This window comes from Pleurodeles waltl, chromosome 5 (assembly GCF_031143425.1).
Source record: "Pleurodeles waltl isolate 20211129_DDA chromosome 5, aPleWal1.hap1.20221129, whole genome shotgun sequence".
Lineage (NCBI taxonomy): Eukaryota > Metazoa > Chordata > Amphibia > Caudata > Salamandridae > Pleurodeles > Pleurodeles waltl.
Window position 1 is genome coordinate 1,075,354,426 of NC_090444.1, and position 288,358 is coordinate 1,075,642,783.

Genomic DNA, 288,358 nt, shown 5'->3' on the forward strand with positions numbered 1-288,358 from the left:
GGAAATGTCATAATAGGGAGACAGAAATACCGCCGGCAGTGGCGGTATTCTGTCTCCCGTGGCCTTGGCGGTCTTCTGAAAAGACCGCCGAGGTCGTAATGACCCCCAAAGTGTATTGTAGATCTCAGATAGGGGCCTAGCATCAATGCAAACTAAAATGTCCTTGATTGCGTAAAATATAAAAGACCCCATATCCTAAACTTTAGGGTAACAAGCTTCTGGTATGGGGCTAGGACGATGTCCTTTGTAGTCACACACTAGGGGAAAACAGCAACAGAAAGATAAATATGCAACATCATAATAGATACTTTTCTCTAGGGTAATCACAGAAGACAAATGTAAGACCAAGTAAATGTAGAGCTGTAAGTATTCAAATGCACAATGATTAATTAATCCAATAGAAAGTTTGATTGGATGCTAAGCTTCTCAGCCGGCTGTAATGTTTTGAAAGAACATCATACTAGCTTGTTGAATGTGCTATAGTCTTAAACGATATCATCAGTTTAATTACAGGGGCTCTGATTTCCTTGTTACAGCACCCCAGATAATAGGAGGGTATTCTATTTTTATCGTGGCAGCCCAAATGCTGAGAGAATGACCCACATGGTGTGTCCGATCTGAAATAACCCTTAATCATATGTAGTAAAGGAAGCCGAAATGGAACTACAGTAACTGGCTTCTGATGAAGTTAGCCTGAGGTCCCCATGTCCTAATGCGGTGTGAGACAAAATACAACAGGGTGGGGTGAACCCAAAATCAGCCCCCCAGCATAACAGCGTACAATAGACCAGCTCAAGTGAAATACCCATAAGAAACCGGGCTCGTATAAGAAAAGTACTCACGTCTTCAAAAGCTACATCGCGTGTGTATAACCTACGTGTATCTGCTCTCACCCGCTTATAAAAATAGCATGTGGGGGAGCAGCATTTTCAAGGCCCCCACGGAGTCGGAGGGATGACGTGTAGAATGTGGAGCCCCAGCGTCGCAGACACATCATAATAGGCACGTCCTTGCTAAAAATCATGGGAGATGTAGACTTCTCCTAGGTGCAAGCTCTTCCCACGCTGTACTGGGTGCCTGACAGCAAAGTTTATGGGACAAAGACTTTGTGAAAGGAGGGGAAGGGAAAGGGAAAAAGGGGAAAAAAGGGGGAAGAGAAAGGCTGTGGGTCCCCTACAGTTGTCACTTGCTGTAGTTGCGCAAAGAATGGGGAAAAAGGAGGGTCCCTCCTCACTCCTAAAGATGAGAGGGAGTAGGAATAATCTTCCATCACCACAAGGATAGTTTGTGTGATGGCCACACACACACCGTGTAATGGAAGTTAGCAAGATTTTATTTATTCATGGGGTCACAACACAGTATCTGGGGTTCAGTATATCCAGGTCGTAGGTGGTGCCATGTGGTCCCTCTATTGAATATTCGGTTTAAATGTGACAACCTTGTGGGATGTCCCAATGGTGCTCATGTCTCCAATATGTTGTCTGCTTCTAGCTCTGTAATGCGGGCCAAGGGACCTTGTCGTTAATGCCTTCAGTGTTGAGCCTCCACAACCATCTCTGTTTATACCACAGTAACTGCTGGGTCATGTCCTGTTGTGTCTGCAAAAGTTTCTCAACTGCGTACCACTCAATATCATCGGCACTGTGATTCATACTAATAAAATGATTGGTAAGCCTTGTTGAGTCATGTTTACTTCAGATCATGATCCTATGTTCGCAGGTACGTGTCTCTACCTGCCTTGTTGTCATACCTATGTATCTGAGGTTACACTGACACCTTATGATATAAATGACATTTCTGCTATTAAAATTGTAAACCCTGCACTTCCCACATGGTGTGTGGCCTACAGGTGGTGGAAGATTCTAAAGTGTTCTTTGACATGCGGTCTTTTTCTGCTCCTTTGGTTGTGTGTGTACCAAAATGTCCTTGATATTTCTTGCCTTCTTGTAGGCATGCATTGGATGTTCAAAAAGAAGGCCACCAGAAACCAGAATACTCCAATATTTCTTAATGATCTTCTGTAATTGATTAGATAGGGGACTATAAGTAGAGACACAAATCAGTCTTTCCACTGTTTTTTTTTGTAAGACTCAAGTAGTTGTTCTCCATTGCGCCACCCTTATGCCACCCTGGGGGGCATAGGCTTTTGACGCATTTGCCAGTTTACAAAATCCATGGTGCTGCATGGGAACACCCACCACAATACCCATGTAAAACCTCTTTGACACAAAGTAAGGCAATGCAGCGACTTGCACTTCATTGCCCTACTCCATATCTACAAGGCCATGAAAAGCCATGCAAAGTGGCTTTGCATGGCCTTATAGATATGGGCCTGCAGCCTGCACCACTGATGCATCACAAAAAGTAATGCAGCGGTGGCGCAAGCTGCTTGTAAATAAGCCCAGGAGTTGATAGATCAATACACATACAGCCACAAAACTCCTACATGCAGGTTTACATAAACTATATAATGTAGAGATGGACACAAGTATGAACAGACAGATGGTTGGTTTGGCACAAAACAGGTGGTTGGATTTATATCTGCGGCTGGAGGAGGCAGGCTTCATCTTCAACCACTGAAAAAAAAGCTTGCCTTTGAGACAAGTGTAATGATTTAAATCCCATTTGATGCTTGATCTCCTATTGGACAAATCCCTTCTGTTGTGGTGTTAACAGACATACAAGTGACCATTCACAGAACTCAACCAACATACAGCTACTCACCCACACACACTTATATAATACCTCTGTACACAGGCCAAGAAAACCAGATAGCCAGGGTTCAAGGTCAACAGGCTTACAGGTACCCATTCACACACAGACCCATAATACCACTGAATCAGTCATTCAGACCTGGAGGGGTGGCTCTCTAGCACACCATGTTAGCAGAAGCCCTGATCCCATCTCTCCTGGAGGAAGTCCACCCGCTCTGTTTATAGATTTATGTTTGCCTGGCAGCGACCTCTATAACAAAAGTGTATCTGCAGGTACCACAGTTGCTCTTTTCTCACTGTAAATTTGCCCTTGCGTTTTTAAGCCCAACGTGGCACTTAAGCTGAGTTTGTTTTTTTAAAGAAAAACAAAACACAGTTTCCGTTAGGATTAATTAGTTTTCACAGTGCCCCTCCAGGGTCTTTCATGTGTTATATGGTGGACCTGGGCATGGAAACTGAGTGATGGTTGCCCTGCCCCAAATATGGTGCTGTGACTGTCACTGTGAGTGGGCAGACAAGTTGTAGGGGGCTGTCAGATGAAGGGTTTCTTCTAGAGGTGCCAGCTGTCCATCAGAAACCCTGAAGTTTCTCTGCCCCATTTTGAGGTTAGGGAACCACTATGCTAGTGGGTTTGGTATGCTCTGTTTTTGGTGGGTGCCCTACAACCTCCAAGTGAGCCCTGTACATTTTTTCCATGTGGCTGTCTTGCTAGCTTCATTGGAGTACCCATCCTGGGGTTATGTTGCCCTGACATACTGATATGATCTCTGTATCTGCTTTTTAGGGGCCAGGTTCACCCAGAGGGTAGGAAGGAGGAACACACCATTGTGGAGTCTCCTTATTGACTGGTCCTGTATTTAAAATCAATGTAGCTCCTGGTGCAGTACACAAACAAAAAGCTGCAGTGCCTTGAGCAGAAGTGCACCTATAATGCTGGTTGCTGTTGGTAATGGAGACTATGGGCCAAATGTACAATGCCGTTTGCATTTCTTAATGGTTCGAATCGCTATTTTGGGCAGTTAAATGCAAAATGGGCTTTTCAGATGTACAAAGCCCTTTGGGGAATCACAAATTGCAATTTCTACCCAGTAGAAGTCACAATTTGCAATCCTCTGAATAGGAAATCGGAAATAGGTATTACCTATTTGCGATTCCTATACAGATGTACAAAGCATTTCTTAAATGCAAATTGGGCATTTAGGTAATACAATTACCATTGACTTAAGTCGATGGTAACTATGTGCAGTTTAAAAAAAGCACTGAAAAATGCTTTTGTTTAAGTGAAATAGAGCACACACATGCCTCTTGGACATATGTGTGCTCTACGTGTACATCACTGTTTTTGGGGTGTATTTGCCCATAGCCATCCTTGGTTTTGCATTTCCCGAATAGCGATTTCCTAGTAGGAAATTGCAATTTGGGAAATGCAAAACCGGCCCATTGTCACAAATAGCATGGGACTTCTTATTTGCAATTTCCTAAAAGTGATTCCTACTTGTAGGAATTGCTATTAGGAAACTGGTATCTTGGTAAATAGCATTTTGTGTTCATTTAAGAAATTGGAAGAAAGACAACTGTATAATTTTCTTTCGTTTACAAATTTGGTGCAAGCTGCCTTCATGCTAATGGACCCCTACACAAAAAGTGACATTAACCCCAAATTCAAAATGTGTCCATACAAGTGTGTTTAATCATTTATTGTAAATTATCAAATCATATACATATGCATTTCACATTTTCAGAATAATACAAATTCAGTGAAATTTTGAAATTGCACTAGACAAGGCAAAACGTTTGTTTACAATTAATGTAAAATCAATGTTTGTGCAAAACTTTAAAAACTCATATTTATTCATGTCACATTTCTCCTTGTCTAGTGCGTTTTCTGTAAATAATTACATTTTAATATACTCTAAATGTTTTACATGTGTAATGCATGTGTGCTTATTTTTATCACTTATCAATTTTAAATAAACACATCTTTATTAACACTTAAAAAAAATAACATTTTTTAATTTTAGTGTAAGTGCCCATTATCGTGATGAATGCTTGCACCTCACCATGTCCATTACAATGTTTATCACTAGTGTATGCACTGTACAAATATGTTATTTAAAAAGCTTTTGTGTTTACTGCCACAAATGTAAGTACGTTTATGTAGCTCACATTTTCATAATTTATATTGTTAATAATCAGTGACCTGTAAGAAGTAATAATGTCAGGACAAACTTTGTGAAAAGAAAATAATTTTTCTTTAGAACTGAGATACCTCTCTCAATGTCTTTATTAATAGTGAAATGTAATTTAGTAAAGAAACATGATGCACAGCATCAGCATGTCAGATTTTGGCCTAGAACTTGCCTCCTAAATAAACTGCCATGGCTAAACTCCTCAGGAAGGGGCTTCTAGTAGGCACAGATCAGGCACCTCAAGGATCTTTCTTGGGAGGTTTGAGTTTGGGTTTCATAGGAGTCAGGGACAGCTAAGAAGTGAATTTGGGTGGAGGAGTGTAGGTAGGAGTGGTGGGAGAGGATTAGGTTTGGGAGGTAGAGGGAGCAGGAGTGGTTGATTTGTGTGTCTGTTGCATGTGGATCTGGTGTTTGGATGTGTGTGGTTTAACATGTGTTTGGGTGAGTGTGTGCCGTTGGGTTTTGAGGGTGTTGTTTTGCATGTAGGTGTGGTTTTATGTGAGTGTGTTTGGTTGGATGTGCTGTTGAGGTGGTTGTGGTGCTTGTAGGTGTGGTGTCGTTATGATTGTGCTGGTGGTTGTGGGTGTGCTGTGGTTACAGTGCTTGTAGGTGTGGGGGTGGTTTTGGTATGGTTGTGCTGGTGGCTGTGGGTGTAGTGGTGGTTGTCGGTGTGGTTGTTTTGTTTGTGGGTGTGGTGGTGGGTGTGGTTCCTGTCGGTGTAGTATCAGTAAAATGTGCATGTTGTTTGGGTGTCTGTGTTTCCTTGTGTGTTTGTGTTTATGTGTGTGTTTGAGTGTGCTGCTTGTGTCTCTTCTAGTGAGTGCCTGCAAAGAAGTGAGTGTGCATGGGATAGGGATGGGACTTGGGATGAGGGGGGCCCTGTGTTGGTACACAAGGTTAGGCTGGTTAGGGGGCTGGGGTGAGTGCAGAGGCTATTTTAGCAAGCAATCTCTGCATGATAGACATCAAACTATAAATGGCATACAGAAATGCAACCATTTGTTGAATTTGGCAACTAAGGCCCTGTGTGCCATTCACGATCACTGTCTGGTCTTCAGAGATGCTGCCTAAGAGGTCAATAATCTCTTCACTCAGCATAGCCCCGGGGGCAAGGGGTGAGGTGCCTGCAGTGAAGGAGCGAAGGAGACCCCAGCCCTTTAGAGGGTCAGGTTTGGCCAACTGGGGGGAGCAAGAGGGAGGGTGTAGATGGGTCTCTAGGTTGCAGACAAGAATGTGGAGGAACAGTTCTTGTAGGGTCTGCCACCACTAGGGACTAGTCACTTGTGGAGGCCTCCAGAGATGATGAAGAGCTGGTGGCCTCCGTTCCAGTCCCCTCCCCCTCCATGCCACTGTGTCCATCAATGTCACCACAGACACACAGTGGTCAGCTGCTTCCCCACCTTCGTGGCCAGTGTCCCCTGTGTCTGCTCCTGAAGATGCTGAAAAGACATATACAATAGTTTTATTGTATCTATGTAAATAGGCCAGATCATGAGGATTTTCTGCAAAACATTTCCAAATTTTTCATATTTCACTTGCTTTAAGCCTTTCAAACTTAGGTTTACTTTTGCCATATCCGATGCATGTAGGGTACAGCTTCAGAGATCATTTGGTCACAGTTGTTTATTTTCCTATTATTCCTCCCATATTGTTTATGATCATTTTTCTAACCCATTTTCAATATTGTGCAGGAATTGTTTAACACTTTTGAATGGTTCTGATTGGATATTTTGAATAGTGAACTTATGTCACAAAAATCAATCTCAAGTAAAAAAAATGTTCATACATTGTACTTTGTCCATCTGCAAAAGTCCCTTTAACTAATTTCTTTTTCTTCAATATTTATTTATCATCTGGACAAAACAAAGGACATAAAACCTTTTTTTGGGGTATGTGCTACTCTGTCACCAATGTGTACATATTCCTGTATGTTTTCTTAAAAATGTTTTATAATGTTTGCCTATCAAATTATTTTTTCACAAAACAGGCTGCCTTACATGCAAATTTGTGAAGGAGTAAAACATCATGAAACTCTATCACTTTTAATGTAAATTGAATAGTATTTGTTAGTAAAACGTTTTGCAATATGTTTTTACAAAACATCTTGCTATTTATTTTCATTCTTCTAGACTTTTTGGTTCATATGTTCAATGTTGTTTGTCTATAATACCAGCTCACCAATGTGTTGTTTGGAACATCCACTGTATTATAAGTGCATTTTATGCTATGTCACCTGTAATAGGGCCAAAATATCCTTCTTAACACTTGTGATGGAGCATCACACCTGACACAATCATAAGTTGTAGACTGTTTGGTAAAACTGTCCCTTTCAACATCAAACAAACTTCTATACCTCTTTTTCTTAGGCAGACATGTTTCTGCTCGAAACAGACCTTTGGTAGTGATATTAAATATAGTGGTATCATGTTCAACAAAAACATACACAAAACACATCACCATACTCCTTGTGTTAAAGGTACACCTTCCAAAACTCTTCTTGTGCGTTGGATGCATGTCAACCTTTATGTTGATGCTATAATTAGTTGCTGTAATAAAAAATAGTTATTTAACAAGAAAAACTCTAAAAATAACTTACTCTCTTGCTGCTGCTGTTTGGCTCTCAACTGCCCATAAAGCTGGGATTAGGCCACTCCAAATATGCGGGCCATCAGGGGGTCAGGGTGCTGTGCATGCGCTTCCCATGTTGGTAGGACTGGCCGAGCTGGACTTCTGCTGACTTCTTGGCCCAAAATTGAAGAGCATCCCATCTTTTGCAACAATTAATGCTGTGACGCTTATAGACCCCCAGGGTCCGCACCTTCTTCATGTTGGCCTTCCAGATGGTTATATTCTGATGGGTGCAGACTTGTAAGGATATGAAAAATGAATGAAAAAAAAACATTTTGTGAGTTCTTGTTTGTTTGTATTGATGTATCCCAATTTTTAGAATACAATCACCAGCAATTTAAAAAATGTGGAACGGCAGAATAGTTTCTTAATTTTTCTTACATAAACGTAACATTTGTAGTGACAAGTTGAGTACCCTTATCTCTTCTCAGGTCCTTATTTGAATAATCCAGGCAGTTACATCATCTAGGCCAGGGGCCTCCAACATTTTCTGTAGTGAGAGCTACTTTTGATCCCTGAAAACGCATTGGGAGCTACTGAAGGCTAAAGAACTTGCTCATTGTTACCAGACACCCCCACGCTCAGCTTTATTGACTTTGATCGTAATGTCCATAGAGCCATAAAGTATGATTTGTACTGAATATTATGACTAAGGGCACTTTGAAAGGGCAGCCATGTGTGCCATAGACGGCGTGATCTTTGGGGATGTATGACCATGCGTGCGTGTGAATGAGAGATATTTTAACAGGCTTGTGCCATATGTTCTTGCAGCACAGGACATACCTTTCCCCATATGTAGCACAATCACATGTATAACAGAAACATATTTTTTTTTAATTTAAATAGGAAAAAATTAAAGTGCAGAAAAATAATTTACATTTTTTTCTGCACTTGAGATTTCTCTCATTTAAAACAATTGCTGTATTTGTTATTTTTCCCTTATACTCAAGGCACAAATCATTTTTATTTAATACGTAAGATATATATATATATGTATCTATATATACACACACATATATTGCATATATATATACACACACACACACACACACATATCGCATATATATATATACACACACACACATATCACATATATATACACACACACACACATATATATATATATATATATATATATATATATACACACATATATATATACACACATATATATATTTCACAAAATGGCCCCCTCCAGGTGCGTTCTAAATGTTGGTGCTCGCGTCGGGGAAGGACCAATTCCCTTGTACTTAATTCTCCACAAGTTGACATACAGTCATACGTGGCACTCACAGGAATCTTGGAATTTCTTGTTTATTCTGTAATCGATTAACCCATCACCAACGCGTTTCAACCAACAAGGTCTTGGTCACGGTAAACGAGTGATCCACTCTTCACAATATATACTTTCCCATCTTATGCCTTAATGTAGCATTATGGGATATGTAGTCCTAAAATTACTATTGTTATACCAATCATGCAGAACCACAGTCAGGGACCCCAATTCAGAGTTCAGAATTTCCATCTCATAATTGTGCTTCCTCTGTAGCCGATTCATCTCATGGAGCTCAGTGAGGACCTGGCCCATCATGTTTTGAGACTGATTGATAGCTTTCAAGACTTGGTCGATAGTGGCCTGTGTGACAGTGAAGCCAGTGGCCTCACTTTGCTGGCACACAAATTCCCTCCCATGAACCCTTCCCCACTACCCTGTACCCTTGACCCAGTGTGCCCACCAATGTTCCCTGTAAGGCGCGCGCGCACCTTTCCTTCCCCCATCGCGCAGGCCCCTTCGGCAAGCGCGCACGTTAATAAATAAGCCTTTTAGAGCGATATACGTGCTCCCCTAAGGCAGATAATGCCCATATTTGAATCTGGATTGAAGTGAATGAAAACAGCGTTTAAATGCCGCGGGGAGTGTTTTAAACATCATTTGGCGTACTTTAGCATACAAGCGAGCAAGTGATATTTATGTTGAAAATTAATGGTTAATGAGCTAGGAAATGCTTCAGAACAGTAGGAAATGTGCTGTTATCAACTTTTCCATCATTGTCATACTTCATAGTTGTTTATATGCATTATCACTTTCTCAGCTCAAATAAGCCTTTTAGAGCGATAATCGTGCTCTCCTATTGCAGAAAATGCTCATATTTGAATCTGGATTGAAGTGAATGAAAGCAGCGTTTAAATGCCGTGGGGAGTGTTTTAAACATCATTTGGCGTACTTTAGCATACAAGTGAGCAAGTGATATTTATGTTGAAAATTAATGGTTAATGAGCTAGGAAATGCTTTAGAACAGTAGGAAATGTGCTGTTATCAACTTTTCCATCATTGTCATACTTCATAGTTGTTTATATGCATTATCACTTTCTCAGCTCAAATAAGCCTTTTAGAGCGATAGTCGTGCTCTCCTATTGCAGAAAATGCTCATATTTGAATCTGGATTGAAGTCAATGAAAACAGCGTTTAAAGGCCGCGGGGAGTGTTTTAAACATCATTTGGCGTACTTTAGCATACAAGCGAGCAAGTGCTATTTATGTTGAAAATTAATGGTTAATGAGCTAGGAAATGCTTCAGAACAGTAGGAAATGTGCTACTATCAACTTTTCCATCATTGTTATACTTCATAGTTGTTTATATGCATTATCACTTTCTCAGCTCAAATAAGCCTTTTAGAGCGATAGTCGTGCTCTCCTATTGCAGAAAATGCTCATATTTGAATCTGGATTGAAGTCAATGAAAACAGCGTTTAAAGGCCGCGGGCAATGTTCCTCTGTTTTCTCTAACTGGGGTGTAGGTGGCACTTAACAGGTCATGTCCTTGGGGTGTGCAACCAGGTCACAGAACTGCCTTGATGCCCTATTGCATGGAGCAATGATATCCCTATGCCAAAGATCTTGGCTAGTTATGCGCTGCGCGCGCGTGAATGGTCAGTTTCTTGGCACACGTATCCTTGGCTGCAGCGCACAGAGACCGCACACTGCCGCACCCAGTGGAAAAATTAGAGGGAACATTGGTGCCCACCCTATTGAGTTCTGACTGAACTGAAGGTGGTGGTGCTGGATCAACAGCAGCCAAGACTAGGGGTGCAAAATTAGTGTTCTGGTCATTTGGATACATGAAGTGGAGGTATCCAAGGCCTGTGATGTAACAGCTGGTGAGGGAGGTGTCAGTATGGGCCGAGTGAAACTCACTGGAGCTGTCTGCCCAGGCAGACCAGATGGACCATGCTGCTCCTCATCATTTGGACTTGCAGGAGTAGTATTTTCACTGAAGGCTTGCTCCTGATCTGAAGTGAGGGTGTATTCTGCTGCTGGCCCAGATGGTGGTCCATGTGCTCTGATTAATTGAACATAAGAAATATTTTAGAGGTCTGGATTGTACATCAAATGATTTTGAGTAGAAAATGAAGCAACCTCAAAGGTGGGAGATAATTGCAATCATTATTGTGCCTTTCAGCTGTTTGATAATAAGCTACTTAACAGTTTAATAATATACACACAGATCCTCTTCAGAATAACAAGCAAAACATTGTTATGAAATATTGAAAAACAACAGTGAAATAGACATGTAATTACCAAACTTTGTGCACAACACAGTAGAGTGGAGAAATATGAGTTAACCATTCAAAGGGCTAACCTGATAATGAGCTGCGATTTGAACAACATTGTGGTAATAATAGCATTAGTCATCATATGACCATTGCAAGGATATTTCTTTTTACTAAAGATCTTCTGTGCATCCTGTATATTGGCATTCATTAGGATGAGAGAGAGTAATTACAAAAAATTGCAATAACATTAGAAGAAACACAAATAAGGCATCATGGTAGTTGTAGTCATTTCAAATAAACTTTGACAACACTTGTACATTTGCAAGTACAACATACTTAGTAAAAGTATGCAATATAAATAAACTGACTGTGACTGTATGGAACACATATCAGTAATTTGTCCAGAGGTGTATAAAAACATGACATATTATAAACATTGATGGAGATTGAAACCTGTGATCTTTACTTATACAGAATACATTCATACAAACAAACAAAGAAAAAATATATGTGAAAATTGAGAAAAAATGCACATATTGACAAAAACATTTTAAGTATTAGTTAAAAGAGAGAAACAAAAATAATGCTTTGACTTTGATATATTATATATATCAAAAAGGTGGAAACAACTTATCAACAGCTAAGCTACTATAAAAATAGAGGAGACTAAGAACAAACTAAATAGGCAAAACTGCTGTCAGGTGGATCATCAGGTCTTTAGCCTTTGGGTTCTAGTTGCAGATCCTAGAACTAGTATCTCGATGAGATCAAGAGAAGGGGGGAATGTTCTGCCATCATACCTATCTTAATAATAAATGTGTGGCACATCTGCTGCAACTGTAGCTGCACTATATAGGTTTATGTGGGCAGTCTCTGAAATTAGAAACCTTGATCACCATTTTAGAAACTAAAGGCCTAAATATGATAACTGTTGATAATAAATTAGCTGCAGTTCTAAACCATTAGACAAGGCAATAAAACTTGAGTAAAGCTGTTTTCCCATTCTGGATACATTTCAAAGTGTACCTCAGATCCCACAAACAATCATATGTGATAGGTAGGTTTTGACTCATTTGATGAAGAAATAAAATGACTCTTGGACTGATAAGAAGTGTGTGTCCCAGGATGATAATATGAGAGCTGTTGAATCACCAAGAGAAGACAAGGCGTCTCTATAGAATGATTTAGAGGGGATAGAATGAGGACTACCAATTGATAGGGAAATTTAAACGCTAGAGGAAGTCATGCGGATTTTGTATCAGTTATAATTTAAAAACAAGGATTGGCAAAGCCAACAGGTTTGGCCTTGCAAGGTGGTGCAGGGGTTATTTTTAATTGGCATCGTATGCGACAAAAAACAAAAAGAAACACAGAAAACAAACATGCTACTTCCTTAACCCCTTCTGTGCCGCGGACGTAGTGGTTACGTCCCGCGGCACAGTGCTGCTGTGCCGAGGACGTAACCACTACGTCCTCGGCACACAGCCCAGAGGGAGCGCTCTCGCTCCCTCTGTGTGCTTCCCCCCACCCCCCCAAAGTCAGGGATGGAAGGGGAAGCCCTTCCCCTTCCACCCCCGACACCCCCACCCCCCCATAATGACGTCAGCGCGCGATCGCGCGCTGACTTCATTATGGGGATTTCGCCGCACAGGAAGCCATTTGCTTCCTGTGCGGCGACGAGGAAAGAGGTGAGTTCCTCTTCCCGGTGGGTGGGGGGTTTGGGCTAAAGAGGCACCGGGGGAAAGGAAAGGCTTTTCCTTTCCCCCGGTGTCTCTTTGAGCATTCCTGCTGCCCGATCGCATTGCGATCGGGCAGCAGGAATGCCCACTAGACACCAGGGATTTGTTTTTTTTTTTGTTCTTTACTGTTTCTTGTTTGCGGGGAGCGGCCCCTTGGGCAAGGGTCGCTCCCCTTGTGGGGGCAATTTGTTACGGCCATTTCTGCCCCCCTTGGGGGCAGATTGGCCTACTTTTTAGGCGGATCTGCCCCCAAGGGGGGCAGAAACCACTGGATCACCAGGGAATTATATTTTCTGTGCAGGTATGTTGGGAGGGGGTGCCCCCTTGGGCAAGGGGCACCCCCCCCAAGGGGGCAGAGAACTGTTGGCCATTTCTGCCCCCCTTGGGGGCAGATCGGCCTATTTTTTTTAGGTCCATCTGCCCCCAAGGGGGGCAGAAGCTACTTAGGCACCAGGGATTGTGTGTGTAGTGGATGGGGGGGGCGCCCCCTTGGGCAAGGGTCGCTCCCCTTTGGGGGGCATGTCTTTTAGGGCCATTTCTGCCCCCCTTGAGGGCAGATCAGCCTATTATTTTTAGGTTGATCTGCCCCAAGGGGGGCAGAAACCACTAGAACGCCAGGGATGTTTTTTTATGTGTTTATTTTTGTGGGGGGGCGTCCCCATGGGCACGGGGCGCCCCCCCCAAGGGGGGCATTGACCTGTTGGCCATTTCTGCCCCCCCTGGGGGCAGATGGGCCTATTTTTCTAGACCCACCTGCCCCCAAGGGGGGCAGAAGCCACGTAGACACCAGGGATAGTGTGTGTGTGTGTGTGTGTTAGTGGATGGGGGGGGGGCTTGGGCAAGGGTCGCCCCCCACTTTGGGGGCACATGTACCCAGGCCATTTCTGCACCCCTTGGAGACAGATCAGCCTATTATTTTTAGGCTGATCTGCCCCCAAGGGGGGCAGAAACCACTAGAACGCCAGGGATTTTTTTTTATGTGTTTATTTTTGTGGGGGGGTGTCCCCTTGGGCACGGGGCGCCCCCCCAAGGGGGGCATTGACCTGTTGGCCATTTCTGCCCCCCCTGGGGGCAGATGGGCCTATTTTTCTAGACCCACCTGCCCCCAAGGGGGGCAGAAGCCACGTAGACACCAGGGATAGTGTGTGTGTGTGTGTGTGTGTTAGTGGATGGGGGGGGGGCTTGGGCAAGGGTCGCCCCCCACTTTGGGGGCACATGTACCCAGGCCATTTCTGCACCCCTTGGAGACAGATCAGCCTATTATTTTTAGGCTGATCTGCCCCCAAGGGGGGCAGAAACCACTAGAACGCCAGGGTTTTTTTTTTATGTGTTTATTTTTGTGGGGGGGCGTCCCCTTGGGCACGGGGCGCCCCCCCAAGGGGGGCATTGACCTGTTGGCCATTTCTGCCCCCCCTGGGGGCAGATGGGCCTATTTTTCTAGACCCACCTGCCCCCAAGGGGGGCAGAAGCCACGTAGACACCAGGGATAGTGTGTGTGTGTGTGTGTGTGTGTGTTAGTGGATGGGGGGGGGCTTGGGCAAGGGTCGCCCCCCACTTTGGGGGCACATGTACCCAGGCCATTTCTGCACCCCTTGGAGACAGATCAGCCTATTATTTTTAGGCTGATCTGCCCCCAAGGGGGGCAGAAACCACTAGAACGCCAGGGATTTTTTTTTATGTGTTTATTTTTGTGGGGGGGCGTCCGCTCGGGCACGGGGCGCCCCCCCAAGGGGGGCATTGACCTGTTGGCCATTTCTGCCCCCCCTGGGGGCAGATGGGCCTATTTTTCTAGACCCACCTGCCCCCAAGGGGGGCAGAAGCCACGTAGACACCAGGGATAGTGTGTGTGTGTGTGTGTGTGTGTTAGTGGATGGGGGGGGGCTTGGGCAAGGGTCGCCCCCCACTTTGGGGGCACATGTACCCAGGCCATTTCTGCACCCCTTGGAGACAGATCAGCCTATTATTTTTAGGCTGATCTGCCCCCAAGGGGGGCAGAAACCACTAGAACGCCAGGGATTTTTTTAAATGTGTTTATTTTTGTGGGGGGGCGTCCCCTCGGGCACGGGGCGCCCCCCCAAGGGGGGCATTGACCTGTTGGCCATTTCTGCCCCCCCTGGGGGCAGATGGGCCTATTTTTCTAGACCCACCTGCCCCCAAGGGGGGCAGAAGCCACGTAGACACCAGGGATAGTGTGTGTGTGTGTGTTAGTGGATGGGGGGGGGCTTGGGCAAGGGTCGCCCCCCACTTTGGGGGCACATGTACCCAGGCCATTTCTGCACCCCTTGGAGACAGATCAGCCTATTATTTTTAGGCTGATCTGCCCCCAAGGGGGGCAGAAACCACTAGAACGCCAGGGATTTTTTTTTATGTGTTTATTTTTGTGGGGGGGCGTCCCCTCGGGCACGGGGCGCCCCCCCAAGGGGGGCATTGACCTGTTGGCCATTTCTGCCCCCCCTGGGGGCAGATGGGCCTATTTTTCTAGACCCACCTGCCCCCAAGGGGGGCAGAAGCCACGTAGACACCAGGGATAGTGTGTGTGTGTGTGTGTGTTAGTGGATGGGGGGGGGGTTTGGGCAAGGGTCGCCCCCCACTTTGGGGGCACATGTACCCAGGCCATTTCTGCACCCCTTGGAGACAGATCAGCCTATTATTTTTAGGCTGATCTGCCCCCAAGGGGGGAAGAAACCACTAGAACGCCAGGGATTTTTTTTTATGTGTTTATTTTTGTGGGGGGGCGTCCCCTCGGGCACGGGGCGCCCCCCCAAGGGGGGCATTGACCTGTTGGCCATTTCTGCCCCCCCTGGGGGCAGATGGGCCTATTTTTCTAGACCCACCTGCCCCCAAGGGGGGCAGAAGCCACGTAGACACCAGGGATAGTGTGTGTGTGTGTGTGTGTGTGTGTGTGTGTTAGTGGATGGGGGGGGGGCTTGGGCAAGGGTCGCCCCCCACTTTGGGGGCACATGTACCCAGGCCATTTCTGCACCCCTTGGAGACAGATCAGCCTATTATTTTTAGGCTGATCTGCCCCCAAGGGGGGCAGAAACCACTAGAACGCCAGGGATTTTTTTTTATGTGTTTATTTTTGTGGGGGGGCGTCCCCTTGGTCACGGGGCGCCCCCCCAAGGGGGGCATTGACCTGTTGGCCATTTCTACACCCCCTGGGGGCAGATGGGCCTATTTTCTTAGGCCCACCTGCCCCCAAGGGGGCAGGAGCCACTTAGGCACCAGGGATAGTGTTGTGTGTGTTTTTTTTGTTTTTTTTTGTTTGAGGGCTGTCCCCTTTGGCAAGGGTCGCTCTCCATGGGGACACAGTACTAAAGGTATTTTCTGGCTTCCTTGGGGCAGACAGGCCTATTTTTTTAGTAGGCCCATCTGCCCCTATGACAGAATCCACTTAGGCACCAATTTCTAAAATGTTTGATGGTGGGGTGTTTGTCAACTGAAGAAGTCTTTGCATTTGTGATAAAATAATTTTTCCTCCTTTTTGTTCTAGTTCAAAGCTTTTGCTTTATTTGCTGTGGCTCCTTGCGGTTTTGGCGGTGGTTGACCTGCAGTTTGCACAGTTGCATGTTTTAGGTAAGTAAAAACAATTTACTCCAAAGGAGTATTGTTGCCATGCATGAATGACATGTTTGTAGGGGGTGTACTAAATGCAGGATTGTGTGTGAAATTGTCCTTAGGTTTGTGCACAATGATATTTGTTGTGTCTTATTTCTAATTTGCCTTTCTTTCTTTCTTTTTAGTGGGATATCATTGGTGATTGCTGTGTAGTTGCTGGTGAATCAAGCTTTTTCAGGCAAGTGAGCGGTATAGTTTTTGAGTTTGTAACTCTTACTAACAAAGCTACACTTTGTTACTTGTCTTACACAGTGCTGGTTGTTGGTGGTGAATTTGTCCAGTTAATTTTAGCAGGAGAGATCATGGCTAGCCGCAGGATGACCGCTCAGCAGGTGGTTGGTATGCTTTTTGAGTCACAGTCTGATCATGACTATGAGACGGACTCTGCATCTGAGGCAGAGGAGGAAGTCAGAGATTCTGGCAGTGATGTTTCTGTTGGAGGGGAATCTTCTGATGATGAAGCCACACTCAGTGCAGATGAAGGTTCTGTTTTAGAGGAGGACATTGATGTGCCAATAGTGCAGCAACCTGGGGCTGAAAGGTTTCCCGTTAGAAGACCTGATGTCTGGGTTGCCCCAAACATGGAGCAGCCAGAGTTGCCTGCCTTTACTGGTCTCCCGGGGTGTAACGCCAATACAGAGAACTTTATGCCTATCAATTTCTTTGAGTTATTCATGGATGATGTGTTTTTGGAAGAGATTGTTGAGCAGACTAATTTGTATGCGGAGCAGCATTTGAGGGACAACGCTGCTAGACTTAGGCCACACTCTAGAGCTGCCCAGTGGATTCCCACAAATTTGGAGGAGCTAAAAAATTTTTTGGGTTTGACTTTTTTGATGGGGTTGATAAGGAAGCCGTCACTGGCTTCTTATTGGTCTACTAGTCCCTTGATGGCAACAGCTATATTTCCAGCTACCATGAGTCGTAATCGGTATTTGCTTCTTCTTAGGATGCTGCATTTTGTTGACAATGCATTAGCCTTGCCACGAGATCACCCAGATTCTGACCGTCTTTTTAAGATTAGGCCTGTCCTTGATCATTTTGTAGATCGGTTTTCGGAGGTCTATGTTCCAGGCAAAGAGATAAGTGTGGACGAGTCTTTGGTCCTCTTCAAGGGTCGTTTGGTTTTTAGGCAGTACATTCCTAGCAAAAGGGCACGATATGGAATTAAATTGTATATGCTGTCTGAAAGTAGGACAGGATATGTGTATAGTTTCCGTGTGTACACTGGTAGGGATTCCAATATTGACCCCCCTGGTTGTCCTCCCACTTTTGGAGTTACTGAGAAAATAGTGTGGGATCTTGGTAGACGACTGTTCAACAAAGGTCACCATTTGTATGTAGATAACTTCTACACTGGTGTGCAGTTGTTCAAGGAATTGTTTAGAGTGGACACAGTTGCTTGTGGCACAATCCGTTCTAACCGGAAAGGCTATCCAAGGGAGCTTGTCTGTAAAAAACTTGAGAGGGGACAGTGCTGTGCCTTGCGGAACGAGGAGCTGCTAGCTTTGAAATTTTCAGACAAGAGGGATGTCTACATGCTAAGTACCATCCATGATGAGAGTACTTCCCCTGTGACTGTTTGGGGCCAGGTTGCTGAAGTGCGCAAACCTGTGTGCATTTTAGATTATAATAAGCACATGGGAGGTGTAGATAGAGTTGACCAGAGGTTGGAACCTTATACTGCTATTCGTAAGTCTTATGTTTGGTATAAGAAGTTAGCACTTCACCTCTTCCACTTAGCAACCTTCAATGCTTTTATTGTGTTTAGGGATAGGTCTCCAGACTCAAAGATGACATTTGTGAAATTTCAGGAGTCAGTGATAGAGAGCCTTATTGTGGTGGAACAGGCCAGAGTTCCTAGAGAAGCAGTGGTGGAGGATGTGGCTAGATTGAAAGATCGCCACTTTGCTGAGCACATTCCTCCCACACCCAAAAAAGACTTTCCAGCTAAGAAATGTAGAGTGTGTTTTCGAAGAGGTATCCGGAGGGAGTCTCGAATGTACTGCCCAGATTGTCCTTCAAAGCCTGGGCTGTGTGTCGGTGCTTGTTTTAAGAATTACCACACCCAGAAGAATTTCTGGGAACAACCATGAGTGTAAACTCATGTCTGTTTTGTATTTTCATGTGTTTAGTTTCATGGTTAGCATTTCTGTCATGTTGTTAGTTAGAGCTTTTGTGTTTGTTGTTTTGTAATTCTTTCTACTTAGTTAGGGGTTCCTCTGTTAAAAAAAAAAAAAATATGATGCCATTGTGTGTGGAGTGGGGCTTGGCTGAGACTGTACATATTGACTTGATGTTGGCTACTGCAACACACTGCAAGCCAAACACCAGTCCACACACTCCCATCAGCTGGTGTGATTGTTGTATCAGGCATGTGGGCGTATGTAAGTGATGGGCCCTTGAGTGGCGCTGTCTGTCGATGTGAGTGTTGTAATGTGCTGGGCCCGTGGCTGGCGGTGTGAATGGCCTTGTGTGTGTCATGTATGAAAGTTGTGTGAATGGACTGTAAAGCGGTTGGTGCCTTGTCGCGGCTTTACAGCTCACGAGCTGTGAGTCATTGGTTCAGTTTTTTGCCTTTCAGTTACTAACAGTGCTTTTCATTTTTGTGAAAGCTCTTGTTAGTAAAATTTGATCCACTGAACCATCACTCACCCTCGTGCCAAATCCAACCAGTATGTGTGGTAAAAATGACCAAACCTGCTCCGCTGTAATCAGGCGTCGCAGCACACCTATGACACGCTAGGTGCCTCAGGTGGGACCCCGATGATGAAGCATGCCACCAACTTGGTTGGTGGGTGAGGGGTCTTTTTCACATAACCTAAGTGTGTTTCTTTTCAAAATTTTAGTGTTTGGCACATCACGGACGTATGTGGGCACATCAAAACGATATATTACAAAACTACCTGTGTTTGGGGGGGGAGAGGGCACCTATGTTTTTGGTCCTGTGTGCGGCCTTCATCTAGGGAAACCTACCAAACCCAGACATTTTTTAAAACTAGACACCCCAAGGAGTCTAGGGAGGAGTGGCTTGCGTGGATCCTCCAACATTTTCTTACCCAGACTCCTCTGTAAACCTCAAAATGTGCTTAAAAAAAACATATTTTCCTGACTTTTCTTCGTACGATCACCACTCCAGCACAAAATTCCTACTCCCCAGTGTTCCCCTCAGTCTCCCAAATATAATGACACCTCACGTATGTGGGTCCCCAAAGCAGAGTCAGTCTAAAGATGTATAAAAGAATATGTCCTTATAAACTCGCATTACTATCCCCTGTATCTCTACAAGTTTTGGGCCTTATTCTGTTGGAGGCACCTGGCCCACCCACACAACTGAGGTATCATTTTTATCGGGAGACTTGGGGGAATGCTGGGTGGAAGGAAATTTGTGGCTCCACTCAGATTCCAGAACTTTCTGTCACCGAAATGTGTGAAAAATGCGTTGTTTTAGCCAATATTTGAGGTTTGGAAAGGATTCTGGGTAACAGAACCTGGTCAGAGCCCCTCAAGTCACCCCATCTTGGATTCCCCTAGGTCTCTAGTTTTCAGAAATGCACAGGTTTGGTAGGTTTCCCTAGGTGCTGGCTGAGCTACAGGCCAAAAACTACAGGTAGGCACTGTTTTCAATGAAAAAATGTGATGTGTCCACGTTGCGCTTTGGGGCGTTTCCTGTCGCGGGCGCTAGGCCTACCCACACAAGTGAGGTATCATTTTTATCGGGAGACGTGGGGGAACGCTGGGTGGAAGGAAATTTGTGGCTCCTCTCAGATTCCAGAACTTTCTGCCACAGAAATGTGAGGAACATGTGTTTTTTTAGCCAATTTTTGAGCTTTGCAAAGGATTCTGGGTAACAGAACCTGGTCCGAGCCCCGCCAGTCACCCCTCCTTGGATTCCCCTAGGTCTCTAGTTTTCAGAAATGCACAGGTTTGGTAGGTTTCCCTAGGTGGCGGCTGAGCTACAGGCCAAAATCTACAGGTAGGCACTTCGCTAAAAACAGGTCTGTTTTCTTCCAAAATTTTGGTGGTGTCCACGTTGCGCTTTGGGGCGTTTCCTGTCGCGGGCGCTAGGCCTACCCACGCAAGTGAGGTATCATTTTTATCGGGAGACTTGGGGGAACGCTGGGTGGAAGGAAATTTGTGGCTCCTCCCAGATTCCAGAACTTTCTGCCACAGAAATGTGAGGAACATGTGTTTTTTTAGCCAATTTTTGAGCTTTGCAAAGGATTCTGGGTAACAGAACCTGGTCCGAGCCCCGCCAGTCACCCCTCCTTGGATTCCCCTAGGTCTCTAGTTTTCAGAAATGCACAGGTTTGGTAGGTTTCCCTAGGTGGCGGCTGAGCTACAGGCCAAAATCTACAGGTAGGCACTTTGCTAAAAACAGGTCTGTTTTCTGTGATGTGTCCACGTTGCGCTTTGGGGCGTTTCCTGTCGCGGGCGCTAGGCCTACCCACACAAGTGAGGTATCATTTTTATCGGGAGACGTGGGGGAACGCTGGGTGGAAGGAAATTTGTGGCTCCTCTCAGATTCCAGAACTTTCTGCCACAGAAATGTGAGGAACATGTGTTTTTTTAGCCAATTTTTGAGCTTTGCAAAGGATTCTGGGTAACAGAACCTGGTCCGAGCCCCGCCAGTCACCCCTCCTTGGATTCCCCTAGGTCTCTAGTTTTCAGAAATGCACAGGTTTGGTAGGTTTCCCTAGGTGGCGGCTGAGCTACAGGCCAAAATCTACAGGTAGGCACTTCGCTAAAAACAGGTCTGTTTTCTTCCAAAATTTTGGTGGTGTCCACGTTGCGCTTTGGGGCGTTTCCTGTCGCGGGCGCTAGGCCTACCCACGCAAGTGAGGTATCATTTTTATCGGGAGACTTGGGGGAACGCTGGGTGGAAGGAAATTTGTGGCTCCTCCCAGATTCCAGAACTTTCTGCCACAGAAATGTGAGGAACATGTGTTTTTTTAGCCAATTTTTGAGCTTTGCAAAGGATTCTGGGTAACAGAACCTGGTCCGAGCCCCGCCAGTCACCCCTCCTTGGATTCCCCTAGGTCTCTAGTTTTCAGAAATGCACAGGTTTGGTAGGTTTCCCTAGGTGGCGGCTGAGCTAGAGGCCAAAATCTACAGGTAGGCACTTTGCTAAAAACAGGTCTGTTTTCTGTGATGTGTCCACGTTGCGCTTTGGGGCGTTTCCTGTCGCGGGCGCTAGGCCTACCCACACAAGTGAGGTATCATTTTTATCGGGAGACGTGGGGGAACGCTGGGTGGAAGGAAATTTGTGGCTCCTCTCAGATTCCAGAACTTTCTGCCACAGAAATGTGAGGAACATGTGTTTTTTTAGCCAATTTTTGAGCTTTGCAAAGGATTCTGGGTAACAGAACCTGGTCCGAGCCCCGCCAGTCACCCCTCCTTGGATTCCCCTAGGTCTCTAGTTTTCAGAAATGCACAGGTTTGGTAGGTTTCCCTAGGTGGCGGCTGAGCTACAGGCCAAAATCTACAGGTAGGCACTTCGCTAAAAACAGGTCTGTTTTCTTCCAAAATTTTGGTGGTGTCCACGTTGCGCTTTGGGGCGTTTCCTGTCGCGGGCGCTAGGCCTACCCACGCAAGTGAGGTATCATTTTTATCGGGAGACTTGGGGGAACGCTGGGTGGAAGGAAATTTGTGGCTCCTCCCAGATTCCAGAACTTTCTGCCACAGAAATGTGAGGAACATGTGTTTTTTTAGCCAATTTTTGAGCTTTGCAAAGGATTCTGGGTAACAGAACCTGGTCCGAGCCCCGCCAGTCACCCCTCCTTGGATTCCCCTAGGTCTCTAGTTTTCAGAAATGCACAGGTTTGGTAGGTTTCCCTAGGTGGCGGCTGAGCTACAGGCCAAAATCTACAGGTAGGCACTTTGCTAAAAACAGGTCTGTTTTCTGTGATGTGTCCACGTTGCGCTTTGGGGCGTTTCCTGTCGCGGGCGCTAGGCCTACCCACACAAGTGAGGTATCATTTTTATCGGGAGACGTGGGGGAACGCTGGGTGGAAGGAAATTTGTGGCTCCTCTCAGATTCCAGAACTTTCTGCCACAGAAATGTGAGGAACATGTGTTTTTTTAGCCAATTTTTGAGCTTTGCAAAGGATTCTGGGTAACAGAACCTGGTCCGAGCCCCGCCAGTCACCCCTCCTTGGATTCCCCTAGGTCTCTAGTTTTCAGAAATGCACAGGTTTGGTAGGTTTCCCTAGGTGGCGGCTGAGCTACAGGCCAAAATCTACAGGTAGGCACTTCGCTAAAAACAGGTCTGTTTTCTTCCAAAATTTTGGTGGTGTCCACGTTGCGCTTTGGGGCGTTTCCTGTCGCGGGCGCTAGGCCTACCCACGCAAGTGAGGTATCATTTTTATCGGGAGACTTGGGGGAACGCTGGGTGGAAGGAAATTTGTGGCTCCTCCCAGATTCCAGAACTTTCTGCCACAGAAATGTGAGGAACATGTGTTTTTTTAGCCAATTTTTGAGCTTTGCAAAGGATTCTGGGTAACAGAACCTGGTCCGAGCCCCGCCAGTCACCCCTCCTTGGATTCCCCTAGGTCTCTAGTTTTCAGAAATGCACAGGTTTGGTAGGTTTCCCTAGGTGGCGGCTGAGCTACAGGCCAAAATCTACAGGTAGGCACTTTGCTAAAAACAGGTCTGTTTTCTGTGATGTGTCCACGTTGCGCTTTGGGGCGTTTCCTGTCGCGGGCGCTAGGCCTACCCACACAAGTGAGGTATCATTTTTATCGGGAGACGTGGGGGAACGCTGGGTGGAAGGAAATTTGTGGCTCCTCTCAGATTCCAGAACTTTCTGCCACAGAAATGTGAGGAACATGTGTTTTTTTAGCCAATTTTTGAGCTTTGCAAAGGATTCTGGGTAACAGAACCTGGTCCGAGCCCCGCCAGTCACCCCTCCTTGGATTCCCCTAGGTCTCTAGTTTTCAGAAATGCACAGGTTTGGTAGGTTTCCCTAGGTGGCGGCTGAGCTAGAGGCCAAAATCTACAGGTAGGCACTTCGCAAAAAACACCTCTGTTTTCTTCCAAAATTTTGGTGGTGTCCACGTTGCGCTTTGGGGCGTTTCCTGTCGCAGGCGCTAGGCCTACCCACTCAAGTGAGGTATCATTTTTATCGGGAGACTTGGGGGAACGCTGGGTGGAAGGAAATTTGTGGCTCCTCTCAGATTCCAGAACTTTCTGTCACTCAAATGTGAGGAAAATGCGTTTTTTTAGCCAAAATATGAGGTTTGCAAAGGATTCTGGGTAACAGAACCTGGTCCGAGCCCCGCCAGTCACCCCTCCTTGGATTCCCCTAGGTCTCTAGTTTTCAGAAATGCACAGGTTTGGTAGGTTTCCCTAGGTGGCGGCTGAGCTAGAGGCCAAAATCTACAGGTAGGCACTTTGCTAAAAACAGGTCTGTTTTCTGTGATGTGTCCACGTTGCGCTTTGGGGCGTTTCCTGTCGCGGGCGCTAGGCCTACCCACACAAGTGAGGTATCATTTTTATCGGGAGACGTGGGGGAACGCTGGGTGGAAGGAAATTTGTGGCTCCTCTCAGATTCCAGAACTTTCTGCCACAGAAATGTGAGGAACATGTGTTTTTTTAGCCAATTTTTGAGCTTTGCAAAGGATTCTGGGTAACAGAACCTGGTCCGAGCCACACAAATCACCCCATCTTGGATTCCCCTAGGTCTCTAGTTTTCAGAAATGCACAGGTTTGGTAGGTTTCCCTAGGTGGCGGCTGAGCTACAGGCCAAAATCTACAGGTAGGCACTTTGCTAAAAACAGGTCTGTTTTCTGTGATGTGTCCACGTTGCGCTTTGGGGCGTTTCCTGTCGCGGGCGCTAGGCCTACCCACACATGTGAGGTATCATTTTTATCGGGAGACGTGGGGGAACGCTGGGTGGAGGGACATTTGTGGCTCCTCTCAGATTCCAGCACTTTCTGCCACAGAAATGTGAGGAACATGTGTTTTTTTAGCCAATTTTTGAGCTTTGCAAAGGATTCTGGGTAACAGAACCTGGTCCGAGCCACACAAATCACCCCATCTTGGATTCCCCTAGGTCTCTAGTTTTCAGAAATGCACAGGTTTGGTAGGTTTCCCTAGGTGGCGGCTGAGCTAGAGGCCAAAATCTACAGGTAGGCACTTTGCTAAAAACAGGTCTGTTTTCTGTGATGTGTCCACATTGCGCTTTGGGGTGTTTCCTGTCGCGGGCGCTAGGCCTACCCACACAAGTGAGGTATCATTTTTATCGGGAGACGTGGGGGAACGCTGGGTGGAAGGAAATTTGTGGCTCCTCTCAGATTCCAGAACTTTCTGCCACAGAAATGTGAGGAACATGTGTTTTTTTAGCCAATTTTTGAGCTTTGCAAAGGATTCTGGGTAACAGAACCTGGTCCGAGCCACACAAATCACCCCATCTTGGATTCCCCTAGGTCTCTAGTTTTCAGAAATGCACAGGTTTGGTAGGTTTCCCTAGGTGGCGGCTGAGCTAGAGGCCAAAATCTACAGGTAGGCACTTTGCTAAAAACAGGTCTGTTTTCTGTGATGTGTCCACGTTGCGCTTTGGTGCGTTTCCTGTCGCGGGCGCTAGGCCTACCCACACAAGTGAGGTATCATTTTTATCGGGAGACTTGGGGGAACATAGAATAGCAAAACAAGTGTTATTGCCCCTTGTCTTTCTCTACATTTTTCCCTTCCAAATGTAAGACAGTGTGTAAAAAAGACGTCTATTTGAGAAATGCCCGGTAATTCACATGCTAGTATGGGCAGCCCGGAATTCAGAGATGTGCAAATAACCACTGCTTCTCAACACCTTATCTTGTGCCCATTTTGGAAATACAAAGGTTTTCTTGATAGCTATTTTTTACTCTTTATATTTCAGCAAATGAATTGCTGTATACCCGGCATAGAATGAAAACCCACTGCAGGGTGCAGGTCATTTATTGGCTCTGGGTACCTAGAGTTCTTGATGAACCTACAAGCCCTATATATCCCCGCAACCAGAAGAGTCCAGCAGACGTAACGGTATATTGCTTTCGAAAATCTGACATTGCAGGAAAAAGTTACAGAGTAAAACTTAGAGAAAAATTGATGTTTTTTTCACCTCAATTTCAATATTTTTCTTTTTCAGTTGCTATTTTCTGTAGGAAACCCTTGTAGGATCTACACAAATTACCCCTTGCTGAATTCAGAATTTTGTCTACTTTTCAGAAATGTTGCGGTTTATGGGATCCAGCGTTGGTTTCATGCCCATTTCTGTCACTGACTGGAAGGAGGCTGAAAGCACAAAAAATCGTAAAAATGGGGTATGTCCCAGTAAAATGCCAAAATTGGGTTGAAAAATTGGGTTTTCTGATTCAAGTCTGCCTGTTCCTGAAAGCTGGGAAGCTGGTGATTTTATCACCGCAAACCCTTTGTTGATGCCCTTTTCAGGGAAAAAAACACAAGCCTTCTTCTGCAGCCCATTTTTCCAAATTTTTTTTAAAAAATGAAATTTTCACTGTTTTTTGGCTAATTTCTTGGCCTCCTTCTGGGGAACCCACAAAGTCTGGGTACCTCTAGAATCCCTAGGATGTTGGAAAAAAAGGACGCAAATTTGGCATGGGTAGCTTATGTGAACAAAAAGTTATGAGGGCCTAAGCGCGAACTGCTCCAAATAGCCAAAAAAAGGCTCGGCACAGGAGGGGGAAAAGGCCTGGCAGCGAAGGGGTTAACATGGTAGCCACATACTTGTAATAAAAATGTGAATTAAAAAAACATCTCTAATAATGAGCTTGGGTGTTAACTAGTAATCAGGTGTTTTTGGAACATGCATTGAAGCTCTTTTTAGTTTTAATCCACAGAACAGGGAAATATGATTTTTAATGATGCAATGAAAATATACTATTGTTTTGAAATACTGTAAGGTCAAAGCATAGTTAAAATACACAAGGATCTCCAAATGGAAAGAAAAAAAACATTGCTAAACTATAGGTCTACCAACCATGACACAAAGGTAGATTTATTTATAGGCGGATCTGCACATATGATCAGGCCAAATTCCATCACTCACAGTCGAAGAGAGCCAATGGCTGAAGTGGGCTGACCCACTGTCACAAGCTGAAGGAAAAAGTAGAAATGTAAACGAAAGATGGACAGAACAAAGTCTCAACAGAACTGGACCAATGTCTTTCTATGCATGCATACATGAATGCATTTTTTTATTCATTATATTTTTTTCCAATTGGAAGAGTATCTAGTCCAAACCAAAAAAGCTTAAAAACGTATGAGCTTGATGAAACAAAACAAGGAATTGTATACGTTTATCAGTGACAATTAATACATATTTTACAACTGATACAACTTTGTCAGTGACAAATAATACATAGCTGTATATGAGGGCTTTTCCAAAGAAAGGTTAGAAAGCAAGTCCTCTACAGAAGAAGATGAGAACTTCATACAGGAATTATAATAATTTAAAAACAAGTAAACACGATTGAATAGTGACCAAGAAAATATGTCAGCAATGGAAGACACGAGGGGATTACAAAGAGCTGACAGAAGCAAGCACACTCTTTAGTTAGCTGAGGGGATTACAATACAACCATTGTCCGCTATTCCTTGGTGAATCTCACTGTTACTGCTCTTCAAGATCAATTTGGATTTTTAAGTATTAGAAGTATCTACAGAACCACTGAAGCTCTTGATAAACATATGGCACCGGAAGAACTTAACTCAACTCGAGATACAGACACCTGCTTTTCTTCAGCATGAGTGTTGCATCAGTTAATCAGCAAATTAATCAGTGCAATTCATAAGGCTCAAAATGTATGAGGTCCAGTGTTATAGATGATATGTCGAATATTTTTTATCCTGTTGACACAAATATTTGTCCATTCAATTTATACAAGAACAGAGAAAGCATATGATTTAAAGCTAAAGAGATAGAAGGTTGTTGACGGGTAGAGTGACTGGTTATTGGCGCTGAAAAGCCATTTAGCTAACACTAATATTTGCCCTTACCTACAAGACAGCGTGCAAGAAAAAAAGTTTTTTGCACTTTTTTTAAAGACTTTTCAGCCTACAGACATTCAGGCCCTCATTTCGAGTTTCGCGGAAACCGGAACGCCATGCTGGCGGTGCAGACTGCCAAATTACGACTACGGTGGTGAACCCAACACAACACAGCCAACTTACCACCAGTAGTGCCACTGCGGTCGAGCCGCTGGTGGCGGCAGTAGCCATCTTCATGCTGGCGGGAACTAATGTACCGCCCACCATATTACAAGTCACCAGACTGCCAGGATTTTTGGGGCCGGCCAACCACAACAAAAAGCTTGGCGGAAATAGAAAGTATAAAAGGAGACACTCACCTTCAGGTACACAGACGTGGCCACCATCGCAAACAAACTGCAAGTCCTCCCAGTGTTATATCTCGCCATACATCTTCAGAACCAGCCACAAACGACGGAGAACACAGCCGTAAGTACTCCTAGCACACACTGGAGGAATGTTCATTGATACACACCCACACTTATACACACCAGGCACGGACAGCGTGGCCACACACACACGCAAAGAAATGTACCGTACCAGCACACACATCAACACACACATGCACACAGAAAATACGAAAAAGCCAAGTACCTAATACACACACAACGCTAAGCAGATACGTGCCAAACACACAGCACAACACACACAAACACCAACAACACAGTCATGCACATCCATAGCGAACACCCCATAATCACACAATGACAACTAGACCACATACACTCAAACACAGTCATAGACAGGCATGTTGAGAAATACCACACATCCACACAAACAAAAAGCTGTATTTAGCAATTACACAAATCAATATCAGCTAACAGACATCCAAACAATGACACAAGTGACACGTCAGGTCCAACCAACATACAAAGGAATCCACAGATGCAGCACCATACACACAGATGCACACACCACCCCATACAATACCAGCAACCAGCATTCAGACACATCACAACATGCACATGGCACAATCCATCTACCCAGTGCATGCAACAACACAGACACAACCCATACACAAACATCACACACCGTTCCACACAGATGTCACACCACCATGTAGAAGTAAAGTAGGACAAGCATCTCATCTTGCCAACCACATCAATGTGGGCAGATGTATTAGTTAATATAACATTAAAAACAGAACCATATACAAAAAGTGCCAAATGGCAAGTCCAATGTGCAGAAGTGCACAAAGCTCATAGTCCACATGTCTCTGCCCCAACTTGACTCCTGACAGCAAATAGGCCTCCATGTCATAGAGGCATCAATGGGACAGGCAGGCACCTGAGGAAGGGGGAGAGGGGGCTATGGGGGTATCTTAGGTTTAGATGGGGGTGTTTACGTTTGGCCTTTGGAGGGGGGACTTTGGCTCTGGGAGGGGTGGACTTCTTATTGGGTGGAGGAGCAGGGACAACTCCAGAGGGGGCAGTGGAGGAATGGGAGGTGGAAGGGCCAGGTAGGGGCAGGGGGACATGACATTTGGGGGCAACACAGAGTGGGACAGGAGTAGGGAACAGGTCAAGGGTGGCAAGGAAGACTTTTTTAGGTACACAGGGGCAAGCACATGAATAAGGGATGGGAGTGGAGGTAGAGGGAGTGCTTGTGTGATGTGTTGGTGTGCTGCACATGGAAGCTGATATGTGTAATGTGTGCATGTGTGTGGTGGGTGTATGTTGGGTGGGTGAGTGGGTGCATGTGTGTCTCTTGGGAGGAGATGCAGGGAAAGGAAATGGAAGACGTGGAGTGAATGTTGGGGTGGTGTGTGCATGTGAGGTGAATGTCCTGCAGTAGTAGTGAGGGTGGTGATGGTGAGTGCGGATGTGGTGTGTGGGGCGGGTGTCTGTGAGTCTGCTGTTGTGGTGACTGAGGGTATGACAGGAATACTGGCAGAATCAGGGTGTGATGATGCAGCTACAGCAGGTGTGAGTGTTGATGTGACTGTAAGGGAGGAGGTGGTGGGGGATGCAGGGTGGGAAGTGTCTGTTGTGTATGCAGATGTGTGTTGTGTGTGTGCATGACTGTGGGTTTGTTTGTGGTGCTTGTGTTTGTCTTTGCACACCTTGTCTGTTCTAGTGGGTGTATGCTGGCCCATAGGTGTGCTCTGGATGGGTGAAGGGAGAGGGGTGGTGGATTGGGAACAGGTAGCTGGAGGAGGGACAGAAGATGAAGGGACACTGGCTGCCATCAACGAGGAGGCCAGAGCCTGAAACAATCTCTGTAGTCCATACAAGGCACAATGAATGCCTTCCAGGTAGGTTTTTGACTGCTGCATCTGAGATGCCAGGCCCTAGATTGCATTCACAATGGTTGTCTGCCCCACAGAGATGGACTTCAGGAGGGCAGCCGGGCTGACTGGGGCAGGGGCAGAGGTGCCTGCGGTGAAGGAGATGCCCACAATCCTGGGTGAGCGGGTACGGGCAAATGGGTGGGGAGGTACAGGGAGGGTGGTGCTGGTAAGGGGGGTGGCAGACAGGGATGGTGCTGGGGTGGTCCCAGATGGGTCCGCCACTGCCAGGGAGCCGCCATCAGAGGAGGAATCTGAAGTAGATGACGTAGTAGCTCCAGTCTCCCCCATGGTGCTCCCCTCGCCCTCCGTCCCACTGGTCCCATTGGCTCTGCTGGTGCCAGCCTCTTGGGTCCCGCAGGCTGCAGCATCCCCACTCGTTGGTGCCCTTCCTCCTTCGTCAGATGATGCTATTGCACACATAGACAGAGGTGGACAGAGAAGGAGGGTGGGAGCAAAAGAAAGGGAGGAAAGGGTAAATATCTACACATCTAGTACACATACAAACAATAGACCCATTTGCCCCTGTCGTGACAACAAGACCCCATATAACAGTTATGAACGATAGAGCCCTGGAAGCCGTAACCAAAGTGATCACCTATTACCTCACCTCTGTAGCTTAGACACATGATTGAACATCCTACCTGCCTGAACTCACTGAATTCACTTATCTATCATTTTAATCCATGAACATACCCAACTACATGTCAGTCATCATAGGATTAAACAAATCTGACTTCAGAGGTACTGTGGACACAAACGAAATGAGAGGTATTTGTTGAATACATTCTGTACAGATGTTGAGTGATATTGCAATAATACCAATTTCAATTTAAGCTACCCATACTTGTCAGTACCCAAATACAGTGCCAACAAGATCACTTTAGACTACTACAGTAGACTCAGGGATGGCGTATGAAGGCAGTAAAATGCATCAGCATTGGAGTAACTTACATGTCCAGTAGAAAATGTGGTGCAGTATCACCACTTCAGTACTTGCATGGCTTTACATAGCTAACGTACTAAAGTGCAACATGATTGGAGTGACATCCAGGACTGTACGCTCCCCTAATTCCATCTGACCTCGCCAATCCCAAGACCAGTGAGGGACACAGTAGACAACCATGCAGAAGTCACCTAACAGTCTGCACGTACCCCCTTGTGGCTGCTGTGCTGCCCTCAAACACCCATCCAACTCTGGGTAGGCCACCGCCAGTATGCGGGCCATAAGGGAGGTCAGGGTCCCACTGGCACCCCTTCCATGTTGGGAGCCCATCTCCAGCTGGGCATCTGCAGTCTTCCGGGCCCAGCGTCTCAGGTCCTCCCACCGTTTCCTGCAGTGGGTTCTCCGCCGGCTATGGACCCCCCCCCAGGGTCCGTACTTGTTTTGCAATGGCTCTCCATAACCCTTTCTTCTGGTGGGAGCTGACCTGCACGGGAAACATTATGAAGATGGAGAACATGATGTAGATGATACCTGTACAGCTGCCACTTTTGGCAACAAACAACATACACAACCAATGCACATTGCCAGTACTCCAAACACCACATATATCATGTGCATGCAATACCCCAATTTAGACATCACATGTCAATGTGCACACACATGTCGCTTTCAGACACCACCTAAAATGCAAGTTAACGAACGTTGTACTGACCTGTTGCTCTGGCGCCCCATACAACCGCCCATTCAGGGGTAGGACCTCACAGTTTATCCAGCTCCTCAGCTGTGAAGGCTGGGGCCCTATCTCCTGCAGTGTGTGCCATTGTGGCTCCAAGATACAGGACATAGCAGCACACGAAGTGGAGGTCTTCCTTGCCTGAGTGCCAGGAGTCAAGTGAGCTTGGCCATACGGCTGCAGCGGTCATGGCTGTCGGCGCCGGCGGTGATAGTCATTGGTCCCAGTTTCCCATTGATATCCATGTTAACCAATGAGGAGTTGCACGGTGGTTCCAACCGCCTTTAGCCATGACGACTTCCGCCGGTGACCACTTCCATCTGTCCTCTGCATGCAGGACAGACGGCTGCTAATTTTACATTGAAACAGGACTGTCCTGGGTTCCGACTGCATCATTACCTGCATATCGTCACAATATGCTTAATTGCAGGTTACATTTTGTCTTCACTCACATATGTAGCAGGTGTCAGGTGACATTACCACAGTTGTTTCTAAATATGTCTGTATTGACAATCCGTTTAGTGAAACATATGGAGAGTCTTTGTTTGTACCTCACTACAAGTCCTGCACACGTCCCTTGTCACAGGTATGACAATATGAGACATTGCCATGATGTCTGGGTAGGAATGGTGTGTGGAGTAATGTGTCTTTCTACAACATGACACCCGACTTACATGACCAATACGTCCGGATTGTCATATGTCATACATGGGTCACTACTTTGTGAGATGTGTCCAGATTGTTATTTGTCTCCCTACCAAGATACCGCACAGTGGAGTGATGAGGAATGCACCAGTTTACCGGCCCCTAGTAGATCTTGAAACCATGGAAGAGCGGCACACCATTATGACCTATCGACTAAACCATGTGTCCATCAGGAAACTGGTCACCCAGTTGGAGCCAGACCTCCTGCCAGCTTTGAGAAATCCCCTTGCCATCCCTCCAACAGTCCAGGCGTTGGCCATCCTGATTTTTTTGGCTAGTGGCTCATTTCAGGTGACTGTGGGACTGGCTGCAGGGATGTCACAACCCAAGTTCAGTATGGTGTTACATGATGTGCTGGATGCCCTACTCATGCATATGAATAAGTACCTAAGGTTCCCACAACGTGCTGAATTGAACATTGTTAAGGCAGCCTTTTACAACATTTCAAATGTCCCACAGGTAATAGGAGCCATTCCTGGGACTTACATCGCCATGGTACCTCTGAGGGCCAATGAACAGGTGTACAGAAACTGGAAGAGTACATATTCACTTAATGTACAAATGGTGTGTCTTGCAGACCAGTACATATCACACGTGACAGCGAAATACCCTGGTTTGGTATGATTCTATGTCTTGAGGAACTTCTGTGTCCCCGCATTGATGTTACAGCATTGAGAAATGGCCTGGCTAATAGGTATATGTACTGCTGTCCATGTCACACGTTTGATCTCCCTCCCTATACAGTCTGCACTATGCCTATCACTGTTTACTATAGTCTTATTTCCATTTCCACACTGGTGACTTTGGATACCCCAACCTGCCCTGGCTCATGACAACTGTTAGATATCCAACTACAGATGTGGAGAACAGGTACAATGAGGCTCACGGCCGGAGGAAGGGGGTGATAGAGATGACTTTGGGCCTCTTGAAAGCTAGATTTCGTTGCCTCCAAGTGTTCTGTGGTGCCCTACAGTACCGACCAGTGAAAGTCTACAAGGTCATTGTTGCATGCTGCATGCTACATAATCTGGCCCTCAGAAGGTACATCGCACTGTTGCATTGATGCAGGAGCTGTGGCTGTGCCCTATGACCCTGATACTGAAGAGCAGGCAGACGAAGAAGAGGCAGATGACAACAGGACTGACCTGATTCACCACCACTTTCGATGATTTTCAGATATGTGTGATTTTGACGTAATGTGCACTTGGACTATGTATTGAAGACACAAGTTTGTACTTAGATTTAGCATGCATCAAGGTGTGCATGGAGACTACTGCCTTCCATCTTAGTTTCCAACCCTGAAAGGTTGCTGACTTACCATGAGGTGTAGTGGAAATGCATTGCTGCCAATTACATGTGTTTAATGCTGGTGCCATCATAATACATCCCTATGGTTGTACCCAAGTTTATTGATCCTCAGTCTGAATGGTTTGGGAAATGTAAAGGACACTTATCAGACTGTTCCTGTTCTGTAGGCCTATCATGTTGTATTGTCAACTGCTGTCTGGCAACTACCTGTTTCTGACTATGCAAGGGGGTGTTCTGTAGAGGATGTCACCTATGATGAATCTTATTATTACTACACATGCGTGTGAGTGACAATCCTGGCCTTTACACATGTGGTATCATACCCGCTGCAGCAATCATCCTGTGTTTGTGATATACTGCTGTTGGATATGGCCTACATGATGTATGGATATGGCCTACATGGCTTACAACATTGAGCCTCCTCCCATGTTTTTTTTGACTCTTCAGATCACGTCTGTTTGCAAGCTGCTTACTGAAATGCCTGTTGGCACCCTTGTCATTGGATGTTACTACAATATGGATGTACTTGCACATTTGTTGGAGATTCCTACTACCTCTGTCATTTTGACATTCTCGTAGTACAGATATGTGTATATGACTGTTGCTTGTTAACAGAAATGCCACTTTATACACCGTTACTTGTGCTCATTGGTATTTATTTAGTGTTTCACTTCACAGTTAAGAGGAGTGGGGACATAGTTTCTGTGATCACCAGAGTGCAAGGTCCAGCTGTATGTTCCATAGGTCATATATCCATTAGCCTTGGGATGATGGGAACTCGCCATTGGACAGCCAACAGAGTCAGTGGCACACAAGGGTGACAGTTCAGGAGAGGGATCACTTCTTTGTGGGGGCTTTGGTCTTGGCCTCAGGTCCTGCAGGATTTCTCGATGGTCAACCTCTTTTACGGGGGGTACTTCAGCTGCAGGGACAGGTGAGCTGGTGGCCTGTGGGTCCTCTTGCTAGGCCTCCATTCCTGTAGCAGATGCTGATGTAGAGGACAGAGGTATTCATACAAAAGCTTTATTCGGTCTAAATAACCATCAAAGCAATAACTTACAACAATAAAATCATGATCTTTGCATAATAAATATATAACAACAAAACTAAAGGATAAATAATAAAAATAAGGTAAAATACTATAAAATGAGGAGTCTACAGGAAAAATTACAATAAAATCGACATATGCGTCCCATCCTATAAGTGAGGAGCAAGAGTCAAAGTTCCAATTGTTAACTGCTTTGAACTTCCTCATCAATGATTTATAAAAAAAATTCACTGAATAAAACAATTTGAGTTAAATAAGGTAAAATCAGGGATCAGTTAATATCAAATCACTATAAACCATTTTCTTTAAAAAAAATGTGCATGTGTACCAAGCGGACGCAAGGAACTTGCTGACCGCACAAATTAGGGGAATGGAACAATCTCTCAACATCAACCTGAGGGCATCTCTACACGTTCTTAGCCCCATGTTCCTACAGGCGGGACAAAGCCATTTCCGCCGAGCCATACCATAGGCAGGACAAATAAACATAAAGTGCACTACAGTTTCCACAGAACAATTACAGCAAGGGCGTTTATCAGATGACAGGGTGGAGCTCCATGAGCTAGAAAAGGACTTCAAAGGGAGGCTTCCATACCTAAAACGAACATACAAACTTTTGCTTAGTTGATCGGTAATTAGGTCCAGGAAGGGTTCTAAGTGGGGAAACCACTTGTAGTCAAGGAAAAGAGACGTCAGCCTACCATGTGAGGTGCAAGATAGGTGTTTCTCCCTAACATGGGACCAGTAAACAGATTTCAGATGGTCCTTATGGGCCCTCCTTAAACTATTGGTCTGGTTCCAAAAATAACTAAGTCCCAAGGTATGGAACCATTCTGAAATGTGCTTAAACCAAGGGATAGAAAATATGTTTGGTCTGTCCAGTAAATCTTGCAATGATTCCTTGTAGATGACTAATTCAGGGGTGGTCCAGATACCAACCCAAAAAATTAAAGGCCTTAAAGCAATTACATCAGAGATGCGAGGGAACCCTAGGTCCATTAATACTGGGACCAGGGGCGTACTACGAGGACATGCCACGAGTGATCTTGCAAAGCTATTTTCCCCCACTGATAGCTTGCTAGATTTAGAGCAACCCCAAACCTCAGCACCATAAACCGCGGCACTCTGAGCCTTGGCTAAATAAATTTTAATAGCTGGAGAAACTACTTTCTCAATATTAGACTTTTGGAAGCGCAGAATTGCCCCTGACCTATGTGCTAGGAGGGCTGAACTCTTCTCTACCTGGGCCTGCCAGTTCATGTCATTGCTAATTCTCACCCCTAAATAATCAATGGAGCATACCTTGCTCCATTAGGCAAGATGTTACATCGTTTGGAGCTGCCAGGACCAAAAATCATAAGTTTTGTTTTACTAGAGTTAAGTTCCAATCCATGATCTGCACAAAACACACTAAACCTATCCAGGAGAACCTGAAGACCCATAGGTGTTTTAGAGATCAAGAGAGAGTCATCAGCAAATAAGAGAATTGGAACTTTTGAGTTATTCAGGGAAGGGGCATCGTTTTGGCAGTCAGTTACAACTTGCACTACTTCATTAATAAACAACGAGAAGAGAGTGGGTGCCAGGACGCAGCCCTGGCGTACTCCCCGCCTAATATTAATACGATCAGTAAGTTCCCCCTGGCTGCCCCACCTTACTCGAGCATAGGTATTCTTGTGTAATCTTTGAATTAGATGCACCAAGTTCATCGGGACGCCAATTTTCTTTAAGACTTCCCACAATTTCTGCCTTGGAACAAGATCAAACGCAGACTTAAGGTCAACAAAAACAACATACAAACTTTGTTTGGCCAGGGTAACATATTTCCAAAGTAACAAAAAAAGTCTAAAAACTTGGTCCATAGTGCTGATTTTTTATTGAAACCCAGCCTGGAGGGGTGATAGGACTTGGTTAGCTTGGACCCAGTCCGTTAGCCTATCTAGGACTTGCTTAGAAAAAATCTTTTGAAGATTATCGATAAGGCTAATTGGGCGATAATTGGCAGGCAGTCCCACATCTCCTTTTTTATGGATAGGACTAATTTCGGCTCCGAGCCACGAATCCGGAATGGGGCTACCTGATGCAATAGCATTGGATAAGGTATTAATGTACCACGCCCAAATAACAGGTTCAGACTTGAACAGGTCCCCCGGTATCTTGTCGGGACCAGGGGCCTTGGCTGGTTTCAAGGAGTTAATAGCTACTGTGGTTTCAGCCATTGTAAAAACAATGCCCTCCATAGGACCCTCAATAACAGGTCTGCATTTGTCACCCGTAAAGGCCTCAGGATGCTGTTGCGCAGATGACGCATAAATCTCGGAAAAGTGAGCCACCCATCTTTCAGTTTGGATATGAAAATTAAGAGTAGCACAACCCTCTCTTTGCCTGTGAGTCAACAGCCTCCAAAAAGAGTCCTCGTCTCGATTTTCGACTGCCTCCAGCAGCTTCTGCCAGATCTCAAATTCCCAGTTTTTCTTTGCTAGGTTCAGGGCCTTAGTATAGCCAACTCTAGTGGTCCTGATCTCCTCCTGCGAGTGCTTGCGGAGGGCCAATTTAAGATTGAGCCTAGCAAGGTCACAATCATTGTTGAACCATTCCCTGGATCGAATAGCATCTGGAGCATGTCTCACAATGGTTTCTTTGTAGAAAACGTTCCGTAAAAGATTTATCAATTCAACATGAATTTTCATGATTGGAAGATTATCGGCCTCTTGATTTTCAAGACGAGAGAACAACTGTAAAAAAAAGGAGTAAATTTGTTTGACCAAAAGTGGGTTAGATATAACTTTTGGCCAACTAACACGAGTTTGCCTGGAATTAAGGGAAGGGATCGGGACGTCAGTGATCTCTAAATGTTGAGTTCTCCCAAAGGCTTTATTGAATAGAGTGAGGCTTAGAGGGTAATGATCACTGTCGTGACGAGATTCAACCTTCATATCCAGAATATGTGACCAGAGCCTAATGTCAACAAAAAAATAATCAATAGTACTAAAAGAGCACCCCCGCTTAAAAGTGGGGGCACGATTTAGATCAGATCTGGTCCGACCATTACATTCCCTGAGTCCATGGCATAGGCAGAGGGAAGCCATCTGTATAGCGGCACAAGAGCCAGGGCTAGAATAATCATCCTTCGCTTGGGGGATACCCCAGGAGTCCTCTTCTTCAGTTGTTAAATCTCCTACGAGGTTCTGGGATACAAAAGAACAGTTAATATCTCCCCCTATCACCAGATGGTTAGAAGGATGCAAAGATTCCATATACTCTACAAGCTCGGCAAGTACCCCTAATTCCATGTTGGGGGGGACAAACCTCGCGTACACGTTGACCAAGATCACTGTGAAGCCAGGGTGGAATATAAGTCTGACACCCATGAGATCTAATGAGTTGAGGACAGAGGTATTGTGTGACTACTGGATGGGGCCTGCTGTTGGGTGGAGGACATATGCAGGATGGTGTTGAGTTCTTTGAACACCCCTAACATGGAGACCATAGTGGTATTGTGTGCCTGCCACTGCTGCATGGCCTCCTGGTGGTATTCACCCTGCAGCCTTTAGTTCTCCTGCAAGGTGGTGAGTATCTGTTGTGCAATGGATGCCACAGGGAGGGGGATTCAGTTGTGGGCAGGTTGAGGCTGGTGGTGGTGGACTGACCAGTCATGCCTGATGGGTCAGGTATGTCATCCCTATCCAGACATCCAGGAAATTCCTCCCCTATTGGACCTGCTTCCAGAGCTGGGCCTTCTGTCTCTGTCATCATCTGCTGTGTGGCATTATTTGGGAGACCTGTGCAGTGAGAGGTATTGTGTTACATGATGGTATTGTACTAGTGGTACACATGGTTGTATGCCATCATTGTCTGGATTTTCAGAGCAGTAATGGCATTGACAGTTTCTTGACTACTGCTTGTGTTTGCATCAGTTGAATGTTGCTATGGTACTATTTTGCTCAATAGTTCGTATTGGTCTTGTCTACTGTCATTGCCATGTACTGATGTGCATTCCAATTTCTTGTTGGTGTCGGGGTGGTGGCATGGTTTTATGTGCAGGTGCACAGATTTGAAGTGGATTTAGCAGTCATGCAAGGGTGGGGACTGATACATTGTGGTAGTTGTAGTACTTGCTGCAGTGTGTGGATTCCATGCACTAGTTGGCCTTATGAAGGAATGGTATTAGTAGGGAGCTGGGGCATGCAAGGGAGGCTATTGGGTCTATGGTGATTGTGTGCACGTGAGGGTGGTGTGAGGGGGTGACAGGGTGGTGGGGGTACATGCTGTGCAGGGGTACATGGTGGCCGGGGAGTGTTGTTGACTTACCAGAGTCCAGTCCACCTGGTATTCCCATCAGCCCCTCTGGGTGTAGGATGGCCAAGACCTTCTCCTCCCACAATGATAATTCTGGGGGAGGTGGTGGTGGCCCACTACCAGTCTTCATGACGGCGATTTGCTGTTGTGATGCCATTGCCCGTACCTTCACCCATAGGTCATTCCACCTCTTCCTATGTTGACCCTTGTGCGTGGACGGTTTCCCACTGTGTTCTCCCTGATGATGATCCTCTGCCATAAGTCCTTTTTCCGGGCTATGGATGTCTGCTGGACCTGTGTGCCAAACTATTGAGGCTCCACTCTGATGATTTCCTTGACCATGACCCTAAGAACCTCGTCTGTGGATCGTGCTTTTTTGTGGTGCCATGGTGGTTGAGTTGTGGTGATGGAGTGTGTGATGTGCAAGGATCCTGGGTCTGATGTTTGTTGATGTGAGGTTGAGTGCTAGGATGTGCGTGTGATTTGTGGTATTTGTGTGCAGTGGTGATGTGCATGTTGTGTTGCTCTTGATGATGTGTGTTGTGTGATGCGTGTTGAGTGCGATGGTGCCCGTGATTTTTAGGTGCAGTGCCTTCTGTCAGTGTGGTCTTGCCTCGCTATGTCAGACTTTCTGGGTGCAAAGGATTCTGGGGATGTGTTGTGTAGTGCTGCGGCCAGGTGTGTGTGGTGTGTGTATGTGTATCAGGTGTGGGGTGTTGTTATTTTCCGATGTGGTGCAGTGTTCTTGACTAGGTGCATTTTTGTCCGGGGTGGTTCAGACCACCAATAAATTGCCAAGGTGCTAGGACCACGGGGCTGATTTGTGATTGGTAATTTGGAGGACGGGTTGCTCTCGGCGTGGCGGTGCTGGTGGTACAAACCCCTCTTTCAAGTCGTCAATCAGCTCAACGGTGTCAGGTTTTTGTATCACTGGCGGTCTTTTGGCGCCCGCTTACACAGCGGTATTCGGAAAAGACTGGCGAAGTCTAAATGAGCACCTCGGTGTATCAGATTATGCAAAATATCAAAATGAAAATAACTTCATCCAAAACAAATAATTGTGTGCACGAGTTGTAAAGAGGCAAATATAGAGAACAGGATTACAATTGGCATGGAATTGGAACAGGTAGTGTATGTAATTGGGACATAGAAAACCAGAACAAATAAAATGAGGAAGAACCACCATGTAAACATTTATAAAGAGAAATAGGGGCACATTTTAGTGTCTGAAAATGCATTACAATTTTTAAACACTATCTGATCAGTCAAGTTCTTCAATGTTCTTACTATAAAATGGAGATATGCGCAGTCCTCCACGCTGCTATGTCATAATATTGACCAAAACAATGTTGAGATACAAAAATATCACTGAAAAAATATCGATGTCAAAAGTGAAGACTTTACAAACTTGTAATGTAAAGTACAAGAATATCCTCTACAGAAATATTGTGGACCAAAATATCGACCATAAATTGTTTAAGTTTATATGTATATTCAAGTCTATCTATCTATCTATCTATCTATCTATCTATCTAGCCATCTAGTTAGCTATCTAGCTATCTATCTAGCTAGCTATGCATATAGCATAACAGTATCTTTAAAAGAACAGTTACATTAATTAAAAATTGCTACATTTATAAAAAACATATACACAATAAAACAATTACATTAATTTAACAACTTAAATATATTTTTATACACATGTTTAACATTAAATTTACTTAAAAAAGACAAAAATACGTTTCGAAATGAGGTGTTACATTAAATGCATATATTAAATATATTTAATTTGTAAAAATAAAACATATAAATAATAATTAATACATATAAAAAATATAAACACATAGGGCCACATTACAAGTTTGGCGGTCAGACGAGCCGACTGCCAAACTCCCAGGAAGGTCTTCACTGTCTTGGCGGTTGCGTCCCCCCAAGGGTATTGCAATGTTTCCGCCCGGGTTGACCGGCAGGAACATTCTATTATGCCGTTCCCACCGGGCTGATGGACGGGAACAGTGCTACGGCATTGGCGTTGGCTCCCTTATGGGAGCAAAAGTGTGAATTCCGATGGTTCTGGGCAGTGCAGGGGCCCCCCTTGTCTCTCGGTACTGTCTTTCCACCAGCCTTCCCATGACGGGGTGACCACCCCAGAAAGGCTGGTGGAAAGCAGAGTTGTAATCAGCACGGCGGGGCTGAGTTCAGCACTGCTGTGGCTGAGTACAGTGCAGACTGCTGCCAGCCCATTGGGGACGATGTTCTTTGTGGTGACTACGGTTCCCTGGTGTGTCCGCCCACCAAGGTTGTAATGTGACAGTCAGATCACCTGGAGTTCGGTGATCTGACGGTCACCGTGAGTGTGGCGGTCTTCAGACTGCCACACTCTTAATGAGGCCTATAGACTTATCATAAACTATATCAAAATTAAAAATAAACCACTTAGTATTAAAATAGTAAAATACATTTTAAAAATAACTGAACTAAAATAATAAATGTGAAAAACTAAAATAACTGAAAGAATAATTTCGAAAATCAAAAACATATTTAAAAATAAATAAAAGTATAATAACTTTAAAATCATGATCTTTTAAATTAAATATGCTCTAAAACCTATAAAGTCATCTACAGCATTAAAATAATAAACAATAACCCATCTAAAAAGATTAAACATATACACTCCAATTCGCTATTGTAAGTGCAAACTTTAAGGACAGTGCATGCATTGGGGTGGTAAAATTTACTGGGCCAGATTTACTATTCTGACTTCAACCTCTAACTTCAGTCTAACAAACACTAAGGAAAGAGCACATATGTTGGGGTTACATTCACTGCAACCAAATAAAATACTTGGCCCTTAAAATTAATTAAAACATATTAACTAGTATTGTATTAAGAACATATATTTACAAAATATATATGAATTCATAGCAAAATAATTACAATTATAATAAAATAAGCAATACATATTTAACTGACCCATAAGGCACATTCAAATCAAAAGTAATTTCATAATCACAAAGTTATTATTTACAAAATTATTTATTTCTTTGTACAATTTAACAAATGTGAACATTAAATTAAAAAAAAACACAAAACATCACCCAACACATTCAAAATAACATTTTTAAATACAAATATATATAAATAATGTATAGAAAGCACAGTTCTTTACAAACAAATTATTAAGATGACGCATTATGCAATTAATATCAATTAATAAATATTTTCTTTTACAACTGCACAGCTACTTCCCCAATAAACTACACAAACTGAGCTTAAAATGTAATACATAAATACAAAAATGAATGAACAATGAAACAAATAAATAATAATTGAAATATATCAAATAAGCAACCAAAAAAATTAACAAAAGTTAATATATACGTGATAAAAAACAATCTCCACTCAGTCCCCCAATAAACCCCACACCCAAACCTAAAATTTTAAAAACAAATACAAAATGTACCTACCTTGGTGTGGATAGGTCACCAATGATGACGCATGCCATAGCAATGGGTGGGTGAGTGACCTTTCCATATCTTTGGGATATCTATAGTTTATCTAGGATTTAATTAGACCTCCATTTTGGTAATATAAGCACTTATTGTGTGATATATTATTATATAGGAGGCTGTGCTTGTGGTTTTATATTTTCACTCTCTTTATGTGAAGACCGGTATCAAGTAATAGCTTGCATTTTGATATTTCCTTCCCTAATTTTTTGTTCAACCACAGAGTTTGTGGTGATTTTCATCAACACATCCAACGATAACACAGCTGATGTGTTCCTCCCAATCTGCAATGCTAAGTGTCCTCAGAGTCTTTATGTCACTCAGCTTAACCAGTCCTGACCCAAATCTCATAGCCAGGCCATCGTACAGAATGCTCTTCTGGACGCCTTTCATGTGTGTTATGTTTGTTCTTTAAAAAGTGGAGAGAGTCCTATCATTTAAGACCAATATGTGGCTTTTACATTGCAGGATTAAGTATTACTCCCAGTGAAATTTGGGTATTTATGAAAAGGCAGATGCTGTTACATTTAAAATTTCCAAGCCATTTGAACGGGATGTAGAGGAAAGAAATTTGCTCCTTGTTAGTTTGGACTTGGATAAACATACCGTTCATTAAGCCACAGAAACAAGAGTCAGGATTGGATTTATGTTCCTGACTTCATCTGGGTTCAGTTTATTCCAGGATACTGGTGCAAGGCAGTTCGCTAACAGAAGATGGCCGCATGTTTGGTTATTGTTCTTTTTTAAATCTAAGAGCATCCTCAATTCTTCTTGCTCCTGTAGTATCAGCGGTTGTATCACATTTCCTTACGCATCTACCAGGCACATCGTTAAAAGACAGATCCTCAACAATTTTGAGGCTTTCCTCTATGTTTCTCTTGGTTTTGTCCAGGTCCTTTTGACGTCAGTTCTTATGTTTCTCAAAGACTTCTGTGATATATAACATGTCATGTGAGTTGTGTGCTATATGAGTCTGAGTACTGATGCTAGTTCATTCAATATTGGATTTCCATGGTTTAGCATGGACCAAGATGGAAGATGGGAACAAGGTTTCCAGGCAGTGGAAGTGCATTTCCTGCTTTTCAGTGGTTGGAGAATCTAGAACCAGAAATGTAAGTGAAGGAGGATGGAATCAAGATTTCCCATAGAAATTCTGTGAGGGCCTTGTGAGCAAAAGGCTGCAGATTAGTTCTTTCTGAATACTGCCATTTGACATATGGGAAGAGTGAGTGGTGGGACTGCAGTTTCTGTTGTTCAAGGTGAGGAAGTTTCTGGCAAAGCCTGTTCTTTTGCCTGTCTTTGATTAATGCTTCAAGAAGGCTGATGGCAGCCAGGTGCAAAGATGTCACAGTTCACTATACCCATGTTTTAAATACACTTACTTGGAGTCAGCCTTCATGCTACCTGTTATGAATATTCTCACTTTGCACAAAAGCTGTGCCTAAGGAACAGCCTGAAAATGAAACTGAGTCTGTCACATGAACTTAACTCTTTCAAGTGTGGAAATTATTGTACTTGAACCAGTTTGCAAAGCCATAATAAGAAGGACCCCATGACATGATTAGCAAATTACCTCAACCACCAAGGCTGCAGCCCAGTTCAGGCCGTCTGCCCTGTACCCTCCCCCAATGAGATCTGACAGGAACTAAAGATAATATTTTGCATAGAACCCATCCAGGCAGGAGTCACCCTATCTAGGTTTATACAGTGATGAATGGACCTCCATCAGTTCTACATCTTTTTCCAATGAATGACATTAATTGTATGTGTATCCTTCTTAGGAATGGATGCAAAATAATCATCCAAGAAATAGCCAAGGGTGCATATTAAAGAGTGCACAAAGTTTTATACAAATGCACAAAGCAATTGGAGATATCAATATCTTTAAATAATCCCCTTGGAAGAATCACCATATTTGTGAAGTTTTTTTTTTTTTTTAAATTGAAGATAGTTTGCCAGCAACTTCCCAGCTCATTAGCAAACTTCTCAAATTGTTAAAATATGTTGTCATTTTACAAGAAATTGTTAAATAGTTATTTCTTATGCTACAAAGCATTAGGCATACTGGAACATCTGTCCACAAGTGGTTCCATTAGCTGCTTACAATCACCATCAAATACAAGTCTATCATGAGAAAATACTATGGGGGGATGGTGTTAAAGCGGCGGTAAGACCGCCAACAGGCTGGAGCTCTTTTTTTGAGGATTATGACCATGGCGGTTACCACCATGGTCATCCGTCGCTTCTCCGTTCCGCCCGCCAGGGCGGAGATGACCGCTGGGCTGGAGACCTGGGTCTCCAACCCTGCGGCTGTGACAATACCGCCACCGGTATTTTGACCCGGCTTACCGCCATGGATTTCCAGCGGTAGGAACGGCCATGAAATCCATGGCGGTAAGCACTATCAGTGCCAGGGAATTCCTTCCCTGGCACTGATAGCGGTCTCCACCACCCCCCACCCCCACACCGACTCCCTCCCCTACACCCCCCACCACTCCTGCCACCCCCCAAAGGTGGCAGGACCCCCCTCCCCACACCGACATTACCTTACACATACACACCCGACACGCACGCAGGCACCACCAACACACATACACGCACACACACCGACATACATGCCAACATCCACACACACAGTCAGACACGCACACCCACATTCAAACATACACGCGCAAATCCATACAGACATACCTACAGACATACTCGCACTCATTCCCAAAACACGCAACACCCCCGCAAGCATACACGCACTCACACACCCATGCACCCACACAACACACAACACCCTCCCACCACCCTCCCCTAACGGACGATCGACTTACCTGTTCCGTCGATCCTCCAGGAGGGGACGGGAGCCATGGGGGCAGCTCCGCCGACACCACACCGCCAACAGAATACCGCCGCGCTGAAACACAGGATGTGATTCGCTGGGCGGTGTTCTGTTGCCGTGGCGGTGGAGGTGGAGCAACCTCCACTTCCCCGCCGCCCGTCACTATGGCTGTTGGCGGCTCTCCGTCAGAAAAACGACGTAGAGATGCCAACAGTCATAATACGCCGAGCGGAAAACCGCCACCACTGGCGGTCTTCAGCATGGCGGTCCCTCAGCGGTCTTGTCAAAAGACCGCCGAGGTTGTAATGACCCCCTATATCTTTTCACTGAATTATGAAGCCCTTAGCATTCTACATGCCTAAACATAAATTCTGCATACATAAGTACAAAACCTAACAGAGAAACCTAGAACAAACTATAAAAAATGATAAAAAGGTAGACATTATTTGGAGCATCACTGATGAAATAGAAGAAAAGTCAGGAAAAAAAGAAAAGGAACGCAGAGACAATCCCTAAATGAGAGGTCAGAAAATACAATAAGAGGCTTGTCATTCCTCAACTGTAGATAGACACAACATTTATTAAAGCAGAAACTGAGAAATAGTAAAACGTTGAACCACTCCCAATGGCATATGTCAAAGAACAATTATATACTATTCCTTCAAAAAAAGGCCAGCTGTAAATGAAACCAAGTCATCAGGGAGTAAATGTATATCCCCTAGTCAGGCTCCTAATGGAATTGGAAGCTATAGTTGTAGCAAAAGATTAAAAGAAATGCCATTACAGGTCTCCATAGTGGTGACCAATTAGGTCTACATTGGAAAGTAATTAAATTCTTTCTTTTGTTAAAAAAAAAGAAATAAAGGGAGAAAAAAGATATCTGACTATCTGGTGGCCTCGTTATTTGAAGTGACATGCATTTAAATCAAAAATGGTTGGTGCATTCAGGTGGCCTTGAGAAGGATGAACATGGCCTCTCAAAAGGGATCCACAGAGATGGAGAAGTTGAACACATACACCTCCTACTGCCTCCTGTTCTACCTCTGCTGTCCACCTTCACAGATAAAAATTACACCATTCACACAGAACAACACCATCTTCATTCAATACTATTGTCAAGGGCCGATAGTAAGCAGTCATCTTCATGGTCCAAGCCATCAAGCTTAACAAAGAGTACAATGACTCAAGAATGTTATCAAAACAGAATATATGTATAATTATAGTGCAGGCATATTCAGTGGGATGTATTTAGAAAGATAAATGTACACATGAGTAAATCTACACATGTAAAGTTACTTTCACCTTTGTAGTAACTTTGCTACTTTTGGCTATTCATCATTTATGGGCCTGATTCCTAACGGTAAACTTATATTTTATACTAAGTTTACCAATTTTCGATATTCAGATACTACCTGCAGAGAATTTTACAACTCTGCACTCTAAACTTATGTGTACTGAGATCTCTGGGCCTGGAAACCTTTCAGTCAGGGCGGAGAACTCTACACACACAAGTAGAGGGAGTGCAGAGTTTTAAAACTCTGCACATAATATGTTAATAATGAAAATTAGTAAACTCATGCCGCCAATTCAGAAAAAGGATCACTTCTAGAAATTACTTTGAGTACACTCACAGTAATTCACACCACTCACTACTTTTAAGAGATACTTCTGACATCAATTGTGGCCTTTTACTGTCAGGAAAGATCTGAAACAGTGGTTGAATTCTAACAAAATATATTCCAAAATATTGTGAATAGCAAATATTGAGCCAAAAGTTTTGTCATGTCAAAACTATCATGGGACAATTTATAGAAGGTAAGAATATATATTTTTGAAATATTTAATATGTTTTATTTTAAATAAATTTGTATATAATATTTGTTTGAATATGGTTGTATTAAATATATTCCTTAATTAGTTTCATAACTTTTAGTTGTGTTATTATTCTAAGTTATTAACTTTGTAATAACATTCATGTTTAATTTGTTTTAGTCTATTTTGTACATTTTTATACGTAATGTAATGTTTCAATTTAATTATAAATTGTTAATTTAGTAGTGGGTTTGTAGGTGATTTGGTGGAAAGTTTTTTAATAAGTAAATTAAAATGTAATGTATATTTTTATTTAATATATTTAATTATTTGGTAATGACTTGTGTAATTTAATTAATTGTTATTTCAATCATTTTGTTGACCCTTAATTCTTAACTGGTTGATAAATGTATCTATTTGTAATTGTATTAATTAATTTGATATGTATTATTGTATTATTTTAACTGTTTCATTTAACTTTTGAAGTAATCTTAATAATTCATTTTTATATGATTCATTTATTAGTTTTAATTGTTGGTCTTCATTTTTAGGGTAGTAGTCTGGGAGGAGTGGTTTAATTGAAGATATTTTTCTTTTAAAAAAAAGTGTGTTTGTAACCTTTGCATTTATTAAATTAAATTGTATTTGTTTTTTATTTAATGAATATGTTTATTGAAAGATATTTTACATGTTTTGGCCTATATGTAAAGGCTATTTAAAAGAAAAATTAGGAAGGGAATATCTGACCCTTCCAAAACCCAAATCTTCCCCTACTGTTGCCAGGATTTGAGTTGGAATTGTAAATCTGAACCCTCCAAGGTTCCACACTTTCCCTATTTTTGCTTACATTGTAACGAGAATAGATAATCTTACTCCCTCGGAAATTGAACACTATGGGGGTCTTTCCAAGTTTGGCGGTCTCAGGACTGCTATGTTGGCAGCAGAGGTCGTACCGCCAATGGGTCAGCAGTGAAGACAGCCTAATTGTGACCAAGGTGGTCATCCCAACAGAACACAGTCAAACAACCACCAGTACCGCCAGTGCGGACATTCCCCCATGGATGGCAGTAGGCACCTTCAGGCCGGCAGGGACCATGTTCCAGCTGGAAATATTACGAGGTTGCACACCTCCAAGCTTTCTGCTGTGGTTGCATCACCACAAAAACCCTGGTGGAAACCAACTCTATAAAAGGAGACACTCACCTTCTGGAACACATAACTGAAACCGCCATGGAACCAGAACTGGAAGTCCTTCCACTGCTCCTGCTTGCACAATGACTCCGGAACCAGTGATGGCAACAAAGACAACTGTGAGTACACCCACCTACCTGACACTATAGGGAAAACCCACACTACACACGCTCACACAACATACACATCCAAGACGGCTTGTGACGGCGACACACACACGTAACCACACACCTGTACACACATACACACCTACCGACACAGGCATACCCGTACTACAAACACCATGGCCAACACACATGTGCTATATACACACCAACCCACAGACACAGCACTGGCACTGTCTAACACAAACATTCACAACAGCACTGATACACACAACAACCCAGCCGCAGCTACACAGACGCTTAGCCAAGTAATGTCATAGTACACGTCCACATGACAACACATACTAACAACACGTAACAACACCAGACAACCAATAAACACAATCACACTGGCATACAATGAAGCATATGTCATAACACGCTAACACCACACACAGCGCATATGACATAGCCATCACCACACACACAGATGCACACACAACAACCACACAAGGGCACACAACATCACCATTACACATACATGCATGTAACAAACACAATAATATCTTACACACATTACAGAGCAATGACATCAAGACAAATGGCAGGGCCATACCCACACATGCAGCCCAGACACAACAGCTGGCACAAACAACACACACACAAACCAAAGCCCACAAATACCAAACTGCCATGTAGAAAGAAATGCAGGGCAAGTATGTAAATATCGGATCCAACAACATGTTGGTCCAGATGTATTGATAAATTAGAACACAGAAAAAGAAAACTATGTACAAATAAAAAGCCAATGGCCAGTCCTAAGTGCCAAAGGCATAAGTGGCAACTTCAAGTGTCCCAATTTGACTTCTGACTGCAAAATAACCTCCACATGGTAGGGACATCAAGGGAGCAGACAGGCACCTCAGGGATTCGGGGGGCAGAGGGAGGTGTTTGGGCTTGAGTTTTGGGAGGGGGTCCTTGGGCCTGGGCTTGGGAGGGATAGACTTCTTGGCAGGGGGAGGGGCATGGACATTAGCAGGGGGCAGTGAAGATCTTGGAGGTGGAAGGGCTGGACTTGGGGAGAGAGGAAGAATGCTTGGGGTATCACAGGGTGGAAGAGGAGCAGGGAACAAGAAAAACTCCATGAGGAAATACTTTTATGACAGATGGGGTGGTCATGGCAAAGGGTTTGGGAGTGGAGGGAGAGGGAGTGGTTGTAAGATGTGTCAGTTTGGATGTCTTGGGTGCTAATGCGTGCGTGGAATGCTTGTGGGTGCTGGGTGTCTGTTGGGTGGGCGAGTGAGGGTATTAAGGTGTTTTGGGAGGAGGGGGGAGGAGGTGCAGGGAGATGCCATGCTGGATGGGTGACTGTCAGTTGGGATGGTAGATGTGCTGCCTGTGGGGCGCTGTTGGTGGTTGTGGTGGGTGCTGATGTGGTGACTGGGGTGGATGTCTGTGGGTCTGATATTGTGGTGACCCTGGGTAAGACTGGTGTTGTGGCTGGATCTGTGAATGATGGTGTGGTGGCTGTGGGTGTGTCAGATGTAGTGTCTGTGAAAGAGGGGATCATGGGGGAGTCTGTGTAGGTAGTGGATGTTGTTGTGTCTGCAGGTGGGTGTTGTTTGTGTGCATGCCGGTGGTGGGTCTTGTAGTGCTTGTGCATGTCATTGGTTCCCTTGTCTATTGAGGTGGATTCATTCCTGTGTGCATGTGTGCTTTGGATGGGTTGGTTTATGGAGAGGGGTTTGGGATTGGGAAGAGGCAGGTGGAGGGGGCGGTAGACAAAGGGAGACTGGCTGCTGTCAGTGAGTATGCAAGAGCCTGAAAGGATCTCTGGAGGCCAGCCAGGGCACTGTGAACGTCCTCCAGGAATGCATTGCTCTGTTGGACTTGAGCTGCCAGTCCCTTGATGGCATTCACGATGGTGAACTGACCCACAGAGAAGGACCTCTAGGAGATCAAGAGTTGCTAGTCCCTGGCTGGCATTCACAATGGTGGACTGACCCACAGAGAAGGACCTCAGGAGGTCAATAGCCTCCTCTCTGAGGGCAGCAGGGCTGAATGGAACAGGGGCAGAGGTGTCTGTGGTGAAGGAGACACCCACCCTCCTGGGTGAGCAGGCACGGGCAACTGGGTGGGGAGCTACAGGGAGGGCGGTGATAGTAAGGAGGGTGGTTGACAAAGATGGTGCTGGGGTGGTCCCAGATGGGTCTGCCACTGCCAGGAAGTGTCCACTGGAGGAGGATTCCGAAGAAGAGGTGGTAGATCCAGTCTCCCACGTGGCACTCACCCTCCGTCCCACTGGGTCCCTCGCTCTCACTGGTTCCAGCTTCCTGGGTCTTGTGGGCTGCTGCTTCCCCATTCACCTGTGCCCCTTCTCCTTCGCCTGACGATGCTGATGCACACAAATAGAGGGAGGGAGAGACAGAGAGATAGGACGAAAACGGGTTAACACATAGCTCTCATACACACTGTTTAACAAGCACATCTGTGACAATACTTATCCTGGCTAGGCCATCACAGGTGCTAATATACATTACCTACATCATGTCATTACATGTCACTACTACCCACCCCTGTATTGTAACTGTCACACCTACATCAATATCTTAGTTGGACAGCACAACTGGAGTCATCCACATGATGACCACCAAAGACATTTCTTCTAGTACAGCATGCCCTGGATGCAGTATCATTTGTATGCCTGAATACACATCATACCTCTCCATGCCCCTATCACCCATTGGATGTCCAGCTGATTGAACAAAACACTTCTGGCCACTACAGTAACAACACATGATCAGACCATGCCCTCTGTAACACATATCCATAACATTGAGGACAACCTAACTCACAGACCACACAGCACCCGCCTGTCACATTACATGCCAGACCAAACACTCTGTACAGTGATGCCAACATGGAAATCAACACTGATTTGGCCATTACAAGTGAGACACCCACACAGTTGACATCTGATGTGTAAAATAAGAGTCTGTGGAATAGCCTTTTCAATAGTGTGACCCAATTATAGAGCCAGATCAGCAGACACCGAACACATATATATCACAACTGACCATACTGTTAAGTGCATCTACAAAGCCCCATATACCATATGACACATCCATACTCAATCACTGAGTGCAGTGACACAACAGATGTACTTCAGGAATACACATATTACACCATGGTTCACTTACAATGCAATCACACATGCAGTCACACCTGTCAGACTGCGCAACATGACAACTCCACCCTCAAACACCATTCCAGAAATGACAATACCTGTCACAGAGGCCAGAAAACACACATCTCAGATGGTAAATATAATGATGCATTAGGCACACATGGACCAACACCACTGCCTCTAAACCACTTACACATACCACTACTACATGAGCCAGCCAGGGGAGACTAAATACAATATTAGATTCACATCAACATGAAATGTGACATGCAAAAGGCCAACCTCTTCTAATCTGCCACTTCAGCTTGTCCAAGGCAAGGCATGATATTGGCAATAACTCTGCAATGTAGCATATCAATTATCTGGCCATTCTCATACAACCCATGTGATACCATGGTGACATATACAAGACCTGTATACAAGGCACAGTACCATTCTATTGGTTTAATGGTAAGATCCCCACAAGTATTGCACTTAGGAATGCACAATGTCTGCAGCCAGACATCATCAATTGTACATGTGGCAGTATCCCAGTTAGCCTAACTTCACATACCCTACAGCCAGCAGATCACCTATATTTGACAATACAGCTATCTGATCAATGATACAATCTCATGAAGGCCATATCTGTAGTGGAACTGTAATGGCAGCCCCACATCCAGTCAATAACATTCCCAGTACATGACATATTCAGTCCCTGTGATAAAACTAGAGTCACACAGTAGCATCTACAGGTATGCTACACATATGGGAGTGGACTGACACCTCAGAGCCACAAATGCAGATGAATGGTGCTGGTCATACTCAGTGCTTAGGGTGATATTAAATCTCACATCCACTGCATAGACAGGTTGGTCTCACACATGTGGCTATGTCATTTGACCATCTCCACATTCCAGACATGGAGAGGTCTAGTAATTGAAGATGTACAATCACCAACAGTAAAGCATGCCAACACATCTACTATCAGCCAGAGTGCATGATACCCATTTCCAATTGACGATACACAGGATGTCAGTACAACAATGCCACTTTGCCTGTAATGAGGCCCCCCATAGGCAGCAATGTTATCCAATGAGAAGTTGCACAGCGGTTGCGACAGCCTACCGCCATGATGACATACGCCGGCGGACTTAGGTCACTTCCAACTGTCCTGTGCAGTAGGCCGGGCGGATGCCATTTTGTGCACGTCATGCCTTGCAGTCCCTAAATAAGTGTGCCATACACATTTATGTGCAAAGTAGGCCTATGTTGTGCCACCAGTGTAGCAATACATGTGACATGCATGTCACTGTGATGCTTCAGCTCCCCCATAATGGTATGTGTCAGAGCAGTGCGACGCATGTCTACAGTGTTAGTTGTGTGTGATGATGACATGTTCTGCTTACATGTGTGATGTACTTATCACTTAGTACATTTTCTACTTTCTATCCTAGATACCCTGCCAGGAGAAGATTGAGACATGCACCAGTGTACCGACCACTAGCTGACCTTGCAAACGTGGAGGACATGCATATTATCCAGACCTATTGTCGAAATCGTCGACCATCATAGATCTATGTGCCCAGTTGAAGCCTGATCTATTGCCTGTCATACGCAATCCCTATGCCATCCGTCCCACAGTACAAGTCCTGTCAGTGCTACACTTTCTTGCCACTAGGTTCTTTCAGAATACTCTAGGCTCGACAGCATGGATGTCACAGCCCATATTCAGTCTTATGTTGAAGGATGTACTGTGTGCTCTATCGAAACACCTGGACAGCTACATCAGGTTCCCCCAACATGAAGATTTGGCCTACGTGAAGGCAGACTTCTGTGATGTGGGACACATCCCTTATGTGATAGGGGCCACAGATGGCACCCATATTGCCTTGGTCCCTCCCAGTGCCAATGAACAGGTGTACAGGAACAGGAAGAACTACCACTCGATCAATGTTCAGGTGGTGTGTCTAGCAGATCAGTACATCGCACAGGTGACAGCCATGTTTCCAGGATCTGTGCATGTCCTACAATCTGAGGAATAGCAATGTCCCACAAATGATGACAAAACTACACACAGAAAGGCCTTGGCTCATTGGTATGTATATATATTTGGATGTGTGCCTCTGTTATGGCACCTGTCATCACAATCTTCCCTGTGGCTGTACCTGCATTGTAACAGGTCCTACCTTTATGCACACAGGTGACTCTGGCTATCCTAACCTTCCCTGGCTGTTGGCACCTGTGAGGTACCCTGCCATGAAAGGAGAACTCTGTTTCAATGAGGCTCGCAGCAGGACGAGGTGTGTAATCGAAAATACATTTGGCCTTCTGAAAGCCAGTTTCAGGTGCTTGGAGGTCTCTGGAGGTGCCCTCCTATACACTCCTCAAAAGATATGCCAGATCATAGTTGCCTGCTGCATGGTCCACAATCTTGCCCTGCGACGTCAGGTACCATTGCTAGTTGATGATGACGAGGAAGCTGGACCAGTGGCTTGTGATCCAGACATGGAAAGTGATGAGGAGGCAGATCAGGATGGTGCAGCTGAATCTAGGACTGAGCTCATCAATCAGTACTTCCAGTGACATACAGGTAAGCTGACTGTGTATTTGCATGTGATGTCTATCCACATTGGTGACAATGGTCCTCCTGATTAGTTTCATCGGTGGTGTTGTAATGTTTTGCTATCCCTATGTGCGTGTTGGAGGAGGTGAGTGCTTGAATGTAAGGTGCAGAGTTAACATGTATCTTTTCTTACATGTGTACTCACTGCAGATTGCTAGGTTCACATCTCCTATAGACAGACCTGTGTTGAGCTATGTGTCCTGCATTCTCCTGTCCTCATGTTATTCCACCCACTGACTGTGTTATGTAAATCAATGCCTCTGCTACCTATGGCTTGAGGCATTCATGCTCATTGGTAACTGTATATAGAATAGTGTTTTGCACGACAGATGGCTGTTACAGTGAATTGTCATGTGTTTCATGTGACTGGGGATGTAGAAATGTCATCTGTTTTCCCCTGCTTTTGGTGGCAATCTATACTGGGCTGGACAACTATGTACTGTATATGTGCTTTGTGTGGCACCGTGCCTTCTATCCTGATGTAACTCTGTGTCGTGGTCTCTTTTGCAAGTTGGATGAGTGAATTTTCTAGTGTGTGCCAAGACTAGTGACTACCTGACATCTGCCCGGGACATCTGTTGTACTGGTTCTCCTGCAGAGGATGCTTCCCTCTGCTATCCATTGCACTGCCTGTTTTTTTTAGGAGGCATACCCACATCACATTTTGTTGACAAAACATTTGTACATGTTCAAATAAAGACACATATGCTGTTGGTGTGATCAATAGTGTTTAGTGGGCATACAGGGGAAATGTGAACAATCTATGGTGAATACAGTGACAAACAGGTGATCAGTGGGGTCATGGTAGTTGTAATCATTAGAGTAGGTGGCACAATTGTAGGTAGCACAGGTCCAGTGTTCGAGGGCCATGGGAAAAAAGAGTAATGTCATTGAACAGTCAACAGGGTGTCACAGTGGCACACAAGGGAGAGAAATCAGGAGAGTTTCACTTCCTGGCAGTGGGTTTGGTATTGGCATCTGCTCGAGCCCGATATCTGGATGGACGTCCATGTTTGTGGGGGGGTTCAGCAGCTACAGAGGGAGGGGCGCCAGAGGCCTGTGGTTCCCCTGGCAGGGCCTCCATTCCACTACCTGCGGCAGATGTGGAAGGCTCAAATGTGATGTGGTAGTGGAAGGGGCCTGGTGGTGGTTGGTGGAAGCATGCAGGGTATTATTGAGGTCCCTGCGCACCCCTGCAATGGATGCCATGGTGGGATTGTGGGCCTGCCACTGCTGCATGACCTCCTTGTGATATTCCCTCTGCAGGCTTTGGTTTCCCCCAATATGCTAATGATCTGGCCCATCCTGTCCTGGGATTGTTGGTATGCTCCCAGGACTTGGGAGATGGTTTGCTAGTCAGTTGACTCCCTTGAGTGCCCTGTCCTCTGGCCCAAAGGTTCCCTCCCATGTCCCCTTTCCCCATGTGTCTATGCCCCTTGCATGGTGTGCCCACTCCATTTGTCACCAGGACCTTTATTGTCTTGGGTGTGAGGTGTGGACTCAGGTCCCTGTACTGTGGGGCACACTGTTGTTTGAACTGTCCTTGGGACACAGGTTTGAAGACAAAGGGTTGACTGTGCTGTTGAGGCAAGGAGTGGTGGACTAATCAGGTGTCCCAGATTAGCCAGGTAAGTCATCAATGTACAGAGACGTTGTCCTCATTTGGACCTGCATCCTGAGAGGGCTGGCTGTCTCTGGCATCCTCTCCATGGTGGCACTGGCAGGGGTACCTGTGGATGGGGTGGGAGAAAGTTACATTGTGGACGTGTGATTGGTTATCTCTTTGTCTGATACATACAGTGGCTTGCCATGATTCCCAGCAATGGCAATGACAGATACAGCACTGCAAGCATTGTTTGTGGATAGTGGATTGTGACGTGTACCATGCTCTATTGAGGATAGGTAGCTTTTGGTTTTCAGGTCCTGTGTGATGGTTCACATGACAGGTGTGCCCTATTTGCTTGTGGTAACGCAGGCTTGCTAGATGTGAGTGGGGATGGCTATACATTGCAGCATGGTGTCCAAGTGGGAGGAGGGTATGTGTGCATGCATGGTAACTTGTTCTGTCTGTGCATTTTGTGTATGGGGTTTACCTTCTTACTCTCTAGTTCATGCTAAATCTATTTCAGGGTTGTAGATATGGATAAGTGGCCATTAGTTTTGGTGATAGTGCTGTAGCTGTGTTTGGCCTTGTTTGACATTGTGTAGTTCCATTACATTGCTGTCATTGCCATGTATTGGTCCTCAGTCGAAGCCCCCAATTGATGTAGCTAGTGCAATAGTCATACATGCAAGAGATATGCTGTGGGGTGGACATAGCAGGTTTTGATATAGATGGGCTAGTGCATTGTGGGAGTTGTTAGTGATTTTTATTGGCACTGTTAACTGTGCGCTTGCCAGGGACTGTGTGGGCATTTGGGCTGCGTGATGGTGGGGCATGCAAGAGAAGGGCATTAGGTAGGAGGTGTAGTGGGAGATCGAGTGAATTGGGGAGTGTTTGGGTGGTGTGAAAGCATGCTGGGCAGGACAAATGTGTGCCAGGGGAGTGGTAGTTACTTACCAGAGTCCAGTCCGCTGGATATTCCAGTCAGGCACTTTTGGTGCAGGATGTCCAAGACCTTCTCCACCCACAATGTGAACTCTGGGGAAGGAGGATGGGGGCCTACCACCAGTCTTCTGCACGGCAATCTGGTGGTGTGATGTCATGGAACATACCTTCCCCTGTAGATGGTTCCACTTCTTCCTGATGTCCTCCCCAGTGCTTTGATGGTTGCCTACTGAGTTTACCCTGTCGACAATTCTCTGCAATAACTCCATTTTCCTGGCAATGGGATGTTTGCTGGACCTGTGCTCCAAACAGTTGCAGTTCTACCCTGACAATTTCATCGACCTTGACCCTCGACTCATCGTCGGTGAAGCGTGGGTGCTTTTGTCAGGACATGGTGGTGGTTGTGTTGTGGGTGGGGGTGTCTGTCGATTTTTGCCTGCTCTCGGTGTATGCGAATGTCATTTTGGTATCAAAGGATTGTGGGTTGTGTGGGAGGGTTATATAGTGCAGTGGGTAGGTGTGTCTGCTGTGTGTATGTGTGTAAGGTGTGTGGTTTTCAAACTGGCCAATGTGGTGTTGTATTCTGTCTGAGGTGAGTTGAGTTTGCTCTCCATGGGACATTCCCAATCCAACATGGTGGTATGATTTCCTGTGAGGTATTTCCTGTCCTGGACCTATTTAAGGAGGGGTTTCTGTTTGATACTTGCGTTGCAACTCTTTGAGGTGTCCTATGGTGTATTCCAGTGCTCCAGTCCTTCCTTAGTCTCCTCTGGGATCTGTTTCCTTCCTGTTTGTTTGCCCTTCACTTTTGGCAATTAGGTGGGGGGACTGGCTGGGTCCTCTCTCCCCACCATGGGAGCCTGTTTACCTATGAGCAGCTCACTGTCCTTCTTAGAGTTGCCCGCTTAGATCTGGGCTCTAGCACAGGCATCTTGTTTTTTAGCAGGCTGCAGGGTCCACAGTGCCTCATTTTTTTATCTTTATAAATATTGTTGACTCCTTCAGACTGCTGTGTACAGGCCCATTCACACAAATAGTCTACTGCAGATTGGCAGCAGAACCTCAGCCGGTTTTAGGATTTGAGGGGGTGAATGCAGAATATCGGAGCGGCATATCCTCATTCCCTGCTGTCTCTGATACAGGGCGGGCAGTTTCAGATACCTTTTACTGTGTGAGAGGAAAAGGGAACTGAAATGGGGTGTGCGGTAAACTTAATTGCTTTATGAACAAGGTGGGTGTGGAGTCACGTAAGGGGTTGGGGCTTTGTGCCCGAGAACGAAAGCTGCAGCGGCTGTTGCTAGTCACGTTTCGAGTTTGCAAAACCCCTATGAACATCAGCAGCGCCCAACCACCAAACTTGAGGAGGAAATCTTCACTGCATAGGGGTTTGCAGCTCATGTTATCTCCCATCGTGTTAAATTGGTTCCTCACAGGGAGACTGAGTGAGCAGGGGCGATATGGGGTGAAGCACTGTAGGACCACGTGCGTTGGAAGATTTGCTGATGTTCTGGTGATTGTAGATGCAGGACTATTGGAGGATGAAGGTGGATTAATTGGAGCTCAGTTATTCGTTAGACGTATTGGTCGTTTACCAGCCATGTCCCTCATTTTCAGTGTGTCAAAGAAAAATGTTCATCCCATTCAAAATGCACATTTAAAAAAGAATTAAAAGATAACATCTGTACAGCAACATTTAAACTTTGCAGTGTGTATAAACAAAAGCGCGAAAGGCTGACTCACCAAAGGAAAAATGTCCCAAAATGCTTACGCCCAATACCAATTAGTAATTTATGCCTGCGTAAAGTGCATCCAACGGGCAAAACGAAAGAGACGTGCAAATTGCATGCATCGATGTAGTTTACTAATGTTCTAGATACATCTACCAACCTTAAGAAAGTTGTGTGCCCTGTGTACTGTTACAAAGTAGTCAATGCAATGGATGAACTAGAAAAAGCTTTGATGAGTCACAAAGCATGAGTGCAAAACGTGATTCTGTAACTGTTTTTCCTTTCAGCAGAGTACTTATTTTTCTAAGTTGCATCATTCAGTAATTTTGTTTGGCAATTCAGTGGAAGAAACCGTGGTTTTTTTTAACTATCGAAATTTTATTTTTTAAGTGCAAGAAAATTGCAAAGTTTTGTATTTTGGTACGAGCAAGGTCTTTGCTCCGAACCTGCTTTGTGGCCTGTGACTGCCCAAAATGCCCTTTATTTTTATGAATCACATAATTTTATGTCATTTTTATAGATCAGCGAAAATGAGTAATTCATCCACGCTTCGACCGAAGTTATGCCTGTAATAAGCAACTCAAACATCCAAGAAGATTGCTGAGCCAGTCCCTTAATTCCGTCCAAAATATTTTTAAATTGCACAATTTCCTGTAAATTGAATGCATACATTCATAGTCCAGATTTTCAATATTTTTCTGATTTAGTTGCGTTTGTTACAAGAAGTAACTACATATGGAATTCATCGTCCAATGCAATCTTGTGCTATGCTTAACCAATTGGGTGTGGTCAAAGGTCTCAAGCCTGACAATCAGGGGCAGAGGAGTGTCGCCCCACTGGTTTAAAAAAAAAAAAAAAAAAAAAAATGATAGTTACGCACATTACGTTATTATCATTTTATTTTTCCTTGTAGGGTGGAGCAGGGTTGGGCTGGAGGGAGTGGGCCGCGGAGGGCTATGTGCTCACAAAGTGTTCAGCTGGCCAAAAAGATGTGCACTTTGCATGTTCTCTACACTGCTGTATAACACAGCCAGGTAGAGAACTTGCACAGGCTCACATTCCCTGTCTGAGCGGCAAAGCAAGCTACTCAGACCAACCACGACTCTAGTGTCAGCAGTGTCATGATTGGCTGGGAGCCTGTGCAGCTGGGAAAAGGATGGAGGGGAGACGAATGCGTCCCGCCCCGCCATCCCTGTTCAGTGTCAGCGCCACTGCTGACAATGTGGAATTATTTTGCTGTAAATCCTAAAAACAGAGTTTGCCCTAAGTGTGCAGTGGTGTGCAGTTGGTTTTTAAGACAGAAATGTTTATTGAAATTGTCGATGCATAGTAATATTCTTTAATAATACCTTTTTTCCTTTGGAACTTACATGTTTTCACAATTCTATCTCGAGTTTCTGTTAGCAGATTAAAAGATTTCACAGGAAATTATGCCCCCTGAACTTTGACACCAAGAAGTGACGTTTTGTCACAAAAAGGACAAAATAATTTCAGCGCACCAAACTAAGAGTGATATATGATCTACCATTCCACAAATGTATAGTATAAAGAGAAACACAGGTTACAAACTATTAATGGGAATATGTTGTGAAACAGAAAACACCCATCAAACATTATATGGCATAGGTATGGGAGTTCCTCCCGGCCTTCTCTCATTGCCAGTAAAAGAGTGCTATGTAGGAATATCTGATCACAGCTCTACTATGCAAAGCTATGAAACATTATCATATATTCCTCTGTACTGCAGTGTTATTGTTTTACAAATATGTATATCTTCGTGACACAGTGTATAGTGGAATATTGTATAACCAAATATGGATGTTGTTTATTATTGATTTGAAGTATCCTTCAACCTCAAATATGCTTGCTTCATTTCATGGTTCTAGTAAGCCTAGAAGCAGTTTTACTCAAGGGAGTACATTTGCACATTTCTGCATAGTGTAACCTTGTTTCCACTATTGGTCAAATGTGTTTTGGGAGAATAATGAGCTCAGCTTTATATTCATGAATGATATCTTCTCTTTAAGGATGACCTGGGCTTCCTCTGGAAGAAGATCCTTTCACCTGCTCGTTATATGCATTTCTGCTGAAAGTAAACATGTTTCAGCAACATGATTAGGTTCCACAGACTTGCATTGAGAAGAATTCTATATAAGTTGTCCTAAACATTATGGGGGTCATTCTGACCTTGGCGGTCCATGACCGCCATGGCGGAGTGCGGCGGAAGCACCGCCAACAGGCTGGCGGTGCTTCCTGGGCGATTCTGACCGCCGCGGTTGGAAAAGGGGAGCCGGCGGTTTCCCGCTGGCCCAGGGAACCCGCCATGGCGGCGCTGCTTGCAGCACCGCCATGGGGATTCCGACCCCCTTACCGCCAGCCTGTTTCTGGCGGTGTCCACCGCCGGAACCAGGATGGCGGGAACGGGTGCGGTGGGGCCCCTGGGGGCCCCTGCACTGCCATGCCACTGGCATGGGCAGTGCAGGGGCCCCTAACAGGGCCCCACAAAGATTTTCACTGTCTGCTTAGCAGGCAGTGAAAATCGCGACGGGTGCCACTGCACCCGTCGCACCCCTTCAACTCCGCCAGCTCCATTCCGAGCCGGCTTCATTGTTGAAGGGGCTGTCCCGCTGGGCCGGCTGGCGGTCTTCTGGCGGTCGCCCAGCGGGAAAGCCGGAATGACCGCCGCGGTCTTTTGACCGCAGTGCAGTCTTTCGGCGGGAACCGCTTGGCGGGCGGCGACCGCCGACCGCCGCGGTCAGAATGACCGCCTATGTATTTTAGCATAGTCTGTTGTAGTGAGAGCTCTGGCCAGTTGAAATTTTCTGCTGTGCTGCTTGCTATTTAGACATAAGTTAGACTTTGGGCTTTCTGGCATGATGTGTTTTATTTAACACAAAATAGTTTTTCACTACACCTGAATGTTGTGGCTGTCAGTAGTTGCTCCATATGCAGTGGAGAATTGGCACAGCCACATCTGAAGGTTGAAGTTCCCCCCCACTTTCCAAGTGTTCAATTAAGCCTAGTGAGAGAGATGGCACACGCCTTTGTGAGGATCCTAGGTGCCTTGTGGTGTATTCCAGTCCTCAGTTCTTCCTTAGTCTCTCATGGGATCTCTTTCTTCCCTGTTTGTTTGCCCTTTACTTTTGGCAATAAGGTGAGGGCACTGACAACCTCTCAAAGGGTCATCTCTCCTCACCATGGGATTCTGTTCAACTATGGGTAGCTCAATGTCCTTCTCAGAAGTGCCCATTTGGGTCTGAGCTCCGACACAAACATTTTGGTTTTTAGCAGGCTGCAGGTTTATGAGTCATGTCGGAGGACTCAGTTTCCTTAATTTAGATTTGTACGAGCGAAAATTGTTAGGAAACAAATAAGTGCAAAATAAAATCAATAACTATTTTAGGATTCTGTTACATAGTAACCTATGACAATTCTGGCATCTGAATCCTAGTAGAAGTGTGTTGGCCACGGAAAGACAACACATAAATGATAAATGTTTATTATTGTATAAATTCCTCCACCTCCTTCTGACTACTTTCATGAAGCAAAATCTCTCATCAGTATTAAAGATTTGACTTAATCTGTCTTGCTGAAAAGATCCTAGAATTAATATATTGGATCATTAACTGTCACCTAGAAATTGCCCAGGTGACCATCTTTACCAAGTATTGTTCATGACTTCACAGAAAAACATACTACTTGTAAAATATTTGTTAAAGGGGATGAGAACCTGCTTCAAATAATGATCACAATCCTTGGCAGGGCGAACCACAAATGTCACAATATAAACCTATGCTGAACCCACTGGTAGCTCGGCAAAACATAGTCAGGCTTAATTTAGAGACAATGTGTAAAGTATTTATGTAGTAATCAAATAGTAATAAAGTGACACCACAACAGAAGAAAAATGCCAAACCAATTTAGAATATTAGTAATAAATAAAATGACACCAAAGTGACAAAAATCCAATCAGTAGAGTTATGAGGGGACAAACTTTCTCCTTGCCTTGGGGGAGCCTGAAACCACAAACCCCAGACTCATTAGCGGCATTAAATCCACCGACTGCCATTTTGCACCCGGAGGCGCAGTGAAAAGGATGCTGGAGACCCGCTCCACAGGTCAAACTTTCTCCTTGCTTGGGGGGAGCCTGAAACCACAAGCCCAAGACTCCTTAGAGGCATTAAAGCCGCCGGCTGCCATTTTGCACCCGCAGGTGTGGTGAAAAGGACACTGCAAACCCGCTCCACGGGACAAACTTTCTTCTTGCTTGAGGGGAGCCTGAAACCACAAGCCCCAGACTCCTTAGCGGCATTAGAGCCGCCGGCTGCCATTTTGCACCCAGAGGTGCTGTGAAAACGACACTGCTAGCCCGCTCCATGGGATAACTTTCTCCTTCCTTGGGGGAGCCTGAAACCACAAGCCCCAGACTCCTTAGTGGCATTAGAGCTGCCGGCTGCCATTTTGCACCCGGAGGTGCGGTGAAAAGGACGCTGCAAACTCGCTCCGCGGGACATGCTTTCTCTTGCTTGGGGGGAGCCTGAAACCACAAGCCCCAGACTCCTTAGCGGCATTAGAGCCGCCTGCTGCCATTTTGCACCCGGAGGCGCAGTGAAAAGGATGCTGGAGACCCGCTCCACAGGTCAAACTTTCTCCTTGCTTGGGGGGAGCCTGAAACCACAAGCCCCAGACTCCTTAGCGACATTAGAGCCGCCAGCTGCCATTTTGCAACCGGAGGCGCGGTGAAAAGGATGCTGCAAACCCGCTCCGCGGGACAAACTTTCTCCTTGCTTGGGGGGAGCCTGAAACCACAAGCCCCATACTCCTTAGCAGCATTAGAGCTGCCGGCTGCCAGTTTGCGACTGGAGGCGTGGTGAAAAGGTTGCTGCAAACCCGCTCCACGGGAGTAGTCTGGGGTGGATATATTCTGTTGGTTCTCTCATCTGGCTTGAGGGCGTGTATGAATCCTGTCTATTTTAGTAAAGAATAATTAATATCACAAATACACTGCATATTCATAATGGGGAAAAGGATGCAAGACCAAGCAGGGAATGGTATAAGTACAAAAATCCCTAGTACCACTAATATGATCACTAACTATCTTACAGATACAATGGGGAAACTCAAAGAAGAGATCATTAATGCTGAAGCTCATTTAGTGGCAACTAAAAATGTTGTACATGAATCTACCATAGAAGTGAGTACTGAGGCAGCAGATTTGATGATCGAACTAGAATCCCCAAAGGAAAGTCTTTAGAGAGGTCCCTAGGTCTTCTCTAAGCCCATTAGTACCCATAGACACAATAGTAGAAATTGAATCCTTGAATAATACAGAGGATCCAACCTCTCTGCCACAAAGAAGAAGAGAAGTAGACAGATAACTAAATCTAATTTCATACCACCACCACAGCCTCTCAAAGGTGGTAAATTAACTAGGGAAATGCATGGAGGTCATTCATCAGTTGCATTATTAGGCCACGATGGCCCTCTATAAAAAGTATGGAAACTTTGTTTAAGAAATTACACAGTAACTTAGACAATAAAGAGTCCACTGGCAGAAATTAAGGAGATAAAAGAACTTATAAGCAAAATAGAAGTAAGTGTCACTTAAGCGACTGATACTAAAAATGTGGCCATTGGTTGTGATATTAGCCCAAATGAAAATCAAGTGGATATAGTTACAAGGAATAACACAGTGACAGGGAATGTAGACTCTAATAGAAGAGGCACAGAATGCTGTTACCCCGCACAGAGGGAACCATCTCAACTTAAGGCACCTATTATCAACCAAGCAAGGCAATTACATTAAAACCTTAAACTGCACATTGTGAAGAGAGACAGCCCTGTAAAAGAGGTTTTGCATCTACCCCCAGATGCAATTCCATATACTATCATTCTAAAAAATATTCCCAAATTGGGACGAAATATTGTTGAAACCTGGCCAGAGTTACGTAATAAAATAGTACATTGGATGTCAATGAATATATGCACTCCAGACATATTATTTTGTGAAATTTTGTATGCAAGGAGAGTCCAGTTGGTGGGACACCTGAATGAAGAAGAGGGAGATTGCCTAGTGGTTAATTTTCGTGATCCTCGTTCTGTGGGTAATTTACTACTAGACTTGGAAATAAGACATCAAACCCACAAAAGTTTGAGAAGGGAGATTATGTCTGGTCCCTTTAGGATACTTCTGTAGAATGCCAAATATTCTAGGTACAGGACACACAGGGGGTACAAGGAAAGCATTTAGTAAAATGGATAGGCATGATAGTTTAGAGTGTTTCAATCGATTTACCTCCTTGAGTAATATGGAGGACCAGGACTGACAGCAGGAGGATATGAATAGAATAGAGATATCCACCCCTGCTGTAATACCATCCACTGCCTTAGAGCCAAAATCGAACATTCCTAACAAGGAATTCAATTATTTTCATGTTGTGGAATATAGCTGGATTGAGATCTAAATTGGCTGATAAGGAATGGCAGACTGTAATAAATATGTCATATATTATTTGCTTACAAGAGACATGGCATATCAGATCCTTCTATATGGAAGGATATTCCGCATTTACCACACCAGCTATCACTTCACCTAGTGGGAGTGCTAAGGGAGGGCTAGCAATATTGATTTCAACATTAGTCCCATTTGTGACGGTGAAATCTTTCCTTGACTCCCCTTATTATCAGTTTTTATATCTCCGGATAAATGGCATCATAGGAATTATATTAATGAATTATTATAATAATACATTTGGTGATACCAAAAAAGTAGTGGCATAAACCCTTCAGGATGATTTACAGCTATTCCTTAATGATATAACATCAACATATATATTAGTATGGGCTGGAGATTGTAACATCGGGACTTACCAGACTACCATAGGAACAATATGTGGATTTATTGATGATGGGGGAAATGTGCAACCTCATGTTTTACATAATAATTATGGAACTGTATTGAATGAAATAAAATCTAGATATGATCTAGAATTGGTGGAACAAGAGGGGGGGTCAAGGGAGTGAAGCACCCAACGTTTATAGGAAGAGGATATTTCTCAACTATTGATCACATACTGATCTCTAGGAACAATGTAGCTCTGATCGAATCTTTAAAGATTAAGCCAACCATACATAGCGACCACCACCCCTTGCTTCTTACTATGAGATTAGATAAACCCTATAACATAGGAGAACGATTAGCAAGAAATATAGGTATAAAAAGGGAAAATGGCATTGCCCTAAAATGGACTGGGATAAATGAAACAGATTTGATGGCAAAAATTGTGACCCAATATAGACAAGAAATCTTACTATGTACTGAACCTAATTAAAGCCCACTTGAGATGTGAGTGTCTTTTAATCAACTCAGCAATGCCATATCAGAGAGCCTAAAAGTAACGTCTAGGAACAGAAAGAGAGTAAAATCAGGATGGTTTGATCATAATTGCTCACCAGCTAGCCAGGAACTTAAGCGAGCTTTGCAGGCTCGGCCGAGAAACAGGGAGGAAGTAATTAATAAACGTTCCAGCTATAAACATGTACTGGAGACTAGGAAGGCCCTATTGAAAGCTAGGGCATGGGATAATCTTAAACAAGCAGCAGTATTGAGAGATAGCACACTATTTTGGAAAACTATTAACCAACCATTCCTAAAAAATAGAGATGCACTTGAGATTACTGTACATGTTTCATCAGCAGATTGTCTCTCCCACTTTGGCACAATATTTAGTCCAGATTGCCTGATTATGCTTTCTTTGAACACTGGGATAATTGAGATTAAGCCACCCTTTTTGAAAGCAATTAGTCTAGAGGAAGTGAGATCTGCCATGGGAAGATGTTCGAAAGGGAAGGAACCAGGCCCTGATGGAGAGGCAGGACATGCTTATTTGACACTTCTGGATCTATGGTGCCCTATTTTGACCCAAGTTTTTCTGAGTGCGGCAAGGGGATATATTTGAACATTATGGACTGAAAGTATAATTGTTCCCATTTTTAAAAAGGGAAATAAAGGAGACCCCAAATGTTACTGCCCTATATCCCTTTTAGACTCTTTAGTTAAACTACTAGGAAGAGTACTCCTGAAAGATTAGAGTCTTGGGCAACAGATAATTATATACTTACGGAGGCCCAACTGGGTTTTAGACCTGAGGTTGGTACTTTGGAACAGTGTATAAATCTTAACTTAATAATAAGTAAATACACAATAGCATGAAAGGGTCATGTGTTTCTCTGCTTTGCAGATCTTAGCAGTGCCTTTGATTTAGTGAATCATGCAAAGTTATGGAACGTCTTAACAGATCTGGGTACGCCTTTAGATATAATTAGTTTTCTGTCACAATTGTACAACCACTTAACAGCACAAGTAAGATCTAGAAGAAATGGTGAATGTACCCCAGGCTTCACGATTGGGAGAGGTATACGTCAAGGCTGTGTTTTAGCACCCCTTCTATTTTACCTTTATATCAAGGAGGTAGATGCCAATTAAAAAAATATGGTAATCGATAAGCCCAAAATAGGGGAATGTCCTGTTCCGGTCCTCCTATATGCAGACAACGCGGTATTGTTGTCACGAACCGCAAATGGGCTTCAGCGGCTGATTGAGGGTTTTGTAGAATTTATAGAGGGCAAAGATATGTGTCTGAATTTGAATAACACAGTCGTAATGACTTGTGGCCAGGGAAAGGCCAGTAAGAAAACTTATTATATTAGGGCCATAAATGTGAAGAGGTAAATAGATTTACATATCTGGGTGTACAGTATTATAATATGTGTCACTGGAAACAACACCTAGAAATAACTGAGATCATGTATATCAGGGCAACAGAGGCCATTTTTAGATTCTCAAAAAAAATTGGCAACAAACCCCGTAGGGAAATGCTACACATTTATAAAAGTAAGACAATCAATAGCATTACATATTGTTCTGCCCTTTAGAGCCTAACACCTGAGATACAGTCATTACAAGTGCTAGAGAATAAATTTATCTGTAGACTACTAGCAGTACCAAACACTACGTCTACTTAAATGGTACATAGGGAATTGGATTGCCTCTACATGGAAGATTTAATATATGCCAGTGCCTTACTGGCTTGGCATGGCATTTGGTCTAAAGAAGGGATTAGTTTTACTAAAAAGATCATAAAAGATTGTCTTACACTAGAATATTGGGATACAATCCCATGGTCTGTGCATTTAAAATATTTGTTGAAAAGCATAAACCTAGATTTACACTTAGACAATCCAGGTATCATTCTTCAATTTAGCAAAAAAGAATTGAAAAACCAAATAATGGAATGGAGGGATAGTGATAGAGTAAGTAGAGAATGTAGGAAATTGACAGTAGCACTTTACACAATGGAAGCTAATGATACAATTCAAAACTATTTATTGACAGTTGTAAACACTCAAGATAGATTTTATTTAACCTGGATGCGTTTTAGGACATTGGACCTCCTAGTAGCTTTTCCAAAGATGAGGGTATGGAGTAAAATTGTACTGAAGTGTCCTTGTGTGGGACGTTTTGCACAATCTACGATGCACTTTATTACATCTTGTAGATTTTATCATGATGCTAGGAAAAATATTTTAAAACCTTTATTTGTTACTCATAAATGTTTTTATTGTAGAAAAGCTTTTAATTATTTATGTAAATTGGATACCAAAGAGAAATGTGATGCAGTGATAAAATGTATTTTATATGCCATAGAACAGAGGAAAACATTGATGCACTTAGAAATCCCCTGTTATGAGAATGAATAACGGCCCAACTAGTTGTAATGAAGGATTTTAATTATTTATTATTAATGTTTTCAAGCATTTTATTGCTCATTATTTTCCTAAATGGATTGTATATCTTTTGTGAAGTAATAACCGAATAAAGATTGATTTGAATTGAATTGAGTTTTTAAAGCTTTAGTTAAAATGATAGCAAAAAAGGCATGAAACACCATTTTCTGGTGTTTGGGTGTGACGGACTGGGACAAAGTCATAAGTTCAAGATGGAGCGTAGACTGTATGCAGGATCAGGTTCATTCTGCTGAATATTTGACCTTGTGTCCTTGATGCAAAGAAAGTGAGGCATGACCCTGCTGAGCTCTGCGTTGTGCTGCATCATTCTGTATCATGCTGAGTTGTATCTGGTGAGGCTGTCAGTTGGGAGCTGTGCTGCTCTGCATTGCTCTGCGTCAGGCCGGTAAGGCCGCTGATCAGGAGCTGTGCGGTGCTGTGATGCATGGCTCTGCATTGCTCTTTGTTGGATCTGGTGAAGTTGCTGTACTGAAGATAGGACCTGCATCACTCTACAACAGTCTGCATCGGACTCATGAAACATTCAGTCAGCAGGGAGAAGTTCACTCTGACTCCAGCCAAGGATCTAGGACCTTTACAACAGCACTTGGGGATCAGGGCTTACTGCCACAGAGGCCAGCAGAGGGGACCAGGTCAGGTTCATTTGGATCTGGCCAGCTACAAAACGGGTAAAGGCGGCCAGTCAACTGACTCTTTGGTAACATCTGAGGTCCTGGGTTCAAGGCACACCGGTCCAATCTTCCTTCTTCAGACAACAGGCAGCCCTTCTTCTGAATCTTCTCAGGTCTAGGAGTTTTCTGATTTCAGGTTCTGGGATTGCCACTTGTATGTCCAGTGCCAGCTTGTGGCAGAGGACACCCGCTCTGTCTAACCCTAATCTGGTACTGGTCAGTCCCTCTCTTTCCCCTGAGTTTAGATACAGTCTTGCTATAGAACAAAGGGTGAGCAGGCCCGATGTGAGCTGCATCTCCATTGACAGGCTAGGTTTCTTCTGAAGTTAGGAAGGGCTGGTCATAGACCTAAGACTACTCTTTGAAGTGCAATCAGTGCAGGGACGCACTTCCTCCCCAGACATCCTATCATATTTCCACACCGAGACCCTTTGGTCCATTGTCTGAGAGGAATACCCAACCCACCACAAAAGAGCCATTAACAGTTATATGACCATGGACGCTGGCACAAAGGTGCATATGGCTTAGGCAGGAAAATGCCAACTTTCCAAAAGTGGCATTTTCAAAATAGTTATTTAGAATCTGACTTTAAAAATAAAAGGGGACTTACCATTGCAATGAGTGAAAGAAGTATTTTCCATTCTGTTCCCAAAAGGAACTTCCAACATATTAAATGTAACAAGATAAACTAGTGCTGCCTTGCCACAGTGAAAATTACTTTGAGGGGTTGTCAGAGACAGGGCATGTAAAATTTTACATACATGTCCTATTTTTTACATACCATGCACCCTATCCAATGATCATTTAGGGTCGACCTTGGGGGTGACCTTTAAGTATTATAAAGGAAGGTTTGGGCCTGGCAAAGGTTTAATTTGCAAGGTCAACACAGCAGCTTTAAAACTGCGCACAGAGGATGCAATGGCAGGCCTGAGACAAGTTTACAGTGCCACTTTAGTCAGTGGCACAATGGGTGCTGCAGCTGACTTGTAGCATTAATTTTTCAGGCCCTAGGTACATATTGTACCATGTACTAGGGACTTATAAGTAAATTAAATGTATCAAACGGGGGTATACTAATTTTAGCATGTTTTCAAGGGACAGCCCAAGCAATTAACACTGAGTATCTGGAGTAAGGTATGCAGAGTCCTAATACCAAAAAAAATGGGTTCAGCAAAAATAGGATACCATAGGCAAAAATATGGTATACGACACAAAAGATGGCGACTTCTAACCACTATGGATGCAGCCTGATCTGAGGTCCCTCGGGGAACATTTCCAACTAAGTTGTAAACATACCCATGCGCACAGAGGGATGAGTCTGTCTTGGGGCTTGATAAAAAAAAAATCGCCATTGCTGTTTTTTTCCCTGATGAAAATCACATTTCCCACCACACTTACTTATTTACAGTTTTTGCCAAGCATTTTCTTCCGTTCTTCAACTTCAATGCACTTTGAGCTTCCATACTCAATGATTATTTAGCGATGGCCAAAAACTACAAAAAGTATTTTGCACCATGTTTGTTTCGTTCTCAACAGGGAAGGCAACAAAAAGTATTTTCACTGTTTTTGTTTACATTTTTCTCTTCGTTGTTGCAACTTCAGTATGTATGAATCTGATGAAAAAAACATTTTTACTCTTTGTCTTATGTATTACTTAATAAAGCGCAGGGTAAAATGAGTATTATAGAATCTAAAAGTTGCCCAAATTAAGGCCAAGTCGGAAAAAAGCTTTCCCTTGAATAAAAAAAAAACACCAAATGGTCATCCTACATGATCGCTATTTACCACCGTGTTGTGACAAGAATATACGTAGTTTACCATACTACTGGTTGATGAGTTATATAACCTACATAATGCTTTGAAGTGTTCTGTATACTACCAGTCATGCTTGGAAGAATCATGCTATATGAATGTGGTAGGTACACATCATAAACCACACCTGTCTCTCCAGCAGTGTGTGAATGATCCAAACCACACACAAGAAAAGGGAGCCATTTAAATTTTACAACCGGAGTCAGATGTTGATAAGCTGGAAACAATCTTTTTACCTTCGAAATAAACTGCAATGATCACTGGTCACATTTTATGTAAAGTACTTTGAGGAAATATTTCAAACAACCTCTACACACTCTTTATTTCCGAAGGAAAAAATGCTTAGCCAGCTGTCATAACTTGCTTTGCTCTTTTAACTCTTCAAGAGAAATGGTGATTAAGTCAGTTAAAACTGGCCCAATGAGCAAATTAAAGAAGAGACTGAAATACATGGCTCTAAAAACACGTAAGGCCTCATTTGCGAGGCCCGTGGTGCAGGCGGTGCAGCTAGTCCTTGTTGTGCCACCCTGCGCCCACAGGAAAGGGCAAAAATGGGCTGTATTTAAAAGTTATGGCACATTTCTGTCCTCTCCCCTGTACTGGCACACAATTTGCTGCCATGTGCCAACACAGGCACCCTTGCACCACGGTGCAAGGGTGCATGTATTATGGGGATGATTGTTTTGTGTAGGAAGGAACACCTTCCTGCATAAAAAGAATCAGAAGAGATATTTTCCTCTTTCTATATGTGCTGCAAAATACAGGGAGAAATAAAGATATTTCTCCCCGTTGCATCACTCTGACGCCACCCCTAAGGTGACATAGGAATCTGATGCATTCCCAGACTTGTAAATCTGGGAATGGGTCCGATTTCTTCAGGTTCCATGGGTGTTTCCTGGGAACACCTCAAGCAACACCCATGGAATATCTCTTTCACGCAGTGTTATGCATGAAAGGGGTTCGGTATTTACAAGGCCATGAGTAGTGAAAGGTGGCTTTACGATGTCTTTGTGAATATGGACTTGATTACTGTACCGCCAGAGCATGAAAAAATGAAGCTATGTGCAGCTAGGACCTCGTAAATGAGGCCTTTGGTAGATAAATAATATTTACTCTTGAACACTCATACCTTAAATACTTTAATCCATTGGAACTAGCAATCTCAGTGACTAAACTGAATTAGAAATTGAGGGGCAGTATCATGATGACTTCACTGGCAGGGCAGAGTCTTGTCCAACGTGTAAAGTGAATTTATTTAACTTAACATTTCTCCAAGTTAGGATAGTGCAGCTGGGAACCATCCCGCAGAGATCTCCTCTTTCTGTTTCTGAGTTGAGGTGTCTAAAATAATGCCTTAGCTCAGCAAAGTATTAAGTTAAATTAATTCACTTTAGGCACTGCGGGTATATAAAAAGAAGGGTTCTGTTCTGAGCTGAACCAGCAAAGCCCATCAAAAGAGGCACAATATGAGGAAATGCAGAAGATGCAAATCCAAATAGCTGAAATAGTGATCTTCTGTTTGTAGGTGAAAGGCAGGTTCCATACAGCCAATTTTAATCTTACACAATAACTGTAAAGGGCTGGGATTTATTTAGAAGTAGATTAGGCCACCTGCATACACAATACACTTAACAAACCTAGGCCAGAATTAAATGCTTTTAAATTTCAAGAAATCTAGAACCACCTTGAGCAAAGTTCAGTTAGATTTAAGGAAATAAGAAAGGTCTTTTACACAACTCTGTCGTGAGATAAAGAGTTCAAAGAGCTACTTCTAGAAGCTCTTATTCAGAGATGCAATAAGTCTTCTAAAATGTACACATTACAGCGTAAGCAAGCAAGTCTTCAAAATGAAACCAGGGCCCGTTGTGATGTGAGGAGACCTGTTTTACTTTTTTTCCTCCTAATTTTAACAGTTGGGCCTTTGACTCTTACGTCTTTCCATTATCACACATGATAGATTCCAGATTACAGTTGGGATGTAATGCATTAATGCATTGTGTCGTTGTGGAATGTGGGGATAGCTATATTGTGGAATGATGGGGAGGTAAAAAGAAAGACAGGTAAGTAGGTGGTGGAAGATGGCGGGGAGATGAAACGCGGTTCTGCTGTTCTTGAGAAAAAACTTTCTCAAAATACTTGGAGTTTCTCTTTTTTATCAATACCAAAAAATGTGTTATATTTCTCAGATGTAAATCAATTAGCAAGTACAATCATGTTTGCAAATAAAAGACAATACTTTGTCTAAAAGGGATATAAAATGTGTTGATACATTAGAAGACAACTAATTACTTCTTCTATCGCATAAAGAGACATTTCTCCGTAGTGATAAAGTGACTAAAGGGATATTTAGAACTTCTAGTGAGTGGGACATCTGGAAAAAACTGGCAAATAGCCCATCCCTTCTATTTAGAGTGCATACCCAGATGCACACGAAATAGAGTGGACGTTCTATATCAGCCAGTCCGTAAATAGCTACCTAAATGTGAATGGGTTTGAATGGTTGGCATATATTAATTAATACATGGCAACATATCAATTTGTCATTTTTATTTGCTGCATAAAAAGTAAACTTTATGTAGACTAAGGTACAATTTATTAGTGTTCCAGAATAGGCTAAGGAATTTATTGCACCATGTAAATACCAACACTGAGGTTAATGTTTTTCCAGGTAATTATCGCTGACCATAAACGGGTGGTAAAATGCAGACTTGGTGCTTACTAGACTGAATTCTGCACGTATGAGTATTAACCAGACATTTCCCCACTAAATAGTAGTAGACGTGACGTGCCAACATTTACCTGGGGAAAATTTAAGGGGGTGGGTTAATGACAGCAAAACCTGAAATTCCAAGAAATACCAACACCCTGGTTCAGAGAAGGACACTTTGGTGAGAGCACAAAGAAAGAAACCAGAAGCAAGAAGATCACTCAATCATTAACATGTCTAAATATGAAAACTAATCACTAGATATAGAAATGCATGGTATTGATTAGACAATAATTTGGATTCACACAAAAATGTAGTTGCCCTTTTGGCAAGTCATGGAACCCAGCCAAGATGTTCCTTATATTCTGGACATTTTCCCAAATTATAGATATTTTTCACAGACTTGATGGTGACAATTACTTATCACACAAGCAGCATTATGATGAGATTTGTAGGATATCCTCAGGGTGTGGCAAACCACCTAAAGACTCTAAATGCAATTTATAGTTTCACATCTGCAGTGGAGACACTCAGACCCAGATTTACTAAAGTTCTGCATTGGGGTTACACTCCCTTTTATGGTGAGGTCCTGACGCAATCATTTTTTAGCAGATACTGTCCACACAAAGCCACTTTGCATGGTTTAGTAAATGCAAAGCAATGCAAGGCAGCACATACAGCTGCCTTGCATTACTCTATGACTCGGAGACATTCCATGGGAGCACTGGGCATTCTGCAGCTTGCATAGAAATTTGAATTTTCTTCTAAGGATTGTCTCTGTGCAGGAAGGTGTACTGCTTGCAACACAGACACCCTGATAGCCTAATACCCTAATCAAATGTGAAATCTGTAGTTTCACGCTCACCACTGTTCTTCCCCTGAGGGCTTCTGTCCATTCTGTCCATTCAGAAAGCACCTCCTTTAAGGAGGGTTTTAATGGAACCTCTTGTTCCTTCTCTGGTGAACATTTGCAAACAAACATAAGGGACACAAATCAACTTATAGAAGGCCTATACTGCAAAGTACGTTCACCCCCTAAACAATCTACTAAAATATGGGATCTTATAACCACTCATCAGCCAGACATGCCTTCTTACTGAATCCTGGCTTCACATGTCAACTATTCCAGAAAAATATAACTTACTTAAACTTGAGAGGGAGACAAAAAAGGGGTGGAGTTGCTGCCTCCTTCTGCAACTCAGCTAATGTGGAATGGAATCGATAGAGATCTGCATTTTTAACTTAGAGGCTTCCTGGTGATCCATGGAAAGATGCCTTAGCATATCACCCCCTGGCCTAAACAAAGACTTTAACCACAAGCTAATAGAACTCCTTGCCCCCCCAAGTGCTTGCCTCCAAAAAATGCCTTTTAGTAGGAGATTTTAACTGCCACACAGAACTGACCCCGAAACTCAACTACTACTCTCTGTTCTGGAGATGCTGAGGCTCACCCAGAAAATCATTGTCCCCACTTATATTGCCGGGCACACCTTAGATCTTTTATTCACAAACATCCCCATTTCTAGAAGTAGATTCCCCTTCTCCCTCATTTGGTCAGACTCCTCCATGATAACCTTCCAGCTTCCTAGGGAAGGGAAACAGACGAGCCAGAAGAATGACACCCATAAAGAAATAAAGCCCTGGAAAAAGTCTTAGATTCTTCTTTCTCATCTATCTTCCCCACCCTAAATATATCCGAATCATCTGACACTTTTAGTGCTCTTACAATTTTCCATAAATCTTATTTGCAGACCTTGGATCAAATTACCCCTTTTAAAATGAGTTACTGTAACCATATGAGGCCTCATTCTTCCTGGTTCTCAGAAGAACTGAAAAAAGAAAAAGCAGCTTGCAGGAAATTGGAGGGAAGGTGGCGCGCCTCCAAATCCCTCCATAACAAGACCTCTTACAAATCTGCCTTAAGCTTTTATCATAAAAAAATCAAAACTGCCCGGTAATTACACCTCATCAACAGAATAGACAATACAGGTAACTCATCTAAACAACTATTTAAAGTTGTAAATTAGCTTTTGAAGCCCACTGCCTTCACCTCATTTGTCCCAGGCCCCCAGGAAAAATAGCAACCATTTAAAAGAATCTCAGTCTTTGTCCCCTCTTCCCACTCCACTGATTCCCCTTCTGTCACTACCTCCACCTCAAACCTTTCTTGTGCTTTGGAATATTTTGAACACATCACCCCAGAACTTTCTCTGAAAACTATGAACAGAATCAAACCAGAATCTCCTTCTGATCCTGCCCCCCTTATATTCTTATATTATGACGATTAGCTAAAACCATACTCCAAGAAATTGCAGCATTGTTCAACATTTCTTTGGAGACTGCAACTGTACATCAGGCCTGGAAAACTAGACAGGTGAATCCAATTCTTAAAAAAACTAATGCAGATCCACCAAAACCTACTAATTACAGGCCCATTTCTCTTCTTCCTCATCTTAGTAAAAATCTAGAAGGTCCAGTGAATCAACAACCATTGAGCTATCTGGAATCCAATTCCATCCCAGACATATCCCAGTCTGGCTTTATAGGCTCTCATGGTACTGAAACCGCTCTAATGGTGGTTTTAGATGACATCATACTTTCTCTTGATGATGGCTGTCCAGCCATGCTGTTATTACTTGATTTGTTTGCTGCCTTTGAAATCATCTCACACTTCAGCATGGTCCAGAGACTTTCTGAGATTGGTGTCACTGGTAAAGCATTAGGATGGTTACATAGCTTCCTCAGCGATCAAACACAAACGGTAAACTTAGGATAATTTAAATCATGCGTCATGTCCAACAATCAATCAATCAATCAATCAATCAAAAGAGACTTATAGAGCACGCTACTCACCCGTGAGGGTCTCAAGGCGCTGGGGGGGGGAGAAAGGGAAGGGGGGCGGGAGGGGAGATCACTGTTCGAAAAGCCAGGTCTTAAGGTTCTTCCTGAAGAGCAGGAGGTCTTGGGTCTTGCGGAGGTGGGTGGGGAGGGAGTTCCAGGCCCTGGGGGCTAGGTAGGAGAAAGATCTGCCTCCAGTGGTGGTGTGTTTGATGTGAGGGACAGTGGCGAGAGAGAGGTCGGCGGAGCGGAGGTGGCGTGTGGGAGTGTGGAAGGTCACTCTTTCGTTAAGGTAGGTTGGGCCGGTGTTGTGGAGCGATTTATGTGTGTGGATGAGGATCTTAAAGGTGATCCTTTTGTCTATGGGGAGCCAGTGGAGGGATTTGAGGTGTGGTGAGATGTGTTCATGTCGGGGGAGGTAGAGGATAAGTCGTGCTGCTGAGTTCTGGATTCGCTGTAGTTTGCGCTTGAGTTTTTGTGTGGTGCCGGCGTAGAGGGCGTTGCCGTAGTCTAGCCTGCTGCTGGAGTGAGTGGGTGACTGTCTTTCTGGTCTCTGTGGGGATCCACTTGAATGTTTTTTTCAGTGTGCGGAGTGTGTTGAAACATGAGGAGGTGAGGGCGTTGATTTGTTGGGTCATCGAGAGGGAGGAGTCCAGGATGATGCCGAGGTTGCGTGCGTGGTTTGCAGGGGGGGTGGGTGCGGGCCTAGTGTGGTGGGCCACCACGAGGGGTCCCAAGTGTTTTTGTGTGGGCCAAAGATGATTGTTTCGGTTTTGTTTGAGTTGAGTTTAAGGTGGTTGGCTGTCATCCAGACAGCGGTGTCAAGGAGTGCGGTGTGTAGGTTGGATTTGGCGGTGTTGGGGTTGCGGGTGAGGGAGAAGATGAGTTGTGTGTCATCAGCGTATGAGAGGATGGTGATGCCGTGGGGTCTGAGGATGTTGGCTAGAGGGGTCATGTAGATGTTAAAGAGTGTGGGGCTGAGGGAGGAGCCTTGTGGGACTCCGCAGGTGATTTTGGTGGTGGGTGATTGGAAGGGTGGGAGACAGACTTTTTGGGTTCTGTCGGTAAGGAAGGAGGTGAGCCAGTCCAGGGCTTTGTGTCTGATCCCGGTGTCGTGAAGACATGTGCGGAGTGTGTGGTGGCAGACAGTGTCAAAGGCTGCGGAGAGGTCCAGGAGTATGAGTGCCACGGTCTCGCCCATGTCGACTCTGGATCTGATTTCGTCGGTGCAAGCGATGAGTGCGGTTTCTGTGCTGTGGTTCCTGCAGAACCCAGATTGGGAGGGATCGAGTGTGTGGTTTGTCTCGAGGAAGTGGGATAGGCAGGAGTTGACTATTTTTTCTGTGACCTTGTCTGGGAATGGGAGGAGGGAGATGGGGCGGTAGTTGGAGAGGTCGTCCGGGTCGGCTTTGTTTTTTTTTAGGAACGCGGTGACTTTCGCGTGTTTCCAGAAGTCTGGGAAGGTGGCGGTTTCGAATGAGCTGTTGATTATGGCTCGGAGTATGGGGGCGATGGCGGGGCTGGCCATGTTGTATATTCGGTGGGGGCATGGTTCGGAGGGGGAGCCAGAGTGAATGGAGTTCATTGTGTTTTCAGTTTCTTCGCTGGTGGTAGGGGCCCAGGTGGTGAGTAGGTTGGGGGATTTGTGTGGTGGGTTAGTGTTGGGTGGGTGAAGGGCGCGTGTGGGGTGTGTGTGTGTTATGAAGCTATTGTGAATGTCCTGGATTTTGCGATGGAAGTGATTTGAGAGGGAGCTGCAGAGGGTTTGTGTGTGCGTGGGGTCTTGGTTGCTGGCTTTGGGTTTGGAGAGCTCTTTGATAATGGTAAAGAGTTCTTTGCTGCTATGTGAGTTGTTGTCGATGCGTTCCTTGTAGTGTGTTCTTTTGGCGGTGCGTATGAGTTGGTGGTGGATGCGTGTGGTGGTTTTGAGGGCGGAGAAGTTTGTGGTGGAGGGTTCTTGTCGCCAAGTTTTCTCTGCTTTGCGGCATTTGCGTTTGGACTCGTGGAGTTCAGTGGTGAACCATGGGGCGTTCTTGCTATTGCGGGTGGGGATGTTTTTTCTGAGGGGCGCGAGAGCGTCGGCACAGGTGGTGATCCATTTGTTGAGGTTGTGTGTGGCGGTGTTGGGGTCGGTGTTGTTGGGGGGGTTTGTGTCAGTTGGGAGTTCAGGAGCTCAGTGGGGATCTTGTCCCACACACGGTAGGGAGTGGTGTGTTGGTGGTGGTGTGTGGGTGGGTGGTTTGTTGTAGGAGAAGTGGACGCAATGGTGATCCGTCCATTGGAGTTTGGTGGTGTGGGTGTAGGTAACATGTTGGCTTGAGGTGAAAATTGCGTCGAGTGTGTGTCCGGCCGAGTGGGTGGGGGCACTGACCAGTTGTTTGAGTCCGAGGTTGGTGAGGTTGTCCAGGAGGGAGGAGGAGTTGTGGTCGTGAGTGTTTTCCAGGTGGAAGTTGAAGTCGCCGAGGAGTATGTAGTCTGTGGATGTGAGAGCGTGCGTGCTGATGGTGTCAGCGATGGTGTCACAGAATGGGGGGCGTGGTCCTGGGGGTCTGTATATGAGTGTGCCTCTGAGTGTGGTGGTGGTGTTGATGTGGATGAGGAAGTGCATGTGTTCTGCGTTGTTGAGGGTGTTGGTGGTGACCTTGATGGTGTCTCTGTGAAGGATGGCGATGCCACCTCCTGGTTTGTTGAGGCGGTCTTTGCAGAGTTTGTAGCCCACCGGGGTGGCTGTGGCTATGTCTGGCTCGGATGTGAGGTTTGTCCATGTTTCTGTGAGGAAGACGATATCAGGTGAGTGTGATGTGATGAGGTCCCAGAGTTCTATGGCATGTTTGTGTAGGGACCCTGTGTTAAGAAGCAGACGACTGAGGTGGTTGCGGGTGGTGTGGTTGTTGTGATGTGTGGTAGTGTTTGCGGGGATGCTTGTGGTGTTGCTGAGGGTAGGGGTGGCAATGGCGTGTGGCTTGTGTGGGTTGTGGGGTTTGTTGGTGGGTGCGGATGTTGTTGTGTGGAGGATGTTGTGTTTGGTGTTGGTGTTGGTGTGAGGTGCGTGGGGGGTGGAGCAGGAGAATAGGCAATTGCGGCAGGAGAAGGGGCCTTGTGTGCGTGAAGGGGTGGTTTGAAAGCAGTTGGGACGGGCTCCGGGGTTGAGGGATAGGAGCGAGTGGGGGTGGAAGTGGATTCTGGGGGGAATTTGGCTGGTTGGGCCAACAAGAAGAAGCGGACAATGCACAGAACGGCAGAGCACAGCGGAAAACAGAAGGTAAAGAGATCAGGTCAGAAAAACTAGGAAGGCACAGTAATGGACACAATGCACAGAACGGCAGAGAGCAGCAGAACACAGAAGGTGAAGAGATCAGGTCAAAAAAAGTAGGAAGGCACAGTAATGGACACACAATGCACAGAACGGCAGAGAGCAGCGGAAAACTGAAGCTAAAGAGATCAGGTCAGAAAAAGTAGGAAGGCACAGCAATGGACACACAATGCACAGAATGGCAGAGAGCAGCGGAAAACAGAGGGTAAAGAGATCAGGTCAGAGAACAGTAGGAAGGCACAAATAACACAATGCACAGGGTAGAGACACTTACTAGCGTCGCTGGACACCAGGCAAGAGGAAGAGGGTCTCGAACACGCGATCGGTCGCATAGGCGGGGGTGGGGAGAGGCGGCGCAGCAAGGTGGTGCTGTTGGCGCAGGGGAGCGATCTCTGGCCAGAAGGTCAGAGGTCTCTCACCTGCGTCGCGCAGCGACCGCCATTAAGAGGGGGAGGTGGGAGGGAGGGGCAGCTGGGGGGCGGGAAGGGAGAGCGAATTGGGGCGGGAGGGGGGCAGGGACGCAGGGGCGGGGAATAACAGAGCCGGGGGAGCGCACAAGGGTCGAGATGGCCCGGAGACGGAAAAATAGAGTGGAAAAAAGACAAAACAACAAGAAGCAGACAATGCACAGAACGGCAGAGCACAGCAGAAAACAGAAGGTAAAGAGATCAGGTCAGAAAAAGTAGGAAGGCACAGTAATGGACACACAATGCACAGAACGGCAGAGAGCAGCGGAACACAGAAGGTGAAGAGATCAGGTCAGAAAAAGTAGGAAGGCACAGTAATGGACACATAATGCACAGAACGGCAGAGAGCAGCGGAAAACGGAAGCTAAAGAGATCAGGTCAGAAAAAGTAGGAAGGCACAGCAATGGACACACAATGCACAGAACGCCAGAGAGCAGCGGAAAACAGAGGGTAAAGAGATCAGGTCAGAGAACAGTAGGAAGGCACAAATAACACAATGCACAGGGTAGAGACACTTACTAGCGTCGCTGGACACCAGGCAAGAGGAGGAGGGTCTCGAACATGCAATCGGTCACGTAGGCGGGGGTGGGGAGAGGCGGCGCAGCAAGGTGGTGCTGTCGGCGCAGGGGAGCGAGCTCCGGCCAGAAGGTCAGACAAGGGGGGTACCACAGGGCTCACCCCTATGTCTCACGCTCTTTAATATACATGTTGCCCCTTTAGCTAGAATAGGAATATCCTGCTTCTGGAGATCATCTCATATGGAGATGACACACAGTTGGTCATATCGATGGGTCCTAACCCTGAACTTATAAAACCTAAATTCAGAAACTGCATGAGGAAAATTGCTTTTTGGATGCCTCAAAACTGCTTGTAGGTGAACAGCAAAAAGACTGAGATGCTGTTCGGAAAAGCCCACACCTACTGGACAGATAATTGGTGACACAGGATCTGGGTACTGGCCCTCAACCTAAAAAGATTGTAAAAAACCTCCATCCGGATAGACAACAACCTCAAGATGAAAGGGCAGTTTGGGTCTACATGTGGTTCCTGTTTTAGAATCTTATGAATGCTTAGGAAGGCATTTTCCAATCAGAAAGCGCACCATTTTAAAGCTTTTAAGCCCGGTACAGAAACCTCTCTCAGGAAAAGGCCCTACTTATCGCCATAACAAACTTCACCATTATCATCCTACCAGAAATTTGAGATCCAAAGACCAGCACCTGCTCTGCCCCTGCCATATTTGTACAGTCAAACCTGGCAACCATTCTTTCTATCATCTTTATTAGAACACAAACTCCCCCAGCGACTGTTCTGAAATCGCCCACTTCAAAAACATTTTAAAACCTCGCTATTCTAATTTCTTGTTTCTCTTCCTTTCACCCTAGCTGGTTTTCGCTTCAGTGCTGAGATACACCCTCGGATGTGATATTATGTACTATATCAAGTTCAAATAACAATAACCACAGCATCATGGTGCAGGGGTCCCTGCAGTGGTGCTACGAAGCACATAGTGCAACAGCATTAGGAGATATCAGAAGTGCCCCATTCTTAGTAGATATGTCACATTTCTCCAGTTTCCCTTTCATGCAACACAGTACAGTGCAGCAACCTTACTTGCAACCCTGTATTGCCTGAAATGTTATGAGTATGCACAACTATTAAAGTACACATTTACCTAAGTGTCTAAGACAGTTGAATACTACAGTTATAAAAATAAGAACCCTATTTTTGGCCTTCCTCTTTATGCATCAACTTATCTAGTGTAGGACGTTGCTGAGAAACAAATTGGAATATATTATTCAATTTGTCATTAGGATAAAAGAGCCAGGAAAATTACACAATTAAACAACTGAATTAGTGGAAGAGCTCCAGATATTTTAGTGATTGGTAATATTTAGGTGAAATAACTTATTGAGACACTTCTGCAGGGGCATGAGGCTAATTTCCAAAGGAAGCACCTCCTCCTACAGACCCCTATACAAATACAACTATAACCCCTCCATAAAGAGTCAAGTGGGTTGGATAGAAAGTTGAAGTCACAACACCTTTGCATTTTAATATACCCCTTGGGGACATACAGTAGAGATCTAACTTATTCCACCAAGAGGTATTTTTAACTCTTGTACTGCCTACACTACACTCGACCACACCCACTTACTCCTTGAGGCTCATATAGAGCCATACCTCACGTAAAAGACCATAAGAGCTCCTCCCTGGTCTGGGGAGTTGTAGCCCATACCATTTACCTTCGGGAAGTGGTGTAAGGAGGAACTCTATGAGAAAGTATGCCACTTAAGGGTGGGTGAGGGTTTTCGTCCTAAGAACAGAGATTTCTCTTAATCAAGAAACACTTGGGGGGTCATTCCAACCCTGGCGGTCGGTGTTAAAGCGGCGGTCAAACCGCCAACAGGCTGGTGGTAAAAAAAATGCAATTCCGACCCTGGCGGAAACCGCCAACAGAGACCGCCACTTTAACACACCGCCCGCCACGGCGGGACAAACAAACAGCGCGGCGGTCGCCGCCAACAGACAGGCGGGAGACAATGTACCGTCCACCCTATCACAACCCACCAATCCGCCACCTTTTCCGGGGCGGTAGCCCCGCCGATAAAAACACGGCGGAAACAGACATTTCAAACGGAAAACGCTCACCTCCATACACCCGACGAGGAATCTGGACAGCATGGAACCCGAACTACACATCCTACCAGCCATTGTCTTCCTGCTCCTCTACCAGGAGCACGGACGCCGGCGCAGAAGACAACAGTGAGTACTGCACCTACGACACAGGGGAGGGGGAGGCAAAAAATTACGGGGACACACATATGCGACACACCCACCCTCACCCTCAACCACTACAACACACACATCAGTGCATAGCAACACATCACGGTTACACCCCCAAACCCACTGGAAGAATGCAAAGGCAAAAAGAAATGATTATAAATATAGAATTATATTGTAAGACGGAGTATAAAATATATCACACATCTATAACTTTATATAAATAAATTGTCCAGTCCGATATGTCTATCAGCCATTGTTCGTGGGCCACTGGGCCAAAACACATGGGCAAAGCCCACACAGGATACCTGCCTCCAACGGAGAGAACACTGCAGGGGCATCAGATAGGAAAACTACAGGCACCTCAGGGGGAAGGGAAGGGGGGCACCTCAGCCAGATGAGTCCACGACGCCAGATCCACGAGGGGCCTCCATGGCCACTGTGCCATCCTGGGGAGTGCAAAGCCACAGTCTCTCAAGTCTCTACAGTGGGTGGCTTGCCCACTGCCATATCCTGGGGAGTGCAAAGCCACAGTCTCTCAAGTCTCTACAGTGGGTGGGTTGCCCACTGCCATCCTGGGGAATGCAAAGCCACAGTCTCTCAAGTCTCTACAGTGGATGGGTTGCCCACTGGGCCATCCTGGGGAGTGCAAAGCCACAGTCTCTCAAGTCTCTACAGTGGGTGGCTTGCCCACTGTGCCATCCTGGGGAGTGCAAAGCCACAGTCTCTCAAGTCTCTACAGTGGGTGGTTTGCCCACTGTTCAATCCTGGGGAGTGCAAAGCCACAGTCTCTCAAGTGGATAACAGTCTCCACTGGTACTGGAGGGGGACTAGTGCCCAGAGTGCTTCGTGCAGCCCTGCCCGACACAGATGCGGGCCTGCCCCTTCCGCCAATGGGCCAGCGGTGCTTGAGATGAAGGGCCCAGTTCGGCGGTGCCCAGCGGAGCGGTGCTTGAGATGAAGGGCCCAGTTCAGCAGTGCTTGAGATGAAGGGCCCAGTTCAGCGGTGCTTGAGACGGCGGTGCCCAGCGGAGCGGTGCTTGAGATGAAGGGCCCAGTTCAGCGGTGCTTGAGATGAAGGGCCCAGTTCAGCGGTGCTTGAGATGAAGGGCCCAGTTCAGCGGTGCTTGAGACGGCGGTGCCCAGCGGAGCGGTGCTTGAGATGAAGGGCCCAGTTCAGCGGTTCTTGAGACGGCGGTGCCCAGCGGAGCGGTGCTTGAGATGAAGGGCCCAGTTCAGCGGTGCTTGAGACGGCGGTGCCCAGCGGAGCAGTGCTTGAGATGAAGGGCCCAGTTCAGCGGTGCTTGAGACGGCGGTGCCCAGCGGAGCAGTGCTTGAGATGAAGGGCCCAGTTCAGCGGTGCTTGAGACGGCGGTGCTTGAGACGGCGGTGCCCAGCGGAGCGGTGCTTGAGATGAGTGTCCTGGTCAGCGGATCCGGCCCAGGCATGGATGTCACTCGCCACCTGACACGTGGCTGGCGGGGCCTTCCTGCCCATCTGTCTGGTGGCTTGCGGGCCCCCCTGGGCTGCAGTTCTCAGCGTGTGGGTGTCCTCCTGCCCACCTGGGACGTGGCTTGCGGGGCCCTCCTGGGCTGCAGTACCGGGCCTGTGTGTGTCCTCCTGCACACCTGGGATGGGGCTGGTGGGGCCCTCCTGGCCAGCTGGCCTGCTGCCGGACTTGTCGGGCGTGTTGCCCTTCCCACCCTTCCCTGCACGCTTGTGGCCCTTTCCCACCTTTGGCGGTGTGCCAGGTGGCACCCCACTTCCTGACGGAGCCAATGTAGGGATTTTGGTCCCTGGGGTCTTTGGTCGCTCGCGCCGGGCACTGGCAATCTTAGGATGCTTTTCCGGTGGTGGGCTGGCCGTGCCTTGGCTCCTAGCTGAACTGGATGCCCTTGAGGGTGGGGGACTCCACAGTCCATGGACAACAGTCTTCACTGGTCCCGGTTTTGTGGTGGCTGAGGTGCTGATTGGAGTCTTATGAGATGGACGGGGTGGGGGAGTTGTAGGAAAGAGGTCAAGTTTGGAAAGGAAAAGCAATTTGGAAAGAGAGGGACGGGTAGGTGTAGTGGGTATGGGAGTGGAGGAAGAGGATGTGGTTGTAGGAGTGTGAAGTCTGGTGTCTTTGGGTGCAGGTGCTTGGGCTGGAGGCTGTCGTGAGGTGGATGGCTGTTGGGTGGGTGGCTGCCTGCATTTGTGTAGTTTGGAGGATGGGGTGACAGACACACTTGGAGAGGACACAGGGGACGTGTAAATGGTAGTGGGGGTGGTGACTGCACGTGTGCGGAGTGTTCTGGTGGGTGTGCTGGTGATGGACGTAGTGGCTGAAGATGTTGTGCATGCAAGTGTGAGTGGAGACGTCACAGGGAGGGAGGAGGGAGACGAGGAGGAGGGGGACACAGTGGAGGCAGTGGGTGTTGGTATGTCTGCATGTGGATGTTGCTTGTGTGAATGCTTGTGTGATGTGTGGTGCTTATGTCTGGATGAGCTTCCCTTGGGTGTTGAGGTGTGTGCAGGCTGGTCTGTAGGTGTGTCTGGGATAGGCAGAGGTACAGGGGATTGGGTCTGGGTGGAGGAAGTTGGAGGGGGGAGGCTAGAGACAGGGACAATTTCTGCCGTCAGTGCTGAGGCCAGAGCGTTGAACGATCGCTGATGGGCAGCCTGACCCGAATGAATGCCCTCCAGGTATGCATTACTCTGGTGCACCTCTCTTTGTACACCCTGGATGGCATTCAAAAGGGTAGACTGCCCAACAATGATGGTCCTTAGGAGGTCAATGACCTCCTCACTGAGGGCAGCAGGGGTGACAGGGGCAGGGCCTGAGGTGCCTGGGGCGAAGGAGATGCCCACATTCCTGGGTGAGCGGGCACGGGGCAAACGCTGAGGGGCTGCTGGGAGGGCAGTGCTGGTGCGCTGGGTGGCGGCTGTACCTGTTGTTGCGGGGGGCACGGATGTTGCCGCCACCACAAGGGAGCTCCCTTCAGAGGACGAGTCGCTGTCACTGACATCAGCACGAGTCCCCGCTGTGGAGCTCCCCTCGCCCTCCGTCTCACTGGTGAAATCCGAGTCAGTTGCATGGCCCGCCATGGCCATGTGAGATGCAGCTCCCTCGTGCTCCGATGCCACTTCTCCTCCGCCTGATGATGCTAATGCACACATGAACAGGAAGACCACAAAAAAGGGGGGGAGGAGAAATAAAGACATGTTGAGTGCATGGATTACCGCTACCGTTGGCGGACAAGACAGACACAGAAGCCCCCTGCACTACGCCGCGCACTTGGGGTCCACTACGCAATCCGTGGGACATGGCCTACAAGCCTATGGACGACAACTGCACACATAGATGACACAGGGCCATGGATACCTGTAGTTGGCACCCTACAGAGGTGGGGGGCGGGGGCACAGGGCCATGCCTTACGGAGGGGCCTAGCCTACAGAAATCGCCCTGGCCTAGGGATACCCACAGCCCTCCTCCCCCACCCAGACACCTCCACTGCGAGTAAAGTCAGCAGAATGTATTTGTACTCACCCCCTTGTGTCTGCTGTGATGTCCTCACGCGCCCATCCAAATCGGGGTAGGCCACCGCCAGGATCCGGGACATCAGGGGGATCAATTGACGACTGGCACCCCTCCTACGTTGGGAGGCCATCCCCAGCAGAGCCTCCGCCGTCTTCCTGCTCCCGCGTCCGATGTCCTCCCACCTCTTCCGGCAGTGGGTGCCCCGTCTGTTGTGGACCCCCAGGGTCCGGACGTCCTTGGCGATGGCACACCAAATCACGACTTTCTGGTGGGCGCTGACCTATGTGACATGTACAGGGAGAGAAAAATTGTCATCACCTTCTGCATGCTCGATGTGAGTGACCCCCCATCCCCACCCTTGCCATGTGGCACATGCTCTCATCTGTCGTTTGATGCATGCCTCAATCGCTCCCCTCCCCACCATCTTTCATCCACCCGACTCAACCCAGGCATTGCCCACTAAGCATGGTCCCAGTGTACTTACCTGTTGGTCTGGAGGACCGTAGAGTAGCGCATACTGGGGGAGGTTCTATGTTAACCAATGCGGCTTAGCGCCGCGGTCTTCGACCGCCTACCGCCGCGGTGTGCCACGCCAGCGCATTGACCTCACATCCCACTGTCGCACTTCACAGGTCAGGCAGCCGCCATTTCAAGGGCCCACATGGCCTAATTACCAACTGCGTCACACATACCTAGGCCATGCACCAACACTCATACAAGCCATTCAATGCATTGGAAATCGTGCTATGTGCAAGCTGTGGTTACGTACCTGTGGGTTGCTTGACTCTGTGCTCGCTGTTGTCCTTCATAGGCACCGTCCGCTGGGACATGCGAGGAGATGGAGGAATCTTCCCGTGTACAGACCGCTGGTGGACCTGTCGACAATGGAGGAACGACATGTCATACTGACATACAGGCTTGACCGAGCCACTATACAAGAACTGTGTGCCCAGCTGGAGCCAGACCTGATGTCACCCATCCGCCAACCCACAGGGATCCCCCCTCTAGTGCAGGTGCTGTCAGTACTCCATTTCTTAGCAAGTGGGTCATTTCAAACAACAGTGGCCATATCATCAGGGATGTCCCAGCCTATGTTTTCCAAGGTGTTGTCCAAAGTGTTGTCTGCCCTGCTGAAACACATGCGGAGCTACATCGTTTTCCATGAGGTGGGGGATTTGCCTACAGTGAAGGGTGATTTCTATGCCCTTGGACATATCCCCAACATCATAGGTGCCATTGATGGGACACATGTTGCTTTGGTCCCCCCCAGCAGGAGTGAACAAGTGTACAGGAACCAGAAGAGTTATCATTCGATGAATGTACAGATGGTGTGTTTGGCTGACCAGTACATCTCCCATGTTAATGCCAAGTTCCCTGGGTCAGTGCATGATGCCTACATCCTGCGGAATAGCAGCATCCTGTATGTGATGGGTCAACTCCAGAGGCACCAGGTGTGGCTATTAGGGGACTCTGGTTACCCCAACCTGTCCTGGCTACTGACCCCAGTGAGGAATCCCAGGACAAGGGCAGAGGAACGGTACAATGAGGCCCATGGGCGGACTAGGAGGGTGATCGAGCGAACCTTTGGCCTCCTGAAGGCCAGGTTCAGGTGCCTCCATATGACAGGTGGATCCCTAATGTACTCACCAAAGAAGGTGTGCCAGATCATCGTGGCCTGCTGTATGCTTCACAACCTGGCTTTGCGCCGCCTGGTGCCTTTTCTGCAGGAGGATGGTCCAGATGGTGGTGTTGTAGCAGCTGTGGAACCTGTGGAGAGTGAAGAGGAGGAATCCGAAGAGGACGACATAGAGAACAGGAACACAGTAATACAGCAGTATTTTCAGTGACACACAGGTAAGAGTAGACACCGGCATATTACATTTACTTAAAGACTCCTACCTCTCTACTGTCTGACTTTTTCCCCCAGTCTATGGTAACTGTGTTGTGACTTTCCCTTCCGTATTCAGAGCTGTGGGCCCCACTGCGTGACATCTGCTTTGTTTCCCCATGGACTACAGCTGTGTGACAGCGGTTTGTTACCATCACAATGTGAATGAACATTTTGGCACGGTCATGTCTAATACATTTGTTCTAAATCACAGCCAGACTCCAGATTGTTTTGTGCAATAAGTGTTTTTATTCAAGTGCTCTAAATTGGATGGGTGGTTGCAAATCGGTGAGGGGTGATGGTGGAGGATTGTCCATGGCAGAGTACAGACTATCATTTTCACAGGTGCATTGTCCAAATGCCTGTGGGAAGTGGAGCAGGGGCAGTTTAAGGTTGGACAGGGTGACAATGTGGGACAGTGGGTTGACAATCAGGGCGGTATCCTTTGCTGGCGGGGGTCGGGACATCTTACTCTGTCTTCTTCCTGGATCTCAGGGCCCGCTTGCGGGGTGGTTCTCCTTCTGCAGGGGGTGGGGTTCTGGTGGCCTGTTGGTCTTGTGTCGGGGCCTCCTGTCCACTAGCGCCGGCGGAGGTGGTAGGCAGTTCTTGGTGCATGCTAGTGTCAGGGGCCCTTTGAGGTGCCACAGTGTCCCGCAATGTCGTGACTACCTCATTCAGGGCCACTACGATGGTACCCATGGTGGAACTGATGTTTCTTAGTTCCTCCCTGAACCCCATATACTGTTCCTCCTGCAGAAGCTGGATCTCCTGAAACCTGGCCAGGACCGTCGCCATCGTCTCCTGGGAGCGGTGGTATGCTCCCATGATGGAGGAGAGGGCCTCGTGGAGAGTGGGTTCCCTGGGCCTGTCCCCCCCCTGTCGCACAACAGCCCTCCCAGTTCCCCTGTTTCCCTGGGCCTCTGTCCCCTGGACCGTGTGCCCACTACCACTGCCCCCAGGTCCCTGTTGTTGTTGGGGTGGTGGGTTAGCCTGGGTTCCCTGTAGTGGTGGACACACCGCTGATTGACGTGTCCTGGGGACAGAGGTATGGGCCCGCTGGGTGGGTGCTGTGCTGGTGTTCCCAGAGGGGGGAAGGTCTACTGTGGCCTGTGGCTGTGTGAGGGGAACCGACTGTCCCGAGGTCCCCGATGGACCGGGCTGGTCATCTAGATCCAGGGAGACAGAGCTGCTGTCCTCACTGTGGGCCTCTTCTGGGAGTGGAGGGGACATTTGTGGACCCTCCTGCGCGGTGACGTGGCGTTCGGGTCCTGCAGGGGTATAAAAGCATGGTTATTGCTTCTGTGTGTGTCATAGCGTGCAATGGGTGGGTGCCCGTGTACCCCAGTGCTGGCATTCCTTTGTGGGGTCTGTTGTGACGGTGGTTGGGGGGGGGGGGTTTGTATGTGTATGTGCAGTGGGCATGCTTAGGTGATGGGTGTCCATGCTTTGTGGACGCATGCAGGGCTAGGTGTTGGGATGGGTGGGTTGTGATGGTGAGACAGTTGCAAGGAGTAGGATGTGATGGGGGTGAGGGTGGGGGTATGAGTTGGCATGCAGGTGGGGTGGGGGGGAGAAGTAGTTAAGATTTGCCTTACCAGAGTCCATTCCTCCGCCTACTCCTGCGAGGCCCTCAGGATGCAGGATGTTCAAGACTTGCTCCTCCCATGTTGTAAATTCTGGGGGAGGAGGTGGGGGTCCGCCGCCAGTGTTCTGCACCGCGATGTTGTGCCTGGATACCATGGAACGCACCTTCCCCCGTAGGTCGTTCCACCTCTTCCTGATGTCGTCCCGATTTCTTGGGTGCTGTCCCACAGCGTTGACCCTGTCGACTATTCTGCTCCATAGCTCCATCTTCCTGGCAATGGTGGTGTGCTGCACCTGTGCCCCGAACAGCTGTGGCTCTACTCGTACAATTTCCTCCACCATGACCCTGAGTTCACCATCAGAGAACCTGGGGTGTCTTTGCGGTGCCATGGGGTGGTGTGGGTGATGTGTAGGGTGGATTGTGTGGTGCTAAGTGTGTATTGTTGTGTTGTGTGAAGTGCGTGCAAATATTGCTGGGTGACAGTGAATTGGGCGTCTGGGTGCTCGGATGTCTTTTCTCGGTGCGTGTTCAGGAATCTCTAGGAGTGGAGGTTTGTGGGTGATGTGAGTGTGTGTTTTATATTTAATTGGGTGTGTGGGAGTGGTGTGTGTATGTGTCTCAGGTGTGTGTATTTTGAATTGTCCAATGTGGTTGTATTTTGTAAGTGTGGGTGTATTTTGAGCGCGGCGGTGTGTACCGCCAATGGAATACCGCGGTTGAAAGACTGCCGCGTGGATTTGTGTGTCGTGATAGTGTGGGCGTGACGGTGGAGGTTTGGTCATCGCCATTTTCTCGCTGCCCTTTGGTGTGGCGGACTTTTGTGGATGTCTGTATTTTGGAGGTTTGCCTGTTGTGGGTCAGAATGACCGTGGTGGTTTACCGCGGCCGCGGCGGTGTTATGGCGGTCTTCTGAACGGCAGTAAGCGCCTTTTACCGCCGAGGTTGGAATGACCCCCATGGTCTGTGACCTGTCCAGTATGATAGTCTCTTTAGATCTGATGCATTCCTATTGTGTTTTTGTAGTATTTTGGGAGTCATGCATTATTGGTTTCTAAATACTTTGATATCATATGCAATGTCAGAAGTTAACCCTCAAAGTTAACGCTATAGCCATACTAAAAGTGCTCTTTTATTTTTAAATATCAAAGCTCCTGCAGTGTAAATTATGTCCAACTGTGCATTCGGGCAATATGATGAAATCCAGTGTCTCTGTTTCTCTCTCTTATTGTTTTACCCTTTCCCCAGCATTTTTGTGAATCAACACAACAGTAGCTTGGTTTTCTGTGGGTTTGGCAAAGTGTGGAAGCTAGCATCACTCCTATTCGATCCAAATTGAAAGGTCAGTGTATCTTCACCAACCTTCCCTTGACATCCACAATTTGACCAGGGTCCACAAAAATATAAACTAACTCGATAATAAAATGAATAGAGTTCAGGAACATGCTGCAAAATCCATAAAAAAATTACTACTTTCAGAAGGCCACAAGGCATGCAGGGACTACTGGGCCCAACCGTGTGGTTAAGGCCTTTTACTCCTGATGTCTTAAGGCCTTACCTCCTATGGATTAGTGACAGATTTCCTATCACTCATCAGCACAAGAAATTACATCATGGGACCCTGAACTCCTCCCCCTCTCAAGACCTAACTTAATGGCAGCTGCTACACAGACATACCGCTGACAAGTGCAGAGGGCATGGTGCTGGAGCATCACAGGCAAACCTGTCTGCACCCATCCACACCTGGACTGTGGCCAGCACCAGGGACCCTGGTCTGATCACCACCCAGCAATACTCTGCAGCACACCTTGGGTTCCTAGACCCCCGAGGTAGCTTCCCCAACTGCTGCCTCGGTACAGCTTACACCACAATAGGAGCTTTCACCTGCACCGACTGCCGGTTCTGCAGCAGCCATACATCCACACCCCCTGCCAATACAAACAATGCCCTCCACACCATCTTCCAACACAAAATCCACACAAGCACCAACTGCGCATTCACCCCACCATACAGCAAACACCACAGCAAACCCGCACCTCAACACCCCCTTGCATACATGCTCCCCATCACACGATCACTCAGCAAACATACAGTTGAAATATAGGACCTGTTGCATAGCGATGCACCCAACATCCTCTTAATCATAGAGACCTGGCTCAACCCCTCATTGACTCCCAACATCACCACATCAATCCCAGCAGGCTACAAAATCGCTTGACAGAACCACCTTCACAAGCCAGGAGTAGGACTCACTATAATTTACAAGGAATCCATCAAATGCACAACATCCACCGACAATGCCATCCCATTCATGGAACACCTGGAGGGTCAAGCTGCAAATCTAAAAAAATGTCACCCTGAACTCAACTCTTGTCTACCGTCCACCCGAACCACAAGTCACCTTCACCAACCTCATCACTAACTTTGTCACTCTGCTCACCATCAACGCCAGAGCCTACATGCTCCTTTGTGACCTGAACTTTTAACGGGAAGACCAAAATTAATTCTGATCCACAGCACTCCTTGAAAACTTGAGCAACAACAGACTTACACAGCTTATTCCAGAACCAACACACACCGCAGGACACACACTGGACCCCATCTTCTCCACAAGCAACAGAATCAAATACAATTCCACCACACCACTCAGATGGACCGACCACTGCATCATCCACCTCCAAATCAACACACCTCAAGTCAACACCCCTACCGGTTTCATCATACCAAGCTGCAGCTGGGGCAAAATCATAGAAGCAGACTGGTTTGGCACCCTAAGCATGGATCAACCTAGCCTCACAGACACCTCCACGATGGACATTTGTGTCTTCCAAATGTAAGATAGTGTGTAAGAAAGAAGTCATTTTGAGAAATGCCCTGTAATTCACATGCTAGTATGGGTACCCCTGATTTCATAGATGTGCAAAAAAACACTGCTACTAAACTCCATATCTTGTGCCCATTTTGGAAATACATAGGTTTCCTTGATACCTGTTTTTCACTCTTTATATTTTACCAAATGAATTGCTGTTTACCCGGTATTCAATGAAAACCCATTGCAAGGTGCAGATCTTTTATTAGGTCTCGGTACCTTGGGTTCTTGATGAACTCACAAGCCCTATATATCTCCACAATCAGAAGGGTGCAGCAGGCAAAATGGTATATGACTTTCAAAAATCTGCCACAGCTGGAAAAAAATTACAGAAGAAAACGTGGACAGAAATGGCTGTTTTTTTCAACTCAATATCAATATTTTTTTATTTCAACAGTTACTTTCTAGAGGAAAACCTTTAAAGATCTACACAAATGACCCTCTGCTGCATTTAGAATGTTGTCTAATTTTCAGTAATGTTTATCTGTCTGGGATCCACCACTGGTTTTGCACCCACTTCTGTCACTAACTGGAAGGAGACTGAAAGCACAAAAAGTAGTAGAACAGGGGTATGTCCTGGTAAAATACCAAAACTGTGTTGAAAAACGTGGTTTTCAACACACTTTACCTGTTCCTCAAAGCTGGGAAGATGGTGATTTTAGCATGCAAACCCTTCGTTGATCCCATTTGCAGAGAAAAAAATAGATGCTTTCTTCTGCAGCACTTTTTTCCCATTCCCCCCCCCCCCCAAAATGTAGCTGTATTTGGGCTAATTTCTCAGTCTTCTCCAGGGAAACCCACAAACTCTGGGTACCTTTAGAATCCCCAGCATGTTGGAAAAAAAATGGACGCAAATTTGGCTTGGATAGCTTATGTGGACAAAAACCTATGTGGGCCTAAGTGCAAACTACACCAAATAGCCAAAAAAGGGCAAAGCACTGGAGGGGGAAAGACTCAGCAGCTAAGGGGTTAAACATTAGAAAAAATATAAATATATATTTATTTTTAACACACACACATACACACACACACAGAAATTAACTGATTTTTTTACACATACCAATTTAATTACACATAAAAAGTAAATGTTATAAAAAATACATTTTACTAAAATATATTATATATTACAAACATTATTAATTTAAAAAATAATAATAAAATACACAGAAACATAATAATAATAACAATAATAATAATATAATTTTAAATAATTTAAACAAAACTATACTTTTAGGAATAATACATATAACATTCCCACTCCGCTGGGTGCAACAGTAGGGAGGGGTAACATTTACTATTCCCAATCCAATCTGTGCAACAGTAGGGATAGCATTGGACTCAGGAGGGGAAAGATTTACTATTCTCACTCCAGGCCGTGCAACTGTAGGGAAAGCATTAGACTCAGAAGGGGTAAAATGTAATATTCCCACTCCAATGTGTACAAAAATAGGGAAAGCGTAGGACTTAGGAGGGGTAAGATTTACTATTCCCACTCCAGGCTGTGCAACAGTAGGGATAGCGCTGAACTCAGAAGGGGCAACATTTACTATCCCACTCCAGTCAGTGAAACAGTAGGGAAAGTGTTGGACTCAAGAGAAGTAAATGTTATTATTCCCAATTCAGTCTGTGCAACAGTAGAGAAAGTGTTGAACTGAGGAGGGGTAAAATTTACTATTTTCACTCAGGTTGGTGCAACAGTAGGGAAAGCGGTGGATTCAGGAGAAGCAAAATTTACTCTTCCCACTCCAGTCTGTACAACAGGAGGGAACGTGTTGGGCTCAGGAGGGGTAATATTTACTATTCCCACTGTAGTCGGTGAAACAGTAGGGAAAGCTTTGGACTCAGGAGAGGTAAAATTTACTAGTTCCACTCCATTCTGTCCAACAGTAGGGAAAGTACTTCACTTCAAAAGCATACATTATTTTAATACAAGTATTAACATTAAAAAAACAATTAAACAATTAAAATAATTATAAATTGTTTAAATAATTGATATAAGAAAAAAAGTTTTTCAATAAATATTTAATTGAAGTCGCTCATTAAGCATATTTCTAATTTAAAAAACTATAATACTCACACAATTTACCTAATTAATCAACAATAAATTCATTAATTAAAAATACATAATTTATAATTAATAAATCATTATTTAATTAACTTCCCACACTATACCCCTACAAATCCAACAACACACCTAAAATGTACATTACAAAATTATAATAATTGCACAATTCACATAATTAATTAACAATTAGCTAATTAATAATTTATGAATAATCAATAATGTATTTTTGATGACCTTCCTGCACTATACCCCTACAAACCGAACAACCCTCACCTAAAGTATAACTTAGTAACATATTATTTACTGAATTTGTATGCTTAATAATAAAAAAAATAATTAATATTAATTTGAAAAAACACACAAATTAAAAAAATATAATTACTTCCCACCATGTACCCCTACAAATCTCAAAACCAGATACAACACTATAAATTACTATTGTACAATTAAATTAAAAATACAAATAACTCAAAATTGCTAACTATATTTAAAATTATTGACAACAATCACACAAATAATGTAAAACATAGACAATTAAAATATTATTTAGACACAAAAAGAAATGTAAAAAAATATATTTCATACCTTAAAACATTGATTTCTGTCAATTATATTTTTGCACACAATTTTGTTGTGTCACGATATTAAAAACTCAACATTCCTGTAACTCAATATTTTTGATTAAATAGTTTGTCCGACCACCAGATGGGGCGGTGTGAGGAGCTCAAGGATGGGTCATTCTGATGTGTGAATGACAACCACCACTGCTTCACACATAGTTCCATAAAGAGGTCTATAGGGGTCGTCATCTTGTAACAGGAATAGAGTTCTTGCCCCCTGCCAAAACAGCCTCAACATGCTGTGGTGCGCCCCCACGATTATGCAGACTGGCCCGTTTGCTGTGTGGGAAGCCGGGCGGCATCTTTCTCCTTGGTTGCACCATTCTCTGAAAAAGCTGACTCTCAAAATCACTCGACCTCCCTGAGACCGTCACGTTTCATGCATTCCACTCCTTGCACTGTGTTGGGGTGGGGAGGTTTGAAGTGAGCCTATGGAGTGTCTTTGGGCTGCACCACCGGTGGTGTGATCTGGGTCTCCACAGCATCTCATCACCAGCCTCAGGAAAGTGGTGGCCCCATAGGTAAAGCATGTTCTGGGCATAGGGGTGCTCTGTGATCCTGCTTGATTGGCAACACCTCCGAAGTGTAGATGGGGTGATGTTGTTGAAGAATTAAAGTGTATGGCTATTATACTGGACATAGTATAGGTTGCCGACCGCCAACATTATCTACTCTGATTCTTTGAAAAAATGCACTGTGGTAAGAATCATCATGTGTGTGCGGTCCTCTCTTGGTAGGAGGGCGTTTGGTTGATTTTGGACATGATGGAATAGTTACTGGATGGATCCTGTTATATCACTGCCCTCTAAGCCACGTGAGAGACCTCTTATGTGAATATTTCACCATGACTTGTTTTCAAGGTCTTCTTGTGTAGTGAATCCTACTTCGTTTTAATGGGATAACAGGAGTTAGCTTAGCCTTTGGCTTGCAGACTCGTGCCCCTGTCACTTAGTGACTTTTAACCTACTTAGCTTGCTCTGTCTTAGCACATTTAATTATTTATTTCTTCTAAGATGGCTGGCTTGTTTATAGTTAGGCTACTTGTTATGAGTTACATTATCAGTGTCACCGCGCTAAGGCGTCAAGATCAAGCAACAACGACAAACAAACAGTAGGTGTTCACACTTAGGGATTTTCCCTTTCTATACTTTCAAGGGATTGTTTATATTAATTGCCGTCCCAAGCATGTCTGTTTTCTATTATTTGGGAACACACCTACGTCAGGGGTCCTTGTAGATCTATATAAATACATCGCACTTTAGACAGATAATCAGAGGGATTCCGACCAGAGGGCATCGCCACCATCGCTGATATCGATGCTGCAGTCGTCTCTATGCTGACCCAGTCTTCGTGTCCCTGCGGAGTCTGAGATAGAGACCTCATTCCAAGGTAACGAGGGTTGGGGGCTTCTCTCATGGACATGGCATTGGCAGATTAGGTTTAGCAAACCCAGCTCTCCTTTAGGTAGTAGGCTAGGCCTTTCATATTAGGGTATTAGGGCATATTACATCTCATATGTCTTCTCTATGCATTGCAAGATGGTGGGGGTCTTTGTAATAATGACTCTCATCCTCACAATACTGTTTCTTGCATTATTCATTATCCTAATCATTGCAGCCCATGCAACTTATCGCAAATTGCAGTTATGTTGAATAAAAACTATTGAAACTTTACTGCATCTTTGTCATTTCCTGTGTTTGTATGAGACATGATATATCTGTGAGAAAGGGGTAATCACCGTTTAACCACGACACTCCCTGAGATGTCTTATTCTCGAGTCCATGCGTAAAGGCTGCCACAAATCACCTTTTACTATTGTGTTCCTGGTGAGGTGCTGCTAGTGAGCCGGTAAGGTTGGGACAACAGTTGTGATTTGTTGTAGGATAGGCATACTTGCCTACAAACAAAAGTACTGTCATCCTTTAACCAGCAGTCTTGCCCAGAGGAAGAGTCCAAACTACTACATGGCCCCACCAACGATGGTGTTTAGGCACTAATTTACGGATACCCCGACTATCACTGTCTCACAGACAACAGGTATCCTAAGTACCATTATACGGGGACATCCGTGGTCTTTGGGATAATTCTCCTCAGCCGAAAAGGTAAGACCTGATTAAGCTGTAGGTTGTCCAGCTCGAACTCATAAAAGGACTTTACTCCCCATTTTTTGGTGTTCCGTTTTTCTAAAAGAAATATGGCTAACGCCATTGATATTCCTGAAGATGCTAGACAAGCAATAATACAACATTTAATAATGCATGGCCTTACAGATGAGGGCGGGATGTTACTCTTATAATAGAAGCTAATGAAGCATACCAAACAGAAACATTTTACTGTTGGGTCACCTTTCCTGAGGTGGGCCAGAGAATACATACGTTCCACACATATGAAATTGCAAACGTACCTCCACGGTACCGAGCATACCAGTATCATGAAATATCGCTCACATACCAAGAGCATCAGAACTGGTTCAAAGGCGCCCTACCACATGTACTACAAAGAGTGAGATTAGGTCCATTAAGTAATGACGGACCAACATGGCCTATGTTTGCCACATACACACCCCACCCAGGTATACAGAATATGCCAATAGCAAATCTGTGAGATTTATATAATGAATTGGTGACATCATATAGACGATTAGTTCAGTTCGTAATGCGAACTTTGAACACAACACCAGCGCGTCCAGCACCGCCAGTAACTGGTGGTTATCAATTGGCTACTGGGATTAATCCATAAACAATACATACTATTATGGGTAAAGTGCCCGCGGAACGGGAAAAAATACCGTTCTGGATTGCCCAGAAAACTAATCAGCTGGAAGTTGTGTTTCCCCATACGGGACCACAGGAAAAACATAGACTGCTCACTATGTGTTTGCCCTTTGGGATGGTTCCCTCGGTGGATGACTGTGCCACATGGGGTACAGTCTTCGCTGCCATATATACTACCACACATGGTACCCTGACACATGCCAATTTACCAAAAGTGTTAAAACAAATACAACATGAGCATGGGGCTGCACCAGCCCTGGACTTGGGGATGAAATTGATGCGTAACTTTGACGCTGTATCCTCAATAATACTCAGTAACTTTAAAGGGGAAGCAGTAGCACTGGCAATTCGCCAGTGTCTCCGGGAAACTCCACACCTGGAACAAGAGAGACAGCTACCCAAAATAATTTCCGATACCTATACTAGTACAGGATGGGATAGTTTGGGAGCCAAACCAAAGAAATTGGAGTTACAGGGTACCGTCCATAAGGAGGGTACAAAGCAGGCACAAGAGGGCTCTAAGAAGTGCTGGGACAAACAAAAAGATTTCAAAGAAAGAAGAAATAAGAGAGCTGATTCTCCACACCCGGAGACCTCCGAAAGGAGATATAATCTCAGAAATAGGGAGAACATTAAAACTCCAGACAGATATACTAATTCACGTCCCTCTCGTTCCTTTCAGGACGCACCGGATAGATGTAGACGAGAGAGGGGGCCGTCAGGATCGACGTCCTGAGTACGTGAAAGAAAAGGAAGACTCTCCACAGTCTACCATTAAAAAAGAAGAAAAGACTCCTCAGCAAAAGCCACAGTTTAAAAAGAAGAAGGTGGCTGCACTGACAGCTAAGAATGCCAGTATACTTGAGAACACTGTTGAGGAACAAGACGTGGGCAGTGACTCTGTTAGACAGCACGGCAGAGGTCACGATAGGTCACCAGAGGCTGAAAGATCATCTGGATGCGACATCAACTAGCGATTACATTGCAGTTGAAACAGCGTATGCCCGCGTTCTCCCTCCCGATAGGGTTTATGATTTAAAAATTCAGATAGAGGGAGACGTGGAGCGCACCATTAGTGTGATATTTTGGGATGAACTTACTAGTGATAAGCTATTGGCCGAAAGAGACTGGCCACCTGAACACGTCCGCAAGCTCCCGCATGGGGAAGATGTCATTTTACCTTCTTTCTCTGATATTGTCCTGGAAGCAGACAAAGAAGCCTATGCTTCTGAATGGGCTTTAGCGCAGGCACCTGCATTATATCGCAATCATGTAGGTTGGGACAAGGAGTCTCCTTGTCATGTTATTCCCATTAGGTCTACACCCAACCGCTGCCACAATATCCTGTCAAACATGAAGCAAAAATTCCAGTGAGGGAGATCCTCGCCCAACTTGAGTACCAGGGAGTGATTGAGCCCTGTACATCTGCAATGAATAATCTGTTATTCCCTGTTGCAAAGCCGGACCATTCATATAGAATAGTTATTGATTATAGACACTTAAATAGTCATACACGCACATATGCTATACAAAATTCACACAGCACGGCACTAATAAACAATATAGTACGGAAAAAATATGAAACAACATTAGACATTTCTAATGGATTCTTCTGCCAGAATTTAGCACATGAAAGTCGGGACCTGGCTCTCAGAAACGCTTTTGTTGTTTACCTCAAGGCTATAAAAATAGCCCAGGGCTATTTTCAGCCCGGGTAACATCAGTATTACATGATATTGATTCTGAGGCGTTATCCTATGTGGATGACATATATCTCACAGACGACGTCCTCGACATTCATCATGCAAGGGTCGATCAGATCATTTTGGGATTTGCAGATCTCAGTTACAAATTCAATTTTAAGAAAAGCAAGATAGCCTTTCTTAGTGTATTATTCCTAGGGATATGAGCTATCAAACGAGGGAAAGAGCCTGGCCCTGCGCTTTCTAGAAAAATGTGCTCAACTGCACCCTCCTAACACGCTTCAGAAACTCCAGTCATTACTAGGTTTCTTTAATTTTGGCAGAACATTCATTCCAGATTATGTACAACGGATTAAGCCACTTTATGACTTGCTTCAGCCCAGTTTTTATAGCAGACACTGGGCAATTGAACATACATGCATCCTTAGGGAAATGCAACAGGACATGCTAGAAGCTAAACACTTGCACACACGTAACAATAAAACAAATTTGGTCATCAGAATAATTGCTGGTGCCATTGGATTTACTTATGTCACCTTTAATGAGGACGACACGGTACCCATAGCATATAAATCATATTTATACTCCAATGCTGAACAGCGTTTTGCACCTACAGAAAAGGTTCTGAAGGCAGTTCAAATGGCCGTCATAACAGAGAGGCCACTTGCCCAGGGGAAACGTATTATTGTTGTCTATCCGGTGTCGGCCTTAGAGGCTGTCACGAAAGCAAGCGTTCCTAACGCTAAAGCATTACATCCACGTTGGATTCAATGGGCAATGTCTCTGACCGCCACTGATGTTGATTACATTTTTGATCCAAAACTTCAGACACAAGAGTTTCTCCAGTACGAACAAGAGTACCCCGCTCCTCTAAATACCTTGCCACTAAACAACTACCATACTGTCATATACACTGATGGTTCAGCACAACCGGCTGTAGGTACTAAACATCAATACTCAGCACCTTGCGCAGCTGTGAGCGGAGTGATGGAAGATGGAGTTTTCCACCCTCACAATACCCACACTCAGACCTTAGGGGACTGCACAGCCCAGTTGGCTGAGCTTAAAGCTCTTATTCTAGCGCTCAAACATACTGAGCCAGGATGCCAGACCTTAATAGTCTGTGATTCTTATTACTGCCTCCAGTCATACAATGACTGTCTCAATCATTGGAAACTGAACGGGTTTAGAGATTCTAAAGGGAACACCATTAAACACAAAATACTGTGGGGGAGGGTGGCTGATCTTAAGGATAAGCTGCTGTGTGTCCATGTAGTCCATACATTGGGACACCAACGTGTAGGAGTACATGTTACTAGTAACACATTGGCTGATTAAGCGGCCAAAACAGCAGTAGTTATGGCTTCTGTGGCTGCAGTGACTTGTTCTCAGACGAGATTGGATAATGAAATATTGATTGCCGGTAAAGCTTCGGCTGCAGGCAAACACCTTCCGAAAGGATACCCTACAAACTATACTTACCATATCAGTGCGCAGAATGTTGCTTACACAACAATTCCTGGGGTTGGTGATCGAGTGATCCCCAATGAAGACCAGAGATTAGATCTAATTAAAGCAGCGAATGAGGGTGTCGCTTCTGCACATGCTGGTATACAGGCCACAATAACACTCCTACAGAAACGCTTCTGGTGGCCTGGTCTATGCAGACAAACAAAGCAGTATGTCCTTTGCTGTGACATTTGCCAGCAGATCAAGGGTTCTTATATCAAACGCCCACCACAGACATCCCTCTTAGTGTCCAACAGGCCACTACAGTGTGTGTACCTAGACCATTGTGGTCCCTTACAGCCTGATGGTGCATACAAATACATTTTAGTCGCTGTAGATTCTTGTTCTAGATTCCTGTGGGTATTGCCACAGCGGTCGGCTGACGCCCGGACTGTTATAAAAGACTTGCTGATCTTTATCGGTACATACGCGGTTGCAGCATTCCATTTGGACCAGGGCCCTGCATTTGCCTCTAAGGCATTCAGGGACACCATGGGGACGATGGGCGTTGAACTCCATTACTCCTCACCACACCATCCCAAGGGAAATTCGGTCGTGGAGAGGCGGAATCGTGATCTAAAGCTGTCCTTAACAGCTCGAGTATTAGGTTCAGGCCGCAGTTGGTTACATCACCTATATGGGGTCCAGAGAGCACTGAATAATCTGCCAAGACGGTCCTTGGGGGGACGCACTCCATATGAGGTTCTCTTTGGGATACCTATGTATGTCCCAGATCTTGATGCCCCTGGTATGGTGGCAGCAGACACACCATTTGACATAAATGAACGTTTTACAGGAGCTTCAGCAAATCATCTGCAAGTGCTGCCACCTTAGGAATAAGGGATTTAGCGAAAACTTCAACTGGCTGGATTCCTAAAGTTGTGGATCTGGTTTGTGAGAAGATCGCAGTGAAGAAGGAGTTCAGTCCATCATACAGAGCACCTGTACCAGTCTTGGGAATTCAAGGCACCAGGACTGTCATCTTACCACCCCTGTCTGGTTCTAAGACGAACAGATTAATCTCCATTGAGGACATCAAACTACACCATGTGCTCGATCCTTCACAGTAGACCAAGAGGTCCCTTGGGTGGTTCCCGATCCCCTCTCACTACCCAACAGGACATAGATCTACATAGTAGGATGAACATCACTACTACAGACTATGCAACAATGTCAACTGCTGTTCCAGACACCTCCTTGACCATGGGGAGGGCAGAAAATTAACTCTTGTTGGTTCCAGTCACTACTTCAGTGACCACCCCGGTTCAAGATCTAGCTGTTTTTTACACAAACACATCACAGACTAATGACACTGTCTACCAAGAGCCCCCATGTGAAGTGGACCAAAGTACACTGGCTCCCGTGTTTGCAGAGACTGCCTCTGGCTATTTCATTGACATTGATGATTTTTGTTCAGACTCGTCCAGTACTGTGATGGCAATGTTTCAAAAAGTAGTAAGCTGTATCAATGGCTCAAAGATAACTATTTGAAATACCCATGGAACTATTTATGGTTCTGTTTGACATTTTTTGCATTATTTTTATGGATTGTTTTTTTGACTATTTTCTTTTTGCTTAAAAATGGTCACTATATTCCTGATCGCTCCTCTGTGGAGCCTGTTGATGAAGTTTTAACCCCACATCATTCTTCACATAAGGTCCGAAGAGATTTGTCCCCTGTAAATATTACCGCAATACCGATTTCTGATGGGATTGTATGGGACAAAGTTCCATTCGATTTATACGGGCCTACTGAAATTATTCAAATACCATATGTGTTAAAAATTTCAATGACTGATGCAATTACACCTGATGTTGTCTCTGATAATTAGGATGTCCAAACAGTTGATTCCATGCTAACTGAAATGAATGACTATTCCGCTTTTTAAAGTGATGATGTGTATGAACATACAATGAATTATGGGGAAATGTTCTGCTATAACAATTGGGGACATTACTACCTACACCGTGCCACTAGATACAGGCCAGTATTAAACTACACACTGTGGGAACACTGTTCTACACCACCGGTGGGGAGCCCGAAGTACTATAGTGATAAATGTACATACTTTTCTGGGCATGACACAAGAAAAGAAGAGTCATATTATTTTAAAATACCTCCGGCACAAATTAGGAAAATTTTGCTAACTGATACAAAACTGATTTATTCAGATCCCTTTGTTTCCCGGCTCGCAGTTGAAGGTTACGAATATTGGAAGAGCACTATTGATTTGTAAAGTGTATGGGAAACTCAAGATTGGCAGATACAGGGTAGGGAGGCATGATTCCGAGCATGCCTGATTCCTGTACAAATTATTTTCTTAAATGACACAATTCAGCAGACATCCTGTCTGGGGTTAGCAAAAATTAAAGATTTGAACACGCCCAGTAGCCCCACCCCGGCGAGGATTAAAGATTGGCGATACTTCCTCAATATCACCGAGGACAAGCTCGATGCAATGGTTAAGGCTGGTACTTATAATTCTTCACTTTCTAGTCCAGGCGGGTGGTAAGTCTGGCCCACTGACACATTTTTTTAACTCTTCTGGGGGTTTCTCAATTAATAGACCAGACCCTTGCTTTGTATCAGGTCAACATACAGGTATAGTTACGACATACAGTGCGGGTAAGCTGTGCCAGCAATGGGTACAGACCAACACGTTAGCTGCAGTTAAGAAACACCTGAATACTATTTCTGAAGGTATAGACTTGCAGGATTTTCTGCTGGGTCCTAAGAAAGAACGCTCAAAGAGGTTTTTTGCTATGTATAATGAAATTTGGAAACTTTCCCAGATTGAGGCTGCTTGGCGTTTAAGGCAATTGGATAAAGAAAATTTAGAAAAAGCATTAGCTGTTGTCGATAACGGCATTAATACACTGTCCAACATGATTTATTCATCATCAAATATAGTGTCTTCTGCTATTGATATCACTCAGACAGACCTGATGGTTTAATGGTATTAATGGTTGACATTAACATCTCCGTATGTGTTTTAGCGACATTGTTTTTATTATCTTTTTAACACATTTGAAAGATTTTTTAGCTGATTTTTTATGCTTTTAGTTCAGAGCATTTTAGCATTCGGGTTCCTATACCTTCGTCATACCTGTTATGGCAATGGGGAGGGTGTAGTGAATCCTACTTCGTTTTAATGGGATATCAGGAGTTAGCTTAGCCTTTGGCTTGCAGATTCGTGCCCCCGTCACCTAGTGACTTTTAACCTACTTGGCTTGCTCTGTTTTAGCACATTTAATTATTTATTTCTTCTAAGAAGGCTGCCTTGTTTATAGTTAGGCCACTTGTTATGAGTTACATCATCAGTGTCACCATGCTAAGGCGTCAAGATCAAGCAACAAAGACAAACAAACAGTAGGTGTTCACACTTAGGGATTTTCCCTCTCTATACTTTCGAGGGATTGTTTATATTAATTGCCGTCCCAAGCATGTCTGTTATCTATTGTTTGGTAACACACCTATGTCAGGGGTCCTTGTAGATCTGTATAAATACATCGCACTTTAGACAGATAATCGGAGGGATTCCGACCAGAGGGCATCGCCACCATCGCTGATATCGATGCTCCAGTTCTCTTGATGCTGACCCAGTCTTCGTGTCCCTGCGGAGTCTGAGACAGAGACCTCATTCCAAGGTAACGAGGGTTGGGGGCTCCTCTCATGGACATGGCATTGGCAGATTAGGTTTAGCAAAATCAGCTCTCCTTTAGGTAGGAGGTTAGGCCTTTTATATTAGGGTATTAGGGCATACTACATCTCGTATGTCTTCTCTATGCATTGCAAGATAGTGGGGTCTTTGTAATAATGACTCTCGTCTTCACAATACTGTTTCTTGCATTATTCATTATCCTAATCATTGCAGCCCATGCAACTTATCGCAAATTGCAGTTATGTTGGATAAAAACTATTGAAACTTTATTGCATCTTTGTCATTTCCTGCGTTTGTATGAGACATGATATATCTGTGAGAAAGGGGTAATCTCCGTTTAACCACGACACTCCCTGAGATGTCTTATTCTCGAGTCCATGCGTAAAGGCTGCCACAAATCACCTTTTGATATTGTGTTCCTGGTGAGGTGCTGCTAGTGTGAGCCGGTAAGGTTGGAACAACAGTTGCTATTTGTTGTAGGATAGGCATAGTCGCCTACAAACAAAAGTACTGTCATCCTTTAACCAGCAGTCATGCCCAGAGAAAGAGTCCAAACTGCGACACTTGCCTGAGGGCCAACTCATCATTCCATTCCTCCAGTGTATGATACTCTGTTTATCTGTGTGGAGCTCTTCCAATTGCACATGTGGTCCAAGTGCAGGCCAAGGGCAGTCATGCAATTGGAAATCAATGTCCTTAATGTCTTTTTGTAGATCACACATATATCCTCTGATGTCTGACCACGTTTTTCATGTCCCTTAAGAGCTAATGTAGAAAGTCTTCTGTGATGGACAGTCCCCCGGGACAGTGTGGGTATTTCACAGCTGGCTGTCTCAGTTACCGATGAGTTGCTTTGTGATGTATCAATCTTTGGTTTGGGCACCAGCAACTCCTTGTTAGTGGTATCTTTGTGGGATCTGTTGGTAGCCATTATCAACATTGGTGGGCTGATCTCGAATCACATTGAGTCTTGTAGCCCAACAGCCAGAGGCCTTTGGTTCTTGCCATGTGGCCCCTCCCATGTTAGGCAGTGTGACCTCTTGATGGAATGTTTGGAGGAACCGCCACAGCGGGCTACATCTCCACAAAGTTTACAGGGGTGGAAAGCGGGCCAGGCGTGAACTATATGCACTCTGATTAGTCTTGTCAATGTCCCCGCTCCTGTAATGGTTGCAGTGACATTCAGGAGCAAAAGGAAAGTCCTAGGGGAGCATTCCAGACTCCATGATGTCCCCAGAGGCCAGGGCAGGGTGCTTACCAGGGCCCCAGTTCCCTGCAGATTTTCTCTAGACTACCATCAGAAAGCCAGAGGAGGCCGGAGGCAATAAGCGTTTAGAGTCAGTGCTGTCTCCGGTGATGCCAGTTCAGCCTACCTCTTCCTCTAGCTTGGTACTCCTTCCACTTCATTCCAAGTTGGCCTCTGGGGTCGAGGTCCATGGGACTTGGCAGGTCTATCCCTCCGGTGGGCAGAGATCCAAAATCCAGTCCGTAGCTCCGGACCTCGCAGTCTTCAAACTAAAAATGGAGCCTGGAAAACAGTTCTTAGAGGCATATTCCTCTTTCTATGTGAGGTGCAGACTGCGAGAAATGAAGACATTTCTATCAGTGTACTTGTCATTTTGGTCGAAAACCCAGCTTTACTGACTTTAGTAAATCAAAGTTTGTGCCAAAATTCATTGGTGCGTGCACGGGAAAACCAATGTAAAGCCTCTCCAAAGCAAAGTAACACAAGGCGGCGAATAGTGCTGCATAATGTGTCTTTTTTTTGCTAAGCCATGAAAAGCCACGCAAATCGGGCTTTGCATGTCTTAATAAGTCCCAAAATACATTTTCTGTTGGGGCTGCATCTAAACAGTAACGAAGCGGGGACCTAGTATTTTTCTTATTCTAAAGCATAGACCTAAAACAGCAACCACAGACAGAAACCAGTTGAAAGGTATGTGAAAGCTGTCAAAGGTGTTTCAAAATGATAAGTAGAGCAAACAGATGGATGATTGCCATGTTACAAAAGGATCCTGCAAATCTTACATGAATTATTTTTCTCCCACCAGTCCTTGAATATTTCAGAATAGCAAAACCTAAATGGATGCCAGTATTGTTTCCTAAGGAAGGACTGTGAAACATTGTAGGTATCATCTCCTAACTCCAGCAACTGCTTCTGACATGCTCCTCCATTTACATGTTTTGTACTAACAGTGATACTAAAAATATTACTAAGGAAAGTTCTCAATACTGAAACAGGGATAGAGTCAGCTAGTGTAAGGTGACAGAAAAAAAGACATGGAATTAGATGATTGAGACATCAACAGAGAGCCCGAGGTATGGAGATGACAGGGCCTAAGGCATGAACATAATCAGTGGTACCCTGAGCAACAATAAAGAGGAATACACAGAGAGGCAGAACCTCTTTATCTCAAAAGATGGTAGATCGTCATTAGGACAACGTTAAACACACAGAGAGAGGAAAGGGAGTGAGGTATGTAAGACATACAAACATGAGCAAAAGGAGGAGAGGAGTGAGATCTCTGTAAGAGAGGCCAGTGCACAGATGGCTACGCAGTGCATCTTAAATTCTACATCAGATCTTTAGTCTCCTCTGAAGAGCTCAGACCACTGAGTTCACCTTCCATCTTCTTCAGCAATCGCCACTTGATCCACCTCATACTCCTGTTTGCATACCCCACTCCTGCCACCCCTGTACTGTTCAGACCTTGAGCAATGCTGTGCCACAAGGCAGAGACTAAGCTGCCTGTCAGACCAAAGTGACTCTGCTAACACTCCTGTGCATGTATTTTTTCTAGTGCTTAGCCACAAGAGTGCCTGTCCGGCTGAGTAAAGGTCAGCTTGATAGACGCTCTTCTTGTTCAGGTCAGGTAGCCTGGAGCTAGACATGCACTAAATGAGCAGGTGACTGGCTCCCTGAGCTGAGCTTTTCCAGGATGAGGATTTCACAGCCCTGTGGGCATGTCCTCCTCAGCCTGGACAAAAGTGCCTCGAAGGCCTCCCCCTCATGGAAAGAGGAGTGCCACTGATTGCCACAGACCTGAGTTATTCAGTTTTTCAGCCCTGAAGTGCCCAGGGCCAAGTGCCAATCAGTGACACCTCCTCACAAAATGGGATAGGGTCAGCAGTCTCAATGCTCCCCAACCACTCTGTGACGAGTGAGGGACTACTGCCATTTCTCATGGTAGTTGTCCCTACCCTCCAAGCACCTCTGAGGCTTCAGTTTCCAGGACCTGCAGCACAGGTAAGATTTGTGATTTTGAATGTTTGATGGGTGCATTCATGTATGAATGTGTTGTGAGTTAGTGCTGTGAGTGGGTGTGTATGTGTGTGTGTGTGTGTGCGTTTTTGAATGCATGGGTGTGAGTGAGTGTATATGTGTGGGAGGCCCACCCACCTTGCCCTCTACTAAAATTAAAGGCCACCACTGCTGCTGCTTGAACAACTACTCTTCTGCTTGGGCTCTCAAACGTCCAAGGGAAGGAGCTATGTTAGACACAAATAGTGCCAAGTCTGATGCAGGCCCATCCAACATGAAAGAGGATCAAAAAATCTCTAAATGGCTCACCTTCGAGGCATTAATCCAGGTAGTCACTGCATGGTCATATCTCCTCTTGACTATGCCAACTCTCTTTATATTTGACTCCCTAAGGCTCTTCTTTCTAGGCTCCAGAACCAAGCAGCTCACCTGATATATAAAGAGTCTAAACACTGCCCTATTAGCCCTCTATTAAAAAAAAACCTCCACTGGCTCCCATTGAGCAAATAATTGTCTTTAAAACAGGGTGTATGCTTTTTAAAGCTTTTGATGAGAAGAGCGCTGCCTTTATAAATTCAAGACTTATGAAATACACTCCAAACAGGACTTTAGAATCCTCTTTTGCGAATTTTCTTTTTATGCACAAGTTCAAAAAGAAAAGATTGGCCAGTTCCAGATTCTCTGTTTTGGGCCCCAGACCTGGAAATTGTTTCCTCTCAATATAGGGATAGCCACAAATTACATAAAGTTCAGACAGCCACTTAAGACCTGGCTTTTCCAAAAAGTGTACAACTAGGGCATCTGTTCTTCAAAGCAGACTGTTTTTGTTATGTCTCAACTGGCTATTAGCGCCATGAAACCTTCTGGTGTAAGTGCGCTCTATGCATATCTTTAACATAACATAACATGATGTATCTCTGCTCTGCACGAATTATCATCTCTATTTTGCCCACATGATGCTTATCTCCTCTGTCTATGTATATTTTGCCTTCTAATCTGCACGCATTCTTTCTCTTACCTTCCTGTATTCCCTGACCTACCTGCATTCAACATGACTCTCACATTCAGTGTGACATGGCTTGTCCATATTATGTGACGTCCTAAATCACAGCAGGCCCCCTGATACTGAAAATCATTGGTTTGGTACAGTCAAGTTTTCCACTATGGTGTCGGAATACAAATGTAGGTCCCATAACATGAACAACATGAGGCAAAAGTGGAAGTTTAATGATAAAGTGAGGTGGGGCATACATTTGAATGTGCTCCCTTTTCAAATTGCTTGCTGAGCCAGCAGTGCACACTGAGTTTTACCAGAGCAGTATACATTAGGGTACACCACAGCAGGGTGTGCGATGTCAGAGTAAAACAGAACTAATACAGTGGCTTTGAGCCGTAACAACATTGCATTTTGTTTTGTAAAAGAAGCACTGGCCAGGCCAGTCAGGGAAGTCTGTTATGCTAGTAGCGAAAATGGGGAAAGCCTTCAAAAACATTTTGGGCATCGGCAATTACTTCTTATCATTACTTTTTTCTTTTTACAAACTGTGCACTGTAAGAGCAGGAGGGAAACAGTGTTTACTTTCTGCAGCTCCGACTGGGGACTTTATACTTATGGAAACAAATGCATTTAGCAGTACAGCACTCTTTCTCATGCATCATAAAATATAACAAAGGAAAAAAAAAAAAAAAAAATCAAGTTTGTTTCCATACTTAGCTTTGTGAATACATGAAAAAAGGATTAGCAAGGCCAATATCTCTGGCCCTGATAAGATGTTTATTTCTTTTATTATTCCAAGGTTACAGCACAAAAATAATATAAAAAAATGCCAACTAAATGTGGCCTAATACGCTTGCAATAACATTTTTACATCACAAACAAACAATGACTACGGGCCTCATTACAAACCTGGCGGTCCGAACTGCGGACTGCCAGACCCATGGATAAGAGACCGCTGCAGAGTTAGCAGTCACCCCCGTCCTTTACAAGGTTTCCACTGGGTTGACCGATGGAAACCTCAGAAATCTGAGGTTTCCTCTGGTCAGTCAGTGGAAACGCGGCAGCATTGGCCCCAGCTCCTCATTGAGCCTAGTCTAGTACTCCCAGCACCCTCAGAATGTATTATGAGCGTGCTGGGGAGGGGAGCCCCTGCACTGCCCACGGAATGGTCGTGGGCAGTGCAGGAGCTCCCCTATGTCCCCCAGCACTGCCTTTCAGCAAGCCTTTTTTCTTTGGCAGGGTCCCGCCATGAAAAGGCTGATAGAAGCTGGACTTGTGATCTGCATGGCAGTGCTAACGCAGTGCCACTGTGGCTGACCATGACTCCGACCACTGCCACCCCGTCAGGAACCTTGTGGCAGCGGTCCCCTAGTGGTCTAACCACCAGGATCATAATTTGGTAGTCTGGCCGCCACCACGAGTCTGGCGGTCAGAAGACCGCGACTCATAATGAGTCTCATAGTTTTAATACTTCACAACAGGTCCTTTCTAGTAGACACATGTACTTAGTACAGGCTTAGTGTAGGAAAGTACCATTTTTCTTGGCATGTTAGCCCCATTTTTACCTGTATGTCAGTATGTTTTTGCCTGTCTGTAGGAAAGTAGCCTCTTTCTAGAATGGTTACCCCCACTTTTGGCCTGTTTGTTAGTGTGTGTCAGTGTGTTTTTACTGTGTCACTAGGATCCTGCTAGCCAGGACCCCAGTGCTCATAGATAAAAACCTATATGTCAGTGTGTTTTGCCTGTCTCACTGGGATCCTGCTAGCCAGATGTGCCTGTGTAGTGCCTAACTGTGTCACTGAGGCTCTGCTAACCAGAACCTCAATGCTTATGCTCTCTCTGCTTTTAAATTTGTCACTGTAGGTCAGTGACTACATTTACCAATTTCAATTGGCATACTGGACTCCCCTTTTAAGTCCCTAGTATATGGTACCTAGGTACCCAGGGCATTGGGGTTCCAGGAGATCCATATGGGCTGCAGCAGTTCTTTTGCCACCCATAGGGAGCTTAGACAAACCCTTGCACAGGCCTGCCACTGCATCCTAAGTGAAATAATGCACACGTTACTTCACAGCCATTTTCACTGCACTTAAGTAACTTATAAGTCACCTATGTGTCTAACCTTCACTTGCTGAAGGTTAGGTGCAAAGTTACTAAGTGTGAGGGCACCCTTGCACTAGCAAAGGTACCCCCACATAGATCAGGGCCATTTCCCCAGACTTTGTGAGTGCGGGACACAATTACACGTGTGCACTACATATAGGTCAATACCTATATGTAGCTTCACAATGGTAACTCCGAATATGGCCATGTTACATGTCCAAGATCATTGAATTGTCCCCCCCATTTCAAATCTAGTATTGGGGAGCCAATTTCATGCAACCTGGGGGCACCACCATGGACCCCCAGTACTGCCAAATGAGCTCTCTGAGGCTTGCACTGTAGCTACAGCTGCTGCCACCTCACAGAAAGGGTTCTGCCCTCCTGGGGTCTGGGCAGCCCAGTCCCAGGAAGGCAGAACAAAGCATTTCCTCTGAGAGCAGGGTGTTACACCCTCTCCCTTTGGAAATAGGTGTTACAGGCTGGGGAGGGGTAGCCTCCCCCAGCCTCTGGAAATGCTTTGAAGGGCACAGATGGTGCCCTCCTTGCATAAACCAGTCTACACCGGTTCAGGGAACCCTTCTCCCCTGCTCTGGCGGGAAACTGGGCAAAGGAAAGGGGAGTGATCACTCCTCTGTCCCTCACCACCCCAGAGGTGGTGCCCAGAGCTCCTCCAGTGCGTCCCAGACTTCAGCCATCTTGCTTTGCAAGGTGTGGGGGCACTCTGGAGGGCTCTGAGTGGCCAGTGCCAGCAGCTGACATCAGAGACCCCTCCTGATAGGTCCATCCATACCTGATAAGGTAGCCAAACCCCCTCACAGGGCTTGTTAGGGTCTCTCCTGAGGGTTCTCTTGAGATTCTGTTTGCAAGTTTCCTTCAGGAATCCTCTGCAACAACTTCAGACTCTTCTGACCTCAGATCAAACGCAGCCTGCTCCAAGAAATGCTGTAACTGCAACAAAGTGTCTACAAGAGACACTTTTCTTCAGCAACCTCATCTCCAAGTCAGCAACTGCAACAATGTCCATGGTGTGCATGCTCTGGGGTCTCCCTGTCTTCATCCTGCACCAGAGGGACCGAAGAAATCTCCCGTGGAATGACAGAGTCCCTCCCCTGCTCCAAGCAGGCACCTTCCAAGGCGACGACCGGTACCCTGGGACTCCTCTCACGGCGATGACGGTACTCCTGTGTATTGTCTTTTTCGCCTCCAGAGGCCTCTCTGCACTCTTTTCAAACTTCCTTCATGTATAGCCTGGCCCAGGTCCCCAGCACTCCACCCTGCGACGCTCAACTCGCTGAGTTGTTCTCCGGTGGCGTGGGACCTTCTTTTGTTGTGCTGCATCAACCACGTTTTGCACCTCCTTTGAACCCGGATCCTGCGGCTTCTGGGGGTGCTGGATGGCATCCTGAGGGCTCTCTAAAGTGCTGGGAGTCTCCTCCTCTTCCTCCTCACACAGAGTTGAGGCCCCCAGATCCCTCCTGGGTCCATCCAGCGCCATTTTGATGGAAAATGCACTTTTGTTGTAGCCAAGGCTTGTTGGCGCCTTCCAACACGAAATCTCATCTGCAATGATCTTCACACCATGGAACATCTTTTGCATCATGCAGGAACAAGCTGGCATCTTCCTAGGGTGCATTTCTGCAGTCTTCTACTAACCAGGGACTCTTCTTTTGCACCCTCTTCTGGGTTGGCAGGGTCTCCTGTCCTTCCTGGAACTTCTTTCAACTTCTGAACTTGGTCCTCTTCCTTTGCAGGTCTTCAGGTCCAATAATCCAGCAGTTGTTCTTTGCAGAGTAGGTTGGCTGCAAAATTCCAAAAACGAACTGTATTGTGTCCTAAGGAAACTTGCAGTACTTTACTCCTGTTTTTCTGGGCTCTGGGGTGGGGTAATTTACTTCCCTTTACTATATTCTTACTGTCTTAGCGATTCTGCACACACTACACTTGTCTAGGGGGAATTTGTGATTTACATTCCACTTTTTTAGTATATGGTTTGTGTTGCCCCTAGACCTAATTTCTCCCATTGCATTCTATACCATTTCCTATTGTTTGCACTATCCTATGTCTAATTACTTACCATATTTTGGTGTCTAGTGTATATATTGTGTATAATTCTTACCTCCAGAAGGAGTATTGCCTCTAAGATATTTTTGGGCTTGTGTCACCCAAATAAACTACGTTTATTTTTGGTAACACTGAGTATTGTCTTCACTTGTGTATAAGTACTGTTTAACTACAAGTGGTATTGAAGGAGCTTTGCATGTCTCCTAGTGCAGCCTAAGCTGCTCTGCCATAGCTACCTCTATCAGCCTAAACTGCTAGAACACTACTACATTTCACTAATAAGTGATAACTGGACCTGGTGTAAGGTGCAAATACCCAAGGTACCCACTACAAACCAGGCCAGCCTCCTACACATAGAAACCCCTAATAGTTTTAATGTAAATCCCAGGAAAATCTGATTCTTATTGGTGCAAATTGGTGCAAGGAAAATGTGCTACTGGATTACTGTAAACTGAAGACATAGGGCCTGATTTAGAGTTTGGTGGTGGAGGGTACTCTGTCACAAACGTGATAGATATCCTGTCCGCATTATTACGATCCCATTATAGCCTATGGAGATTGTAATACACAATATCAATCATGTTTGTGATTGAGTAACCCGTCCATCAAACTCTAAATCAGGCCCATAGTTTAAACACTCAAGATGACTCCAAAAAGTTAAAATAAATCATACAGAATGGGATAAAAAGCAATTGAAATGTAGGGTACTGGCCCACTATACCTGATAAGGAAGGGTATTTCTTTTTAGGTAGAAATGCATATGTGATTGGGCAAAATGCTGCCACTCTCAGAGCAAGGCAACCGATTAATGAAATTAGATGACCCGTTGCGCCATGATTTACACTACAGTAGATAGATGTAAAATGTGAATGACCATACCAGAGGACAAACCAAAGCCCCATTATGTATGTATATATTGTTGTTCCTTTATTCATGATTTTTCTTCTTTATATGATGGTGGTGAAACAGCTAAAGCTGTCTTTAGGCCACACCTCAGGTTGTGTTTGAAAAAACAGCCACCTCCATGCTTGACAAGTCTCATAGTTCCTTACAAGTGCTCATTAATAAAAGCAATGATAAGGAGTAAATTAAAAAGTAATTCCTATTCACTATGTGGTCCACATGGATTAATTCCGGTCGTCTTGACCATTATTGTTTTTTTAAATCACATTTTGTGAATCTCTTGATGACTTTTCAATATCTTTTCTCATTGAGTTAAACACTATGCTTCATTGACATCAATTATTGTGTCATCAGGATAAAGGTAATGGTGCATCACTTCCTGGCATTTAGGGTCAAAAGTCGCATCATGTTTCTTCCTGTAATGTACTTAAGTTCAAATAGAGTGATGTCACTTCGCTAAACCTGGCATTTTGGTGACTCAACATCCTTGCATACATATTCATCATTGCTCCTTTTTTTGACAATGCTTGTCAGCATCAGCAATAAAAAAAAATATATTTGCAGGTGCTGAAGAGTATCAGCAAAAACCAATGGGAATTACCAATCGGACTGCACCAGCATAATCAAAAAGCAAGAATGATTGGCTTTGCTAGCGCTTGTTTTAAAATTAAATTATTTTCAATAATATCTGCATACAACGTTCCATGATCCGCTTATAACTTTGAAAATACAGGGCATCCCATATCCCCCAAGGAATTTGTTAACAGTTTTACAATGAACAATGGAAATTTCCCAGGGGTAATTATTTTCGGTTCATTGAAGTTTTTACAGGAAATAATTTGTAAAATGAGTAACATTGTATCTTGGTCCCCTAGTCCTACAAAATAATTGAAAATAGCTTATTAGAGGCCACTTTGGCCCTCAGGGCCATGTGGTGCTGTAACAAAGTGAACCCAACCTATAGTTAAAAAGTAAAAATAATTCAGATGGAGGGTACTGCGGTAGCCAGCGAGGGCCTTCTTTTAATGATTTTTTTGTTACCACCTGCCCAGCGAGATGTGGGGGAGCACACTGACAATGAAGGATTGGCGGGAGAGGCTGTGGGAGCACAAGGGCAGACAGGAGGGGGCAGGGACAGCCCACGGGCCACACAGGGCAGGCCGGGGACCAGACACAGCAAGCTAACCTTGGAGGACAGTAGGGAGGAACAGGAGCAGCACACAGGACCAGGGAGGGCAGCAGGAGTGAACAGGGGCATGTCAAAGGACCTGGAAAAGGGCAGACCATGCGGCCAGGGGTAGCAGGAAAACCTTGGGGGGCAGCAGGGAGAGCCAGGTACAGCACAACTGACCAGGGAAGGCAGCAGCGCAGTAGGGGCATCCCGCATAGGAGGCCAAGGGCCACCAGCTGACCTAATAGAGAGGTGCAAAGGAGCAGCACAACAGATTAAGGAGAGCAGCAGGCAGGGAAAAAGGTCAGCTCACGGACTGCATGGGCAGACCAGGGAGCCAGGGACAGCAAAATGATCCAGTAGTGCAACAGGAATATGAAGGGGCAGTAACACAGACCTGGGAGGGCAGCAGGGAGTTGGTAGGGGCAGCCCATGGACCACGCAAGGCACGCTGAGGGGCCAGGGACAGCAAGCTGACCTTAGATGGTAGTAGGGGAGGGCAGAGCCAGTATAACGGAGCAGAGAGGCAAGGGCAGTAAGCTAACAATGGAGGGCGGTCAGGAGAGGATGGGGCAGCAGACCCTGTGATCAACTGTTAGACCTATCAGACTTATGGTGGTCTTCCCCAAAACTGTTTGCCTGTTTACCTCACATTTTTGCTGTATTTTGTTGCTGGCCTGAGGGCTCTGGGAACGTTGCCACTGCTGACCAGTGCTACAGTGCATGTGCTTTTCCCCTAAACAAGGTACCAGTGGTGTATCCTCAACTGCCACATGTAATGTACTTGTAAATCCCTTGCAAAGTGGTATTCTGTATATTAAATGCTACTACTGGGCCTGCAGCACTGATTGTGCCACCCACTTAAGTAAGTAGCCCTTTAAACATGCCTCAGGCCTGCCTCTGTAGAGCCTGTGTTTGAGGATTTACTGCCACTTCAACTTATCATTTAAAACCCCTTGCCAAGCCTTAAAATCCCCTTTTATTACATATATGTCACCCCTACAATAGGCCCTAGGTAGGCCATAGGGCAGGTTGCTATGTAAGTAAAAGGCAGGACATGTACTTTTAGGTTTTACATGTCCTGGTCATGAAAAACTCCCAAAGTCGTTTTTCACTACTGTGAGGTCTAGTCCTCTCATAGGCCAGCACTGGGAATTTCTTAATATACATTTAAGATGTAATTCACGATCGGAAATGAGTAGCTTCCCCACGTTTTATATCATTGGAATGGCAATGATAAATCCTCTTTACTGGTAAAATTGGATTTAACATTACTGTTCTAGAAATGCCACTTTTAGAAAGTGGGCATTTATTTGCCCTTACAGTTACACTTTGTGCATTCCTTCTAGACAGCCACAAACACAGGAAGGTTAGGTGTCTCTGAGCACTTATCTGAATTCATCTGCATTCTGATGACTCTTCCTGGGCAGGAAGGGTGGAGGGGAGCTGACACTTACAGCTGAATAGGGAGTGCCTGGCCCCACACAGAGGGCTGATTACCCCTTGTTGACAGTGTAGAGCCAGGGCTGAGGAGGAAGAAAGGACCTCTGTGCACTTAAAAAGACCCTTCATTGAAGTCACCCCAACTTCAAAGGCTCATTTGCGTATAAGAACTGGGTCTCTGACCCTACCAAATCAGTACATGACTTGATCTGTGAAGAACTCTGCCAGGAATAAGGACTGCTGCGCTACACGTAGTGCCACTCTGCTGGACTGCTTTCCAAGAAGGACTGCTCTCTGCTTTGATGAGTTACCCTGCTGCCTGCTGATCTCTGCCCCCCTGAGGAAGGACTGAACCCCTTTCATTTGAACCCAAACCCTCCTCAAGGCCTGGTTGGCTTGCCCCTGTTCTCCTGCAGTCTCAGGGACATCAAAGACTGCCTACAACCTACAACCAACAACCAACACCTGGACCCTGTCTGCTGTGAGTCCTGCTCTGCCAAGTGGTGCCAATCCAGTCCTGGGCCCTTGGAAGTGAGTATCTGTGCTGCAACCCAAGAAAATACAAGCATCAATAATGCTGCGCTGATCGCAACCAGTGCATTTCCTCTTGGTGCCAAGGCATTGCTGCTGCTACCCGAATCACACACCCCGCATTGCCAACTGAGTGACGCATCATCTCCAGATTCCAGCTCACCACCAGTACATCCAGTGGTTCAACAACGACACATCACCTCAATGCCTAACACTTCCTGATCTTCGACACAGCCTTGGCACTGCACAGCTTGGAGCCAACACATCGCCTACACTTCCTCAATCAACAGGAAAGCATCTCATCCTCTGCTCCATGCATCAAGCCCTTGATGTCGACATTCTTCTGTCCAAGTACTTTTTCAGCGGACCCTGTATGAGCTCTGTAGCTGGCCTGACCTCCATCACGGTTGGCCTGAACTTTGGATTTACTCTGGTGTGATTATATCCTTTACTATTAAGTAGCAATAACCTTTGTTTTGTCTATGAAAATATATATGTGCATATCTATCTATCTATTAATATATATATATATATATATATATATATATATCTTTTAACAAACGCCCCTCCTCCAGCCGCTGAACTCACGGCAGGTGAATCTGTTCGCGAGGGTCCCAACTTTGTGTTCCACAGCAACTCCTTTCACAAAGTTACGGAGCACTCACGGGGTTCACAGAAATGTATTAACAGCAAGTCTTCTGCAGACTTGTTTCGGCGTAATGCCTTCATCAATGCTTTGAAATGTTTGTGCATAGTATCTGGTTGACTTAAATCTTATATCCACTGCTCTCATTGGTGAGTCTGTGGCCAATAGGAGGACTGCAATAATTTCACTGACTTTCTACAGCAGACATGCCTTTCCAATATCGCCACTACATCTGCGGTCACATGAATCTAAATGCGGGCTCAAATGCCAAACTGACACTTCTCCCCGATGGGCTGACTCAGATGTTGGCAATGGTACCTCGCATACACCACTGGCCACATTGTATTTATAGTCCATCCTTGCAGTGATGTCCCACACAGGCTGCCACTTCCCCCTAAATAGTTCTTAGTGCGCCATCTTCTCCCGTGGCCACAGCCGGTGGATGGAAAAACATAATGTACCCGCAGACGTCTGTCGAATGGCTAGGCATCCTTAGGTTTGGATAAATCATGACCTTCATTGGTCAGTGAGACAATCTGTCAGTGGCAGTTCTTGTGGTACAGTAATAATCTGTTTCAACAAAGGTCCCCCCTGCATCCGCTGAACTCAGGATGGTGGATCCGTTAACGAGGGTAGGAACTCTCATGTCCTACACCGACTCCATTCACAAAGGTATGGCGCACTCACAGGGTTCACAAAATGTATTAACAGCAAATCTTCTGCAGACACATTTCAGTGTAATACTTTCAGCAATGGTTTGAAATGCTTGTAGCATGGTGCATAGTATATGAATGACTTGCATCCTAATAAGGAGAAAGAGGCAGATAGTAGTGGTTTGTTAACTGCACATCCTATCACAATTGAGAAAAACATGGAAAGTGTCAAAGATTTACTGAGGTCAAGAAAAAAGGTAAAGTGAGACTTATCCCAAACAAAGCCAGAATCTATCAGCAGGTAGCAAAAAAGGGGGCAGTGGCAGACAGGTAATGTGAAGTCACTCACTTCAAAATAACTGTAATAAAGCATAAGTGACTTTAACCTGTTAGCAAATACAGTAGTCACACACTGACCATACTAGAAAGCGGGCGGATGGAACATAAAATACCTGTTCACGTAGGTAAATGTCCTTTGAGATATGTCTCAGTAGTAAAGTAACCAAACATCAACTTAACCAAATTCAAAGGATGCAAGTCAGGTCAATAATACAAAGCAGCTGTACAAGATGATCACAGTATAACACAGGTCCATGATATGTCCTGATCCTATGTAGCACAAGAATGACATATTAATACAAAGTCACAAAATTCTAATCCTGCCAGCACAAAAAAATTCAATTAAATTGACTGTCAGATATAGTGCATATCCGAAGCTCTATCAGCATAACAGGCTAAATTGCCCAATGTAAACATTAGCACACAGCATGTATGAAGATATTCATACACTGGCCAAAATAAAACAAAATGCGCACTTGATACAAAGATACTCGTATGATAAACACTCATGAATGTATTCCTACTTGGCCTGGCGGTCAATGAATACAACAACAAATAATAAACACATGAAACCATGATAATTATCACATAGTAGGTGAACGTCAAGCAAAGTAGCAGCGTTCCTGATAGTCCCATCTGAATTGAGCGAATGCCAGCAGTAAATAGGTTCGCTCATTGTCAAACACAAGAAAGGACTACAAAGATGAATTCCCAGTAATGGGACAAAAACTATGATGGCCATATTGGAATGCCTAAAAATCAAAGTTGTGTGTACCAAAAAGATGAGGTGTATACTTGTAGAAAAGGGCCTGACGACTCTGGCCTCTACTCTTTCCTGTAGGAATACAACCTTATATGAACATACGGAGGTGCTACTAGATCTTACCAGGGCTGTTCTGGAACACAATGTTTTCATACATGATGGTATTTGGTAAAGACAGGCACAAGGATTCGCTATGGGGGTCAAATTTTCACCTTTGTATGCCAATCTCTACATGGGACATTTTGAGAAATATCATTTATGGTCAGAATGTCCATCAGTTACTTTACATTACTTCTTCTACTGGGGAAGCTACATAGACAACATTTTAGTCAACTGGAATAGCACACACACACACACAGTTGGCTATTTTGATTAATCACTTCAATGACAATAATTTTAATCTACATTTCACACATCATGTGGGTATGAAACAGATTGGATTCTTGGATGTCATTCTATATATGGTGGGCAATAGAATTTTGTCTAGAATATACAGAAAGCCCACTGCTTGTAACTCAATATTGAAAGCCCAGAGTGCACATCCAAGTACACAAATTGACGCCATCCCCTATGAGGGATGGCTAGAACCAGATGGAACTGTAGTGATGACAGGATATTTTTTCAGGAATTGGAGGTGTTGGAACATCGTTTTCAGAGTAGAGGATATTCGAAAGGGTTGATCTCCCAAGCCAGAAAGCTTGTTACCCATATTGAACACAAGTCTCCCTTAACACGCAAGAAACGCAGCAGTAGAGATGGCATACTGCTCTCTATGACCACTAGATACATTTCTGCAGCCCTGCATCATATCACATTCTTAAACATCATTGGCATTTACTTTGACTGGACACTAATCTTGGAAGGGTGCTCAAGAAGGGACCTTCAATTACCCACAGTAGGAGGTATACATTGAGAGAAAGACTTTGTCCAGCTACATCATGCCCATCATACATGATAATCCGAGGAAGTGGTTGCCTACTAAACCTACAGGGTTCTACACATGTGGGGGCTGTATAACTTATCAATTTGCATTAGACAGAACTCTGGCTTTTTCATACATTGCGAAGAAGGTCTACCACGTAAAGCAATTCATTAATTGCAATACTAAGTTTACTTTATATTGAATTATTTGTGTATGTGGCAAGATTTACATAGGGAGCACCATCCAACCTCTTAAAGAAGGGGCCCAGGAACATGTAAGAGCTATTAGGAATAATAACACTAATTACCCTATAGCTGTGCACTATAATTCCGTACATAGGAACGGTGAGGTATTGATCATTAAGGGGCATATTTATACTCTGTTTGCGCCGGATTTGCGTCATTTTTTTTTACGCAAATCTGGTGCAAACATAAGTCCATATTTATATTTTGATGCTAGACATGTCTAATGGCAAAGTATTGGAGTTAAAGTTATTTTTTGCCTGCGGAAAACTACCTTGCGTCAATGAGATGCAAGGTAGGTGCTCCCAGGCAAAAAATGACTCAAAGAGCCTAGCGGCTTATTTATCCTCCCGTGCAAAAATCACGCACGGGAGGAGGAGGGCCTTAAATAATGGCGCTAGGCCTGCTTAGCATAATTATTTAACACCTGGGTCAGGGCAGGCGTTAGGGGACCTGTGGGCCTTTTTCCATGGTCAGAGACATTGGTAACAGCCCAAAGGTGCCCTTCCTTGCCCCCAGGGACACCCCCCACCCACCCGCATCCACACCTGGAGGACACCTAAGGAAGGGGGGACCAATCCCAGGCAAGTCCAGGTAAGTATTTTTATTTTTTTTGCAAAGTGCCATAGGGGGGCCTAACTTGGGCACCCCTACATGGCACTGTGCCCAATGACCATGCCCAGGGGACTTAAGTCCCCTGAGCATGGACATTGGGCTGGAGGGCATGACTTCTGTCTTTACTTAGACAGGAGTCATGTCCATGGGTGTTGTGCGTTGAAATAATGACGCTAATCAGGTTAGAGTCATTTTTTACTCTAACCTAACTAGCACCATTCTTTCACGCACAACCTCCAGTTTCCCCTACGCCTCCCACACCCGATTATCATCAATAATTTTGACGCTAACTAGGCCTCACCGCACCTAACGTCATAGCTTAAATATGATGCCCGGCTGGCGTCCAGGAATGGTGCTAGCCGGCGGTATACATTTTGATGCAAACCTGCGCTAATGCAAGTTTGCGTCAAAAAGTATAAATCAGGGCCTAAGTTCCAGGGTATTACCTAGATTTTGTACCATTCCAGAGGAGGAGATGGAAATGGGGATCTTATGAAGTGTGAGGCTAAATGGATCATCAAACCAATGACCTCTTGGTGACCCAGGCCCTCGTTACGAGTTTGGCAGTGCTGTGACCGCCCTGGTGGTGATGGCAGTCGCACTGCCAGTGGCCCCGGCAGAGAAGACCGCCATATTATGAGCATGGCGGTGTTCCCAACAGAACACAGCCAATACAGCACCAGTACCGCCAGTGCGGATGGACCCCCGCGGCCGGCAGCAGGCATCTTCAGGCCAGCGGAGACTATGTTACTGCCGCCCATATTACAAGGTTGCACACCGCCAGGATTTCCGGGGTGATTTCACCGCCATGAAAGCCTGGCGGAAATGAACAACTTAAAAGGAGACACTCACCTTCAGGAACACAGACCCGTTTGCATTTGCCATGGAACCCAAACCTGAAGTCTTCCCTCTGCTCCTGCTGGCCATACTGCTCCAGAACCAGCAACGGCGACAAAGACAACCATCGTAAATACACCCACCCAGCACACACTGGAGGGAAGGTGATAAGTACACACCAATATACAACACACAACCCCAGCACGGCTACCCACAGCCACACGCACACTCAAACATACACCCATATCAACACACAAACACATCAACATACACACACCCACACACAAACAGTACACACCACAGCCAACATATACGTGCCATACACACATCACAATGCACACACACACCACCGGCACTGTCAAACACATCTACACACAGCACCACAGAGTCACACAACAACAACACCATCGTAATCACAGCAACGTGGCAGCAACATGTAACAGCAGCACACAACCAATACAAACAATAACACTGCCAGACAATGTGTCAGATCACACCACATCCACCCAACATACAAAGTACATCACAGATGCATCACAACACACACACACCACTACCACACAATGCCACACAACACCAACACAACACATCACAACAAGTCCGTAGCACAACTCACCCACACAACTCATGCTGCTACACAGACACAGAAGACACACACCAAATCACAAATATGCAACACATACATGTGAAAGGAAAGGCAGGGCAAGATTGTAACCATCAACACCAACGGTTAAGTGGTACAGATATAATAAATATATATAAAATTATGGTAAAAAACTAAATCCAAATGGGCATACTGGCCAGTCCAATTGTTCATAGTGTCCCAGGCATACTGGGCAATGTCTCTGGGCCCAACTTGACTCCTGACTGCATAGTGGCCTCCACATGCAGGGGCATCAATGGGGCAGGCAGGCACCTCAGGGGCGATAGGGTGGTGGTGGGGGCTTGGTTTTGGGAGGGGGGTCCTTTGGTTTGGAGGGGGGTTGCCCTTAGACTTCGACTTAGGGGGAGGGCCCTTGGCTTTGGGGTTGGGAGGGGTGACCCTCGCTTTTGTGGTGGTCGAAGTCTTTGCTGTGGCAGGGGCATGGGCATTACCAGGAGGGCCATGGGAGGACTGGGAGGTGAATGTGCCTTGGTTGCTTGTTCGTGGGTGGATGTCATGTGTGCTGGGTGTCTGTTGGGTGGGTGAGTGTGGGTGTTTAGGTGTACTGGGAGGAGGTGGGGAAGAGATGCAGGAAGATGCCAGGGTGGACGTGTGAGTGTCTGTTGGGGTAGTGTCTACAGGTAAGGTGGATGTACTGCATGTTGGTAGTGGTGGTTGGTGAGTGAGCGTGTGTATGGGGTGGTTGTATGGGTGTCTGCTATTGTGGTAATGGTGGACATGAGGGGACTGGTGGCTAGATCTGGGAGTGTTGATGTGGTGATAGCAGGTTTGAGTGATGAAGTGTCTGTGTGGGAGGAGGTGGTGGGGGAGTCTTGTAGGGAGTGGATGTTGGTGTGTCTGCATATGTCTGTTGTCTGTGTGCATGGTGGTGGTGTGGCTTATTGTGCCTGTGTTTGTCTTTGCAAACTGTGTCTGTTGAGGTGGATGAATGTTGGTCTGACTGTGTGCTCTGGATGGGTGTGGGGAGAGGGGTGTGGGATTGGGCACAGGTAGCTGGTGGGGGGATGGAAGATGAAGGGGCACTGGCTGCCATCAGTGAGGAGGCCAGAACCTGAAAGGATCTCTGCAGGCCAGACAGGGCATTGTGAATGCCTTCCAGGTAAGCATTCGTCTGGTGCATCTGTGCTGCCAGTTCCTGGATAGCATTCACAAGGGTTGACTGTCCCACAGAGATGGACCTCAGTAGGTAATTAGCCTCCTCATTGAGGGCAGCAGGGCTGACTGGGGCAGGGGCAGAGGTGCCTGCGGCGAAGGAGACACCCACCCTCCAGTGTGAGCAGGCACGGGCGACTGGGTGGGGAGCTACAGAGAGGACGGTGCTGGCAAGGGGGATATCCGTAGAGGCTGTTGTAGATCCATTCTCCTCCATGGCTCTCCCCTCTCCCTCTGTCCCACTGTTCCCCTCGGCTTTGCTGGTCGCCGCCTCCTGGGTCCAGTGGGCTGCCTCTTCCCCACTTACTGGTTCCCCTTCTCCTTCGTCTGATGATGCTGATGCACATAAAGACAGAGGAGGAGAAGGAGGCAGGGTTGGAGAAAAAGAAAGGGTGTAGTGGGTCAATACCTACCCATCATTCACACAGAGTAACAACCTCAAGATCTGCTGGTATGCCATGGCATTGAATGCTTTTAAATTGGCATGCACATGTGGGTAAAATCATAGGGGAAACTGAAGCTATGCATTGAAACCTACTGATGTGGAACCATTGGCACTCTTTGACTTGATGAAGGGTCATACAATGCACTGTAGCACAGTACTTGCCACACTACCATGGTCATTTACATACACATACCCTGTACTTCTTACTCCTTCCTGCATGGTGAAGTAGCATGTAAACAGATCCATTAACAATGTGTCCAGTAATATCTTGGTCCCCTGCAGCCATTTACACCTACGGTATGAGGCAGCTGATTGAGAACTCACCAATTTCCTCAGCCATAGTGGCAGACAATTACTTATGGCAATGTCCTGACATCTCAGGTATACTGATGCTGATGGAAGGAGCTGGTCACTGTAAGGAAATGCCTCCTTGGCATGGTTGCCCCCTGACTTTTTGCCTTTGCTGATGCTATGTTTACAATTGAAAGTGTGCTGAGGCCTGCTAACCAGGCCCCAGCACCAGTGTTCTTTCCCTAACCTGTACTTTTGTATCCACAATTGGCAGACCCTGGCATCCAGATAAGTCCCTTGTAACTGGTACTTCTAGTACCAAGGGCCCTGATGCCAAGGAAGGTCTCTAAGGGCTGCAGCATGTCTTATGCCACCCTGAAGACCTCTCACTCAGCACAGACACACTGCTTGCCAGCTTGTGTGTGCTAGTGAGGACAAAACGAGTAAGTCGACATGGCACTCCCCTCAGGGTGCCATGCCAGCCTCTCACTGCCTATGCAGTATAGGTAAGACACCCCTCTAGCAGGCCTTACAGCCCTAAGGCAGGGTGCACTATACCATAGGTGAGGGTACCAGTGCATGAGCATGGTACCCCTACAGTGTCTAAACAAAACCTTAGACATTGTAAGTGCAGGGTAGCCATAAGAGTATATGGTCTGGGAGTTTGTCAAACACGAACTCCACAGCACCATAATGGCTACACTGAAAACTGGGAAGTTTGGTATCAAACTTCTCAGCACAATAAATGCACACTGATGCCAGTGTACATTTTATTATAAAATACACCACAGAGGGCACCTTAGAGGTGCCCCCTGAAACTTACCCGACTGTCTGTGTAGGCTGACTAGTTCCAGCAGCCTGCCACACCAGAGACATGTTGCTGGCCCCATGGGGAGAGTGCCTTTGTCACTCTGAGGCCAGTAACAAAGCCTGCACTGGGTGGAGATGCTAACACCTCCCCCAGGCAGGAGCTGTGACACCTGGCGGTGAGCCTCAAAGGCTCACCCCTTTGTCACAGCCCAGCAGGGCACTCCAGCTTAGTGGAGTTGCCCGCCCCCTCCGGCCACGGCCCCCACTTTTGGCGGCAAGGCTGGAGGGAACAAAGAAAGCAACAAGGAGGAGTCACTGGCCAGTCAGGACAGCCCCTAAGGTGTCCTGAGCTGAGGTGACTCTGACTTTTAGAAATCCTCCATCTTGCAGATGGAGGATTCCCCCAATAGGGTTAGGATTGTGACCCCCTCCCCTTGGGAGGAGGCACAAAGAGGGTGTACCCACCCTCAGGGCTAGTAGCCATTGGCTACTAACCCCCCAGACCTAAACACGCCCTTAAATTTAGTATTTAAGGGCTACCCTGAACCCTAGAAAATTAGATTCCTGCAACTACAAGAAGAAGGACTGCCTAGCTGAAAACCCCTGCAGCGGAAGACCAGAAGACGACAACTGCCTTGGCTCCAGAAACTCACCGGCCTGTCTCCTGCCTTCCAAAGATCCTGCTCCAGCGACGCCTTCCAAAGGGACCAGCGACCTCGACATCCTCTGAGGACTGCCCCTGCTTCGAAAAGACAAGAAACTCCCGAGGACAGCGGACCTGCTCCAAGAAAAGCTGCAACTTTGTTTCCAGCAGCTTTAAAGAACCCTGCAAGCTCCCCGCAAGAAGCGTGAGACTTGCAACACTGCACCCGGCGACCCCGACTCGGCTGGTGGCGATCCAACACCTCAGGAGGGACCCCAGGACTACTCTGATACTGTGAGTACCAAAACCTGTCCCCCCTGAGCCCCCACAGCGCCGCCTGCAGAGGGAATCCCGAGGCTTCCCCTGACCGCGACTCTTTGAACCTAAAGTCCCGACGCCTGGGAGAGACCCTGCACCCGCAGCCCCCAGGACCTGAAGGACCGGACTTTCACTGGAGGAGTGACCCCCAGGAGTCCCTCTCCCTCGCCCAAGTGGAGGTTTCCCCGAGGAATCCCCCCCTTGCCTGCCTGCAGCGCTGAAGAGATCCCGAGATCTCTCATAGACTAACATTGAAAACCCGACGCTTGTTTCTACACTGCACCCGGCCGCCCCCGCGCTGCTGAGGGTGAAATCTCTGTGTGGACTTGTGTCCCCCCCGGTGCCCTACAAAACCCCCCTGGTCTGCCCTCCGAAGACGCGGGTACTTACCTGCAAGCAGACCGGAACCGGGGCACCCCCTTCTCTCCATTCTAGCCTATGTGTTTTGGGCACCACTTTGAACTCTGCACCTGACCGGCCCTGAGCTGCTGGTGTGGTGACTTCGGGGTTGCTCTGAACCCCCAACGGTGGGCTACCTTGGACCAAGAACTAAGCCCTGTAAGTGTCTTACTTACCTGGTTAACCTAACAAATACTTACCCCCCCTAGGAACTGTGAAAATTGCACTAAGTGTCCACTTTTAAAACAGCTATTTGTCAATAACTTGAAAAGTATACATGCAATTTTGATGATTTGAAGTTCCTAAAGTACTTACCTGCAATACCTTTCGAATGAAATATTACATGTAGAATTTGAACCTGTGGTTCTTAAAATAAACTAAGAAAAGATATTTTTCTATACAAAAACCTATTGGCTGGATTTGTCTCTGAGTGTGTGTACCTCATTTATTGTCTATGTGTATGTACAACAAATGCTTAACACTACTCCTTGGATAAGCCTACTGCTCGACCACACTACCACAAAATAGAGCATTAGTATTATCTATTTTTACCACTATTTTACCTCTAAGGGGAACCCTTGGACTCTGTGCATGCTATTCCTTACTTTGAAATAGCACATACAGAGCCAACTTCCTACATTGGTGGATCAGCGGTGGGGTACAAGACTTTGCATTTGCTGGACTACTCAGCCAATACCTGATCACACGACAAATTCCAAAATTGTCATTAGAAATTGATTTTTGCAATTTGAAAAGTTTTCTAAATTCTTAAAAGACCTGCTAGGGCCTTGTGTTAGATCCTGTTTAGCATTTCTTTTAGAGTTTAAAAGTTTGTAAAAGTTTGAATTAGATTCTAGAACCAGTTGTAGATTCTTAAAAAGTATTCCAACTTTTAGAAGCAAAATGTCTAGCACAGATGTGACTGTGGTGGAACTCGACACCACACCTTACCTCCATCTTAAGATGAGGGAGCTAAGGTCACTCTGTAAGATAAAGAAAATAACAATGGGCCCCAAACCTACCAAAATACAGCTCCAGGAGCTTTTGGCAGAGTTTGAAAAGGCCAACCCCTCTGAGGGTGGCAACTCAGAGGAAGAGGATAGTGACTTGGAGGAAAATTCCCCCCTACCAGTCCTATCTAGGGAGAACAGGGTCCCTCAAACCCTGACTCCTAAAATAATAGTCAGAGATGCTGGTTCCCTCACAGGAGAGACCAACACCTCTGAAATCACTGAGGATAGCCCCAGTGAAGAGGACATCCAGTTAGCCAGGATGGCCAAAAGATTGGCTTTGGAAAGACAGATCCTAGCCATAGAGAGGGAAAGACAAGAGATGGGCCTAGGACCCATCAATGGTGGCAGCAACATAAATAGGGTCAGAGATTCTCCTGACATGTTGAAAATCCCTAAAGGGATTGTAACTAAATATGAAGATGGTGATGACATCACCAAATGGTTCACAGCTTTTGAGAGGGCTTGTGTAACCAGAAAAGTGAACAGATCTCACTGGGGTGCTCTCCTTTGGGAAATGTTCACAGGAAAGTGTAGGGATAGACTCCTCACACTCTCTGGACAAGATGCAGAATCTTATGACCTCATGAAGGGTACCCTGATTGAGGGCTTTGGATTCTCCACTGAGGAGTATAGGATTAGATTCAGGGGGGCTCAAAAATCCTCGAGCCAGACCTGGGTTGACTTTGTAGACTACTCAGTGAAAACACTAGATGGTTGGATTCAAGGCAGTGGTGTAAGTAATTATGATGGGCTGTACAATTTATTTGTGAAAGAACACCTGTTAAGTAATTGTTTCAATGATAAACTGCATCAGCATCTGGTAGACCTAGGACCAATTTCTCCCCAAGAATTGGGAAAGAAGGCGGACCATTGGGTCAAGACTAGGGTGTCCAAGACTTCAACAGGGGGTGACCAAAAGAAAGGGGTCACAAAGACTCCCCAGCAGAAGGGTGATGAGACAACCAAAACTAAAAATAGTAAAGAGTCTTCTACAGGCCCCCAAAAACCTGCACAGGAGGGTGGGCCCAGAGCCTCTTCACAAAACAATGGGTACAAGGGTAAAAACTTTGATCCCAAAAAGGCCTGGTGTCATAGCTGTAAACAGCATGGACACCAAACTGGAGACAAGGCCTGTCCCAAGAAAGGTTCCACTCCAAACTCCCATCCAGGTAACACTGGTATGGCTAGTCTCCAAGTGGGATCAACAGTGTGCCCAGAGCAAATCAGGGTCCACACTGAAGCTACTCTAGTTTCTGAGGGTGGGGTGGATTTAGCCACACTAGCTGTCTGGCCGCCTAACATGCAAAAATACAGACAGCAACTCTTAATTAATGGGACTAGAATAGAGGGCCTGAGGGATACAGGTGCCAGTGTCACCATGGTGACAGAGAAACTGGTTTCCCCTGGCCAATACCTGACTGGAAAAACTTACACAGTCACCAACGCTGACAATCAGAGAAAAGTACATCCCATGGCAATGGTTACTTTAGAATGGGGAGGGGTCAATGGCCTGAAACAGGTGGTGGTCTCCTCAAATATCCCAGTGGACTGTCTGCTTGGAAATGACCTGGAGTCCTCAGCATGGGCTGAGGTAGAACTAAAAACCCATGCAGCCATGCTGGGTATCCCTGAACTGGTGTGTGTGAAAACAAGAGCACAGTGCAAGGCACAGGGTGAACAAGTAGAGCTGGAGTCTGGAAGAATGGCCCAGCCTACCAAGAGAACAGGAAAGTCAGTTGGGAAACCAACTGCAACACAGCAAAAGAAAGGGAACCTCTCTTCTCAGGAAGAAGTTCTGCCCTCTGAGGGAACTGGGCCTTTGGAGCTTGAACCTTACCAGGTTGAGCTCTTAGGCCCAGGGGGACCCTCAAGGGAGGAGCTGTGTAAGGGACAAGAAACCTGTCCCTCTCTTGAAGGCCTTAGGCAGCAAGCTGCTGAAGAGTCCAAAGGCAAGAAAAATGGAACGCATAGGGTCTATTGGGAAGATGGACTCCTGTACACTGAGGCCAGAGACCCCAAACCTGGTGCCACTAGGAGAGTGGTAGTGCCTCAGCTGTTCAGAGAGTTCATCCTAACATTGGCCCATGACATTCCCCTTGCTGGACATTTGGGACAAACCAAGACGTGGGAGAGGTTAGTCAACCACTTCTACTGGCCCAATATGTCCAACATGGTTAAGGAGTTTTGCCTCTCCTGCCCCACCTGTCAAGCCAGTGGTAAGACAGGTGGGCATCCAAAGGCCCCCCTCATTCCACTTCCTGTGGTGGGGGTGCCCTTTGAAAGAGTGGGTGTGGACATAGTTGGTCCACTAGAACCTCCCACAGCCTCAGGAAATATGTACATCCTGGTAGTAGTGGATCATGCTACCAGGTATCCTGAAGCTATTCCCCTTAGGTCGACTACTGCCCCTGCAGTAGCCAAGGCCCTCATTGGTATCTTTACCAGAGTGGGTTTCCCTAAGGAGGTGGTGTCTGACAGAGGTACCAACTTCATGTCAGCATACCTAAAGCACATGTGGAATGAGTGTGGAGTGACTTATAAATTCACTACACCCTACCATCCACAAACTAATGGCTTAGTTGAGAGATTCAACAAGACATTAAAAGGCATGATCATGGGGCTCCCAGAAAAACTCAAAAGGAGATGGGATGTCCTCCTGCCATGTCTGCTTTTCGCTTACAGGGAGGTACCACAGAAGGGAGTAGGATTCTCGCCCTTTGAACTTCTGTTTGGTCATCCTGTAAGGGGACCACTTGCCCTTGTTAAAGAAGGCTGGGAGAGACCTCTCCATGAGCCTAAACAGGACATAGTGGACTATGTACTTGGCCTTCGCTCTAGAATGGCAGAGTACATGGAAAAGGCAACCAAAAACCTTGAGGCCAGCCAACAACTCCAGAAGTTTTGGTATGACCAAAAGGCTGCACTGGTTGAGTTCCAACCAGGGCAGAAAGTCTGGGTTCTGGAGCCTGTGGCTCCCAGGGCACTCCAGGACAAATGGAGTGGCCCTTACCCAGTGCTAGAGAGGAAGAGTCAGGTCACCTACCTGGTGGACCTGGGCACAAGCAGGAGCCCCAAGAGGGTGATCCATGTGAACCGCCTTAAGCTCTTCCATGACAGGGCTGATGTGAATCTGTTGATGGTAACAGATGAGGACCAGGAGGCAGAGAGTGAACCTCTCCCTGATCTTCTGTCATCAGACCCAAAAGATGGCACAGTAGATGGAGTGATCTACTCAGACACCCTCTCTGGCCAACAGCAGGCTGATTGTAGGAGAGTCCTACAACAGTTTCCTGAGCTTTTCTCCTTAACCCCTGGTCAGACCCACCTGTGTACCCATGATGTGGACACAGGAGACAGCATGCCTGTCAAGAACAAAATCTTTAGACAGTCTGACCATGTTAAGGAAAGCATCAAGGTGGAAGTCCACAAGATGCTGGAATTGGGAGTAATTGAGCGCTCTGACAGCCCCTGGGCTAGCCCAGTGGTCTTAGTCCCCAAACCTCACACCAAAGATGGAAAGAAAGAGATGAGGTTTTGTGTGGACTACAGAGGGCTCAATTCTGTCACCAAGACAGATGCCCATCCAATTCCAAGAGCTGATGAGCTCATTGATAAATTAGGTGCTGCCAAATTTCTAAGTACCTTTGACTTGACAGCAGGGTACTGGCAAATAAAAATGGCACCTGGAGCAAAAGAGAAAACAGCATTCTCCACACCTGATGGGCATTATCAGTTTACTGTTATGCCCTTTGGTTTAAAGAATGCCCCTGCCACCTTCCAAAGGTTGGTGAATCAAGTCCTTGCTGGCTTGGAGTCCTTTAGCACAGCTTATCTTGATGATATTGCTGTCTTTAGCTCCACCTGGCAGGATCACCTGGTCCACCTGAGGAAGGTTTTGAAGGCTCTGCAATCTGCAGGCCTCTCTATCAAGGCATCCAAATGCCAGATAGGGCAGGGAACTGTGGTTTACTTGGGCCACCTTGTAGGTGGAGGCCAAGTTCAGCCACTCCAACCCAAGATCCAGACTATTCTGGACTGGGTAGCTCCAAAAACCCAGACTCAAGTCAGGGCATTCCTTGGCTTGACTGGGTATTACAGGAGGTTTGTGAAGGGATATGGATCCATTGTGACAGCCCTCACTGAACTCACCTCCAAGAAAATGCCCAAGAAAGTGAACTGGACTGTGGAATGCCAACAGGCCTTTGACACCCTGAAACAGGCAATGTGCTCAGCACCAGTTCTAAAAGCTCCAGATTATTCTAAGCAGTTCATTGTGCAGACTGATGCCTCTGAACATGGGATAGGGGCAGTTTTGTCCCAAACAAATGATGATGGCCTTGACCAGCCTGTTGCTTTCATTAGCAGGAGGTTACTCCCCAGGGAGCAGCGTTGGAGTGCCATTGAGAGGGAGGCCTTTGCTGTGGTTTGGTCCCTGAAGAAGCTGAGACCATACCTCTTTGGGACTCACTTCCTAGTTCAAACTGACCACAGACCTCTCAAATGGCTGATGCAAATGAAAGGTGAAAATCCTAAACTGTTGAGGTGGTCCATCTCCCTACAGGGAATGGACTTTATAGTGGAACACAGACCTGGGACTGCCCATGCCAATGCAGATGGCCTTTCCAGGTTCTTCCACTTAGAAAATGAAGACTCTCTTGGGAAAGGTTAGTCTCATCCTCTTTCGTTTGGGGGGGGGTTGTGTAAGGAAATGCCTCCTTGGCATGGTTGCCCCCTGACTTTTTGCCTTTGCTGATGCTATGTTTACAATTGAAAGTGTGCTGAGGCCTGCTAACCAGGCCCCAGCACCAGTGTTCTTTCCCTAACCTGTACTTTTGTATCCACAATTGGCAGACCCTGGCATCCAGATAAGTCCCTTGTAACTGGTACTTCTAGTACCAAGGGCCCTGATGCCAAGGAAGGTCTCTAAGGGCTGCAGCATGTCTTATGCCACCCTGAAGACCTCTCACTCAGCACAGACACACTGCTTGCCAGCTTGTGTGTGCTAGTGAGGACAAAACGAGTAAGTCGACATGGCACTCCCCTCAGGGTGCCATGCCAGCCTCTCACTGCCTATGCAGTATAGGTAAGACACCCCTCTAGCAGTCCTTACAGCCCTAAGGCAGGGTGCACTATACCATAGGTGAGGGTACCAGTGCATGAGCATGGTACCCCTACAGTGTCTAAACAAAACCTTAGACATTGTAAGTGCAGGGTAGCCATAAGAGTATATGGTCTGGGAGTTTGTCAAACACGAACTCCACAGCACCATAATGGCTACACTGAAAACTGGGAAGTTTGGTATCAAACTTCTCAGCACAATAAATGCACACTGATGCCGGTGTACATTTTATTATAAAATACACCACAGAGGGCACCTTAGAGGTGCCCCCTGAAACTTACCCGACTGTCTGTGTAGGCTGACTAGTTCCAGCAGCCTGCCACACCAGAGACATGTTGCTGGCCCCATGGGGAGAGTGCCTTTGTCACTCTGAGGCCAGTAACAAAGCCTGCACTGGGTGGAGATGCTAACACCTCCCCCAGGCAGGAGCTGTGACACCTGGCGGTGAGCCTCAAAGGCTCACCCCTTTGTCACAGCCCAGCAGGGCACTCCAGCTTAGTGGAGTTGCCCGCCCCCTCCGGCCACGGCCCCCACTTTTGGCGGCAAGGCTGGAGGGAACAAAGAAAGCAACAAGGAGGAGTCACTGGCCAGTCAGGACAGCCCCTAAGGTGTCCTGAGCTGAGGTGACTCTGACTTTTAGAAATCCTCCATCTTGCAGATGGAGGATTCCCCCAATAGGGTTAGGATTGTGACCCCCTCCCCTTGGGAGGAGGCACAAAGAGGGTGTACCCACCCTCAGGGCTAGTAGCCATTGGCTACTAACCCCCCAGACCTAAACACGCCCTTAAATTTAGTATTTAAGGGCTACCCTGAACCCTAGAAAATTAGATTCCTGCAACTACAAGAAGAAGGACTGCCTAGCTGAAAACCCCTGCAGCGGAAGACCAGAAGACGACAACTGCCTTGGCTCCAGAAACTCACCGGCCTGTCTCCTGCCTTCCAAAGATCCTGCTCCAGCGACGCCTTCCAAAGGGACCAGCGACCTCGACATCCTCTGAGGACTGCCCCTGCTTCGAAAAGACAAGAAACTCCCGAGGACAGCGGACCTGCTCCAAGAAAAGCTGCAACTTTGTTTCCAGCAGCTTTAAAGAACCCTGCAAGCTCCCCGCAAGAAGCGTGAGACTTGCAACACTGCACCCGGCGACCCCGACTCGGCTGGTGGCGATCCAACACCTCAGGAGGGACCCCAGGACTACTCTGATACTGTGAGTACCAAAACCTGTCCCCCCTGAGCCCCCACAGCGCCGCCTGCAGAGGGAATCCCGAGGCTTCCCCTGACCGCGACTCTTTGAACCTAAAGTCCCGACGCCTGGGAGAGACCCTGCACCCGCAGCCCCCAGGACCTGAAGGACCGGACTTTCACTGGAGGAGTGACCCCCAGGAGTCCCTCTCCCTCGCCCAAGTGGAGGTTTCCCCAAGGAATCCCCCCCTTGCCTGCCTGCAGCGCTGAAGAGATCCCGAGATCTCTCATAGACTAACATTGAAAACCCGACGCTTGTTTCTACACTGCACCCGGCCGCCCCCGCGCTGCTGAGGGTGAAATCTCTGTGTGGACTTGTGTCCCCCCCGGTGCCCTACAAAACCCCCCTGGTCTGCCCTCCGAAGACGCGGGTACTTACCTGCAAGCAGACCGGAACCGGGGCACCCCCTTCTCTCCATTCTAGCCTATGTGTTTTGGGCACCACTTTGAACTCTGCACCTGACCGGCCCTGAGCTGCTGGTGTGGTGACTTCGGGGTTGCTCTGAACCCCCAACGGTGGGCTACCTTGGACCAAGAACTAAGCCCTGTAAGTGTCTTACTTACCTGGTTAACCTAACAAATACTTACCCCCCCTAGGAACTGTGAAAATTGCACTAAGTGTCCACTTTTAAAACAGCTATTTGTCAATAACTTGAAAAGTATACATGCAATTTTGATGATTTGAAGTTCCTAAAGTACTTACCTGCAATACCTTTCGAATGAAATATTACATGTAGAATTTGAACCTGTGGTTCTTAAAATAAACTAAGAAAAGATATTTTTCTATACAAAAACCTATTGGCTGGATTTGTCTCTGAGTGTGTGTACCTCATTTATTGTCTATGTGTATGTACAACAAATGCTTAACACTACTCCTTGGATAAGCCTACTGCTCGACCACACTACCACAAAATAGAGCATTAGTATTATCTATTTTTACCACTATTTTACCTCTAAGGGGAACCCTTGGACTCTGTGCATGCTATTCCTTACTTTGAAATAGCACATACAGAGCCAACTTCCTACAGTCACTCAAAAGATGTGTAATGTGTCCAGACAAACTCAAACATGGGAGTAAGTTCCCTCATGAGTCACTGTCTGCATGGTATTTACAGACATAATCGAGACAAATCCTGCCAGGGTGTCTCATACCCATAGCCAATGTGCAAGTACCAATGATTTACACTACATCTTACCACTGGTAGGCCACCCAAACCCATACGTGCCTACCGTTAGTGAGTTGTGAGTGTGTACTTACCCCCTTGTGGCTGCTGTGCTGCCCTCAAGTGCCCATCCACCTCAAGGTAGGCTACCCCAAAATGCATGCCATTAGGTGGGTCAGGGTCCGTCGAGCATCCCTCCCTCGTTGGGAGGACGTCCTCAGCTGGGCCTCAGCAGTACTACGGGCCCAGCATCTCAGGTCCTTCCACCACTTCAGTGGGTGCTCTGCCGGGCATGGACCCCCAGGGTCCACACTTGCTTGTCGATGGCACGCCAAATCCCCTTCTTCTGATGGGTGCCGACCTGCATGGGTGACACAGACAGAAGGAGAAAGTCATGTAGAGAGGCATCACCAGCGGACTCCCCACATCAGACATCTCATGACCAAACAAATGTGCACATACAGCACTAACGCACCAACTCCTTTTCCATCTGCATGCATCCACTCCGTGTGAGTTGTCCCAATGCATTTCAGACCCACACACATCACTGACAGGACAGGAACATGTGACTCACCTACTGCTCTGGTGGTCGCAACAAAAATTCAACAAAAAATGGCGGTTACGTCCGCCGCTTACCTGACCGATTACCGCTGGCGGTAATCATCATTGGCCCAAGTCTCCCATAGGCAACAATATTAGCCAATGAGGAGTTGCATGGCGGTTGAGACCGCCTACCACCATGATGACTAACGTAGGAGAAATTAGGTCACTTCCAACTGTCCTGGGCTTGCAGGAAAGGCGGCAGCCATTTTACATGTATGTAGTGTATTGTAGGTGAATGATAAGTGCGTCATGTATGATTTTAGTGACGTGCATAGATTACTTATGTTCACACATCAAAACATGGTTCACACATGTGATATTCATGGATAGTGTGGATGGATGTACAAATAACTATGACACAACATGTGCAGTCACTTGCTAGTTTATAGACAGGGTAACAATATCTACATTTTCAAATTTCACATACACCTTATTACCTGTGGGAATATGGTGTTGTTACATGGAAGTGTCAAATGTATTGTGTCTGCCAAGCTGTCTGTCTGGGGCTGGAGCTGTCATCAGCGATGGCATACAGGGTCAGTCAACATGGCCAAATGGATTCGGTGTTCTTCAGCATCATGTCCACACTACTCTTGTGTGCTACATGTATTGTGTTCGGTAGCTTGTGAACAGTCTACATCAACTTGTGGCTATTCCTCTCCCCTATTACTAGATTCCATGCAATGGTGAGAATGAGACATGCTCCTGTGTACCGGAACCTTGTCGATCTTGCCACCCTGGAAGAAAGACACATCATACAGACCTATCGTTTGAACGGTCAGACCATCATGGAACTCTGTACCCAGTTGGAGCCAGACAGAGGGAGGGGTGATGGTGGTCTGTGGGTCCTCTGACAGGGCCTCCTTTCCACTAGCTGTGGCAGAAGTGGATGGCTCAGTTGATATGTGGCTAAAGGAAGGGGCCTGCTGGTGGGTGGAGGATGCATGCAGGATGCTATTAAGCTCCTTTAGCACCAGTGCAATGGAGGCCATGTTGGCATTGTGAGCCTGTCACTGCTGCATGGCCTCGTGGTGGTATTCACTCTGCAGGCTCTGGTTCTCCTGCAAGGTTGAGAGCTTCTGGCCCACCTTCTCTTGGGTTTGCTGGTACGCTTCCAAAACTTTGGAGATGGCCTCCTGCTCAGTCGTTTCCCTAGGGGGCCCCATCCCTTGGCCCACAGGTGCCCTCAACTGTCCCTGGCCCCCTGTGCCTGTGCCCCTGTGTAGGAAAGTACCATCTTGCATGGCATGTTAACCCCCTTTTTAACTTGTGTGCCAGTTTGTTTTTGCCTGTGTCACTGGGATCCTGCTAGCCAGGACCCTAGTGCTCATAGTTTGTGGTCTATATGTGTTCCCTGTATGGTCCCTAACTGTATCACAGAGGCTCTGCTAACCAGAACCTCAGTGTTTATGCTCTCTCTGCTTTTAAAATTGTCACTGCAGGCTAGTGACCATTTTCACCAATTCTGATTGGCACACTAGAACACCCTTATAATCCCTAGTATATGGTACCCAGGTCCCCAGGGTATTGGGGTTCCAGGAGATCCCTATGGGCTGCAGCATTTCTTTTGCCACCCATAGGGAGCTCAGACAAGTCTTACACAGGACTGCCACTGCAGCCTGAGTGAAAAAACGTCCACGTTATTTTACAGCCATTTTACACTGCACTTAAGTAACTTATAAGTCACCTATATGTCTAACCCTCACTTAGGTGCAAAGTTACTAAGTGTGAGGGCACCCTGGCACTAGCCAAGGTGCCCCCACATTGTTCAGGGCAATTTCCCCGGACTTTATGAGTGCGGGGACACCATTAAACGCGTGCACTACATATAGGTCAATACCTATATGTAGCTTCACAATGGTAACTCCGAACATGGCCATGTAACATGTCTAAGATCATGGAATTGTCCCCCCAAGCCAAATTTGGTATTGAGGTGCCAATCCCATGCATCTCCGGGGCTCCAGCACGGACCCCGGGTACTGCCAAACTAGCTCGATGGGGTTTTCTCTGCAGCTACCGCTGCTGCCAACCCTCAGACAGGTTTCTGCCCTGCTAGGGTGAGGGCAGCCCAGTCCTAGGAAGGCAGAACAAAGGATTTCTTCTGAGAGAGGGTGTTACAACCTCTCCCTTTGGAAATAGGTGTTAAGGGCTGGGGAGGAGTAGCCTCCCCCAGCCTCTGGAAATGCTTTGAAGGGTACAGATGGTGCTCTCCTTGCATAAGCCAGTCTACACCAGTTCAGGGTACCCCCAGCCCCTGCTCTATTGAGAAACTGGACAAAGGAAAGGGGAGTGACCACTCCCCTGTCCATCACCACCCCAGGGGGGGGGGTGCCCGGAGCTCCTCCAGTGTGTCCCAGACCTCTGCCATCTTGAATGCAGAGGTGTGAGGGCAGAATGTAGGCCTCTGAGCGGCCAATGCCAGCAGGTGACGTCAGAGACCCCTCCTGATAGGTGCTTACCTGGTTAGGTGCCAATCCTTCTCTGAGGGCTATTTAGGGTCTCTCCTGTGGGTTTCTCTTCAGATAACGAATGCAAGAGCTCACCAGAGTTCCTCTGCATCTCTCTCTTCAACTTCTGCCAAGGATCGACTGCTGACTGCTCCAGGACACCTGCAAAACTGCAACAAAGTAGCAAGACAACTACGTGCAACATTGTAGCACCTAATCCTGCCGGCTTTCTCTACTGTTTCCTGGTGGTGCATGCTCTGAGGGCTGACTGCCTTCACCCTGCACTGGAAACCAAGAAGAAATCTCCTGCGGGTTGATGGAATCTTCCGCCTGCTAATGCAGGCACCAAACTTCTGCATCACTGGTCCTCTGGGTCCCCTCTCATCTTGACGAGCGTGGTCCCTGGAACACAGGAGCTGGATCTAAGTGACCCCGATAGTCCAGTGGTCCTTCTGTCCAAATTTGGTGGAGGTAAGTCCTTGCCTCCCCACGCCAGACAGTAATCCTGTGTAATGCATGATCTGCAGCTGCTAGGGCTTCTGTGCACTTTTGCAAGGAATCCTTCATGCACAGCTTAGCCCAGGTCCCAAGCACTCTGTCCTGCATTGCTCAACTCGCTGAGTTGACCACTGACTTCATGGGACCCTCTTTTATTGTGTTGCGGTGACTGCCATGCTCAGAATTCTTGAATGCCTGTTCAAGTGCTTCTGTGGGTGTTGCCTGCTTCTGCATGGGCTCGCTGTGCTGCTGAGCGCCCCCTCTGTCTCCTCCTCTAAGGGGTGACCTCCTGGTCCCTCCTTGGCCCGGGCAGCACCCATTTTCTTCAACCATGTCTCTTGCAGCTAGCAGGGCTTGTTTGCAGTATTTCTGCATGAAAACAACTCTGCATCCTCCAGCACGCTGTGGGACATCTTTTAACCAAAGGAGAAGTTCCTGGCACCTTCTGTTGTTGCAGAATCTTTGGCTTCTTCCACCCGGAGGCTGCCCTTTTGCACCTTTATCCGGGGTTTAGAGGGCTCCTGCCCCCCCCAGACACTTGCGTGACTCTTGGACATGGTCCCCTTCCTTTGCAGGTCCTCAGGTCCAGGAATCCGTCTTCAGTGCTATGCAATCAGTTGTTGCCTTTGCAGAATCCCCTATCTCGACTTTACTGTCTTTCTGGGGTAGTAGGCTAACTTTACTCCTACTTTTCAGGGTCTTGGGGCGGGGTATCTTGGACACCCTTAGTGCTTCCTTACACTCCCAGTTACCCTCTACACACTACACTAGACCTGGGGTCAATTCGTGGTTCGCATTCCACTTTTGGAGTGTATGGTTTGTGTTGCCCCTTGGCCTATTGTCTCTCATTGCATCCTATTGCATTCTACAGTGTTTGCACTACTTTTCTAACTGTTTACTTACATGATTTTGGTTTGTGTGTATATTTTGTGTATTTTACTTACCTCCTAAGGGAGTATATCCTCTGAGATACTTTTGGCATATTGTCACTAAAATAAAGCACGTTTATTTTGAGTAACTCTGAGTATTGTGTTTCTTATGATATAGTGCTATAATATATAAGTGGTATAGTAGGAGCTTTGCATGTCTCATAGTTCAGCCTAAGCTGCTCTGCTATAGCTACCTCTATCAGCCTAAGCTGCTAGAACACTACTAATCTGCTAATAAGGGATAACTGGACCTGGCACAAGGTGTAAGTACCATCACTATAAGCCAGGCCAGCCTCCTACACCCTGGTGCAGTGTGCCCGCTCCCAGTTACACCAGGACCTTCATTATCTTAGGTGTGAGGGGTTGACTCTGGTCCCTGTACTGTGGGGCATATTGCTGATTGAACAGTCTTTAGAAAACAGGTTTGGGGACGAGGGGTTGGCTGTGCTGTTGTTGCCACTTGGCTGGGGGACTCAGATGTGCTCAGGGTGGGGCTGGTGGTAGTGGACTGACCAGTTGTCCCAGATGGGCCAGGTAAGTCATCATAGTCCAGATACCCATTGGGGCCTTCATCCTGGCTGTCACTGGCATCCTCTGCAGGGTGGCAGTGGCAGGGGTATCTGTGGATGGAGGGGGAGAGAGTTACATTGTGGAGGTGTACTTGAAAGTTTCATAGTCAGATGCATTCAGTGGCTTGACTTACTTCTGAGTGATGACAATGTCAGATGCAGCACTGCAGACATTGCTTGTGGGACATGGATTGTGATATTGGTTCCATGTTCAATTGAGGGTTGTGGATAGTGGATAACATTGATGTCATTGCCATGTAGTAGTACGCAGTCAAAACATCCAGTTGGTGTAGCTGGTGCAATGGTTTTATGTGCATGTCTTCCACTGTGAAGTGGGAATAACAGCTTTTCATGTGTAGGGAGTAATGCACTGTGGGAGTTGTAGTGCTTGCCATTGTGGGTGCCATCCGTACACTAGGAAGGGACTGTGTGGGGATAGTGACAGTGGGGTGGTGTGGCATGCACCCTCCCACGATGTGAACTCGGGGGGGTGGTGGGTGTCCACCTGCAGTCTTGTTGATGGCAATCTGGTGTCATGAAGCCATGGAACGCACCTTTCCCCGTAGGTCGTTCTACCTCTTCCTGATGTCCTTCCTTATGCGTGGATCGGTGCCCACTGAGTTGACCCTGTCAACTATCCTCTGCCATAACTCCATTTTCCTGGCAATGGATGTTTGCTGGACATGTGCTCCCAAGAGTCGTGGCTCTACCCTGACGATTTCATTGACCATGACCCTCAACTCTTCGTCTGTGAATCTTGGGTGCTTTTGAGGGCAAATGGTGGTTATGATGTTGTTTTGGGGGTGGGGTGTTGTGTGCAAGGGTGGGATGTTTGGGGCTTGATGGGGTGTGAGGGGGCATAGTATGGTGTGGTGGTGTGTTGTGGTGTTTGTGTGCAGTTGTGATGTGTGTATGGTGTTCATGGTGCAGTTGTGTGGTGTGTGCTGTGTGTGAAGTGTATATGTGCCTATGGTGTATAAGTGGTAGGTGATAGGTTTGTGGATCCTCGTTGTCTGTCTGTGGTTGTAGTTGCAAAGGATTGTGGGTTGTGTGGGGGTGTGTTTTATAGTGGTGGGTGTGTGCAGTGTGGGTTTGTGCATCAGGTGTGGGGTATTCATACTGTCTAATGTGGTGTTGGGTTCTGGTGGAGGTGGCAATTTAAGCGCTGCGTTTAGCACCGCCAATGGGTTTCCACCGTATAATGACCGCTGTGCTGATTTGTGGGTCGTAATATGGAGGGTAGGATGTTGTCAGTGTGGGACCGCCTCTCACCCGTCCTTGGTCAGCCTGGCGGTGTCGGATATGTGCCTTTTTTTGGGCGGTCTTCAGTATTTATCTTATAATACGGAGGTCGGTATACCGCCATCAGTGCTGGTTTTTTGGCGGCCGCCACCACGGCTGTCTTCTGAAAAGATCCCTAAACTTGTAATGAGGGACCCAGTGTTTCTAACATGTCCTGCATTAAGATTACTTGGGCCCCTTAAGGCCATGTTTGATTGCTTTATTTTATGATACATACCTTTGATGTAATTTGAGTCAGAAATGGGAAGACTTATGCATTTATGTGTTGCCTTCTTCCATATCTGCTTCTGCATTATTGTTCTGCATATTTTGTGTATTGTTTATCATGACATATCGAGTAGGGGGGGGCTTTTTTTTTGGTGTCTACAAAATGTTATACCTATGCACCATTTACAGGTGTGTTGGGGACTAGTCTGTTGTCCTTCTTTGGCCTGACCTGCGTGGGCTTTCATGTCCATTCTTTATTCTACACACACTGGATTTTTTTCTGCCTGCTCTATAGGAGGCTTCTGCTTTTTGACTCTATGTTTACTATAATGCTTATTTATACGATTTGGCACCCATTATTCGTTTTGGCTGGGATGCTTATTGTTGATACTCTAATGCAGTGGTTCCCAACCTTTTGATTTCTGTGGACCCCCACTTTAGCATTAATGGAACCCAGGGACCCCCACTGAATCATCATGGGAATCCGGGGACCCCCGTCTGAGTCATTACTGGAAGCTGGGGACCTAATTTGTCAATATTTGTTAATATTTTTTAATTTTCTAGGCTCTCGCGGACCCCCTGAGAAGGCTTCGTGGACCCCCAGGGGTCCCCGGACCACAGGTTGGGAACCACTGCTCTAATGGAAGACTTAGGACTGCTCTAACATTTGTTCGTCTGGAGCGCGATTTTTGGCCAGTACTGTTTTTTTTTAACACACGTGTTGTCATGGACATTACCGCATGGACACTACTCAACTTTATTTTATAGCCCAGGGTCCATGCAGTGTGTTTTTTTGGTGTTTATTGGGTTCCTTTTTGGGCCACACAACTTTGATTTTTAGGCATTCCAATATGGCCATAATAGTTTTTCTCTCATTACTGGGAACTAGCCTTTGTAGTCCTTCCTGGTGTTTGACAACGAGAGCACACCTATTTACTGCTTGCATTCGCTTGATTCCGATGACATTTCCAAGAACAGGTCTACTTTGCTTGCCGTTCACCTACTATATGGTAATTATTGTGGTTTCATGTGTTTATTGTTTGTTGTTATATTCTTTGACCGTCGGGCCAGAAATATATTTGTTTTCTATTTTTGAGAAATAGTATCTTGAGTGGGAAGTATTTTGTTTATGTTTTTGCCCTGTGTTTCACTTTAAAAATGATGGTGATGACCGCAGCGTGTCATGTGATCAAGGCCTGCTCAGGGCCGAAACGCATAATGGCAGACATGGAATAAACATTGTGTTTTCTGTGCCAGAGGGTCTGCGCCTGGTGTTTTCAATTTGATTTTCTCTGGCAGAGGGACAAATACATGTGTGTGTATATATATATATATATATATATATATATATATATATATATATATATATATATATATATATATATATATATATATATATATACATATACACTCACAGATATATATATATAGCCAACATAGAAATATTTAGCTGTCGCACTCCAATATGTATTATGTAGAGCTATTTTATTGGAAATACAGCAACACACCAATGTGTTTTGACTCTTAACAAGTCTCGCTCACAGTCAGTAAGTCTTTTTGATTAAATATTTTATACCGTATGCCCCTCATGCCTACTAGTAGGCATTCTGGGACATGTATTACCTTTAAAATAACAATGTAACAAACACATAACTATCAAATTATTGTACTGGACATGATATTTCATTCAATATGCTTGGCAAAGGTATAAATGGGAAGTTCCACCCAAGAAGTATATCGCCCTAGTGTATATCATTATAGATTTTTTGGCCGTATGTTATCTCAATAGCGAGTACACATAATATAGGTTAACATAGGTGTCACTGTTCTCCATAATATGATGGCTGAATGCCCAACCGCAACTCAACTACATGATCTATAGGATAAGTGCCATGCAATAGCCTAATACTGATGGGATTCACTGTATCTACAAGCTAAGTGTTGTTGATCCATATCTCTAAATCGCATACAATTTCTCCATTGTATGACGTCAGTATTGACATTGTAGCCTTTGATAATCCTAATTATTCTATATTTAAAATTATATAATTATCACTCTTAGCCGGCCTTTAACAAAAGTCCATACTGTAGTCACAACTTACTAGATATGGTCCGAACACAAATAATAGTCTACAATTCCTTATTACCCAATGGAAACAATACATTAACTTCAAATGCAAAGTTGAAACTACTGGGGATATAAAAAACATGAACACAAGTCACTTACCTTCACAACATCTTTTTACCCTGATCAATTGAAATCAAGAAATCCCTAACAGCAGTTATGTTATAGGTGTACATATAACTCCTCGTCTGCATTTAAATCATTTGGTATCTTTGTGCATAGCCTTACAATGAACCGACTTTCGAATTGGTGAAGCAGTAGAATTCTGTCACCTCCTCTGTCACTCTTTGGTACATGCGCTATGCCATAGTATATCGCTTTCCAATTCACCTCATGTGATGTGGTATAGTGTTTTGCCACTGCATAGCTGGTATCCTGATGCTGTACCACCCAGATATGCTCCAGGATTCTTTTCTTTTAAGGGAAAATCGTGTTCCCTATGTGTTTAAATCCACATGGGCAATCTACGGTATACACTGCAAAATTGGTGGTGCACGTTATCTTGTGATCAAGAGGTATTTCTCTCCCCTTCACATATCTTACAGTTCTCATATTCACCCCTATTTTGCAAGCCTAACAAGAGTTACACTTCACAAATCCTATGTTACATTAATTCAGCCAATTGCTCGGATGATGGTCCACAAAATGACTTTTCATTAGTCTGTCCTTATTGTGATTTCACTTTCTTACATGTAAAGAGAAGTTGTGTAACTACAGCTTTGGCAATAACGCTGTCACTTAGTAAAATGTTCCAGTGTTTCTGAAATATTTTCTTAATCTGGGCACCTTCTTTACTGTATGTAGTAATCATTCTCAGATTGTCATTATTTTCCTTTTGTTGGTTTTTTTCAGACAGAATCTGTGTTCAAGTTTTGATATTTGTCCTTTTAGCTCCTTGTTCAATGTATGATGATGGAAAGCCCCTTTGATAGAATCTTTTCTTTATTTCCTCCATTTGAGCTATTGCATCCTCCTCTCTAGAGCAATTGTGTCTAGTCAAGATAAATTCACCATATGGAATGCTTCTGATCAAGGCTTTCGGATGGGAATTAGTTCCAGTAACACTCTGTTTGTGGCTGTGGGTTTTCTAAACGTTGTTTGTAATTTGTTGTCCTTAACATAGACCCGAATATCAAAAAAATCAATTTGTTTATGATTGATGTTATAAGTGAATTTGCATTAGTAATAGTATACACTTCTCGGGTGGAACTTCCCCTTTATACCTTTGCCAAGCATATTGAATGAAGTATCATGTCCAACACAATAACTTGATAGTTATGTGTTCGTTTGTTACATTGTAGTTTAAAATGTACTACATGTCCCAGAATGCCTCCTAATGGGCAGGACCGGCATACAGTATATAAATTGTAATCAAAGAAGGACTTACTGACCACGAGCAAGGTTTGCTCAGAGTTAAAACGCATTTGTTAATATTTCTATGTTGGCAAAATTTAGACAAGGGGTAACTGGTCTACCCCTGCTGCCTGCATTAACAGCTGAATGCGCTGCCAGGACTACTCGAGGACCACGTAGAATGCAATATATATATATCTATATCTCTCTATATATCTATGTGTATATCTATCTATATATCTATTTATATTTATATATATATATATCTCTATATATATATATATAGATATATATATATATAGATATAGATATATATATATATATTCCTACTGCCTACAGCTGCTTCCATTCGAATCCAGTCGCACCATAGCTCACAATCTCACCACTCAGAGGCACAAAGACAGGACTCCGCATGCAGGGTAATTTCTTGCAGTTATTTCTAAACAGTGCACCACATCAAACGAAAAGGCCAACGTGTTTCGGGTTGCGCCTTCTACTGGACAACCAAAATTCAAGCACCATGTGCTTAAATAATTTTTAATTTATTGCACCACCCCAAGGCCCAGTAATCTAGACCAACGCATTTTGTTGATATCTGCTCATACGGGGCACCATCTTGAAGTTGTAACATACATCTATTGTGGCACAATGTTTCATTCCCGTGCATTCAATTGTCAACAATGAAGCACATTCATAAATAAATGGTACATATAGTATATCAACAGCTAAAAGCATTTCATCCACCTGAGTGATAACATCTCTTTTGATCATATATCTTTAATTCATAGAATGCCATATCCTGTAACAGCCCCAACACTTAAAGAAGTCTCCTCGGCTATACAAATCTTAACTAAGTATATTTTTTATTAAATGCATTCAAGCTCCATGGTTAAAGTGGCAAATGCTGTGCAAATCAAATAACAGTCTGAGATGATAGTTAAAGTGCCATGTGCTATTCAGATCTCTAATTCCATATTATGCATATACATAAAAACGCAGTTTTGCGGCAAAAAGTTTAGCGCTGGCTAGCGTCATTTCACAACATCAGCCGGGCACCGTATTTATTGAATGGCGCAAGCCAGTGCTAAACTTGGGCTAGCATCTTAAAAAAAGATGCTAGCCGGGTGGGAGTGGTGGTAGGGAAGGAGGGGGTTATGCATCAGAAGATTATGCTAGCCTGGTTAGAGGCAAAAACGATGCCTCTAACCAGACTAAGGCCATTTCCTGGCACACAACCACCAAAAACATGACTCCTGTCTTGGGAAAGACAGGAGTCATGCCCAATACCCCAGTGGCCAGCACAGGGGACAAGTGTCCCCAAGGCACAGCCAAAATATAAAACAAAAAATACTTACCTGAACTTACCTGGGATGGGGTCCCCCATCCTCTGGTGTCCCTCTGGTGGGGGTGGGGGTGGGGCTGTTCCTGGGGTTGGGAGGGCACCAGTGGACCCATTCTATGGTGTTAAACCATGGAAATGGGTCCACAGATCCCCTAACACCTGGTCTGACCTAGGCATTAAATAATGGTGCTAAGCAAGCTTAGCACCATTATTTAGCCCATCCTCCCACCTGTGCGTCATTTTAGCACTGGGATAAATATGGAGCTATGGGGATAGCACAAGTTTTTTAATGGGAACTCCTACCTTGCATTTCATTGACGTTAAGTGGGTTCACTCATCCAAAAAAATGGTGCAAACTCCTATATTTTGGTGTTAGACGTGTCTAACGTCAGATTATAAATAAGGAGTAAGGTTTGCCATGAATTTGCGTATAAAAAATGCCGCAAATGTGGTGCAAAAAAAGTATAAATATGGACCTTGATGTTCAAAGTGACAAGTGCTGTGCAATTGGTATCTGAGTATGTCACCCGACATATGTATAGGAGCTCAATAATTAAAGTGGCAACCTCTGTGCAAATTGAGTACATAATACGACATATAAATATAAAGTATAAGCCCTTGTCACAATCTACTCCACACAGTCTGTTAGAGAAAGGCATATGTAAATCTTAAATAATAATAATAAAGAAACAATCATAAAGTTCATACTCCATAATATTAGGCAAGATATGACATATCTCATTTTAAGCGTCCTGCATTTCTCAAAAAACTCCTAATATGTTCCAACCATTAGGGGAACAACAATCTTCACATAAGGGGTGGACAGTGCCTAGACCTTTTATCTCACTCAACTAGACGTGAACAACCTAAAAAACAATCTACTTCCAGTAATGCAAAAAAGTACAGAGTCTCAAAGTGCTGCAGTGCTTTAACAGTTACAGTGGGAGAAATCCTGGCCCCAATAGTCATACAAACGTCCCATTAATCCTAAAGGAGTGGCCAGGATTTTCACAGCCCATTCATACATCAAGATCATCATAAAGGGAGTCCTATAGGTTTACATTCAATTATTCTGCATCAAGATTGTGTCCCCTTGGCCTCTCTGTCCCCAGCAAAGTAATCATTCTGGACTCAGCTTTCCGTACCTCAGGTTTAAGGTCCCCTCTATGGGAATCTGATTTTATATGTGTGATGCCATAGAATGTCAAATCATTGGTGCGGTCACCATGTTTTTCCCAAAAGTGATTAGCCATAGGATAATTTTTATCATGATTCTTGATGGCTCTAAGGTGCTGGAGAACATGGACCTTTAAATTGTGTGTTGTGATACCAACATATTTTTTCAATCATGGGCACTTGAGCACACAAACCACAAATTCTGTTTCACATGTTATTCTCTTGTGGATGGTGCAGGATCTGCCCTGAAAAGTGTCATAGCTTTGTCTGTTAATACCATATTTGCATGCCTTACAGTGGCCACAGCACCAAAACCCCAAGCTTTTTTTTGAGAGCCACAAAGATTTGTTGTCCTCTATGAACATACTGCGGGCAAGGAGATCCCCCAATGTTTTTGCTCTACAAAATGTTATCTGGGTGGCCAATCTTGGTTCCAAGGTGTTCATGACATTGCAGTATGTGCCAGGCACAAGTGAGAATCCTTATTATAGACTGATGTTCTTGATTGAACTCCAAAGAGAATCTAATGGGACTTCCCTCACTCGATGGGTGTTCTTTAGGTAATCATTTGCCAAATAAAAGGTCATCCCTCTTTTGGCTTTGGCTCTTGTGCATGCTTCATTGAATACCTGAGATGGTTATCCTCTTTCACGAAACCTACTAATCAACATATTGGCTTCTTTCTCAAAGGGCATATCATTAGAGCATATCCTGTGCACTCTCAGGAGTTTTCTGTATGGAATACTCCATTTTAGGAATTTTGGGTGACCACTATGCTTGTGCAGTATGAATTACAAGCCGTTGGTTGGCGGAAGACCCAAGTATCCACTTTGTTGTCCTTCACCCCCACTGAGACAGCTAAAAACTCACTATTGGTCCTACTACATGTTAATGTCAGTTGAATGTTAAAGTCATCATCATTTAGCTGCTGAATATATTCACCTAATTGGCTTTCATCTCCAACCCATATAAGGAATAAATAAAACCCTATCCAGATGACCACATTTTCCAGATACTAGTTGAATCTTTCAGACCATGCCACCTCTTTTTCCCACTGACCCATGTAGATATTAGCATACTTTGGCGCACATGCAGCCACCATGGCAGTGCCCTGCTTCTGAAGGTAATATTTGTTGTCAAATAAAAACACATTATGTGTTAAGCAGAATTTTAACATTGATGTCAGCATCTCCGTATGTCATGCCTGTTCAATGGGTCGAGTTCTCAAGAAGTACAGTCAAGCTTGCAATCCAAATTCATGTTTAATGGATGTATATAGGGAAGTGACTTCCATGGTGATCATGATATAAGTATCTTGCCAACAGCATTGTTGACCTTTCACAGGAAATCCGTAGGGTCACACAAGTATGAAGGAAGTTCAGTGACATAGGAGCATAAACATAGATCAAGGAATATCGAGGTTTTTTTCTAATAGTGAGTTGATCATGCTGACTATCGGCTGCCCAGGAGGGTGCAGTTATTCCGTTTGTATCTTTGGAAGACAATAAATAATTGGTGTTCTTTGATGGTCCGTCTTTAGATACACATATTCTCAAATTCAATAATCTTTAAGTATGTCATCATACCGCTTCTGGTATGTCTCAATTGGATTCTCTCCCATTCTCTCATAATGGTCTCTGTTATGAAGCTGCTTTTGAACCTCCCTCACATAGCGCTGTGTATCCATAATGACAATATTGCCACCCTTATCAGAGGAATAAGTGATAATAACCTTATTGCCTTTCAACGTCTTTATCTGATGCCAGTCCTTAAAAGTAACATTACCCCTTCTTTTAGTTTTCAATGTGGTACGTAGTGCATTGAGATCTCCCATTACTAACTCAAGGAAAATGTCAATCATGTTTCCACTAGTTAACTGTGGGTTGAACTTACTGAAGGGTCTGAATTTGCTGGCACTGGATGTATCAGTTGAAAAGCCCACTGCCTCTAACCATGCAAAATGTGTGTCATCATGATCCATAATAACTGGCACTCCTTGTGATTCCAATTGATCTGATTCAATAATGGCTAGCAGTTCAGGAATGTCCTCAATGGTAAGCCCAGACTGTCTGGCAACATTAGCTTTATGCATCTCCCTGTGCTGTTGAGGCTTCATAGCAAAATATTTGCAAAGCTTTAGTTGTCTAACAGATCTGTAAGTTTCAATTTGAATATTGACAAGGTCTGGACTTTTTGTAGGGCAAAAACTTAAGTCAAGATTTAGAATGCATTCTTGATTGCTGGTTAACACAGTTTTAGATATATTAACCACCCTAGTATTCATGTTGAGCTTTGTTTCGGACACAATCTGATCAGCTACCCTTTGACACTTTTCTCCTTTTCTTTTGCTCCTCTGTGTTTTCTGCCACCTCATCCCCAGCCTCTTCCTCTTGGTGGTTGGGGCGTAACCATCCTCATTAGCCTCATCTCCTCTTGAAAATCCAGTTTCTTTTTTGGGGCCTCATCAGCTGAGGATGTTGGATCTGTGCTAACCTCAGCATCACTTGATGCAGGGTTGGAACACCCCATTGTGCTCATTCTGTCCTTTGCCCTTATTGCATCAATTCTTTTGGCAAATGTATATATTCGGCATACTTGTAACCTAATTTATCACTATAAAATGTGTGTGCCTTAAGTGCTCTGGTATCCTCTTCCTGTCTTGAGATGCGTTCCTCCATTTTGGCCAGCATCAACTTCACCTCTTCCTGATTAGGTACTGGTTCGAGTTCCTTCATTAGTTCCTCAATCATTTTGGTTTGATGTTCCATTCATCATTCTGCATGCATGATAAGGGTACCCATTAATTTCACTGAGCATTCAGCCGTTTGCATTCTCCATTCCTTCAAGAAATATGGGTCCATGTCCCCAAATGTCAGCAGTATCAGAATGCGCAGTCCACGGGGTACCCTATCACTCTCCTTATATTTAGTTAAGGAGGGCATCTCAAACTATTTTTTAACTCCAAGATAGGTCCCTTTTCCAGCTCCCCAGTGATTGTTGTTATCGTCCTCGGGCCCACATTGGACAGTCTCCTAGAATCATGTGTGCCTGTGTGGCCCTCAAAAACACCAAAAACTCTCATAATGCTCAGCGTTGCACCATAAAGGTCTGTATCAAAAGTCTGCACTACTTACAGACTTGTGTTTTAAAGAAACAATCAGCACCAATTTCTTCACATGTTAAGTGCTGTGATCTAACATATGTGTAAGTGCTGCAGAAATGCCGTAATTAATGTTACTAATGGTACTGTCTTCTAGGAGCAATGTGGTGGTGCAGTTCTGTTACAAGCTTTGGGATCTAGACTCCGACACCCTTATTTAGTGTAAAAGGCCATTTATTAGGACAGGCTTGCTCAGTGATCATAACATGTCAAATATAAACAGAACTTTATAACAACCTTTATTTTAACCTTGTAACTTACTTTCGTCCATTCGCATTTCAAACCTCCACTTATCCTTCGCATCTCACCAAATCCACTTCTATTTCCACACATCCCCCTTTTCCCTTTTACCCCTTGCCTGACTCTGGCCTCTCCCGTCTGTCATGCTTCACCTGCTTCTTTCTCCCCCCCTTGGAAGGGTGGACAAGCCCGCATCTGACTCTCAACCCTCCCCATCCACTGCCACTCAGCAAAACCCACTTGGCGTTTTGCAGCCCCTACCAGCGAACCCAATGCAACTCATGCTTAACCATCCATGTTTCCCTGCCAAAAACTTTCGCCCCACAAATCCGTTAGCAAAAAACGCAGTTCCATCAGATAATGTGCATTTCCCATGCCCGAGAGATGCACACCATCACCCCTGAAAAGCACCTGCTCCTCCTCCTTCAATCCTTCCTGCATCAAAACCTTAATGTCATGGGTTCCGCAAAAAACCTGCATAGCCCTGTTTATTTTTCTCTGTGCCCTCTCAATTGCCCCATGTTTTTGTGCCCCACGCCATTTCCTTCGTGGCACAAATTCGTCCACACCAAGCAAGTCCCATGCATGCTGCGCCTCATCAGGACCAGATCTCGCAGCATGTGTTGCAGTAGGGTAAGCCCTGAAAGACGGACCAAGTCATTTTCCCCTACGTGTATTACCAGCACATCCGGAAATCCCCAAGTCAGCAAAATTGAAGTGATAAACGGAAGCAAATTGCCTCACCTCATGCCGCTCTTTCCCCACCGCAACACTTCATGCCGCCACTCGGTAGTCCCAAAGATCGTCCGTAGATCTGTTTCTCCGCATACGTGGCCGCCCAATGCATGAAAGAATGTCCAACCAGCCACATGATTGACTTAGTATTCTCTGGGCCACTTACGCAACCTGAAACGAGAAACAAAAATCAACCCTCATGCCACAAATCCCAGTCCTCCCTTTTGTTGCCCGGGCCTAAACGCCTCACACTTTCCCATCAGCTGAAGCTAGGCTCGCACATATCTTTCACAGCACTTCGAGCGCCATCGTCCAATGCGCCTGATCTTATCCCAGTCCCACCCTAAACTGGCTGCCTCCATTGCTGCCCCTATTCGAAAGGAGTGTGTACCAAAATTACATGCCTGCCTTCCCAATCGCCTCAGGGCCATCCTCAAAACACAAAACAACTGAAAAGCTGTAACCATGGTGCCATTCTTGCGCTGAAAAACCCAGGCACCCCGACTTTCACTGCATGCTTTAAACTTGTCCCATTTTCGTACTGGGCAGGCTTCCGCCACTTCCCCTTTCTCCAACCCAAAATCCCCTTAACCTTACCCAACTGATACGTTTTTGAGCGCCTCAGCCATATCCCCAATCTGCCACATTGGCGCTGCACCTCACACCTCTTCACTCCATACGCTGTGCCTACCCCCAACAATTCGGACACTCGAAAAGCCCAAAAAAACATCCATATCATGCATAGCCAGAATAACGCAACCTCATTCGCATTGAAACAATTTACTGGCAAAACGTGCAATATTTCCAACAACTCAAAAGTAATGGCTTCCCGAACAAAAACTGAACTAGAGTGAACCCTCCCCCAACCCTTCCGCATTTTTCCCAGAATATCCTTCTTTGCCGGGTCCCATCCAAAAAACAACTTCTCATAAAAAGACACCCGCCAACTTGCCTCCAATTGTAGTGGGTAATAAACCTTTCTGAATCAAAAACAGAACAAAACGCATCACTCGCGCCTCCAGTACTACCCGCTCCGGACTCCAAAATTGCCCCTTGTAAGCTTCAAAGTCCTGAAACTCCAACCATGCCAGGCGATAACTCCTAAGGGAGGATTCTGCTAGCGACCTCTCCATCAGCCTCATGACCATCATGCCACCCACTCCCAAATGTCCGCAAGGTCCGCTGTCTTGAATTCGTTCGCGCCGGGTGCCAACTGTCGGAAATGCTGCCACTGCAAATGAGGTAGGGATTCTGCAATGGAGTTGTTTACCCCAGGAATGTGTGCAGCCTTAAATATTATGTTCAGAGTCAAACAACGCAACATAAAAATCCTGAGCAACTTCAGTACTCTCACATCCCTTGCTTTCTGGTTGTTAACCAACTACACCACTGTCAAGTTATCCACATGAAAAATCACCGTCCTGTTAGCCAGTTCATCTCCCCATACCGCCAGTGCCACCAAAAGAGGGAAAAATTCCAGGAAAACAATGCTCCTGCCTTGGCTGAGCCATTGCGCAGGCCATGTCTCTGGACACCAACGCCCATTCCAGAACAAACCAAAGACAGCTGCGCCAGCTGCATCAGAAACAATTTGCACCTGTCACACAGAGTCCTCCTCTTGAAAAGTCATTGAGACCCCGTTAAACTGTGTCAAGAACAGTTCCCATATCCTTATGTCTTCCCGCAATCCTACCGTCAACCTTAACCTGTGATGCGTGAGCAATGCCCCTGACATAGCTAGGCCCATGCGCCTACAAAACGTCCTGCCCCCCTGAACCACCCGACATGCAAAATTTAGGAAACCCAGCAGTTGTTGCGCCACCTGTAGTTCAATTTTGCACCTCACCCTGACCTCCCTCAAGAAAGACAGAATCTCCCTCACCTTCTCCGCTGGTAAGCGAGCAATGAAAACAATCCCCAAAAAGGTCAGAACACAACTGGGGCCTTCCGTTTTCTCCGACGCCATAGGCACTCTGAAATCCTGTGCCATCTGTTCAAAAAGCCTAAGCACCCTGCCACACAAGTCTAACTGCGCTGTCCCCACAAAGAGAAAATCATCCAGGTAGTGCGACACCGTTCGATGTCCACTCAACTGACCAAAAACCCACTGCAAGAATGTACTAAAAGCTTCAAACAGAGCACATGAGATCGCGCACCCCATGGGCAGGACTCTATCCATATATATCGCCCCTCCAGCTGCATTCCTAGCAAAGAGAAGTTTTCCGGGTGAATCGGAAGCAGCCGAAAAGCTGCCTTTATGTCACATTTTGCCATCTCCGTGTGTTTCCCACCCCCGAAAGATCTGTATGGCATCATCCACTGTGGCGTATACCACCCTGGTGTCTTCTGGTGCGATGAAATCATTCACCGATGCCCCTTCAGGCCAAGACAAATGGTGTATCAACCTAAATTCCCCTTTGCTCTCTTTTGTTACCACTCCCAACAGTGAGATCATCAAGTCTTCCAATGGCCACCCGTAAAAGGGGCCCACAATCCTGCCTTCTGCAATTTACAGTCGCCGCTGCCACGCCCTGCGCCGCCCCGTGCGGCACGCACTTCATTCCAACCCAGGCCTCCTCCAAGACGCCCGGCCGCAGGAGGTCGCCGCGTCCCGCCTCTCCTAAAATGCCTAGTGCGGCCCTTATGGCCTTAATATCATGGCCGCCGGCCATGATGTGCGTCGCAATACTCAGTTCGCGTGTGTAAATAGAATGCACGCCCGTCACAATAGTAAAGAAAAAACAAACAAAAAAAAACACCGCTGTCGCGTGGGCAGTAGCGGGGGCCTGTGCGCCCTCGACCAAAACCTTGGCACGCAAACTAAACCCCACTCTAAAAAAAACACCAGATCGGCCAACCACTGTGCAGCCTGACTTGCTGGTGCCGAAGAGGCCGATCCTCCCAACCCCACCCCTTTTGTAATCTTTTAACATCCTTCCCCTGCCCAGCAAAGCAACCTATCCCTTTCAAGGCTGTCTGCTTCCGGCCCGAGAGTTCCAGCTATTCACGGGGCCCTATTCTTAATGATTTCTCTACTGTGGCTGGACATACACCCGATGTCACAACATTCAAGTTCCACGGAGCCATAGCGATAATCGTTAGTTGCCGGTCCTCAATAGCCAGTTATGTGTATGCTTTTCATGACGACCGAAGTGAATGCTGAGATTTAAATATATAACAAGCTGCCACGTACTGCCAACAATCCCCAACAGCGGATTAAACACTCACACATATATATATATATATATATATATATATATATATATATATAAAGATATATATAATCCTTTGAATTTAACCAATTTCATCACCCCACTCCAACTAATTATATGCTGTGGACACGCTTGTCAACAGGCCAAACAGGAAAGGTTCTTAGAAGCCAAATGAAGAGTAGTATAAAAACACAAATCATGTTTTGCCAGAGCAGCCACTAACCAGCAACAATGCAACCTACTCCTAGAATTGTTTGGTCATCATACCCATAGTAGATCAGACACCACCTAGGTTCTTCCTGGTATCACAGTAATAACTGTGCCACTTCTAGTCTGTTGTCTCTTGCACTTAACAATGAATAAACACTTGTACAATGTTCAATGCTCAATACACATTTCCTAAGTTACCCTCCTGGTTTATTAACTGATTTACTATTAACTATCAAATTTGGTAGTCATTTTATCTACCAAGGACTAATGAAAGTTTAAGTCATACCTACATGGATGAACACGTGTGCAAGGTAGATGGCATAAATATCTTTGGAGCACTGTGCTATCACACCATAAAAACAAGAATCTTGTAAAATGGTAGTGTCCCATTAAGGGTAATCTGTTCAAGAAGCAATGGAGCACGTATGGTGGATCTGCAATGATCTGTAACCCAGAGCTAATAATCTAAAACAGCATAACATTATATAAATTCCATTATGCTAGTCATGCCACGGAAGCAGAATCCTCACAGCAGTAATCGTATGGGAACCTAAACGATGGAACCCAGTTGCTTTACCTTGCAATCGTATCATACAGAGCCTTTGTAGGATATTATGCTCTCTTTTGTGAATGAAAATGTCAGCATTTCATCATAACATTGCCTCCAAAACCACTGTGACAGGTTCCATCATTCTTTTTTCATGTTTAGATCGTAAGTAGGGAGCTCTTCAGAGCAGGATCCAGGGGCCCTTAATTTTAAATCACTTTTGCTCCTCCACAAATTCTTTGTTCCACTACATCTGCAATAATGCTACTCATCACTCAACTGAAATAAAAAAACAGTGTCTGAACAATTGTACTTTGCCACCATGTTATTTTTAAAGCATGGTCCAACTTCAAGGTTTGCTTAACCCACTCCTGATGTGTATATTTGTACGTATGCATGTAGTATTTCTATAGTGCAAAACTAGCCAAAAGGAAGTGGAGAACTGCATTTTGCCTATGTTATCAATATGTTAGTCCTGGCCAATATCATCAATATATAATTTATTTCTGACTAAGCCTAATCTAATCTTAAAAAGCTTTTGTTACACCTCTTATGAGGAAGCCAACATTAGCTCCAGACCTCAGCTTTTCTTACTCCAAACTATGGGCCATATTTATAAGGGAGTTGTGTCGCTCTTGCACCGCGCAACATGGTGCATGTGTGAAGCAACTACAAAATGCAATTTATCAAGCTACACAAGGCCACCTTGCGTGGTCCTGAGTGACTTGATAAATCAATAGTAACGCAATGCAGCACAAATCGCTGCATTGCATTACCCTGCCCCAGGGAGGTGTTCCATGGGTGTTGCCTGGGTGTTCCCACGCAACATCCACTACGTCTCTCAATACACTTCTCAGACATATCCATACCTCTCACTACCATCACCAGAATGGATTACCATGTGCCAAAAATGGGGTTCTATATCAAATTCTGATCTTAGGGCTAGATTTATCAAGGTTTTGCATCACCCTTGCACCATGCAAAGGTGGGCAAGGGTGATGCAAAACCAAAGTGAGATTTATCAGGCCATGCAAGGCCACCTTGAGTGGCCCTGCATGGCTTTATAAATCCAGAGTAACACAAGGCAGCACAAATTGCTGCCTTCTGATACTCTCCCCAGGGATGCATTCCATGGGGAAGCATGGATGTTCCCACTCATCCACCCATGGATTTTGGTGCATTCCCAGATTTACCATTAGTGAAAGACTTGGCAATGTGTCAAAATGCTAAGCCTCTCCAGGGGAGGCGTAATGAGGAGAAATATGTTTATTTCTTTCTGTTTTGTCTTCTTTATACTTGAGGTACATTCTGCAGCACACCTTAAAAGAGGAAAATGCCTCTCAGGATTGTTTTTGTGTGCAGGAAGGTGCCCCTGTGCAATATGTATCTGCTTAAATTCATGTACTTGGTTCAGATTTTCTGAAGTTGCACCAACAGTACTGCAAATGATTATCATCTGGTGGCATACTCTACCACTTCATTGGGTAAATCAAAGCAGTTCTGATACTGCATGATTATAATATAGGATCCAGTGGGCTTTATTCTACTGATGCATAACTAATGCATAAGTGAAATTATCATTACCAGACAACACAAAGACAGATCAAGCTCATATTTAGGACTTACCACCTTTTGAACAATGCCTCTATCCAGCTTTAAGTGTTAAAAATTGTGGGTGGTAGGGTAGTGTTTTATATGAAATTGTCCTTTGTCATTAACATTTTCAGTCCAATCGGACTTTTACCACTTTTTAACATTCAAACACATTTTCTCTCTTTGGTCTATCTGCAGTGAGTTAGAACAGTCATTTCATATGTTTTATTTTTTTTGGATTGTGAGTGAGATTGGTCTAGCACTTGGCCCAGAATGCAGTGGTGGTTGGTAATTTGCCTGAGCAGGGGGGTGGGAAGGCCACACACTCAGACACATACACACATCTACATGCATATTAACTCACGCTCATCCATTCACAATCATGCACGCAAACACCTACCATTCGCAAGCACATACACACATCCCGACTCATTCACAGCATGCATCCACAGATACCTATACATATACATTCATACATACACACATGCACCCATCATTAAAAGAAAAATACATCTGGTGGTGGAAGGGAAACCTTAGTGGTTCGTGGAGGATTGGGGAAGGGACTGCCGCGTCCTCTCATTAGGTGACCTTGTCATGGGTCAGCCAATGAGAGGAGGACCTCCCCTTACTTGTCAAAGGGCAGGAAGGAGTCAGTGAGACTTGCTGACCCTATCCTACTCTGTGATGAGGCTCACTGATGAACGGTCAGCCCTGGGCACTTCAGGGCATTAAACTGTAGCACTTAGCTCCAAGTCTCTTGGTGATGCACCCCCTTGTCATGAGGGGGAGAACCTTGTAACTCTTTGCTGGGCTGAGGAGGTCATAGCCACAGGGTGGTGAAATTTTCAGCCAGGAAATGTTTGGCTCAGGCATCTGGCCCCCTGCGCACGTAGCGCATGCACAGTACCTGGTTCCCCGACCCTGACTCAGTTTGACAGACACCCGTCATGTTTGAAAAAAGGTGGGAGGTTGGGACTCGTGCACTTAACGATGGGCCATGCCTGCTACAGGAATTCCTCCTGGCACACATGCTTCTAGTTTGTTTTATATGCTATAGTGCATTCAAAACATATGCAAGTTAGACTGGCCTACAACCTTAGTACACCTCACTGTGTTTCGAAACATTTTGTAGGTTTCAGTGGCTCCCTGTGGCACAATGCATTCATTTCAAAGATCTTCATAAAACATGCACCTCCATCAAAAAAGGTCTCCAAACACAAGAAGCAGGAAAAGGCTACAAAACAAAAACAGACTTTACCACCTCATTCTCTTGTTCTTCCTTCCACCACCATCACCCACGTATGAAATGCAGTTTTCACCACAGACATCCTCACTCTCACCACACAGGGATGACCTTAGTGATTACCAGCAGGGTATGGATATGAGGATTGGAAAATGTCAGCCTCTGTAGAAGCAACCCACTTGCCAATTGCATTTTGAAAAAAAATGAACATTTAATTTCTCCCTGTTACAAGTGCCACCTGTTTCCTTACGAAAACAGCTATAGAATAATCTGCAATTCTTTGAAAAAAAAAAATATATATTTTGGGGAAATGTATTTTTGTATTTATTCAAGAGGAATATTCTGACCCCGCCTTAAAACACAACTACACAAGAAAAAGTCAATTGGTGGTGCATTGTTCTCTGTTCAAGAAGCCAAACCATGCCTTCAGAAGACTACTCAAGAGTTGACTCTTTCCTTCATAACCACCATATTCAAACAGCAAAGGACTGCATATGCCAGTGTTGATAAATATTTATAATCTGATTATGTGTATATTCTAGATATGTATAGTTCTTTAAGAAATATGTATAGTTACTATTTCATAACAATAAATTATACACATACTCTTTAAGCCTGTTTAACAAATGTATATTTACTTATGGGTATATATACATGTGTGTGTGTGTGTGTGTGTGTATGCATGTGGGTATATATATATATATATGTGTGTGTATATACATATATATGTGTTTTTTATTCTATGCCTTACAAGTTCATAGGCCATTGCATAGCTCCTTGATAAGTTGTTATATTAGATACTTATGAATTCCTGCTTTCTTTTTTATTTCACAAAGAGCAAATGTTTTCTTAACTATTTAACAGCAAGCATTTTGCTATTAAAAAAATGAGTAAAGATAAATTAATGTTATAAAAGTGCACTTATTACTTAACATCAAATATTACAAATCTTGAAAGTCTGTGATTATACAATACAAAATTACTTCTCATATTATTTTACCCATTATTATTTTCCTTGCACTTATATTCCCTTACTATGTATTTACATTTCTATGTATTTATTACTCTAGTCCTACTGTAATAGAGAAAAAATAAACAAATATAAATAAAATAACATCTATATTTAAAATTCAAAAATAAATAATTAAATTAAAAATCCTCCATACCATTCTGCCTCATCCTAAACCTATTCTACTACTTTGATCTCCGAATTAACCCTGGCTAAGTTCTTCCCTCCTCTACTGCATCTAGCTCACCCCAAACATCAGTTTACTACTGTGATCTACCAACCAACCCTACTAAATTCTCACCTTTGACTCATCCAAAAACCTTTCTGTTACTATGATCTACCTAACCCCTTTCCACAGACTCTTCCCTCCTCCATCTCTCCTTTACTCATCCCAAGCCTCATCCTATTCCTATAAACTCCCAATTAACACTTCTGGATTCTTCCCTCCTCAATCCCTCCATTACTCTAATCAATCCAACTAACAAACTCACATATTCTCTGCTCAAATTAACTCATACCCATATTTCCCTATACTAATCCACCACTAATTCCTCTTGGGTTACGGAGTAGCGTGCTACTCACCAAAAAACGCTTTTACGTCTCATCAGGGGTATTAAGCCCTATACAAATACAATTTTAACTACAATTACAATTACAATAAACAAAGTTAAGATATTGGAAATACGGCCATCAGCTTCAGTTTCAGACTTTGCTGTTAAGTTTCTAGAAGCTTTTTACACTCAGGGATATTACTTCTTCTATTTACCTGTTTTAAACACTCTAAACTGATGAGTCCATGGCCTTTTCAGTTCTGATCTCTCAACCTTTGAATCAACTGGCAATTACTCTCCGCAGTAGCGTAAAGCACAATCATGAGGCCCTCTACAGTAAGTGATGAGGGTCCTTTGAGTCTGTCATACCTCACAAATATTTATTGGCCTTGGACTGAATGGGAGAAGCCCTTGCCACAGCGGATGCAGTGACTTGCAGTAGATCCATGACTCTCTGTCTTTTTTGTCAAACTCCATTTTTCTAAACCTGCAACAGTTTTATTGTTTTTGCTTCTTTTTCTGGTATTGCTCCATTTTACATTTCTCATGTTTTAGGCTTTACAGTGCTAGTCCCAACATGCAGCTAGGCAAATGTTGCCATTACAAATACCCTTGTGATTCAGTCTCAGATGCAGCCCCTATAGAATGTGTCTGAGTGATTTTGATGTGATAATGCACATCACATTTCAGAGGCGGTCAGTTTTATCAATCCTGTGTACTGTTGCTGAGTCATAAAACGCTGATGTAAATCAGTCAAAAGTGCTAATTTGTTATTTACTTTCCAGCAGAAAACTTGATTTGCTCTCAAATGTTACCCCAAAATGTTGTAAAGTACAACTTTGCACTGATTTGCACTACTTTGCTTCAAGCGGGAGTCCTATGTTTGGTGTATGGCATTTTCTCGCTACCACCAAGAGTTTTTATAATGCACAGCCTTATCCACTAACAATACTAGACAGGCTTTTAACCAGAAAAATTACACCTCCTTGGGACAGGCGCAAAGAATGAGAAAAGTTATTGTTCTCTGAACTTTTCGAAGTTTGTATGTGTGCTGCTCTGTACAGCACAGATATGAGGTGGGAAAATGTTAAAGTTAGTCGAAGTATAGAACTTTGTACTGGAAATACATCCTTCCAGTTCGAAACCTGTCCTAGACATCACACACACACCTTTGCACTGTGGTGCAACAGTCTGCATGACCCTTAGGATCCTGATTGTGCGGCAACACTTGGAAAGAGAGTAGCAGCACCATGTCTTAGTGGATATGCCGCTGTCCTGTTCTCTCCCATACACACAACACAACACAACACAACACAGCAATTTTAGTAGCTGTGCTGCATTGCATGATATATTAGTACATTTTTCCAAGGGAGTGCATATTTATTACCCTTCTTTACCAGCACTTGCTTACACAGGCTGGAGGAATGGGTATTACATTTTTCTACATTATCTCCTGGAGCTACTGTCTCCAAGAATCACCCTTTCTAATGCAGAGGCTTTTTCATTATGCCCAAATAGGCCCTTCTGATGTTCCAAAGCCCTTTCATTTTGAGTTTTGTTGGAAAGTATGATATTTCATCTCATGGCCCACTGTCTTTGGCGATCCCTTCAGCAGGAGGGGTTAAAAAACAAAACATTATTCGAAAAGCATTTAGAAATATTGCTTTCATTTGGATTACAAGACATGCCTTTATGTATTCTCACCAAAGAGTACAATCCAAAAATCAAAAGAGACCAGTTTATGGTGGTAGACAGCTACAAAGAATTCAACACATAATAAAAACAGCCTACGTTTTATACTTGACACCTCTCCCTGTAGGGGAGCAAGAGTGCCATCGGCTCTAGTGCAAGCAAGGAAAAGAGTCCCTCTGAAAACTGGTGTGATATTATAATACAGCAGCAATCAGTGTTCAGGTGGCCCCTCAGGTCACTGGCATTGGCACCGCTGCACTTCATACACCATTGATAGTAACATCCCTGACCTCCCCTGAAACACATGCTGATGAGCACAGAAATAACAAGGGAGCGCCAAAGGTTCTAGAGTGTGTTATTAAGAGATGACCTCAGCTGCCTTTGTGCGCTACCTAAATTTAGAACAGGAATGAGCCAAGATTAGGGCATGATAAAAACGTTTTCACAATGTTCAACCCAACTATAACCTCCAGCCCCAAACCCACTGTCTCCCTCCCCGAGAGAAGAATCTACAGCAATGTTTCTCAAACTGTGGATCCAGACCCACTGGTGGGTTGCCACCCGATTCATGGTGAAAGAGCAATAAAAAATGCCTTTACACATTTGTTGTGCTTCAAAGATAGTGGTCAAATGTCAGGCTGCGTCCTCTGAAAAATTGTTGCTTATTCTTTTAACATGGGATTGGTGTTTGCTTTTCTTTCTGTGCCTGCAAAGTGAGAGGAGCTTTTAAAGTGAACTATGAGACAATATTGCTGGGGAACAGGGAGTTTGAAAGGGAAGGCTGTGAGGTGTTGTTGTTTGTAGCACACTACACATTTAAATACCTGCGCATTAACTGTGAAAACATTTCAGTATATATCAGCAGTTAGGAAAGCAAAAATAAATCACATTGCTTTGTAATTTTGAAGTGTTATGGAAAACAACCTATGCAAGTATCCCCAAGCAATACAACAAGTGAACCTTTCAGTATTTTTTATTACTTTTTTCTAACTTCACAAAGCCATTTCAACAGAGAATGTCCTCACTGTATATGATCATACAGTTATCCCATATGTGTTTGACTTTCACACATAACTTGAGAAATATGGATGAGGTCTATGAGCCAGAGCTGCTGACTATGGATCTGGTGAACCAGGTTTAAATTCTGCGTTTGCTCTGGGCAAATCACTTCACCTTCCCTGCTTAAGATAAAATGAATCAGACCCTATGTAATCTAATGTGGTGCTCAGCTCACGTAAAGCCTGACAATGTCTTTGGGCAGAGTTTGTGCTTTATGAAACTGAACTGTATATGTATGCAGAGTCCAAAATGCAGCACTTAACCTTTGTTATAACGCAAACATGGATGAGGCTTAATCCTTTACATCAGAGCAATTTTTCAAATTTGCTAAAATCACTGGTATCAACACCAAGATTTTTCAGAAGTCCTGTGATTTTAGAAAATAGGTGCCACAGGTTATCACCCAATTCAAAAAGGTATTTCCGCTCCAGTGCAGTCCACCATCTGTCACTGTAATTGGCAGATCAATTTCTTGGTCACAGTTTGATAAAGACATGTTGAAGGTGTGGTCAAAGTTGCAACGTTTTCAAACAATTACTTTTAGAGAGAAATGCAAATAAATGTAAAGAGTGTGCTATTTTGGTAATATACAGCATCTTAAAAGCATGTTTTCCATTAAATTAAAAAAAATCGCCCCACAGCATGCTCACTAAACCTAGGTGGCCCATGAAGTTTGTCAATATCAAAATGGAGTTGTACTTCTGAAAGGTTTGGGAAGCACTGTTGTATAGCCTAGATTTGTGGCTTCCACTATTTAGGCACTTCACACTCCCTTAGCACCCACAGTTTTAAAAACGTAAAATCATGTGAGGGCAGGAGGTAGGATATAAGCTAAGTAAAGCAAAGATTAGGAAAAAGGTGGTAAACCAGTTCAATAACTGCCAGAGCGACCAGGCAAACATTCTAAAAGTTAGGGTTGAAAGCCACAAACAATCAGGACTTGTTAAGCTGGTTAGTTTGAAAAATCTATGAAAGGTGACGTCCTACATAATAAAGCCTTCTGGGAGATGTGAGGGTACAATGTAAAGGAGACAGAGGCAACCGACAGCTTAATTCGCAGGAACGCAATCAGACGTTGGAGTTTGAAGGTCAGGATTTTTGTCAAATACCGTCACAGTCTCTTGTTGTTGAAACAGTAGCAATGGAAGGAAACTGTGCCTCTTGTAAGGGAAAGTTTATTAGGTGTGTGTCTAAAGTGCAAACACAACGGAAGGCATCTCAGAAATGCAGTCCGGTAAGTTAGTCCTGTTTGGGGAGCCATTTCACTCAAATCATCTTCAACTAACTACCTCACTCATTGTTAGTGTTCTATTTTCTCTCAATCAGAAATTTCTGTAAGTACATTGGAAAATCTAACGAAACGTGCAGAGAACAGCTGTGATATCGTTGTGTATAATTCAGCATCACACAACCCCTTCAAACTTAGCATATACATATTTGCATATATTTGATGTCAGTGCTACAATCTTGAGATAATATTGCATATTCAGTAGAGAGAAATGTTTGATTGTTGCTACTCAAACCTGTGAAGATAAATGTCATTAGTTTCTTTCTACATTTACTTGACGGTCGGAGAAACCTCTAGTTTTCTCGTGCACTTCCCTAAAAAAATATGTGCAATAAAAAAATGTATATTTATTTTTCAATCTAATTACCTTCTGGCAAAGTATTCAGTTTGCTCATTTTGCCAGTTCTATTTTGTTTACAATATTGTGCCCGATTAAACAAAATATGCACCTTCTGCAAACAGTCAAGAACTGGGCGATAAAATAGCACCTGGGCACGAGCTTAGCTTCTTGTGAAAGAATCTGTATGTATAGCCTACTTTGGATGTTGAATCGGCTCCAACCGTGTCTAGAACTGGAACAACACCAGATCTCATAATGAGCGGCCGGCAAATTCAAATGGGCTCATTAAAGAGAGTTCCTGGGTTCATCGGAATTCAAAAATGTTTTTTTTTCTCCATCGATAATTCAGCTCTGTGTGAAGCCTGTGTGATACATATGCTGAAATCAGCATGGATCTAAAATGTTGTAATCACTGCTATTTCCCCATCACTGTCGGTAACAGTAATTCTGAGGTGGGAACATAGGATGGATTTTAAACGACCACTCATAAAGAGGGCCCTACCGAGAGGCACTCTTACCATTAGATTTCACGGTAGATTTAACAAGCATTGTCAAAGCCAACAGGTCTATTCTTTAAGGCCTATTGGCTTTGCCAATGCCTTTTATCAATGCTGTACGACACTCGCAAGATGCTGCGTTAGCCCAAGGTATTAAATAAAGTTGGGGCTGCTGACCCGGCAGTTCCCCGTACAGTTATCCATGTGTTCAGCTGTCTTACTGACTGGGGCAAGGGAGAGGGGGAACCTTACATTGGCAACAAAGGATGGGATACAAAAAACAATTTCGGAGCGGTCTGGTACTTCAACAGCGCTCCCACACGATAGATTCTGTCGGCGACCCGCCCCCCCCCCCGAAAGCGTGTGCACTGTGCGTCTCACGATATGGTGTGCGAGCAACTGCAGGGGCCTACCTGCATGCAGCTGGAGCTCACTGCCACGGGGAAAAGAAGGCGCGCTCACTAGACTGGGTGAGGTGTGAATGAGGAGCGGTGCTGGCACAGTGCCAGAATCGTCGATCTAGAGACGGCGTGAGACGCAGCTGCATTGGAAAAGCCGGTCAGCCGCGAGGACCCAAGAAGGTGTCCGCTGCAGTGCCTGCCCGACACGCGATTGGGAGCGAGGCAGATCCAGGCTGCTCCCCCGAGGTAATAGGCAGCACTAGGTGCATGGGGCACGAAGGGACAACACCCACGGCTGCACCCCAGAGAGAAAAAAATATATATATACAGCTGTGAAAGAAAAAAAAAAGAAAGTCAAGGGCACAGACAGTACTCACTATAACTGCATGAACAATTAAATAAGAGGGCTCTGCAAGGCTACTATGAAATAAACATTGGAGAAGGACACTCTGTAATGAAAAAATACAATACAACACATAGAAGTGAATTGAACTGACTAGAGGGATGGGAAACATGAGTGCACCACAGCAGAGCCCTGAGCAGCAACCCATACATGCCCCTGCAGGCATCCACTCATCGGTGGCTGCGCTGCCCCCATTTAGCCAGCTAGCAGACCCTGCCACAGCAGCACCACGATGGCGCCTCTGGCTCGGCCGCTTAGAAAACTACTTCTGCGCAACCAGGAAAACAGACGGTGCAGTGCGCAGGTCATTGATGCTACACATGGGAGGCGATGAACTTCATGAACTCTTCGAATCACTCCCCAACACAGGTGACGCTGTGGATTATGACACTGCTGTGGCGGTGCTAAATAGATACTTTGACCCCCAACTAAACCCCCATTATGAGCGCTTCAAACTGCGTCAGTCCCAGCCAACGGATGTAGAATCCATAGACATGTTCTATGCCAGACTGAGGAAACTTGCCAGCACGTGCGTGGGTCTAAACCATTATGAGGAAATCCATGCACAAATTATCCAAGGGTGCTGGTCCAACATGTTACGGAAACTGATCATGCTGCAGCCTGGTATCTCCCTGGATGAAATCCTGATCCTGGCGCAATCCTATGAACTCTCAGCCGTCCGTGCTGATGCCATGGTCGCCGTAAGGGGGCAGTCCATTTCAGCAACAACAGTTCCCTGTCAACCGCCTGTGAAAGAGGAACAGGTCGATGCCATCCAAACCCGCCAGGTTCCCGTGCGACATCCGAGCACCTCGAGACAAGGAGAGGGGACATGTGGCAGCTGTGGCTATGAACACAAGACACCGGTAGGATGCCCGACGAGAGGAAAGTTGTGAAACAAGTTTGGAAAGGGGAACCATTTGTCAAGATGTGCCGGATGGGGAGAGGAAGACAGAGTGAGTCAAAAGGGAAGGTGGCCACTGTAAAGAACATAAGTGCAGGGGACAATATGCCTCAAGGGTACATGTACGCAAAAATGCCGCTATATGAGGAGGATGAGGAAGAGGACATACTTGTTATCTCATTCACAGAATGGAGACAGCACAAGCGGCGACCACCATCATGAGCACAGTTATGATCATCGATACAGGCACTTCGGTTAATGTGATGGACAACACAATGTATCAACAACTCTCTCCCAAACCAAGCCTATCCCCCAGCAACACGAAAATGTACGTGTATGGAGGGCGCAACCCGCTTCCTCGGTAAAGGCACCATAGAAGTGTCCATAACCAACGAACAGCATATCACCAATGCCAAGTTCTCTGTGGTCAAAGGAGACTGAGGCACTCTGCTGGGGTGCCACACTGCTGAAGACCTGGAGCTCGTTTTCTTTGTGCACCAGGTATATGAATCACACACTGAGTCCCTCCTTAGCGAGTTCCCACAGCTGTTCACAGGATTGGGGAAGCTCAAAGGCAAGTGTGTCAAGCTGCATATCGACCCAGATGTGACAACAGTGGCGCTGCAACACCGGAGAGAGCCTTTTCATCTAAGGCCAGCAGTTTAGAAAGAACTACAGATGCTGGAAGACCGAGGGGTGATCGAAAAGGTTGATGGGCCAACCCCTGGGTCTTGCCATTAGTAATTGCGCCGAAGCCCAAACAGCCCAGAGCCGATGCTCTGCGTGGACATGTATCTACCCAATCTCGCCATTAGGAGTGAGCGTCACATTACACCCACAATGGACAATATAATTGGAGACCTGAAAGGAGTCCAGTGGTTCTCAAAGTTAGACTTAAATTCTGGCTATCATCAGCTAGAGTTGGACCCCAATAGCAGGAATATCACCACGTTCTTGACCCGTGTGGGGTTAAGGCGTTACAAGCAATTGAGTTTTGGGTGTCCTCGGCGGCGGGAGTGTTCCAAAATGTCATCAGAGAAACACTCTTGGGCCTGACGGTGTGATTAACCTGAGCGATTACATCCTGATCTTCTCAGAGACACATGAGGAGCATCATCGCCGTCTGAGGGCCACGCTGCAGAGACTCTCTGACGCTGGCCTCACACTTCACACGAGAAAGTGTGCGTTCTATCAAACTTCAATCGACTTCTTTGGGTACATCTTCTCGAGGGAGGGGCTTCAAGTAGACCTGAGAAAAATAGACACCATTCTCCAGGCACCGATCCCTAGAAGTGCAACAGAAGTCAGGAGTTTCCTGGAAATGGAAACTTACTATGGCCGGTTCATTCTCCAGCTAGCCACAATGGCAGTGCCATTTCGGCAGCTCACGAAAGCGAATCATAAGTGGGATTGGAGCCCAGAGGCCGACAAAGCTTTCCAGGACGTAAAAGGGGCACTGCTAGACAAAGTGACCATGGCGTACTTCCACCCAAGGAAACGGACGGAAATGGTGGTGGATGCTAGCCCCGTAGGACTGGGAGCCATCCTATTACAAGAGCAGCGTCACCAAGAATGGGCCCCAGTGGCATATGCCAGCAGGGCGCTGTCTGCTGTGGAGGCCCGATGCGCTCAGGTGGAGAGAGAGGCGCTGGTGATTCGATGGACGTGTAAACATTTCAATCTATACCTCTATGGCCATGAATTTCAAGTAGTGATGGACCACAAGCCTCTAGTATCACTGTTTGCTGGATCCATGCGGTTGGCTTCCCCAAGGATTGAATGCTGGGCTGTCCTGCTCCAACCCTACCAATTCAAAGTTATCTACCGGCCAGGTGCTAACAATCCAGCGGATTATCTGTCAAGGTACCCCTCAACAACTCCACTCAATGCATCTCAAGAAGGGGAGGAAGAAAACACAGAGCGCTTCATAAACATGGTAATACAGTCTGCCTGTCCCATGGCCTTAACAGTGACGGACATCGCTGAAGCTGCGGAAAGGGACCCTGTCCTCAATCACGCCAAAAAGGCGCTGAGTAGGAGACAGTGGAAACATTATCTAGATGGGGTGAGGACGAGAAACGCATCACACTTCAAGCGAGCTGGTGTATTGGAAGCGACTGAAGAAGAAGATGGTGCCATAGGAGGAGGAGAATATGGGGCAGAGGAGAGGCCAGGCACTCAAGAAGTGCCGTCCCCCGTAATGGTGGGGCAATCAGAGGAAGCCAACGAGGAGGCGTTGGGCGGTCAGAGTGAGAGGTATCACCTCCGGCCTAACCCTGTGCCCAGCCAGACACTTAGAGATTTTGCCTGGTAAAAGAGATGATCGGGTGTGGAGAACTCTGGTCAACAGGAGAGTGGGTTGGGGGCACCCACAGTGTGATGACCTGATGTCAGAAAGGACTTTCATGCTAAGTGTTCACTCTAGGGGAAGCTCTTTCTATATATATACACTCCCCTGTTTACATTTTCGTTTGCCTTTCACTCTTGTTTCTTTTCTTCTCCTTTATTAAAGCCTTGGAGGGATGTAGATAGCCACCCGGGCTCTCCTATACTTTGTTGCCCTGTAAGGGCATAAGGGAGGACATTAGCCCGAGGTATTAAATAAAGTTGGGTCTGCTGACCCGGCAGTTCCCTGTACAGTTATCCATGTGTTCGGCTGTCTTACTGACCAGGGCAAGGGCGAGGGGCAACCTTACAACAGCCACAGTAGCTAGCCACTCCATTTTGTAGGCGTACACATGCATGATGAAGTGTGCACACACATGCATCATTATGCATGAGCATGCACAAAATGACGCAGGTGCTGATTTTTTAAACCTACCTGTCCAAAATGAATTGGTAAAGGAAAAAATAGTCACATGCGAACCATGAGGCGGAGGGGCTGGCAGCAATTTGCAATTTGCTGCCTGGTTCCACCCAAAATATATAAATACATAACAAAATATTTTTGTTAATTAGATTGTGGGCATGGAAGCAATTGAGGAGCAGCTGGAGGAAGCATTTGGGGATGAGTAGGGGAGCGGAAACACAGCACGCAAGGAAAAGCAACATGAGGCAGGGTTGGGTGCAAAGCACATGTGCAAGAAAGCAGTGACCAGAGTGGGGGAAAGTTTGGTAGGGGAGAAGCACATGAACGAATGAGCTGGCAATCACATCTGTTCTCATGGAGTGCATAAGCAAAAAGAAAAAAAGTATTTCACTAAAAAGGAGCATTGAAAGGATAGAAGCCAGCCATCCAGAGAGATGGTAAATAGGCTGTGCTCCATGGGAGGGACAGACACAAATGGATAAGATGGAGCAAGGAAGGCAATTGAAAAAGAAGAAAGTAAATGTGAGTGACCATAAACTCAATCAGTGGTAAGCAATGCAAAGCTGTAAGCTCCTGTAAGTTACTGATAAGCCCACAAGAGTTCTTTTTCAACCAGACAGCTTATGCTGTCTAGTAGACTTGCACTAAAAATTGGGCAATGTGCCAGGAACTGTACATATCAAAGTATAACTTCTAAATGATTATCTCATAGGGATAAGACCACTATGTTGTCTTGGCCTATAGACCTATTTGACATGCCAGTGTTTTCTCAAGTGTACCTTTGATGATTTTGAGCTCTAACTACACGTCCTGACAGCACAGGCACCAGTCCTGTATCAGACCTTGCCCCAAGTAACCTGTCCTGTGACCTGACTCCTGAGATGGTGTTATGCATAGCCTACAACACCTCACAATAAAACATTAAAGCACTGATTAGAAACAAGCCCCAGCTTGATTGTTGCTTCATCTCAGTACTAAAAGTCTCAAAAGGGATAAGTTCATGGTAAACATTGAGAAACAAGCAGCCTGTAGCACAATATTGGCACACAATTTGCATTTCGAGCTTTCACCAATGCTGGGAGTGAAAGACCTCAAGAGCTGGCATTAAAGTACTTCAAACCATTCATACAGGATTTGGCAGCCATGCCTTTGGCCTCCAAATGTGGAGAGGGAATTTTTGATTGAATCAAACACTACTTTATTTGGGGTCACAAATGCTGGAATGGAAGACAGGGTGCTCCCCATTTTGACTGTTGTAATTAAGGCTCCCGTGAGCCTCTGAGCTGACGAGCTCGGGTGAAGCACCTGTGCGCCTTCTTGAGTGGTACTTAAACCTGTGAATACTTTCAAGGCGGCATTTCAAGCAACCCCACCAGCTACACGTTGCTCTTCGCTGATGACGGCTAAATAGCCAGAAACACGTGTCCGAAGATACGGCACTCGCCGCACCAACTTATGGTGAAAAAAACTTTCAAAACTCTATTCAAATTCGTGCTAATGACTGCATTTACCATGATGCCTAGCGGTCACAAATGCTGGAATGGAAGACAGGGTGCTCCCCATTTTGACTGTTGTAATTAAGGCTCCCGTGAGCCTCTGAGCTGACGAGCTCGGCTGAAGCACCTGTGCGCCTTCTTGAGTGGTACTTAAACCTGTGAATACTTTCAAGGCGGCATTTCAAGCAACCCCGCCAGCTACACATTGCTCTTCACTGATGACGGCCAAATAGCCAGAAACACGTGTCCGAAGATACAGCACTCGCCACACCAACTTATGGTGAAAAACTTTCAAAACTCTATTCAAATTCGTGCTAATGACTGCATTTACCATGATGCCTTGGGGTCACAAATGCTGGAATGGAAGACAGGGTGCTCCCCATTTTGACTACTTTATTTATATTAACATGTGTAAGAAATTAGGTTAGTAGGGTGAGAACCTCACTCAAATAATTAACACAGTCCTAGCCAGGGCAAACCACAAACATCACCAGATAAACCTGTGCTTAACCCTCTGGTAGCTTGGCACAAACCAGTCAGACTTTACTTAGATTCAGTGTGTTAAGTACTTACGCAGCACTCAAACAGTAATTAAGTAAAAACACAACACAAGAAAAATTCCAAAGGAATAGAGTACATTTTAGTAAGTAAAATGATACCAAAATCAAACGACCAATTGGTTGAACCGTAGTTATGAATTTATAAAGTTTTAAGTAAAAAAGCACCAAGGCACACAAAGTGCCACTCGTGGTTATCTGGCTGCACTGAACTGGGAAAAAATCACAAATTCAGTCCAACTGCAATCATGTGAAGGGTGGACAGAGGGGCCATGCTCATCCTAGTGGCATGTTTATCCCAGTGGAAAGTTTACCTTTTCACAGTTAATTTCCATGTGAAGACCTTCAGTCAGAGAATCACCATGGCAGAAGCTGCAAGGAGACCCACAAACAGCAGGGTGCTCTTGAACTTTTGAATTGGCAGGAGATGTGGGCGGTCATTGCTGACGTAAACAGCGGGTCATTATCAGAGCTTTGTGTTGGTTCAGGAGCTGTAGGCAGATGTTTGCAGTCAGGAAAATCCTAAAACGTCTGGATTTTCACCTGGAGTCCAATTCTTGCAGGGTGCAGGATGAAGCAGTACACTTTGACACAAGCCAAGGGTCCAGGCCCTGGGGAGGCACCTCTTGAGGGTCAGGACTCATTCCAGCATAGGCCAGAAGAAGGATCTAGGTAGGTCTGGTTGGTCCTGGTCAGCTGGGTAGCTGCAAGGAAGGCCTCTGGAAGTTTGTTGTGTCCCTGTAGTTTAAACTGCTGACCCTTGGAGTCACTCCTGGGATCCTGGTTTCAAGGCTAACAGGTACAGCCTTCCTTCTTAAGCCAGCCGGACAGTCCTTCTGAATTTTCACAGGTTCAGGAGTGTTCTGGTGAGAGGTCCTGAGAGTGCCAGCCTGTGTTTAGCGGGCAATCCCTGACCTTTCCCAAACTAGTTATGGCCAGACTGATAAAGCCTTTTGCTTTATCAGTCTAACCCATACAGTGTCAATCGAGTTCAACAATTGTTTCAATGCTACCCTCCTAAACCTTAAACCAAAGAGAGACAACAACAGCCTGGTCTAGAATTATTCTGGTAGGGCCAAGTCTTCAGTATACTCATAAAGGACAGCAACCAAGGAACAGTTCCAAAAGAAGTTGATAGAGCATTCCAATTCCTAAAGGTTAATGCTGAGAAGTCAGTTAGACAAGGCTTGACCCATTTGTAGTACCTGCTGCTCACACTGCAGTCCCTCTCAAATTCAATAAAAACATATATCTGTAGGTAGTTATAGTTAGGACCTAGTTTCCATAGGAAAAGCATTTTTTGATTCACCAAAAACTTTGGTGCCGTTTGATGAATCGTCACAAAATTTCAAAACTAACACGACAGTCGGTTCAGCTGCTGTCTTGAATGTTTTGAGGTGATCTGTCTAGCTGGGGTCGAGAAAAAGGAGGGTCCCAAAATATATTTTCCCCATGCATTTTCCCATAGGGTCTTTAGACACGCCTACAGCCTGAACTGCTGAACAGAATTACACTAAATTTGGCAGAACGCTAGATCAGAAGTCTTCAATCTTTCCCAGCCTCATTTCTGCCTGGAATCCAACACGTCTTCGTTTTGGGACAAGAGAACTGTTAAGTTCAGCTGAATTGTCATTCAGTGAATCTCCTCTTCTGTGAAAGCAAGGGATGGACAGAGAGCTAAACAAGCACTCCCGCAAGGGCGCCTGCTAGCCTGAAAGAAATGCAAATGTATGCTATGAGTTAATCTACAAATATAAATGTTGATCTGCAAATGTAAAGGATGCTTGGGAGCCTCTCCTGGCTTTATTAGATCAAATCACTGGAAGCTTTGTGATGACAAAGATTTCTACTTCTTGAGTGTTAGAGGAAATAGTTAACAACTGAGTGAAGTGTGTGCTTTTATTGTAATTCTATTTACATAGCACATACTACACCTGAGGTGGTGCTGAAGGGGCAGTTATGTAATAAAATGTATTATATACTGTTTAGGTATTACTAAAATCTATATTCTGTAAGCACCATTTTATCGAAAAACGTTTTGCACATTTTGTAGCAGTCTCTCCTATACTGTGTGTAATTCAAATTTAAATTAATGACTTACATATTCACAGTGCTTTCTGTCACAGGCTGTGACCTTGTAGCACAAAAAATACACAAGTCACTATTCTTTACTGTACCAACCAAGATGTAATTATGTGGCCCTCTGATTACACACAGATCTCTGCAGTCTATTACCTAATAAAGGTTTCATAATGTACTTTAGTGCATTTCCCACAGAGTAACAACTTTTTGTATTTATTTTTCATTTAAGCTGCCGATACTTTTATATGTAGCTACCCGGCGATTAAAGTCCTAAAAACTGAAGTCAACAACAGTAGCAAACTAACTAGGAGTCAGTTTTTGCTAAAATAAAAGTGTTGTTTTAATAATGTTAAAAATAAAAACCTTTTTAGAAAAACAATTAGAAAGATGATTAAGGGACCACTTCCTCTCCTGAAATTAAAGAAAGCATCCTACTTGGACCTTAGAGTTCATCATTATTGATTGTAAATGGTATGTTTTAATTATGATGAATGATGTTTGGCAATCTTCAGTTCCATGCAACTGTAAAAGCCAAGCCATCAGCATTCCATGAAATACAGTATGGTTTTCCTCAGATGGTGTGTACTAAAGTTGCAGCCCATGCATTACAGCCATTATACCCAGGGCCACTGGAATTATGCGATTGTGCAGCTGAGGTGACTTTCGCATAGTTAAAGATTTGCCACATTTGCCACATAATCCATTATCTGCCTCATAATCTGCTGATTTTGTTAAAAAAAATGGTTTAACACTCAAATGGTTCAAAGGTTACTAAAAAGCAGTGACTCAGGTTGCCACGCAGTACAAGGCCCTTTCCAAAGCTAGACTGCACCTTTTGTTGCTTATTGCTATATTTGGGTGTTAAACTGGTACTAATGAGGTGCAACCACAGACTGACAGAAAAACAGACACAGCCAAATACGTTTTGTCCAAATATCTTTTGTTTGAGAAAAAAAAAGCACTGTTTCGCATCTTTGGGTAATTCTTTTTGGAGACTTTTTGTTTGAGCTGTGTGGTAAACCTCTGACACGGAACCACAGACACCCATTAACCTTTGGTTTGCTAAACACTGTTTAATATTATTTCCCCACCGTAAAAATGATTTTCTGCGGGAATTGGGGGGTGTTTATGGTCATTGATGATAAAGGGTACCAGGTTTTAGATTTTTTTTGTCAGGAGGGGGTCATTGAGCCCAAAACGTTTTGACAGGAGGGTCTCGGCATCAAAACGTTTGAAGACCTTTGAACTAGATCCTGGTCCGCAGATTGTGTGTTTTGCCATTTGGTGTAAACACATTCAGTAGTTTTAGAGATATTAAAAAAGGGAATAAATATAGATATCTAGGGACACGGATCCTCCACGGATCCTATAGTCTGTGAGCTGATAAGTGATTGGCTTCCAACACTTCAACCAGGAAGTGTTGGCAGCCATTTTGGGACTCAGCTTCAGTTGAGTCCCCACTCAAAAAAAAGAAAAGGGGGCAGAGTAGGAATACCCTAACCTTCTTGCCATGGTTCTGGGACCCCCTAGTACTCCACCATGGCTGAAAAGTAGTTTTTGTTTCATCATTTTCAGCAAAATCAGCAGATTGATCAGTGGATTTTGCCATTTTAAAAAAAAGCCCTGTCTATGGCGCTTCTAATTCATTTTGCCACCAGGTGGGCCAGTTCCAGTGGGCATGTATAACATAATAATAAAGGAGGGTTGTGTATGGGGCCCCCTCCTAGGGCATTTAGAAGCCACAGGTACCACCACCTCCCCGGGGCTATGTGGGATAAATATGCAGGGGAGGCGCAGACCTCCCTGAGCCCGAGGGACCATTACCTCCCCGGGGCAACAAATGAATAATAGTTAAGGAGGCAGCGCAGACCCCCAGTGCTACATTTTAAAAATAAATGAAGGGCATGGACCCCCGTGGTTTCCATGGACCACCACCTCCAGGGGCTACATAGTACATATTGTTGTGGGGCTGCACGGACCCCCTTGGGCCTCAGGGATTGCCACCTCCCTGGGGGCCACAATCAACTTTAAAAAGGGGGTCTACATTCCATAAGGCAGGTCTGTGCCAAAAAACAGGAGGGGGCTGCACCCTTCTGGAGCCATATATGTCCATGGGGTCGCCACCCCACTGAGCTGGCTCCTGCTACCTCCTAAGGTGCCCATCCTTGGGAGGTAGCTGTTTGCTTGTGCTTGGTGGGATCTGTGACAGTTCCAGCCAAGTAACAGCAAACATAACTCTGCTCCCAGCAAGCCAGAACAGTAAAACTGCTCCCGCTTGCTGGAAGAGGAGTTTTCATCTCTTTCCCTGCTTGCTGCAGAAATGAAAAGATTGCTCCTGCATGCAGGGAGCATCATTTTCAGCAGGTTCCTGCGTGCGGGAGCAATGCCGGCTCCCACAGGAGGTGCAGAGCCAGCTTGGACCTCGGGAGCCTTGAGGCTCCCCCTGTAGTCCTTCACCAATATAAAAAAAGACTCCTGCCCCGCGTAATTATGATAAGCAAATACGCAGAGCAGGATTCATTCTGGCACAAATCTCATTCGACAGAAATGAAACTTAAATGATGAGCACTTTCAGATGAAAATAAAGCAGGTGCCAAATCCAACCATCCTAACTTTGTGCGCATGGCCCAAGGCAAAACAGGTGTGTTTTCTCTGCATTTCCACCAGGAAAAGCTATCTGTAATCCTTTAAGGAGGTGTTTGTATCCTTGCTTTTTTGAAGTGCATATTTCATGTAGTGACTGTAACAAGTGGGTTCTTTCTTGTCATCTGCTGCTGAGTTCAGATATCGTGTTATCCCTTTTAAAAAATACAACTATGTAAAATGGCCTAGAAGCCCCACCCTTTTGGCCCGCCCCATATACATTAGTGATAAGCAATGTCTTCCCCCATTTTCCAAGGAAGATTGGCAGCTTACTAAAAGGACCCCCCAGAACGCTTTTCCCACCGATTTTGGAGACACATTCTTGATGCACAGGAATATGATAACATCTCCACCAAACAAAGAAGCACCCCATGAGTGCCATGGTGTAGGCTACAGAGCCTGGCCCTGTGGCCAATCCCCCCATGCACACAGCTTGTGTGTGGCACAGGTTTGGGTGGATATAAGTAAATTCAGAACCTAACAATAACATTACTCTACCCTTTGGCTTTTTCAAGTAAAAATAAATAAATATATATATATACATAAAACAAACACTGAAAAAAACAAAGGTTACTGGGACGTTATAGTTAGGAAATAGAATATACAAATTCCCTTAAAAACCAAAAGTTACAGGAATGTTATAGTTAGGCTCACATGTTAAATGTACAAAACCATAGAAATTTACCAGTTTTAGTTAGAGTTACCTCAAGTAACTATAACTCACTCCCTAAGGAAACTATAACTCATGCCCTATCGCATATCTGCGTGCAGGGAACAGAGATGAAAGCTCTACTTTTTAACAGCAGGACCTATTTGACAGGTCCCACTGTCAAAAAGAGGAGTGTTTGCTGTGACTTGGCTGCAGCAAACTAAGTCACAGCAAACAGCTATTTCGCGGGAATGTGCAGCCCGGGACATAGCAGGAGCTGGCCCTGGTATAGACCCGGAATGTGGTGGTCCCTGGGGCTACAGGGGGTCGGAAACTGACCCCATTCACTTTTTTAATCTTTGTCCTACACTGAACACTCACAAAGCCCCAGGGAGGTGGCAATCCTCGGGGCTTTGAGGGAGGCTAACAGGCCTCCAAACGCCAAAACTGAATTTAGCCCTGGGGAGGTCGTGCCTGGGGAACAGGGGGGCAGGCGGCCCTCCCGCACTCCAATAAAGGAATGCCCCTGGGGCTTGGCTCATCCCGGGGCTTAAAAAGGACGAAGCAAGGGAGCCTGCATTTGTTTCTTTTTATTTTCACCAGATCAACCACGAATGATGGTGAAAAATTTAAAAAATGCCCTTGAGCCATGGGGTGGAGGGGGGAGGATCCCCCTGGGACTCCAGCCCCAGAGCTAAGGTAACAGGTGTCTGTATTCTGGCCCCTTTTGTTTTTTATTTTTTTTTCTGGGATTTCGCTGCTGAGTTCCAAAATGGCTGCCAACACTTCCTGGTTGAAGTGTTAACAGGCAATCGGATTTCAGCATAAGATTAGGAGGGGTTGCAAATCCTTTGCATCCCTATATATTCAAATTTGTTTAACCCTTAATTTCTCAAAAACTACTGAATGGAGTTACATGAAAACAAAGCAAGCTCGCTTTTGGAAACCACAACCTACCTTTCTGCCAAATTTGGTGTAATTCCATTCAGTAGCTTCAGCGCTATCTCTGTTCAAAATCCCTATGGAAAAATGAATGGAGAAAAAGAGTTTTGGGCCCCCCCTTTTTCTCTGCCCCCACCGGACGGATCACCCCAAAACTTTCCTCCAGACAGCAGCTGATGTGACTGACTAATTTTTTTGAAACGTTTTGTGAGGATTTGTCAAGCAGTGCCAAAGATATAGGTAAGTAAAAAATGTTTTTTACGTAGAAACTATGCTGTCATATTATAACTACCTAGTGGCGACTCGCACAAAACCTTGGAAATTCAGCAGCTACAGTTAGAGTTATTTCAAGTAACTGTAACTCACGCCCTAAGGTAACTATAACTCGCGCCTCATGCATGAGCATGAGTTTGAATACAGTGGGTGGTTTTTTCAATTTTTCTCTGGATTTGTGAATTCTCAAGTGGATTCATGAATCCAGGTTCTTGGATCCGTGCATCTGTGAATCGGGCAAAAAAATAATAATTGGCCTGGCCAATTTTTGACCATGGGGGGCCCCTCTATGTGTCTTATGGGGTCAGGATACCTGTATCCTGCCCACTTATCTGTTTTTTTCTCTCTTCTTTTTCCACCCCGAGCCAATGCGACAAACAAAATGGTGGCCTTTTCTGTCAGGATGTGGCCAGGTAATCAGGGTCTTCCTTTTCTGAATCGGAATCCTCAGTGCGAGATACCTATAATTGTTGCCCTTAAATTACTCCAAAACTACTAAACAGATTTACACCAAACCAACAAAAGTGTGATCTGTGGAACAGAATCTAGCTTTGTGCCAAATTTGGTGTAATTCCGTTCAACGTTTCGGGCTGTAGGCGTGTCTAAAGAATGGAAAATTCCCATAGACGCAGAATGGAGAAAACATGTTTTCGAACCCCCTTTTATTTTGGCCCCCACTTCATTGATCACCCTGAAACTCAAGACAGTAGCAGAAATGACCAAAGTATATGTTTTGAAAATTTTGTGAAGATTCGTCAAGCGGTGCCAAAGTTATTGGCAAAAATAACTTTAGCACCGCTTGACGAATCTTCACAAACCTTTGCTCTGGCTATAGAAAAATTGGTCCTAACTATATATATCTATATATAGATATATATATATATAAATATATATATATAAAACATCAAGGTAATGCCACTGCTCCAGCCATTTACTCACGGTGTCACAGCAGGGTGGCAACCCCTTCACACATAAATACAATGTCGATCCCACTTCAAAGGAAAGGAGAATCCCTCGACGAGGAACAAACAACCGTGACAGCAAAAGCGTTGTTTATTGACAAAGGATTCCTGACGCGTTTCGGAGCACCCGCTCCTTGATCACAGTTTTATATATATATATATATATATATATAAAATCCTTTTTCCTGAGAAAAACTTCCCCAGCCCCGGTCTTTGATTAAAGAAATGTGCGTTTTATTTCATATTCATTTCCAAAAAGTGCAAAGTGTGAGATACTGCAGCCAAACTGGCCTTATGTTCACACATACAACTTCCTCTGTTCAAGAAGGACACTGGCTGTCCCATTATCAAACGGTTTATATATGGGTTGGGCTTACTTCGTCAGCTTACTTTTGTGCATATTTACCCATTTTATTTATTGTGCTTATTCCTCATCCCTCATGTGTGTGTAGGCAGACACAGACCATGGAGACCTTTGGTGGGGGTCACTGGTTAAGTAAATAAGGAATTAGTATATTGCATGTGCAGATATTGGACTGTGGCGATAGTCTTTATGACTCTCATTAGCAGGGTTTATGTTTACTGAATCTGTAAAACTATTTGGTGCAAAGGGTGGCTCAGTAGCTCTTGCTTGGGACCTGTTTACTATTCTGGGTGCTGTCTGCTCTGCTTATGTGATCAGTGCAAGATGTCCAAGAGTAAGACATTACCACCCCTGTCCTTAGCACATCTTCTGTGCCTCCTGGAGATTGATAACTCTTCCTCACTTACTTCGTATTGCAGCCCTTCCACACTGAGCAGACAGTTGTTTCTGTTACTGTAACCAGCTGGCCTGATACTTTCCTGTGGACTCAGGCCTTTCCTTCTTGTGATCAGCAGTCCTCAGAAACCAGACGTGAAATCAGACAAGATCACCCAACCATTAAATCTGCTGGTCTAAAATAAAGGCACCACAGCAACTCACCTGTCCCACAGGCCACCCTCCTTCACACTGGAATGTCTGACACTAATTTCTAAGGTAATTCTTCAAGTCAAAGCAGTATAACGAGCCAGTGGCTTGCAGCCGCCTCGGTAGATTAGGAGCACCACAGACACCCTCCTCCACGTCAACCTCCAGGCTTCAGGTTCACCAATCCACTACCAGGCAAGCCGGGTGTCCATGAAAATGACACAAAGCAGCTACCCAGCCTCTGAAGGAGAGTATAAAGTAAGCCAATAATCCCAAATCACATGAACCTAAGTAAGGTGCCAGAAGGGGGAAGATCAAAGGATCAGAAATTACTTTATTTATTACAGGAAGTCTTCTTTCCTACATTTCTACATTTCAAATAGCACATATACTCCTACATTGTTGCTACTTTGTTTATGAAACTACAAAAAACTGAAAGACATTATGACAAAAAAAAGTCACAGGACTTTTTATCAACATTAATCCTTGCATTAATTATATTAGTGTTCTAAATCTGTGATGCTGAATCAATGAAATAATATTTCACAGAGAGTCTCCTGGGACATTGCCTTACTCTTGTGTGCAGTGTAAATTTGATTTCTCAGTCTTCCTTCCGTTGGTACAGTTGATGCAATTTATGTCACTCATGAAGTGGGGTAGTGATGCTTTTAGTCCCTCAGTCCAACAGCTCATTTAATTGATAACCACCAGGATGCTGTCTAATGCTGGTCAACAATGAAAGAAGCTGTTAAAGTTGTTCCTTCATATGACAGAAGGCAATGTTATTCTCTCTAATAGCTGGGCACTCTAATCTTATAAAGCCAATCAATAAGATGCATTAGATGAATATAAAGCCATAGCACAAGTCAATAAGATCAACTTTTACCCACTACTATCAAGCTCCAATGATGCCATCAAACGTCTTCAGGCCCATTCAACATATTTGTAACTCTAATCCTCCTACTGTCAGCAAGTGAACATCCAAGCTCTACCAGGAAGCCCTGTAGGGCTAGCAATCAGGAGAAGAATGTCAACATAAAGGTGACTGAACCTTGATAATGATGTGTATCTTCGACTTGCCATTCTGGCACCACAGCATCATCTGCCACGTAATAAAGGCATAAATCTTATGTTGGCCATGACAGGAGACTGGCATGGTCATGGCTTTGGTCGCATTTAGGGTGGTGTGGTGCCTCCATGAAGGTGTAGAGAGGTGCCTTAATTCATGAGATAGAGTTTCTTGAACCAGCTGTCAAACTCCTGGTGCAGCACAGGAATTTCAGCGATGGTGGTTATTTTTGGACCTGCAATTGTTTATATCTGCACTTTTTCACCATCACCGTATAATGAACTCCTAGCCCCAGATTCATCTCTGCTTCCTCACTTTTGACTGTGCTGCTCCTCCGTGGCTCCAGACTTGCTGCCTTTCTATGTCTTGTGACTCCAGCCTTTTTGGTGCCTTGCAGCCCCCACTCCTAAGACCTTGTGGGTCCTGGGAATTTATCCCACAATTTGGGTACACTGCCTAGGCACATATTTGGAATACTTTTGAAATGCAGGTAGTTATTTGAATATGTCAAGGATATATTCAGCTATTTCAACACAAGGACACAAGGGTTCATAGTTATGTACAGAATGACACCTACAGAACTGGTAATAGACCCTCCACTCTAAATCTGTCTTTCAACCCAATATCATATAAGCTGGCATCTTGGCCACCGCTTGGGAGTAGCTCTGCCATTGGAACACTGTCCAGTGGCGTAACAAAGGCCCGCGGTGGGGGGGCTCAGAACTCCAGGGGGCCCCCTCAGCACAGTACACTGTGCATGGACGGTAGGCCCCTGACTGAGTCCAGGGGGAAAGGGGCCCCCATAAGTTTTGTTACACCACTGACTGTCTTACCACTACACCAAAAGAAGCATGTCAAAATAGGGGATGGATAAGGCATGAGCCATTTTTCAGAGATGTCCAATTACCTTCCTCTAAACCAGACTTTTAGTTGCTACCTCAGCAATTGTTTACTGTCCTTACAACAGCCAACATCTTAAAATGCGTGCACGTTGCATCAGTGTCTTTCCACCCATTTTCAACAGGAGGTCGTGGCTGCACAGCAGGGCTATGATAATGCTGACAAACCCGTAAACATCTCAGTCTCAAGTACATGCAGCTCCTTCTAGCATAATAGTGAGGAAACACCTCGGGAGGAGAAGTACAATAGGCAGGAAAATTAGGTTAACACTAAAGACAAAACTTCATAAATGTATCAATTAGGAAGGAATGAAAAAGATGCAAACTAAATAAAGACACCATCAATGACCTACCATTAATCATCACCCCACATACAAGAAGAGCATGCCATAACAGCAGATGCCCAGTTTGCACTTACTCTATGCTGCTATGCCATTGGGCATGTAGTGGTCTAAAAACGTTTACACCAGCACCTACTGGAGCATCTGTTGAACACTGGAGGGTGACACTGGAGGGTGACAGTAGCGCATGAGATATGCAGCAGACACAACCATGAAAGATCCTCAGAAGCATGTAAGACTTTAACAGAAGTGAAAGGAGTAGTAGAAATGCTTTAGGATACCCTTTCTGCAGCTACTATAAATATGTACATGTCCATACCACCCACTATGGAATCTGTTCACCACAACATCGCAGATATTGCACTGGGCCAATCCAGTGGTGCTCGCAAAGGGGGGGGAAGAGTTCAAAAGAAGATACAGTGGCCAAAAACTCACTACTTAACACAAGCAGACACTTTGGAAGATGGTGATGGAAGTAAGTGGTATTAATAGCTAATATTGCCTATATATGACCAGTTGAAGCATCCCCCTCACGGTTTACACTGTTATCATACAAAGTCCCAGATTTGTTTACCAGAACGGATACTGAGGAAAATAGGACACTCTTATCGACAGACAATTGGTGATGTCTGGCCTTACCCAAGTCTCTCTGCATTGATGGCCAGAAATATTTTTCAGGTACAAAGCATGATATATTTGCTCCAACGCCAACAGTCCTTTCTGTTGTATTTAAATACTGTGTAAAACACCTGTGCACAACCACTGTGACTCAAACAAAGCTGACTGCTCGTGCTGCATCTCTTAGCATACTGTCTCCTGTGAGTCCTGCAGTTCTTGCTACTGGTAAGTCACATGACTCAGCATACCATCTCTCTACAAAATCACACTTGAGGTCTTCCTGATTCTGCCCACAATCGGACCCTGAAAAGCCTCATCACCCACATATCAGTGTCCTCAATCCACGTCCAACACTTAGAGGCATTTTAGGTTCTAGACCCAAGCAACATCTCCCAACTGAAGAATTAGTGGTGGTTGTCTCTACCTCATACTGTGCCCGACCCTGAGACTGTGTGGCCATTGAAAGTGCTACATTGTTGATTTCATGATTACATCCCATTTATCAACTCAAATGGACAGAGCCCTCCCATTTTCCTTAGCCAAGGTCCCACTATGAGCTCTGTCTATAGTCCCGAATGTCTTTTCTATTTTACAATGAACCAATCATTCATTCTTGCATTCCGGCACATGTTTAATGATGATTTAGCTTGAAGAAGGATGAAACTGTGTGACACACTGTGGCTAATTGTGAAAGAGACAAGTTGCGCACAAACCAAGACTTTAGCAAAGAGCAATAGAAATGTTCATTTACGGCCCAGTACTTAAGTACTGGTTTACCTTGTTGATGTATGATTAAGACAAGCATGTATATTCATGTAAATCTGGTTTGTGGCATAAACTCTCTGACTGCACTGCATCAATGCAGTAGTGGGTAATGCTATGGACAGGTTTGTTGACTGGTGAGCCAGGATTGTGGCTGGGAATATCAAATCCCAAATATCAACAGAACAGAATATCCTTACAACGATATCAAGGGACAAAATATTGAAAGGAAAGTGCACAGATGGAGGTAAGGATTCAGTATTCTCAACTGCACATCCTGAAGATATGTATATCATCAAGGTACGCATATGTGGAGTTAAGTATAGGAAATATGTAGAAACTGAACATTCGACATTTTGTAGCTCAATATTGTAACAATATTCTGTCTGTTAGTGTTCGGGATTCGATATTCCCAGTCTATTCCATAAACCAGTATTCAAAGTATAGTAATTTACACTTAAGGGCATATTTATAGGCCCCTAGCACCACCTTGTGCCACATTAACTTCATTTATTTTTAGGTTAATGTGGCCCAACTAGGCCAAAATCCCCATGCCCTATTTACAAAGTGGAGCAATGCATGCATTGAGCCACTCTGTAACCCTTTGTGCTACATTGTGCCTATAATCTATGAGATTTCCTTGCACCATTTGTTATGGCACTTTTAACGCCTGCTCAACAGCAGGCATTAAAAGGGGGCTTCAGTTCTTTAGAATGGGCCCCTATGTACTCTGCAGGAGTAGCGCCAATACTTTGGCACTACTCCTGCAGAGGACATCAATAGCGTCATAAAAAATGACACTATTGCCCCTTACTCTATGCCATGGTGTGCTGTATTTTAAATATGGTGCACACATGGTGGCGATAGGGGGTGCTAAGGGGTGCAGGGAAAGTGGCGCTGGACTCGGTGCAGCATCACTTTCCATAAATCTGCCCCAGAGTGCTTCTCAATCAGCATAGCATGTTCAGTTGCAGTTTGGTGTATGTGGTACTTAATTAATCTCTTAACTGCCCTTTTGATGTATGATATCGTATAGCCAGTAAGCCCTTATACTATTTGTATATGTCATGTGCAAAAGCACATAGCACAAGCACACGTGTCCTTCTAATGTTTGTTCAAGATTCGTACAAACACTGGAGAAAGTGCCTTCCACAGGTGTATGCAGCCACCAAGGCAATCAAGAGATTCATTTGAGTCAACCTTCTAATCCTGCAGCTCTTAAATGGTCATGTGCGGCTGAGCCAGACTTGCTTTCAATATAGCCTGAGACTGTATATGGAGGAAGATGAGCAGATTGTTTCAATGTGATGTATAGTTACATCCAGTACTTAATGTGACAGGCATTGTTGTCCTGAGATATGGCCTTCTTAGGCACACTGGAATAACATCACAGCTAAAGGACCACTGCTTGGAGGAACAAAAACTGAGTGTGTGTATACAGTGCATCCTCGATCTTTATTTGTGGCCGATGATTCCATCTTCTGTAGATATTGCTGTAAAAATTAACATTCATCCACGCATGAACACTATCCAGTTGGTAACTCAAGTATCAAGGGAATGCAAGACCACCCAACGTCAAGTCCTCCATCTTTTGCATATTTTCATGTAAATCATCATGCTACTCCAGACCCATGCAAGTGAAAGCTCCAACATTTTAGATCCCAGGAAGCTTGATTCACAAAGGTAAACATACTCCTGTGTAAGTTTACTATTTTTTTGGGTATTCATAAACTACGGGTTGAATTGTACTAATAGTAATTTTACAACTGCTGAGACTGCGTGCATAAAAAAAACTGCCTGCCCTATTTTTTTATGTGCAGAGTCCTTTGCTCTGACTGTGGAGTATCCACATTTATAAAATTACTATTAGTCGAATTAAACTGGTAGTTTGTGAATACCAAAAAATATAAAACTTACACAAAAGTGTAAGTTTACCTTTTTGAATCAGACCCCAAAATTTTACTTTGTTTAGACTAAATACCTGCTAGCTTCCCATGCATCTGACTTTGTAAATTAGTTTAATCTTTGATGAGTCCTCCAGTTTGGCCCCTGCTCAGTCCGAATACCATGTCATCCCATTCAGTCATTTCAATGGAGGTTTCTGGTGAAATCACAGTGAGTGTCATCCGTATCAATCTCAGAACAAGTAATTTTGTCTCTGGTCATACCATCTGGTGGTATTTGGAGTTTGGATGTGCTACAGTTCTACTGTTTTGTTACTGTAGGAAGAATCACATACCAGGGGGCGTAACACACGCCCTTGCAGTCCCCGTGGCAGAGGGGAGTCCCCAAACCTCTAGAAGCCCATCAGCCCTCTAGCTCTACCCCCCCATTCAACCCAAGGCCAATGAACATCTGTGAGGCTAAGGGCCCCTCTTATTATTCTGAATAGGCCCCCCTCATTTTGTGTTACGCTATTGTCAAATACATATCTTGTCACATATACATTTGCTAGAATAGTAAAACAGTGTAACTTAAGGTTGTGATTGTAATTGCAATTGTATTTATTTAGTGCTTACTACTCATGGTGAGGCATTGAAGTGTTTTTCGGTAAGTAGCACACTTCTCCGAAACCCAAAGATAAGTGGTCGATCATTATAACAAAATATAAGTTGGTAATTTGAGTAGTGGACATGTGGGTCTTTTAGTTCATTTGAATAGTATAGAGGAGGGAAGAGTCTAGATAGTGTTCTTTGAGAGTTCATATTAGTTAGATGAAGCTAGGGATGAGTCAAAGGAGGGATAGAGGAGGGAAGAGTCTAGAAAGGGTTATATGGAAGACTGAAGTAGAATGGGGTTTGAGGTGAGTAAAGAGTCAAGAAAGGATCTTAGGGGGATCATAGTAATAGCATGAGGTTTGGGATGAGTCAAAGAGTGGAGGTAAAGGGTATATTGAGAAATTTATAGGATGAGACATAGAGTAGTTAATTGGAGGGAGTTGAAGATTGTTTTTTTGCCTTGTGCTACGATCAGCATTGCATCATTGACACAGTCAGACACCTTGGTTGCCCTCGCCCATCTGAGCTTGTTGTCCTTTGTGAGTGTAGTTAAATGTTCATCCCTACTTGTAGACCTGGAGTCTTTGGTGCTGTTTTCTCTGCTTACAGTGCCTTGCTTTTGTGTCCCTTTAGACAGTAAAATATGAAACCATGATTTACTAGTTTGTGTGCATGTGCAAAGAGTCAGTCTCCTTGAGTTCTCGTCCAAGTTGTGGTTTGACTGTGACAGGCAGCCTGGGTAAAGTTTACTACTGGAGAATTATTGCTCCCAGAAAAATCTGTTTTCCAGGATGTCATCAGGCCCACCTCCTAGGTGAAGTGCTTTTGGAATAATTGGCTGCATTATATCTGTCCATGCAGGCAGTGCCTATTTTGTATCATAATAAGTGGCTGTTGATATCAACGGTCAGCTGCCAAATACCAAGGCTGGGTAGTCTTGATGCCACCTCATGCCTCTTTAATTCACCACTAGAAACTCCTATCATCTTTATCTCAGTCTTTTTTTCATCCATGTTTTCTCCCTTTGTCACTGTCTTTCCCCAGTTTGTGTTTTTCTCTCTCTTGCACTGGATCAAAGTTTGTTGAGGAAAAGGTCAAAATAAGTTCTGGGCCCAAAAATTGAGTGTGGGTGGACACCACCTGCAACCACCAGCTCAAATTAAACATAGCATGCTGTATTTTTGCATGCACAGCATTGTGTCCTGAATGAGTTAATAGTGGGGGGCTGTAAATATGGGGTTTGCTGCTTGTAACTGACAGATGTGAAATAGGTGGAATTTAGTTCTCACGGTCTGGGACACCTTGTGCAGCCAACCAGTGTCCTCCAAGTCAAATTTGCCTTTCAAATGGAACCTTTAGGAGTTTGCAGGGTTGCACAGATTCAGGCACCTCAAGAGAGCAGAATGAAAATTATTTTGGAATTGAGGTCAGGGCAGCCTACCCCATTTTAGCTGTTAGCAGATCCCCGATTATCCAAGCTAGGTAGTATTGGTATGGGATTGCTGGGTTTCCCGTGCAGTGATTATGAAGGATGTTTTTAGCACTTTCCATCACTAGTTGGATTGATGAAGCACAATGTACTATCTGTTCACATGCAGTTCTCTGAAAGTTGTGTTGCAGGGATGCCATGTAGCAGGGCCAGCGCTGGTGGTGGTTTGGGTAAGTAGTAGTATTCAGGGGGTCTGGATACATTATGCACTGGTTCTGAGTACACTGATCGCCTCAGTGTTTGTGTGTGGCTCCTGTTTTCTGGTGTGGCTTGTTTTGCCATTGTCCGTCCAAGAATTCTTTTGATGGGTTTGTTTTAGTTTTTTGCCTTGATATTACAATGACATTTATTTGCTCAATGGGTGGTCAGTGTCAGAACTGACCAGGATGAAATGTGTTCTTCTTCCTACATTCAGTCACAGAGGCAGCATGGTCCCACAATCCCCTAAAAGCATCTGATGGCCAGAAAAAAGAGTCAACTGAGTATCAACTGATACTCATAGGGGAAGGGTATTTGAGAACAAACAATAAACTAACAAAACCAACTAAAATAACAACCTGATGGTTGGATTTGCACTAGTATGAATGAGGTACTCAGTAACACAGGTGAGGTACTTAGTATCACAGATAAGGTACTCAGTATCATAGATGAGGGGCTCAATGGCACAGATTAGGTACACAATAACACAGGTGAGAAAAGACACTGTACAGTTACCTGATCTTCTAGAGGCAGTAATGATTCACTGTTCATGTCTGCTCTACTCCTTGGAGATGCAACCTCTATCTTGATCTGGCAACCTACAATCTAGATTCCTCACCCAGTTATACCCCAGCTTATACGTGAAGAGGCTCCCTGTTAAGGTGTCACAGGGAAACAAGAGTAACATAGGGGGAGGCATATGCTGCTGTAATCACCTTGAAAAGATGGAATACTAATAACAATGACACAATTACACACCCGAACACACTTTTCCAACACACTGTTGTCACAGCACACCACTAGTTCCAAAGGCCCCTGCTTAACAGTGATGTTCATGTAGTCAGAATTGTTCCTTGTAGGCCCCTTTGATAATTATCTCTCCGTTCTGCACACCAAATGGTTCAAGTCCCCTTTGTGGAAAATATCACACCAATAGGAATACAGGAGGTATACTGTTACACTACAATAGGCCCGCTCAAGGCATGTTTCACCAAGTGGTCATTACAACTGTCCAGACAAGAGTGCCGGGAATGCCCTGGGGCTGTACTCATGAAAACACTATGTTCTGGAGTCTTCACCACCTGGTAGCAAGAGAGGGCTGCCACTAGGCTCTGGACCACCAAAAGAAATACTCACCAGATTGGAGGAAATCAGCTGTCAACTCTGCTGCCAGGAAGCTCAATGCGAAGCTTTGAGCACATCATGGATGGGGATTAAATACCCTTGGATCCAAGATGCCCGCTGTGACTTTCCAGTGCGGCCTCAGGAGTGAAGGCCCTTCTGGGCTGCAAGGAGCGCAGCCCCAGCTGCTGAGGGCACCTGAGTTACGATGCTCCTGCTACAAAGGGCCAGCCAAAACAAAGTACTGTTCCAGCAGCAGCAGTGAGCAAACACTTCACTGGGCTGTCTGTCCTGCAGAGCTGGGAGCCTCCTAGGGAATCTTCAAGGGAGTGACTCCTCACCTGATGATCCACAGGAGGTATCAGGATGGTAACACAGGTAAGGAAGAATAGAAATACAGTGCAGCCTACCCGTGTATCCCCTAGTGCACCACCACTCTCAATGCGCATGCGCCATTCCCTAGTGTAGTGTGGATAGAATGTATGGTGACGGAGTCCATGATGGAAGAACCTGTAGTGCCATGCAGTGGAACAGGATTCCCAGACTTTGGCAGGGTAATGGGTAATGCAGCCTATTGTTCGGACACATTTCCTGACACTTAGCCATGTTTCGTCTGTGACTCTCAGATGCTTCTTAATGTGGTTAATAGGTTTGTTCAAGTGCATATGGCCATATGAAGGCATATGTGTATTTACGAGTATGTGTGTATTAATAATGAGTACATATTTTTCTGTTCTGGCACTGTTGCACCAGTATTTTGGCATTGTTTTCACTACTGCTTTAGGTGAGGATTATAGTCCATTGTTGCAGCATTCACATTGTTTTCTGAAGGTCATTTGATAATGGAACTGGTTGTGTAATAACCCAATACCCATATATGGTTTGATGTGTGTTAGTTTGCTGTTTAGTAAGGCATTCTGATGGTGTGTTTGTTGGTGTCATTGGGAATTAAAGGCTCAGCAGTAGGTGTGTGTTAAGAATACGCTTTTTTTTGTACAACACAATGTTAGTCTTTGATGCACAACAATGATGATGAAATCTATACAGATGTATACCTGTGATCTACATCGTTTTTTAGTTTTTTCTTCTTCTGGAAACACTGGGGCATATTTTCAAGCCCCTTGCACCACCGGTGCATCACTTTTAACAATGCTCTGACGGCGCAGAGTGCACACTCATGTCTACAAAGTCACCCAAAGTAACTTTGTGTGGCTTTTCATGGCCTTGTAGATGTGGTGTGAGGCAACGCACCACAAGTCAAAAGCCTTACACTGCCTCAGGGAGGCATTCCATGTGCATCACAGTGGGTGTTTGCACAAGGATCTGTAAACCTGGGAATGCATGAAAACTGTACACCTCCCCAAGGGCAGGCGCAACAAGCAGAAATATCGCTGGATTGCTTTTGTGCAGGAAGATGTCCCTTCCTGCACAAAAATAATCCTGCATGCAACGCAGGCAGTCTTGCACCATGGTGCAAGGATGCCTGCATTGGTGCTATGTAGTAAATTGTACACCAGCACAGGAAAGGACAAACATTCACTGTATTTTCTAAATACAGTGCATTTCTGCCCTTCTTAATTGGTGTAGGGTAGCGCAGCAGACAGACTTGCGGTCCTGCCCTATGCCAATTCCTTGAAAATGTGCCCCACTGTTCCGAATGGAGAAACCCCATCCTATTTACCCCTGAAAAAAATGGCCACTTGAGAACGTATCTACAGAGGTGGACTGGCCATTCTGTCACTTGGACATTGTTCTGGTGATTTGCAGGCTAGGATCTACTTTCAGAGAATGGTAGGCTGCCTTGACCCAGCCATTCCCCTGTGTCCTATTGTAGTCAGGACCTCCTGGGTGTGGGGCTGGTTTGAACATTTTTGGCAGGGCTTATTCTGATTTATAGTCTGTCACTGAACATGTACTTCATGTACTTGCAACATTGAAACTATTTGATAAAGTTATTGCAAATATCTGTAATTACGCATGTTATAACATTGAGGATAAGCACCACATCTGAATTTGCTATTCCCTAGACCAGCACTGCCCAAACTGTGGGCGAGTCGAAAGACAATTATTTGTGGGTCGGGAAAGTCAAAGTAATAAAGATGCCTTTGAACAGAGGTCTAATGCGAGGGTATCTTCTGACAAATTGCTGCTTATTTTTTTTAATGGGGATTGGTTCTTACAAACTCCTCCACTTTGCACTCAGAGAAAGAAACCTAAAGTGAACTATGTGGCAGTCTGTCTGGGTTACAGGGAGTGTGAAAGGAATAGTTGTAGGATGTAATTGTTCTGTAACACACAACAAAGTGTAAAACTTTGTAAATGAACTGTGTATGTTCAGCAGTTAGGAAAGCAAAAATGAAGCACATTTTAAAAAAAAAAAAATATTTTTTATTGATTTTATTTTTCAAAATATAATACAAATTGTTCAGTTTGCAATCACAGGATAAACCAATACAATAACTAATATCTAGGTCATTTAACAATCACACACCCCCCCATTATGCACTTCACGGAACACTTCTAGTTTTACAGTATCATTTCTGGCTGCACCCTCTATGGGTTTATCCTTTATTATTTATTTTATATAGGTATTCGCTCATGACCAGTGTGGGCCTTGTTTTGCATGCATGAATTCCCTGGCTGCCTGATGAGGGTGCCATCCGGATTGGTGTTTGCAGATGGCACCCCTGATTTCCTGCTCCTCACGTGTCGTTGGTGGCGAAGGTTTGACAAACAATTATTACTAGAAAGATGGAAAGAAGTGATATACATACGCTGTGGTGCCTGAGTGCCCTGTGGGTTTTGTTTCCGTAGCGGGGGATGCAGGGGGATTTATGTTGTGGTTCTCGCGAGTATATGTACCCCAATTCAAGGAGGCATTTCATCGTTTTTGGCCTCCAGTTTTGTTACCAAACCCTCCAAGGTGGAGCATCCTGTGTGTTGTCGCCCTTCACGCACCATTCTTTTTAGTACCTGGTATTCAGTGTGAGCCCAACGTATTATTAGAGAGTACCAGGATTTCAGATCGGGAGCTTTGGGGGCTTTCCAATGCATTGCTATTAATCTTTTGTACATTAAAAAGGCCAAGTCTATAAATTTGTGCAGGTGTCTCTGTTTTTTGGGTCTCTTTCTCAGCCCCAGCAGGCAGGACTCAGGGTCTGCTAACAGTGCAAGACCCGTTAGCCTAGATACCTCCCCTACCACCTCCGCCCAGACCGTTTGTATATTAGGGCAATCCCATACCATATGGTAGAAGGGAGCTGACGGTGTTTTGCATCTGGGGCATATTGGTACTGAATCAGGGAACATGCGCTTTATTCTGGATGGGGAAAGATATGTTTGATGCGTGTAATTGAATATGGTATATCTAAATCTGGGATTCCTTGACACACCTCTAATGTGAGACAAGGCCTTAGGCCAGTCTTTCAGTGGGATCGGGGTGGGGAGGACTGCATTCCATCTATCCCATGCCTTCCCTGCCTGTACCTCGGGCGTCTTGTTGAGGATTATATATAAATTGGATATTATTTTTGTTTGATCACTGTGTTGTAGTAGCTGGTGGAGCACTGGGGAGGTCTCTGGTTCCGAGGTGCCTATTCCCCATATTTTTCTAATTTCGTGGCATACGGCATGATATGTCAGGAACTGACCCGGATTTATCTCCGTAAGTGTCTGGAGAGCCTCGAACGTCATTAATTTGCCGTCTTCAAAGCAATCTCCTACTGTCTGTATTCCTGCATCACTCCACAGCTTTACAGCTTGCATTCCTGCTGCAGTCCCCGCCGATAGATAATTTAGCGTTATGTGTGGGGAGTAAGGAAGCTTATCCGCTCCTTTTTGCACATATTTAGCCCAACACGCATGCGCGGTTGCGAGCAAAGGGTTGACCAGTACCACTTTGGGGGGCTTAGACGTCAGCCAGTTTATGAGGGGGGTCCCAGACTCATGGGCTCCGCTTGCTCTGGTCTGTGGATCCAATATTGGACCCACTGAAGTTGTGCGGCTGCATAGTATCTTTCAAAATTCGGAGTTCCCAGGCCGCCATTGTCTAGTGGGCATTGCAATGTGGTTAGCGCCACTCGTGCTCTGCCACCTCCCCAGATGAGCCGCAGCAGTGCTGTATTTAAATTGCCAAAAAAACTTTTGGGAATGGTTATCAGCAGGGCCGCAAAGTAATATAAGAGCCTAGGTAGAATCAACATATTGGCAATCGCCACCTTACCGGGTGGCAAGAGCGGGAGCTTGTTCCAGAATTGTAGGGAGCCTTTAATGGAAGTTAGCGCCTTCCCCAACTTCCCGTCTCTTAAGTCTTCTGTGGCATGATATATATTTATCCCAAGATACTTAAATGTTGTCGGGCACCACTTTAGGTGCCCTACCTCTGGGGGGTCCTGATTGTTGGAGGCCCTTTCTGCCAGGGGGAACACACAGGACTTCTCCCAGTTTACCACAAGGCCTGACAGGCCTCCAAATTCAGCCAATAAAGATATTACAGGTGGAATAGCTGCACAACCATTCCTGATATATATCAAAGCATCATCTGCGTATAGTGAAATCGTGTGATATAACCCATTCCTAATAATTCCCCATTCGCGTTCCATGAGGCGTATTTTTGCCGCTAACGGTTCCATTGCTATGGCAAACAGTAGCGGGGATAGGGGGCATCCCTGCCGTGTCCCCCTGGAGATCGGGAAGCTATCAGAAATCACCCCGCCTGACTTCACCCTCGCACTTGGATTAGAATACAATGTCCTGACCCAGCGTATGTAATTAGGGCCTATTCCCATACGGGCCATCGTGGCCATCAGGAAGTCCCATTCCAGCGTATCAAAGGCTTTTTCTATGTCTAGTGAGAGCACCATTTCCTCTTGTGCATTCTTGGGGGTGTCACCTATTATACTCAGCAATCTGCGGATATTTAGGAAGGTGTTACGCTTTGGGATGAAGCCATTTTGATCTACATGGATCAATAAGTGCATGAGGGGAGCCAACCTATTTGCTAATATTTTGCAGTCCGTATTTAACAGCGATAGTGGTCTATAAGATTTAACATCCGTATGGTCTCCACCCTGTTTAGGGAGTACCACTATCATAGCTTCCCTTTGAGATATAGGTAAGCTTTCTTTAGTCCACGCCTCTTGGAACACTCCTAGCAGATGGGATTTCAGACTGGGTAAATAGGCTTTATAATACTCCGAGGGGAAGCCATCTGCACCCGGCGCTTTGTTCCTGGGCAGCTGTGCAAGGGCTAGTTCTATTTCTTCTATTGTTATGGGGGTCTCAATTCCATCTCTATCTGTTTGTGGTAGTTGGGGTAGGAGGGAGTCCGCCAGAAAAGCCTCAAGTTGTGTAGCTGTGCACGAGGTACGTTTAGTGTATAAGTTTGAGTAGTAATTCCTAAACGTCTCGTTTATTTCTACTTGTGTAGTAGCCATCTCACGTGCGCCCACCCGGACAGCACCTATTGGAGCTTGCTGTCTGTCTTCACGGAGTAGCCATGATAGCATTCTACTTGATCTATCTCCTTCCGTTTGCAGCCTAGTTAAGTAGTAGTTGTAGTCGTGGCAGCGGAGCCTGTTATCTGCCTCATTGTATTTTGAGCGCTTTTCTTTGAGGACAGTGCTAGAGATTTCCCCCAACGCTACCGCTCTTTCCGCAATCCTTAGCTCCTTCTCTAGTTTGCTAATTTCCGCCTGTAACGAGCGTCTCACACCCCACATAGTGGACATGCATACTCCGCGTGCTACTACCTTGTGGGCATCCCATTCTATCGCCCGGGTTGTTGCAGTCATAGCGTTTATTTCCCAGTATTGGCCTATAGCTTCCCCCAATATTGCGGCGAATGCTTGATCAGAGACTGTCTTTGCTAGGTATTCAGATTCAGTGACCAGCGCCCCTATTTCACGGGTGCCCCATACTATGGCCCTCATTCCAACCCTGGCGGTCGGTGTTAAAGCCGCGACCATACCGCCGACAGGCTGGCGGTCCAAAAAATGGAATTCTGACCCTGGCGGTTACCGCCAACAGAGACCGCCGCTTCAACACTCCGACCGCCACGGCGGTACAAACAAACAGCCTGGCGGTCACCGCCAACAGCCCGGCGGGAGACAATGTACCGCCTACCCGATAACGACCCACCAATCCGCCACCTTTTCCGGGGCGGGAGCCCCGCCGATAAAAACACGGCGGAAACAGACTACAAACGGGAAAACGCTCACCTCCACATACTCCACGCGAGATTCCGGCAGTATGGAACCCGAGTTACAGGTCATCCCCGCACTCCTATACCTGCTCCTGTACCAGGAGCACGCCCGGCGGCGCGGAAGACATCGGTGAGTACTGCACCTACGACACAGGGGAGGGAAAAGATTACCGGCACACACCCACCCACCCACACCCACTACAACACACACATCAATGCATTCCCACAGATCACTGTCACAACCCACAAACCCCCCCCTCCGAAATAATGCAAAGACCAAAAGAAGAGATCTTAAACGGGCAGATATATTGAAAAATGGACAGCAGTAATCCAAATAAATAAATAAACTATGTACAAAATATATACATCTACTATATGTAGTCCAACCACTGTCCGTGGACCACAGGGGTCCTGAGCAAAGGGGCAAGGCCCAGTCCCACGACAAGAACTCCACGGAGAGAACACTGCAGGGGCATCAGAAAGAAAAAAGGACAGGCACCTCAGGGGGAAGGGAAGGGGGGGCACCTCAGCCACTTGAGTACACGACGCCAGATCCACAAGGGGACTCCATGACCACTGGCCCATCCTGGGGAGAGCAAAGCCACAGTCCATACAGTCCATACAGTGGGTGGCCTGCCCACTGGGCCATCCTGGGGAGTGCAAAGCCACAGTCCATACAGTCCATACAGTGGGTGGGCTGCCCACTGGGCCATCCTGGGGAGAGCAAAGCCACAGTCCATACAGTGGGTGGCCTGCCCACTGGGCCATCCTGGGGAGAGCAAAGCCACAGTCCATACAGTCCATACAGTCCATACAGTGGGTGGCCTACCCACTGGGCCATCCTGGGGAGAGCAAAGCCACAGTCCATACAGTCCATACAGTGGGTGGCCTGCCCACTGGGCCATCCTGGGGAGTGCAAAGCCACAGTCCATACAGTCCATACAGTGGGTGGCCTGCCCACTGGGCCATCCTGGGGAGAGCAAAGCCACAGTCCATACAGTCCATACAGTGGGTGGCCTGCCCACTGGGCCATCCTGGGGAGAGCAAAGCCACAGTCCATACAGTCCATACAGTGGGTGGCCTGCCCACTGGGCCATCCTGGGGAGTGCAAAGCCACAGTCCAAACAGTCCATAACAGACTCCACTGCCACTGGAGGAGGCATGTTGGCCAGAGGACATCCTGCAGCCCTGCCCGAGACAGATCCTGCCCTGCCACGTCTGCCAAAGGGCCAGCGGTTCTTGCCTGGAAGGGCCCAGCTCCGCGGTTCTTGCCTTGAAGGGCCCAGTTCAGCGGTTCTTGCCTTGAAGGGCCCAGTTCAGCGGTTCTTGCCTTGAAGGGCCCAGTTCAGCGGTTCTTGAGATGGCGGTCCCCAGCGGAGCGGTGCTGGAGACGGCGGGGCCCAGTTCAGCGGTTCTTGCCTTGAAGGGCCCAGTTCAGCGGTTCTTGCCTTGAAGGGCCCAGTTCAGCGGTTCTTGAGACGGCGGTCCCCAGCCGAGCGGTGCTGGAGACGGCGGGGCCCAGTTCAGCGGTTCTTGCCTTGAAGGGCCCAGTTCAGCGGTTCTTGCCTTGAAGGGCCCAGTTCAGCGGTTCTTGAGACGGCGGTCCCCAGCGGAGCGGTGCTGGAGACGGCGGGGCCCAGTTCAGCGGTTCTTGCCTTGAAGGGCCCAGTTCAGCGGTTCTTGCCTTGAAGGGCCCAGTTCAGCGGTTCTTGCCTTGAAGGGCCCAGTTCAGCGGTTCTTGAGACGGCGGTCCCCAGCGGAGCGGTGCTGGAGACGGCGGCCATTCTATGGCCAACTGCTCATTGCCTGGTGGTGCCCTCCTGGGCAGCGGGGATGGTGCTCCTTCAATGCCCACCTGGGCTGTGGGTGGTGGGGCCCTCCTGGCCAGCTGGGCTGGGTCCTCCCTGGGCAGCGGCTATGGGGGTGGTGGGCTCTCCCTGGGCAGCTGTGACGGTTCCTCCCTGGGCAGCGGCTATGGGGGTGGTGGGCTCTCCCTGGGCAGCTGTGACGGTTCCTCCCTGGGCAGCGGCTATGGGGGTTGTGGGCTCCTCCTGGGCAGCTGTGACGGGTCCTCCATGGGCAGCAGGCCTGCTGCCTGACTTCTCCGCCTTGCTGCCCTTGCCCTCCTTAGTCGGGAGTCTGTGGCCCTTTCCTCCCTTTGGAGCTGTGGCTGTTGACGGTGGCTGGCTAGTGTCCTGGGGGGATATAGAACCCGGGCTCCTGCGGCGGCCCTTCCGCCTTCTGCTCCTCTTCCCAGGGGGTGGGCTGCCTGTCCCCTTGCTGCTGGGCGAAGATCCAGACATGCGGGCTGGTGGGCTCCAATACCCCTGCACCCTTGTCAAGGGGGCTGCAGGGCTGGTGGTGGCTGAGGTGCTCTTCTTACCCCGACGAGAAGGAGGGGGGGGCTCAGGGTCAGGAAAGAAGTTAGCAGTAGCGAGAAAGATTTTCTTGGGACAATGGAGAGTGGTAGGTACAGTGGGAATGGGAGTGGAGGGAGAGGATGTGGTTGTAGGTGAGTCACGTTTGCTGTCTTTGGGTGCAGGTGCAGGAGGGATAGGCTGTCGTGAGGTGGATGGCTGTTGGGTGGGTGGGTGGCTGCGTTTGTGTGGTGTGGAAGAGGGGGTGACAGACACAGTGGGAGAGGACACGGGACGTGTAAATGGCAGTGGGGGTGGTGACTGCACGTGTGCGGACTGTACTGGAGGGTGTGCTGGTGATGGAAACACTGGCTGATGGTGAGGTGAATGAAGGTGTGAGTGTAGACGTCACAGGGAGGGAGGAGGGAGACGAGGAGGTGGGGGTCACAGAGGTGGTAGTGACTGTTGGCATGTCTGCATCGGAATGTTGCTTGTGTGAATGTCTGCGTGATCTGTGGTGCTTATGTTTGGATGAGCTGCTCTTGGGTGTTGAGGTGTGTGCAGGCTGGTCTGATGGTGTGGGTGGGACAGGCAGAGGAACAGGAGACTGGGAGGAGGGAGTTAGTAGAGGGAGGCAGGAGACAGGGACAATGGCTGCCGTCAGTGCTGAGGCCAGAGACTGGAACGATCGCTGATGGGCAGCCTGACCCGAATGAATGCCCTCCAGGTACGCATTGCTGCGATGAACCTCCCTCTCCACCCCCTGGATGGCATTCAAAAGGGTAGACTGCCCAACAATGAGCGTTCGGAGGAGGTCAATGACCTCCTCACTGAGGGCAGCGGGGGTAACAGGGGCAGGGCCTGAGGTGCCTGGGGCGAAGGAGATGCCCGGCTTCCTGGCAGAGCGGGCACGGGGCGAACGCTGAGGGGCTGCTGGGAGGGCGGAGATGGTGCGCTGGGTGGCGGCTGTACCTGTAATGGCGGGGGGCACGGATGTTGCCCCCCGCAAGGGAGCTCCCTTCCGAGGACGTGTCCGTGTCGCTGCAGGCTCCAGTCGTCCCCGTTGTGGAGCTCCCCTCGCCCTCCGTCTCACTGGTCCAGTCAGACTCTGTGGCATGGCCCTCCTGGGCCATGTGAGATGCAGCTCCCTCCTGCCCCATGCCACTTCTCCTCCGCCTGATGATGCTGATGCACACAAGCACAGCAAGACAAACAAAAAGGGGGGGGAGAGAGAAATAAAGAGATTTTGAGTATATGGATCACCGGTACAGTTAGCGGACATGACAGACACAGATGCCCCCTGCACTAAGTTGCGCACTTGGGGTCCGCTACGCATTCCGTGGAACATGCCCTACACGCCTAGAGTTGACAACTGCACCCATGGATGACACGGCCCAGGGATGGCTGTACTGGCACACTACTGAGGGTGGTGGCTGGGGACACAGGGGCTTACGGGGGTGCCCAGCCTACAGATATCGCCCTGGCCTAGGGGGACCCTCAGCCCTCCTCCCCCACCCAGACACCTCCACTGCGCGACAACGCATGAGTAGATTATGCTTGTACTCACCCCCTTGTGTTTGCTGTGCTGCCCTCACGCGCCCATCCAAATCAGGGTAGGCCACCGCCAGGATCCGGAACATCAGGGGGGTCAGTTGACGGCAGGCACCCCGCCTACGTTGGGAGGCCATCCCCAGCAGAGACTCGGCGGTCTTCTTGGTCCCGCGGCGGATGTCCTCCCACCTCTTGCGGCAGTGGGTGCCCCGTCGATGGTGGACTTCCTTGGCGATGGCACGCCAAATCCCGATCTTCTCATGGGCGCGGACCTATGTGACACGTACAGGGAGGGAGAAATACCACGTTCAAGTTTGTCTGCATTTTCGTTGCCAGTGGCCCAACGCCCCCCATCCCCGCCAGGCCCCCCACCAGGCCCAACATGCCCCCCATCCCCGCCAGGCCCCCCGCCATGCCCCCCGCCAGGCCCAACATGCCCCCCATCCCCGCCATGCCCCCGCCAGGCCCAACATGCCCCCCATCCCCGCCATGCCCCCCGCCAGTCCCCCCGCCAGGCCCCCCGCCAGGGCCAACATGCCCCCCATCCCCGCCATGCCCCCCGCCAGTCCCCCCGCCAGGCCCCCCGCCAGGCCCAACATGCCCCCCATCCCCGCCATGCCCCCCGCCAGGCCCCCCACCAGGCCCAACATGCCCCCCATCCCCGCCATGCCCCCCGCTAGGCCCAACATGCCCCCCATCCCCGCCATGCCCCCCGCCATGCCCCCCGCCAGGCCCCCGCCAGGCCCAACATACCCGCCATGCCCCCCGCCAGGCCCCCCGCCAGGCCCCCCGCCAGGCCCAACATGCCCCCCATCCCCGCCAGGCCCCCCGCCAGGCCCCCCGCCAGGCCCAACATGCCCCCCATCCCCGCCATGCCCCCCGCCAGGCCCAACATGCCCCCCGCCAGGCCCCCAAGCCAGCCAGTGGCCCCAAATCCATATTGAATTAAACTCACTTGTTGGTCTGGAGGACCGTAGAGTAGCGCATACTGGGGGAGGACCCCATCCACAAGTTTCTCCAACTCTTCTCCAGTGAAGGCAGGGGCCCTTTCCCCAGTCGCAGCAGCCATTGTCCCTTCCAGACCGAGGTCACAGCAACACTTGCAGTATAGGTCCTCTCCTGTGAAAGTTCAAGTCGCGAGTGAATAAGTAGATAGAAAATGGCGGTCACGCCCGCGGCGGTGCGTACCGCGGCGGTGCGTACCACCACCGCCGGCGCACTTCGCCATTGGCTCCTGATACCCATAGGCTTCAATGTTATCCAATGCAGCTTCGCGCCGCGGTCTTCGACCGCCTACCGCCACGGTGTGCCACGCCAGCGCATTGACCTCACATCCCATTGTCACACTTCACAGGTCAGGCAGCCGCCATTTCGAGGGTCCACATGGCTCAATTTCAACTGCGTCACACAGGCCTAGGTCTTGCATAGCCACTCATACACGCCATTCACTGCATAGAGAATCGTTTACTGTGCAAGCTGTGAGTACGTATCTGTGGGTTGCTTGACTGTGTGCTCCATGTTGTCCTTCCTAGGCACCGTCCGCTGGGTTTGGCGAGGAGAAGGAGGAATCCTCGCGTGTACAGACCGCTGGTGGACCTGTCGACAATGGAAGCACGCCACATTATCCTGACCTACCGGCTTGACCGTGCCACTATACATGAACTGTGTGCCCAGCTGGAGCCCGACCTGATGTCCCCCATCCGCCAACCCACAGGGATTCCCCCTCTGGTGCAGGTCCTGTCAGTACTCCATTTCTTGGCAAGTGGGTCATTTCAGACAACAGTGGGAATTGCTTCTGGGATGTCTCAGCCCATGTTTTCGAAGGTGTTATCCAGAGTGTTGTCTGCCCTGATGAAATACATGAGGAGCTACATCCTTTTCCCTGAGGTGGGCGAATTGGCTACAGTGAAGGGTGATTTCTATGCCCTTGGACATATTCCCAACGTCATTGGTGCCATTGATGGGACCCATGTGGCTTTGGTTCCCCCCCAAGAAAGTGAGCAGGTGTACAGGAACAGGAAAAGTTACCATTCTATGAACATCCAGGTGGTGTGTTTGGCTGACCAGTACATCTCCCATGTCAATGCCAAATTCCCTGGGTCAGTGCATGACGCCTACATCCTAAGGAATAGCAGCATCCCTTACGTGATGGAACAGCTAGAGAGACACTATGTATGGCTATTGGGGGACTCTGGGTACCCCAACCTGTCGTGGCTACTGACCCCAGTAAGGAATCCCCGGACCAGGGCAGAGGAACGGTACAATGAGGCCCATGGGCGTACTAGGAGGGTGATCGAACGCACCTTCGGCCTCCTAAAGGCCAGGTTTCGGTGCCTGCATATGACAGGTGGATCCCTAATGTACTCACCTAAGAAGGTGTGTCACATCATCGTGGCCTGCTGCATGCTTCACAACCTGGCTTTGCGCCGCCAGGTGCCTTTCCTGCAGGAGGATGGTCGAGACGGTGGTGTTGTGGCAGCTGTGGAACCTGTGGAGAGTGACGAGGAGGAAGACGACGGGGCTGAAACAGACAACAGGGACAGAATCATTGCACAGTACTTCCAATAGGACACAGGTAACAATTCAAACATAATTTAGTAAATGTAAACTACTCTCATGCATCTCTGCTGCCTGTCTATTTGCCCCAGTGTATGATGACTGAGTTGTGGCTTTTCCCTCCCTATTTCAGATCTGGGGTCCCCACTACGAGTCCTGTGCTTCGTTTCCCCATGGACTACAGCTTTGTGGCAGCGGTTTGTTGACTTCACTATGTACAAGGACATATTTGCACTGTCATGTCAATTACAATATTTTGAAATCACAGCCAGACTCCAGATAGTTTTGTGCACAATAGGTGTTTATTTCAGTGCTCAAAATGGGATGGGTGGTTTCAAGTGGGTGGGGGCTATGGTTAAGGAATGTCCATGGCAGAGTCCAGAGTAACAGTCACACAGGTGCATTGTCCATAGGCCTGTGGAGAGATGGAGCATGGGCAGTTCAAGGATGGACAGGGTGACAATGTGGGACAGTGGGATGACATCAGGTGGTATCCTTTGCTGGCGGGGGTCTTGACATCCTACTCTGTCTTCTTGCGAGATCTCAGGGCCCTCTTGCGGGGTGGTTCTTCTCCTGCAGGAGGTGGGGGTCTGGTGGGCTGCTGTTGTGCGGGGGCCTCCTGTCCACTAGCGCCGGCGGAGGTGGTTGGCTGTTCTTGGTCCAGGCTAGTGGCAGGGGCCCTTTGTTGTTGTTGAGTGTCCGTCCTGGTGTTGATGAGTTCCTGCAGCAGCCCTACCATGGTAACCAGGGTGGAGGTGAGGGCTCTGATGTCCTCCCTGTACCCCCGATAGTGTTCCTCCTGCAGTACCTGGATCTCCTGGAACCTGGCCAGTACCGTCGCCATCGTCTCCTGGGAGCGGTTGTATGCTCCCATGATGGTGGTGAGGGCCTCGTGGAGAGTGGGTTCCCTGGGCCCGTCCCCCCCCTGTCGCACAGCTGCCCTCCCAGTTCCCCTGTTTCCCTGGGCCTCTGCCCCCTGGCCAGTGTGCCCACTACCACTGCCCCCAGGTCCCTGTTGTTGTTGGGGTGGTGGGTTATCCTGGGTGCCCTGTAGTGGTAGACACACCGCTGATTGACGCGCCCTGGAGACAGAGGCATGGGCCCGCTGGGTGGGAGCTGTGCTGGTGTTCCCAGAGGGGTTTGGGTCTGTAGTGGCCTGTGGCTGTCTGAGGGGAACCGACTGTCCAGAGGTCCCCGATGGTCCGGGCTGGTCATCAGTGTCCAGGTCGACAGAGCTGCTGTCATTGCTGACGGCCTCTTGGGTGGGGGGTGTGGAGAATTCTGGGCCCTCCGTGGCGGTGTGTTGGCGGTCGGGTCCTGCAGGGGTATAGAGGAATGGTTACAGTTTCAATGTGTGCCATATGGGTGTATCTGTGGGTTCCCGTGTCCCCAAGTGCTGGCATTCGTGTGTGGGGGCTTTGGTGAGGGTGGCATGTGGGGGGGATGTGTATATGCATTGGGCATGCTTTGGTGATGGGTGTCCATGCTTAGTGGACGCATGCAGGCCTAGGTTTTGGGATGTGTGGGTTGTGATGGTGAGACATTGGCAGGGAATAGGTGTGCTGGGGGTGGGGGTGAGGATGGTGGTGGGGGTGAGGATGGTGGTGGGGGTGAGGGTGGGGGTGAGGATGGGGGTGGGGGTGAGGGTGGGGTTCGAGGATGGGGGTGAGGGTTGGGGTATGATTTGGCATGCAGGTGGGGGGGAAGCAGTATTGAAGCTTCAACTTACCAGAATCCATTCCTCCGCCGACTCCTGCGAGGCCGTCAGGATGCAGGATGTTCAAGACTTCCTCCTCCCATGTTGTAAATTGTGGGGGTTGAGGTGGGGGTCCTCCGCCAGTCTTCTGCACGGCGATGTTGTGCCTGGATACCATGGAACGCACCTTCCCCCGTAGGTCGTTCCATTGCTTCCTGATGTCTTCCCGATTTCTGGGGTGCTGTCCCACAGCGTTGACCCTGTCGACAATCCTCTGCCATAGCTCCGTCCTCCGGGCAATGCTGGTGTATTGGACCTGTGTGTCGAAGAGCTGGGGCTCTACCCGAACGATTTCCTCCACCATGACCCTGAGTTCTTCGTCTGAGAAGCGGGGGTGTCTTTGGGGTGCCATGGAGTGGTGTGTATGATGTGTGGGGTGGAGTATGTGTAGTTAAGTGTGTTGAGTGTGGTGGTGTGTGTTGTTTTGTGTGTGGATATTGTGTGGGTGATGGTGTAGTGTGCCTCTGTGTGATGGTGTTCTATGATCGCTGCTGTGTCTCTCGGTGCTTCTTTTTGGATTTTGGTCGAAGGGGTTTGTGGGTGATGTGGGTGTGTGTGGGAGTGGTGTGTGTATGTGTATCAGGTGTGTGGAATTCAAATCGTCCAATGTTGCTGAGTTTTGTTTGTTTGTGTGTATTCTGACCGCGGCGGTGTGTACCGCCAATGGAAAACCGCATTTGAAAGACCGCCGCGTGGATTCGTGGGTCAGAATGGCATGGGCGTATTTCTGTTGGCGTGACGGTGGAGGTTTGGTCACCTCCACTTTTCCGCCGACCGCTGGTCTGGCGGTCTGTTGTGGCTGTCGGATTTTCGGCGGTTTGGCTGCTGCGGGTCAGAATGACCGTGGCGGATTACCGCGACCGCGGCGGAATTATGGAGGATTTCTGACCGGCGGTAAGCGCCTTTTACCGCCGAGGTCAGAATGACCACCTATGTCTATTCTAGTGTGGGTGTTATGTGGGACCGAGTAAAATGAATATTCTTTTTGCTCTGGGTGACCTAATCGCCATACGTCATGAAGTCCCATAACATTTGCCCATTCTTGTAGGGGACTTACGGGCTTCCTACTAGTTGGTGCGCTCGGGTGGGCACTGGTTCTGTCCATTGCTGCTGATGGGGTGCTATTAAAATCCCTGCCCCAGATAGTTAGGGGCATGGGGTGGGACAGCAACGTTGGGGTGAGAGTGGTAAGAAAGCCTGTGATGCCACTATTTGGGGCGTATACCCCGACCACCGCCATTTGTCTGCCGTCTAGTCTGCCCTCCACCACTACGTACCTCCCTCCCTGGTCTATCTTGTGTGATGACATGAGGAATGGAACTCCTGCCGCTATCCAAATCAACACCCCTCTTGCAAAGGCCGAGCATGTTGTGCCTATCAACTGGCCTCCCCACTTCGTGCGCAAGTCGCGTAGGTCCCCCTCTAGCATGTGTGTCTCTTGCAAAATAGCGATATGCACTCCTAGTCTTTTAAGTCGAGCGTACACTCTAGCCCATTTGCTCAGCGCCCCGAGGCCCCTGATGTTCCATGTTAATATAATAGACTGGTTTTTCATATTATTTCGGGAAGACATCATATGGGGTCCTGGGGATGTGTTGCTGTGTTGTGGGTCTGGGCTTTAATGGTGGCCCGCCTGGTCTCTACCTTTTTGTAGCTGAGATTTAAATATAGCGGGTGCAGGTCTATTTTTTGTGTATTAAGTAGTTCCGGTCCTTGCATTTCTACTAAACTGTTAATCCCCTCCCCCCTAGTTAAACCCCCTATACTACTAACAACTACAGTGAAACTACAAAACTTAAAAGTGTGTGAAATAGTTCTTATCCGGCTGGATTTGCATAGTGGGATTCTCATATCGTACAGATGTGGCTCTTGTAAGGGGCTCACATCGTGCCGCAGACTTAGTCTGCCAATATCGTCAGGCGCCCCCCCTTGGCATAAATCTGTTCCCTCTGGCCCCGCTCATCCGCTATGTACCGCCTTCTTATGCCCCCAGTCACTTAGCTTAGCATTTACAGGGAGTGCAGAATTATTAGGCAAATGAGTATTTTGACCACATCATCCTCTTTATGCATGTTGTCTTACTCCAAGCTGTATAGGCTCGAAAGCCTACTACCAATTAAGCATATTAGGTGATGTGCATCTCTGTAATGAGAAGGGGTGTGGTCTAATGACATCAAGACCCTATATCAGGTGTGCATAATTATTAGGCAACTTCCTTTCCTTTGGCAAAATGGGTCAAAAGAAGGACTTGACAGGCTCAGAAAAGTCAAAAATAGTGAGATATCTTGCAGAGGGATGCAGCACTCTTAAAATTGCAAAGCTTCTGAAGCGTGATCATCGAACAATCAAGCGTTTCATTCAAAATAGTCAACAGGGTCGCAAGAAGCGTGTGGAAAAACCAAGGCGCAAAATAACTGCCCATGAACTGAGAAAAGTCAAGCGTGCAGCTGCCACGATGCCACTTGCCACCAGTTTGGCCATATTTCAGAGCTGCAACATCACTGGAGTGCCCAAAAGCACAAGGTGTGCAATACTCAGAGACATGGCCAAGGTAAGAAAGGCTGAAAGACGACCACCACTGAACAAGACACACAAGCTGAAACGTCAAGACTGGGCCAAGAAATATCTCAAGACTGATTTTTCTAAGGTTTTATGGACTGATGAAATGAGAGTGAGTCTTGATGGGCCAGATGGATGGGCCCGTGGCTGGATTGGTAAAGGGCAGAGAGCTCCAGTCCGACTCAGACGCCAGCAAGGTGGAGGTGGAGTACTGGTTTGGGCTGGTATCATCAAAGATGAGCTTGTGGGTCCTTTTCGGGTTGAGGATGGAGTCAAGCTCAACTCCCAGTCCTACTGCCAGTTCCTGGAAGACACCTTCTTCAAGCAGTGGTACAGGAAGAAGTCTGCATCCTTCAAGAAAAACATGATTTTCATGCAGGACAATGCTCCATCACACGCGTCCAAGTACTTCACAGCGTGGCTGGCAAGAAAGGGTATAAAAGAGGAAATCTAATGACATGGCCTCCTTGTTCACCTGATCTGAACCCCATTGAGAACCTGTGGTCCATCATCAAATGTGAGATTTACAAGGAGGGAAAACAGTACACCTCTCTGAACAGTGTCTGGGAGGCTGTGGTTGCTGCTGCACGCAATGTTGATGGTGAACAGATCAAAACACTGACAGAATCCATGGATGGCAGGCTTTTGAGTGTCCTTGCAAAGAAAGGTGGCTATATTGGTCACTGATTTGTTTTTGTTTTGTTTTTGGATGTCAGAAATGTATATTTGTGAATGTTGAGATGTTATATTGGTTTCACTGGTAATAATAAATAATTGAAATGGGTATATATTTTTTTTTGTTAAGTTGCCTAATAATTATGCACAGTAATAGTCACCTGCACACACAGATATCCCCCTAACATAGCTAAAACTAAAAACAAACTAAAAACTACTTCCAAAAATATTCAGCTTTGATATTAATGAGTTTTTTGGGTTCATTGAGAACATGGTTGTTGTTCAATAATAAAATTAATCCTCAAAAATACAACTTGCCTAATAATTCTGCACTCCCTGTATATCAAAGATGCAAATTGTTGAAGGCTCTTTGTCCCCACGTCTCGGCAGTGCCGCAAAGTCTCTGCAGATCTTCAAGTTACGGGCATCATCCCTGATAGTCTCAGTGGGCCTGTACGAGTAGTTTAAAGTTCGTCAGCGGTTCTTGGAGTGACCTTCGGCCCGCTTAGTTCTCCTGTTACTGTGGATGCGGAGCTGGCCGTGTCTGAATCTGATCCCAGTTCTGGAAGATTGCTCGCAATTGTACTGCGACTTTGCATGTGTATTGGCGTCTCTTTTAGCACTTTTGCTCTTTCCTCTGCTGCTTGCCAGTCATTGGGCTGGCCTCTGGTGCGCCGTTTGGATCTTTTCCTTGCAGCGGGTTTTTGCCATTTCTCGTCCCCCTCGTCGTCCTCCCGGGGATGTGCAAAGCCCTTGGCGTGGAGCCATGTCCAGGCATCTTCGGGGTTGGTGAATATATGGGTACGGTCCTCCATCACTACCCTTAGCTTGGCTGGGAAGAGCAGGGCATATTTTATGTTCTGTTCCCGTAAGCGTAGCTTGATTTTAACAAAAGAATTGCGTTGGTTCTGCACCTCTTGCGTAAAGTCTGGGTAAGCATTAATGTTTGAGTTTTCATACTTGAACGGGCCCTTACTGCGGAATTGTTGCAATATTGCATCTCGGTCTCTGTAGTTCAAGAACCTGGCATTCAATGGCCTGGGGGACTGGCCTGGGGCCGAAGGTCTGCCCGGGATTCTGTAAGCCCTTTCAATTGAGAAAAACTTGGATGGAGCCCCATTTAACACCTCCTTGATTAGCCACTGCTCTAGGGAAATTTCGGATTCCGGTAGACGCATACTTTCCGGAAAGCCCAAGAACCTCACGTTGTTTCGGCGTGCCCTACTCTCCATTTCTTCCGATCTTCTCCAAAGTATCTTCAGCTCCTCATCCATGCGCTGAATCTGCTTTTGGTTCCCTTCCACTATTGGAGTTAGGTCGGCAATTTCAGCTTCAGTTGTTTTCACTTTTTCGGCTAGGCTACGATGATCCACTCGTAGTAGATTCAAGTCTTGCGCAACTGCATCAATTCTGCCTTCCAGAGATGACTTAGGGGCATATTTATACTCCGTTTGCGCCGGAATTGCGTCGTTTTTTTTGACGCAATTTCGACGCAAAACTAACTCCATATTTATACTTTGGCGTTAGACACGTCTAGCGCCAAAGTCCATGGAGTTTGCTTCATTTTTTAGCGTGGACACCTACTTTGCGTTAATTATATGCAAGGTAGGCGTTCCCGTCTAAAAAATCGACTCCGAGGCATGTGCGTCGGATTTATACTCCCGGGCAAAATTCATGCCCGGGAGTGGGCCTGTCAAAAAAAATGACGTACGCCCGCTTTTGCGCTGTTTTTTAGCGCCTGCAAAAGGCAGGCGTTAAGGGACCTGTGGGCTCTGAAGGAGCCTAGAGGTGCCCTCCCATGCCCCCAGGGACACCCCCTGTCACCCTTGCCCACCCCAGGAGGACACCCAAGGCTGGAGGGACCCATCCCAGGGACATTAAGGTAAGTTCAGGTAAGTATTTTTTTTTTTTTTTTTTGTGGCATAGGGGGGCCTGATTTGTGCCCCCCTACATGCCACTATGCCCAATGACCATGCCCAGGGGACAGAAGTCCCCTGGGCATGGCCATTGGGCAAGGGGGCATGACTCCTGTCTTTGATAAGACAGGAGTCATTTCTATGGGGGTTGGGAGTGAAAAACAATGGCGCAAATCGGGTTGAGGCGAAAAAATTGCCTCAACCTGACTTGCCCCATTTCTTGACGCCCAAGCCCCATATCCCCCTACGCCGGCGCTGCCTGGTGTACGTGGTTTTTTTTAACGCACACCAGACGGCGCCGGCGGCTAACGACGGCTAACGTCATTCAATAAATACGGCGCCCGCATGGCGTTTCAGAATGGCGTTAGCCGGCGCTAATTTTTTTGACGCAAAACTGCGTTGGCGCAGTTTTGCGTCAAAAAGTATAAATATGGGCCTTAGTGTCCAGTATTGCCTGCAATACTTTCTCGAACTGAGCAGCATGTGCAAGAAGTGTGCTTTCCAGTGACTGTATGGATGGGCCAGATAGTTGGTCGGTGGGCGTTATCACTTGGGTGATTCGGTCTGGATTCTTGGTTGATTTGGCTCTGCCGGCCATTTTGGCTGTTCTGAGATTACCTCCCAATCTGCAGGGATTACGCACTTTGAATCTTCCTGATTCGTTGTTTTAAACTTTTACTGAGTGGCCTGGGCATGGAGTGCACATCCGGCGTTAAGAGCGTGAGACTGGCCAGAAAAGCAAATGGACAGATAGTCTTATTCAGGCTTATTGTGTATTATTCAATGACAAATGCTGCAGTCATTAACGAATTCAATGTTCCAGCTTTGAGTAATAGTGGGGCTGTTCTCCGGGCCCACTGGAGTATGCGAAGGGTGTAAAAGCTGGGGGGGGGATCGCTCGCTTCCTCCTTTGTGATGGGATGGCTTGGTGCCAGAGGCTTCCTCAGATATAGGGGAGAAATACTTGACGGTCGGGAGAGACGGCGACACTCGGGAGAGATCGCGGGTCAAAGCGATCACAGGGTGCCGCAGACAGGCTTTGTGCAGCTAGGCACAGTCGCGGCAGGGACCCACCGTAGGGAAGTCCGGGGCGGGTCACACGTCCGCAGACCAACCCAGCCGTCCATTCTGCGCTGGTTGATTAGTCCGAGCACACAGGAGCACGCGGTCCACATCAATCTTGCCCTCTTTCGTTAATGGAGTGGCGAGGTGAGAGGGGGGTTGCCCATGTTCCAGGAGTCTTTCCCCACAGCTTAGTTTTGGTGTTCCCCCCCCTCGCGGGTGCCCTCCTCACCTCGTTCCTTTGGCGCTGCACCCGGACCCCCGCAGCTTGCTGGCCCGCCGCCACTGTGTGTCTTCTTTGGCGGGCTGGAGTGCCCCTTCTTTGTTCTTCTGCGGCTTACACACGCGGCTGCTGCCGTGGCAAAATTCAAGATGGTGCCCCAGCTCCTCCGGCCGGTACCAGCTTCATGAGCCCCGGGGCGCCCAGCGAGATCTTGTCGTGCGGTCCACTTCTGGTCGCGGCTCTATAGCCCCCCCGGCCACGAGCAGGCTTGGAAGCGGGAGGCGGCCGCGCCAGGCAAGAGCGCGAGCGGGGCCGTAGTCGCAGCTCCTCCCCCTCAGCGCCTCACCCATCGCAGACTCGGAGTCTCAACCCTGCTTCACCCGCGCACCGAGGGGCGCCCGCGGCCCGAGTTGGACGCCCCAGTCTCCCCCCGGTCGGACCTCCGTCCCGGCCGTCGATACCAGGCCGCGGGGGGACGCCTTCCAGGATGTTTCGAGGTAGCCGGGAACGGAGCGCTCAAATCAAGCGACCGTCCCGGCCGCCATTTTGGCTCCTAGTCCAAAAATTAAGCACATTTGTTTTGCAATTCTAATGTTTGTTGGAAAAAAAGATTTTAATAGGATTATACCAAATCAAAATACTTTACTTGGTGATGCGCAAATGATAAATATTCACTAAAATCCAATTTCCAGGCATTCTAATTTGTGTGCAATATAGTTTTATTAGTAGCACTGTGTGTCGGTGCAAATTTCGATGAAACATGTGCTGTCTGTAAATGACAGTGTGCTAACACATGATGCTTTAGTTACATTAAGGTCCAATAAAGTTAGGTAGGTTGCAAAAGTTTGTTGTCCTTAAATATGGGTTGTGGTCCTAAAACGTTTGGGGAGCACTGCTCTTGACTTTTACAGGGTACCTCCTGTTTTCTTGAATTACCCATACTGACATCACATTGCACCCGCCAGGCAAGAGAAATAAAGGGATCTATCTAGAACCATATAATGTTTTTGTCGGTTCAGTTGCCAGCGAACCCTCCTCTCCGCCTCAGTGAGCTATTTGGTCACATCTCGTCTCTAAATGAAAAAAAACATAATGCCACTTGACCCTAATAACCAGTTAAAAAATTTATGTTGAATCAACAGAAATGTTCTTCGTGGCAATAAATGTCAAAAATCCATACAACAAGAACTATATGCAATAGAAAACACGTGTGACTAGTCAACAGGAATTCTCAACGTGGGGCGGGGGGCTTGGGTGAAAAACGAATTCTCTTAATAAATTCCTGTAATTTATGCACACAAAAGACTTTAGCTTGGCATCGAGTTTGAAGATAAAAACAAGTCAAAGCGTGGCTTTTTTGCTTCTGCCACGCTAACAGGAAATTAAATGCAGCTGCTGATAGTAAAATGAATAGAATCTGCCCCTAGTCTGTCAAATACTTTCAAAAACATAGGTTGGTGCATTGTGCGCCTTTTCATTATGATTATATCGCGCATTGGCCACACCGGTGGGCCTCTTGTTGAAGACGCGTTGAAAGGAAATAATCCTTCACAAACATACAAGCACATAAAGGAAATTGAGGAGAGGAAAATGTTTTTTTTTTTTTAACAAAAAGCACGTACTGGGCTGTAGAGGCAGTAATCTAGATAGAAAGTGTGCAGCAAATATGAACAATGAAAGAGAAAAAATGCATTTTACCTTTTATTTTGGCTGTTTTTAAGGCTGGCCTAACAGTCAGCATATTATTTATTTGATGCGAGACATATTGTTAGCTTACAGTGGGCTTATAATTGCTAACCATTGGCTGGCTCCATTTTCACTCTCATTTGCTTGCTTCCTTTTGGTTAGTTTTTGTGGGCTTTCGTTTTTCTTCTTGTGTTTGTCTAGCCCATTGAACTTGGATGCATTATTTGACTCCTTCCACGGATAATTTTTCTTGTGCTCATTTTCCTTTTTTGTTTAGGCACTCTATGCCAGTACATGTTTTCCAACTGTCTCTGAAGCGTGCTTCTCTTCTTCCCTCCACACTCTATGTTACATTCTCTCTGTTGTTTGTGTGCTTCTCCCCTGCCAGATCCTGTTACTCTCTCACAAGTTTTCTTTCCCTCCCACTGCTCTGCATGGCTAGAGCCCCTTGTTTGTTTTCTTCCCTCTACACAACTCATGTTGCTTTCTTCCACCTGCATTACTCCATGTTGCTTCCCCCACCCTGCAGCTGCTTCCCCAACTTCCATCAACTGTGATTCCACTGACCCTCTCTGTATCTCATCTATCCGTCCCATGCTCCACCCATTGCTGTCTCTCATCTTGCTTCTCCATTTGCCCTTTGACTTCCAGAGAAAATGAGTATATTTGGATCTGCTTTGCAACGGAGCATGTGATCTGCTCATCTTTTGGATTAACTTTGTTGGGAACAAATATTGCAGCTCTACCTTTAAAGGGCTGTGATGGCACCAAGAGCTGGCTACCTACATTCACGGCCTGGGGTGTCATGGTGTAGGATTCAGGCTTTCTGCTTTCTCTCACAGAAGTGCATGACTACTGAAGTGCATGACTTCCCCCTCTGACACTGAACACCTTCGCTCACTGAAGTGCATGACGTTCCCCTCTGACACAGAACACCAGCTGTCCTCCTGCCCTTTGAGAGAAGCTGAAGAGTGAGTGCCCCCGAGGAGCAAGGTGGTCGCTCCTTGTTTCTCCTCCTCATGGTTTAGATTTGGTTTCAAGGACTTCATAGTTTTTCAAAATCACAATTTTTAGTTTTTGCCTATGAAACAGCTTCTAGCAGTTTATAGACAAAAGCCTATTGTAGGCCTCAGTACTTTAAGTAGGATGAAAGAGGTGGGGGGTCTTTAAAATAGGAGTGGCCTACATAATTAAGGGCATGGTGTGAACTACAGTCCTTTGCTTTACATAACATGCTGTCTGACAAGCATTTAGGTACCTCTTTGTGAGTTTTTTGCCTCTGCAGACATATCACACAACAAACATATGACTAAAACAAACCAGACCTATTGGCTTTGTGATTGCTTGTTGGCAATTTGATAGAAATGAGCAACAACAATGATTTAGTTGTAAATAATTAGAATTGGTAATTACTAATGCCACATATGTTGTCATCTCTATGTGTGCTCTTGAGAGAGAGACCAATTATTAGATGAGCATTTGACCTGAACAGTGTTATGGCCTACTGTCTCAAAGGACGTGCAGCTTGCGCTCTCAGCCATGCCCCATTATGGATACTCTACCACAGTACAAATTACCTGGACACCTAAATGGTTACATGTACCATGCAGGCAAACATTTGTAGGTTTGATCTGCCGAAATCTGTCCGGGCAAAACAGGTGAGGTGTGATTATTAATTTAATCCTGAATGTGTCATTCGGGTCTTAGGGCCTGATTTAGATCTTGGCAGAGGGGTTACTCTGTCACAAAGGTGATGGATATCCTGTCCTCTGAAATCTAAATACCATTGTTTTTCTATGGTATTTAGATTTAGGCAGAAAAGATATCTGTCACCATTGAGGCAACGTTCCCCTTCCGCCGAGATCTAATTCAGGTCCTAAGTGTGTCTATTTGAAGATGGGTCAAGGTCATGCTATGTAAACCATTACTAGGTGAAGGGACAATATACATTTTTATTACGTGGTTGGCAACTAATACACGGTTTGCATTGCAGAGTAATTTTGGTAGTGGAAGTGACTGTGAAGAAAGCCTAGAAGGCCTTAAATGATTCCATGTACAAGTACATAGTAAGTGTATCCCCCTCTATTGCTGCTCAGGAGGTTTCAAGGCTATTAGTCTATCCTGCTTTTTCTGTGGATCTTATCAGGAGAAAATGACCTTGCCATGGAACTGAAGTTTGAGAACATCACATCTGTATTGGCTTTTCAATATTATGACATTTCAGGCCATAATTCCACTGGTTCAGATGGTATGTTTATGATTCTAGCTCGCCAGGGTGCTTGTTTTCAACCCCCCTACGCATCACCACCACGCAGGATTTCTTAACTGTGTAGTCAAGAAATTGCACCAGCATTTCACAGTCTGGCCATTCAGCCTGGCACTTGTCTAATGAGTGTTAACTAAGTTATTGGCATTGATATGGGTTGTGCTAGAAATTTGAAACCAGGTTTTCACATCCTTGGATATTTAACCCTCTTTTTCCAAAGCAAGAGATTATGGGCCTCATTATGACCCTGGCGGTAGAGAACCGCCAGGGCCAACGGGGGCGGGAGCACCGCCGACAGGCCGGCGGTGCTCCCTTGGGCATTCTGACCGCGGCGCTTTGGCCGCGGTCAGAACGGGAAAACCGGCGGTCTCCCGCCGGTTTTCCACTGCCCCTAAGAATCCTCCAAGGCGGCGCAGCTCGCTGCGCCGCCGAGGGGATTCTGACAATCCTTACCGCCATCCTGTTCCTGGCGGCTCGCCCGCCAGGAACAGGATGGCGGTAAGGATTGTCGTGGGGCCCCTGGGGGCCCCTGCAGTGCCCATGCCAATGGCATGGGCACTGCAGGGGCCCCCGTAAGAGGGCCCCGCTAGTATTTCACTGTCTGCGTAGCAGACAGTGAAATACGCGATGGGTGCAGTAGCACCCGTCGCACCTTCCCACTCCGCCGGCTCGATTACGAGCCGGCATCCTCGTGGGAAGGGAGTTTTTCCCTGGGCTGGCGGGCGGTCTTTTGGAGACCGCCCGCCAGCCCAGGGAAAAACTCATAATACCCTCCGCGGTCTTCTGACCGCGGAGCGGTATTATGGAGGGCGGCATCCTGGCGGGCGGCCTCCGCCGCCCGCCAGGGTCATAATGAGGCCCAATATCACAGTGGTGTGTGGAATTTGGCAGTTACACATTTTTATCATCAGATGGACCAGGTCCCCTCTTCATTTCACCTAATTTCTTTACCTCATCAGGATCAACTACAGAAAAGTGTCTTTCAACACAACATTCTTTGCATTTCTCTTTTTTATTATTTGTCTGTGATCATACTTTAATAACCATGGCAATACCAGCTTGCCATGTTTTCTACATAAGAATAGTGTAAACTAAAGGATTGTAGGTATCTTCTTCTTGTACTTCCTGTTGTGCTTCTAGAATTCCCAGAAATTAGTTTGCTAAGACCTCTGTCAGACATGCTCAGTCTCCAGACTGTAGCAACTCACAGGTAAGTCAGTGAGGGCCCTTCATATATCTCTTATCTGCAGACTCACACATCTTGGGGCAATAGAGATATACTGAGATAGGTGAAAACCTGCCTCCCATCAGAGGTCCTGTCTGCCTTGCCTCTTGGACATCAATAAGACCTAGCCAGTTAGTGATAATGTTTGTAGATGAAGATAGCAGCTTTTATGGATGTGTTTCAGTGGCCAGGGCCCTACTCCAAATATTTGGTTAGGCCTCCGCACTTGCACTGGACTGTCCCTTCTTAGGAATAGTGGGCCCACCATCTGGCATGCTCACAACTTGTGTCATATGAACTCAGCACTTTTTAACACGTCACCCAAGGTATGTCCAAAGTCATACAGTGGACACAAAGTAAGCTGGAAACCCCTGCATAGGTTAGACTTCCAGCTCATGTTTGGAGGGCTCTGCACATATGCAGATTTTCCAGCCTTCCCGGTGCCTGATAGGTCCTGTAAGAAACCTTTGATGCAATTTTTTAGAATGAAAAAACGAATGAAAGGATTTGTAAAATGCTAAACGGCTTCACGCCACTCAGGCTAAAAAGGTACTACTGCAAAAAACTGTCTGCATTAGAGAGCTGTGAAGAACCTTTTTTTCATTTGCTTTCTGAATAGCATCTCATTATGGTTTGATGGAGATCAATACGAAGATTATTTCAAGCTGTCAACACCAGAAGGATGAAAGAGCAATTGCCGCTTCTGGCACTTCTTACCTAGGCATCTTCAGTAGATAACCATCTGAGTATCTCAGGGTTCCAGAGGGCTGTAAAGCAAAAGCCTGTCAGTGAGCTATATGGGACATGTAAGAGTGGGTGGTGAGGATTTGCTGGCCTTAAAGCACCCCCTCCTCCTCAGTCATACCCACCTCCTCCAAGCCCGTTCCAAAGTTTCTTAGGCAGTGACAAACTAAAAGACAGTTCTGTGTCCAGGGAACAATGCCTCAGGTATCCAAGGTCCTCTCTTTTCAGACTCACGTGATGAACACGTTTTCAAGGTTGAGACATCTCATATAAAATATCCTTATCCACATGCATTCGCACCTACAGGTAGATGGTCTCTGACAATATAGCATTGCAAGTGTCCCTGTTAACCTATGACGGTATTTGTCACTCAAGAGGGTGATGGGGGCTGACTCTCTCAAACACATCTTGAAGAGCTATGAAAAGAGCCAAGTGTGTAGAGATTGCCTTTCTCTGGCATCAGTGGCCTAAATGATGTTGATTCAGAAAAACAGCATCTAATCAATCCTAAGACAATGGAGAACAAGCAAGAAGACCAAATTAGGAAGCCATTCTCTTAGGCAGTGAGTTAACATCTTCATCTACTTATTTACCAGAATGTTTGATCAGAGATTCAGACTTCCGAGGTTGACCTCCTCATGTTAAAGGACAATTCACTTGATATCAGTGTTTAAGTCGAGGCCTCCATTTCCTAGAGTCTAGAAAGGGGACACACTGTCTTTCCAGGGACCGGTGAGTCTTCTGTTTAACCCCTGTCTAACTTAAGCTGTTCATAAAACTATCTGGTACTACGTGTGATGGGAAGTGAATAATAGTTATCTATAAGCAACAAAGCAGTAATTGTTTCATGGAAAAGTCATGTACAAAAGTCTAATTGGTTCAATTTGCAAATTTTAATCAATACATGATATTAATTCCTATACTTTTGAAACATATTATTCTGTAAAAACACAAATAATCACAGCATTTATGTTACAGTGCAAAATCAGTTGTTGAAACCAACACATGTTTTGGAGATTACTTCTTCCGCTTCTTCAGGATTGGTAGTTATCTATGAGTGCCAAGAACAACTCATCATTTAGATCGCAATCTCAGATTGATTCATGTTGCAATGAAATGCCTTCTCTACAGTTACACAAAAGTCACCAGATACACCCTTCATTGGCATTCCCAGTTACCCATAGTTTTACTTAGTATTCTCCTTTTGTTTTCTAGCGTAAAATCTAAAACTCCCTTCACTAATGGATTGATGTGGGGTCACTTAACTTGAAATGCTTAAAAGACACTCACATTCAATTTCAAATATCGCAATGGTGATTGGCTCCTACCAAGTCAAAAATCCTATGGAAAATCCAGGTGGAGGTTCACATCTTTCTTATTGCTCTTTGATTTCTGACATGTGAATATGGTCAATGAGAGGTATTAGATGACCTCCATATCTCCATCTCCTGTCTTACAATCTGATATGTCTCATCTGTCTTTCAGTTGGTTTGATTCCTGCTTGAAATTTAGGAACACATTTTGCAAAGATGCTCCAGAGAACCCCCAATTTGGGTCCAGGGATCTGATAACCCTTTGACATAAACTGTGTATTAGCCCTAATTTGTTACCCTCTGGGGACACGAGGGTTAGCCAGGATTTATGTTTTACAGCATATTGTGGAATCCCCAAAGCATATTCGCAATGACCCTGTCATTCCTGAAATGTCAATGGGCAGCAGTGAAGATCAGTAGATGCCAGGGATTTGATTTCCAACTGTTTCATGTACTTCAATTATAGCAACTATTGATTTACTCACTAGTAACATCCTGGGGTGTTGTGTTGAGTTTGTAGATCAGTTAGGTCTACTTTCTGAATATTCTTGGAGGTGGCATTAATTGTTTTTTTTTCAAATATGGTGGTCTTTGTGGCTTCAACCTCAGTATGCAGAACTGTGAAAGTTTGCATCCCGGTAGCTGTACTTGTACATTTTCTTGTATTGAGTCGTTTGTTGCACAGGGTGGTCTGTTCTCCTATATCATTGACCGGGCCAACAGAGATGTGTAGAATTAGCTGAATGCATAAAATTATGAGAGGGTGCTTCATATGTATTTAGAAAAGATTTCTGGAAGTCAAATAATCTTGGTGTCTCCTTCAGGGAGACAAGCGAGGTCAGGACTCAAGAGTAGCTATTTTGTCCATAGTTTATATTTTCAATTACCAAAGGTTATGCTCCGGTCGCATAGACATACATTCGTTGGTGCAAGGTATTTCACTTGTGTGATCTCATCCTCCTGTGTGGAACCCATAAATGACATAGACACTGATACCTTCCATTTTCATTTAGCACTAAATGTTTGCACTCTAATTGTCTCATTTTGGTGACTTTGAGTCATGGTTACTGTCAGCTATTGACCTTTGTTGTGTTTGGAGGTTAACATAACAAATCCTTTGTATTGCACTATTCAACAGTGTTTTTTTCCAATCTGATAATTAGTGTATCTGACGATTGCTTGTTTAATCCTAATACTAGGAAAGACTTGGATAAGGTACAAGTATGACGTAACAAGACCCTAATAATATTAATTACTGTCAGTTCTGTTCTCCCTCTCTACAGCCCTTGAGTTTCCTCCCTCCCATTAGCCTATAGATTATCATGAGGAACTACCTGAAGTGTCAAATAAACTGTGGGGCTGGCAAAGGCGTCCTTTGCACATAAAGAAGAGATGGGATATTGTGCACTGTGAAAAAGATGGAAAAGATTGACTTTTGGGTCGCCTGCCTATAAAATAATAGAGCGTGCTCATGCACTTTGGACTGTACTAACAATGAAAATAATTTGGAGTAATGTACTCCATGGATAAGTAAGTAGGTTATTTGCCACTAGGGAGTTCGATCAATTGATTAAATCTCTGCCAATACATTGAATCAGAAGCATGGTGAGCCAGGCTCTGAGATATTTTCACAAAATTATGGTGGAAGCTTGGAGGTTCCAGATAAAGGTGCAGGAAATGACATAACTCTGCTACATAACTTAAGTACTTTCTACATTATAGCTGAGCCAGGTAGCAATGTGGAAAGCAAGGGGAGATACTATGAAATTTCAAGATGGCTAGGTTCTTTTCAGTTAGTGAATGGGTAATTTCTAATTTTGATGGCAGTGCCCAGTTGCTATTCCCTTAGATATGCAAATTATGCACAGTACATGGTAATATGATGTGTTGTTCAACAGCATTCAATAAATCCCTAGTTTTTCTGTCCCAGGAAAATGAATCCTCTGCCTTAGATGACCTCATTGTACCCTAATATCCAGCACATACATTTTTAACAAGTGTGTTTTATTTCATTTAGAGCAAAGAGCAAGAAACATTTTAGGTTAGGCAAGATTTGCAGTACATCAACAGGGATAGCCATGAAATAGTGCTTGAGACAAAAAGGAAGCAAAGAGAAATAAAGGAAAGGCAAATGGGAGACGGGGATGAGGTTGGAGACCAGGGCATTGTTGGGAGTAGGACTATAGCAGTGATAAAGAGGGGTGGGGTGGGGTGGGGTATCCGATAGGACAGAGTCACGTGACTGGAGGCAAAACTAGAGGAAGCAAGAGGGTTCATTGGAGGAGGGGAAGTGGGAAGCACCGGGCTCGGTCAGAGAAAAAGTAGGTGAGACACAGGGAAAAGTGTGACATGAGGTTCATGGATAATGGGTCTTGAGTGAGCTTGAGGAAGTGATCAAAGTTGATATCCAGCATATGCATGACCGTTTGCCTCCATCTAGTGAAATACTACATGCTCTGGGGTTTATTTACTATGGTTTTGCACATGTGGTGATGTAGCATATCCATTGCATTGATTTACTTACCATTATAAAAGCCAGTGGGCGCAGTGCAAAATTACGCTGCACCGCGGTAACATCTAAATAACCTTTAGTAAATAACCCTCTTTGTTTATGTGAACATTACAATACCCTTGTGTGATGAAGTAAAAAATGCATATACCAACGTGCAAGGATATGATTGAAGAGCATCCTACTACTTTATAGGGGTGTCATTTTTTTGCCATTTAAATTGTTTTAATCTAAACGCTCCCTTCCCCTTGCCAGCTCGGTGCTGCAGGCATGCACATCTCACAGCAGCAATTGCACGCTGGAAAACTCCTTGACCTAAAACCGTTATAACGACACAAAAAGATGATGGACGGAGTGCTGAAATTTTTCACTCACTCACCCCCAGTCACAGATCTAGGTTTTCCTTTTGTGTTGCTAAAACGGGTATAAGACTGTCGCTGCTTTAATAAAAGACTTCAGCCTCCTGAATGTCATGCATGTACATCAATAGGGTAGCATAGGCAAAGGAGAGGTATGGCCAGGGTGACTGGAACTATGCAGCAAGAATGGACCAAATTTTGCATCAGAGTTTAGTAAATTATGTCTCAAGAAAATACAAATTATGTGGCCTAATGGGGCACATTTTGAAGGAGTGTTACTTCACTATGTTCTCATTTTTGTACACGTTAATATCAGGTTACCACCTAATTACAGCAATCAGCAACTGAAAGATGATGTGCATCTACATGACAAATGGTCTGTCACCTGCCCTTCAATATGTGTGGTTGCCCGGGTCAGACTGAGACAAAAAATTGACCCAGGGAATCAAAATAAAATGGACCTCCCTTCACGAACCAGATAGCCAAAAAAAGTGACCCACATCTGCAATCAAGCCAATTTTGAACTTTTATGACACACCCTATGGGTATTTTGCAAGGAATGTGAGATTGCATACATTTGTGTTTGTGGTACTATCAGAGAAATAAGTAGTAAAAACCAGCCCACAGAGCCATAAAATAGGTCCACAATCTGCCAAAAAACTGGGCCCTTCACAGATCTGTCAACCCAGCCCATTGGGCATTGCCTGATTACCCTACAGGCTCATTCGACCCTGATGGTAGCGTTTGGAGCAACCTTTGATCTGTTTGAACAATAAGCAGTTTTTTTGTCAAAATCTCCAAATTATGGAAAGTAGATAATGTGGCAAGTGAGGCAAATTCGTAATTACACAGAAAACACTGCAGCTGCCAATCAATGTAATTGCAGGGACTCTAGGCATGGCACACTGCACAAAACTACAAAAGAAGTATGTTAGGTCTGACAGCCTTAGGGTGGTCTTCCTCCAACATTTTGCCTGTCTCCCTCCCTCTATTTTTCCATCTCCTTTTTACTCGTTCTAGGACTTTGCCCACTTTACCACTGCTGACCACTGTTAAAGGGCTTGTGCTTGCTCCCCTAAACATGGTAACATTGGCTCATACCCAATTGGCATATTTAATTTACCTGTAAGCCCCTTGTAAAGCATACTAGATGTGTCCAGGGCATGTAAATTAAATGCCACTAGTGGGCCTGAAGCACTGATTATGCCACCCACATAAGTGGACCCTTAACCATGTCTCAGGTCTGCCATTGCTAGGCCTGCCTTCTGGGTTTTCCACACATCGTCTCTGGGTGTCAAAATATCCCTGCATCGGAGTGAGGAACCAAGGCTGTGCTTCTGGAAACCAAAGCATTGCCTTGCAGCATGGAAAGCATCGATGCATCACCTTTGCCGTGCAAGAAAAATCAACGCATCACTTTACTTTTCGATGCATCTCCTTCTCTGCAGCCCCTCTGCGTCATTATTTTTGATGCATTCGGGGAGAGGGGCTCGCAGATTCCAATAATGATTCTGTGCGGATTGCCTTCTGGTTATAGTAATGGTTAAGTAGGGTTCACAGAAGTCAAAAGGTTAAGAAACTCTGCTTTAACCCATTATCATTTGTTCACTGTTCAGAGTTTGTCTGTCTATTCTCCTGGTTTCTATATCGCACATTGTTCTGCTTGAAGTGCTCCAAAACAAAATCTCTGGTACTTTGTGGCTTCCAGGGTGACCTAAAGGAGGCCTGTCTACAACCAGGGCTATTTGAGTTGAGCAATTTGGTTTACACTGTGCATTTCACATAATTATGAATATGGTACAGGTGGCACATTCTCCGCCTTCTATTACGATTTTAAGAACAATGTTTGAGTTCAGAAACAGTACACTTTAGAGTAGAATGTTACATAAAGAATGCCGTTTGACCTATTTATGTTGTACTTTGAAGTAATAATATTAACCATTCATTGTTTTCCTCAATGCACGTTGTTTTTTCTCTACAGCAATAAATGAAAGACAAACGTATATATATGTTTCAAAATAGTGACGAAGTTATTCATTTCTTATCATGAAATTATTTTGTTTCACTGTTAGTGCCAATATATATTTGCACTGCTAAGCTCTTTAAGCACCAGTTACCTCAAGAGGGTGCTCAATTTTGTGTCTCTCCACTTGATGTCTGCTGTCCTAAGGTGACTCACAGTCCTTACATGTTAAATTTGTGTGAAAAACTGCTTCTTTGTGAAAATATCTGCTTCCAGAAGTTCTAGGGTGTCAGCATAGAGGAATCCTAAATACTCAAGGAGGCATATTTTAAATCACAGTGGGATGTGAAGAATACAAGAGGTGCCTGTTTTATTATTACAAAACGTGTGTATGTACATTTATATTTGTGTTCATTGTCTGTAGCTTCATTAATGGGAGCACAAACATTTTCACTCTAGAAAGTATAGAGGACTGTATTAATAACATGGGGCTCTTGAACTTCCATGAAAATCAAAATCATTCATTCTGAATGTGATAAATTTGGTTACTGGTTGAGGTGGGATGAAAATCCAACTCAAGCAACAACCACAACCCGTGTTAGGGAGAACCACAAAAGTCACTAAATAAACCCTCTGGTAGGTTGCCTCTAAAGCATTCAGGCGTAACCAGGCCACTGAAATTATGCAGCAAGAAAAAGCCAATAATGCTGCATAATGCAGCACATTTCATAATAGTGTTACTTCATTATTTTGTCACTTTTAAACGTGGTAACATTGTATGGGCATTGGTTGCACTTCCTTAGTCAGTTTAACATCCAAATATAGCAATAAACAACTGAAAGTTGACCAATCCAGCTTTGCGAAGGGCCTTCTACTGTTTGGTGACACGTTTCACTGCATTTTTAGTAATTTTTGGCCTGTTTAAGCCAGAAACAATTTGTTTGTTAAAATGTGCAGATTATGTGGCAGACTGTGAACTATGTGGCAAATGTGGCAAATCTATGATTATGCGAAAATCGACACAGCTGCCCAATGGCATAAATCCAGTGACCCAAGGCTTAACTTAGAGGCAATGTGTAAAGTGTAAATACAGCACACATACAGTAATAATGTAAAAACACAGCACAAGAAAATCCTAAACCACCTTAGAAGAGTAAGTTTTAATAAATAAAATGATACCAGAATGACAAAAATACAACCAGTAGAACCAGAGATATGCAATGTTAAACTTGTTATGTAAGTATAGCACCTAAAAGCACAAAGTGACACTTGGAGTCGCCTGGATGTGCTAGACCGGGGGAAAATCACAAGTTCAAGCCGACCACGATGGAGCGCAGGCCTTATACAGGAATGAGGTTAATCCTGCTGAAAAAGTTACCTTTTTACAGTCTGCTGCATAGAGTTCCGTTCATGATGGAGGAAGCCGCAAGGGGCAGGAAGAGCATTGTGGATGGACATTGCTGTAGTACGAAGAGCAGGCCTGACTTCGCTGGTGGGCGCTGCTATAGCCATAAGATCCATTTGGGTGTCCTAGAAGGCCGTTGCTGGAACTTCACATTGGCTGTCATCAGCGACTGAGTTTGCTGTAGTGCGGGAAGCAGATCTCACTTTGCAGTTGTTGCTGACTGTTGCTGTAGATCAGAGTCTGGGTCACCAGAGCATTGCATTGGCAGTCGTCATGCCTGCAGAATCTCTGCACAAACAGGCCCATATGTGGTTGTGAAGAGCTCAGGACTTCAGGATTTAACACTTCTTTAGAAAGGAGTGCACTCTGTTACCAGCTGAGGGTCCAGGGCCTGGAAGGCACCTCTTGGGGATCAGGGACATAGTCTAGCAGGGGCCAGCATGGTTCCAGCAGGTCCAGTTGCAGGTCTGGTCAATGGGGCAGATTCAGGACAGGTTTCTGTAGTTTGTCATGTTCCCTGTGGGTCACAGAGAATAAAACTATGTAGTACTTGGAGACACTGTGGTGGTCCTGGGTCGAAAGAGCAGGTCCAGGCTTCCTTGCTCAGGCAGTAGGACAGCAAGGCAGCAGGGCAGTCTTTTCAACAGTGCAATCTTTCTTCTGAGTCTTCCACAGGTTCAGAACTGATCTCATGAGCGGCTCGGTAGGTCCAACATTTATACCTGGTGACAGCCTTTTAAGTTGGGGGACTCTCTTTACTAACCCCACATATGGTTCTGGAAAGTTCTTTCCTTCCCCTGTCAAGGTTCTGAGAAGACTTGGGGTGACAATGCTAGTGTCAAATTCCTTTGTGTGTATGCTGGAGGCAGCCCTTTAAAATGTATGTGAAGCAGGGAACAGCTCAGCTGCAAACATCCTGGGAGGATAGCCGTCTTGCCAACACTTACTTCCTCTCTGTCTTACTGTCTGGGAGGAATACACAAATGACAACTGACATGCACAGTCATGTGACCCAGGGCACAGGCAGCAGGCTCCAAATGGTTTGGGCAAGAAAATGCCATCTTTCTAAAAGTGGCATTTCTGAACTGTGACTTGCAATCCTTCTTTACCATTAAAGATAATTTTAAGTTGCACTGCAGACATCATTTTCCTATCTGCTCTTGAACTTAAGATGTCACTTAAGAAGTATAGTAAGGCAATCCAGTGTTGTCTTATGGGGGAGAAAGGTCTTGCAATCATGAAAAACATCTTTGGGAGTTTTTTACTACCATGTTAAAATTTAACCTACATGTCCTACTTTTTAAATACAATGCACTCTGCCTATGAACCTCTAAGGCCTACCTTATGGTATGTATTGAAAAGGAAGGTTTAGCCCTGGAAAAAGGTTTATTTTGCCAGGTTGAATTGGCAGTTTTAAAACTGCACTACATTCTGCAAAGGCAGAACTGAGACATGTTTTAAAGTGCTGCTTAAGTGGGTGGCACAATGAGAGCTGCAGGGCCACCAGTAGCATTTAACCCCGGATACCTGGAGTACCATTTACAAGGGGCTTACAAGTAAATCAAAAGTGCCAAATAGGTGTAGGCCAATCACATCATGTTTGAGGGAGAGAGCACAAGTACATTAGCACTGGCTAGCATTGGTAAAGAGCACAGTCCTAAAGCCAACAAATATGAATTCAGCAAAACAGGAGGGGGATGGCAATTAGCTTAACTGTGGCCCTGCAAAGAGGGCCAAGTCCAACACTGATGAATGTGCATAATTATCTTACTTTTATGTCTTCTAAATACCTGTGATCCATGGTATTTCAATGCTGATGCTCCTTGACAGATATATAAAAGTGCCACCGAATGACATACAGAATATGCTTTTGAAAAGCTTCATTGATTCAGACATGATTTGATACTACAGAGCCATGTAATATCCTTGCCTAGTATGTAGAAAGAGATATACACCCTCATTATGACCCTGGCTGTCGGTGATAAAGTGGTGGTAATACCGCTAACAGGCTGGCAGTAAGTACTGCCAAATTATGACCATGGCGGTTATATCTCCGAAAGACAGCCAATGTACCACACCGACCGCCAGGGTGGAAACAACAGTCACCACGGCGGTAGCTGCCTACAACCAGGCGGAAGACAAAGTTCCACCCACCATATTATGACATGGCAATCCGCCACCTTTTCCAGGGCAGTATCAATGCCATAAAAAGCCTGGTGGAAATACTTCACAGAAGTGAAAGGACTCACCATTGAAAGACACAGGGAAGAACCATGCCGCTATGGAACCAGAACTGCATGTATTCCCTATGATCTTCTACGTTATGCTCCACCTGGAACACCAAGCCGGCGAAGACAACGAGGGTGAGTACAGCCGCCTAGCAAACAAGGGAGGGGGGAGGAAAACGAGAGTGACACATACATGCACCACACACCCCATACACACACACCATACACACAACCAGCTGCACAAGAAAAACAATTTATCCCCGTAAATCAGCAGAATAATGCAAGGACCACAGGAATTGACAAAAGGGATTGTAATAAGATCAACACAAAATTAATAATTTGATTTGGCAATGCAACAGATATGTACAAATATACAAAAAAGGGACACTGCCCAGTCCTCAGTTCACACAGGCCACATGGCCACAGGGCAAAGTCCAAGGCAGCACTCGTTCCCTGCACCAATACAGAGAGAACACTGCAGGGGCATCAGTTGGAAAATAGGCAGGCACCTCAGGGGGACGGGGTCACTTCAGCCAGATGCTGAAATAAGACCACTGGTTCTGGAGGGGGCAATATGCCCATTGCTCTTTGTCCTGGGGAGTGAGAGGCCACAGTCTCTCAGGTGGGTGACTTGCCCACTTGTTCTGGAGGGGACAACATGCCCATTGCTCTTGGTCCTGGGGAGTGTAAGGCCACAGTCTCTGGAGTGTGTGACGTGCCCACTGGTTCTGGAGGGGGCAACATGCCCATTGCTCTTTTGTCATGGGGAGTGCAAGGCCGCAGTCTCTGGAGTGGGTAACTTACCCACTGGTTTTGGAGGGGGGCAACATGCTGTTTGCTTGATCCTGGGGAGTGAAAGTCCACAGTCTTTCAGGTGGGTGACTTGCCCACTGGTTCTGGTGGGTACAGGCCGCACAGCAGCCCATGAAGGCTGGATCATACACCATCCACCGGTGGTGACGGCTGCACTGTGGTGGTGGTAGTGGGAGGCACCTGCTCAGACTCTGCACCCTCCGATGGCTGCACTGTGGTGGTAGTGGTAGTGAGAGGCTCCTGCTCAGCCCATGCACCCTCCGATGGCTGCACTGTGGTGCTGGTGGTAGTGGGAGGCTCCTGTTCAGCCCATGCACCGTCTGATGACTGTACTGTGGTGGTGGTGGTAGTGGGAGGCTCCTGCTCAGCTCCTGCACCCTCCGATGGCTGCACTGCGGTGGTGGTGGTGATAGTGGGAGGCTCCTGCTCAGGCCCTGCACTCATTGATGGCTTCACAACCACGGCTGCTGGTGGGGGCTCTGTGACAGCTGCTGGTTCAGGCTCCTTGCCCTTTTTCATGGCTGGTGCAGGCTCCTTCCCCTTTCTGCTGGCTGGTGCAGGCTCCTTCCCTTTTTTGATGGCTGGTGCAGGCTCCTATCCCTTTCTGCTGGCTGGTGCAGGCTCCGTCCCCTTTTTGATGGCTGGTGCAGGCTACTTCCCCTTTTTGATGGCTGGTGCAGGCTCCTTCCCCTTCTGTATTTGTGGCCTGGAATCCTTTCCACCACAAGTAGGTGCTGATTGAACTGGGCCCGTGGACTGTTTGGCTGAGGTGCTTGGCTGGGTTCTTGATACCCTGGCCATATGTGCAGGATGGGGGAGGGGTAGGGAAGAGGTCAATGGTGGAAAGGAAAAGCTTTTTAGGGACATTGGGCGGGAAGAGGGAGAATCAATTGGAGTGGAGTGCTTGTTGGAGGTGTTTGTCTGCTGGATTTGGGTGCAGGCGCATGGGTTGTATGCTGTTGTGAGATGGATGGCAGTTGGGTGTCTGAATGCTTGCGTTTGTGTACTTTAGGAGGGGGGACAGACACGGTGGGAGAGGACACAGGGGATGTGTGCATGGATGTTGTGGAGGTGTCTGCCAGTGAGGTGTGTGTTCTGCTTGTTGTGGTAATGATGCAGGTAGTGGATGATGATGTAGTGCATGCAGGTGTGAGTGTGGATGTAACTGGGTGAGAGGTGAAGGAGAAGGGGGAGAGTTGTGGAAATAGTGGATGTTGTTGTGTCTGCAAATTAATGGTGTTTGTGTGAGTGCCTGTAGGATGAAGTGTGGTGCTTGTGTTTGCCTGTGACACTTTTGGGTGTTGTCCTGTGTGCATGCTCGTCTGGTTGTGTGCTTGGGATGGGTTGAGGTTGAGGAGAACGGGACTGGGAAGTGGTAGTTGGAGGGGGGACTGTTGAAACAGGGACAATGGCTGTCATCAGAGAGGAGGCCAAAGCCTCGGTTGATCTCTGTTGGGCAGCCAATCCACTGTGAATGCCCTCCAGGAATGCATTAGATTGCTGCATTAGGTCTGCCACCCCCTGCATGGCATTCACAATGGTTGATTGCCCTGAAGTGATGGATCTCAGGAGGTCAATAGCCTCCTCACTCAGGGTAGCAGGGCTCACTGGGGCAGGGCCTGAGGTGCCTTGGGTGAAGGAGATGCCCACCCTCCTGGGTGAGCGGGCACATGCAACTCGCTGAGGGGCTGCTGGAAGGGCAGTGCTGGTACGTGGGTGGTGGCTGTACCTGTAGCTGGGGTGGTCAAAGAGGTGTCTGCCACCACCAGGGAGCTCCGATCGGAGGAGGTATCTGAGTCTGCCATGGTGCTCCCCTGACCCTCTGTCCCACTGGTGCCCACATCGTCGGTTAACTATGCCTCCTGGGTCCTGTGGGATGCAGCTCCCTCCGTCACTGGTGCCTGTGCTCCTCCACCAGATGATGCTAATGCACATAAGGACAGGATGACAAAACAAGAAGGGGGGGAGAGAGACAAAGGATACACTGGGTCAATGACTGCACCACACCACTGTTGTCATACACAGCATCCTCACACACAGGGTACAGGTCTACGCACTATGCATTGCACTACCAGGGATATTGCCAGCCACCAAGGCATGAGGAGGAGCACACACCACCAACTGCAGCACACCTGGGACCCACGCAGCCCTGACCAGTAGTGGATGCTATAAAGCTAGGCAGGCAGTATTTTCCCTTCAGACCCTTAGCCACCAGAGGACCTACGGTGCTATGTCTGGCATGGACTAGGGGCACCTACTGACAAACAACCACCACCCAGATACCACCCCTCCTGACGTTTCCTTCAATGATGGCCACTGTACTCACCCCCATGTGGCTGCTGTGTTGCCATCAAGCTCCCATCCAGCTCTGGATAGGCCACCGCCAGTATGCGGGCCATCGGGGGGGGTCAAGGTTCAACAGGCACCCCTTCCTCGTTGGGAGGCCATCCCCAGCTGGGCCTCTGCGGTTTTCCGTGCCCAGCGTCTCAGGTCCTCCCACAGTTTGCGACTGTGGGTGCTCCGCCTGCCATCGGCCCCCAGGGTCTGCACCTCCTTGGCGATGGCATGCCATATACCCTTCATTTGATGGGCTCTGACCTGCAGAGGCAATACAGACAGGAGAACACGATTAGACAAACAGTCCAGCCAGTCACACAAATGGCCCACCATACCCGTTTCCAGCACTATTGGCACACACATAGCCCAGCACTCAGCGTGTACCCAGCCAGGAGGACATCCCTCACCCTTACACAATGCCTTCACACACACCTCCATACATGTGTGCCACATGCATCGTGCCCACAGTGTACTCACCTGTTGGTCTGGAGGCCCATTCAGAAGTCCGTACTGGGGTAGGACCCCATCCACCACTCTCTCCAACTTCTCCAAAGTGAAGGCTGAAGCCCTTTCCCCGGTCACACGAGCCATGGTAGGTTCCAGACACAGGTCACAGCAGCAAATACAGTGTAGGTCCTCTCCTATGGAAGGTCAGGAAACAAGTGAGGAATCAGATAGAAAATGGCGGTCACGTCCGCGTCAGTGCATACTGTCACCGCTGGCGTAGATCACCATTAGCCACTGTACCCCATAAGGCCCAATATTAACCAATGAGGAATTGCATGGTGGTTCTCGACTGCCTCCTGCCACGGCGCACAGCGTCAGAGGCATTACTTCACTTCCACCTGTCCCTCCACACAGGACAGGTGGATGCCATTTCGGGGGGGGGGGGAGCCCTATGGAATAAAGAGGCATCACAGGAGAAATAGGGACATACTGGACAAATCACACTGACCCATTACATGCTTACAGATTGCAAACTACTGTTGTGGCTCCATTTTTAAGTTTGTGACAGCCTCCTCACTCTTTTGTCCCTTAGATTCCTACCGCTGTGGATGAATAGGAGATGGAAACATACCCCTTTGTACAGACACCTGGTGGACTTGGCTACACTGGAGGACAGGCACATAATACTCACCTATAGACTGGACAGGGCCACAATCACAGAGCTGTGTGCCCAAATGGAGCCTGACCTGATATCTGCTATCTGTCATTCCACTGGGATCACGCCTCTTGTGCAAGTTCTATCAGTGCTCCATTTCATGGCAACTTGTTCTTTCCAAGTGACAGTGGGCTTGGCAGCAAGAATGTCACAGCCAATGTTCTCAATAGTGCTGACAAAAGTATTGTCTGCCCTGATAAAACACATGTGCAGCTGCATTGCATTCCCCCAGATTGAGGATTTGGCCACTGTGAGGACCGAGTTTTATGCAGTGAGACATATCCCCAATATAATTGGGGCAATTGACCGAGCACATATTGCATTTGTTCCCCCCGCCAGAATGAACAGGTTTTCAGGAATCATAAGAATTTCCACTCTATGAATGTGCAGATGGTGTGCTTGGCGGACCAGTACATCTCTCACATCAATGCTAAGTACCCTGGGTCAGTGCATGATGTCTTTGTCCTGAGGAATAGCAGCATTCCAAATGTGATGGGCCAACTACAGAGGCACAGTGTGTGGCTAATAGGTGAGCCCTGGTTCCCATCCAGTATATGTTGGTGTATGGGTATGGTGTTGGCCATATAGGATAGTGTGTGGCTAAATGTTGTCCATCAATATTTGCAGGTGATTCTGGTTACCCAAACCTATCATGGCTGCTGACCCCTGTGAGGAATGCCAGGACAAGGGCAGAAGAACGTTATAATGAGGCACATGGGTAAACCAGAAGGATAATTGAGAGAACCTTTGGCCTCCTGAAGGCCAGGTTCCGGTGCCTCCATCTGACAGGTGTATCCCTGTGCTACTCACCCAAGAAGGTCTGCCAGATAGTGGTGGCATGCTGCATGTTGCACAACCTGGCCCTCAGACGCCATGTACCTTTTGAACAGGAGGAGGAGACTGGAGATGCCCTTGTGGCAGCAATTGACCCTGTGGACAGTGAGGATGAGGAAGCAGAGGATGAGGATTAACAGAACAACTGTAATCTGTCAGTACTTCCAATGACACACAGGTGAGACAGTGTAACTTTACATTTCAATGGCTTTGGTTGTATTCTGTGTGGCATTGGCATGCTGGTATTTCCCACTTCTATTCCCACTTACTGTTGCCTCTGGCTATTCATTTTGCAGATGTTGGTGATTTGACAAATGCTCCTGGTGTGATCACAACAGCCAGCTACAGGTCATTAATTCTATGGCCTTTCTATGTACAGTTCTTTTGCACTGGTTGTACCTGTTTCAATCAATACATATTTGAAATACATGACATACACGAAATTGATTTTTATCAAAGGGTGTTTATTGAAGTGCTAACATATGGGGGAAAGTGCAATGGAATGGTGTGATGATGGAGGAAAGTCCAGGGTATTGTTCCCGTCTGTTTGTAGCACAGGTGCATTGTCCAAGGGGACATAGGAAGGGGAGCAATGGCAGTTCAAGGTGAACAGGGTGACTGAGTGGGACACAAGGGGAACAATCAGGAGAGTCTCATTTCCTGGCAGGGGTCTTGTAAAGTGTCTCTGGCTTGTGTCTGGATCGCATGGAACGTTTGTGGGGTGGTTTACCTTCTGCAGGGGGAGGGGTGCTGGTGGCCTGAGAATCCTGTGGTGGGACCTCCTGGCCACTGGCGGCAGCAGAAGTGGAAGGCTGTTCAGATTAGTGGCTAGTGGCAGGGGCCCACTGGTGTGAGACTGCCTCCCTCATAATGTTGGCTATGTCTGCCAGCACCCTTGATATGGAGATCAGGGTGTTGTTGATGGCCTGCAAGTCCTCCCTGATCCCCTGGTACTGTGCCTTCTGCAGCCGCCTGTTTTCCTGCACGTTGTCCAGGATCTGGCCCATCGTGTCCCTGGAATGTTGATAGGCTCCCAGGATCTCGGAGAGTGTCTTCTGGAGAGTCGGTTCTCTGGGCCTGTCCTCCCCCTGGCACACAGCAGTCCTCCCAATGTCCCTGTTGGTCTGTGCCACTGTCCCCTGAACCGTGTGCCCACTGCCACTGACCCCAGGTCTCTGACTGTCTTGGGTGCGAGGGGTAGCCTAGGGACCCTGTATAGGTGGGCACACTGCTAATTGATGTGTCCTGGGGGGAGAGGTTTGGGGACACTGGGTGGGTGCTGTGGTGTTGGTTCCTGATGGGGGAAGCTCTGTGGTGGTCTGTGACTGGGCTTGGGTCCCTGGTGAGCCAGGTAGATCGTCCAGATCCTGAAGTCCAGAGTTACTGTCATCACTGTGGGCCTTTTCTGTTGGGGGACTGGATAGTGCTGACACCTCCCCTCCGGTGACATTAGCTGGGGTACCTGTGGGGATGTAAATGATGTGGTATGGTTAATGTGTATGACATATTGTACATCCCTGGCTTCCCCTCCATGGTTGGTGTTGCCCTGCCAGCTTTTACTTGTGTATGTTGGTGTATGGTGGGATTGTTAGTTCTCTATGCTATGCATGCTTTAGTGGTGAGTGTCAATGCAGGGCTGTGAGGGATGTCCATGCATTGGTACAGCATGCAGGGCTTGGCATTGGGATTAGTGAGATGTGATGGTGGGTTCTATGAGATGGAGTGGAGTGATGGGAGTGAGGGTGAGGGTATGTGATGGCATGCAGGTAGGGGGGTGATAATAGTAGAGCTGACTTACCAGAGTCCAGTCCTCCTCCGACTCCGGCCAGGACCTCAGGATGCAGTATTGCCAAGTCTTGCTCCTCCCATGCTGTGAGTTGTGGGGGAGGAGATGGGGGTCCACCGCCAGTCTTATGGATAGAGAGCTGGTGTCTTGCTGCTATGGAACGTACCTTCCCCCTTAGGTCATTCCACCTATTCCTGATGTTGTCCCTTTTTCTGGAGTGCTGTCGCACAGCGTTGACCCTGTCCACGATTCTCCGCCATAGCTCTATCTTCCTGACTATTGATCTCTGATGCACCTGTGCTCCAAATAGCTATGGCTCTACCCTGACATTTTCCTCCACCATGACCCTTAACTCCTCCTCTGTGAAACAGGGTGGGGCCTTTGTGGTGCTATGGGTGTTATGTGATGTGTATTGGTGAGGGAGTGTTGGGTAATGTGCTGGAGTGTGTGAAGTAGGATGCGTGAGGGATGTATGGGTGTGTGTGGTGTGTGTATGTAGTTGTGTCAGTGGTCTTGGTGTCAGTCTCATGCCAATGAAATGTAATCGTAAAGGGTTGTGAGTGGGTGTTTTATAGTGGTGTGGGTGTGGTGTGTGTATAGGTGCCAGGTGTGTGTTGTTTGAATTGTCCAATGAGGTATTGTTTTGCCTGTGGGTGTCCATTGTGAGCACAGCGGTATGTACCGCCAATGGTTTACCACCGTTGAATGTCTGCCGTAGTGATTCTTGAGTCATAATGTGGTGGGCGTTGTTCTGTTTGCATAACGGTGTGGGTTTTGATACCACCAGTTTATCACTGACCTTTGGTCTGGCAGATTTGTGTCTGTGGCTGAATTCTGTTGGATTGGTATGTGTGTGTCATAATATAGTGAACGGATATCTGCCGCCGCTGTAAGCTGGCGGCTGTCAGCGTGGCGGTAAGCGGGATTTACCACCATTGTCATAATGAGGGCCACAATGGGAACACTAAGCTCATCAATACAAAATTAAAATGGGTGGTTTTGAAGCTTTACTCTAGTGTCTGAGGTGAGTAAAATAAGCCTTTGGGATGATCTAGCCCAAAACGTATTGTAGCAGTGGCAAAGCCAGGTCTGGGGTTGGTTATCAGCCTTTCAGTATGTCAATGCTAGTTTTGTAATGGTTTTTGCAAAACTTTATTGTTGAGAAGCTGTCTGGTCCTTGTCAATCTCAAAAAAAGCATTCTCTTAAAGAAAAAAACAAAACATTTTTTTATCTCAAAAATCCCACATTGCCATAGTAGACCTTGGCACTGAAGGAAACTGCTTTGTGTGTGGCTGTGGTCCTTGTGAAAGCAAAGAATGTCATCATTCACATTGAAGCTAGCAAATGGCTGAAGTGAGCTGGCTCTTTGGTCCATGCTGTATTCTGAAGGGAATGGAAGAAAAATGTGAATGACTCAATAACAGACCAAAGGATGAAAAGGGCTGGTTGAAAGTCCCTATAAGTAAGTGTGGTAGTGAACCCTGAGCCCCAAAATCCAAGAAACCCTACATTTAGATCACCAAAGTTTACCTCTGGTGGTTCTGCTTCAGAGTGGTTTTCACACTAAAAGGCACCCTCCCGAATATTAAACAGCAGAGCTGCAAATAATTAATTTGGAGCACTCAGGAACTGCATTCTAGATCAGGAAACAGTTAAAGGAAATGGCTTTATTACAAAATCTTATAAACATGTTCTACAGAGTATAAGTTAAAGTGACATGAAGGCTCAAATGCAGAATACATGATCAGAATTATTCTTAGCCCTAAATGAACAGCAAAATTATTAGGAATCAGACATCATCTCTAGCTATAAGTTCATGAAAATCTCATAAATGAACGACATCCCTAGTAGAACAGGAAAGTTATCTGACTCACTCCCAAAAGCAAGGGGTTCCTATACAAAATTCTTGTATAGAAAAGTAACTAAACCACAGATTCAGCATGGTATCATGCCCTATATCAATTCTTTAGCAAATCAGAGAAATCCATATCAATAAAATAATTTGACAGCACTAACCAATTTTTGGAGAAAGAATAGAGCATCTTTGATGTCACATTATTATAGGAAGTTCAACTAAAATGTAAGATTTCTAAACAATTTGCTATACACCAATGAAAGTGTTTTTGTACAAAGAAAGGGAACGGTGGTAAGAATGTTGCACATTCCTGTCCTCAGAGCATTGTAGTAGAATGTCAATGGTGCTCATAATGCTATTGCCACATTTGTCGCCACAATGTGTCCAAGCCAGACCCTGAACCATTTATCATAGCACAAACCACTTGTAAGAATATTGAATAGCAGAGTACTTCAAATGAAAATAAATTGTTCAGTTCTTACTGCAAGCACCCTAACTATAGTTACTATAACCAGTCTGCTATGAGACAATATTCTCTCATTTTTCAATGTTAAGTCAAAAAGTAATCCAAAACTCCTGATAGTATAGTAGGCACGCTTTTTACTTCTTCAATACAGTTCAGACTAATGATTACAGATGTTACATCCCTGAATAAAATTCTACATTGCTCCTACTAACTTTGTTAGGCTAGAGGTGACAAATGGATCCTTTTGGTGATGACAGAGACAAAGGCCCTGATTATGAGTTTGGCAGTCTGAGGACTGCCAAACTTGCGGTGGAGGTTCAAACTCTGCACTCCTGGCGGTTAGATTGCCAGATTATGATCCTGGCTGTTGGACTGACCGGAGACCACTACCTCTATCGGGATCACGGGTCCCGATGGATTGGTGGCAGTTGGAGTAGTGGTCAGCTACGGTGGTGCTGAGTTCAGTACCACCATGCTGATCACAACTCTACTTTCTACCAGCCTTTCCATGGTGTTCTCATCACTATGAAAAGGATGGCAGAAAGCCAGTGCTGGGGACCACTGGGTGGGACCCTGCACTGTCCATGACCATGTCGTGGGCAGTGCAGGGGCACCCCTGCCAGTACCCTCAGAATGGGCACTGTCTGCTCTGCAAAGAGTGCACATTCCAAGGGTGCTTACGTGTGATGGCATTGGCCTCGGCTCCCTAAGGAATCTGAAGCCAATGCCTCTGCAATGTTTCCATCAGGCTGACCGGCGGAAATATTGTAATATGATGTTTCCGCTGGTCAGCCCAGCTGAAACATCGTAATATGATCGAGGGTGAGGCCGCCGGCTTGAGGGCAGCCTCATCCCCACAGCTTTGGCGGTCCGAAGGGTGGACTGCCAAAGTTGTAATCAGGTCCAAAGTATTTTGGGAAATGTTATCAAGCATGGGTGACAACTGACCCATTACAGAACAAGAAATAAAGCAACCGGAGGGTATGAAAAAGAAGTATATCCGTGTGGAAAAAAATAGGAAACAGGAATTGTCCCATTGGTGGGACGTTACTGTACTTAAGAAATATATTACAGATAGAAAGGTGCCAAGGGAGCTAAAGGTTGTTGTTTTTCCTTATTTTGATGACCTTTCACCAAAACATATGTCTGACTGGGAACAACTACTTTTTGGAGCATCTAAGGGCATGATGTTAATTTTGATAGAAATGGGGAGGAGAAAAGGAAAAGTCTTCTTAAACGTCTTCAAGATCTCAAGCAAGAAATATTGGCACTTAATTTCCAGGATGTCAAGTAAAAAATTTACAAGGTACTTAAGGAAGTATTAGACAAACATCAAGCATATATTTTTTGCAAAAATGTTATTTATTGGGTTCTTCATAACATATAGAGAAATACAATATCCTTTTATTGCATTTGCATGGAGAAACGTGAGAGGAGATAAAAGAAAAATAGTTAAGCAAATAATGTAGTTGGCATGTATAACAAATGGCTGAGCAAGTCTCCCCAATAGAATAACAAAAAAACAAAAACAAGAAGGGGAAAACTGAGACTGTTTGGGGGTAAGGGGTGGGGATGGACGCATGTAGCTCTGAGGAAATATTAAGTAATGCAGATGGGGTGGCTGAAAACGAAGTGTCATGGGAGAGCACATCTAACGTACAATGTGGTGAGCTGAACAGTTAGTGTGGAGTCACCAAGAGTTTTAAAAATAACAAGACGGTGAGATGTTTTAGCTGCTCATTTGCAGGAGAACAAGATGGGTTGTGAAGTAATGTGAGTAATAGAGGATTAGACAGTGGGTTTCGGTGCTGGAGAGTCCAGGGGAAAATCATTTGGTGTGGTGAGATGGACAAACAGCAACATTAAGGCAACATTAAGGTATCCAATCCTGGAAAGATGGGGCGGCTATGGATGAAACAGGCTTCTTTGTAGCCAAGAGCTGTGCCCTCCGCAGTCCCCCACTTCTTGAGTGAGTCCTCCTATGCATTCAGTAATGGGGCTTGTGGGTCCTTCCAGTGTATCGTTAGTGTTCTTTTAGCTAATAGAAGGGTTAGACTGGCAAAGCATATGGAATGACGTGTTGTTTCCTGCGTTTAAAAATTGCAAGATCACAGGACTCCCAGGAATTTAAATCTGTGATTTTGGTGATCTCCTGCAGGACACTGTATATGCCTTGCTGTAATCATGAAGGGTGGGGCATGACCATAACATATATCGTAGGTCTTTGGTGCTTGACTGACATCTGGGACAGGCTAGGTTGTTGAAATGTTGATTAAATTGCATGGGGGTAAGGTATGCCCATTGCAAAGTGTGAAGCTGTATGCTCTTAAATTTCACATTCCGAAAATCGCTGTGTGGAAAGGCCAATGCTTGTGTCTATTTCTTGTCACTGAATACTCTCTCATTATTGTCTTCCCATTTGGTGTGTTGGGAGACAAGGGAATACCAATGTGGGCTCAGAGAGCTCTGTATAGCCATGTGATAAGTTGTTGTCCCTCACCCATGGTAAGTATGGTTTGGAGTACTGAATGTACTGGGGAACTGCCCTGCTGGGATGCTGAATTCTTCCTGGAGCTGCTCAAATGTTAGAAGATGGCCATTCAAGTACAAATCTCCACTTGTAGTAATAGAGCAGTTGTGCCAGCTTTGCAAAGCAGATGAAGAACAAATGCCTGGGTGTTTTGGAAGTCCTACCAAGGGGAACCCTGGGGCCTACGAAAGAACTGCATTTGGAGGTGACACAGACTTGGAGTGAACGAGGGGGGTTGGGTGTCTCTTGAGGGAGGAAGAGATTCCTAATTGTGGTAGGGGTTGGGTGCCTTCTGAGGGAGGAAGAGATTCCTAATTGTGGCAGGGGTTTGGGTGGGAAATGTTGGCCGGTTTCTGTCATTATGGCCGGCAGTCCATGTGGCCACTCTTTGAAGTTGGGCTGCAAGAAAATACATCTCTAAAGAAAGGGCACTCAGTCCTTCCTTCCCATGAGCAATTGCAATTTCCGCAGTGTAAATCAACAATGGCCATTTGCCCAGAAAAGCTCAGTAAGTAAGGAATTAGGATCTTGAAAGAAGTTGTATGGTGTGATCACCTGGATATTAGTAATGCAAGAGGTGGAGCAAAATGATCATCTTCAATAATGCAAGTGGCCAGGGGTAATTTGGTCCAGAAATATACTAATGATTTTTATGATGTCAGAATACGGCGTAGATTGCCGTCAAAGATGTCTTCTGGAGTGTGGAATGGACGGGATAGCTAAGTAAAGTACTGCTGAATTCTGCCATGTAAGAGAAATGCCATCTATTTGAATGTTTATCGGAGGCACGTAATTGTGTAATGGATAGACAGAGGATTTACCCCAGTTAACCTTCAAACAGGATACTTCTGCAAATTGTTGTAGTACAGTTTGAATGGGAATGGGGTCTGTTCTGGTCTTATAGAGATACAGAAGAATATCATCAGCCTAAAGGGGTATAACGTGTGTCATATCATCGAGGGAGACACCCCAGTGAGTTCCATCCTGGTGGAGTTGAAAAGCCAGCGTTTCCATAGCAATCATGAACAGAAAGGAGGCAGCCCATTCTGACTCAGGAGGTTGGGTTCTTATATAAGAGTTTAGTGTAGGCTAATACCCAGTCCCCTACCCCCATAAGTGTAAGTACTGAGAAGAGGTAAGTCCCCTCTATGGTGTCAAATGCCTTCTTCATGTCCAGCACCAGGCAAGCCACATATGGCTGAAGTTTCTGTATTTGGTCCTGAATTTGGAGGAGATGTTGAAGGTTCTGGGAGGTGCTTTGGGAGAAACCCGTTTTGGTCTGAGTGGATGAGGTCTGGTAGGTTCTGGGTGTAACGAGCAGATAGTATTTTACTTAAAATCTTATAATCTACCCCAAAAACAGAAAAGGGGTGGTAAGAAGCCACATCAGTCGGGTCACGGTGAGGCTTAGGATGGGTACTAAGAGAGATTCTCATAGAGAGAGTGGTAGTTTGCCTATCTTCAGGGCTTCATTATTCGTATATGCAAGGCGAGATGCAAGAGTGTCAGCGAACGTACTATATTATTCTACAGGTAGGCCATTGAGGCCAAGTGAGTGTAGTGGTGTTAATGCTCGATATGGCAAGGGTGGAGACTCATGGCTCAACATCACAACTCCTATCATATCGAGGCACTCTAAACATGGTTGAGTAATAGCTGTGAAATTCTGCTAAGATGTCATATATGAAGAGTCATTTCAGAAGAGGAGTGGAGCTCTAAAATGGTGGTGTTCCTTTGTTCCTGGCAAATCAACCAGGCAAGGAGTTACCCTGATTTGTCACCCTCAATGTTTGTCCTAACCACATATGCAATGAGATTGAAACAGCACAGACATTCAAAAAAAGAGGCATGGTTACGCTTAGCCTCCACCAAAGTGGGGTGATGAGAGGCATCTTGTTCTGCCTGGCACTCTAGTAAAGGCAGATGTTGTTCTGCTTTGGTGATTTCCTTGTCCAGTGTACAACACACTCCCATCACCTCCTGGAGGCAAACTCCCTGTGTGACAACCTTGAAGGCATCCCACTTGAGGAGCCTGTTTGAGGCGGTGTTGGTGTCCTCTGTGAAGTAGTTGCGAATATGGGTTCTTTGGGAGCCTGGGAAAGCTTAGTCATCCAGACATTCGGGGTAATGCCTCCAGTTGGGAATGGGAGGCGATGGGGTCTCCCTATGTACGTTTATAATGTGTGCAACATGATTGGGCACCACCTGGCCAAGATAATCCACTGAGTGGAAGGATGAGGCAAGAGAATGTGAACACACTATGCGATCTAGGTGCACAAATAGGCTGTGGGGTTTTGAGTGAAACAAGTATAAATGTGGGGGGAGCACGGGAGAGGACGATGGGACCGATATGAGTGGAGGTCAAGAACACCATTGTAGTCACCCCAGAGTATCCATGGGTGGTGTGGCTTGTGTGATAAGTGGCCTGAAAGTGTTATCCAGAAGGAGTCTTGGACCATATTAGGATATAAATGCTTCCAAGTAACTATGGGAAAGCTGTTTAGGCACCCCACAAGCAGAACAAAGTGTCCCTCCTTATCAGTTATTGTGGTGATGGTCTGGGAGGGGACCACTCGTCTGATACATATTAATGCACCCCGGCGTATGCAGAAATGTAGTAGTGTATAATGAGTATCACCATTTTTTCTGAAGTCTAGGCAATTCTGGACTGGCAGTATGAATTTCCTTGAGGACTATTATGTGTGGGCAATGCTGTTTAAGGTAGTAAATGGAATATCACTTCTGTGCAGTATGCACGCCTCTGATGTTGAGGGTGAGGAATCTAGTGGAGGCCAAAGGTCCCATGTAGTGGAGATTGAGAGCATAGTGACCAGGGAGTCAGCAGTGTGTCGGGGGTCAAGGCCATTTCTGTACATCTCCCCTACAGTGGTGGTGACAAAGTGCGTGCAGCTCATGCCTCTGTGTAATGGAATCGGGGAATGGCTGGGAATCTGAAAAGATGTGGAACTAAGAACAGATAGTGCGTGATGGCCATGACATCAAACTCGATCAGGCATAACTTACCACCCTGTTAGCATGTGGTGGGCCTGACAAAGTTATGTAGTGGCTGGATTACTAGGGATGGCGGCACTTAGAAGTGGTGTTGGTACAATGGAGGTTAAAGCAATTACAAACATCAGTGAAGTGCAGTGTCATGTAAGAACCAAAATCCCATACAAATGAGACAGAAATTCAAATTTTTGTCTCCGTAGTCTGTGGTGTCATCAACGGGAGGACCGGGGAGAAGGGAGTAAAGGCTGGAGAAGAATCTAATTCACAGTCTGTGGAGAAGATGTGGGGTCCATTGTCAATGTTGGTCAAGGCTGCCTCCGAACTCAGGTTTGCAGCAGCTTCAGGCACCTGATGGTGGTCGTCACTAATTTGCTCAAGTGCTGGTTGTCTCAGCAGAGGTGGTTTGATTTGGAGGGAGGAGGATCTTTGCCTGAGTGGTTGCTCAGTCTTTGTTTTGGTCAGAGAGTTCTGTTGCCATCCCTACTCAGCTGAGGAGGGGCATTCCCAATGTTATTGTCTATCCACTCCCATATTCCTTTGGGATCAGTGAAGAATTGGGTCTTTTCTCCATGAATAACCTTAAATTTAGCTGAATACAACAAGGGGTACTGAGCTCTGACCTGTTGAAGGTTCTTGTTGGCCTCCAAAAAAGTGCTCCATCGGTGTTAGACAGCAAGGGTGTAGACCGGGAAGATCATGGTGTGTTTATCCTCTAGGTGGAGAGTGCCATGGAGGTGACCCGAGTGCAGATGCCATCCTGGTTGCGGTAGTGAAGAAGTTTGTCCAGTATAAATCGTGACCTCTGGGGGGGGGGGGGGTCGCCTTGCAAGGACTTGGTGCACTCGCTCCAGAGAGAAGAGGCATTGAAGTCCAAAGCAGGATCAAAAGAGTGAAACCAGTGGTTGAGGAACTGCAGGGGGCCTTTACCTTCTATTCCTGCGAGAAGGCCGAGAATCCAGACATTGCTTCTTTTGGAGCGTCCTTCTTCATTTGTAGCCTGCTCCTCCAACATGTGGACCCTCTCCTGCAGATTGCAGATGGCTTGTTGATTGTCCAAGATTTGGGGTCGAATTACTGGTACAGTCTTCTCCCTGTCAGCAACCTGGTCTGTAGGTATGTGGTGTTCATCTCTGCGAAAGCTTAGCTCTGTGACTGAAGATCCCAATGCACTTTCCACAAATTTGTGTGAGCTTTCAATTGCTGCAAGAACTTGGTTAAGCTTGTCTTGTGGAGATTGTAGGGGAACTGCAGGCAAATCCAGGTGAGGAGTGTCAGGTATGAAGGAAGGGTGACTGACTGCAGCAGTTTTGAGGTTGGTACAGGGGTTTTCGGGCAACCCATAGTTGACTGAGGCAAAGGAGGCACGAGGTCGCCAAGGAGCAATATGTCTGCAGTATTTCAGATCAGGAGTGGGTGCGCCTTAGGCTGTTAAGTGAGAGGGGCCCTCAAGAGGCAGAAAGGATAGGGAGGAAAGTGTTTTGCAAGGCAAAGTGGTGGACAGCAGTCAGAGCCCGGAGACGCCACTGAACTTGAGGTAAGTTTGTGAGAGGATTATCGAGTGGTTTCCATCGGTTGTGTAATTTTGAAGAGAGTTATGGGTCGTGTCATGAGAATGACTGCTTCTCCGTGCCTGAACATAAGAACTGAAGGGCTCCCAGTGTGGCTCCCCCAACCAAGATGGAGAATCCCCTCCACTACTAAATCGGTGCTGCACTCTGAACTAAGCACCAAGGATCCGAGCCCAAAAGCTCTGCAGCACCAGAGCGAAGTAGGCAAATTGTCACCCAGGCCAGACCTGCACCCCTCCTTCAAGGAGCAGGCCAAAACAGGAGGCTTAGGACAACAGTGCGGAACAGAGATCAACAGTCCAGAATACACCATCCGCAAGCAACCTGTGTAGTGGAAGAGGCCAAGGACACAATAACCTTCTATGGTAGCAGAGTGAGATGAGTTGGGCCCCAGGTGTTAAATCAGCGTGGGTCTGGGGAGGGAAGGGCAAAAGCGCAGGTGAGGTGAAAGTAAGTCAGTGGCCTTATCACAGGCTGAATGCCCGTGGATCGCTCAGGCCTTAACTACAAATGTTAAGGGTGGGGCCTTAAGATAAGGAAATCTAATGCAGGCCGCCTCAATGCAAGTAGATAAAGGCTTCAATGAGGAGTTAGTCCAGGAGAATGACTGTCCCAGTGAATGGGATGTATGTCCAACCCTCCGAGTACACTGACCTGAGTCCTGACATAGGGGCAACTGTGCGGGCCTCCAGAGAGTAGATGGTCAATGTTAGACTTTGCATCCTTGGCGTGGTCTCCCCTAACCTTTTGCCTCTGTTTCCCAGGTTGTTGATGTGTGCTGGATTCTGTTTTTGCTGTTTTTGTTACTCTGGGCACTTTACCACTGCTATCCAGTGCTAAAGTGCAAATGCTCCTATGTAAAATGTATGTGTAATTGGCTTTCCATGATTGGCATATTTGATTTACTAGTAAGTCTCTAGTACAGTGCACTAGAGGTGCCCAGGGCCTGTAAATCAATTGCTACTAGTGGGCCTGCAGCACTGGTTGTGCCACTAACATTAGTAGCCCTGTAAACATGGCTCAGACCTGCCACTGCAGTGTCTGTGAGTGCATTTTTAAACTGCCAATTGAACTGGGCGAGTGTACCCACTTGCCAGGCCTACACCTTCCCTTTTTATACATGTAAGGCACCCTTAAGGTAGGCCCTAGGAAGCCCCATGGGCAGGGTGCAGTGTATGTTAAAGGTGGGACATGTACTTATGTATTTTACATGTCATAACAGTGAAATACTGTCAAATGTGGTTTTCACTGTTGCAAGGCTTATCTCTCTCATATGTCAACATGGGGGCTGCCTTTAAATATTATTAAAGCACAGATTCCCTTTGGGAGCAGATAGACATGTGAAGTATGGGGTCTCTGAACTCACATTTTAAAAATGCATCTTTTAGTTTAGTTGTTTTTTTTTATTGTGTGTCTGGAAATGCCACTTTTAGAAAGTAGGCATTTTCTTGCTTAAACCATTCTGTGACTCTGTCTGTTTGTAGATTCCCTGTCTGGGTCAGTTTGACAGTTGGGCTGTTTGCACTTCTCTCTAGACGGTGACACAAAAGGAGTTGGGGTGTAGCCTGCATATCCTGATGAGCCATCTGTGCTAGGAGGGAGGGAAGGAGTGGTCACTTACACCTGAAAGGGCTGTCCCTCACACAATGCAGACTCCAACCCCGTGTTGTGTGTCTGGGGCCTGGCCTAAGCAAGGCAAGATCTTACAAACAAGAGAGACTTTCCTTTGAAATAGGACTAGCTCAAAGGCAGAAAGGGGTACAAGAAGAGCCGCCAAAACCCCTGAAAATTAGATCACTTCTGGAATTAAGATGAAACTCTGCCAAGGAGAAGAGCTGAAGAGCTGAGAAGAAGTGCTGCCCCTGCCTGTGACTGCTTTGTTGGGCTATCCTGCAGTTTCTGCTTTTGCCTGGGAAAGGGGACAAAAACTTGACTTTGTGAAATATACCTGCTTGAGAAGAATTTCCAAGGGCTTGGACTGAGCTTGCCCCCTGTTCTGAAACCTCAGGGCTATCAAATACTTCCCCTACCAGCACCTGGACTCTCTGCTGAGACTCCTGCCCTGACAAGTGGTGCCAGATCCAGTCCCTGGGACCTTGAAAGGAGATGCTGGTGAAAATTCAAGAAAACTGACTTCGGACGACTCCAGACTGACGCCGAATCCCATGCCGCCACCTGCAACCGACTCTGTGGTCCTCACTGGAGTGTGACGACCCCCCCAGGCCTGACATTGCTGCAGCCCCACCAAAGTCCATGACTCTGTGGAAGCCGCCACCCCACGTTGTGACTGGCGGATATTGACTCCTCCTGAAGTGAGCGATTCAATGCTTCGCATCAATGCCGTCTCACCTCCACCACTCCGCCTCAAGGACCCAATGCCTCTTCGTGGCACCTCCGCTCCTTCGCCCTGCAGCACCAGAACCAATGCCGCCTCATATCTAGTGACGCCGCGATCCCCGACTTCGTGCACTGGCTTGTTTTCACATTTTACTAAGGTAATGTACCTTGGGGTCCGTGTGACTCCGTACCCGGCGCCATTGGTGTCGGATTACTGGGAACGACTCTGTCAAGACGCCGTGTTATCACCTCATTGAAGCACTTTGTGTTTCTAAGCGCTATTTTTGAGTTTAATCTTAAAAAATTCACAACTTGACTTGTGTATGTCGGATTTTTGTCATTTTGGTCTTGTGTTGTTTAGATACATATTGGGTATTTTTCTAAACCTGTGTTGAGTCATTTTGTGGTGTTTGTACTATAATACTGTGTGTGTTGGTACAAATACTTTACACCTTGTCTCTGAAGTTAAGCCTGCCTCCTCGTGCCAAGCTACGAAGGGGGCGAGCGGGGGTTAACTGAGGGTAATTCTCCTTTACCCTGACTAAAGTGAGGGTCCTTGCTTGAACGGGGGTAACCTGACTGCCAACCAAAGACCCCATTTCTGACAGTCAAAATGCAGAAGGTACTCTACCATGCGGGCTCCACCGGGACCAGAAGCGGGTGTGCTGCAAGCCAGGACATACCGCAGTCATCAATAAGGGCCCAGATGCAGCTTTGCTGCAGGTCTTGTTGTTCAGTCTCCACAAATGCCCCAGTGGCGCTTGCCAGGGTCCCGGCCCAGTGCTCCATCACATTAAGAAAAGTTGCAGCCCAAGGATTCCGCTACCATGGCCAATCCAGGCAGTTCTTGGCCACAGGGGGAGATCCTCAAGCAGACCATTGCAGGGCTGCACCATGCTGCCCAAGCAGAAACCAATCGGGAGCAGGGTAGGGCAGGGGTCCAGACCCACCCAGTACAGCTATGGGTAGGGGTAACCTTCTTGAGGTCCCACGGGTCCTCTGCCCGAGTTTCAGACAACCTCTTTGTGTTCAGCATGCTGCCATTTTAGCCTTGAGGCTGGCAATGATGTCGGAGAGTGTAGCGGCTCTCCGATGAAATCTCAATCTGGTTGCAGTGCAGGAGGCAATCACTGCCACAGGTTCCCAGTGAATGGGCCCCATTGAGAGAGGGTGCAATGCCAGGCCCCCAACAGAATTACTTGAGGATTTAGGGTAGATGGTAAGGAGCGATTTTAAAGGACGTCTGCCATTGTTGCCTGCTTGGCCAAGTTACCAAGCATCAAGCATGCATTAAGAATAAAAAATGTATCAACATACAAAGGTATGACAATGATTATAAGAATGGCCAGATTTACACTTTCACCAAGAAATATGATGGTATTTCCATAAAAGTCACTAATACTAATATGGGCATTCATCAGCATGCCTCGGAAAGGGAGTCTGAGATATTTATATATTACGGCTGTTGAAACAGGGGAGGATGGTTCACTTAGTGTCTCAGCCAGCACTGGCTCCAATGTAAATGATACTCCATCTTCTTGTTTTTTATGGGAGGCACAAAGATTCAGATTGGGCAACAAGAGAAATTTTACACAACAAACAACACCAAAATCACAAAGACCACAAGAAAGGGCAAAAGGAGGAATAGAACCAAAAAGTTCATCTGAAGTACAAATGAGGGTCTGAGCCAAGAATCAAAACACTGAGGGACAATATCCTTTCAGTAGGGGAGTGCAGCTACCAATAACATTTTGAATCGTACTATATCAATTATCACTCTTTTGAATCATGTGCTTACACAACTTGAAATAAACATATTGAGTAAAGGTCTAGGTTTTTGTCCAATGAATTATTGAGATATGACTCATATACATGTAGACCTGTTTAAATTCAAGAGATAATTACAACTCCAAAAATGATTCTTGGAAAAACAGGATCCACAATCAATTCCTGTAATAAATTTGCCAATCAGTGAGTACACCATTAAAAATATACAAGATATTCAGCTATTGCTATCCTTTAGTACAAGGTAGGGTGATAATTTCAACAACCAACAATTATTACAGGCTTTAACTGTCATACAGGATGTAACTTTAGAAAGTGGACTTAAGTCTAAGTCTACATTTACATCAATGTTATAGGCAGCTAATGTTATTGACACTTTTAGTAAACACGTAACAAAGGATTTTTATGATCTTGAGAAAAGATGTAGAAAAGTATATCCACAGGCACCACAAAATATAACAGCAAAAAGAAGAGCATCGCTGAGAGATGTTGGTACTGGTAAGTCCTGATCATAAAGGAAGCTGATAAGGGTGGCCCTATGGTCATCCTGAATAGACAGGATTATGTGGATTAAGTCAATAGACAACTGGCTGATACGATGGCATATGTGAAATTGAATGGCATCCCATGGTCTCACAGTTCCGGGTGGTTCTGTCTAAACTCTGGTTGGGGCACCCCTTGAGGTCACAGAATATCTCCCTATGGGAATAGTGTACCGAAGCAGAAGAGCAGCTAAAGGCATACACTGGGAAGGGACAGCTATGGTAAGGCAGAGAAACAGGATAGTGAAGGCAGAACAACCTTAGTGTGAACAAACAGGGAACAAATCAGTAATGGACAACCACTCTGGACTTACAACTAAGGTTGGAGATAGGTAAGGATCAGAACTTCCCACAGCAACAGGGAATATCAATGCCTCTGTGCAGATTACTCTTACGGATAGTCACCCGGCAAGCCCCACAGAAACAAAGCAGCAGAAGTGATTCTGTCTCTGGACCCTTAGGGCACAAACTAGGATTCTACTTACAAACATGAGACAAGCTCTTGTGGGTCCAGCTGGAAACACAGTGGCAATTCCTGGAAAACAGCAATAGCACACTGTCACTGTTAGGAATTTAAGACTACATACAACACTAGACAAAGGATGGGGCAGGAATTGGGTCCTGGAAACCAGGAGCCAACCCTGGTACAAAGGAAAACACTTTTACACAGGTGAGGACTGATAGTACAATTACCAGACAGAATAACCAGAGAGGAAACAGAAACAGAAGGAACAAATTAAGAGGCAAAAGCGGGAACAGGTTCAGGCTGAAGCAAGCAGGAACAGGGCTGGGAAACAGAGAGGAGTCTCTGGCTGGAACAAGCAGGAACAGTTCTGGGAAACAGGGAGCAGACACTGGCTGAAGCAAGCAAGAACAGGACTGGGACACAGGGAGGTGGAACAAGCAGGAACAGGGCTGAAATCAGAGAGTAGGCTCTGACTGAAGCAAAGCAAGAACGGGGATAGAACACAGAGAGCTAGAACAAGCAGAAACAGGACTGGGAAACAGAGAGCAGGTTCTGGCTGAAGCAAGGCAGGATCAGGACTGGAACACAAGCCAACAAGAGGTCTGGTACACAAAGGAAACATATTCTAATGCATGATGAGGACCTTCAGGAAATGGCAGCTTATAAGCAGTTCCAGGCAGCAGCATGCCCAAGGCGGAATCACATGGCTGGGCTGCACAAGAGTGATCACAGGTGTGTGCAGTTCCAGTCTCACACAAGTCCTGGAGGAGAGAATCCAGTACAAAGGAACAACAGGACTATTCCCATTGGAAACAATAGATAGCAGAAGCCAGGTCTTACTGACTACCAGTCAGTGCATTATGGGACCTGAGGTCCATGGAAGAAAATGTAGTCAAACATTAGCATACCATATTGACATGGGAAGCAAAAATGGGTCAGAAAGGGACTCTGGATGAGTATTAATGGCAAATCCCAGGCTGCAGCTAATCCATTTACAGCACCCCCTAGAGATGGGATGACAGAGTAGTTAAAGTATACCACCCCCCACCATTCTGCTCAAGAAGAGAAGGCAATCCTGAAACAAGTTGAAGAGGAAAAGCCACAGCATGAAAATCCAACACCAACCTTGGTGGATAGGTTTACAGTCCCGCCACTGGTGAATCATCCAATGAGCAAAGCATGTATTAATACCCATATGGGCTCTGATGACTTTTCTCTTGATTGTTCAATCGATATGGAAGAAGTGCATGGAGTTGGTTTCTAGTAAAGTGGATTTAGAAGCAAACAGATCTGAAATGGCATTATGGGCGACACTCTATAGAACATTAGTTTCCCGAACAGCACTTTCTTCTTTGGAGAAAACAATTAGCATATTAGTAACAGCCAGGTCTGTAACACCTTCAGACAAGCACAATGTCTCTGTTTCCACAGCAGCATTTGCATTGACTGTGGTCTGAGGCTTGCAAAGCATAGAAACTTGGTAGATATGGTTAACTGGTGTTCTCAAGGTAAACATGAAAAGGTCAGATTTTTCTTCAGTTTTAGATGACTTGAGAGTATTGATTACAGGATCAACAAGAACTTTCAAGTCTATAGCAACTGGATTGACAGCTGAAAATGTAGAAGTCCCAAAAATTAACTCTTTCGGGTGATCTTCAGACAAGACTGAGATTTCAACATTGTAAGTGCTCTGTGGTGTGTTCATGTTATCAGTAATGGTTTCTTTGCAAGGCGTTACTACCACTGGTCGCTGATCTGCAACTTTCTTGACATTGAAAGGTTGCACTTCGGAAAGAAATAGAACTGGAATTCCCTCAGGAGTCGCCTTTGCATTGTAATCTATTCAATTCAATTCAAATACTTTATTGCACGATTAATAAAAAACATTGCAATATAAGACATTGCCACATGCTACAAATAATAAAATTGACACTTAATAGTAAAACAGGTAAAAACTTGCCAACTAAAAGCCATTTATAATCATGAAAAAACATTTAAGTCAATTCTTTATGAATTATCCTAAAGCAATTTTCCCAAGTCTGCCTTATCCAGTTTCTTATGAAGTAGTTGTAAAACTTATACCCCCCTATAGCAAAATTGAATTGATTCTCCCTTAAGCCAGTTTATTACCACAGGTCTACATGAGCGGATGTTATTTCCAGGATGGACAATCTTCTTTTGGTGTTGAAAAATCCCATACGATATAACAGGAATTGATGTTTGATGCAAACCTAAAAGTGCTCAGCTAAATACCCTTGTGGGGACAATGTCGAGTAAGACCCCAAGACTGCCCAGGCATGTCGTGTTTTGGCCAGAATGGCTTTGTTTGTAATAAGCGAAAGTGAGCAAACAGTAATGTTGACTAGTCTACTAAATTCAGACTTCCCCATGTTACATTTCCATGCTTCTTCCATTCCCAGGTTGATGATAACCTGGCTTAGGTAGCTTCCCCATGTTCCTTTCCTGTTACCGAGTTATTGCACCTGTACTTCTTGCCAGCAGGAGTAGAGTAGGGAGGAATTCTCTGCCGCTCGCAACCTCCATGATGCTTTAAGAAAGGCACCCCGAAGCTGGAAAGTTAGATTTTTTAAGCTTCTCTCCAGTCTTACCTGGGCCGGGGAAGCACTGTTTGGGATATTAAAAACAGCCTTGTATGTTTTGACTTGACTGTTGTTCAATGCATAGATCTCCCAGCCCTTCAATATTTCGGTTCTATAAGAAATGGCTGGAAACAGCTGTGCTGACATGTTTTTGAGTAGATGGGACCAGTTGGAACAATCCAGCTTCTTTTAGAACAGGTTAAAGCTATATGGTAATGAGATGGCCTTTGCCTTGATTGACTATAAATGGCGCTTCCATTTCAGGTGAGGTTCAAGATGAACTCCTAGATATTTATACAACTGCACCATCTCCACTTTTTCCTCTCCCAGGTTCCAATAAAATTGTTTATAGTTTGTCCCTAGGAACCTTATCAGTTTAGTTTTATCCAGATTTATTTCTAGGCCTTGCTCGGCCATAAAGGTGTTGAGTGCTGTTATACTCTGTTGCAGACCTTGGGGGGTACGACTCAACAGTATGATGTCGTCTGCATATCGTGAACACCCAATTTTCTCTGAACCCAACACCAGTGGATGACTGTTCACTTGTTCTAATGTGCCAGTAAGACCCGGCAAATATAGGTTAAAGAGGATTGGTGCCAGAAAACAACCTTGCTGTAGGCCAGATTTTGTCAGTATTCTATTTGTTAATCTTGAGCCATCTCCAACTTTGATCTGAACCCAGGTATCAGTGCAGACATCTATAATGGCCCTCAGTAGGTTGTGAGGGATACCCCAATTAGCCAGCTTAGCCCACAACCTTTCCCTGGGGACCCGGTCAAAGGCTGATTTGAGATCAATAATGCATAAAGGCCCAGCTTCCTATGGCAGGCTTTTTCCACTATAAGGGAGAGAGCGATTACATTTGATGACGTTCCCATGCCTGCCCTAAAGCCTGTTTGAAACCTCAGGAGTAGCTTGTTTTCATCAACTCAGGTCTGGAGGTGCTGCAACAAACATGAGCCGTAGAGCTTGGCTTCTACATCAGTGAGGGCTATCAGCCTATAATTTTATGGCAGAGCGCAATTTCCGCTTTTATAGACTGTATGAATTATACTGCCTCTCCATGATTCTGGGATCTGATTGATGTAGGCGATAGAGTTGAAGAGTGGCAGAAAATACTGCACCCAATATACTGGGTTGGCTTTGAAGATTGCATTCGGAAGGTCATTTGGTCCAGCTGCCCCTTCAGACTTCAGCTTCTTGATCAGGCCGACTAGTTGTGCAAGCTCCCAAACTAGATTTTGGTCTTCCTTCTCTGCGATGCCCGAAGGGTTACCCTCGTCTTGAAGATTTGGCAGGTGATTGTTACTCATAGATGGTTCAGTCCCCGTAAGTACTAATGGGAGCCTAGCTCTGCCTTTTGTCAGCCTATTTGTTAGTCCATACAGACTGCTGACATGGCTCTCCCAGGCGGCTCAGTTTATCCCACAGTTGTGGTGTCTGTTCTTCCCCAATGCCAGGTCGTTCACTAACCCCCAAAAGAGTTTACTATTTGGCCTTCAGCTTGCCCACAATCGTTTTGACCATGTATGTTCCTGAAAGCTTTTCTTTGTGGAACAACAATCTAAGTGAGACTTTTTTTTCATGGCCCATAAGGTGAGTTTCTCTCCGCCTTCTGCCCGAAGGATCACTTTTACCAGTTTCCTGGTGTGATGTGCAATGTGTAGTTTCTGATTGCGCAAAGCTTTGTTGAACCAAGGTTGACTAACACAGATGTGAAGCATAAGACGATCCCTGGGAATTCGAATAGGAGGTGGCTGGACATTTTGTCAACAAGCTGTGACATAACATGGCTCAGTTTTCATTCCAGTCCACTTTGAGAGTAGGCTCCTTTTGTTGCCCGTCCGCAAGAGATTTTGGGGGTGATTCTCACCCTGGCGGGCGGCGGAGGCTGCCCGCCAGAGTTCCCCCCTCCAGAATACCGCACCGCGGTCATTAGACCGCTGCAGGTATTCTGGGTTTTACACTGGGCTGGCGGGCGACCGCCAAAAGGCCGCCCGCCAGCCCAGTGTAAAACAACCTTCCCACGAGGACGCCGGCTCCGAAAGGAGCCGGCGGAGTGGGAAGGTGCGATGGGTGCAGTGGCACCCGTCGCAAATTTCACTGTCTGCAATGCAGACAGTGAAATTCATTGTGGGGCCCTCTTACAGGGGCATGGGCACTGCAGGGGCCCCCAGGGGCCCCACGACACCCCATACCGCCATCCTGTTCCTGGCGGGCGAACCGCCAGGAACAGGATGGCGGTATGGGGTGTCTGAATCCCCATGGAGGATTCAGAAGGGCAGCGCCGGTTTTCCACTTCTGACCGCGGCCGAACCGCCGCAGTCAGAATGCCCTGCGGGGCACCGCCAGCCTGTTGGCGGTGCCCCCGTCATTTTAGCCCTGGCGGTTGACGACCGCCAGGGTTAGAATGACCCCCTTTCTCTCTTCCAGGGTGCCGGCCAACTGGTACACCTCGTCCATCACTACCACTGACCCTTTCTCACACCATTTTGATCTCTTAAGATTAAACATCACTGGAAGATTTATTAAGTCATTTCAGGGCAGCAACAACTTAGGTTTATATGCTAGCTCCAATGATTGTGGAAAATGATCGCTCTTCGTTCTGCATTTAATTTGAAAACTCCTTACCAGAGCCCTCGCAGAAGTATTTACCAGGGTGCAATCAATAGTTGAGCTTTTTTTACCACTTACAAAGGTTATAGATGCCGGAGAATCCTTCTCACTGTTTCCATTGAATAAAGCTAGACCTAGTTTCTCTAGCTGTTGCCTATAAACACTTGCAACTTGGTTCTTCACATTTCTTCCTTTTGGGGGCAACAGATTAAGATTGAAATTGCCACTAATAATAAATGTGGACTCCTGAAATTGTCTCAGCATGCTTTTGATGAATTTACCCAGAGTTTCCTTTTTCTCCCCCTTTAGAGCTTTTTTTGGGTGAATGTACACATTTATGAGGATTAAGTCTAGTTGGCTGCACAGAGGTCTTCCTAGTGTGATCTTTGTTGCCTGGATCCAGTTTGACTCTACAGTATGTCAATTGAGATTTTGTGGCATATGAGGGACGTAGAGACCAGGGTTGCCAGGCCTCCTTTTGCATGACCATATTTGCTATTGGACCTTCCTGGAATATGTGAGACATCGTACCCAGACACCGCAATTGTCTCTGTGCTCCAGGTTTCTTGGAGTAGCATGATATCATACTCCTGGAAAAAAGAGTGTACTTCAGGATCATGAAGAAGCAATTGGATGCCATGGACATTCCATGAGCAAATTTTGATTTGACATATGGACTGATTGCACCTTGGTTCTTGACCTTTAGACTGTTGTCAGGGACATTTTTGCAGTATAAGAGACAGGGAGTCTTTGGAGGCACAGAGAATGTGGCCTAGTCCTGTTTCACCATCGTGTTTCACCATCGCGTTTCACAACTGTTAAATTTCCCATTGCCAAAATGGTTGTAGCTGCCCCTGTTGCCCCTCTTAATACTGATTTATTACTGGTCCTGTGGGCCCGTAGGGGACCTGGATAGCGGGGACGGTCTATTTGTCGTATGTAGGAGGCTGGACTGGCTTGTAGTGAGTACCAAGGGGTACTTACACCTTGCACCAGGCCCAGTTATCCCTTATTAGTGTATAGGGTGTCTAGCAGCTTAGGCTGATAGATAATGGTAGCTTAGCAGAGCAGCTTAGGCTGAACTAGGAGACGAGTGAAGCTCCTACAGTACCACTTAGTGTCATATGCACAATATCATAAGAAAACACAATACACAGATATACTAAAAATAAAGGTACTTTATTTTTATGACAATGTGCCAAAAGTATCTCAGTGAGTACCCTCAGTATGAGGATAGCAAATATACACAAGATATATGTACACAATACCAAAATATGCAGTAATAGTATTAGAAAACAGTGCAAACAATGTATAGTTACAATAGGATGCAATGGAGACACATAGGGATAGGGGCAACACGAACCATATACTCCAAAAGTGGAATGCAAACCACGAATGGACCCCAAACCTATGTGACCTTGTAGAGGGCCGCTGGGACTATTAGAAAATAGTAAGGGTTAGAAAAATAGCCCACCCCAAGACCCTGAAAAGTGAGTGCAAAGTGCACTAAAGTTCCCCAAAGGACATAGAAGTTGTGATAGGGGAATTCTGCAGGAAAGACACAAACCAACAATACAACAACGATGGATTTCCAGTTGAGGGTACCTGTGAAACAAGGGGACCAAGTCCAAAAGTCACAAGCAAGTCGGAGATGGGCAGATGCCCAGGAAATGCCAGCTGTGGGTGCAAAGGAGCTGCTACTGAACAGTAGAAGTGTAGGTTACTGCAAGAACGACAAGGGCTAGAGACTTTCCCTTTGGAGGACGGATCCCTCCCGCCGTGGAGAGTCGTGCAGAAGTATTTTCCAGCCAAAAGACCGCCAACAAGCCTTGCTAGCTATAAATTGTGCGGTAAGGGTTTTTGGATGCTGCTGTGGCCCAGGAGGGACCAGGATGTCGCAAATTGCGTCAGGGGACAGAAGGGACGTCGAGCAAGACAAAGAGCCCTCTCAGCAGCAGATAGCACCCGGAGAAGTGCCAGAAACAGGCACTACAAGGATGCGTGAAACAGTGCTCACCCGAAGTCGCACAAATGTGTCCCACGTCGACGGAGAACAACTTAGGAGGTCGTGCAATGCAGGTTAGAGTGCCGCGGACCCAGGCTGGACTGTGCACAAAGGATTTCCGCCGGAAGTGCACGGAGGCCGGAGTCGCTGCAAAAGTCGCGGTTTCCAACAATGCAGTCTGGCGTGGGGAGGCAAGGACTTACCTCCACCAAACTTGGACTGAAGAGTCACTGGACTGTGGGAGTCACTTGGACAGAGTTGCTGGATTCAAGGGACCTCGCTCATCGTGCTGAGAGGAGACCCAAGGTACCGGTGATGCAGTTCTTTGGTGCCTGCGGTTGCAGGGGGACGATTCCGTCGACCCACGGGAGATTTCTTCGGAGCTTCTAGTGCAGAGAGGAGGCAGACTACCCCCACAGCATGCACCACCAGGAAAACAGTCGAGAGGGCGGCAGGATCAGCGTTATAGAGTTGCAGTAGTCGTCTTTGCTACTATGTTGCAGTTTTGCAGCCTTCCAGCGCGGTCAGCAGTCGATTCCTTGGCAGAAGGTGAAGAGAGAGATGCAGAGGAACTTGGATGAGCTCTTGCATTCGTTATCTAAGGAATTCCAAGAGACAGAGACCCTAAATAGCCAGAAAAGAGGGTTTGGCTACCTAGGAGAGAGGATAGGCTAGCAACACCTGAAGGAGCCTATCAGCAGGAGTCTCTGACGTCACCTGATGGCACTGGCCACTCAGAGCAGTCCAGTGTGCCAGCAGCACCTCTGTTTCCAAGATGGCAGAGGTCTGGAGCACACTGGAGGAGCTCTGGACACCTCCCAGGGGAGGTGCAGGTCAGGGGAGTGGTCACTCCCCTTTCCTTTGTCCAGTTTCGCGCCAGAGCAGGGCTAAGGGGTCCCTGAACCGGTGTAGACTGGCTTATGCAGAAATGGGCACCATGTGTGCCCATGAAAGCATTTCCAGAGGCTGGGGGAGGCTACTCCTCCCCTGCCTTCACACCATTTTCCAAAGGGAGAGGGTGTAACACCCTCTCTCAGAGGAAGTCCTTTGTTCTGCCATCCTGGGCCAGGCCTGGCTGGACCCCAGGAGGGCAGATGCCTGTCTGAGGGGTTGGCAGCAGCAGCAGCAGTGAAACCCCGGGAAAGGCAGTTTGGCAGTACCAGGGTCTGTGCTACAGACCACTGGGATCATGGGATTGTGCCAACTATGCCAGGATGGTATAGAGGGGGCAATTCCATGATCATAGACATGTTACATGGCCATATTCGGAGTTACCATTGTGAAGCTACATATAGGTAGTGACCTATATGTAGTGCACGCGTGTAATGGTGTCCCCGCACTCACAAAGTCCGGGGAATTGGCCCTGAACAATGTGGGGGCACCTTGGCTAGTGCCAGGGTGCCCACACACTAAGTAACTTAGCACCCAACCTTTACCAGGTAAAGGTTAGACATATAGGTGACTTATAAGTTACTTAAGTGCAATGTAAAATGGCTGTGAAATAACGTGGACGTTATTTCACTCAGGCTGCAGTGGCAGGCCTGTGTAAGAATTGTCAGAGCTCCCTATGGGTGGCAAAAGAAATGCTGCAGCCCATAGGGATCTCCTGGAACCCCAATACCCTGGGTACTTCAGTACCATATACTAGGGAATTATAAGGGTGTTCCAGTAAGCCAATGTAAATTGGTAAAATTGGTCACTAGCCTGTTAGTGACAATTTGTAAAGAGAGAGCATAACCACTGAGGTTCTGGTTAGCAGAGCCTCAGTGAGACAGTTAGGCATCACACAGGGAACACATACCTATAGGTCACAAACTTATGAGCACTGGGGTCCTGACTAGCAGGGTCCCAGTGACACATAACAAACATACTGAAAACATAGGGTTTTCACTATGAGCACTGGGCCCTGGCAAGCAGGATACCAGTGAGACAGTGAAAACACCCTGACATACACTCACAAACAGGCCCAAAGTGGGGGTAACAAGGCTAGAAAGAGGCTACTTTCTCACATCGTAGTTCGATGCCCCTTGAATAAAAAGTGTTAGAGTGTGATATTAGTTGATGCACAAGGTCTGTTGTGGACCAAGTGATAAGTGTGGCCTCTCGATCACTCCTGAGTGGATGGTGCTTAAATTCAACAGAAATTAGATCCACTAGTGAGATCATCTGGGCTAGGTCTGGGATAGGTCTCTTATTTCTCCTATTAGTTTTAAAATGTTTCCTCTATTGAGGGTGTCAAAATTCCCCTCTGATTTAAAGTGCGGAATGAGGAGCAATTTAGGCACTTCTGTATGCGCCGCCCTTAATGAGACTTTCGTGAATACTTCAATGCCATAGTTCAATCGCTTATGACCTTTTTCCTGTTGGTACTGCAATAGATAGTTTAACTGCAAACTAGTGCTAGAATGACTCCTTTCTTTCCTTTTTGGCCCCTGACCACCCTCTCGTGTTCCTGATTGATGACCTTTGGTGGCGTATGCAGACGTTCTACTACACCACTAGACTTTGTGATTGGTGGTAAATTCTCTGGCGTACATTCCCTGTGAACAGGACTTTTGCTTATCCACTTTCTGGTTGAATACAACACTTTTGCCACATTGTTTTTTGTTCCCACCATTGTTTGTTCAAAAAAGGAATTTTGTTCCTTACATCTTTGACCCCCGACTACCGGGGGTGCATGAGCTCTTTGAGAATTTGAGCCTGAAGTGGGACTTTCTTCAATAGCTACGGCTTGTTTAGTGTCAGATGTTAAAAGAGCATTATCATTGGGATTACTGATGTTCTGTACAAATGTCTGCTTCTGCCGCGTAAGGAATTTACATATGCCTTTCTGCTTAACTGATCTTGCTTTTTTCCTTGCTTTCCTTTGCTTCTTCTTTTCCCTTTTTGACCTTAAATACTCTGGGTTTTGTTAATCACTGTGGAAGGCATTCATTTCCGTTGTTATAGTAGCACTTAGATTCTTGCTATGATTCTCTGTATGATGGACTCGTTCATGTGGACCGCTGGGTGAATGTCCGAGGGAATTGCATTAAGAGGTTCCCTTGACAAATTTTCAATTACAATGTTTTTTTCTTCACATTTCTCTGGTTCATCAAATTCTGAAAAGCAGAGTCTTTCCCTTGCACTTAGGGCCTGGGCTCTAACTTCCACTAATATATGATTAAGAATGGGGACAATAATCTGAGGATTATTCCCTGAAAGCGCACAGTCGCATGCAACTTGTTGGACGTAGTTATTTTTTTGGGCTCTCTGGATCAAGTCGTTCAGGGCTTGCAGCTTAGAGTCAATGCCCACAATATATTTAGCCATGATGTTTAGCAGGTCAACTTGAATATCTTGTTTATCTGTCTGATGCTTTATTGCAGCTGCCATACCGTTCAATGTCGACAAGAATGAGCCCCATGTGTTGGCAGTAACATCCGATTGGGGCTGGGAATTGAGTGTACAATCCTGAAATGGACTTAGGGAAATGATAGTATGCCACATATCCTCTTCATGCTTTTTACTGGATTGATGAGGTAGAACTTTTTTCCCTTGTGCCATGCTTGTGTCACCCTCAAGGGAGTCCACGTCAACCAGATCTATCAGGGCATGGTCGTGAATACCACCAGAGCCCGGTGAGTCCATCTCCTTCCTTGTCCGAGGGCTTAGGGATTGATCTTCCCAGATGCTAAAATCTGGGTCTAAAATTGACCCAGAACAACCTGTACTGTCAATTTCAACCTTCGAGCTTTCCTTATAGGAGTCTAACCTCTCAGGCTCTTTTGAATTAGAAGACTGATTTCCTGGGGGGAGATCTTTCTCAAAATTATGCCCTGTTATTGCATCTGTTATCGCATCTGTTGGTTCTATTAGTTTTTTTATTTTCCTGCGATCCTAAATGCCCAGTAGTAAAGAAATCTGTGATTTTGGACTCAAGGTTTTTGCTGACAACATGGATGATAATTCCAAATTGATTTCCCTCTGTTCCATGGGCTGTGTCCCTTCCATTCCAGAAGTGCTTAAACTTACTGCTGGCGGATTCACTGAAGAACAATGCCTTGTTCATTTTTGGGGTCTTATCCTCCCTCCATTGGGATCCACCTGCAGCTTGCCAGATCGCATTATGCTAGCTTACCTGCTGACGTTGACCAGGGCAGCAGCAATGATGAGATTTATTGAAAGTAGTCCTCAATTCTCCAAGTAATCTGGATTCACTGCTTTCGTGTGTGCTTTGTTGATGACTAGATTAATTCTGTAGCCTTGCTGACAGAGTTTCCCAGCAGACTTGAAGAGGGCGGAGGGCTCAGGGGTACCCTCTAGGTGGGGAGGTTAACAGGTCTCACTGATGATTCACAAGCCGCACCCAGCCTGGCTGGGCCGCTTCTTTGAACCCACAGGGCTCACACTCATCAGCAGCTGCGCTCGTCCCCCACCTGAACCAAACACGTGTGCTGACTGGAGGCCCTGTCCTTCTGCTACTTCTGCTACTGATGCTCCTACTGTTGATGATCTTTTAGCGTTCATTGTGTCCACTTCACTCGCTCTACTTCACCTCTCTCATGCAGCCTGCAGCCTACTGCCACCCCGACTCCTTCCACCTTGAGGGTCAGCCCGGGCGAACTGGAATTGGGCAGAAGGTAGGGAAAGAAACTGGAAGAGCAGAGGCAGAACGACGGGGGTAGGAAAGAAGAGAAGTGGATGCTGACGAAGTAAAAGTGTCCCGATCGGCCCTCCCCTACCGGAGACAAAACTACCATTGCAGCGCTGCGGGACTGCAGGACTGCGGGACTGCGGCACTGCGGTTGGGCTCCGGTTTTGATGGGTGGGCTCGGGGGTAGAAAGTTGGGACCAGGCTGGGCTCCACTCCACTCCATTCCACTCCACTCCAATTGGCAGGAGTTTCGGGGCTAGGGTTTCGGTACCGTTTCGGCCCGGGGCTCCGCGAGCTCCTCTTCGCAGCCTCAGGCTCTGCTTCACTCCGACTCAGCACTCTGCTCAACTGCTTGACACTCTTTGAGGTTCTACGTCTCCACTCCGCACCTGGAATATGAAGCTGCTCCAGTTTAGCATTGCCATCTAAATTTTCAGTTATAGCCTTTGGACTGATGATGGCTTCTTTGCAAATCGTTTCTACTACAGCTAGCTGATCTTCAGCTCTGTTAACACTGAAAGGTTGGCCTTCGGAAATAAACAAGACAGGAATCCCTTTAGAAGTCAACTTTGCATTCTTATCTTGATTTTCAGCTCTAGTCTTCAAATTGGTGATGATTTATTGCAATAAAACACTGAGTACAGTACTTATCATCAGATCTTCAAAAACAAGATTTGAGTTCAAGTCCTTAATCTTGGTGGGAGACTTTACATTTTTCAGTACTTGAGCTTCTGTTTCAGATTGCTGGTTTTCAGGAGTCTTTCATTTCAGGGACCCAGCAGGTGGCATTGGTGTGGCTGGTTTTACATCAAGATCAGACACCGGTAGGTTAAGAATCTGTTCTTTACTAACAATGGAGCTTGAGACAGGAAACACAGGGGCATGGAATAGTAAGTCAGGATCAGTGGTTGAGGCTGCAACTATGTCCGGTTCTAGGAGGAGGCTATCATTCCTTATGACATGCTGGTCAGTCTCAGATTGCTGGCTTTATTCCTCATCTGAAATGTCATGGTTTGCTTTGGCACAGAAGGAAACTTTAGACTCTCAGAAAAGTCCATCACATTCTTAGTAACTGCAAGTGTTTCTTAACAGTGTCATAAAAATCCATTAACTAATTTGGAAAAGGAACTGTCTTTTCATTGCCTGAAAATTCCATGATATCATTTGAAAGACCAGGAGTAGCGTCGCCATCAGAAAATTCTGGTGTCTGTCTTTTGAACAGCACTATCTGTAGGTTTGTTCCCCGCAGGGCATGAAGTACTGTTATCACTAGATTCAATTTCTTCAACACTGTTGCACAACTTGCCTTTTATCTCTGGTAAAGTCATATTTTGCCTTCTTACTGTGAAGCTATTTGAGTCTGCATCAGAACTCTCTTCTTCTTTTAGCTTTATTTGTTCTGGTAGAGGGGCTGAGACGCTTCCTTCTAATGACTCTGATTCATCCTTTGAATCAAGAAGTGTCACATCTCCCAGAGATTTCAGAGAGCCATTCAACTGTGCAGGGATATTCTTTAAAGTATTTCTAGCTATAAAGCTCTGAAGAAGTGGCTGATATATTGGGAACTGGACTGGTCTTTTGACTGTAATTAATGGAAGGGACAATCTGCTCTATAGTAGTCTTTGGAGAGGCACATTAAATAGCATAATGTTCTTTGAGCCAAAGATGGTAATCATATTTTTCAGGTCTTCAAATTGCCTTGCAGTAGTTTCCATCAGCTGCTTTGTTACTTCTTCAAACCTATAGATAGACAGGATGTCTGCTTCTGAAAACAGTGAAATATGCAAGACTCAAAGAGTATGTAACAACATATTCATCATAGAAGTCCAACATCTGCCTTTTAATCTGCCAGAACTGCTCTTTTAGTGTGTGTATGTCCACATTGTTATCAAACCCACTCACAATAGAAAAGGGTTTAGCAGAGCTTTTGGGGATTGAGACTGGTGTACTATCATCAAGTTTGGGAACAGTACAAGCCATTTGAGTTGAGCTAAGGAATCCCACTGTCTGTACTGATCCCTTAGATACAGGGTCTATACTGCTGACTTGAAAGCTCTGAGGGACTGATAGGTCTTTATAAGAGTGAGCACAGCACTTTGAAGTCTGAGGAACTGACCTAGACCGTCTGAAGCACGCTTCAGAGAATAAGGGAATCCCTAGTGTTGCCTCTTGGACAGTGGCAGGGTTCTTTGTTATAGCAGAGTCTTGGAAGTGAACTTGGGATACATTAGCATGAGGCAAGGAATTAGCAGTTTTTTCTTGAGACTGAGACCCTCATTACAACAGTGGCGGTATTGACCGCCTATCGCCACGGCAACGGCCGCCAACATACCACCGCTGTGGCTACCAGCCGGCAACGCATATCATGACCGCCGACGGTATTCCGCCAGATATCTGGCGGAACACCGCCCCGGTCATGGTGGCAGACGGTGGTAAGGCAGTGCAGCTGACAGCAGCACCGCTACGCCAGCAAAACACCACCGACCGTATCATGAGCAATGATACGGCCTGGCACTGTTTTGCTGGTAGACGCTGCTGCTGACAGCAGCGCCGCGGACCATCTCCAGCCGAAGGACCCGCTGCTTGGTAAGTCGGGTTCTACGACCGGAGAGGGGGTGGGGGTGTTGTGTGTATATGGGGGGGTGTGCATGTTTGTGTATGTTTTGGGATGCGTGCATGCGGGTGTGAGTTGCGTTGGGTGCATGAGTGAATGAGTGATTGTGAGTACTGTGTGTTGTGGATGCATGTGTGTGACAAGGTATTTTGGTGTGTGTTGTGGTATGTGGGTATGTATGTGTGCATGCGTGGGTGGAGGTGGGTATGCTGGATGCATGTGTGTATATGGGTGCACGTGTGGGTGTGTATATGTGCGGGGGCAGGAGCATGGTGGGAGACGGTGGGGGAGGACTCTGGGGAGAGGGTGTGGGCGGGGGAGACCCCTATCAGTGTCAGGGAAGGAATTCCCTTGCACTGATAGTGCCTACCTCCATGGTTTTCGTGGCGGTCCAAAACCACGAAATTCAAGGCGGTAGGCCGGGTCGTAATCCCGAGGGTGGGAATGTGATGGCCGCCGGGCTGGAGACTGAAGTCTCCAGCCCAGCAGCTGTTACCACCCTGGAGGTCGGTGTGTTAAAGTGGCGGTGTTGGATGGCGGTAACCGCCAGGGTCCAAATCCCATATTTTTTACCGCCGGCCTATTGACGGTATTACTGCCGCTTTAACACCGACCGCCAGGGTTGTAATGAGGGCCTGAGTGTCTAGTACTAGTAGAATCTGCAAAAACTCATTATCGCCTTATAATTCTTCTACAGACCAGTATTGGGGGTCATAATCACATGTATCATAATAGTTCATCATTGATGGATCAGCAAGCCACTCAGTGTAGTACTGAGCTTGCAATCTTTAATTTTCTTTAACAAGTCCATCCTTTAAACTAAGGCCTTTTTTAGAGGTCTTCAGAGAACGTGTAGGTTTAGAAAGGGGTGTCTTAACATGATAGGACAACATCTTAGGTCTGTGTGTGGCTTTACTGCCTGTGGAGCTTAAAACTTTTGGGTTGTGCATTTTGTCACAGTTCGGGCAGTTCTGTCTGGACTCTGGTTGGGCACTCCTTGGGGTCACAGAATATCTCCCTATGGAGATAGTGTACCGAAGCAGAAGAGCAGCTAAAGGCATATACTGGGAAGGGACAGCTAGGGTAAGGCACAGAAACAGGATAGTGAAGGCAGAGCAACCTTGATGTGAACAAATAGGGAACAAATCAGTAATGGACAACCACATTGGAGTTACCACTAAGGTTGTACACAGGTAAGGATCAGAACTTTCCACAGCAACCAGGGAAAATCAATGCCTCTGTACAGATTACTCTTACAGATAGTCATCCTGCAAGCACCATAGAAAGAAGGCAGCAGAAGTGATTCTGTCCCTGACCGTTATGGCACAAACAAGGATTGTACTTGCGTACAAGAGACAAACTCTTGTGGGTCCAGCTGGAAACACAGTGGCAATTCCTAGAAAACATCAATAGCACTTTGTCAGTGTTAGGCACTTTAGACTACATACAACACTAGACAAAGGATGGGAAAGGACTTGATTCCTGACAACCAGGAGCCAACCCCAGTACAAAGGAAAACACTTGTACACAGTTGAGGACTGATAGCACACTTACCAGACACAATAACCCGAGAGGAAACAGAAACAGAAGGAACAAACTAGGAGGCAAAAGCAGGAATAGGGAACAGGCTCAGGCTGAAGTAAAGCAGGAACAGGACTGGAAAAAGAGAGAGCAGGCTCTGACTGAAGCAAGCAGAAACAGGACTGGGAAACAGAGAGCAGGCTCTGACTGAAGCAAGCAAGAACAGGACTGGGAAACAGAGAGCAGGCTCTGGCTGGAACAAGTAGGAACAGAACTGGGAAACAGAGAGCATGCTCTGACTGAAGCTAGCAAAAACAGAACTGGAACACAGGGAGCTGGAACAAGCAGGAACAGAGATGGGAATCAGAGAGCAGGCTCTAACTGAAGCAAAGCAGGAACAGGGCTGGAGCACAGGGAGCTGGAACAAGCAGAAACAGGACTGGGAAACTGACAGCAGGTTTAGGGTGAAGCAAGGCAGGAACAGGACTGGAACACAAGCCAACAAGAGTGTGGTACACAAAGGAAACAAACTCTAATGCACGATGAGGAGCTTCGGGAAATGGCAGCTTATAAGCAGTTCCAGGCAGAAGCAAGCACAGGGCGGAGTCACATGCTGGGATGCATAAGAGTGATCACAGGTGTCTGCAGTTGCAGTCTCACACAAGTCCTGGAGGATAGAATCCAGTACAAAGGAACAACAGGACTATTCCGATAGGAAACATTGAATAGCAGATGCCAGGTTTACTACCAGGCAGTGCATTATGGGACCTGAAGTCCATGGAAGCAAATGTAGATCTACAATAGCATACCATATCGACATAGGAAGCAAACAGGGGTCAGGAAGGGACTCTGGATGAGTATTAACAGTGAATCCCAGGCTGTAGATAGTCTGCTTACAGCGCCCTTTAGAGATGGGCCCACAGAGTCGTAACACATGGAGGAGATTACAACACGCTTGGGGGATTAACTACATAAATGACAGGAATCATGTCTGATTATAGAACTGGAATTTATATAGAAATTCGATCTCACTCTAACAGCGCAATGCATAGATACACTACCAAAAATTCATAAGAATATGGGAACGCCTATTTACTTCAGGTCGCCAATATAAATACTATCTGAATATGTAGATGGATTTTTACAACCATTTGTGAAAAACCTTGCGTCTTTTCTACAGGACACCAAAGATATACTAAACAAATTGGAAGAACTACAGTGGTCATTCTAAATGACATCTGTAATATTGGATGTAAATTCACTATACACACATACCCAAGAGCAGGGATTTGGACTCAATATCACATTTTCTTTCTATCAGATCATCTTCTTATATGAAACATACCAACATGTTGAAAGACATGATAGAATTCATACTGGACAACAATGTCTTCACCCATGAGGGACAATGGTTACGACAGGCCCAGGGAGCAGCTATCGGCTCACGTTTTTCACCATTGTATGCAAATCTCTATTTTATTTTTTTATTTGATACATATGTGATGGGATGGTCCTCAACATTTGACAGAACACATTTTCTTCTGGGGAAGATACATTAACAATATACTCTTAATTTGGCCAGGGTCTGAGTCACTGCTGTTGGATTTTTGTGTGTACCTTAATATGAATAATTACAGCATACCGATAACTTTGAGTTTGACAAACAGTCCATCTGCTTATATATTAGGAAAGTAAGGTCAATACAAAAATTTGCCGTAAGTCCACAGCATGTAATACCAACATGTCACTAGTGCCCATCCAATTGCCCAACTTCAGCAATACCTTATGAAGAAATGGCAAGGGTAAAAAGAAAGTTAGTGAGAAAGAGTTGGATGAATTAACAGGTAGATTCCTACGAGGGGGCTATCCGAAAACAGTCATAGCAGGAGCCAGGAGGAAGAACTCAAAAGTATCTAGAGATATTCTGTTGAGGAAGCAACATAAACAAACCACTGAAGTGAGATGTACCATGATCCTTTTCTGTACACCTCACAGTCATAACAGCAACACAATTTATAAGATCCTGTTGAAGCATTGGCACATCCTGAGTATGGACAAGATACTGACACTGTCATGTATCATTCCATCTTAACCCAAAATGTTTCACAAAAGAGGTACAACAATTAGAGACATGGTGTGCAACAGTTATTTACCACCTATAATTGCAGAGACCAATACATGGCTGCCCATAACACCCAAAGGTTTTGTCAAGTGTAGCACCCGCACTCTGTGTAGTCTTGAGATGCATAAAACATATAGGCCCTCATTACAACCCTGGCGGTCGGTGATAAAGCGGCAGTAATACCGCCAATAGGCAGGTGGTAAAAAAATGGAATTATGACCACAGTGGAAAGACAGCAACTTTAACACACCGACCGCCACAGCGGTAGCAACAAGCACCGCGGCGGTAACCGCCAACAGCCAGGCGGAAGACAATGTTCCACCCACAGTAATATGACACACCTCTCAGCCACCTTTTCCGGGCCGGTTCCAACTACATCAAAAGCATGGTGGAAACAGTACACAGAAGGCAAAGAACTCACCTCTGGAGACTGAAGGAAGAACCACAACGCCATGGAGCCCGAGTTGCACATCTTCCCCATGCTGCTATACCTCTTCATGCATTACGAACATCAACGCTGGCGAAGATGACCACGGTGAGTACTGCCGCCTAGCACACAAGGGAGGGGGGAGAAATAAGAGAGTGACACACACACACACGCAAAACACAACACACAACACCCCCACCCCCAACAGCATGCACACAAACAGATGCAATAACATCACATATTCCCCCGTGCCCCTCAGGAATAATGCAAGGACAAAAGGAATTGATTAACGTGAGTGTAATAAGATAAATAAGAAGAAATATGTGCTTCAAAATCAAAACAGTATATACATATATACAAATGGAGGGACACTGCCCAGTCCTCAATGTCCGTGGACCACAGGGCCACATCACATAGGCCAAGGCCCCACCTCACTCCTGCAGCAACACGGAGAGAACACTGCAGGGGCATCAGGTCGAAAATACACAGGCACCTCAATGGGATGAGGAAATGGGGGGCACCTCAGCCGGAAGATGGTACAACGCCACTGGTCCTGGAGGGAGCAACATGCCCATCACTTTGTCCTGGGGAGTGCAAGGCACAGTCTCTCAAGTGGGTGACTTGCCCACTGCTTGGACTTGGGGAGTGCAAGGCCACAGTCTCTCAAGTGGGTAACTTGCCCGTATGCTCTGGAGGGGGCAACATGCCCTGTGCTTGGTCCTGGGGAGTGCAAGGCCACAGTCTCTCAAGTGGGTGGTTTGCCCATTGCGTGGTCCTGGGGAGTGCAAGGCCACAGTCTCTCAAGTGGATGGCTTGCCCACTGCTTGGTCCTGGCGAGTACAAGACCAAAGTCTCTCAAGTGGGTGGTTTGCCCACATGCTCTGGAGGGGACCTTGTGCCCAGTGTGCTTCATTCTGGCAATGATGGGGTGAGTGGATGGCTTCTTCCAATGGTTCTGGAGGGGGCCTTGTGCCCAGTGTGCTTTATCCTGGCAAGGAGGGGGTGAGTGGATGGCTTCTTCCACTGTTTCTGGAGGGGGCCTTGTGTCCAGTGTGCCTCATCCTGGCAAGGAGGAGGTGAGTGGATGGCTTCTTCCACTGGTTCTGGAGGGGGCCTTGTGCTCTATGATGCAGCCCTTGCAAGGTCACAGTCTCTCACCTGGGTGTCACACTTACAGGATTTTCAGTATCCAGGAGGCAGCACAGTCCCTGGAGGCAGGACTACACATTGCCTGGCGGCGGTGCTGGCTGCTCAGTGGTGGCAGTGGCGGTGCTGGTGTCGGGATGCCAGTGGTGGAGAGAGGCCCCAGCCCTTCCCCTGCAGCCTCGTACGGGTGCCCACTGGGGTTGCTGCTGCTGGTGGCGGTGCTGGTGGCAGTGCTGGTGGTGGTGCTGGTGGCGGTGCTGGTGGTGGTGCAGGCAGTGGTGGGGGAAGGCTCCAACCCTTCCTCTGCAGCCTCGGACGGCTGCCCACTGGGGCTACTGCTGCTGGTGGCAGTGCTGGTGGCAGTGCTGATGGCGGTGCAGGCAGTGGTGGGGGGAGGCTCCAGCCCTTCCCCTGTAGCCTCGGACGGCTGCCCACTGGGGCTGCTGCTGCTGGTGGTGGTGCTGGTGGTGATGCAGGCAGTGGTGGGGGGAGGCTCCAGCCCTTCCCCTGTAGCCTCGGATGGCTGAACCACCATGGTTGGTGGTGGGGGCTCAGAATCAGTCCAAACACCATGCCTCCTGTCTTCTGGCCTGCCCCTTGCCCTTCCCTTTCGCAGCTGGTGATGCCTCCTTGCCCTTCCACTTGGCAGCTGGTGGTGCCTCTCTGCCCTTCCCCTTGGCAGCTGGTGGTGCCTCCTTGCCCTTCCCCTTGGCAGCTGGTGGTGCCTCCTTGCCCTTCCCCTTGGCAGCGGATGGTGACTCCTTGCCATTCTCCTTGGCAGCTGTTGGTGCCTCCTTCCCTTTAGCAGCTGGTGCAGGCACACTTTCAGTGCTGATGGCTGGTCCCCTGGAGCCTCTCCCACCTGCAGTAGCTGCCGACACTACTGTAGCCATGGACTGGGTGGCTGATGTGCTCGCCTGGGTTCTGACCACCCTGGCCCGATGTAAAGGATGGGGGAGGGTTAGGGAAGAGGTCAAAGGTGGAGAGGAAAAGCTTCTTAGGGACACTGGGGCGGGAAGAGGAAGAAGGTTTGGGAGAGGAAGAAGAGGAAGTGGTTGTAGGAGGTGTATGTCTGCTGTGTTTGGGTGCAGGTGCATGGGCTGGATGCTGTTGTGAGGGGGATGGCTGTTGGGTTTCTGAGTGCTTGCGTTTGTGTACTTTGGGAGGAGTGGGCACAGACACAGTGGGAGAGGACACAGGGGACGTGTGCATGGACGTGGGGGTGGTGACTGCCAGTGAGGGGTGTTTAGTGATAGGCGTGATGGTGATGGAGATAGTGGATGAGGACGTAGTGCATGCAGGTGTGAGTGGAGATGCTACTGGGAGGGTGGTGGACGAGGAGGAGGAGGAGGCACAGTGGAGGCAGTGGATGTTGGTATGTATGCATCTGGATGGTGTTTGTGTGAGTGCCTTTGGGATGATGTGTGGTGCTTGTGTTTTCCTGAGTCACTCCTGTGTGTTGTCTTGGGTGCATGCTGGTCTGAATGTATGCTTGGGATAGGTTGGGGTTGAGGGGAATGGGACTGGGTAGAGGAAGTTGGAGGGGGAGGCTAGAAACAGGGACAACAGCTGCCATCAGGGAGGAGGCTAGAGCCTGGATTGAGCTCTGTTGGACCGCCATGCCAGAGTGAATGCCCTCCAGGAATGCATTTGCTTGTTGCAAATGGGCTTCCAGCCCCTGGATGGCATTCACTATGGCTGACTGCCCAACAGAGATGGATCTCAGGAGGTCAATAGCCTCCTCACTCAGGGCAGCAGGGCTAACTGGGGCAGGGCCTGAGGTACTTGGGGCGAAGGAGATGTCCACCCTACTGGGTGAGCGGGCACGCGAAACACGCTGAGGGGCTGCTGGGAGGGTGGAGCTGGTATGGGGTGGAGGCTGTACCTGTAGTTGCGGTGGGGACAGAGGTGTCCGCCACCACCGGAGAGCTTCCATCGGAGGAGTTATCACTGTCAGAACTGTCCCCTCCTGTCTCTGCCTGGTGCTCCCCTCACCCTACGTCCCACTGGTGCTCTCACCATCAGTGGATTTGGCCTTCTGGGCCCTGTGGGATGCAACTCCCTCCGTCGCCGATGCCTCCGCTCCCCCGCCCGATGATGCTAATGCACAGAAAGACAGGGTGACAAAATAAAAAGGGGGGGATAGACAAAGGATACACTTGGTCAAAGGCAGCAACAACACCACCATTGGCGTACATGACACACACACACACAGGGAACAACCCTTTGCACTAGACAAATCACTACCAGTCACAATTCTAGTCACCAGGCCATGGACAGGAATACCTAACGCCAATAGCAGCATACCTGGCACTCACAGACCCCTACCCAGTAGTGGATGCCTACTAGCTTGGTAAGTTATGGTGTTCATCGGACCCTGCCCAACATGGGACCTACCCTGCAATGTCCGGCCTGGCCTCGGGGCACCCACAGGCCAACATCCCCCACCTGGAGACCACCCCACCACGCGCAAGTAGTATATTGGGAAACTGTACTCACCCCCTTGTGGTTGCTGTGATGCCCTCAAGCGCCCATCTAGCTCTGGATAGGCCACTGCCAGTATGCAGGCCATCAGGGGGATCAGGGTTCGACGGGCACCCCTTCCTAGTTGGGAGGCAATCCCCAGCTGGGGCTCCGCCGTCTTCCTTGCCCAGCATCTCAGGTCCTCCCACCGTTTGCGACAGTGGGTGCTCTGCCTGCCGTAGACCCCCAGGGTCCGCACGTCCTTGGCGATGGCATGCCATATACCCTTTTTCTGATGGGCGCTGACCTGCAGGAAAAGAAACATAGAAAAAGGTATCAGTCATACCGTTCGGCCTGTTACACTCATGGCCCACCATAGCCCTCACATCCCCTTATCCACAGACACGGCCAAACATACATGCAGCACGCTGTCCAGAACCCTTCCACCAACCCCCCCTACATGAGGCCCTCACACACAGCACTCCATGCATTCATTCCCCTTGCATCATGCTCACACTGTACTCACCTGTTGGTCGGGAGGCCCATACAGCATTCGGTACTGTGGTAGGACCCCATCCACCAGTCTCTCCAACTCCGCAGCGGGAAGGCAGGGGCCCTTTCCCCAGTGACACGAGCCATGGTCGGTTCCAGACACAGGTCACAGCAGCACTTGCAGTGTAGGTCCTCTCCTGTTGAAGGTCAGGTAGCAAGTGAGTGAACAGATAGAAAATGGCAGTGACATCCACGGCGGTGTGCACCATCACCGCCGGCGTACATCACCATTGGCCACTGTAACCCATAGGGCCCAATGACAACCAATGAGGATTTGCATGGCGGTTCTCGACCGCCTACCACACCGGCGCACAACGTCAGCGGCATTATCTCATTTCCACCTGTCCATCCTCACAGGACAGGGGGACGCCATTTCAGAGGTGGGGGCAGGCCATGGCACCTAACTGCGCCACAGTACACCTAGGCACCATTTGGGCCTATCAAACAATTTACTGTTACAGTCACAACACAACATGCAATGCAGTGTAGGGTTTGGATATGTGGAATACTGACCCGCTTCTCACTGTTTTGCCCCTGAATTGCAACCGCTTCGGATGAATAGGAGATGGAGACATCCCCCGTGTACAGACCCCAGGTGGACTTGGCAACAATGGAGGAAAGGCACATTATCCTCACCTATAGACTGGACAGGCCTACAATCACAGACCTGTGTGCCCAATTGGAGGCAGACCTGATATCTGCTATCTGTCACCCCACTGGGATCCCCCCTCTTGTGCAAGTCCTATCTGTGCTCCATTTCTTGGCAACTGGCTCCTTCCAAGTGACAGCTGGCTTGACAGCGGGAATGTCTCAGCCAATGTTCTCAATAGTGCTGACCAGAGTGTTGTCTGCTCTGATTAAACACATGTGCCGCTACATTGTTTTCCCCCAGGTGGAGGATTTGGCCACAGTATGCAATGGGACATATCCACAACATTATTGGGGCTAGTGAAGGTACACATATTGCATTTGTACATGTGTTCAGAAATCGAAAAAGCTTTCACTCGATGAATGTGCAGATAGTGTGCCTGGTGGACCAGTACATCTCCCATGTCAATGCTAAGTATCCTGGGTCTGTGCATGATGCCTATAACCTGAGGAATAGCAGCATCCCATATGTGACGGCTCAACTCCAGAGGCACAGAGTGTGCCTAATAGGTGAGCCCATGGTTCCCACCCAGTTGGTGTTGGTGTATGGGTATGGTTTGGGCCATAAGGGTTAGTGTTTGGCTAACAGGTATCCCTGGATATTTGCAGGTGACTCTGGTTACCCCAACCTCTCCTGGCTACTGACCCCTGTGAGGAATCCCAGGACAAGTGCAGAGGAACGTTACAATGAGGCACATGGGCGAACAAGAAGAATCATAGAAAGAATATTCGGCCTCCTGAAGGCCAGGTTTTGTTGCCTCCATCTAAATGGTGGATCCCTGTACTACCCCTGAACCGTATGCCCACTGCCACTGACCGCAGGTCCCTGATCGTCCTGTGTTTGTGAGGTTGCCTGGGGTCTCTGTAGTGGTGGACACATTTCTGATTGACGTGTTGTGGGTACAGAGGTATGGACCCACTGGGTAGATGCTATGCTTGTATTTCTGAGGGGGGAGGCTCTGTGGTGGAATGGGATTGTGCCTGGGTAAACAACTGTCTGGAGATCCCTGATGGGCCAGTTTGGTCATCCAGATCCAGGTGTCCAGAGCTGTTGTCATCACAGTGTGTGTTATCTTGTGCGTGGGTGTGTTGCCCGGTATGGTTGTGATAGCCCTGTCAGCTTTGTATTGTGTGAGTAGTGATTTTGTGGGCTAGGTGATTCTCTCTAATGTGCATGCTTTAGTGATGGGTGTCCATGCAGGGCTGTGAGTGATGTCCATGCATTGGTGGTGCATGCAGGGCTTGGTATTGGGATGGGTGGGTTGTGATGGTGGGGTGTATGTGAGGTGGTGGGGTGATGGGGTGAGGGTAAGGGTGGGGGTATGTGATGGCATGCAGGTAGGGGGGGGTGAAAGTATTAAAGAGTTGACTTACCAGAGTCCAGTCCTCCTGCTACTCCTGCCAGGCCCTCAGGATGCAGTATTGCCAAAACTTGCCCCTCCCATGTTGTTAGTTGTGGGGGAGGAGGGGGGTCCACCGTCGGTCCTCTGTACAGCTATCTGTTGTCTTGCTACCACAGAATGTACCTTCCACCGTAGGTCTTTCCACCTCTTCCTGATGTCATCTCTTGTTCTTGGGTGCTGTCCCATGGCGTTGACCCTGTCCAGGATTCTGCGCCATAGCTCCATCTTCCTTGCAATAGATGTCTGCTGCACCTCTGATCCAAATAGCTGTGGCTCTACCCAGATAATTTCCTCCACCATGACCCTTAGCTCCTCCTCAGAGAACCTGGGGTATCTTTGTGGTGCCATGGGTGTAGTGTTTGTATGTGTGTGAGGGTGTGTGAGGTGATGTGTTGGGGTGTGTGCTGTAAGGTGCGTGGGTGGTAAATGGGTGATGGTGTTCTGTGGGTCTGGTTCTCTGGGTGGTCTTCGTGTCTCTCTCTGTTGTCAATTTTTTTGAGTCATAAAGGGTTGTTGATGTTGTGTGTGTGTGTGTTTTATAGTGGTGTGGGTGTGTGGGTGTGGTATGTGTATGTGTGTCAGGTGTGTGTAGTTTGAATTGTCCAATGTAGTTTTGTTTGGTATGTGTGTGTCTATTTTGAGCGCGGTGGTATGTACGGCCAATGGTTTACTGCAGTTGAATGTCTGCCACAGTGATTAGTGGGTAATAATGCTGTGGGCGTAGTTCTGTTGGCGTAACGGTGTGGGTTTTGCTACTGCCAGTTTATCACTGAGCTTTGGGCTGGCGGACTTGTGTGTGTGGCTGTTTAGTGACAGATTGCTATTTGTGGGTCATAATATGGCTAATGATAAACCACAGCGGCAGTGTTATGTTGGCGGCAGTCGGCATGGGGTAAGTGGAACTTACCGCCAATGTCATAATGAGGGCCATAGTGTCAGTTTTAAGGAAAGTAAGACATTTAATTTAAGACGTTCATAAGTTACAATACAAAACTTGTTGTCTATCTACTGATATATACATGTGGGGCTATAAATGTGGGAAGTATTATCTGTGTCCTTAAAGAATGTATACAAGAACATATGCGATCAATAAGATAATAATCTGACATCCCCATTAGTGAGGCACATTTGAGAGTCACACTCAACCTAATAAATTCCAGCTATTAAGTTGTTTGGTATCAGTCAGACCAAAACGATCCCAAGAGAGGGAAATTGCATGGCCAAGCTAAGGACAAACAAGGTGCGGTAGAACATCAAATTATAAGCAACAGAGGTGGTCATTATGACCTCGGCGGTCTTTTGAAAAGACCGCAGAGGGACCGCTGTGCTGAAGACCGCCAGTGGTGGTGGTTTTCCGCTCGGCGTATTATGACTGTTGGCAGCTCTCTGTCCTTTTTCAGACGGAGAGCCGCCAACAGCCATACTGGCGGGCGGCGGGGAAGTGGAGGTTGCTCCACCTCCACCGCCGCGCCAACAGAACATCGCCCACCGAATCACGTCCTGTGATTCGGCGTGGCGGTGTTCTGTTGACGGTGTGGTGTCGGCGGAGCAGCCCCCATGGCTCCCGTCCCCTCCCGGAGGATCGACGGACCAGTTAAGTCTATCGTCCGTTAGGGGAGGGGGGTGTTGTGTGTTGTGTGCGTGCATGGGGGTGTGCGTCTGTGTATGTAGAGGGGGTTTGTGAGTGCGTGTATGCTTGCGGGGTGTTGCGTGTTTGGGAATGAGTGCGTGTATGTCTGTGGGTATGTCTGTGTGGATGTGTGCGTGTATGTTTGAATGTGGGTGTGCATGTCTGACTGTGTGTGTGGATGTTGGCATGTATGTCGGTGTGTGTGCGTGTATATGTGTTGGTGGTGCCTGCGTGCGTGTCGTGTGTGAGTGAGTGATGTGATGTTGGGGGTCGGGGTGAGGAGGGGGGCCCTGCCACCTTTGGGGGGTGGCAGGGGTGGTTGGGGGGTTTGGGGAGGGAGTTGGGGTGGGGGAGACCCCTATCAGTGCCAGGGAAGGAATTCCCTGGTACTGATAGCGCTTACCACCATGGATTTCATGGCGGTTTCAAACCGCATGAAATCCATGGCGGTCAGCCGGGTCCAAATACCGCCGGCGGTATAGTGACGCCCACCGGGCTGGAGACCCAGGTCTCCAGCCCGGCGGGCGGAACGGAGAACCGGCGGATGACCCATGGCGGTAACCGCCATGGTCATAATTCCAAAAAAAAGACCGCCAGCCTGTTGGCAGTCTTACCGCCGCTTCTTTGCCTTCCGCCAGGGTCATAATGACTCCCAGAATTTGGTATGAATCAAGATAATGAAATGTATTATTTTCTGACTTCGGGTGACCTACATAAATGTTTCACCGCCTTTTATGTATGAGTATTGCAACTGTAAGAGTGAAATGGACAGGATTTGGAAATGTTACATGAGAAACTAAATGCATAATGTACATTATGATAATTCTTGAGAACCATTTCTCATGCAGTGTATACCTTTGTTGTACCTTGTGTAACAGGTTGACAATTGATATTGTGTATAGTAGGAGTCAATATAGTGGTTGAAGTTTCATTCAATGTGCTGCCTGTTTGGTCTATGATTGTCACTGGGTTATGGATGCACATTTGGAAATGTTACCTGTGGAACTAAATTCGTATGCAAACTATAATGTTTGTTGAGAACCTATTCTCATGCAGTTTATGTTATTATGTTGTACCTAGTGTAACAGGTTGACAATTGATATTGTGTATAGTATCAGTCAATATATTGGTTGAAGTTTCATTCAATATGTTGCCTGCTTGGTCTATGATTGTCATTAGGGTGTGGCTACACATTTTAATTAACCAACTCCAATTTTAACCATTTGGTTAACCTATTTTAGCTTTTATTGATACACATCGGTACTCATCTCTTGCATGTAAACACCTTTTTGAGCTATTTATAAGGACCACCTATATTATAGGCACAAGCTAGATTAGATAATTCTTCTATTGTTTTACTTTCTTTCTGGGGTACTTCTCTTTCTTTTCCATATATGCTTCTATGAAGTTGCTTTCACATCCCATCAAATGTAGTCTTTGTTTGGCAATCAAATTTAGGTGAAAGAGTAACGTCTATTAAAAATGGATCGAATTTTTACATGAAGCAGGTTGCCCACACACTTTTGGGTAATCTATTTGAGGTAATTTACATGTGTGTAAGCTCTAATATGGTTTACAAATACAGGCGCTGACATTAAGAAATGGCAGAAAATCATGGAAGGTTCACATAACACAGACATAAGGTTTGTCCTCTTTCAATTTCCGTGGTTCATCGATGGTCTAGAGAGTGCTGGTAGAATTCGTGGTGCGACATTAACATTGTATTTGCTTCATTTCTATTACAGAGTGAAATGTGGCACCTGTTTAAATTGATGAGGGCGACAGCCGCCATTTTTTCAAACATTTGCGGTGGAAAATTCTCTTGTGCGGCATGTTATGGTTACAATTTGGTGAGTGATGTGAGACTTTGGCAGTTTAGAAAGATGTGGCATTATGTGGTTGGAGACAGTATGATATCGAGCAAGATAGCAAAGGGAAGACGGATACTTTTATGAAACTCATTCATGATGTGTTATAAAACCTTCAGGTTGCTTAATTTAAGTTTGTGACGTGTTTGGTCAATATACTTTTAGGGAGACAACAATGACTGTAATGGCATAAACTTATGATTGCACTCAATGCCTGAGGTTTGTGGCAGTGACCATTCTGACAACTGGATGGTGTGTTATTTATTTACATTATAATGTTTGCTGTGGAATTTTCATATATGGGAGCCAGAGGGTATTGTGTACATAGTGGGCTGCATCAGGGGTCATCCATGTTGTCTTATAGTATTGTAGTGATTTGGGAAGAGGTCACAGTGCATGGATAATTACCAGCAAATGGGATTGTGATGATGACTATATGATTTGGTGACTTTTAACAGGTCTTGTCTAGGACATATCATGGGCCAATATAATTTTTGCAGCACTTTTATAATTATTGAATGTCTAGGAGTAGGTTTTTATGAGGAATTTGTTCCGAGCATCTTTATCTTCTTCTTGTATATGATTGTGATTAGGAATACGTTTTTTTCAAATTATGCTGTCCATGTGCTCATTCATGTACAAGTAATTTTGCAGGGCTATTATGATTCACATAGTCTGTATTAAGTCTTGTTATTACACAACTCTATGGACTTGATTCTTGTGGGTGATATCATCCATCTATGTATTTACTGTGTTGATTGTAGGGCTGGTTGCTGTTTTCAATTAAGTCAGCTTGCATCAGAAGAGCGACAACTATTTCTAACCTACTACCGGAGTTATTTCTTTCATGCTTCGTTTGGATTATACAGTATAAAGATAAGGTTGGTGCAGCCCTTGGATCTCATAATGGGTTTCATTTTATCAGATGTGTTTTGTCAGAATTGTAAACAGTAGGTTTGTTGATAACCTTTGATCTTTTTAAAATCCCAGCCATTTTGTTTGTCTTCATTTAAGGTCGGACCATTAACCTTTAAGGAATGAAAAGACTTGATCTAGTCTGAATCGATTTATTGTTGGGGCTCACAGATTTAGGTAACCATTTTTTAGGTCTCTGCATCTCATGCACTTCTCGGTATTGGGGTCTCTACTACCACACCATTTACTAACTATACCCTCCTTTGTATTACAGTTTTTCTTGGGTTTATGTTTTTATGGTTATAATGGGGTGTTTGTCACTGTGTTATGCGTTGGTAATGGGTGTTCTGATCTCTGCTTCTTGGTAGAATATATGGCATTTCTTGTGGTGTCAGGTAGGTGTAACATGGTGTTTCTACGTATATTTGTTCTTGTTTTCTTCCTCACTAGATCTACCAGGTGAATGACTGCTCTTATTCAATTTCTATCAATGATAAATGTTTTTGGTTTATGGTTTCTTCTTTTTATATGTGCTACTACATCAGCCTTGAGAAAGCCCTATGTTTGGGACAACTTGAAGTATCTACTCAACATCATCATTATAACATCTGTAATCAATAGTCTGAATTGTGCTGAAGAAGAAGTAAAAAACATACCTACTATACCATATGGAGTTTTGGATTACTTTTAGACTTAATATTGAAAAATGAGAGAATATTGTGTCATAGGAGGCTGGTTATATTAACTATAGTTAGGGGGTTCGCAGTAAGAATTGAATAATGAATTTGTCAAGTGCTCAGTCCAGCAACGGAAGGACCATGAACATTCGAAACAATTAAAAACACTAGAAAGTCCATTCACAAAACGTTCTCAATAGAAAAATTACAATTACGTTTGCTTGTCTTCACTCTGCGGAGCCGGTGAGGAGAGAATAGACGTTGGGGGACGAGATGGGAAGGCGAAGAGGGGAATGAAACTAGTGGCATCAAAACAGAATCCATGTTAACTAATATGGCGATTTTGTGAAAATGTGGCACAAATAAATTGCATTAAAACACTTCTTTAAGTCAGATTTAACGTGTTTCAACTACAATCACAATAATTAAATATTTAGAATGTTGGTCCAACATAAAAATATTATTTATCATCATCATCATTTTTTCACGAAAATATATGTATAGGAAACATGGCCCTACTACTACTAGCAAATGGCTGAAGTGAGCTCACCCTTTGGGCCCGTGCTGCGAGTTATGCTATGTGAAAGACACGTCAATGATTCCATAACAGACCAATCAGTGACAAGGGCTGGCTGATAGCGCCTGTAAGTAAATATACACATAATTTTAGAAAATCAAACGGTCTTGGCCAGCACCAGACCAAAAAAAGTAGAGATCATCATAAACAGAGCTTGCAAAAGCAGGATGAATAAAAAGTACACATTAAGCGGAGCTCTAAAGGTTTCAGATGGCCATCTACAGATTCTCCTGTCAAGATGAATGTGTTTGATGAGTAGATGAGGCATAAATGAAACCAGAGTAGGAAGATAAATTAAATCCAGAACACAAACGACCTGGATGAGAAATGTCAAAAGTGTAAAATCGAGGTGGAATGCAGCTTGTAACCCAAAGAATTGTTGAAGAAACTGGTACATATGTCTAGGGGAGGGCAACTGAGGACAATTCATGCTTTCCAAGGAAGCAGGGTCAGAAAGTGCCAGGAATAGTTAATTGTGAAGACAACTCTGGAGTGGCTGATTGTCTCAGTCTGAACAAGGCCTATACTCAGTAGAACGTGGTTTGTCAGATACATCACTTTTTATTTCAAATAAGGCTATAGATGTCTCTACTCCTACTAGAAACATGTTTGTTTCTGGTTTTGACAGACATTTTTGCTCTCTCTTTCATGCACTGCCTCTATAAAAAGAGGTGCTTTTGTACATATTTTCCTGAAGAGAGCATACTTTACAAAGCAATGCCTTACTTTCTCACTTGACTGACCACTTGCTTTCTCCAAAAACAATCCTCTCCTGGTTTATGTACCCTTCTAGTTGTGCAGTATATGCTTCGAACTGGCAATTAGCTGACTGCTGTGTACAGCTGTGTAAATGCTCATGCACCATTCAAAATGTTGAAGTATATAGGTAAATTATTCATCAAGATGCTTTTAGCGTGATTCAGATTTTGTTGGTGTCCATCTAAATGGATGATTGTGGAATTTACGTTTTGCACACTTGTGCTAAGTTGTTTCACTCAGCAGCAGTTACTGTTTTCTGGGGTGGGCGTTGCCATGCGTCAGTGTTAGTAAAGTTGGAGCGTTCTCTCTTGTTAGTTTTGGCGAAGTAACGATTGTGTCAGCTACTTCCCTTATGTTCTGTAACTGGACACGTTTGAAGGAGACAAAACACTGAGGCCCATATTTATAATTTTTTAGCGCCGCATTTGCGTAAATTTTTTACGCAAAAGCGGCCCAAACTTGCAAAATACAATTGTATTTTGTAAGTTTGTGCCGTTTTTGCGTCAAAAAGCGGCGCAAATGCGGCGCTAAGAAAGTACAAATATTGGCCTCAGTAGCCCTAGGAGGGAGGAGACGTGGGGTAAGGTAAGTCCTTGAGATTTTTTTGCTATGTGCTTTCATACGGCTGTAACTTAATTTCCAAAGACCTTTCAGATTGGGCGGTAGCACATTGCTTCTGAGTTGATATGCTTGCAGAAAATGCAAAAGGCAGGTCTGACTGGGAATTGAAAGCAGCTCACTCAAAAATTTTCAAACTAGCCCTACTCACATCTTCCCCGCTCTTTCTTTCTCTCTTTCCATTGACTCTTTTTACGTCTCTCGTCGTTTCCCCTCTTGCTTTCTCCTCACCATCCCGCTGATCTCTCTCGCTCTCTTTCTGCTCTCTCTCGTCCACCTCTATCTTTCTTTATGTTCTCTCTCTCTTTGCTAGTGTGTGCTGCAATAAAATGACAGACTGCCAAGGCAGTCATAGGACATCAAAATCAGCCCCTGAAAGCCCCAGCCTCTGAGGAAAAATCCCTGAATAATGGCCAGTCCAGTCCTGGCTAAAGATCTCCCTTAATTAGTTTGGGGTCCTTTTATACACTTGATGCAGTGCACCCATTTTGCTTTGTTGACTGTTCTGTAATATCCTTTGCTCTGCAATGTGTTTCATCCTTGTGGAAGTGATGTCATATTAATTACTGTGCTTTCCTCTTGGTGTTGCCTAGCTTTGCATTATGCCATTTGTTGTATGTCCTAAATTGTTATATATTTGTTCCTTTTTGTGGAGGCAATTGTTAATGTCCAATATATATTGTATTAGAAGGTGTTTAGGCTTTGGATCTTTGGCATCTGTTGACCAATTTATATTCTTGATACTTGACATCTGATGACCAACTCTTTACAGTATTGTACATGTGTTGGAATTGGGCTTAATTTACATTATTAATTGGTCTGTTGTAGATTGGTTAGATTGATTTAAGTGATGGGGTGGAACTTGTTCCATGTTAGAAAGGTATTGTGGGTTATATTACAAAGTGGACTACTTCAGGATTATGAGTCAAAATTAGGCCCAGTGTATGTCTGACTGCATGGGTGGAGCCCCTAACAAGTTGGTTGAATTCCAAGGCTTCAAATCCCATTCTAAAATGTTTTCTCTCTGACGTCTAACTTCCTAAGCAATAATATGTTCTCAAAGAGCCTCTGAAAGAGAAGCTTTGCCTTTGGATTTCAACAAGTTAGGGACTGCTGTCGCCTGGTGTATTGTTCGTAATCACCACAATGGATTCACTCACTTAAACACATTGTGCATTTTGTTGCTGTGCATTCAAGGGGCCTGTGTAATTATTTGGATCCCCTCCATGGCATGGCATTTGACTAGTACCACCACCTCTGTGTCAGTTTTTCTAATTTTTTTGGAACGCTTTTATATCTGTGTCTGAGTAGTTTATGCATAATGGAACTTGAAGTGCTTCTATACCAGGTTGTGGGGAGGCCCATGATGTGCTACACTTTTTCACTGAATGTAGTCACAACTAATGTGACCTTTCCACATATGCACACAGATCATGAACCGGTTTGAATGAAAAATATGCCAGGCATTTTTCATAAGTCTTACAATGAATTACCACGAACAGTCAAGGTGCCTTTTAGGTTTTTGACTTCACTCTCTGCTTTTAAGTGGCATTCTGTTTATAGTCCTCATCATCAAACCTAGGTTTGATAAATATATATATACACCCAGGATCATGTAATTGGTATTCTAATCTTTATTCTAAATGCCTTAACAATAACACCATTCCTTTACTTCTGGGAAAGCCTGTCTTTATTTGTGCTTCTCCTTCCCTGTACTGCTCAAGACTACTGCTAGAAATTGGGTTTCTGGTTGGCAGAGGTATGCACTCTGTCCAAGCAGAAACCACAATCCTAAACAGGGTAAGTCAGATACACACCTTAAATTAACATTGTGTGCACTCTCTGGTAGTTTGACACAGAGCAGGCAGGCTGAATTTAGTAGACAATGTGTAAAATATTTGTGCAACACTTAAAGCAGTAACAAAGTGAGAACACTACACAAAAATAATTCACACCAAGTTAGAAAAATAGATAATAATTTAATAAACAAAACAAGACCAAAACAACAAAAATCCAATAAGTAGAAGTCGATGAATTGCAATTGTAGTGCTTAAAAGCTTAAAGCGCCAACCGGGGCTATTCGGTCGTTGTGGACTGCGGAATATCCAAAGCTCAGGCCAACAACGATGGAGTGAGGGAAGGCTACAGGGACCAACCTTGTCCAGCTGAAACAGTGCCTTGTGTGAAGAGTTGCATCGACATTCAATAAATCAATCAAAAAATTTATAGAGCGCGCTACTCACCTGTGAGGGTCTCAAGGCGCTTGAGGGGGGGGGGGGAAAGGATGGTCACTGTTCGAACAACCATGTCTTGAGGTTCTTTGTGAAGAGCAGGAGGTCTTTGGTTTTGTGGAGGTTGGTGGGGAGGGAGTTACAGGTTTTGGGGGCGAGGTAGGAGAAGGACCTGCCTCCTGTGGTGGTGCGTTGGATGCGGGGGACTGTGGCTAGGGCGAGGTCGGCTGATCGGAGGTTGCGGGTGGGAGTGTGGAAGTTCACTCTGTCGTTGAGGTAGGTTGGGCCGGTGTTGTGGAGGGATTTGTGTGCGTGGATGAGGATCTTGAATGTGATTCTCTTGTCTATGGGGAGCCAGTGAAGGGATCTGAGGTGTGGCGAGATTCGTTCGTGGCTGGGGAGGCCAAGGACGAGGCATTCGGCTGTGTTCTGGATTCTCTGGAGTTTGCTTTTGAGTTTGAGTGTGGTGCCGGCGTAGAGGGCGTTACTGCTGCTGATGAGTGCATGGGTGACTGTCTTCCTGGTCTCTGGGGGAATCCATTTGAAGGATTTTTTTAGAGTGCGGAGTGTGTGGAAGCAGGAGGAGGTTAGAGCATTGATTTGCTGTGTCATGGAGAGGGAGGGGTCCAGGATGATGCTGAGGTTGCGTGCGTGGTTTGCGGGGGTGGGTGTGGGGCCTAGGGCGGTGGGCCACCAGGAGTCGTCCCATATGGTTTTGTTGGGGCCGAAGATGATGATCTCGGTTTTGTTGGAGTTAAGCTTGAGGTAGTTAGTTGTCATCCAGTTGGCAGTGTCGAGGAGAGAAGCGTGTAGGTTGGTTTTGGCTGTGGTGGGGTTGCGGGTGAGGATGAGTTGGGTGTCATCTGCATAGGAGAGGATAGTGATTCCGTGTGATCGGAGGATGTTTTCTAGGGGGATCATGTAGATGTTGAAGAGTGTGGGTCTGAGGGAGGAACGTTGGGGGACTCCGCAGATGATCTTGGTAGCGGTGGAGTGGAAAGGTGGAAGGCGGACTCACTGGGTCCGGTCGGTGAGGAAGGAGGTGAGCCAGTCTAAGGCTTTGTGGCAAATTCCTATGTTGTGGAGGCGTGTGTGGAGTGTGTGGTAGCAGACAGTGTCAAAGGCTGCGGAGAGGTCTCGGAGGATGAGTGCAACGGTCTCGCCTTTGTCGACTTTGGTCCTGATGTCGTCAGTGCATGCGATTAGGGCGGTTTCCGTGCTGTGGTTCTTGCAGAACCTGGATTGTGAGGGGTCAAGAGTGTTGTTTTCTTCGAGGAAGTGGGATAGGCGGGCGTTGACTAGTTTCCCGGCAACCTTGGCGGGGAAAGGGAGGAGGGAGATGGGGCGATAGTTGGAGAGGGTCTCCGGGTCGGCTTTGGTATTTTTTAGGAGAGTGGTGATTTCCCTGTGCTTCCAGGGGTCTGGGTAGGTGGCGGAGTCGAAAGAGAAGTTGATGATGTCGCAGAGTATGGGGGCGATGGTTGGGCTGGCTTTGTTGTGGATGTGATGTGGACAGGGGTCGGAGGGGGATCCGGAGTGGATAGAGTTCATGGTTTTTTCGGTTTCTTCGTGTGTAGTGGGGGCCCAGGTGGTGAGTGTGGTAGGGGGGTCATGAGTGGGGGTTGAGTTGGGTGAGTGAGGGGTGTGTGTGGTATGAAGCTGTTGTGGATGTCCAGGAGTTTGTGGTGGAAATGGTTGGAGAGGGCGTTACATAGGGGCTGTGTGTGTGAGGGGTGTATGTTGCTGGCTTTGGGTTTGGCTAGTTCATTAATGATGGTGAAGAGTTCTTTGCTGTTGAAATTTTGAGATTGAGGATCCGCTGCGAGGAGCAGTAAAGACGATCGCATGTGATGCATCAGTTCCAATCCACACAGTCAGGGGATGTGTAATCATCGAGCTGTGCAGACGGCGATGCGATGGTGATGTGCTGAAACTTATGGTGATGCGTTGATCCTGAGCAGTGAAATCTGCGATGCGAAGCACTCATCTGCAGCGGCAGTGCATTGGCATCAAGGAGTGATTCGGCAGTCCGATCTGCGCAGTGAGGGGGATGCATAGATTTCCATTTTGCAGAACCCACTTCCAAGGGCCCAGAACACGTTTGGCACCACTTGGCAGGATGGGACTCACAGTTGGGGGAGTACAGAAGCTGTAGAAGAGGTGAGTGAAACCTTTGATGTCCTGAGACTTTAGAACAGGAGGCAAGCCAGCAAGCACTTGGGGTCACTTTGGTTCTGTGGATGTATAGATGCAGGGCCAGTCCTTCTCACTCCCAAGCAAGGAAGGCAGCAGGCAGAGCAAAGTAGGAGGCCAGAAAAGTCCAGCAGAGTTCAAGCAGAGTAACAGTCCCTTTAGCAGCACAGCAGTCCTTCTTCCTGGCAGAATGTCCTCAGGTCCAGAAGTGTACGATTTGGTGGGGTTTGGGGTCCCATTCTTATACCCAGTTGTGCCTTTGAAGTGGGGGAGACTTCAACAATAGGCCTTTGAAGCACACAAAGTCCCTGATCTTCCTTCTCTGGTTCCAGACACACCACAGGGGTTATGCAGCTTTTTGTGAGGGCTCAGGACCCAGCCTATTCAGGTATTCAGGTATGTCAGCTCATCTTGCCCATCCTGCCCAGGAAGATCCATCAATATGTTAGTGGCCCACAAGGATGTGGGTGGCCCATCAAGCACACATATGCTCCCATTGTGTTTGGCTGTCTAGAGGGAATGCAAAAAGCTCAGCTGCCCCCTACCCAGAAATGTATTCAGAGACAGGCAAAGGCATAGAATTGGGAAAGTAAGAAAATTCCACATTCCTAAAAGTGGCATTTTCAGACTTGCAGCTTAAAATACAACTCCACCTTAAGTTGTGATTTTAAATTGTGAGTCCAGAGATGCCAAACTCGAAACATCTATCTAGTCCCAATCAGAAAATAAACTTATAAAACGTATGAAGGCGATTCCAATGATAACCTATAGGAGAGCTAGGTCTTGCATTGGTGAAAAAATAATTTTAGATTTTTTCACTACCTGGACATGTAACACTTAAAGGTACATGTCCAACTTTTTAAATACACTGTACACTGCTCTTAGGGCTGTCCAGGGTCTACCCTAGGGGTGACATATGTATTAAAAAGGAAGGTTTGGGCCTTGGCAAGTGGCTAAACTTGCCAGGTCTTCATGGCAGTTTAACACTGAACACACAGGCCCTATGATGGCAGGCCTCAGACATGTTTAAAGGGCTACTGAAGTGGGTGGCACAATCAGTGCTCCATTCCCACTAGTAGCATTTAATGTACGGGCCCTGAGCACCAACAGTGCACTTTACTGGGGACTTATAAGTAAATTAGATGTGCCAACTGTGGATAGGCCAATATTACCATGTTTTACTGAAAGAGAACTTGCACTTTAGCACTGGTCAGTAGTGGAAAGTGTCCAGAATCCTAAAGCCAGCTAAAAAAAAGTCAGAAAACAGGAGGTCAGAAGACAGAAAGTCAGGAGAAGCCACGCCAAGGATGTCATATCTAACAACTGTCTTTTTCTTCCATTGATATTCTGTCCAATTCTTTGGAAGTACCTTATTTGTAAACACAGGAGGATTATGTGATCATTGTGCCTCACTGTCCCTTCCAGGACACAACACAGATATTCAGGTCTTCCAGACATTTGGCATTATATTTTTTCAATGACCAATCACTGTCATTGTTCCATGTACAGGAGAGTTAGAATTAACCAAGAGATTGATATCCAATGTTATCACTTAAGATACATGTTTAACAACATAAACATCATAAATAATTGCAATCTGTCCTGTGCAGATGTGCTGTATCTTTATTCACTTTATTTATAAGCTTGGGTAGTATTTGATGAAATAACCAATACATGATTTTTGGACTCTGCTGTGAATCCATCATATTAATGAGGTCTTACTCACAGTGAGATTCTATTTACTTATGTTTAAAATTGTTTTACGCTGTAAACACCAGTGCCCTCTTCTTAAAGGAAGATCCACTGCTGTGAAGCTGGGTGTAAGAGGCTCTGCATGGGTTATGCCTGAACAGGTATACAAATGAATGTGCACACATATGTGCAGGCTGAGCGCGGAAGATTGTTGTCTCGCAATAACATACATTGTGGGAGCGTGGAAGATTGTTGTCTCACAATAACATACATTGTGGTTAATGGACCCCAAATAGAGACCTATAATTTTATTGAAAATTCAAACAGAAAGATTTGCTTTCTTTTTGGCTAATGTGTAAAATCTGTAATGTTTAAACTATTTTTACACCTTTGCTAAAATCTGTCTATTTCATAATGTTTGATTGACATGAGGAAGGAAGGCAATCGACATGCCTTTCACTGCAAAATTGGGGTCCAGGTTGTTATCAAGAGACATACAATAATTTTTGTATTTTAAAATTTGGGACATTTCCCTGAGACAGCCTTAGTGGAATTCAGGCTTTCCCCAGAGACAACCCTAGTGGAATTCAGGCTTTGTGCTACCCTTGGTGGCCAGGGTATTTACTCTCTTGGCAGTTTAAAGTTCCACCTCAACAATACACCCGTCATTAGGGTTTAGCCTTTTCCTTGGAAAGGATCAGCGTGGCACATAACTCTCCATAAAGGAATTAACTGCCTCTCTCTGACTGGCAGGGACCTTTCAGGGAGGACAAAGCCAGGTCAAGCAGACACCTGTCTGCAATCAAAACAGGAAGATTTATTTTAAGCTTTAAGGAAAGAAACCAGACCTTGGCAGTCAGAGCGTGGCTCTGACAGATAGACCTTTTCCAATGGTGCTTCAGACTGTTGTTTCGAAACTTCCTAGGGTGATCTGAAGGGGTTTGAATGGCAGGTGGCTGCTCCCTGGAAGTGCCAGTAAGGGGTGGAGGACTGATACAGCAAATCTGTAATGAATAGGGAGTGCCACCACTTAGAGGCCTAATTCTCAATTTTCAACCCCACCCCCTGAAAATGGAATATTCTTTGAGAAGCTTAGGTGAACCAGAAGAAGAAGGAAAAACTTATAGTGAGGATGAACTTCTGTCTGGAGTAGAGGGTCACTCTGGACTTGTACTTTATGGACCTTTGTTTCACTCTGTCTCCAGATCTTATGACATCAGTTCCCCACCCGATCCTTAGGGCCAGTAGAGTATGACCTTGCTGGTCAACTTGAAGGAAAAAGGCCTTCTTTGATGTCTATGGGCTGGTCCTGGCTGTAGTTGCCCCTATGAGTATGTAATACAGGCACCTACTGGACATAGAATCGCCATGCAAGTGTCTGAAGGCCTTTGTGCTTGAGACGTGTAGGGAGAGAATGTGGAATGCTACTGCAGGAAGACCACATATCAAGATCATAACCATGGAATGAAGAGAAGGGCAGTCCCAGAGCTCTTTCAACCCACTGCTGCTAGGAGGAAGCAAACGTGCATAGAGGTAGCAATAAACAGTCAGAACCTCAAGTAAAATACCTCTAAAGTGCAGGGCCTGAAAGGAGCACTCCTGAGGGCTGTAGTGTGCTACTAGGTCCATGAAGCCACACACCCTATCCTAAACACCTCACCAAGCCAGCAATATCTTCATACAATGATACTCCTTATAAGTGCCTCTCTTGTGTTTTCAGCAGATCCCCTGAGACATGTAGGGCTGCGAAGATGAGACAACTCAAACCTCGAACATTGGTTCTCAAGATATTCTTTGGGGAAAAGTGGCCAGGTAGGTCTTCCTGCTAGGTTACAAGTAACCAAAGTGCTATGTTCTTTCAAAATAGCCACATTGAAGGTTGAAAACCACAAAAGCAACTGCCACCAGCATGTGGAGCCCCGGACGTGTCTTGATTGGGCCCTTGAAGCAGCGTGAGTTTTTCCCCAGGCCCTGGATAGCCCTGGATGTGCACCTTTCTCCACAGGATGTACAGGAGGGGAGCAACAGGTGCAGAGGGAACATTGAGGTACCCTGGCCAACAATGACAGAGTAAGTGCTGGGGCAAGCTGAGAGCAGACATGGACTGCATAGCTCAAGGGCTGCCAATCTGTTCCACCAGCCTGTGTGCATGTGTCCCCATGAAGGTGCAGCAGGCACTCAGAAATAAAACGAGAACTGAGTGCAGCATCAAAGTAAAATAAAGGATAAAAAATAAAGAATCACTGACACAGTGAACAAACCAAATACAAGCCCTCAGGGCTAAAGGCATGCCCTTATAAAGCCTATGGATGACCTGAAAATGTGCATATTCAAATTTGTGTTACCTCAGGAGGGGCAGGGGCCCCGCCAGAATCGTTTTGTATAGTATGGGAGCTGCTGTGCCACATGTGCACAAGGTCCTACTAGAGCACCCCTACAATTCTTTGAGAATATGCTACCATAAATCTTTTGGAGCCTTGAATTATTGTCCCCAGGAGAGGCTGAGGAAGGATCAAGTGCTGATGAGACTGATTTTTAGTTTGTTTTAGAACTGCCTTGACCCACTGAGTTTCTGGCTTCGCTATGAATGCTAAAGAACTTGCTTCGTAGTATAAGAAGACCTTCATTTCAAAGCTTATTTTATTGTGGTGTTTGCCATGAAGAGTATATCGAAGCCTTTTTCGTATGGCGTTTTGACAGTTAAAGTAAAAATAAATCCACACCCGAAGTTCCATCACTAACTTGTTCAATGCTGTTGACATGCTCATATTCTACTGCTGGA

General features: G+C 46.0%; 1 long non-coding RNA gene across 1 annotated transcript; it reads right to left on the reverse strand.

Annotated features, from left to right (window-relative positions):
* Positions 1-34,124: 34,124 nt before the first annotated feature.
* On the reverse strand, positions 34,125-166,077 carry LOC138297356 (uncharacterized). Its single transcript, XR_011204047.1, has 3 exons — positions 165,962-166,077; positions 152,317-152,478; positions 34,125-34,434 (listed from the first exon to the last, which is right to left on the reverse strand). It is a non-coding gene; the product is annotated as an uncharacterized lncRNA (long non-coding RNA).
* Between the last annotated feature and the right edge of the window lie 122,281 nt (positions 166,078-288,358).